The 288,358-nt window shown below is 38.5% G+C and overlaps 3 protein-coding genes, 1 long non-coding RNA gene and 1 pseudogene across 9 annotated transcripts; 2 read left to right on the top strand and 3 right to left on the bottom strand.

The window, feature by feature from the left end:
* Positions 1-39,928: 39,928 nt before the first annotated feature.
* Positions 39,929-72,733, bottom strand: mreg.L (melanoregulin L homeolog). 4 transcript variants are annotated; one of them, XM_041575762.1, is made up of 7 exons: positions 72,338-72,610; positions 67,678-67,752; positions 58,805-58,898; positions 52,945-53,101; positions 41,962-42,052; positions 41,133-41,296; positions 39,929-41,053 (listed from the first exon to the last, which is right to left on the bottom strand). In XM_041575762.1, exons 1-7 carry the CDS (start codon positions 72,405-72,407, stop codon positions 40,958-40,960), a joined length of 747 nt encoding a protein of 248 aa, XP_041431696.1. In that variant the 5' UTR covers positions 72,408-72,610; the 3' UTR covers positions 39,929-40,957.
* Positions 72,734-90,450: 17,717 nt separating this feature from the next.
* LOC108701421 (NEDD8-conjugating enzyme UBE2F) lies at positions 90,451-213,543 on the top strand. 3 transcript variants are annotated; one of them, XM_018236078.2, is made up of 11 exons: positions 90,456-90,620; positions 93,640-93,772; positions 98,658-98,687; positions 99,161-99,226; positions 139,164-139,231; positions 161,576-161,646; positions 165,471-165,528; positions 188,836-188,868; positions 191,131-191,193; positions 210,129-210,218; positions 212,826-213,543. In XM_018236078.2, the coding sequence occupies exons 2-10, from the start codon at positions 93,655-93,657 to the stop codon at positions 210,177-210,179; spliced, it is 558 nt and encodes a 185-aa protein (XP_018091567.1). In that variant the 5' UTR covers positions 90,456-90,620; positions 93,640-93,654; the 3' UTR covers positions 210,180-210,218; positions 212,826-213,543. The 3 variants fall into 3 exon arrangements, with proteins under 3 accessions (XP_041433415.1, XP_018091567.1, XP_018091566.1); XM_018236077.2 differs by lacking the exon at positions 212,826-213,543 and having other exon boundaries at positions 90,457-90,620; positions 210,129-211,596; XM_041577481.1 differs by lacking the exons at positions 98,658-98,687; positions 212,826-213,543 and having other exon boundaries at positions 90,451-90,620; positions 210,129-211,596.
* Positions 179,771-181,042, bottom strand: LOC121398334. The gene is made up of 2 exons (XR_005964265.1): positions 180,950-181,042; positions 179,771-180,030 (listed from the first exon to the last, which is right to left on the bottom strand). It is a non-coding gene; the product is annotated as an uncharacterized LOC121398334 (long non-coding RNA).
* A 15,429-nt stretch (positions 213,544-228,972) lies between the features above and the next one.
* On the bottom strand, positions 228,973-265,693 carry ramp1.L (receptor (G protein-coupled) activity modifying protein 1 L homeolog). Its single transcript, XM_018236076.2, has 3 exons — positions 264,851-265,693; positions 238,057-238,195; positions 228,973-230,332 (listed from the first exon to the last, which is right to left on the bottom strand). The coding sequence occupies exons 1-3, from the start codon at positions 264,960-264,962 to the stop codon at positions 230,077-230,079; spliced, it is 507 nt and encodes a 168-aa protein (XP_018091565.1). The 5' UTR covers positions 264,963-265,693; the 3' UTR covers positions 228,973-230,076.
* A 6,546-nt stretch (positions 265,694-272,239) lies between these two features.
* On the top strand, positions 272,240-287,392 carry LOC108701855 (annotated as a pseudogene).
* The last annotated feature ends 966 nt before the right edge of the window (positions 287,393-288,358 follow it).

The raw sequence follows: 288,358 nt of genomic DNA, 5'->3' as shown, positions 1-288,358 counted from the left end.
TGATGATTAGATTGTAATATTAGATTAGATTTTGCAGGAGGGCAACTGCAGTTGTAAATGTGCCCTTTAGTAGTGTGCAGCTTATGGGCTTCATTACTCAAACAGCTGCACAGCATTTACATACTTAGTCCTGGGTCTTATAACAAAGCTAAGAGAAGTAGCAAAACTCTCTGGTATTACCTGCAGACACAGACTCCCCGAGTGTTTCTCAGTTTCTCAATTAACCCCTATACTGTATATAATAATAAGAAAACAAACAATGCAATTCAGTCAGGGGATTTATTATAAATGCTGTATGTAATTTAGCAAAATATAAATATTATCAAAAAGATTTTCACAGGAACACCATTATCTCAGCTTATGGCTCACAGAGAGTCATCAAATGTCAGAGGACATGGGTTCATTTGACTCAGTGACCACTGATTGGGTGGGTACTGGATGTCAGCAGTGTAACCTCCACAAATAGGGTTTAGCTGTTTCTTGAGAACAAAATATCTTAATGTTGTGTAATTATTATCTTTTATTTATATAGCACCAAGACATTTTATGCAGAGCTTTACAGAGATGACATATTATTTACTTCAATCCCTAATCAATGAAAAAAACTGGCTGCCCATTTTCAAGTCATGGTCAAATTAAAAACTCATGTTCCAGGGGGTTAGAAAATTCTGAAGAGACACTTCACATGAAGAAAAGTAGCTTCAGCAGTGATTTCTTATGGGTACGTACATTGACATAGGTTAAAGCTGAACACTGGCAATTCTTCATTACTTAATCATAAGTATGTCTGACTACTTCATGATGAGCTACAAAGAGCTATGCCATTCTCTTTTGGAGTGGTGATGAAAACATGTGGGACTTAGGGTCTGGCCACACGAGCAAATTCGGGGAGATTAGTCGCCCCAGCGACAAATCTCCTCTTCTTCGGGGCGACAATCTCCCCAAACTGCATTCCCCCGGCACTTCGTTTTCCGGAGTTGGCAGAAGTTGCCTCACGAGGAAACTTTGGGCGACTTCGGAAAACGAAGTGCTGCGAGTGCATTCCTCCAGGCGATTTTCATTTTAGCCGGTGGAGTGCAGGGGGAAGGCAGTTTGGGGAGATTGTCGCCCCGAAGAAGAGAAGATTCTACATAATGGACCATACAGAGCTGGGCCTCTGACAAGTGTGATGTAAAGTGACCATTGGCGAGTCACTGTCATTTTTATTTAAATGAGTGTGGAAGAAAGACATTTAATGAGTGCATAACTATGAAAATCGAAGGGATGATTATATTGAATGTATATGCTTTAGTCAGTGGATATATAAATGGAAAAGAAACCTATATTCCCATCTGTTGTTCCATGCTAGTGACTTATATACAGTGTAGGACTTAAAGTGATACTGACACTAAAAAACGACTTTTTAAAACGTTACCTATAGGTCATGTTGATTGTTTTGTGCTGAGAGGTTTGTTTTTGTAAGTAATTGTTAGTTGAAGTTCCTAAATCTGACTGTTTTGACAACCTGACTGTCCTATCTCAGCCTGTCAGTTAATGGGGAAAATTTACTAACCTCTGAAATTTCGCCAGCGACGGCTTCGCACATCGCAACACTTCGCCAGGCATAGATTTGCCAGGACAATGCTAATCCACTAAAATCCGAAGTTGTGTCCAGGGCGCCAAACGCTGACAAGGTTGCGCTAGCGTTACTGCAGCAAGCAAAGCGAAGTTGCGCTAGCGTTGCCTCATTTGCATATGGCAGGATGTTAAAGTTGAATATATATATAATAATATATGTTGCAGCCAATACATTACACTACACATGCCCAGGAAATAAAATAAAGTTGTTATATTGCCCTACACATGAGCCCAGTGTATAGTTTATGTGCCATATGTTAGGAAATGTAGGGGGGAAGCCGTTTACCTCAAAAAAATGTAACAATATTTTTCAGCCTATCACCCTGAAAAAGGAAAAGACACTAACGTTTTTAGGGACTTTTCAACTATTTTTTTAGGAAATCCTATCTACTCTATTGCACTTTGCCTGGTCTGAGGTGGTGAAGGCAAGTCTGGCGCAAGAGGTAACGTTCAGTAAAATCCGCATCTTTGTGAATTTGCATAGTTATGTCCATTCGCTAGAGTGCAAATTCGCCAGGCATTAGGGAGCAAAGTACCACTAGGGTCTATCTTCTTCACTAGGGAAGTTACGCCAGCGACCGTTAGTAAATCGGCGAAGTTTCCACCCGCGTTAGTCACTTCGCCCTTTAGTAAATTTGCCCCAAAGTTTCCAATGCTAACGGACTTCTGCTGCACAAATATGGCAGCCCCCCCTCATACAGGAACATGGGGCATCAGACAACTAATGTTAAAGCATTGTGTAAAATATTTTATGGCAAAGTTACAAGTTGCTTTCAAAGGCAATATTATGATAGATGTAAAAAAGAGTTTAATTTCTGGTGTCAGTATCTCTTTAAGGTGATGATCCATTAGGCTTTATAACTCCATGGTCTCACTCAAACTTTAATATAAGTTTCTCATTACTTTCCCTCAACTCCAATTTAACTCCTTCTTCAATTCTTTCCCCGTTCTTGCAACCATGACAATGTGGCTTGGCAAGATCTGGCGCCATTCCTGTATTAAATCCATGTTGTAGCTGGCACAGCTAGATCTGAATGATACTCTACATTTACAGTAGGTCTATGACTGGTGGGACAGTATGTAAATCTACAAAATAAGCAAAATATTGGGACTGGGACGTAAATCACAGTTGGCTTCATCTGATCCTGTTATTACAATCCAATTAGCACCACCACTACCCTTAATGTGAGTATGCATCAGCCCCTGCTGTTTAACTTATTTGTCTTTCTTCATTTCCATTTATTATCCATGTTTTAACACACAACAGTGCTCCAACTTCGGGTAAAGCAAGAGTACAACATTTATTTTTAGGGGAGGGTTATGTAATAAAACTTGTTTTTTTAGGGAAGGGTTATGTAATAAAAGGTACAAAGTCTGATATTGGTCCCATTAGATATTACTAGTCATCTGTATAACAGCAAACATCGTACTGGTTGCTCTGCACCTGGGCACTCTATAAAAATATAGGGAAATTAGTACAGAGACTATAGAGATGGAATTTGCATTTTATGGGGCCCATTTACTTAGTTCGAGTGAAGGAATAGAGGAAAAATGGTTCGAATTTCGAATGGTCGAATATGGCTACTTCGACCATCGAATGGGCTACTTCGACCTTCGACTACGACCTTCGACTTCGAATCGAACGATTCGAACTAAAAATCGTTCGACTATTCGATAGTCGAAGTACTGTACTCTTTAAAAATTTCTTCGACCCCCTAGTTCGCCACCTAAAACCTACCAAGGCCAATGTTAGCCTATGGATTTAATCGTTCGATCGAACGATTATTCCTTCGATCGTAGGAATAGAGCAAAATCCTTCGACTTCGATATTCGAAGTCGAAGGATTTTAGTTTGACGGTCGAATATCAAGGGTTAATTAACCCTTGATATTCGACCCTAGGTAAATGTGCCCCTTGTTGTCCGTGTTATCTTTTTAAATGGGAAAATTTAGAAAAACAAAGGTTGCTGACAGCCTGTTTACTGGAAGGAGATGATAGTTTCCATGAAGCAAACGGTGATGAGAGGAAGCAGCAGTAGCTGACGAACGGATACAGGAATTGGTATCTAGAACATAAACCTCATGAAAGAAGAATCTTTTCATAAAGAGAGGTTTCATCAAGACCAGCAACGTAGGGCTATGAAACATAACCAGGAATTGGATATATGCCAGAGGGTGTATGTGGTCAGCCTAGCCACCTGAGACTCAACAAAAAGGCACAGTCCCCTAATCTGTCACCTAGTTGCACTACTTCAGATGGAAGGTTTGATATATGACAGATATGTTTGCTTTCTTTTGAATGAAAAAAAATGCTCCATGATTCTGGGAGGTTGATGCATTAAGAACACATGTATTTTTCCATTTTTAACTTGCTTTATTAGTCTTGTCTGAGCAACCATTGTCATAGGCTGGCTGACCATGGCCTTCCTTATCACCTTACAAGGAAGATGGTTGTGAACTGACCAATAACAAAGACTGAATCTACCATGGAGGGTATGGGAAATTATCATTATAGTTAAAGTGGTGATATTCTGGGCAATTGTATGTAGGGATGGGCGAATTTGACCAGTTTCGCTTCACCAAAAATTCAAGTCTTTTGGCGTCATTTCCGTGGCGAAACAAGACAAAAAAATTCGCCCATCCCTAATTTTGTGTGTGTTTGTTGTTTATAACTTTTAGGAAAGCTATTTAACCTAATGGATACAGAGGCCAATCTGCCAGTGGTTAGGAAAGAGCAGCGCTTCAACAGGTAATAAAGGTGCAGACTGAGATTCAAAATACGCCCTGGCATTTGAAATAAAGTGAGGTTCTGCTTGTTACAATCGTACAAATTCAGGCTTGTTACAAGCTGATTACAACAAAATGAATTGATATCAGTGGAGCAGTGGATCAGTCAAAATAGCAGAAGATGTCCATAAAATGTACTATAATCTGTATCAGCATAAGTATTTCACAGAAGTGAGCAGGACATGTACAGTGTATTTTTAACAGATGAGGCAAATTATATATATATATCCTAATAAGTAAGACACAAGACATTTCTTTAACAACAAATAATACAGTCTTATGCCAGAGAAACCAACATCACTGTTATAAGCAAACGCAGCATGTTGAATTATGATTATACTGCTCATGTTTCTATATTCTGTGTGCAAAACTCTAGATACAGGGTAAAACACGTGTACAGGCTGCAAACCAGAAACAACACTTATATAATGATTCTTAATAAAAACAAACTTGATGGGTCAATGCAGTTGCATTTTGACTTCAGGCCCGGATTTGTGGCGAGGCCACATAGGGCCGTGCCTAGGATGGCACATTTTTGGGGGCGGCATGCCGCCCACCTGCCTGTGCTCCCCAGTGCTTCGGCGCTCGCACGCTGGTGCTTTTGCGCCAGCGTGTGGTAGTGCGGGCGGGCGCTAGGACCACGCGGAGCGCACGGCCTAGGGGCGCCCGCCCAGCGAATCCGGCGCTGTTTGACTTGTGAAATCAGACAATGATACTATGGTTATCAGGGTCACTATTAGAAATCACGGGGCCCTACCCCAGGCCTAAACCAGTCCAGCCCCCAAGCCCCACCCAGACCAGCCCCCAAGCCCCACACAGACCCCGCCCACACCACATTAAAAATTCCATACAGACATCAGCGGTGGTCAGGGGACCTACTATAATTTAAAAAAAAAACATTGGCACCAGGGCCCTCCATGAACTTTTTTTAAAAAAATTGGCGGTCAGGGTCCCCAAAAAAGTTTGTAAAACAACATCGGTGGTCAGGGGCCTCCTACAAGTTAGAAAAAAATCATTGGTGGTCAGGGCCCCCCATAAAAGTTTTTAAAAAAACATTGGTGGTCAGGGCCCCCTGACAAGTTAAAAAAAATAATTGGTAACCAGAGCCCCCCAAACATTGGCAGCCAGGGTCCACCATAAAAGTTTAAAAAAAAACATTGGCGGTTAGGGCCCCCTTAAAAGTTAAAAAGAAACATTGGTGGTTAGGGGCCCCATAGGATATTTTTAAAAAACAACAATGGTGGCCAGAGGTTTAATGGAATTAAAAGAAAAACATTGGTGTTCAGTGGGACTTACTTTAGGTTCTTCTTCAGCTTCTTTGTCTCCGTTCGTGGCTTCAGGTCTTTTTGCAGCTTTGGGTCTTTCAGCTTCGGCTCCTTTCATGGCTTCGGGTCTTTTTGCTACTTCGGGTCTTCATCTTCGGCTCCTTTCGTGGCTTCGGGTCTTTTAGCGGCTTCAGTAATTCAACTTGGGGTGTTTTTGCGGCGCCGGATCTTTTCATGGCAGGTCTTCGGCGCTTTGGGTCTTTGCCTCTTTTCAAGAGGCTAATTCAAAACTGCAGCACAGCTGGGCCCCCCCCTTCAGGCCCATGCCCAGCACATTTGTACCCCCTGTGTCCCCCTGATGGCAGCCATGATGGTTAATATGTATTAAGTTTGGGATATCTTCTTTTCTATGCCCTAATCACTCTCCTTTTCTTTATTCTAATCTCTCTATCTAGGAATATTCTGCAACCCTTGTATGTAGGATTGTACATTAGTGGTGCACAATTCCAACTGCTTCTCCAAAAGTCTATATATGAAGGGGGTTATTTATTAAAATCAAAATTTTCATTTAAAAAAGTCCAACTAAACTAGAATCCATGATTTGACCTTATTTATTATTAAAAAGTTGGGAAAAACTCAATAAAAACGAGCGAAATCCACTTTTTTCTGCCTTTTTCCTGAAAAGCCTGAAGTTTTCGGATTTTTGCCTGAAAAGCCAGAAATAGTCGGATTTTCAGGCTAATTCCAGGCTAATTAATTAGAGTATTTTTCCCACTACAAATTTGGATTTTATGGCATTTGGATAAAAAATAACGCCCCAAATGTTTGAACACAAGTAACTTGTAGCACTAAGAATGTCTTGCCTTTATCATTTACTAGTTATAATATTCCAATAGTATGTTTATTAACATTTGTTATTGTTCGATTATACAAAGCATTTAAATGCAATTCCATGATACATATAATTGCATGTTTTAATCACACAAATCTGCAGTAGCTGCTGCTGAACTGTAGTTCCCAGAGAAAAGTCCTAAAAGGGATATCAGTTTTTTCAGTTATTACTTTATTAAAGGGGAATCACTTTTTTAAAGAGTTAAATTAAGATGTGACCAGAAGCCTGGAAACAGAGAAAGTTGAAATTCTACCAGTTGAACAGAAAAATCAGACATCATTATTTTGTACATTTTTTAGAAAGATTGGAAAGTATGCAAAACAAATTGTTTGGACTGTATATTAAAGAAAAAATAGACACAGTAAAAATTATATTTTTCTGTTGTACAAGGAACATACATTTTGCACCATCTTGCAGTGTTATATGCTGACATGACTACTATTGCTTAAAATGTTTTAGGAGTAGGTGGTAGTGACCTCAGCACATCATAGTCATCTTTATTATCCATGGCATGAGGACACTTAGCCACCCCACCCAGTGCTGAGTAAATAAGCCCAAACTTCACACGTACAAAAAGATCTTGGTCAGAAGCCCTTAGAAAATCATCACCAGAAATCCACCAGTGCCTTATAATGGAATGGTTAGAGGGTGTAATGGAACTGAATAGCAGAAGTCACCCAACTATGATGATGAATTATTATGAGATTGTTACATAATGTTTAGTTAGTTACATGCTGTGGGATAGCTAATTTTACAGTCACAACTACTGCATGTCTAAGCAAAGTCAGACTGGGCTGCCGGGACAACGGGAAAAACCCTCATGGGTCCCACCGGCCCAGACCCGCTCCTTGCCATTGCAGGCTAAAGGACAAGGAAAGTCAATGCACTGTGGGGTGCCAATATGTTAGGACTCATGAATGTGTAGTAGAGTAAAAATCAAAAAAATGGAATTGGACTGTCCTTTTCTTTTAATTGGCTCTGATAAAATTGACCACTATGACAGATACCTTAGACCAGTGATCCCCAACTAGTTGCTTACCAAGCCCTCTGATGTTGCTCCTAATGACCTCAAAGCAGGTACTTATTTTTGGATTTCTGACTTGGAGAAAAGTTTTGGAGGCATTAAGATCACGTGTACTGCCAAACACACCCACCTGTAGTCTACTGGTCCACATCTACCATATAAACAATTATAACCCTTTTTGGGCACCCCCTTGGAACTTTTTATGTTTAACTTTTTTATATTTAAATGTGGCTCATGGTTAAAAAAAAAGGCCGGGAACCGACCTCTGCTTTAGAGTGTAAGCTCTATTGGGGCAGAGAATGACGTTTAATCGTTGTAAAACGGTATGGAACATGGCGCTACACAAAAAGGGTAATCATTTTTGCCTCCACACAGCGTGGACTTAACATTGTACAGTGGTGACGATGCAAGAGGCACACATGGTGTATGATGCAAAACTAACATTATATCATATGGAAAAGTGGTCCATTGCACTGAATTAAAATATTATGAACCTTTATGGTTGCTGCTCGGTCACTGTGATCACCACTTTGTGTATAAGCAAAGATATGTACAAAGTCTTCTGAAGATACCCTATTGTATACATTCAAGAGGAGAAACATCATACATATTATGGAAAGAGAATATGAGCCATGGAAAACAGGGTGATCACAGGGCAAGAGCCCTTTAAATCAGGCCCGGACTGGCAATCTGTGGGTTCTGGCAAATGCCAGAGGGGCTGCTATAAGGTGCCATAGAAAGTCACTATTTAATGGGCTGGTGGGGGCTGTTTGGGCTTCTATGTGGGCTGATTGGCCTCTGTGTACCTGAAATGCCAGGGCCTATTTTAATTTTCAGTCCGGACCTGCTTCAAATGAAAGCTGGAACTGCATGGCTAGAACTGACCTAAATGTAGAAAGATTGAGCAAGGTATAATAAACCATTTTCCAAAAGCAAGTTGCTGTTAAGTGAAAGGGCCCGTTGTAGCATTTACAGACAAATGCTTAAATGTTTCCATAACCTGACAGAGAATGTTGTTGAATATAATCTTTTATGAAGTTATTTTTTAGATTCACTGCCCAATGTGCAGACACTATTTTCCTGTTATAAGTGACCTCTTAGTCTCCGGGGGAAAAAAACTTTTCAGAAAATGATTTATATTGATGGTTAAACTAATTGCAAGTCATTATCAACAAGTCTTTTCCAAATAAAACTGACGGCTTTCCTAGTGCAGTAATTCAGTAATTGAAGGATGAAGGTTAATCTTATTTCATTATATCAATTCTTCATACTAGGATTGAGTTTCCAACTCATTGTATGGATCTGTTATGTAATGATCAATAGAGAGGCAGTCTGTACCCTGATTTCTAGAAAAGTCCATTGCTGGAGTTTCCTCTCCATTCACCAGTTTAGATGCTTAAACTAAGACTGGCTAAAAAGTTGAATACCAACCAGTGGCTGAACTCAAAATTGGTTTCCATTTCTTTGTGTGTAGAGACTTTGTCACCATTGCGTTTTTTTAATCCCACTTATGTTGGCCTGCCATATGCCTCTACTAGCATGAGATGTAAACCAGTCCAAGGAGAAATAGATAGATATAGAAATGATTGCTAAATTTACTTTTAATATTATGTAAGCACCAGTATTCTAAGGCAATTCTTCAAGTAATCTTCAATATGTGTTTTTTTAAATATAAACATTGCTTGTTTTGCAAGAGGGTAGATTTATTTTAAATTCATAATCTTGTTTTTTTCATGATTCTCAATGAGAAAATCAAGGTAAAAACACAGTCTTGAATTTGTTTAATTAACTTGAATTTCTAGACTTATTGAAACCTCAATTTTGAAAATGAATTGCTCATCCAGGGCGAGCGTTAGGATAGAGATGGTTAGAAAATGAAGATAAGCGATTAAAAATAGAAATAGAATTGAACCCTTACAATCAATTTGTTTAAGCTGGCCATAGATGTTGAGATTTTTAAAAGATCAGATCCTGATCGTGAGACCACGATCTTCTCAGAACGATTGTACGATCGTATGAATTTACCATCAACTAAAAAGACCAATTTGCCAGGAAAACAAAGGGGAGCTGCCTGCTTGGCCCTGCAAACATAGATAGATTGCACTGGGACCGACAAAGATTTTTTGACCTGGCGGATCAATTTCCCGACAGATGTCGGCCGAAAAATCATAAGATGTACGATCGTTCGAATCCCACTAACCGCACGATAATTTCAAAGGATTTGTCGGACTTCCCTAAAATTGGTAGTTAGGCAAGAAGAATCGTCGCACTGATACCATTTCCGATTGTATGTTGAAAATAAGGGGGTGGACAGAAAGAGCATGTACCAGAGGTGCAATGGTAGGGTGTGCAAGTGGAGGGGATGCAGAAAAGAATGTCAGCATCAGGGTGGGGGAAAATTGAACTGAACAGGGGGCTCTAATGTGGCTTGTAGAATGAGTGGGGTCCTGAACAGGGGGTAGTGTGCAGACAGAGTGGGGGTAGGGAGGGGGCTTTAGGGTGCTGGAGAAAGTAGTATTACCTTGGGCACCAATCACTTGACCTGGCTGTGATAGAAACTCATAATTAATGAAGACCAACCGAAAAGTTGTTTTCAAGAAGCAAATTCGAAAGTTACTAGAAAGGTAAACATCTCCTTTAATACAATGCAATTTTGGCTATAGTGATTTTGTTTAGTCTGGGGCAAAGATATATATTATTTGTTCTCTTAGAAGATAATAATCCCATAATACAGATTTTGTTGTTTTTTTCAATAGCTACTGTATGTTATTTCACATTTAGATAGAGAGATAAAACACTACAATGATTTTTGTTTTTGCACGTTACGCAGAGTCTTGTGTTTCTATTGAGGTATTTTTGTGAGATAAACTTGGCTCGCTGCAGCAAAATTTTTTTGGGATTCAGGTTTTCTAAGGATAAAGACCTGTAGTTCTAGCACATTTAACCCTGATCATGCATAACTGTTCATATAACTAAGCACAGAACTCATTAACTAGATACACAAAAATGAGACATATATATATATATATATATATATATATATATATATATATATATATCAATCCAGAGTGAGAAGAGTCATCCAGGACACATATACACAGACAAAAGCTTGTAAATACACTGATAATTGCTGACTGTGCATTATTCATCCAATTTCATAGCTACAGTCCTAGATTTGTGTTAAGGGGAGTATTTGTATTGGGGCTGATGAGATCTCCACCTAATCCTTTATCATAAAACCCATGTGTTCGGTCTTACCCAACATGGCTAACAGGCACTCTGAGCCAAGACTTGCTCCCTGTAATATTCACAGTGTAATCTTCAAAGAAAATTGCTCTGCAAGGGAAAACATACATGTCAGCAATTAGTTTATAAATTGTATTTAAAGATGAAATGGAGGAGGATTAGATTCCCCACATTTATCTGTATTCCATACAACAAATTAATGATACTATGAATATATGAAATAGTTAGACACAGGTGCATAACTATAGAGACAGTAGACCCTGTGACTGCTGGAGGGACCAACAGGTTATAGGCTACAGGTATAGATCGACAAACTCTGTTAATATATGTGTATAAAAAATGTCTTAGTCCAAGACTTGCATGGCCCAGAAACTTCTAGTTACACTGCTGGTTTTATACTGTTGGAAATTGTTACAATCAGTTAGTAGACCAGATGTAGTATAGATGATTACCCTGTTTCTGTTGAATCTTTGCTTGTTCTTCAGGCAACATCCTAAATAACGTTCTGACAGACCCTTTCATAATGTAGCAATGTCCCCTGCTGGCTTTAAAGTGGACCTGTCACCCAGACACCAAAATCTGTATAATAAAAGTCCTTTTCAGATTAAACATGAAATCCAATTTCTATTTTGTATTAAAGCATTCATAGCTGCTGTAAGCTCATTTAAAAATCTCAGCTGTCAATCAAATATTGTCTGCCCCTCTTCTATGCCCTGGGCATAGAGGCGGGGCAGACAGTTACTTTAACTTTCCATTCAGCACTTCCTAGATGTCACTGCTCTCCACACATTCCCCCATTCTCTTTTCCATTTAATAGTGTAGCCAGGGCATGGGGATGGACATCAGGTCCCCCATTCCGGTGCACAAACAAGATTCCAAGATGATGCAAGGCTTGTCTTAATAACAGTGTCCACAAAATGGCTGCTGCCTGCTTGCTATAATTATGAATTCCCAGACTGAAGTAAACAAGATTCAAATAATTTATATAGTGTAATTAAGGTTTTTTTTACTTGACTAATGTGATAAAATAGGATTTTGAATAATTGTTTTGGGTGATGGGTCCCCTTTAATGGTGAGGCTAATACTTTTCACAGTAGGTATTTTGGAGGAGACAAAGAGGTTACAGAAAGAGGAAAGCTACATGCCTTGCAACAAAACAATGGAAAATCAAGTTAGCAACACATTTACAGAGATTAGAGAAGCCCTCCAATACATTGTAATACTTACTGTACATTCACTTAACACTAAGGTATAATAAATAAGGTCCCTATAAATGATTTTATTAGTAGTTATATGTAATTAGATTATCCTTTGTGACATTCTACAGTTCTGTCTGCAGTGGTGGCCCTAAGATGTTACAACTAGAAGCTTGTTTTTGCTGTATCACTGTAAAACATTATTTGTTCAGATATAGCAGATTGAAGTTATGTGGTATGTGGATATAACTGTTTCCTTCAAGGATTGCAAGGATGAAAGAAATGTTTTTTCTGTAGAGGTTAATATGTATTTTGTTCAAATGAGAAAATATACATATCTTTTTTCCATTTCTTAGATACCATGCAGAGATTACACAACATGTTAGATTCCAGGCCCCCTGGATGAGTTGAGTGATTACCATACAGGGGAAAACATTATTGGGTGGGAGTGATAGGGCTTATGATCTTCTGTTCTTTCTTGTTCCAAATTCCAGTACTTTAACAAAAGGCAGAACCTACTAGAGCCTTACCATTTGTCTCTCCCTGTGCCTAATCACGACTGCAGTCTGCATTTTTTTGCTTGTTGGTGGAAATATGTTGCTTCAGAAATCTACAACTAATGCTGGATAGTCTTTTTGCAAGTCCATAGGGTAAATAGTAATGGTAAAACAAATGGAAAAAAGTAGGATGAAGAATTCAAAAGCCTTTCTACTGTAAAATAAATACAGTAAAAGCATTTTCAAAAACAAATTCACAAAGCTTTGCTTAACAAGCACACAAAATAAAAGAATAACCAATGTAATAATCAGTTTAAAGGAGATATAAATGCCACTGCTCACAGTTTGTAATGGATATAGCACTTTTTCCAGCTCATTCTTCCTGTGGGCTAGCGCCCAAAGCTGCTCTACATACTCAAGGTCAGGGCATAGCAGACACAAAATTATGCTTTGATCCCTCATTTCAATGGTCTTTTTTGTGCAAGGAGAGCACTTTATTACCTTTAGCAGACACTGACTGACACCACCTTCAGTTTCTTCCTGGACCTCCTCACATACCATAAATTGATGATGATGTTTAATAAACAAGCACAAACTGAGAAATAAATGATTATCTATACTCAGAATGCTTATTTTTATTGAAGCATAATAGCATTATTTTTATATGAGGGTACCATGAACATCAGCAGCTCTGTGTAGCCACCGAGTCATGAAGTCTGAGCACAGGTTTATTCAAACAATTATAATGTATGTTAATTGGTATTTATTTATTTTTTAGCATCGTGTTTGGAGGCAGCTAGCCCAGGAGGAATTTAACCTTAAATGGTTTCTTCCAGCATGAAGAACGTTTCTGTTTCTCAGGGTAATTTCTCTCTCTGGTCTCTGCGGACATAATGTAGCCTGTAATGCTTAGGGCTCTGAAAACCCAAAGGTTCAATGTGTAAAATGTCTAGTTTGCAACTTCAAAGAAATATTTGCTGTAGCACGTACTGTAGGCGTTTTAAGTGGACGTAAAAGAATCACAGTCCAAAACTAGTGTATGTGACTTAAAGCAGTAAGTTAGCAATACATGCATATTTTCATTAGAAGTATGTTTTTCATATGTTTTCCTTGAGACAGATAGTAATGTATCAGTGTATATTTCAGTATGTGCGTAGAAATGTCCTTATCCATGTTATACATACAAGTGGTAGAAAGTTAAGAGAACAAGTTTACAGAAGCTTGATTCTGTTTAAATAATAATGCACAAACATCTGTCAAATAGTGGGAGAGCAGATAATTATATTGTTACCAAGCCTACTGGCTGCATATTGCAAAGAAGAAAAAAAAATTGACTACAATCAGATCCATTTCTTGCGGTACTGCAAATATATCAATACTGTAGGCATCCAATTTCATAAAACCATCTTAGCACATAAACAGCCTAAGCCACTAGATGGGATTCAGCAGCAATCAGCGAGGCCTTTGGACAATGGGCTTCTTTGATGAAGATCTCCTTACTTAAATCCACCAAAAATTAAGTGAAATGTAAAACTTATGCCCATAGACCTCCTTTAGTTGGCAGGGTACCGGTGTGCAAAGCCAACTATTACCATAAAGAGTTGAATACACATCACCCACATTTACTAAAACATGAAATGTACAGCCACCATCTATTTGCTTCATTATTATACCAGCACTTAACTGAATATAAAATTTGTTAATTGGGGTTGTTTTGTGTTACTGAACTGGTGCAAACTTGAATATGTGTTACCAAGTGAGGGCTACTGAAAAATGTTAATATTAATCACATTATATATAAATTATAATATATAGGTTCCTTTTTCTATACATTAGATTATGTTCTAATGTTGTCAGTGAGGTCCTTATTTGTTGTTGCCTTTGAGAACTATTTTAACTAAGAGAACAAGATGTACCATGGAACTTGCTGTTTGCCTCCAGCACATGCAGCCAACTTTTTTGCGCTGGGACAAAGGCTTCCAGGTATCAGCTAAACAAACAATGTCCTTGTGTCCCCCATGAGGTCTGTTCAGGAATCCAAAGCTGTTTTTTTTTTTTTAATCACTTTTGTCCACACAAAGGAATGTTTTCTAAAGCATGTTGAATACTAAAAAATATTTATTTTCTGTTCACTTTTTAACTATAGTGGGGAAAACTGGTAGAAGGAAAAGCCAGAGAGACAGAGCTGCATGATACTGTACCGGCAGAAATAATAGTCTTCAACAGCCTGTGTAGTGAAGAATGGTCAAATTTATTGCAGTTTACAGTAGAAGAAACCAACAGGACTCACCAACCCTACATGGAGCAAAACTTGAGCCAGTTTTATAGAAGTAATGAAGATTTTACAAAAATATCCCCACATATGCAAGCTCAGGCTACACAACATTCTAAACAGTGGGAATGTGAGGAGTGTGGTGCAATATGGGAAGGGCAGTATGGAAAGTAATTACTATACTGGTGGCATAGAGGCCAGGTAGGAATTAAAAAAACAATTGGGTATCATGTTTAATTTGAAAATAACAGCTTTTATGCAGACAATCAGTTAAAAGCTTATTCTGGAAATGTACAGAACATCCTAAATCCTCTCCAGCAAGAAATGGGATATAGTAGATACGTTATTTTGGGGGTGGAGGCCAAATGTCAGTATTTCTTTCTCATTAAACATATCTATGAAATATGTTTTTCACAACTTTCTCTAAGCAGGCCAACAGTTATACTGCCAGCAACGAGGTTACAATGCTTCCTAACTTTTTATTCCATTCAGCTTAAGCTGTGAGGTTTTCCACAGATAAAAGATTCCATGTTCCTGGATGGAGCTGTGACATCATTGAGACATTGGCCGCTATTCAGTCTTTAGGGAACATGTATGCCAGCTAGGAAATAGTCTAATAAGGCTGTAGAGACAACTGATTCTGACTGTTTAACCTCCATGCTACCACAGAGCTCTGCAACTTATGACTCCTTTTGTGCTCTTTATAAAGTAAATTACTATTATTATTTTATTAATAGCCTGTAGTTACAAACATTTTGAATATGGCTAAAAATGCAATATTTTATATACTGAACTTATTGCACCGGCCTAAAGTTTCAGCTTGTCAATAGCAGCAATGATCCAGAGCTTCAAACTTGTCACAGGGGGTCACCATCTTGGAAAGTGTCTGTGACACTCACATGCTCAGTGGACTCTGAGCAGCTGTTGAGAAGCTAAGCTTAGGGGTTGTTGCTAATTATCAAGCAGAAAATTAGGTTTGTCTGTAATAGGAGTTGATGCTACAAGGCTGATTATTAAATTCTGATGCTAGTTGCACTGGTTTCTGTGCTGCCGTGTACTAATTATCTGTATTAATTACTAATCAGCCTTATATTGTGACATTTCTATTCTATGTGTACTGTATATTGTAAGTGGGTCCCTAAGCTCAGTAAGTGACAGCAACACAGAGCATGTGCAGTGAATCAGCAGAAAAGAAAATGGAGGCTTGGAGACACAGATCTTTACTGCTAATGGGCTGTGGTTGCCTTGGGTTGGTATAGAAACCCAAAACATAATTTCCAACATTTCTGCCCTACTTCAATAGCTAAGCTTTAGTTCTCTTTTAAGGAAAACAAGGGTAAAATACAAAACAGTCAAGATTGACCAATCAAAAATATGTTCCTGCAAAGTGCTTACATTCTGTTTAAATAAAATAGAAACCCCAACAAGAAACAGACAGATACCCAGTGCTGTGCGCACTAATATCAAGGCTTTTTAGATAAAGATCATTGTTCTCTAAAAATGACAATGCATTTGCTTTCTCCATTCACATCCACCATGTGCTCATGGCCATCATTATCCTTGTATTTAAATAGAGGCCTTTTAAAGGCAAAGTGTCCTAGTTGTAATATGCACCCGTTATATACCCACTATAGTGGATGTTTAAAATATATGTTTAACAAACATGTTGATGCAGTCCTTTTCTGATGGGATTTTCAAACTTGCCTGCCTGATACCTGGTTGGTTGTTGGCCAAACTCCCATCAGCCATGTTGTCAGGAAAGTCCCAAACATGGGCCAATGAGCTGGTTCTGCAACTTTATTGGTCTGTGTATGGCCACCTTAACACCTATATAGGGATCTTTTCCAAAAACTCTAGACACAAGTATAATAAGACACAGGGCACATGGCAGAACCCTATCCTTGTTGAGAAGGTCCAGGTAATGCAAGACATGCATCTGTGGGCACCCTCCTTTTTGGAATATGGTCCAAGATGGCTGTGCATCCCACTAAGGAATGCACAGCATCATGAATTTTTTCACTAGGCAGAAAGAGAGAGGACCAAGCAACATGGCAGCACAAGAAAAAAAGAAAACTTTGATATTGATGTTCTGCTTATGTAAGTGTAGATAATGCTTTCAATCTATCCACTGATCTTACATGCATGTTTGGAGTTAATGGAGTACTTATTAGCCATTTTTCAGTGATTTTACTGGCTTGTCTGGGATTAATGGAGTGCTCATTGTCATTTCTGCAGTGATTTTACTGGTGCAGCTGGGGTTAATATGGTGATTATCTGTTTTCTGAAGTAACTTTACTGCCATGTGATGTCTGCGGTCTTCATTTTCTGTAGAATTTATACTGGCACGTCTGTGGGATGTTTTTGTAAAATGGGTGTATTATTTAAAGGCGTGGCCAGGGCGATCCTGCCCAATTTGCCGCCCAAGGCGGCCTTTGTTTTTGCCTCCCCCACGTTACTCACCTTCAGCACCGGACGGGGGTCAGGGGGTCCACGTCGCTAGTGCAGAGGTTTTAAAAATTAGAGGTGAGCATAACTTTCCCTTGTATGTTAGGGCTAGCAAAGGCCTTAAAATGTCCTTGCCTGCACAGCTTGAGAATCTGGGAATCTGTGTTTTAGCTGAACTAATCCTAAATTTGCATTTGGGAATAATTTGAGGCATGACTCAAATCAGATGTTTCTATTTTCAAAATTCCAAAATCTTCCATATTTTCTTAATTTTGTAAGCACACAATTTTTTCTCATCTGTGGTGGGGGGCGTGTTTTATAATTCAGCTATTCATTTGCATGATAGGTAATGCAGGGACATGAGTATAACAAAAGCTGGCAGCTATGCCTCGTGCTTGTCATTTTATTTATAAATGATTTTTGTATACATATATACATGTACAGTATATGTCTGTTCAGCCCCAGTTTACCTCTGACTCATTTCCACGATCAGAAGCCTTGACAGCTGCTTCATGAGAAATAAAACAAAGATAGGTGCTGATATCATCAGAATACAAGAGCTTGCACTACACACAGAGGAAAACATTTACATGAGATATCGCTGGCACCATGAAACAATGCTATGTTTTTTTCTAACATTGATTATTTTAGGGATGGACAAAAGTAAAGTCAATTTACTTCTTAGCATGGATATAGGGTGTCGTAGTTGCAGAGCTTGGATGCTCCATGCAGTCCCACTGTCCAACAGCTTAGAACACCCTCTTGCCTCTGTGGAGGTTCTAGATTTGCACATGCACTCTATCTGCTGCTGCATGTGGAAATGTGGCCATCTCTCCTCATGGAAATAACTTTTTTTATTTAAAGTGTTTATTTAAGTGTCAGGGCTGGGAGTGGAGTTAGAATTGCAAAGCCTGAAGGGCAGAAGTCTAGATGAAGGTAGAATTCTTTGACATTTATTATGTAGGTTACAAATATTATCTCTCACAGTGTCCTAAAACAGCTGATCTAAAAAAATACAGGTATAAGACCTATTAGCCAGAACGTGTGAGACCTGAGGTTTTCCAGATAATGGATCTTTCCGTAATTTGGATCACCAGACCTTAAGTCTACTAGAAGGTTATGTAAACATGAAATAAACCCAATAGGCTGGTTTTGCTTCCAATGAGGATTAATTATATCTTAGTTTGGATCACGTACAAGGTATTAATATTACAAAGAAAAAGGAGTTCATTTTTAAATATTTGGCTTATTTGGATAAATTGGAGTCTACAAGAGACAGCCTTTCCATAAGTCGGAGATTTTTGGATAATGGGTTTCCAGGTTATATATCCCATACCTGTATCATTTCCCCAGGTCATTAAAACAGACTATTTGGAAAGCAGAAAATAATTTTGTTAAGTGGAATGTAAATGGTGATGTATAAAATGCAATATAAAACTAATCAAACACCAAAATACTCAGTGAAAAAATACATTTATAGACATCTGTTAGGAGTTAGCCAACAAGCTAATTCCAGCAATGACTGTGCATGGTTCATTCTCTCCATTCTTCAGTGAATATTGGATAATAAATGGAAAAGTGGCTCTGGTCAAGCCCCACAATGGGATGAGCTCATCAGCCCCTTCAATAAGATGAAAATCTGACCCACCACAACAGTAATGAGTTACATCTAGTAGGAGTAATGGTACTTCTACTGTCTGTGACCTAAGGTTCTTTGATGACTTGTTAGAATCATATACTTAAAATGTTTTACTTAGTCTTGCAAATCGAACCAGGTAGCCCATAGCGGATCTTGAAGGGCCAACAAGACAAATATGTTGAGATTTTGGATCTGTCTGTTTGTGCCCATTTGCCATGCAGTGAGGTTTAATATTCTCACGGCACAACAACACAAGCTCATTGTCCTTTTTTACCCAAAGATCAACACTGAATGTAATAAATACTAAACAAAGACCATATGGTGTTTTTTATTTTGTTCAGCATTGATTGTCATTCCCATGAACACAAATCCATGTCTGGTCTACAGACATTTCTCTAGATTACTTTAACTGGAGAATGGGTAAAGAAGACTCACATAGTATTTGAAAGCAGCTAATTCACTTATATAAGGGAAAACACGAGGCAAGTTCCATACAATTGTGCCAAGGCTGGCACCAGAAAAGGACATGTGTAACCGTGATTAGTGTACCCTTTGTTTTCAGAGGAAAATAATAGTAAGGAACATTTCTTTGCTACGTGCAAAAGACTACATCATATAAAAGGCAACTTAGTATATCTCAGTGGTCCTAGATGTAAGAAACAAAATACAATTTATCTAAAATGGGAAATTATTGAAGAAAATAGTCTAAATAAAATTAGATTATGTTTATGTTTCAGCAGATTAATTAAAGCCTACTGAATTTTCATTTCCTTTATAATTGTGTTTAGAGGGCTTTGTGCATTGAGAAAAGGTTTATACTGAGGAGTAGTAGAGGGCAAGATAAAAAGGTTTTTATTTTAATGCCAGGTGTTTTATTGCCATGGTGAAAATACATAGTGGCACAATGGGAAGCAGATGTGTGATGTTCATATATTTGTTATACAACCTGAAGGTTTTCTAGCCATTTCTGAGATAGAACAGAAAACATGTATTCCCAGAACCATCCAATGGAGCAGAACAAAGACGACAAGAGATAGATGGATTGGTCCACTGAGAAAGGTGCTCTGGAATGCATTTTCATTTGGTGATGCCAAATAAACTTTCCATCTGTTCGGTAACTCGTGTGCATGTGTCAGGAAGCTGAAATTATGTTTTTATAAACACCAAATAATTTCTGGTTTTATCAGTGCTATGCCATGCATATTTTATATCCCATTTTGCTTTTCTGTTCTTTCCCACATTCAACCAAAACCCAATTTTTAAAAATGAAAAAGCACACAGTTTATCACACTGAATGAAACTACTTAAAGGACATGTACAGCCTACATTTTACTGTATATAGGTTGGGCATATCTTCTTCACACAAGCCACATCATTTGTACTGCATATACCCCCTCCATTTGCCAGCGCCATCAAATTTTCCTAAAACAAATAGCAGCTTTCAGCCGGCGGCCATTTTCCCTGTGACACATCATCAGTAACATTGACATCTGCAAACAGGACATGTATTCTGTTCATGCAATGCAAAATGCAGGTTTACACAGGCACAACATACTTTGTTAAATAGTTCTGCTGGGGTTTAGCACTGTAATGGTTAAGCTAAGCTCAGGGCAGGTGGTTAGGATCATACAGCTAGTGTTTCTATGGGAACCAGCAATGCTATCTCGTCATTAGCTGTTAGACTTGAAGGTGTGTTTAGTAATCTGAGCTGAGAAGAACTGAGCATGCTTGTGAGCCAACATCCAAAGTAAATTCCTGAGGGAGGGGGCAGAGTGGGTTAGAGGAGGTGAAGGAATTATAAATTATTAAGGGATGCTGCAGCCTGACTGTTAATCTTTTAGTAACCATAGTGGCAGGTATCTAAAGATTTCAAAGAGGTTGTTCACTGATTATATTTTTGTGTGGGGGACATACTCTTAAATGGAAATTATATTGCATGGTGCTCGCAATGTATCAAAATAAAAACAATGCAAAAGGGTTCTGCACAGGGAATGAGGAACCCCTCCCCTAGTCCATCAAACCAAAACAGTAAGGTCAGTTTTTTAGGTCTATCCAGTTTTAGGCCTTAAACCTGGCTTCTGCATGGCCACATAAACATGTCAGTGTTCATGGCCAATACATGACACTATTCCCCATTCTACAGCAAGAGCAAGACTTATTATAGCGGTTTGTAGGGTGCAAACAAGTTTTTAAAATAGAGCCAATGAGCAAGTACCTCTTGTCTTGCCATTGTTATTCTTGCCATTATATAAGAAAGGTGAATTATCAATTATATATAGAAGACCTGAATTCAACTGCATTACCAATAGGAAGACATGACTGATTAACGATAACCTTAAGTACATCTTATACATTCTGGTCACCTGTTTGAAAGATGTCACCTGTATTATGTTGGTCATCTGTTTGAATGAAGACATGTGATTGGTTGCTATCAGTTATTAGATCTGGAGCAAACTTTAGAGTTTGCATTACATTACCCCCATACTCATAAGCATCAAAGAAGTATCAGAATACACTGGATAAATTAATTAATGTGTACATTACGGGAACACAATAACACATCTTTATATTAGGGCTGTCAATGTGGAGGCCTTGAAGCTTGAAGCAGCTTCAGCCTGCCAATGATTCCACAGACTTGACTTATGTTGTGTAATTGGACCACTTTATGGAAATAGCTGGGCAGCAGTAGTGTAATTAAACTATGGGATTAGAAGTAACTGAAATTTTTGTCTTGTTGTAGAAAATTATTACTGAAAGGCTTTTGCTTGGATGGTTGGTTTGAGACAGTAAATGTAATAAATGAGTTATGCCAAAAAAGCATTATAAAGACAGGGAAATACACAGGCAATACATAAGTGATGGTATAAAGAGAAATACCTATATTTTTATGTAGTAATAGGTCTCGCCATATGGAATAAGACTGATGAGCAGCTGAAAGTAAGGGATAAGGTACTAAAAGGAAGTCAGTGAAGATTGGGCAAAGAAAATAATTTAACATATCACAAAGGCTTCATAGGCATCAGAGGAGACATAACTGCTGTATTAATGGAGAACAATATCACATCTGTGTAAAATAATACTTTGAAAAAGCAATGACTACAGGTGGTGTCTCAGTGGAAGCACATTAATCAGTCCCTTTTATGATGGTTTAGGAGCCAGGTGTTGGGTGGGTGTGTTTGTGTTGAGGGAATTGGTAATTGTCCATTTACTGAGAAAATGTGGGGCTTGTCTTTTTTGACTCATGGAATCCTTCCATTAATCCATTAAGTACAGAAATGCATTTTCATAATAATTTCTGATCTATGAAATATGGTCAATCTTCTTGGCCCTTTGCACATTCTGGGTCATAGTATAAGGAATGCTTTCAAGCAATTAACATTATTCATAATTATTTATACCTCATTAATACCTTAGATTTAATATGAGACAAACTTGTCAGACATATTGTATGCTCTGTCTGGCTTTTCCTTTGCTGAGGTCCCTTCCCAAGACAGAGTTAATACTGCAAGTACTTTATCATTCTAAGTGTCAGTATGAAACCTCCTCCACTGGCATGAAATGTACTTGTCTTCAAAATATTTAATGAAATATGCTTTTTAACCATTAACACATGCAAGAACACCAGTAAATAAATAAACATGCCATTTATTGTATATATTTCTTAGTAAATCTGCAGCCATATGTTTTCTATTGCAGAACGACACAATGACAGATTGTAACCATGGGACATGAAATATTTTGCGTAGCCCACAGGCTGATGGATAGAAGAAAGGAGTTGTATAAATATGGAAATGTAAAGAGGTGATGTTTGATGCGTGTGTATCTCTGTTCCTAAGCCCTCCTATATAAACTTAAACAAAAGTTTTAAGACAAGTTGCTGCTTTGTCTGATTTAATTATATACTGTATATTTGTGAAGAAAGAGCAAATGGGGGGGGCGTATGGTGTCAGATGCTGAAATGCATAAAAGTTGCATAAATTGTTTGCATTCACGTCAAGACCTGTGAGGGCAATCATTTCTCATATATATCTCAGAGATACATCCAAACTGCAATTCTTCCTATACAGTTGGCTGACTCACAGTTGAATTAATAATGGGGTGGAACCAGTCTACAGTCCAGTCTATAGATCCACTCATTTGGTTGTTAAGCTAGCAAACCATTACCTGATTTGGCCACCAATACTATGGACCAAATTGGCTTGATCTTATCATTTGGAGCATGGGCCAGTGCTGGGATCATAATGGAGGCCTAGGGAGACCCGTCAAGAGAGGACCATATAAACGTGCCAATAGGCCTCTTTCGCAAAGTCAAACACATCGTGCAAAATGCAAAAAAGACAGCAATCTGCAATTTTATTTGCACTTTACACAATGCGTTCTGCTGTCTGCAAGTGGCCGCAGAATTATATGGTCTGCAACAGACCAGCAAGTTCTACCTGAATAAGCACTAAGGGCATACTCTTGCTCCCCATAGCCCATGGTGCTCCTGCACTTGTGCCCCCAAGGTCAAGAATGGCCCCTAAAGTGTCCCTTGCCTGAAAGATTTTAAAATCTGCCCAAACTATATATTTTCTTAAAGGGGGCCTCATATACAGCTGTAAATTTGCTGACTCAGTCTGAAGGGGTAAAGCCTCAGAACCCACATATGGCCAGCTTAACTCCTTTTGATAATGCAGACCTCCTGATTTAGGACTGGAGGATTTTTAAAATCCAGGCAGAGAGCACAATTGGCTTAGTTTATCTACACACTGACAGACTAAACTGTCTTTATAAATTATAAGTGTGTAGACAAACTAAGTCAATTGGACACTATAGCCTTCCTTGCATACAACAGTCTATGTTTTAAATCAATGATAATGTAAATATGCAAAGAGTACAGATCTGTGAAATATATGGAATTCATTTAACTGTCACTCGAGAACAACAATACATTTCTTCCATAACTGTGAAATACAGTTACATAGTCAGTTTTTGACTACAGTACACAAGGACAATAAACTGTTACATAATATGCAACAGTATATGTCTTTCCCATTTTGCTTTGCCAAAAAAATTCAAAAAATTTTCTTGGAGAAAGTTTGCTGCAGTTTTCAGAAAATATTTTGGTATTTTATTTTTTTAAATAAAACAGATTACATTATGGCCGCTGCCCCGGTATCCTAAATCTTCTCACATGATAAACAGTACATGTGGCTCATCAGAAATGCAATTCTGAAGCCTTAAGGTGGCCATAGGGATGAACCGAATCCAGGATTCGGCCTTTTTCAGCAGGATTCAGATTCGGCCGAATCCTTCTGTCCGGCCGAACTGAATTCGAATCCTAATTTGCATATGTATATTAGGGGCGGAGAGGGAAATCGCGTGACTTTTTGTCACAAAACAAAGAAGTAAAATATGTTTTCTCCTTCCCACCCCTAATTTGCATATGCAAATTAGGATTCGGTTCGGTATTCTGCCAAATCCTTCGTGAAGGTACAGAAGATCAAGTATCTTTGCTGGCTGGGTAGTTTTTAGGTCATGATTTAGTAGTGCCGGTGATGGAGTTAAAGCTAGTTGGATGGTAGTCATCTGTTGTATTATCAATTCTGTTATATCCCATAATTTTGGGGAATTGCTACCATTCTGAACTCTGTGTTACAGCCTCTCCAGCAGGCAGAGAATATCTTGGGGTTTATTTTTGTGAAGTAACTCTGGAGTTTTGCACCATCTGAAGGCAGTATTTGTGGGCTTGATTCATGTCAATAGCAGTTTTCAACGTTTCTGTCTTTTTCCCATTTTTATGGATGTGCATTGGTCATTTCTTTTTGATTTTATTCAGTAATGATAATAATACATTTGTATTTGTAAATATTTGCCTTGTTTTGGTAAGCTACATTGGTGGAATTTATTTTCAAAGGTTATTGGCACTGTTCCGCTTCTTGGTTTATTCTCTTTATTCTTCTGTTGGACCAGCTGATATTGAATGTTAAGTGGATGGCTTGTCTCACAAATTAAATTTTCTACAGTTTAGAACTTGCTGAAACTTTCATTCAGTATTCATTCAGTATCCAACAACATTTTGATATTTTAACCCCTATAATGTTGTGTCTATGTAACACACATGTTTTTCAGTGGTAGATGCCAATCCTGGAACAGAAGGACAGAGGGCTCTCTGGAGATATCAGTTAAAAGAACCAAAGTTCTTATATTTTGTGAAGATGTTAATGGAGCCCCTAAGCGGGAATTGCACTGGGCCAACCCTACATATGCTCCAATAGGCATCGGTACCCTCGTTTTTCTCAGTTCAAACTGATATGTTGTTTCATTTGGAAATGTAATGCTTTACTTTAAAAAAACAAATGAAAAAAATATATATGTAATAATAATAAAAAATTAAAAATAACTTTAGCCAATACACAAAGATTTGACTTTTTATTTCAAAGCCTAGTTACAAGGAATAGTTGTGTGGTTACGTCTTTTATTTTCATGACTCCCTTAAGCTTGCAGGCCTTGGCTCATTTTGATCCCCAGTGGTCTGTGATTGGCTGCCTTGCCCATGACATCACACAATCCTTCGCATTCTTCTAACCCCTCCAAAAGGAGTTGCATTACTTCATTTTTTTGTAAGGGAAGTGTTTAGGGCTTTGTGATTAAAGAAACATGAAAACATTTATTTCTTCTTGAAGAAGCTGTTTTGAGTTATTTTACAGCACTAAATACTGTTTCATCCACTCTATGTCCATTATCTGAAGCATGTATTAAGCCACAAACACTAAGATTTCCTACAATGTAAACCATTTCACACCATTCATTTTGTACGGTTAATGTGGGAAGAGATTGACAAAATGGGGGATCAGTCTCTGGTGGGAACACATTTAGGTTGCTCAACTAAAACAGAACACACGAAGGACCAGTGACCCTTTCCTGACATATATGAGCTCATTGGCTGATCCCAAACTGCAGTGTATACAGATCAGACATGTCAGCCTTTTTGAATGATCGGGTGGATCATTGCAACTTGGTCAAAAAAGTGTTTATCATGTAGCTAGATCAGTCACATATCCTAGGGTGTGGTCAGCATTAGTGTTTGCCTTTGAGGAAAAAACGTGAAATATCTTGCTTTTTACTTATTTCATTATCAGTTTACCCATTCTCAAGTCTCTGATTAACAAATCTATTTAAAAAATATTTTCATGCGGTTTCCATTAGTTCTGAGTTCAACAAAACAGCACCCTACTGTTTCCCACTCCTACACATTTTACCCCAGAGACTGAGAAGCCTTTTCTCTCTCTTTTGAGCACACAATGTTTCCTTTCACAAAGTCATTTTCTAACCCAGTGTTTTTATAACTCGACTGTGATACACCCCTATATGAGACAGCAAACTTCCTAAAATAGCCATAAAACTCCCTGCTGGACATGTTAGTCAGTGCTGTGGCATTTTTGTTGTGGTTTCCTCTCACCGCTGATTAACCACTTTTTTACCATGTTCCCTTTTCTGGAAAAAAAGATGCTTTTACATTTTATCAAAACTTAGATTCATATGTTTTCTTCTACCTTCATATTTCCTATTGTTAGCAGTATTTGACTTCCCACAGCCTTAGTACTAATTGGACAACTACAAGAGGTCCTCTGCACTCAACCCATTATCAATATATTTAAGACAGAGACATTTTGTGCATACTGTTACTAAAAAATGCCTTACCCTTTAAACAAAACAGGGATTGTTTGTCCATATATTGCAATATATTTAAGCTGGCCAACTACGTCAAAGTCATCCCATATCTGGCCAGTCCTACGCTTAAGGGGACTAAGATGAAAATTAAGCGTAGGACTGGCCAGATATGGGATGACTTTGACGTAGTTGGCCAGCTTAAATATATTGCAATATATGGACAAACAATCCCTGTTTTGTTTAAAGGGTAAGGCATTTTTCAGTAGCAGTATGCACAAAATGTCTCTGTCTTAAATATATTGATAATGGGTTGAGTGCAGAGGACCTCTTGTAGTTGACTATATGTATTTTGTGGTCACACCCTCATTGCACCCCAGCCTAATGGTTTTAAAAAATAGTGGTGAGCACAACTTTCCCTTGTTTGTTAGTACTAATTGGACACAGCCCTGATGATAGTTGTTGCAGTGAGTGCAGTAGGCATGGCTGCAATGGCCTACAGGTGATCATTTAAGGCACTGCTATCCAACTTATTACATGTAATGGGTCAATGAATGTGAGTGCCAGATTATATTAAAATTATGATGTTATACAATGAAGTCTATAGAGCCCTAGAGCAAACTGGGGGTCAGTGGCGTAACTAAATATTACTGGGCCCCACAGCAAATTATTTTTCAGGCCCCCAAAATGTTTAGAGGTTGACTTGTTTCTCCAATATTTATTGAAATTGTATATGAATTAGGGCCTCGTGGGGCCCCTATACCTCCTGGGCCCCCCTGCAGCCCCTGCAGGGTCTGCTTCCTCTATAGTTACGGCCCTGCTGGGGGTCATCATAATCCTATAAAGGGCCACATCCAGCCCATTTGGGTTAGTGACACAAGATCCACTAGAATGAAAACCGTATAACATTTTACTATAGTGCTGACCTGTAGGCTAGGGATTAGCACTGGAAATGATTAAGCTTCAGGGTTCACTTGATTTCAAATGCAGAACATTTTACTACCACTCATTAGCTTAGAGGAAGGGCTGTATAATTGCCCCCAAATGTAACCAATAATGAAATGTTTATCTGTACCATGGAAGTCTGTGTAGTGAATGGCTACCCTTTCCAGAGAGCACCTGGCAGTATTGCAATACTTTATTCACTATATATACAGTATTTCAGCATTGGAGATTGGCAGGCCAGTGTTTACCCAGGGACAAGAGGACTCAATGCATCACAAAGAGCCTTAGTAAAACATTTCATCATGTTCTGCATGGAGTTTTAATATAATTATTTCTGACAATTATAATTATTGGGAAATAACTGTATATGCAGTAAAACACTCATAAGCGTTTGAACTGTCAACTTTTATTGGATGTTAAAACGGATGGTTTCTCTCATGTATTTACATTTCCACAGACTCCTGCATAAATGAAGTTGCAGAAACGGAACTTGCTGAAACTTTGATTCAGTTCAAAAGCTTCCTTTGACATCCCACAGAGTTGCGTCCATATAACATAGGTGTTTTAAAGAAGTAGTTGCCAATCCTGCTGTATAAGGACAGCGGGCACTTAATTAAAAGAAAACGACAGGACCAGCATGGCTTAAGCATCCTCATTTGCCAATACAAGACATGAAACATCTGAAATAATGTTGGGGGGATTCTGTTTTGTAAGTTTATTTGCATCAGGTGTGCCCTCTGTTTTCCCTACTCCTCCTGCCACCATTTGTATCTGCTATTGTTGTTCTGTGCATGGTTATATACTCTATATTTATAGTTTCAGAACTGGACATATTAATCTGAGTTTTTACTGATCTACAGCAATATTTTGGAAGTTCTGCAACAGCAAAAGTACTAAGTGTTGCTTGTCTCTACTGTATGCAATTGGTGGCTGAATTGTATGAACTCATTTGATCTTGACTAAGAGGAAACAAAATACATGGCCTATAACTGACCCAGAGTTGTGCTTCCATGCATCAGTTGGTCAATTGCCAGCAAACTAATTATGTGGATAACAATTTCAAAGCAACTAGTGATCAATTGATGGACCTAATTCTATTATTTATACTGTCTATACATCTGCATTCTCTTTTTTTTTCTTTAAATGTTAAGTTAAGAATATTAGCATTGATTATTCTCAAGTCATGTGTATTCGCATAGCTCTGATTATTCATGCAGGAGGACAAGGCAGCTCTAAAGAGGAAACTCCTTTCGAGGACTTTAATGAAGTTGTGCCCTCCAGTGGCCTCATTATAAAAGGACTGCTCTTTTTTATTGAGAAACATTAACTAAACATCTCTCAGCTCTCAGAATGTTAAATGGTTTTTGCATTTTTCTTGTATTACTCCTCTTATACGCAGTGCAAATAATGCATAAAATAATATTTTTCCATATATTTTGGTAAGAGAGGAAGCACCCCAGTAACCATGCACAGCCATGGTATCCAGTTCTTTTTCCAAATAATGCAGTTGTTTAGCTGAATTCTGACACCTTTGTCACCTGCTGCAAACACCCTGTGATTCACAGCTGGATGGGCAAAAGACCCCTAAGACTGACTACACTTGGACAAACTTGATATTATTGTCCCATACAAATATCTTCGTCAGCATCCATGCAATGTTTGCCTGCTATTCAGTCACTTTTGTCATTTTATTCGTGTTATCTTTGCTTATTCCATGGGAAACTATTTGCAGTACAGTGCTTTGTCCTCAAGGAGCGCTATACAAATAAAAATATACATACATACCTAATATATGTTATAATATTACCCAACCAGATGTGAAGTGGCTCTTATCTATCAGCAGTTTCTTGTTCTGAACATTTGATGGGTCCTGGAGCAATGTGTCTCTAAACCAGTATTTCATCTCTTTGTTATTGTTTATTCTAAATCACCAGGCAACTGTGCATGTGATAGGAACATTATGCTGATTACTTTATAGTCTACTTACAGATGGTAAGGCTCATTAATTACAGGGAGGGGGTGGCAAGGTGCAAATTGCAAAATAACAGGCTCAAATTGCCATGCACACAATATGACTGTCACCATATGATTTATGCCCACCACAATTTCTCCACTCTATATTATCCTCACTTAATACAATGTATATTTGTTTGTACCTTACACACGCCACAAAATAAAAAGAACTTTAAATAACATGTAATATACATCCTTTTAAACTCAATGATGTCATCAATTATAATAAGTGTCTAGTACCTCTTGACTCGCTAAAACTGGTGTATTACAATAAATAATGCACCATTTCCTTGAAATATAGAAATATACCTCAATATGCTTGAGGTGCCAGTACCCATTTTATCTCACTGTGACTGTAGGTAGTAGTAGAAAGTGTAAGAAACTTACCCTGGTGGTCTAATGGGCAGCGGGGTCCACGCCGCGTCCTTGGCGTGGACGCCCGCTGCGCCGCTCCTATCCTGCCCTTGCCGGCGCCATCTTTGATTCCTATGGCGCGCGCAGCACGCTTGCACGCCTCTTAAAGGCGCAGGCGCGCTGGCGTGATTGCGCCAGCGCGAAATTGCGCACGTTTTGGCGCCAGTTGGATCCCTATTTAAGGCCCATTCAGACCTGTAGCCAGTGCCCGTTATAGGATCATATCCTGAGGTTTCCTGAGCTTTCCTGAGCTTTTTGCTACCTGTTCCTGAATTTGCTATCCTGACTGATTATCTGTGTTTGACCCTGCCTGTTCCTGACTACTCTGCATTCTGTATCCTGACCCTTGCCTGCCTACGACAACGATTCCTGCTTAACCCTTTGATTGACAACCTGGTTTGACCCTTGCCTGCCTGACGATTCTGATATCCGCCTGCCTCGACCCAGCCTGTCTGACCATCCTTCTGCCTTATCCAGTCTGTCTGATTATCTGGTTTTGACCCCTTGCCTGCCTGACGATTCTGCTATCTGCCTGTCCTGATCCGGTCTGTACCGTTTCCACCAGACGCCTTGTCTTTGACCTTCTGCCCAAAGACTCTTGCTATCCGGTCGTGCCCCTTTGCCTGCCAGAACTCCTGGCCTTGTACCCCTCGTTAAGTCCAGATGGCACCCAATTAAGCTGAGGGCTCCTCCCGAAGCCCAAAGGTGGTCACACTACTGGTGAAGCCGAGCCAAAACCAGGGTCCTTGGCATTTGTTCTGGTATTGGGTGCCGGCCGTGACAGAAAGTATCCCTTGGTATGTTAATTGTGACTGCATAGAGAAAACAGACCAAATTCATAAGATTAGATCAGTGATCCCCAACCAGTAGCTCGGGAGCAACTTGTTGCTCCCCAGCCCCTTGGATGTTGCTCTCAGTGGCCTCAAAGCAGGTGTTTATTTTTCAATTCCTGGCTTGGATGCAAGTTTTGGTCGCATAAAAACTATATGTACTGCAAAACAGAACCTCTTGTAGGCTGACAATCCACATAGGGACTAGCAATAGCCAATCACATGCCTTATTTGGCACCACCCAGGAACATTTTCATGCTTGTGTTGCTCCCCAACTCTTTTTACATCTGAATGTTGCTCACGGGTGAAATAGGTTGGGGATCCCTGGATTAGATGAACAGGCATAATTATAAAATGTGCCTCTCCTGCAACTAGGCCTCCATCTGTTTCTACTTATCAATGTCCTTAATCTTTGTATAACTTCTCCCTTGACTTTTCCTCATCATTTACTACTGTTAAGCTTATTCAGGAGAACGCTTTCTAATGACTGAGGGTAGGGTCAAAAAGTCCAGCAGTTACTGGTCTTCTGTGGTAATGGTAAATGGATGTGATGCAGTTAGGTGGGGGTCCCCAACGAGCCACATTCAAATGAAGAAAGAGTTGTGGAGCAATGCCAGTGTAAAAACTGTTCCTGGGTGGTGCAAAACAAGTGCTGTGATTGGCCATTTGGTAGCCCTATGTGGACTGGCAGCCTACAGGGTATCTGTTTGGCAGTACACCTGGTTTTTATGTAGCCAAAGCTTGCGTCCAAGCCAGGAATTTAAAAATAAGCACCTGTTTTGAGGCCACTGGGAGGAACATCCAAGGGGTCGGTGAGCGACATGCTGCTCATGAGCTACTGGTTGGGGATCACTGCAGTAAGGTAAGGAACGTCCATTGTTGTGTTGCCACAAGTTTGAAACATCTCCAGATTTCCTGATGAACTTGTGGGGCATTCCAGTCACTATATCAGGTACACTTTCATTCCCTGAGAGGGCCCTGTAAAGCACAATAAATTACCATTCTATAAGTCATTGGTTCAGAGGTCTTTTGTCTCGCAGACTGTTTAAAGGAAGATTTACTTATATGGTATGATAATATAAATCAACTTTAAATAAACGATTGTCCAACCCTGCTGCATTCTATGGCGTTCTTATGAAATATGTCCAAAGTATGAGACTTAACTACAGAACATGAAGAAATATATGATTAAAGAAAAGTGTTTTAAAACTGAGAGGACTTAGGGGTAGGTCATCAGTAGTAGGCGTCAGTGTTACAGAGCCTGGGAAGAATCCACTGTTTATAAAAACTATGAGTGTCCATTACAGAACAGCATATCTAGTGTTCCCAGCCCACCCTAACATGTCAGACAGTACTAGAGTGGGAAACGATGAAAGAGGACTTTGGGCTTCTATCACAATCAAACAGTTATTACCCTCCTTATGCAATAACCACACTTTACACTTGCAATTTCTGGCTCAAGTCAAGGAAGTTTCCTCTCGTTTACCAAATATGGGATTTCATTACATAAAAAAACATAATGAAAAACACCAACATTTGTCTTTAGCACTAGTACATTTTGTACAGGACTCTATTTCACATTTTAAAGGCACGCTTGGTTCCTGCCACATGGATCTTTCAGCAGCCAGGAGTTCCTATTTAGGTATGGCGTTACAAAGTAAGCTGCATCCCCGCACACTATGTCTCATACCCCTTTTCCTTTTAGATTGTAAGCTCCTTTGAGCAGGGCTCTCTTTAACTATTGTATTGGTTATTGGTGGTTTTGTATGTAAATCTTTATGTTCAATGCATATATCCATTTATTGTACAGTATGTTATATTAATAAATAATTTAGGAAGAAGGGTAATAATACAAATAAAAACAAAATGTTCTGTGCTTAAGACTATAGAATAAATACCAGTATCTGTTAAACATGGGTCCAAGGCTGTTGTTACTAAAACTCTCAGTATTTGCTAACCTTGAATTACATGTTTACATTTTGGAGGATACTGGTCATGAACGACCGATGCACTAACTTCATCATTATTGTATGGGAAAAAAGGCAGATAAATTAGGGAAATGGCATTAGTTATGTTGGCAAACTGCACAAGTGTCATCAAGTGCACTGAATACTATTTCTGGCCTTCAACAGTCAAGTAAAATAAGTATTGCTTTTCCCAAAATAAAAGAATCGATTTTATTATTTGGTTTTATGTGTTTTTATCTTTCAAATTGGAAATCTCTGTTTAAAACTATATAGTAAGAAATGTGCAGCAAATACAACATGGTTGATTCTTACTAAAGGGGTTAAATTAGATTAGATGAGGCAATGGAACAAAATAAAGAGCATCTGTTTGTCATTACTGGAAACAGTTAAATGCAGAGGAGCTTACGGGGTGAATGCTGAGGGAGAGCCTGAGTAATTCATACCAGCTGTAATTTAGTCCCTGCAGGGATTTTTTTTTTTTATATGTAGATTTTGATGGTAATGGGTGTAAGACAAGAAGGGGGGGAGCGGAGTTGGTGATCATGATACCATCCGTAGGAAGCTCCTTTCTCATGATAAACTACAGATATTTTACATGTATAGCTAGGGCTGCAGCTTATTGCATATCTGCTTTGCCTTGAGTACCTTTCCTAAGACTGCAGGGTACCCTATTATTTATTTAGAGGATTAAAGTCTTTTCCGATTTAATAACCAAATAAGGCCTATCATGATACTGCCTGGACATTGACCAGAGTCTGAAGGCCAAGGCCACAACATAGCAGATTTGTCAGAGACTTGCCAAAATGAATAGATCTGCAATGTTATCTTGTGAGTTCCCTGTTTCATAAATGCATTCCATTCCTAATTTAAAACATCCTAGGGATCATAATCCATCATGATCATAATCTAGGCATCCACCAGAGGTTGATGCCTCCTAATAAGGCCAAGTACACTTTCATGCAACCTTTGAGAACAATCAGATGAACTGTGGAACGTGTATAAATTTAGAAACTAGCCATGTTCAAACTGTCCTGGAATTAATGCCAGCTTTTATTTTTTGGTCCCGAAGGTTCTTTTGTTTGATACTTTTAGAGTCCTGCCAACAAAAACCATGGAAAACAAAGGAAGAAATATTGTGTATAGTCTCAAGGAAAAGGATGATCTCTAGATCAGCAAAATTGTATACTCTACAGATTCCCCCTATGAATACTTATTTTTTAGATATCCACAGTTATTCTGGTAAGTAAGTGAATAAGGGTACCTAGGCAAGTACAGGTTTGGGAAGTAATACCTACATCAGACATGTGTGTGTGTCTGTTGCACAGCAGCTCAACCCCTTTTCTCATAAAAATATTTCTATTTTTCCATGTGGATGTTTAACTCCAACTAAAGCTCTTAGGCTTTCGTATTCGAGTCCAGACACAAAAATTTTCTAAGTTATCATGGTGTGGGCGTCACACATTATCTCAAACTGGGATTATTTTTATTGCAGAATATTGTTTATTGTGCAGTGTAAGAATGGCACTACATATTTTATATTTTGCTTTTTTAACAAAAACATTCATAAAGACAAGATAGTTAGAACCCCACATGTCCCTGTGTAAATATTGCTTCTTATCTCTCCCAAAACTAGAATATTAGAAGCACCAAACTAAGCTGAAAAAAGTCAGACGTCCAACTTTTGATAACAATTTCTCCCTTTCACTCTTTAATTTTTTCCTTTAGACTTTCTTTCTTCTTAATCCTCCATTTCTCTTTCTCTTCTGTCAACTTTTCCTTTAGCGAGCCTTGTTTTTTTATCAATTGTAACTTAATTTTTTCTCTTAATTGTAACTTAATTTTTTACTACCTTACTTTTGTAAATGCTCATTCTCTAAATGCCAATATGCTTTCATGGGGTACACATCAGTGCTAGTGTACTAAGAGGGAGGCCTTTAAGTTGGATTTGAAACATGGGCACACAATATGCCTTGGGTGCAAGGGGAAACAGCAGCAAGAAGTAGTCCACCAGTATATTATATTGAAAGGAGGTGCGTTTAAGAAAAGCTGCTGGAACATAAGGAAAAGTAAGATGTATGAAGGTGCGGTTGGGCTAAGAGGTTCTTAGATATACCTTATATGTTCTGTGGTGTAAACTTGAGAACACGAGATTCTAGCAATGTGCAAATTTTTGAAGATCATGAAACAATCCTATGAGCTGCAGGAAGGATGCCATTTAGTTCAAGTTAGGTAAAACACAGTATGTAAGAACTTTTTCTTATTAGTTTGGGCGATGAGTCCCAATCTTTAGTTTTCAAATGGATTTATGTGAAAAGAAAAACAGCAGACTGAGTCAAATGCAGCCTCCATAAACTGACTTTATTAATAAAAGTGGTACCCTTACTGAAGAAATATAGTGACAATTCAGCCAAGCCACTCCAGCTAAAGCCAAGATCTGCTAGGCAGATGGATAACGTTACATGCTATTGTATCATACATTAATACTAATGACATACAGTGCTATATATCAGATTTTCGTTGCCTGTAGAACTTACAATCAATTTGGAAACTAGAGATATTAAGTGACTTCCCCAAAAGCCATAAGGCATTAACTTGTGTTGACTTGGTCCTCCTTGGAATAATAGCGATAACAATTGATAACAAAACCAAGATCATGTAGTTCCAAGTTTTCCTGGTTACAAAGTTCTCGATTCTTTAGCAGTAAAAGCTATAGGGAAAACAAAGCCTAATCCTTAGTTGCTAACCCTTCACTTCACAGTGGGATGAAATACTGATGGAACAAAGCAATTTACATAGTTATTTGTTTTTAAAACTTCTTATCCCGGACAGCTATTATTTTTTCCACTCATTAAATAGATTGTGTTGCATAATAATTCACATCAAAGATGTGGTAGTGCTTTTTATCTTATGGGATCCACTTTACAAGTTTCAAGGGCTCAGCATCTTCTCCCCTAGTGGCCAAGCCGACCAAACCCCCACCAAGTGCAGGGAATCAGTCACAGGACAAGCCTTTGAAATGTAAGCCTCTCACAAGGAGGTTGTTTGGTTTTTACACACTTCACTTCTTTAGATAAACAAGGTTCATGGCCTTCTGCAAAGACATGGGAGTATAACATAACTGACCCTTAACAGGCAAGTGTTGATTTGGGGTCTGAAATGATTTATTTCCAGATATATAATTATGTGCTATCTTCTAAACCAAATGAACAAATATCTTCCAAAGACTGGGCGAGGTGGAATAAGATGCCTTTGCAGGCCAAGAGATTATTCAGACAAGGAGTGACTCTATTTGTAATGATAATTTTATTCAACAGTCCAACAGCAATGAGCAACCTTCATCTACTTTTATGGTAAATGTAATTATTTTTAATGTGTGCCTGTTTTATCCTTGGGATAAAACAGGCACCTTTATCCGGAAACCCACTACCCAGAAGCTCTGAATTACAGGAAGGACGTCTCCCACATTTTAATCAAATAATCCATATTTTTTATTTTTCTCTGTAATAATAAAACAGTGACTTGTACTGGATCCAAACTAAAATATAATTAATCCTTATTGAAAGCAAAACCAGCCTATTTATTTAATGTTTAAATGATTTTCTAGTAGACATATGGTATGGAGTTCCAAATTATGGAGAGACCCCTTATCAGGAAAATCCCAGGTCCCGAGGAAACTGGATAACAAGTCACATATAGCACAGTTTCTATGCAAGTTTATAAAATAAATTCTGCCTTTAAGAATTCTGTAGCTGCTTCCAAATATATTGAAAACCTAGAATCAAAAGCCTGGGCATTTCTTCCTATACAACTCCAAAACAGAGCATAACTAACATTTTGCCAATTAACATTCAATAACCCAGATACAGTCTCTCTGTAACCCATAAGGATCTAGCAGATCAATAGTGCCACCTTGTGGCACTGGTGCAAATGATCAGTACTGCAGGTATTTAGCTAATATTTAGCTGTCTATACATTTTTATTACTCCATCAGCAACAAAAACTTGGGGAAAAAAAACGTTCTCCATAATTATTTTAAACGTCAGTCAGCTGCACTCCCTTCCAAAGACAGTCAGCAACAGGAATTCTAAATGCAATCATCTGTATATGGTAGCAGGGCCGCCATCAGAAATTGCAGGGCCCCATATGACAAAATTACCTGGGCCCCTGGGCTACTCCCACCGCAAGCCCCACCTACAGGTCCACCCCCCCACCATACAGTAAAAAAAAAAAAAAACATTGGTGGCTAGGGTTCCCACATGTTAATAAAAAATAAACAAATATTGGTGGTCAGGGCCCCCCAATAAAAACATTGGTGGTCATTGCCCCCCATTAAAAAAATATTGGTGGCTAGGACCCCACATGATAAGAAAAAAAAATTGGTGGAGAAGGCTCCACCACATTATAAGAACATTGGTGGCCAAGGCCCCCCTTAAACGTCCATGTAAAAAACTTGACCCCCCCTGAAGTTTAAAAAAAAATTGGTGCCCAGGGCCCCACCACACAACAGGGACCACAAAAGGTTACCTTTAGGGGGCCCTGCCATGTTACACTTACTTCATTAGTGTGGCCCACCTGCTGCCAGTGAGCTGCCAACTACAGGAGGGAGGAGGGGAGCACAGGTGGCTGCATCTTCTTCCAGTGACAGCATTTTCTTCCCTTCTTGGTCACAGAATTTCAAGTCCCGGTAAAGCTGCCTGGTGATTGGATGAGCTGGAGGGGAAGTTCAAACCTCAGCTATCCAATCCCTAAGCAGCTCAACCGGGACAACTCTGTGACCAATAAGGGAAAGTAACGGACAGAAGATACCTCCCCCTGTGCTCCCACCCTGCCTTCCCGAAGTCAGCAGCTCTCAGAAAGCAGGGGGGGCCAGGCTAATCAAGTAAGTGTGGCGTGGCCCCCCCTTATCCTCGTGGCCCCCTACAACTCTCCCCCCTGATGGCTGCCCTGTCTGGTAATGCAATAATTTATAGCATGGAGGGACAGGTTTCCAATTAATCCAAAACTGGGGGCCTTAACTGGTCTTTTTCTGCAGTAACACAGCTTTAATGTTTAGTCTGGTTAAGGCTGGTGGTTTTTCCTGTTGTCCCCTGTGTTGTGCTTTCTTCTGTTCAGCCGCAGGAGTAGATGCACTCAATTATTGTGAAGGGGGACAGACATGTAGGCACCAAACGCAGGTGGGACGCAGCATGTTGCTTTTCACCTGCGTTTAGTGCATACATGCGTCTGTGTGAGTACAGCCCCTTCACAATAATTGAGTGCATCTACTCCTGCGCTCCCCTGTGGCTGAACGGAGGAAAGCGCAATGTAGGGGAGCACAGGAAAAACCGCCTGTAAGAGCCCTAAGCCCTGTTGCCCCAGGGGCCCCCACATCCGCCTACAGGGGTCGACGCCCTCCGCCGAGCGAGTGTAAATTAAATTTACCTTCAGCAACCAGCAGGTTGCACTTATTGGTAGGGTTGCCACCTGGCCGGTATTTTACCGGCCTGGCCAGTAAAAATAATGGTTAATCCCAATGTTATTAATAGGGAAAAAAGATAAATATATAGGAAGGCCGGTATTTTTTTCCAGAAAAGGTGGCAACCCTACTTGTTGGATGTTTTTCTTTTTTAAACCACAGCTACTATAAAATAAACTCATCAACAGTGGCAGATTGATAGGATTTGAGGCCCCTTGGCTACACTTTCCACAGCCCCCACTTCTAGGCTACTCCCAGTTTGGAAATATACAATTAATCAGGGTCACAGGTGCATGGTTTGTACCTCCTGGGAGAAGATTTACAGCCAACAAGGTAAGGCATGTTTGTGTGTACTGTGTGTGCCCAAGCTCTCTAAGACGTGTGGGGTTTGGCACCAAACCCCATGCATCTTAGAGAGCTCAGGTGCATGCCACGCAGGTGCCGTGCCTTGCCTTGTCTTTAAAGAGAAGAAAAATATCAATTGAAAAAGCTAGATGGGCCCCTAATCACTCTGGTCCCCTGCGCTACAGCCTAGGGTAGCCTGTTTATTAATCTGCTCCTGCTCACCCATCATTTCACTAACAAGCAATAACAATAGAGGAAACAGACCCAGCAATGAGGGTGCCACCTTTTCTGGAAGAAAATACCGGCCTTATTTAGATTTATCTTTTCTACCTATTAATAACATTGGGATCAACCATCATTTTCACTGGCCAGGTGGCAACGCTACCTGCAACTACAGGTGCTCCATGGAAAGGATAACCAGCTATATATGTAATATATGTAATATATGCAATATATGTTTATTGAAACACCTAACTACCGGCCCTGTCACTGCATGTTACACAAGTTATAGAAGTTTCCTTGAAAGTTACCTACGTTTTTACAGAAGGTAAATAAATTGCATAAATGTAGGGGCTCAGCGATATTGGTGTGGGGCCCAATAACTAGCCGTTCCACTGTTGAAAAGTTCATGCTGTAAATAGATCCCAATATAAACAGTTGTTCAAATAAGTCAGTCATTGGGGGGCAGTGGAATTTAGCATTAAGTTATATAATTCATTGTTGGCAGTGGAGTTTGCCCCTGCCTGTCCCTGTCACACTTCTCTGCACTGTCTTACCTTGATACTCAAGTTACACAACAAGTAAGTTGTGTAAGGCAAGTCACAGCAGTTTGTGCTGAACTTATATACCTTTCTGAAATTTGCATAAGTTTCTCTGCACAGTCCCTTGTCGGAAGATTATTTCACCAGGCCGGGCACAGCAGTACCCTTATCTTGCACCCTGATGGCTGCCCCTGTACATAAGTCAGGTGGTATGATTGCCTGCACATAATAACTGATGTTCCAGTGAAGAAATCCAAGATGTTGGCCACAAAGTTCAATGCACCCAAAAATGTCTGCAGCCAGACATTTTGCAAAATTTTGGAATACAGCTGAGGGCACTCCATGTGGGCAGAAAATTACAAATTCTCTTTTCTAGCTCTAATTTTCAAATTTTCTTTTCTTTCTATTATTTACATCTGCATTGGCAAAATGCACAATTTTGGCTCCAAAGCCAATCCCCAGGTCACCAGAAAAGACAAAAGGCAAGTGTTATTTCCAGTGCTCCCTTGCACCCTGCATTCTGAGAGAAATGCTTATCAGATACATTCTTCTCAGAGTTGAAATACATAATTATATTAAATTATTAATAGTATTATTGTACCAAATTATTAATATTATTATTGTACCAAACATTAATGCTAATGTATTTGGAAAGTATTCAGAAAACACAAAATGCTAAATACTTTATTATACAGATTTACAGACTCGTATACAATACAGAATAAATCTTTTATAGACCCCATTCCTATACTGGGACCATTCAACACATAAAACTTGTATAGCTCCCATTCTTATACTGGGGGCTTGTCTTTCCATTTTCAAATTTAGAAGCTAAATTTCAGCAAAGGACATATAAACCTTCAAAACAAAAGTAAAATTGCTCAGAGTGTCCTTCTAACAATTGCAATTTACATGATTTTTTGTTTTCTTGATTTAAAGATATTAGCAATTTTTCCCCACTAATATGACATTGAAACATCAGCGCCATCTGCTAGTCTGTTCTTCTGACCAGCCTGACAGTAGAGTAATATTTTCAGTAGGAGTCTTCTGATGTTGCTTTGCTTATAAAAAAAAATGGAGAAACATCAGATTACTGTTTTCTAAGCAAAAGAGCATAATTAGAGTTTAGTCTTCTTCTGAAATTTTCTCCCACTGTCGGGCCAGACAGAGGAACTGACCAGCAGGTGGTGGTGTTGTTTCAATGTCATATTTGCAGTGACAACATTGTCAATATGTAAACTGCTAAAGTGCTCAAAAGATTATCCTGAGCAATTTTACATTCATTCATTCGGAGGTTAACCATTTAAGAGTTTCATTTCTCATAGCACATCAGTTAATACACATAGATGTTAATTCTTTTACACTGACATATTGTTATATAAGGAATTAAAACACCAATAGGCCCACTACTCAGTTTACAAAGTTGAAGGGTCTGTTTCTGGATTTAGTAATCGTTCATGTACAGCTCACCAATGGTTGTATTAACTCCTTGCAAATAGGTCACCTGTTCCAACTGGTCGGTGTGATTGATGTTAGATTCAGAATGCGGAATGGAATCTAGGGGTAATCTGAAGATTTTTAATTTGTGTATATGATTAAATCACATCTATATTATGACATGGTGAAAGGATGAATGTTTGCAGCCAGCTGTGTTTGGGCAAAGAGCAGCTTCATTAAAGTCTTGCATATATTCCTCACTTTATTGGTTAGAGCTAATGTCCTCTTTTGTTTTTGGGTATTTCTTTTGGGCAATGTTAATGAAGTCATCAACCGCATCCAAACAGATCAATCGATCCTGCATTACAAATAGAAATAGTTAACAGCCATACATATACAAGCCACCAGTAAAAGGTATGCAGAACGTCCGGAGTTACCATTATATAGAGATATCGCACTGGAAGGTCCCATCCAGCTGGGAAGATAGTGGTGCTATCAGACAGTTTCACAAGCAGTTCCATTGCTCTCTTCATGTTCTTTGGGTTGCTGATTGTGCTTTGCTTCGTTACAGACAGCAGTGATTCTGCCTCCTTTTGGAAGCCTTATGAAAGGAACAATAGAGAAGAATCACAGGATGGAAAAACACAATAAAGAGACAGAAAGCAAATAACAAGGTCCCTTGCAAAGTACAGCAACCGGGTTGAAAGGAGTAAAACCACTTGTCAAGTTTTGCTATTTGCAGACTATTTGCTTTGTAAGCTTATGGATAATTGTTTAATTGAAAATTAAAATAGTTTAATTTCTACATTCAGAAAGAAGTAGAAGAGACATCAAGGCACATTTAGTACAGAAAATGCCAACTGCCTCTGGCAGTAATAACACAAATGTACCCATGAAAGACTCTGTACCTAGCACCAAATTTCCAGTCACAGATGCAAGGTCTTGTAGAATGAGCTCTAAGGGGCCTCCTAAACATCTTCTGATGGTGACATGGCTTTCAGCCCAGCAAAGGGACCATGGAACCAGACTTTTGGTAAGTTAAGATTTAAAAATAAATGTCTTGGGAAACTAAATGTCATATTACATCAGTAGGAGACAATTGACCTTGGTATGCAGTACACCTGTACATTTTAATGCCTACGCTTCCAAGGCTTCACCAGCGTTTTTTGTGCAGGATGAGAGATGCGGATCTACAGTATATGCAGGTTGTTCTCATGCAGGTGGTTTCCATTGTTAAATTGTAAGTTAACTGAGAAAATAGCTTACCCAAATCTTCCAGAATTCGCCTCCATCGTGCTCTCACCTCACGCCTTGCTTGTCTTAGTGTGTAAATCTCATAGTTGAGTTTTTGCCATTCCTGCAAGGTAAGAAAACATGGGTAAAGTAAAAAAAAAAAAATGTACCCAACTATAATCTACAGTCATTTTACAATGGCCTAAACTATTAATTATATCTTTATGGCTGCATAAGACTGGCCAACACACTGGTTATAACTTTAATTCCTTAATTAGTTGGTTATCATTGGATCATTGGCTATTTATACCTGATGAAATGTGGGGTGGGGTTGCCTTGAGAAAGGAGTGGACCAAAACGTCACGTTAGCCGTTTATATGCTCACATAAATACAAAAAGTCCCGTGGTTATATATATATATATAGTATAAAGAGGATCAGCACTCACATCGTTGTAGGTGAAGAAAATAGTATTTATTCAATAGATTTACATCTTAATCCAACGTTTCAGTCCCGCCTGGGGACCGAAACGTCAGATTAAGATGTAAATCTATTGAATAAATACTATTTTCTTCACCTACAACGATGTGAGTGCTGATCCTCTTTATACTATATATGCAACTTTGATCGTGCACCACCTGTTATACACTGATCTGAGTGCTGGTGCTGTGGGATAATATATATATATATATATATATATATATATATATATATATATATATATATATATATATATATATATATATATATATATATATATATATATATATATATATATATATATATATATATATATATTATATAGTGAATAAAGTAAAATATTATTAAGATATAAATTACCGAGGAGTTTCATGACCATATAAAAACACGAGGCCGAAGGCCTCATATATCCTCATATTTTACAACTGGGGGTACTTTATTTATTATAATACACAAAATTTTGTGAGTCATGTGACAGAAATGACATCACTACTCACCGTTTATAACTGATGACATCACTACTCACCGTTTATAAGGATATAATTTACAGGATATTCATGGCTTTTGTGTATTATATATATTATATATATATATATATATATATATATATATATATATATATATATATATATATATATATATATATATACTAGACATTAACGGGGGAATGTAATAAAAATCGCTAACAGAAAAACTATTCGCAATGCGAAAAGTTATGCCTTTGCGCGAACAAATTTTGCTTTGTGCGAATTTAATATAGCTTTTGCGAGCCTGGAAACTGTTTAGCGACCACTTCCGACAGTGAAAGACCATTTGCGAATTTTATAGTTTGCGCCAATGCGCAGTCAATGTAATAAAACTTCTTACTGAAAAAGTCGTTATGTTTGCTCCAAAACATTACGACACCTTCAAGCACTTCTTATGAGTGCGCAATTACAATTCGCAATGCGCAATTAAAATTCGCAATGCAATAACAGTTTAAGGAACAATATTACATTGCGAGATGTGGATTTTTAGTCTTATTGGTGCGAATTGTTTTGCTCTTTGCGACTTTTATTACATTCCCCTGTAAGCCCGTTAAATTAACGGGCGCTAGAACATATGTAGTCAAACATTTATAAAAACAGAATTGTTCTAGGTCAGCGAACGGTAACGTATTTATGTTTTTCAGACTATCACCCACAATGGTAAAACATCCCACAGCTCGAGCTGCTCACGCTAGCGTAAATTCGCCAGAGACGGTCCGTGGGGCACATGCACAGTAGCGCAATCCAACGGACACAGGGACTGGACGCAGAGACACTTCAACTTTATTATATTGGCTTACTGATTCCCACACACAGATCTGATTGTACAGAGGAGTCACACACAGATCTGATTGTACAGAGGAGTCACACACAGATCTGATTGTACAGAGGAGTCACACACAGATCTGATTGTACAGAGGAGTCACACACAGATCTGATTGTACAGAGGAGTCACACACAGATCTGATTGTACAGAGGAGTCACACACAAGTGGATCACACAGGGAGCTGCTGGAGACTGGGAGTCACGTGGGTGAAGGAGACACATTGGGCCCAGGCCACTCACTGTCCTGTTGTTACTCACACGTGACACTAAAAATCTCCCAGGTAACCCCGTGTTTCTCATATCCCTCCTCTCAGACACACGGGCCACGGCTCATCAGCTGCTTTCCCTCCCCTCACTCCCAGCCTCTCACAGACCTCGTCCCCCACTCTCTCCCGACCCCGCTGACCCCAAGCTCTCTCCCCGCTCCCTGGTACCTTCCCGCTGCTGACAAAGCAAATCTCCACTGTCCTGCTCAGCACAAAAGGCGAACACGTCGCACATGGTGGCGGCCATGATGGGAGGGACGGTGACCCTGCCCCCGGCTCAGCTGATCTGCCGTGACCCCGCCTCCAGGCTCAGTTGAGATGGACCGTGACCCCGCCCCCCGGCTCAGCTGATCTGCCACTGCCTCTTCCTTCCCACAGAGCCCTCCTGTCTGTTACTTCTCTGGACTGTGACTGACGCCTCACACTTACCCTCCTACTTACCGTCCCGCCTGCTCCGCTGCTCCCGCCTACACACACAATAGCGGCTCTTGTGGACTCTCCTGCCAACCGGGGCTTTCTCTGAGGCACAAAGGAAAGTCAACCCATAATGGCTAATGGCTATTTACCGCTGTCCCACTTATGCCAGAGACGGTCCGTGGGGCACATGCGCAGTAGCGCAATCCCACGGACACAGGGACTGGACGCAGAGACACTTGAACTTTATTATATAGGATACACACACACACGCAACCAAAAAAATGCACTCCAAGGACTTGTTAGGATAAAAATAAAGTGGTTTATTTCAATGTTTCAGCTCCATCACTCGGGCCTGAGCTGAAACGTTGAAATAAATCACTTTATTTTTCATCAAACAAGTCCTTGGAGTGCAGTTTTTTAGTCCTTGGTCCTTGGAGTGCGTTTTTTTGGTAATGTATGTACACTGGTTTTGACCAGCACCCAGGCAGCTGCTTTTCATTGGTTGTGAGTACACCAGGTTGGACTAGATCAGTGTATGTATATATAGGCCCATAAATCTTTGGACAGAGACAACTTTTTTCTAATTTTGGTTCTGTACATTACCACAATGAATTATAAATGAAACAACTCAGATACAGGTGAACTGCAGACTTTAAGCTTTAATTCAGTGGGTTGAACAAAAAGACTGCATAAAAATGTGAATAACTAAAGCCTTTTTTTAACACAATCACTTCATTTCAGGGGCTCAAAAATAATAAGAAAATTAAAAAATTGAAAATAAAATGTTCATTTCTAATACTTGGTTGAAGACCCTTTGCTGGCAATGACAGCCTGAAGTCTTGAACTCAGGGACATCACCAAATTCTGGGTTTTCTCCTTTTTAATGCTCTGCCAGGCCTTTACTGCAGCGGCTTTCAGTTGCCGTTTGTTTTTGGGCCTTTCTGTCTGAAATTTTGTGAAATGCATGCTCAATTGGGTTCAGATCAGTTGACTGACTTGGCCATTCAAGAATATTCCACTTCTTTGCTTTGGCTGTATGTTTTGGTCATTATGAAATGCTTCCCAATCAATTTGACTGCATTTAGTTTAATTTGAGCAGACAGTATGTCTCTGAACACCTCAGAATTCATTCGGCTGCTTCTGTCCTGTGTCACATTATGGATAAACACTAGTGTCCCAGTGCCACTGGCAGCCATGCACCCATCACACTGCCTCCATGTTTTACAGATGATGTGATATACTTTTGATCATGAGCCGTTCCATGCCTTCTTTTCAACTGCATCTGAGTTGTTTAATTTAAAATTCATTGTGGTAATGTACTTTTATATATATATATATATATATATATATATATAAACAGCGAGGTTATGACCATTTTGTTCTATCTAGGTCGTTGTCTCAAGCACGTGAATATATAGAATGTGAGGGGACCCAGCCAAATAAAAATGATTCCACTGAACAAGATCGTTTCATTTTAACTTCCCGCTATACATCAGGCTCAACCACAATTAAATCCATTGTGGACAAACATTGGCCTATTATACAGAGTGATAAAAAGTTGTCCAAGTCCCTTACAGGGAGACCAATGTGGGGCTTTAAACGGGGCCCTAACCTAAGGGATCTATTAATGAAGACAGATCCAGTTAAGTGCTATGAATCAAATAATAGTGTTTTGAGTAAACTTAAAAAGGGCTGCTATAAATGTGCAGGGTGTACCACATGCAGAAACATGTCAGCAGGGAAAACCTTTCGCCACCCTCATTCAGGTAAAGAATTTCATATAAAACATCGAATCACTTGTACAACCACACATGTCATTTATATTATATCTTGCCCTTGCGGTTTGACCTATGTTGGTAAAACTCAGAACACTTTGAGAGAAAGAATGGGAAACCACAGGTCCTCTATCAAAAGAGCATTTGAGTTGGGTAACTCAGACCTTCCCCTATCTAAACACTTTCTGTTGAAAGGCCATAGATTGCCCACTTTGAGATTTATGGGCATTGATTTAGTGCCTGAACCAAGTAGGGGTGGTGACTGGGACCGAATGTTACTCCAAAAAGAAGTTTATTGGATAAAAACATTGGATACTGTGGCCCCAAGAGGATTAAATGAATACTGCTCTTTTTCTCCCTTTCTTGATAATAGATAGAAACAGCAGGCACCTAAAATTATTACGCAACTTAAGTCTTATGTCATAGCCTTTTTTAATAAGATATTTATTGCCACCGCGATTGGTTTTAACATTTATATGACATGCTTTATATGTTTTTTAACATTTTATTGGTTTTATAGGTAGCACTTCAAATTATTTATATAATAATGTGTATTTTGTATTTTCTTACAGAACAGAATTGTTCTAGGTCAGCGAACGGTAACGTATTTATGTTTTTCAGACTATCACCCACAATGGTAAAACATCCCACAGCTCGAGCTGCTCACGCTAGCGTAAATTCGCCAGAGACGGTCCGTGGGGCACATGCACAGTAGCGCAATCCAACGGACACAGGGACTGGACGCAGAGACACTTCAACTTTATTATATTGGCTTACTGATTCCCACACACAGATCTGATTGTACAGAGGAGTCACACACAGATCTGATTGTACAGAGGAGTCACACACAGATCTGATTGTACAGAGGAGTCACACACAGATCTGATTGTACAGAGGAGTCACACACAGATCTGATTGTACAGAGGAGTCACACACAGATCTGATTGTACAGAGGAGTCACACACAAGTGGATCACACAGGGAGCTGCTGGAGACTGGGAGTCACGTGGGTGAAGGAGACACATTGGGCCCAGGCCACTCACTGTCCTGTTGTTACTCACACGTGACACTAAAAATCTCCCAGGTAACCCCGTGTTTCTCATATCCCTCCTCTCAGACACACGGGCCACGGCTCATCAGCTGCTTTCCCTCCCCTCACTCCCAGCCTCTCACAGACCTCGTCCCCCACTCTCTCCCGACCCCGCTGACCCCAAGCTCTCTCCCCGCTCCCTGGTACCTTCCCGCTGCTGACAAAGCAAATCTCCACTGTCCTGCTCAGCACAAAAGGCGAACACGTCGCACATGGTGGCGGCCATGATGGGAGGGACGGTGACCCTGCCCCCGGCTCAGCTGATCTGCCGTGACCCCGCCTCCAGGCTCAGTTGAGATGGACCGTGACCCCGCCCCCCGGCTCAGCTGATCTGCCACTGCCTCTTCCTTCCCACAGAGCCCTCCTGTCTGTTACTTCTCTGGACTGTGACTGACGCCTCACACTTACCCTCCTACTTACCGTCCCGCCTGCTCCGCTGCTCCCGCCTACACACACAATAGCGGCTCTTGTGGACTCTCCTGCCAACCGGGGCTTTCTCTGAGGCACAAAGGAAAGTCAACCCATAATGGCTAATGGCTATTTACCGCTGTCCCACTTATGCCAGAGACGGTCCGTGGGGCACATGCGCAGTAGCGCAATCCCACGGACACAGGGACTGGACGCAGAGACACTTGAACTTTATTATATAGGATACACACACACACACAACCAAAAAAATGCACTCCAAGGACTTGTTAGGATAAAAATAAAGTGGTTTATTTCAATGTTTCAGCTCCATCACTCGGGCCTGAGCTGAAACGTTGAAATAAATCACTTTATTTTTCATCAAACAAGTCCTTGGAGTGCAGTTTTTTAGTCCTTGGTCCTTGGAGTGCGTTTTTTTGGTAATGTATGTACACTGGTTTTGACCAGCACCCAGGCAGCTGCTTTTCATTGGTTGTGAGTACACCAGGTTGGACTAGATCAGTGTATGTATATATAGGCCCATAAATCTTTGGACAGAGACAACTTTTTTCTAATTTTGGTTCTGTACATTACCACAATGAATTATAAATGAAACAACTCAGATACAGGTGAACTGCAGACTTTAAGCTTTAATTCAGTGGGTTGAACAAAAAGACTGCATAAAAATGTGAATAACTAAAGCCTTTTTTTAACACAATCACTTCATTTCAGGGGCTCAAAAATAATAAGAAAATTAAAAAATTGAAAATAAAATGTTCATTTCTAATACTTGGTTGAAGACCCTTTGCTGGCAATGACAGCCTGAAGTCTTGAACTCAGGGACATCACCAAATTCTGGGTTTTCTCCTTTTTAATGCTCTGCCAGGCCTTTACTGCAGCGGCTTTCAGTTGCCGTTTGTTTTTGGGCCTTTCTGTCTGAAATTTTGTGAAATGCATGCTCAATTGGGTTCAGATCAGTTGACTGACTTGGCCATTCAAGAATATTCCACTTCTTTGCTTTGGCTGTATGTTTTGGTCATTATGAAATGCTTCCCAATCAATTTGACTGCATTTAGTTTAATTTGAGCAGACAGTATGTCTCTGAACACCTCAGAATTCATTCGGCTGCTTCTGTCCTGTGTCACATTATGGATAAACACTAGTGTCCCAGTGCCACTGGCAGCCATGCACCCATCACACTGCCTCCATGTTTTACAGATGATGTGATATACTTTTGATCATGAGCCGTTCCATGCCTTCTTTTCAACTGCATCTGAGTTGTTTAATTTAAAATTCATTGTGGTAATGTACTTTTATATATATATATATATATATATATAAACAGCGAGGTTATGACCATTTTGTTCTATCTAGGTCGTTGTCTCAAGCACGTGAATATATAGAACGTGAGGGGACCCAGCCAAATAAAAATGATTCCACTGAACAAGATCGTTTCATTTTAACTTCCCGCTATACATCAGGCTCAACCACAATTAAATCCATTGTGGACAAACATTGGCCCTATTATACAGAGTGATAAAAAGTTGTCCAAGTCCCTTACAGGGAGACCAATGTGGGGCTTTAAACGGGGCCCTAACCTAAGGGATCTATTAATGAAGACAGATCCAGTTAAGTGCTATGAATCAAATAATAGTGTTTTGAGTAAACTTAAAAAGGGCTGCTATAAATGTGCAGGGTGTACCACATGCAGAAACATGTCAGCAGGGAAAACCTTTCGCCACCCTCATTCAGGTAAAGAATTTCATATAAAACATCGAATCACTTGTACAACCACACATGTCATTTATATTATATCTTGCCCTTGCGGTTTGACCTATGTTGGTAAAACTCAGAACACTTTGAGAGAAAGAATGGGAAACCACAGGTCCTCTATCAAAAGAGCATTTGAGTTGGGTAACTCAGACCTTCCCCTATCTAAACACTTTCTGTTGAAAGGCCATAGATTGCCCACTTTGAGATTTATGGGCATTGATTTAGTGCCTGAACCAAGTAGGGGTGGTGACTGGGACCGAATGTTACTCCAAAAAGAAGTTTATTGGATAAAAACATTGGATACTGTGGCCCCAAGAGGATTAAATGAATACTGCTCTTTTCTCCCTTTCTTGATAATAGATAGAAACAGCAGGCACCTAAAATTATTACGCAACTTAAGTCTTATGTCATAGCCTTTTTTAATAAGATATTTATTGCCACCGCGATTGGTTTTAACATTTATATGACATGCTTTATATGTTTTTTAACATTTTATTGGTTTTATAGGTAGCACTTCAAATTATTTATATAATAATGTGTATTTTGTATTTTCTTACAGCCCAAAAAAATTTTTGGAAATCACATGTCAGTTGATTGAAGGTTCACTTAATGATTATCACACACACCTGCAACAGGGGCGTGGTTTGGTGGTGGGTGTATGGTGGGTGAGTCTATAAATTATTTTCACTTGTCTGTTGATGCATCTTGATAAAGGTCCAAGGTGAGGGCCGAAACGTTGATTAAATAAAGGATTAACTTTTTCACAATAAACCCTGGTGTGCAGCAGCATTTTTCTTGAGTGAATATTGCATCCCTGTATTGCACCCAGGTATGTAACTCCTTATGTGTGTGCCCTAGCCTTCCGTTGCGCATATATATATATATATATATATATATATATATATATATATATATATATATATATATATATATATATATATATATATATATATATATATATATATATATATATATATTCAAAAATGTAAAGTGAACCCGCACTCCAGTTTCTTCAAAAGGTGCAAAAACTTTTATTATTGCAACATCACTGGTGCATCTAACGTTTCGACACCCATTGGGGTCTTTATTTATATATATATATATATATATATATATATATATATATATATATATATATATATATATATATATATATATATATATATATATATATATGTAATTAATTACCACTTCATCTGCATTTTTACCGCAGAAAAGAACAAAGCACTCCCATCACTATAAGTTATTACAGCTAACGAGCCGGTAAAAATGGTATTATACCACAATAGAAACCTGTCTCATTTCAGAGTCCTGTGACTCTTTCTTCTTCTGTCTGTATGCAGCATTTGGTATCTAATGAATGCAAAATCTTTGGCTAATCCTGGCTCAGTCTAACCTGCTCATACCCCAGTAATCCCTTGACTATCACACGACTGTAGCATGGGTTACTAGAGTACGCAGACGGCACCAGCTTGTACTTGTAATTAGAGTATGACTGCTGAACACCATGACATTTTGTTATCACATTTATTTCACTCGCTAGCTCTATGTACCAAACCTTAAGGGTAAGGACACACTGGACGATTTGTCGCCAACGTTTTTAAAAAGCAAATCGCGGCGACATATCGCTCGTTTTGTCTCTGAACAAAACCAAATGAAAGACGCCAGCTCCTGTGCCCACAGCGCGTTTGTGAATCGCCTGTAGCTCCAAAACGCAGACCCTTTTCCGAGCGATTTATCAGAAACAGCATGTACTTAGAAAAGCACTGAAATCTCCTAGACACGCACACACATACAGATAAGTAGCAGCAATTGTATTCAAATTACAATGCGAACGCAATGACGCAAGAACGTAAAGACGCCAGGTTACAGCGAGAAGCACAAACCGTTTCCGGTTTGGGTGGAGCACGTACCGCACAGAGTAATGGGATACAAATTGCTCTGTGCCAATAGTCGATGTGAATCGTCTGTTCAAAAAAGACGATCGTCTTGTCGCCGCGATTTACTTTTTTAAAACGTTGGCGACAAATCGTCCAGTGTGTCCTTACCCTAAAAGTTTTTGAATAAATCTCGAGACTTGTGAATTTGTGCAATACCATAAACATTAGGGAGTAAATTATGCTCTATATAATAGGTAGAAGGTATAGTTACAGTATATGGATATTATATTGCCCTTTCAAGAGAGAAATTATATCTTATAAATATTCTGCTCTGGTTTTACAATTGTTGTGGGTGTAGTGAAATATTTCGTACATGGCACTCTTTACTATTCACCTGAAGTGGTTTCCCAATAACACCAATGTACAACAAAAAACTTCCTGTGGTTATATAATATGGACTTTACTCCATTATGCACATTAGTCATTGTTAGGTACATATTATGGCAGCAAAAGTTAATGCAAAGACCTGACTAACTAAGTTGACCCACATGGTCAATCTATATCTTGCAAAAAATTTGCATTAAATCCCCTGAGCATATGCCAAGGAATTAATGCTCAGGTTAGATTTAGGGACCAAAGGTGCATTATAAATGCAACAAGAAATTTGGGCTCATTTACTTTTCACTGGGGCACAAGTGCTAGAGTACACTCTTTAGTGCTCATCTGACAAGCACATGTAACTCAGAGAATGATGCACAGATTTTCAGACTGTTGCATTAGGAGGCAGGGCCGGAACTAGGGGTAAGCAAAAGAGGCACATGCCTATGAGACAACGATGTTAGGGTGCCAAGCAAGTACCGCTTCAATCTTCCTACCCCTACTCTGGGCCCTTGTGCCCCCACATCAGAGGTACATGTCCCTGGTAACCCCTGCATGTACCTGTGCGCTACCCCTGCACCATGACAGCGCATATGCACGATCATTCCCTGTGGGAGCAGGGGTGGATCAGGTTGGATCACCTTTGGGGCAGGTCTCCGTAATATGCAGGGAGTAAAGGCAGTGTGCAAAGTGTGAAAAATGGGCACTTGAACGTCATAAATGACCCCTATTATGTGGGTAAACAGTTTTTTACAATGTTCTTACAAGAGTAGCAAGACTGAATACTGATTAAAGGGGAGAAAAATGACTTTAGCACTCCCTGCAATGACTTAAAGAAAAACACCTGAGTGTCAGTAACTGCCAATACTAATCTGTACTATAATGAAAAACTAAAAAAAAAATGTAGTGAACATTTCAGCTCCATTAATAAGATCATTGAACAACGACATCTTTAAACATACCAAATGGCCAATGATGCACTGAATGAACTCTGATCTCCAAGCTTGCATCTAAGTCACCAATTGAATGAATGAAGCACCTACCAATGTATTTCTTTGCATGTGCTTCATCCACTCAGTTTGTGACTCAAAATTCAAGAGTGTTTTTTCAATGAAACTAGTAGATTATATAAGCACAACAAAGGGGCGAATGTGTGCCAAAGAAAACTTTAGTTTTAGCTTTTCGGTTCTGCAAGCTCTCACCTCAGAATCCTTCTCCAGCTGATTCCTTGTCTGGATCCAACTGTGCAGCATTCGATCATCCACAGCCTCGGTGTGAGACAAGTCATGGGGGGAACTCCACAGGTTTCTCTCATCATCATCAATTACAGTATAGGTTTTATACTGATTATTATTACCACTGAAAGATGTTGAACCAGCAAAATAAGAGTTAAACCAAGTCACTAATCTAATATCTAAACAAGCTTGCACTTGCGCTTGCTACTACTAATTTAATATATTTTAGACAATAGGCATCCCTATACTTAAAGACTGGGCAAACAGGCAAAACTGGAACTCTCACTGACTTACTGTGTAGATAGATATAGATTAAAATATTAAAGGAGTGGTTCACTTTTAGTATGTTAAAGAGCAGCCAATTCTAAGCAACTTTTCTATTGGTCGTTTTTTTTTTTAACTCACAAACCACAAATAATGAAAACCAACTGCAAATTCTCTCATAACATCACTCTCTACATCATACTAAAGTCAACTTAAAGGTGAACAACCCCTTTAAAGTAGTCAAACACAGTTTGTTCACCTTCGTATAATTAGGGTTACTCCCATTTGTTGTGGGAAAACTGCGAGAGACAATGTTTCAAAACTTGCCTATTCTTAATCAAAAGGCGGAAGAGAAATTGAGAGAATTAAGTGATTCCCCTTATTAAATCGTGTGTAACCTCTTCAAAATAATGCAGATCTTCCCACGAACAACATAATTAATCCTAAAATAAATCAATATAAGCAGACTTTTTGTTTCTTCTAGTTTTGCTTTCATTACATTATACTATGTTGATAAACTATTTAATTTACTTAATATTAAAGGAGCAGGAAAGGCTTGCAGGCTGCAGCACTTAGGTGACAAATGTTAGGCACCCCCAAGTGATTGTATTGACTTACCTGAAACCCCGGGCCAGTGCTCCTATCAGCAGAAAACTGCACCAGCCTGGGATTATACCAGTGAGCACCACGGAGCAATCCTCTTCAGTCTTCTTCTGTTTTCAAATTTCCCAGTCCAAACGCATGCGCAGTTTAATGAAATAGCCGACTTTTTAGTTAAAGTTTGGCTTTTCATTCAACTGCACATGCACAGATGCACGAAGAAGGAGGAAGACAGAAGAGGATCACTCCATGGTGCTCACTGGTATAACCTCGGGCCGGTGCAGTTTTCTGCTGATAGGAGCACCGGCCCGAGGTTTCAGTTAAGTCAATACAATCACTTGAGGGTGCCCCAAGTGCTGCAAGCCTTTCCTTCTCCTTTAACCACACAATAAATACAAAAGGCAGATGCTATAATCTAGCATAACTATGATGGGCTCCTTATATAAACATTTTAAAGTAGGCCCAGTGCAGGGATGAGTAGAAAGACTATACAGTAAATCCAATTATGTACTCCAAGATATTAATTCATGTGAGGGCACTAGGAGAGTCATTTTAAATTTTGCATCCCCTACTAATAGTCCTATGATGACTTTTGAGGTGTTTTTCCAAATGAAGACAATATGCTTAAAGGAGAAGTAAACCCTAAAAATGAATATGGCTAAAAATGCCATTTATTATATACTGAACTTATTGCACCAGCGTTAAGTTTCAGCTTCTCAATAGCAGCAATGATCCAGGACTTCAAACCTGTCATAGGGGGTCACCATCTTGGAAAGTGTCTGCGACACTCACATACTCAGTGGGCTCTGAGCAGCTGTTGAGAAGCTAAGCTTAGGGGTCGTCGCAAATTATCAAGCAGAAAATTAGGTTTTTCTGTAATATAAGCTGATGTTACAGGGCTGATTATTAAATTCTGATGCTAATTGCACTGGTTTCTGTGCTGCCATGTAGTAATTATCTGTATTTATTACTAATCAGCCTTATATTGTGACATTTATATTCTATGTGTACTGTATATTGTGAGTGGGTCCCTAAGCTCAGTAAGTGACAGCAGCACAGATCATGTGCAGTGAATCAGCCGAAGCCCAAAACACAATATACAGCATTTCAACCCTACTTTTTTAGTTAAGCTTTAGTTTTCCTTTAAGAACAATGATTGCCAATGCAAAACTACCAGTACTACAGAATACTAAGCATAGGGCTTGAGACTATGTTACATTTGATCTCCAAGTGGAGAAGCACAGTTCTCTTTTTCCTCACCTCTGTTGCATTATCTATATATCCAAGACTGTTTCTGATTTTATCAAAGGGAATTTATATAATGCTGCTCGCAAACGACCCATGCAGGTCAAGTTCTTTAGCTGAAGATGCTGAAATACTGTGATATAAATTAAAGAAATTGTCAGCATCTCTCAACACAATGCTAATTGGAGCCCAAGTGACTGGGACAAACACAACAGGAGCAACAAAGTGGCAAAGCTAGCAGGAAGACGTGTGGTGAGAGGGTCATGGGAAAGGTCAGAACACAAGGCCTTTCTAAGAAGAGTTGGGGCAAAATCCACATTTCGATGGAATCTTTGCTATGGGATCAAGGTGCCATGTGAGAACTGCTTAAAGTGAGCAGCATTATATGCTTAATGAACAAGACCTTTCCAACAGGACTGTGTTTTAATACTTTTCATCTACAGTTTTGGAAGCAAGGGCAGACTCACAATTATTTTTTATATATGGGTGTTATAACAATTATTTGCTGCTATTTATATAGGGTCCACATGTTTTACACAGAATGTTTATTAAATCAAACCAGAGGGGCAAAAGGGGCAGTTATATTTTTTCCCCCCCCAGATTATGCCCTGGCCACAACAATCAAACCAAGGACCTCATCATTGTGAGGCAACATTGCTAATCCCTGTGTCAAAGATATATTTTTAAAGTTGATCTGTTTTAGACCACTGTCCTACATTCTTTTGTCTGAGGACCATTGTGTTGCATTTAAACAAACAGCAAAAAGGCTCTGAATGTGGAGGGCTATACTGAAATTGTTGCTGCATATTTAGAATCAGAATCAAGGCAATTTTGTTTGATATTACTTCATTTGCTGGGTTAAAGGGGAAGGAAAGTCTTTTTGCAAATGTCAGGCACCCCCGAGTGATTGTATTGACTTACCTGAAACCCCGGCCCGGTGCTCCTATCAGCAGAAAACTGTACTGGCCCAGGGTTATACCAGTGAGCACCACAGAGCGATCCTCTTCCGGCTTCTTTTCTCTTTCCGGGGCAGACACATGAGAAGTAGAACCAAATAGCTGACTTTTTAGCTAAAGTTTGGCTTTTTGCTCTACTGTGCACGCACAGCTGCGAGAAGAAAGAAGCAGATGGAAGAGGAACGCTCCATGGTGCTCGCTGGAATAACCCCACGGGGTTTCAAGTAAGTCAATACAATCACTTGGGGGTGCCTAACATTTGACACCCCCAAGTGCAAGAACACTTTCCTTCTCCTTCAAAGAGATGAATTTGTCAGTCTGCTGCGAGTGCTTGTGTGTATTCTGCAGCCACACTTTGGTTGCAATGGAGCACATATAACTGCATATAGCTAAACTTCTACAAATCATCAAGCAGAAAATGAGGCTTGCCTGTCATAGAAGATACAAGGTTGTTTATTTAATTCTTATGCAATATGGACTGGTTCTGGAGAAGCCTTGTAATGAGAATCTGAATTTCTAATTAGCCTGCAACTATTATGTTCAATGTCAATGTTCCTTAATTTAACCAGTAACCTTTTGTATGATATGGTGTCAGATGCTTCAGTAAAGTCTAAATAGATCACATCCATTGTCACCTCAGTGTCTGGGTTCTTTCTCATCTCCTCATAGAAGGCAATTAAAGAGGATTATAGATTGAGGAAACAGGTTGTCCTATGAGTTTCTTATCTTGGATTTGTTAGGAGCCCTATGAGTTTCTTATCTTGGATTTGTTAGGAGTGTCTGTGAAACTCACATGCTCAGTGGACTTTGAGCAACTGTTGATAAACTAAGCTTATGGGTCAAATTATCAAGTAAAAAATCAGGTTTGGCTGTCAAAAAAAGCTGATGCTACAGGGCTAAGTATTCCATTCTGATGCTAACTGCGTTGGTTTCTGAGCTGCCATGTACTACTAATCTAAATTATTTACTAATCGGCCTTAAGTTGTAACATTTAAGTAAATTCAGTATATTGTGTGAATAGTCCCTATGCTAACTGACTGCAGCGTAATGGGGAGCTACTGGGGCATCTTTGGAGGCACAGATTGTTACTACAAAAGGTTTGGAAATCACAGAGCTAAGCTTGTTTAGTACCCTGGGATGAATACCATCTAGTCACGGACCTTTGTTTACCTTTACGCGTTGCTGTCTCTTTTAGTCACTCTTTCTAGTCACGCACCCATCAATAGTTATAATATCAGAACTGGGATCTATTAAAAAGTAAGCCTTCATAATCTGGTTTCTCAGTTGTATAGACAGATGAAAAAAATAACAGTTGAAAATTGACACTTTTACCCTGCTCTCATCAACCAATTAACCTCCTTTACTTGACCTCCAATAAACAAACTGCCAAAATGAATGGTAACGATAGTTTTTACTCTGGCGTAAGTAATGCCATTTATCACAAGCTTTATTAGGGGTATTCTATCTCCTTAAGTAAATAGGTGTTAATTGTACAAAAATTGCAGCATTGGTCGACAATGTGTCCTTGTTTTCCTGTTCCAGGAATTTCAATAACACCAACTCCTGAGCACCAGGACAAGCCAGCAGTCAAATAACTACACTGTGACATGTCAGCAGGAACTAACCCATTGCTGTTACTCTACAAATATGATCTTTTAAGCATTCCTACTGTAGGTAACAAAGTGTAAATTGTTGCACTATATAAATTAGCAGGAATACAGAACTATAAAAAAAGGGGTAGATATAAAATATGTATGAGGTGACATATATAACAATTTATATTTAATATAATGAACCTTACCTATTCAATACAATCCTTAATGCTATATTTTAGATATGTAATAAAATCTACGCACTTTAGCAAGGGCTTTTTTACATGCATTCATATACATACATAAATATGACCTTCTTCAGTGTTGGTCCTTGAGCAATTTCTTTATTTTAGTGCAATTCCTGAGAGTGCTTTTGTTATTTATATTTACACGGACACCCAAGTACATGATTTTAGAAAAGGGCCCAGCCACAAGCAGCACAGAGACCTGCATAGAGGTCTTCCATGGCTGTGCTATGACTAAACTCAGGGAAAGAACAGATGGACACAAAAAATAAGATAAGTAAGATGGAAGCATACTAAAACTCTAGCAAATATTCCTGTTTAGACATGTTAGGATGGTGTAGTTCATTTTCCAATATTTTTTTGGTCTCCAGGTAGTGTTTGAACTTTAATAGTAGTTGCCTAAAAGCAGATGCTTTGTATATGTGCTGATCATTGCTACATACAGAAAAAAAATCATTTTGGAAAAAAAATGGGAAAAAACCAAACTAGCCTGCACATTTGCTGCATTTCCCACTCCTATATCTCTTGGTGCCTGCTGTTCTGAGTCCTTATTACACTGGATCACTACACATTCATACAGGACAAAATTTCATACTCCATTGCCAAATATACCAAAATCATATGTGTTTATTTTTGCCTACAGAAAATGAATCAATCGCCTACTGAACTCACTAAGTGACATAAAACATCCTAGAAACTATTACAGGTGGTTTATTCTGAGTGTGTTTCAGTAAAGTACTAGTCAGAGCATGTTTAGTCCTGCACTGCCAGATACTGAAATGCTTAATAACTTTTAATTGTATTTCTCTGCTTAGAGTCCACCCTTCTACCTGTTGAGCCGGCTGTGGAAACAACTGTATACGACTGTATTCATAACAATTCACAACATTTTAGGTCAAATCATGAGGTCAGTTTTGTAACTTACCTGACTAATGGCTGCTTTTCATTTTTGGGGTATTCTAGGCATCCTGGCCTCAGGCAGCAGAAGGCACATAACCAGTCCTTTAAACACATGGATTCTGGTAGGAGAGAAAATAAATCTGTGCTGTAGCGAAGCGATTTCCATACAACGTGACCTCACAGCAATCAAGAATTCCTTTTTACTCAACCCACTCAAGACAAGTAAACACAATGGAAAGCCCAGAACTGCAGCGCTCAAGGCACGGATTAGACATTCCATTCTCAGATGAGAGCTGTTCAATTTAAACATTTCAGTTTGGGGAGGTGACTTGAGTTTTCCCACAACACCACAATCAGATCACCGGGTTTGTAGAGCAACATTTACTAATCCTCAGTCCTGACCTGAAATTATTTTAATCCTTTAGCAGGTGTACCATGCCCACAAGCAGTTATTTCAGAGAGAAAATTAAAGCAAACATACATAGCTATTGTGTAAAAGTGCATATGTACTATTTCAAATATGCAGTCATTGGCAAAATGGATGCATGGGTTCCTCAGTTACGGACAGATTCTGCCAATTAATTTGATGGCCAAACATACAGGTCTGTTTGTCAGCTTTGAGTCACATGGACAGATCTGTATATTTATCACCAAAATTGGCCATATTGCTATCATTTAGCTGCCAGCTTAAAGTGCAAAACAGCGTTTGGGCTTTTTTTTCTTTTGGAAAGCAATTACCCACTGTCTGCCCATATGAGAATGGACATTGCTTGAAGTTTCAGTTTCTTCCCACCCACTGTATTAGCAAAATAAGGGTGTGGCCTGGGAGTAGCAGTGGATCATGCTTATACTTTACAGGAGATATTAAAGTCACCTTTTGCATTGCCATGTATTTTTAACATTCGCAGAAGCAGATTGGCATTTATAATTTCTCTTTAAAATCCACTTTAAATGCAGGATTGTGGCCAAGCTGCAATAGGATTTTAAGCCCAGTTTCAACCTTTGTACAAACCTAGAAAAATGATAAATATCATCCTTCTCACATGCTCTTCCTTACTCTTCTCTCTGTAATAATCCAACATTGCAAGGTCTCCTTCATTTTACTGGCTAAAGACATTAGGAACTTGTAGTTTTAAATATCAAAGCCAATTTACATCACAGTCACAAAGGCCTGGGCTGGCAAATTATTAGGTTCCAATACTTTGGTGGCCCATTGGTGCACTTTTGATAGCCCACAGCTCCACTGGAACTGAAAAATATGTAGATTTGCTTGACTTGTCTATCAATAATTACTGGTATAGTCTGCTAAAATGTAGACTCAAGAAAATTTGCATAATTGACTAATTATTATATTAAAAGTATTTATAATATTGCAACGTATACAGGTATAGGACCGCTCCGAATTACAAGAAGGCCACCTCCCATAGACTTCATTATAATCAAATAATTCAAATTTTTAAAATATTTTCTCTGTAATAATAAAACAGTACCTTGTACTTGATTATTTAATGTTTAAATGATTTTTAGAAGACTTAAGGTGTGGAGATCCAAATCACAGAAAGATCACTTATCGAGAAAAGCTTAGGTCCCAAGCATTCTGAATAAAAGGTCACATACCTGTACCGCAGTGATTTACAATAGAAAGAGGGCATATACCAAGAAATGCAGATTAGTATAAAGGTAAATGGGGGCCATTTGTGAGAGTATAGAATCTTAAAGGGGTGGTTCACCTTTAACATAACTTTTAGTATGTTATATAATGGCTAATTCTAAGCAACTTTTCCATTGGTTTTAATTATTTATTTCATATAGTTTTATAATTATTTGCTTTTTTCTTCTGACTCTTTTCCGCTTCCAAATGGGCGTCACTGACCCCATCTAAAAAACAAATGCTCTGAAAGGTTACAAATATATTGTTATTACTACTTTTTTTTTTTTTTTTTTTTTTTTTTGTAACCTAAAATTTTTATTGTTTTCCTCAGTACAGTACAAGTAAAGTAATCGATACATTATGTTGCTTGTCTTCGTACAACAGTCACAGCAGTTATTAAAACAATACAGCCGGAGACTATTATCACAATACTGTAACAGTAATGAGAGAAAAGATAGGAAAGAACCATAAAGAGATCAAAGGAAAAAGAAAAAAGAAGAGAAAAGGAAAGGAAACAAAACAAAATAAAATAAAATAAAATAAAATATGGAGACCAGTAATGGAATAACCATGCCCAGTGGAAAAAACCCAAGAGCGGGGAAACTAGGTCACATCAGCTATTGTGGTTTTGTAGTACTCCCAGTTCCCCCAGACATCATTGTGTTGTTGCAGGGTATCGGTTATCCGAGCTGTCATTTCCTCGAACTTCCTATTTATATCGAGTCTGGAGATGACCTCCTGAATCGTAGGGACCGTTGGCGATTTCCATTTGGAAGTAATAGCCAACCGTGCTACAGTGGCTACTTGGTTGATCCATTTTTGGACCGCATTCGACAATTTCGGAACTGGGAGTGCTAACAATAAATTGGGCATCTCAATAGTAATGGGAGTTCTCATGACCGAGGATATTAACCCGGAAACCGCCACCCAAAATTCAGACAGTTTCGGGCAAGTCCACATAATATGGTGAAGTGTGCCCCTAAATTGACAATCTCTCCAGCACATAGGACTGGATTGTGGATAGATTCTGGAGAGTCTGTCAGGTGTAAGATACCACTTCATCATAGTCTTGTATACACTCTCTTTTTTTTGAGTGCAAACTACTATTTTACGTGCATTCTCCCAAATTTTACCCCATTGATTCAGGGACAGTTCCCTATCCCATTCAGATTCCCAGTACCGCATATAAGAATGTTTGGGAAAAGGGTCCTCCGGCAGCATATTCATTAATCCGTATAATTGAGAGATGAGACCTTTACAGGGGAAATCCCCCCCTAACACCCTCTCAAATGGGGTCAACTGAAGGTTTGGTGTCTGCCCAAGTAGCGTCGTTATGTAATGTTTAACTTGCAGATAGGCCATCGTTTTATCTAGGCCCCAGTTACATCTCGATTGAAGTTCGTCATACGTATACAGTTTTTTCCCCACAGGGCTAAAAAAATCTTTAACTCTAATTAGAGAATAAGAATTCCAATCTTTATGGAAAGCTTTACGTTGTCCCGGGGGAAAATCCGGATTAGCGGAAAGTATAGTTAAAATAGAAGGGAATTTACAAATCCGATATAGTTTAAGACAACGTCTCCAAATAAATTGAGTGAATTGTATTGGTTTCGGCGCCATGGCCGGTATTTGTAGTTTAGGCTTAGTGCTCAAAATCAGATTACTGATATGGAAAGGAGCCAACCATTCAGATTCTAGCGTGGCCCACCTAGTGGGAGGATTCGGTTGCAGCCAAGCTAGCGTTTGGCGTAAATGAGATGCCTCATAATATTTCCGAATGTTCGGCACTGCTAGGCCCCCCTGGTTTCTTCCCGCTAACAGCACGGAGCGAGGTAATCTAGCCTTAGTGGATCCCCAGATATAACTAAATATCGTTTTTTGAATCTGGTCTAGAGTGGAAGAGGGGATTTGAACTGGAATAGTTTCAAAGAGATACAGCAGTTTGGGAAGAACAGACATCTTAACCGCAGTTATACGGCCCAACCATGAGATGTTATATTGTTTCCAATCTGACATATCTGACGTGATCTGTTTCACTACAGGGTAAAATTTGTTCGGTAAAGTTGATGATAGTGCGGAGTTAGTTTAATTCCCAGATATTGTATGTGAGAAGTCTGCCATTTATAATGAAAATCGGCTTGCAGGGCTGTTTTAGAAGACCCTTCTAAGTGAAAGGAGAGGGCCTCAGACTTTGCCCAATTAATTTTATATCCAGCCACTGTACTATAAAGTCGTAGAAGACCATGTAAGTTGGGCAGGGAAATAAAAGGGTTACTAAGAGTCAACAAAATGTCGTCTGCGAAAAGTGAAATTTTATATTCCTCCCTGCCAACGGTTATACCTGAAATATCTGGGTGTGCTCTAATTTTAGCAGCTAAAGGCTCTATGCTGAGAGCGTAGAGCAGGGGAGAAAGAGGGCAGCCCTGTCTCATACCATTTCTAATGTGTATTGGGGTTCCACCATCTCCATTCATCTTCAAGTAGGCTGACGGGGTCGTATATAATAATTTGATAGCTTGTAGGAAGGGGCCCTGAAAACCCATATGCTGAAGTAGTTGAGTCATATAGGTCCAGTCTAACCGGTCGAAGGCTTTCTCAGCGTCTAGGCTCAACAGCACTGAGGGGGTACCTTTTGATTGAATCATGTCAATAAGATCTATTGCCCTACGAGTGTTATCTCCTGCCTGCCGTCCTGTAATGAAGGTTATTACTACTTTTTATTACTCATCTTTCTATTTAGGCCCTCTCCTACTCATATTTCAGTCTTTTATTCAAATCAATGCATGGTTGCTAGGGGTATTTGGGCCATAGCAACCAGATTGCTTAAAGTGCAAATTGAAAAGCTGCTGAATAGAAATCTAAATAACTCGAAAACCGCAAATAATAAAAAATGAAAACCAATTGCAGATTGTCTCAGAATATCCCTCTCTGCGACCTACTAAAAGTTATCTCAAAGGTGAACCACCCGTTTAAGAGGAAAAATTGGGGTTTGGATTTCTCAGCCTGCTTCCAGGTTTGGTTTGATTCCATTTGAAGTGGCAGTCATGGATGTGCACATACTGCATTTCTTAGTGCCGAGGTTAGCTTGAATTAAACTTAACCAATGTACATGCCACATACATTGCCTTTCCATGTAAGACCTTTTCAAAAATGCCTGAAATAGCAACATTCTTTCCTGTAATATGCATAAGGGCAATGGTGCATGGGCCATTTCTGAGTGACTTGCTGTCCAGAGATTTGTTACTCCATGGGTGCAGTAGAAAATATTGAAAATTTCCTCTCATTTAAAGGGGTGGTTCACCTTTAAAAATACTTTTAGTGTGTTGTGGAATGGTAATTCCTAAGCAACTTTTTAATTGGTATTTTTGAATTATTTGCCTTCTTCTTCTGACTCATTCTAGCTTTTAAATGACCCCAATCTAAAAATAAATTGTGGTGTTTATACAAGAGTTATACTGTGTATACATAGTACTTTCTATACTACTTAAAAGGATTTAGAGTTCAAGCTACTGTTGAAGTGTAATGGTTGCATGAACCTGCTAATAAAGCACTGTTATACTCTACTCATCCTCGGCTACCAAAACATAACATATTGGCGACAAGATGTCTCTTCTACCGATGCAGCTTTCCTTCCGAACCCTGATGAGCCTACCATACATTTTACTGCTTGGATCCGTATGTTTGAAAATTACATTATTGCTGCTGGCCAAGGGGAGATTTCTGCTGCTAGAAAGCATGCTTACATATTTACTGCCTGGGAGCAGAGGGAGAGCGTATATTCTATACATTACCATTACCTGATGAGACTAATGAAACTGCTCTTACTGCTATAAAGAACTTTTTCATGGCAAGAGTAAATGTGGTGGCTGAAAGATATAAATTCTGTCAACGTGGACAGCACAATGGCGAATCCACAGAACAATTTGTAGCAGCTTTGAGAGAGCTGGTTGTTACCTGTGACTTGGGGAATCTAACAGATGAAATGCTAAGAGAGCATATAGTGGAAAAAAACAAATTCACCACGCATTAGAGAGAAACTGCTCCTAGAGCAGGATTTAACCCTTGCAAAGGCTATTACAGTTGCTAGTCAAATTAAAACAGCAGTGGCAGAGGCTAAAACCTCAGTCAGGGAACTGCTGGGAATGTACAGACTGTGAATTCAGCACTGTGGCCTAATTATGCACAGTCACAGGCAAAATACAGTACTAAGGAAAGGGATTCACCTACACTGCAAAACTGTGCAGCAAATACAAATAAAAAATACTGCTTTTGCTGTATTCAACACCACACTGCAAATTATGCTACATGTCCTGCAAAAGCTGTACAGTGATGCAAATGCAAAAAAGTAAGACATTTTGCCAAGATTTGTCGTAGTTCTGCTAAAGATGTTCATGAAGTCACTACTTAGTTACATTGTGCTATACTTGGAAGGGATCTTTTTGCTGCATTAAACTTACAATTAGTTGATGGTAACATTACTACAGCACCAGCCACACAGCCTATGTCTAAAATGTAACCACTTCAGCATGGGAAAAACTTGTTATTGATATTGTGGGTCCTTTTACAGATGCTCCTATAGACTGTAGATATTCTATAACCTTAATAGACTATTACAGAAAATGGCCTGAAATTGCATTTGTTTCTCATATAACATCAGCTACAGTAATACCATTTCTGTCTACAGTCTTCAACAGAGAAGGTAATTCAAAGGAGTTAATATCAGACAACGGACCACAGTTTGTCTCATCTGAGTTTGAATACTTTCTGAGAGAGAGAAATCGAGCTTCTAAAAGAAGCACTACAGACAGCAAATCTTACTGGGAAATCTTGGAAAGTATTTACAACAGAGTTCCTACATAACTACAGAGCAACGCCCCATGCAATTACACAATCGTCTCCAGCTGAATTATTACATGGCAGACAGATGCACACTAAGTTACATGTCGCAGACATCAAACTTCCACAAAATACTGTGCCTACAAAATCATCTACTGCTGACATTGTGAAACGTCAACAAGCCAAATGCAAGGCTTATACTGACAGAAAACACGGTGCCAGAGAAGTACTGTTATACTCTACTCATCCTCGGCTACCAAAACATAACACAAATGCTCCATGAGGCTACAAATGTATTGTTATTGCTACTTTTTATTACTCATCTTTGTATTCAGATCATCTCCTATTCCTTTTTCAAATAAATGTATGGTTGCTAGGCTAATTTGGACCCTATCATCCAGAAGGAGATCTGGAGATCTGCTGAATAAAAATCTGAATAGCTCAAATACCACAAATATTAAAAAATGAAAACCAATCTCAAAACACAGAATTTCATTCTCTACTTCATGCTAAAAGTTAACTCAAAGGTTAGCAACCCTTTTAAATAGCATTTACCTAAAACTGCCTGGTGATCGTCATTTACATGTTTTCAAGTGATAAATGTTTTCAAGAAAGTGCCCTGGGTGCTTTCAGGTAATTTGCAAGTACAGGTATGGAACCCGTTATCCAGAATGCTCGGGACCTGAGGCTTTCAGGATCTTTTCGTAATTTGGATCTTCATACCTTATATCTACTAGAAAATCATGTAAGCATTAAATACCCAGTAGGCTCGTTCTGCTTCCAGCAAGGATTAATTAAATCTTGGATCAAGTACAAGGTACTGTCTTATAATTACAGAGAAAAGGGAAATTGGCCTTGCCGTAATTCAGATCTTTCTGAATAACTGGTTTCCCGATAATGGATCCCATACCTGTATTCTGAACCCACACACATTACAAAATTGCCCCATATGCCATTGCGTTAAAGTGGTATTGTTTTCAGATAGCACATCAGCAATAATTACCTTTTCAAAAGTAAGTGGCTTCTTCAGTTAAACAGTTGAAAATGTCTAGTTGCCTTTGACTTAATTCTACTTGATACTGTATATCATGCCCTGGATAATTGAGAATCTTCATAGACATACTTTTTCAATTGCTGATTTTTATTTTGGATTATTTTTTTCAGTTTAGGATTAAATTTGAATTGTCTTCAAGACTAGCAGCTCAGTAAAGGATCCCCAACCTTTTTTACACGTGAGCCACATTGAAATGTAAAACGGTTGACACTGTAATAAATTAAAAACTTGCAGTTTTGAAAATACTGCCTTGATGCTGTTTATTCCTACTATATACATTCTTCTGAATACCTTTTTTATGCAACCAAAACTTGTCTCCAAGCCAGGAATTGAAAAATAAGCACCTACTTCGAGGCCACCCGGAGCAACATTCAAGGCGTTGGTGAGCATCATTTTATTAATGAGCCACTGGTTGGGATCACTGCTCTAAATCATTACAGTTTGCTATATTAGTTGGCATACTTCCTAGCAATATAACAGCAATGTAAAGAATAAATTATCTCCTGTAAAAGTTGAATGAAGTTTTGAAAGTAGGTTCAGTAGAGCAGAAGAGTATTTGGAAAATTAACTTCCCCTTCATTGTTTGTAGACAGTACACCTGTGCAAGGATCTATGTGCTTGTTTTAGGTCATTCCAATATGAAATCTGATAAAGCAGAACAAAAAGATGCTTACCGTGGAAAGTAAAGGGGAAGAGTGTCTGGAAAAAGCAATCCACTTTCTGCAGGTAGTAAATGGGTCAATGGCATTTAAGTCATTTTCATAAACTGTAAAATGCCTAGGTTTTGGCTGAAAGCTGAACATTCCAGACTTTCAACAAATTTCAGACCAGAGGGTGCACTTTCAGGAGGAGGTTGAGCACTTATAAAACCAGCAAATGGGTCATGTGGAACCCTTGCTGTAGATTGCAATGACTAGCAACTAATGTATAATGATCTCTGTGGGAACATGAAGTTATGGGTTGCACTAAAAGGCAGGTAGTGTGATTCTTGCACCCTATAATGGAGAACAATTAAAGCAGGGGCACTTACTTCACTATGCAATAGATGGGCTGACCTGTGATAGAGACAGTAGCCACCAAGTAATATCATTGGGGCAGGCAGGTATGGATAGAAGAGTTGATAGAAAAAATACAAGGCACTGAATAACATAAAAAAATAACTATTGAAATTGTCAACTCTTGTTAATGAACCATTTCATCTTGGAAGAAATATTATACTAGCATCTCTCTGAATGCTTGGTCCATATACATTACACATTTTGGTTGTATGTTGTTAAAATAAGAAGTGAATGTTTCATTAAGACCTACAGTGATGTGCATGCATTTCCATGCCTATATGTAAATGATCTGGAGTTACCTGGAACAGGGGAGCAGAGTGTCTTGCTAATGATCTGCTTGGGCACCCCCAGGAAAGCTTCATGAATACAAGGATCTAACACAGAACAACAAAAAAATTCCAGAATGAATGTTATAGATATAACGTCATAAATATCAAGTGTTACATAAACCTAGGTAAATAATATGATATAGTGTTGTCATATATAAAGCAGTGCTGTCCAACTGGCGGTCCATGGACTGACCCTCCCTTGTGTAGCCCCCCACATGAAATTCTGCCTGCTGTGTCTTCTTACCATGTGTAAAATTCAAAATGTATCACTACAGAGATTAACTGGCCCTGCATTGTTTACACCTCAAATTCATACTATAAAATACTGCGTTGTCCACACCTGTAATCGCCCTTGCATTGTTCACACCTATAACACCTCTATGGTTCACACCCTAAAGCCCTGTACTGTTCACACCTCAGACCCAGACTGAAACTGCCCACATTGTTCTCCTGTTCACACTTTATACAAACTTCTGAAGGGGCACCAGCACTGTGTCACTGTATTTAGTACATGTCATGGTCTGGATCTGGCCCTTTCATGCAATTATGCCTTCTCACCCCTGATTTACATTCTCATTTTAAAATAATCTGTAGAGTAGAGAATGTTGAATATCAGAAAGTTGGGCTACACTTTTTCATACAGTTAAGGATGCAGTTTAACCACTGCAGGGAAGGACTGGACATACACTAATGCTGGACACAGAATGAAGTCTGTTTCCATGGGGATAAAGCTCAGCCTTTGTGAGACACTGTGTATTCCAGCAATGAAGCGCCACGGGATCCCAGCAACATCCAGCCTAATTAGAGAACAGAATCCTTGGCAATGTACCAGCTTAAAAGCTGCAGAGCTGGAAAAACATGGAAGAAGTGAAAATATGCAAAGGCTATCACAAGACATCTAGTCTGCCCCAACAGGTTATTGAAATTCCTTGCATTATGGCTCTCTTTGCTTACCAATGTTACTGTAAGCTCTGCTAGTGGTACAATTGGGCCTCCTGTATAATTACAGTCCTGTGTCCCGTAGCGTGGTTATAATCAGAAAACCATTACGTTTTTAAGAGGCCGTAAAAGGGGGACATCAAAGCCCACATAACATTACTTATTAATCGCTTTTTCAAGGTATCATGGGCCCTTGTACAGTAGCAACTCCAGAGCAGAGACATAGGCACCAAGTTATACAAAAATTGTGTCTCTGCATAAATATGTGTAAGTGCATTTTTAACATTTAACTTTGAAAGCAATTTCATCTTACAGGAAAAGAAGCACAACTTGTCCCATCCAGTATGCCCATGGTCTCTTGCATATGCAATTAGGAGGCACTAGCCAAAACAATTTCTTGTCCCAAATCACATAAGAGTTATGTTAGAGTTGCTTTATGGACCACTGATTGGGTAGTTCAGTCAAAAGAAAATAAGTGGCATGTAGTTTGAGGGTCGAGAAAATCTCGAACCTGCACCCATCTGGCTTCCTTCCTCCATTTATAGACCCGCGCAGACCCACCCCGCCAATGACGCCACAAAAGGGGCAGGGTGGGCATTGCTAAATGTCCCCATCGTCCTCATGAGTTTTCAGGGTGTACAAGCTATTAGTTAATACTCTGTATTAATATATACCTCAAATAAAGCTGTCTGGTTAATGTCATGAGTGAATCTGAATAGTCCAAGTCAGGCCCAGAGGGAACTTCGATGTCAGGCTCGATTTGAGTATTTATGTATTATAACTCATTGTGGGTGAGACTCTTGTATCTCTGGAGGACTGTAGGAGATTCTGGGCTGATTTAACTATCCAAACACATATTCACACTAAACAAATAAGATGATCCCCAAACAGTATTTCATGTATATTTCTGTTTCCAATAGAAAGCTAAACCAAACCCCCCAACTAATGAAAACCCTTACCCCCTACCGTAATTTTTCAAGGAGCACCAGGCAAACTTCGGGTCTTAAAATCTTGATTTTATTGGTTGCATTAAAATGAGTCAATCATCTGCAGTAGTGAAACAACCCCACGCTAGACATGTTTTTGCGGCTTTGCACCACTTCTTCAGAAGCATACCCCCTCCCTGTTCCCCCCCCCGCACAGGTGTAAACACCTGTAAATGCCCCTAAGACTTTAATTACCCCTCGATGCAGTCAGCGCCTGACTGCAGGCCATTGGCGCTTTGGTTATCTTCGGGTCCCTTCTGCAATTTCCGTGGCTTTGGCGCATGCGCAGTTGGTCAGGACCGGAATTTTGCCACAACTGTGCATGCGTTTATACGGCTCTTACTTACTGAAGATTCCCGAAGCAGTGAAGATGTCCCCCATGAGCTCCACTGCGCTGACTCTGCATTGAGGGGTAATTAAAGACTTAGGGGCATTTACAGGTATTAACACCTGTGCGGGGGGGAGCAGGGAGGGAGGACTATGGAGGGTAAGGGGTAGGGGGTTTTATTAGTTTGGTTCTCCTTTAGGGCTATTCCACACGGGGAGATAGCGACGCGTTTGCGGTCGCGGCGACAAAGCGCCGCGACCGGCGCAGGCGACAGTTTTGTATGGGCGCCTATGTAAAAACGCCTGTGCTAACCACACGAGGCGATGCGCTTTTCAACAGTCGCCTGAAAATGCCTCGCCAGGCGCAAACGCGTCGCTATCTCCCCGTGTGGACTAGCCCTTAAAGCTAGAACTATGTTTCTTTGAGGGAATCTTTTTTCTTTGAAGTTTCATTATGCTTCCGTGATATTACTATCAAGTAAGCAGACCCCACAGGCATAGGGGTCCTCTGGGCAGAGTAAAATAGTGGCTAAACCGTGATTTTTTGTGCATCATGGGTGACCTGGAATTTTGAAAGGGGGCAGAGGAGCTAGAAAAAATTTTTTGCATTGGGCACCTTCCCCATTAAGTTATATCAAGTTATTTTTTTAGTGGCAGATGCTTCTACATACTATGGTCTCAATAAAGATTGCAAATGTAGCTGTAAATTATTACAATGCATTGATGTTATTCTCAAAGGTACCTTTGTGCCTACACGCTCCTTAGCATCTTGCATCAAACTCCCATATTCTGTTCAGCCTGCTCTGATGAATAGAGCTAAATCGTAGGCATGGGCCTGAAACCAAGGGGTATATTTATCAAAGAGTGAAGTTAGAGATCACCACACTCCTCTAGAGTGAAATTCCACCACTCTCCATTCATTTCTATGGGATTTTGAAAGGCGTATTTATCAAAGGATGAACTTTCACTTTCACCCATTGATAAATAAATCCCCAAGACTGGTCCTTGGTAGTAATTCTAGGATTCTGTTTGATTCCCACACTGTAGCAAAATATTGCATCTTTGTTTAAAAAAAACATGATGGTTTGTAGGCACAAATTGCACTAGGCAATTTATCTGATTGTAAGCTCTTTGGGGCACGGACATCTTAAATTCTGGCATAGTTCATTTATAAATGTATCTTTATGCTGGTCATCAGCAGTTACTCCATCCTCTGTTCTACTTGTAGAATGTTCTCCCCTGTATATCCTGCACCACACAGTCCCCTGACAGCAGCTACACTTGTCAGAGAAGGATAGTGGGTGTTGTAGTTAAACAGCCATACACGCACAGCTCTCTCCCCACAGCATTTGCAGACCCAAATCATAGTCTCCCTCTTGTAAATTCTTCTATATTTCAATCCTAATAACATTCACTTCTCTCCTTGTATAACCCCCTCCCTTCATTTTCTCTCCTATATAAATAGAACAGAGTCACTAGCTCCCATCCCCCCAATGCTGACGCTATAGGCAACTGCCAGCTATATAGGTTACAGTTGACTGCTCCCCCCAGCATTATCACGTCAATTCTCCTTACTCACACTCAGCAACTCCCCCGCACATAATGACAACACTCTGTCAGTTACGTCTTTAAACCCCTCTACTCCCTCTTTAGTCTTTTACTTCCACTTTCATGACCACAGCTATACAGACATCATTCACCCCTATACCAACACACAGGTGCTACATCCTCTGCATGCAGGGATGGCCAACACTATTTCCCAGGGCCTCCCTGCTCACAAAGGATGCTGGGACTTGTAGTTTAAATGTGCACAATTGTATCATGATATTATATATATATATATATATATACACACACATTTTCTGTAGTACCCTAGAGTAACCATAATCAATATAAGGATAAATAACCATCACTTAATAGCTGTATTTAGATGCAAGCAATATGTAACCAGAGGGTCTTACTGCAATTAAAGCAACAGTTGACAGTGTAATTATGTATGTGACTGCCGTCTGAGGACATTAGGTTTAATTGTCCAATTTAGTGCATTTAGCACAAGTAACATTTAAACTGTCTACTGTCTGTTCTATTTGCTGCATGCCACCAAATCAGAACCCAAAGAGCTTGCAATCCTAGTCACCAGACAGCGTTCCCCTAAGTGTAAAGGAATTCCATTTTTACTGCAGGTAGCCTGCTCTGGTTACAGAACCTTCCAACAGCCTCAATATGCAACTCCAGTTTTGTGTATTTTAAATATTTTCCCCTCTGCCATAATGATATAATCTGGTCCTATATCACCAACTTGATTTTTTCTATAGAACATTGCATGTGCATGTACACAGCATGCTTGCATGTCCAAAAATGTTTTGTATTTTGCTTACCTTTGGGTTTGCCATCCGAAGCCTCCTTCTTTAGCACAGGGTTCTCTCCATTCTCAGTCTGCTGCTTCATTATTCCAATGTGGAGAAATCAGTTGATTCTTGGCGTTTGCCTGCAGAGCTGCACATGCAGCAGCTAAAACCAACACAGGTGGGGAGAGGGGGAGCGGGGCTGAAGGATGCAGCAGGAAAGCCAGTCTAACTGATTGCAGTGCAGCTGCTGCCTTCTCATTAGACGGCCACACTCTGGCAACTGGTATCCAGGGGCATTGCCACCTCACCCCAAATTGCCCTACAGGGGAGGAGCATGACATTATTTTGTTATGGGTGTCAATTGAAGCTTTTCCATTGGAGAACGTATAATTGGTCTGTTTTGGGGGAGTCTAAGCTTTCCTAAACTGTCATTATGCTGTAATATATATTGGTCTAGACTAGACACTTAAATACACACATGATCACTTGTCAGAATGTTATAAGAAGCATCTAGAAATAGCGTAGCTGTAATGATGATAATAAATAAAAAAAACAGACCTTATCAAGGGTCATTATTTATGTAAAAGATAAATTACTAATAAAAGATTAATTATATATGTAGAAGATACATTATTAATAATAACAGCCACACAATGTTCACAATTTCATTGATAGATATAAATGAGGGATTTATTAATTTCCAAGAATATAAATTGGAGTTCCCAAGTACCCTATATCTTTGGCAGTTTTGTTTCAAATATCTACTAACTGGTATAAGCAATATAGTAATTATATATATTGATGTGTTTTTTTAAAGGCCATTCTATATTATGATTAATATTATTATTCTTCATAGCATACAGGCAGCAACATTCAAGTGGATGAGACGTACCATATACATAATATATTTTTCTACAGCCCTGCACAGTGTATGAATGTGTTTTTTATTTTTTAAAGAGGAAGTACCCCTAAATGCACTAAATCTTGAAGAAGTTTATAGTGGGGGCAACCTGAGGTTCTCACTGGGCCTATGCCAGCCTGTAAATGGCTACTTATAGCAGACTATTTTATTTATGTAGGGCAGAGTAAATGCAAATATCAGTCTCAAGAGGGAGACAACTGTATTCAAAAATGTATACAGGTATGGGACCTGTTATCCAGAATGCTCGGGACCTGGGGTTTTCCGGATAACGGATCTTTCCATAATTTGGGTCATCATGCCTTATGTCTACTAGAAAATCATGTCAACATTAAATAAACCCAATAAGCTGGTTCAGCTTCCAATAAGGATTTATTACGTATATCTTAGTTGGGATCAAGTACAAGCTACTGTTTTATTATTACAGAGAAAAAGGAAATAATTTTTTAAAATTTGGATTATTTGGATAAAATGGAGTCTATGGGAGCCATTCTGTAATTCGGAGCTTTCTGGATATCGGGTTTCCGGATAGGGGATCCTATACCTGTATCACAAATTCGGATGAACAACCAATAAAATTATTAATTATATATTTGTCCACTGACTATTTTTAAAGAACTGTAGTTTTGTGGGCATAAATTGCACTGGGCATACCACCTGCATTTATGCCAACCACACACTTTACCTTACCAATCTTTTTTGTGCCTATTCATCTCTATATTGTTCCTGTAATACTTCACTTTCTATCTCCCTTTTATTTACATTTACAAACTTCATTACAATCTTGTTTTTCTCTTTAGCATTATCTTTACTCTTGTTTTGGTGTTGCCTAAAAACTGTAGGTACTAAAGGATTTGTTAAAGTTTTATTTTTTCTGAATGTAACATGTTGGGCTTTTCCAACTGGGTCCACTGAATGCAGGAATACTTTCCAGTATTGCCCACAGGTTGATAATTGTTTTTAATTTTATGCAAATTAGGGTTTGGATTCATTTTGGTATTTAATCAAATCTTGGGTAGTAATAAGGGAAGAATTTGCCCAAGTCCAGTCAGGCAAAACAACTTTTTCTATAATGGCCAAAATATAGCAGATTTGTGCTTTTTTTTTTTTTCTTTTTAATTATGATAAATTCCTTGGAAACAATAACCTATTTTGGGTACTGATGTAGTGAGTGATAAGGATACTTTGCTCTGCTACTGCAGTATTTGAATATCTATAAATTGAGTGGCAAGATATTGCTGGGGTGCTGATCTCCTTTTTCCTTCTTCGGGAGGCTCAACTGCTTAGTTAACTGGCCTTCTCCTCTCTCGCTAAAGTGTGCTCCACAGAATCTGCCTAATTACATAAATATCCTTCTGAAGTAGCTGGCCTCAAGCCTCTTGGCATCTTAAGCACTTTCTTCTTCCTTAGACAAAAGAGACTGGGGTACACTACTCACTCCCTTACACAGACTTCCCGACACAACCCCCCTCCGTCCTGACTCTGAGGGACCATTAAATGGGGATTCCCTTCTACTGCCATCTTGTGACTGGAACATGTAATAGCAGTTAAAGGAGATAAAATACATTTAGATTAAAGGGATCCTGTCATCGGAAAACATGTTTTTTTTCAAAACGCATCAGTTAATATTGCTACATGACTTGGGGCAGCTGGGAAATTGACAATATGTCTAGCCCCATGTCAGATTTCAAAATTGAATATTAAAAAATCTGTTTGCTCTTTTGAGAAATGGATTTCAGTGCAGAATTCTGCTGGAGCAAGCGCTATTAACTGATTCATCTTGAAAAAAATGTTTTTTTCCATGACAGTATCCCTTTAATCCCTTACATGTCTACCTCAGTAAGCATATCATAGTTTGTTAGAGACAAGGTGAACTCTTTACAAGGAAATGAATGGACCATCATATTATTTTTGCCTCTGGATGGGTTTGGTATTGTTGAACAAATCTTTTCCCTTTTTCTGAAGCAAATTAAAGTAAAAAGGTACAAAATTACTGTACCTCACAATGATAATACAGCACATAGTTCTTATATTATAAAAAATCCTGCAGGTGGTTATGATTTTCTTAGAATGTGATTTTGGCTTAAGTGGTACTTAGTGCTCCTCTGTCACAGCCAACTACTTCAGAATGGAACACTTTAGGGCTCATGTATGTCTGTAAGTGCAGATGGGATTCCAGCACCTTCCCCATAGTCAGTTGCACATAACCTCTTTCATTGATTTATCCATTAAGGTACTTGAATCAAAATTGGCTCCTTGCACTTCCATATAGTTTCACTCAGTTCTTCATAACTGTCATTGTGAAATGAGTGCTGCTGTGCCTATTGACACAGGGGAAACCTGAAGCTCCAGGCTTCCATAAGCGCCCGGCGTCAATCTCTGCAGTTCATTTGCCCCAAAAGAACTATCTTGGTGAATTGAGCACAATTGCATCAAGAGCATGGCCACTTTGTAACCTCAATGAGGCTGTAATTCTTAGAAAACGCTGCATTGTTGGGGGACAAAAACATGGTGATTGAGCTTCAAACTGCACTCGAAATTGTATTTTGCTCACTGCACTTGCTGACGTACATGTGCCTTTTTTTGTTTTTTGGGCACTAGATCCTAGAGGGTGAAAGATTAAGAGAGGCCATAAAATAACACTCCTGTACCTCTAGTTTAGCTTCTTATGCTTAAATAGAATTATTTCATTTGCAGGTGTTGCATAAAAAATGTTTTCACTATATTGTGTAACTGGTAATTTAAGGCACAAAGTTAGTTTGCATTTGCTGAAAGGCACATCTGGGACCCTCATTGCAAGCCACTTAGGGCCATGACACACAGTTCTACTTGTAGCTACAAAACACCAGAAAATACCCTACCATAGACAATAGTGAGAATTGTCTTTGCTAAAATACACATACCGCCATATGTAATAAGAGCCACTAAGTTTGCCCAGGAGCAGTAACCCATAGCAACCAATAAAATGTTTGCTTTTAAACAGGTGACCAGTAAATGCTTCCTGCTGATTGGTTGTTATGAGTTACTGCCCCGTAGGGGGTTCTGTAATAAAAGACAGAGCAAACTCAATCGCAGCAATGATCCAGGACTTCAAACTTGTCACAGGGGGTCACCATCTTGAAGAGTCTGCGACACTGCAACAGGAGGAGGGAGGGTGGTCTATGTGGAGTAGGGGGTAGGGTTTTTTTTAATAAAGGGTTTGTTTCTCCTTAAAGGGCTGTGGTTGCTTTGGGCTTGTACAAAAATCCAAAACATAAAGTACAATATTTCTACTACTTCTTTAATTAGGCTTTAGATCTCCTTTAAAGGGGTGGTTCACATTTCTATTAGCTTTTTAGTATATTATATGGGTAATTCTAAGCAACTTTGCAATTGACATTAATTTTTTATTGTTTTTGTATTATTTGCCTTCTTCTTCTGGCTCTTTGCAGCTTTCAATTGGGAGGGGGGTCACTGACCCCATCAAAAAACAAATACTCTGTAAGGCTACAAATGTATTGTTATTGGTAGCTTTTATTACTCTTCTTTTTATTTAAGCATTCCCTCAAGGAGGGAGCTCCTGGTGTGAGCGATCATGCTGGGGCACATGCATGCGTGTAATGAGTGAATGATGCAACCTGCTCATTATGCGCCTGATGTCAGAAGCTCATTATGTGCATGTGCTATGACCATCATCGTCGCTCGCACAGTGAGCTCCCTCCCGGTGCCCTAGAGTGTCCTAGCGCTGACAAGGGGCAATTTTTTTAAAAAAAAGCTACTGTTACCCCAACTGGAGTGCAGGCTCTTAGCCCGCACCTTTGGTTGGGGATAAAAAAATTTGGCAATAGGTGCCCTTTAATTTTCTGTTTTAATTTTCATGTTTTTTTTAAACAATCCAAATTACATTAGCTATCTCTTCAATAATTACTACTGTTATGAACACACAGCGGACAGCAGAGTTTTGACAAATGTTAACTGTTAATTAATGACTCTGAAAAGGTAATTTAACTGATAATATACGAACAGGAGGACCGCACTCCGGTAAAAAACAGGTTTTTATTGTTGAGTACTGCAAAGGTACATAGGCCTTACGCGTTTCGGGAACACCTTCCCTTAATCATAGGCATGCAAAATGGATCGAACACATGCATTATATACTATAGATCTCTAGCGACCTCTGTTGGTTATCAGAGTTCTTACGGCTAAAAAATATATACATATATTTTCCTATACTTTATTATATTTTGTAAATCAATAAAACCACCACACTCTGCTAAAATGTATAAAACAAAAGAAGGGGAAGGGAATTTTTTGCCTTGGAAATTGCATACAGTTGTCGGTTGGAGTTGAAATATAGCAATGTGATAATATCTTAAATCCTTACTATAGGGTTTGTCCTAAGGCAAATCAACTCCTATATAATTTAATTTAAATCTTGTTGTTTTGATTTTTTCCTCTGTATGCTGTATTTATATTTAAATATACTAAGATATATAGGTCCATGTATGTGAATGTAAAGGGGAGAAAGAGGAAAAAGGAAGGGACACTGCGGACTGAGCACCCGGCACTACAGAGGAGCAGCTAAGTGGTTGTGAGTTGAAGCGGTCCTAATCGTTTTTGAGTAATTTAACTGATACCTGCCATTCTCCTGCTGAATTATTGTTTCCTTAACAAAAAGTTGTTTTCTTGCTGACATTTGACATTTCAGATGGGCTATAAAATAGAACACACACAATGTCACGTAAAGGGGTGGGTCAGTTAATTTTTAGTATATATAATAGAATGGCAAATTCTAAGCAAATTCTCAATTGGCCTTCATTATTTATTTTTTATAGTTTTTGAATTTTTTGCCTTCTTTTTCTGATTCTTTCCAGCTTTCAAATAGGGGTCACTGATCACATCGTAAAAACAAATGCTCTGTCTCCTCCTCTCATATATTCATATTTCAGCCTATTAGTCAAATCAGTGCAATAACTCAAAAACCACAAATAATAAAAAATGAAAACCAATTGCAAATTGTCTCTGAGCCTCACTCTCTGTAGCATACTAAAAGTTAGTTTAAAAGTGAACAGCCCCTTTAATGCAATGGACTTGCGTTTCTTTTTTAAACTTTTATTTTGCTTCTTAGAGAACAGTTTTGGTACAAACCATCATACATCATATAGTATAAATCATACATTTACTGTAAATAGTATAAAAAGAGACAGTTAGGAAATGGAGTGAGATTGAAGAAAAGAAAATCAGGGGGCATGAAGAAATAGGTATAAAAAAGGAAGGGAAAGTGATGGAGATCAATGGACTTGTATTTTTATATTGTCTTATTGTGATATTATGGGGCACGTTTATGATCTGATACAAAAGTCCTCTGCACTCAACCCATTATCAATATATTTAAGACATTGAGACATTTTGTGGATACAGCTACTAAAAATGCCTTACCCTTTAAACAAACCAGGGATTGTTTGTCCATATATTGCAATATATTTAAAGGGATACTGTCATGGGAAATTTTTTCAAAATGAATCAGTTAATAGTGCTACTCCAGCAGAATTCTGCACTGAAATCCATTTCTCAAAAGAGCAAACAGATTTATTTAAATTCAATTTTGAAATCTGACATGGGGCTAGACATTTTATCAATTTTCCAGCTGCCCCTGGTCATGTGACTTGTGCCTGAATTTTAGGAGAGAAATGCTTTCTGGCAGGCTGCTGTTTTTCCTTCTCAATGTAACTGAATGTGTCTCAGTGAGACATGGGTTTTTACTATTAAAGGGATACTGTCATGGGAAAGATTTTTTTTCCAAAATGAATCATTTAATAGTGTTACTCCAGCAGAATTCTGCACTGAAATCCATTTCTCAAAAGAGCAAACAGATTTTTTTATATTCAATTTTGAAATCTGACATGGGGCTAGACATATTGTCAATTTCCCAGCTGCCCCAAGTCAAGTGACTTATGCCTGCATGTTAGGAGAGAAATTCCTTCATGGCAGGCTGCTGTTTTTCCGTCTCAATGTAACTGAATGTGTCTCAGTGGGACATGGGTTTTTACTATTGAGTGTTGTTCTTAGATCTGCCAGGCAGCTGTTATCTTGTGTTAGGGAGCTGTTATCTGGTTACCTTCCCATTATTCTTTTGTTTGGCTGCTGGTGGGGGAAAGGGAGAGGGTGATATCACTCCAACTTGCAGTACAGCAGTAAAGAGTGATTGAAGTTTATCAGGGCACAAGTCACATGACTTGGGGCAGCTGGAAAATTGCTAAAATGTCTAGCCCCATGTCAGATTTCAAAATTGAATTTAAATAAATCTGTTTGCTCTTTTGAGAAATGGATTTCAGTGCAGAATTCTGCTGGAGCAGCACTATTAACTGATTCATTTTGAAAAAAAAAGATTTTTCCCACGACAGTATCCCTTTAAGCTGGCCAACTATTTCTTGTCTTGTCAATGTCTTAAATATATTGATAATGGGTTAAGTACAGAGGACCTCTTGTATTTGTCTATTCGTATTTTGTCACAGCCTCATTGCACCGCCTAATGGTTTTAAGAATTAGTGGTAAGCACAACTTTTCCTTGTTTGCTCATTTATGATCTGCAAGTTTCCCTGACTGCAGTCAGTTGCACAAACAAAAGTATTTTTTTATGCACATCCTTTTCATACTGGAGCACTAAGTATCTAGTGCTTAATACTCCAGAATCTAGCAAAGTACCCCTGCGGCTGGGTGGCATGCTTAATTGATACTGCCCTAGGCTAGGCCCTTTGTGGCATCATGCGCAAATCAAGGCCTGATTGGGTCATTTTAACCTAAGTTTTAGGATATAATAAATCACAGAGGAGTTCCATGACATATAAAGCAGGAGTCCTCAAACGTTTTAAACAGGGGGCCAGTGCACGATCCCTCAAACTGTTGGGGGATCGGACTATAGTTTGAAGAAAAAAAACAAACGAATTTCCATGCACACTGCACACATCTTATTTGTAGTGCAAAAAGCCATGCCCAAAGTTTCCTACTTCGGCACAACTCAACTCCTACTTCACAGTTCAAGGGGCCCAACTAATCCAGGTAACGCAGCACAGCCGGGCCCTCCTTAACATATAGAACCCATCAGGCCTGGGACAATTGTCCCCCCAGTGCCCCCCTGATGGTGGCCCTGCGCACCTTACTTCGTATCTGTCTCTCCCCTGAGAGCAGGAATTTGGTTGACGATTCCACTGTAACCCTAGCTAAGTGCCCCCCCCGGCTGACACGAATGACGCTGGACACGGCCGCAGCGGGGTAAATAACCTTGGAGGGCTGTATCCGGCCCCAGGGCCATAGTTTGAGGACCCTTGATATAAAGGCAGTGTGCTTTTGTACAGGAACTCCTCAGTGACATATTTTTTTGTAAAACTGATTACAATAGGGCTCATTTTTATCAATGGTCCTTTTAGGTGCTTTCTGCCCTTTTAAATTGTTATGTTATCTACACCATGATTGGTATAAACAGAAGTATTCAGGGGGTTGCTCAATTTAAATAACAAATGTGATTGTAAATCTGGTATTTTTTAGGAGGTGTCTTCCTGTTTACCAGTCTAGAAGTAAGGTCAACAGTCTGAAACAGGTTTAGCATGCTTTAAAGCACACAGGACACTTTTCAAAATAATTGAACTGGTCAGATTTCTCAGATTTTTCCAACCACTTTTTGCACTTTTTTCTCCCAAAACAAATCAGACTGATTTAATGCATGTAGGACACTATGTTTAAAGCATCGTTGTAGTAAAACTAGAGTATGCAAATTTTACCAAAACCTTTTTGCACTTTAGCTACTTTATAAAAGATTTTTAGCAGCTTCACCCAAAATATCCCAGCAATATCCTTGACAATTCCCACTGTGTATTTCGAATGGGAGGTTGACAACTTTTAGGTATAAAAAAGTTGATAAAGAAAAGAAATCATCCATATGTTACCACCTATTGAGAATTAAGTCAAACTGATTGAAAATGCCAATGAATAATGTATTTCATTAACATATTACTAATTATAATAATATAATAATAATGACAACATTTCTATTACATTATCAATATCAACATTGCTCCAACTTTATAAGAAATTGTAATGTAATATAATTTTAAATGACAACCACTGCTGTTCTGTGGTTTTAGCAGAAAGCAAAATGTCCCAATCTGTGCTCTGAAGGGTAGCCCTTAAGGTGCTAAAATTTGCTTTTCTGAAAATCAGGGTTTTTGTTGCCCCAGTGTATATTTGTTTTATATACCAGACATAAATTGAGATCACATTATGGTCACAATTACCCAGGGGTTCAATTACTTGCACATTTGCTACATGCAATGTATTGTGAAATGTGGGAATCACTCACGACAGCAGGATACCTGCAATTAAGCTTTTTATTGTGTCACCACACGACTGGTCGTGTGGTGACACAATAAAAAGCTTAATTGCAGGTAATCTGCTGTCGTGAGTGATTCCCACATTTCACAATACATTGGATATATACAGGGTGCCAGAGACGGAGCATCCAGGGAACCATCACAAGAAGTAAGGCACAAACGCTAATCAGTGTAAAACCCTCTGTTATAGAGATTTGCTATATGCTCATTAGAGATTATTATCTCTATTTCCTTTTAATAATTATTTTTATTTGTGCTACTGGGTCTAATTGGGCGTACCTGCTGGGAAAAGAAAGCAGGCAAAACACGCATGTGCATGCTCCTGGATGTGGGCAGATCCAGTGGCGTTAATGGCGTGCGCCAAAACCCGGTCCGGCATATTTCATTGTTTATTACTTGAGAACTCCATTGATAAAATCTGGTAAAACTGGAATTGAATTAGGAGTTAAAGGGATACTGTCATGGGGAAAAAAATTATTTTCAAAATGAATCAGTTAATAGTGCTGCTCCAGCAGAATTCTACACTGAAATCCATTTCTCAAAAGAGCAAACAGATTTTTTTATATTCAATTTTGAAATCTGTACTTGGTTTAGCCCAGTAATCCCATTTTTATAGACAAAAACCCCCCAAAAAATTGAGTGATTCGAGAAAAAAGTCAGAAAAATTTGTACTATTCAGGTTTTGCTAGATTTTATCTGATTTTTTCCCCGATCCGATTTATTTGAGTTATTTTATTAATAAATAAGGCAAAATCGAGCATGGGAGTTTGGTCAAGTTTTTTAAATTTAATTATTAGATAAATCCATGGTTTAGTAAATAACCCCCTAAGTCTACTCAAAATTATTTTAAACGTTCAATAAACCTAAACAGGATTGTTTGGCCTCTAATAAGCATAACTTATATCTTAGTTGGGAACAAGTACAACTTACTATTTTATTATTAGAGAGAAAAAGAAAATCAATGTTGAAAATCTCAATTATTTTATTAAAATGGAGTCTATGGGGTATATTTATTAAAGAGTGAAGTTAATAGTGAAGTTCCGCCATTAGAGTGAAATTCCGCCACTTCCCATTCATTTCTATAGGGTTTTTAAAGGCGTATTTATCAAAGGGTGACATTTCACTTTCACCCATTGATAAATACGCCTTTCAAAATCCCATAGGAATGAATGGGAAGTGGCGGAATTTCACTCTAATGGCAGAACTTGTCACATAAATTCACCCTTGTTCACACAAAAGAGTGTTAAAGGAACAATAACACCGAAAAAATTAAATGTTTTAAAGCAATGACTATATTATGTACTGTTGCCCTCCACTGATAAAACTGGTGCATTTGCTATAGAAACACAATAGTTTATATAAACAAGCTGCTGGATAGCCATAGGGGCAGCCATTGAAGCACAGGATACACAGTAGATAAAAAATAAGTTCTGAATAATCCCATTGTATACTACAGAGCTTTTTCGTTATCTGCTGTGTATCCTGTGCCTTTCCTCCTTTTCCAGCTTTGACCCCATGGCTACACAGCTTGTTTATATTACTATATTATACTATAGTAGAGCTTCTGAAGTAAACACACTGGTTGCAGCAGGGCAGCAGAACATTATATTTTCATTACTTTTCAATACTTTAGTACACTTTCATTTTTTGGTGTTACTGTTCCTTTGAGATTGATTTTAAGTTTTCAACTTTTTTAAGGAACAGCATTAACCTTATTTCATGACAGTTATCATGAAACCCTTAGATACACGGGCAAAACACCTTTTATGCAACAGGACATAAAACATACCCTTACCAGTGCTTTTAATTTCTTCCCCCTTATGACAATGGGATGAAGTGTATCTCCGTATCAATCTGGGTTACTGCATGTGGTGGAACAAGTGGACAGATTATTGGGAGGGGCTGGGGAAGACCCAGCGTTCTTGGTACCTAGGTACCAATGACAATGTTAGATGAGGTGGTGAAGTCCTCAAGAACGATTTTAAAAAACTAGGTGTATGGTTGAGGGCAAGGACATCCAAGGTAATTTTCTCTGAGATATTACCTGAGCCACGAGCAACACTAAGGAGACAGTGGGAACATAGGGAGATTAATTCGTGGCTGAGAGATTGGTGTAGGGAGGAGGGTTTTGGGTTTTTGGAGAACTGGGCTGATTTCTCATTCGGCTACAGGCTCTTTGCTAAGGATGGGCTGCACCTCAATGATGACGGTGCAGCAGTTTTGGGAGAGAAGATGGCTAGAGGGTTGGAGGAGATTTTAAACTAGGCATGGGGGGGAGGGTTCAGTAAAACATTCAGTGGAAAACAGGTTAGATGAGATAGTGGGCAAAGAAAGAGAAAATGGGGGAGGGGATTTGGCTGGGGGGTACTGTTAAGGATAGGGAGGACCACATGTCATATGTTCAGTATATGGTACCAGTATTAAAGGAGAAGGAAAGATACGGAGGCATTTTATTGCCAATAGATTAGCTGCAATAGTGCAAGCTAGAATGCTATATTTATTCTGTAGAATGTTTTACCATACCTGAGTAAACAGCTCTAGAAACTCTCTGTTTGTTTAGAATAGGAGCTGCAGTATTAATGTGGTGTGACATCACTTCCTGCCTGAGTCTCTCCCTGCTCTGGGCTCAGATTACAGCAGAGAAGGGAGGGGTGGGGGGAGAGGAGCAAACTGAGCATGCTCTTGCCCAGGGCAATGAGGTTTAAGCTGAAGGCAGGAAGTCTGATACAGAAGCCCATGTGTACACAATAGAAGGAAAGAAATGCAGTGTTTCTTTTGACAGGGGACTTAGAGCAACATTACTTTGGGGGTTTACTGGTATATTTAGATGGACCTTTCTGATAAGGCTTACTTAGTTTTAACCTTTCCTTCTCCTTTAAATGTATGTTTGCAAATGCAAGGAGTCTGACTGGTAAAATGGGAGAGCTGGAGTTGCTGGTGCTGGAGGGAAAATATGATGGGATTGGTGTGGCCAAAACATGGCTGAATGAATCACCTGACTGGGCAGTTAATATCAGTGGCTATACTTTGTTTCGGAGGGACAGAGGCAATAGAAAAGGAGAAGGGGTATGTCTGTTTGTTAGGCAGGCTTTAAAAGCTTATATAAAGGAGAAAGTTATGTTAGAAAATGAGGGGTCAGAAGTCTTATGGGTGGAGTTCTTCACCAATTGTAAAGATTCAGGCAAATTAATTGTAGGTGTATGCTATAGACCCCCTTATGTAAGTGACGAGGAGGAGGCTAAGCTCCTGATGCAAAAAGAAAAGGCTGCTAGTTTGGGTAAAGTAATGATAATGGGGGATTTTAATTACCCAGATACTGACTGGAGCAACAGTACTGCCAGATCAGTTAATGAGAACAAGTTTATAAACTTGTTCCATGACAATTTTATGGCACAGGTTGTTGAGACGCCTACCTGAAAAATTGCTATTCTGGATCTAGTGATCTCAAATGACCCAGAACTTATAGCAAATGTCATTGAACCACTGGGTAATAGTGACCATAATGTTATATAATTTAATGTCTGGTGCAAAAAACAAATATATACTGGGGCAACAAAAACTATGAATTTTGGAAAAGCTAATTTTAGTGCCTTGAGGGCTGTCCTATAGAGCATTGATTGGGGCATTAAGTTTTCAGCTAAAAACATAGAACCGAAATGATTGTCATTTAAAATGATATTAAACCATTACAATTTTTTCCCTTAAGGAGTAAATGTAGAAGCTCTAAGAATCATCCTATGTGGCTTAATACAGAAGTAAAGAAGTTAATAGGAAAGAAGAGAAAGGCATTTAAAAACTACAAATCTGTTGGGACAGAAGCTGCATTTAATGAATATAAACACTGTAATAAATGTTGTAAATCAGCAATCCGGAAGGCAAATAAAGGAAATGAAGGGTTAAATGCGGTGGAGGTGAAAACTAACCCTAAAAAGTTTTTTAAATATATTAATAGTAAAAAGATGCAGGTTGAGAGTGTTACTCCATTAAATAATGGTACCAGTATGGTTGTAATAGATACAGAAAAGGCAAATGTGCTAAATCAGTTCTTTTCATCAGTGTATACAACAGAGGAGTCTGAGTTCCCAGACTCACTTTATAGCTGTACTAATGGCTCAGCTCAATCTAGTCAGTGGCTGACTCAGGATATAGCTTTATTCATAAAGCTTTAATAAAAATTAATGTATAGAAGGCTCCAGGGCCTGATGGCATACACCCCCGGGTTCTAAAAGAGCTTAGTTCAGTTTTAGACCAGCCCCTATTTCTGATTTTCTCAGCTTCACTTTCATCTGGTATGGTGCCTATGGATTGGAGAAAAGCTGATGTTATATCAATATTTAAAAAGGGATTACAATCTCAGCCTGGCAATTATAGGCCAGTAAATTTGACAACTGTGGTGGGCAAATTATTTGAAGGCTTGTTAAAGGATCACACTCAGAATTTTGTCCTAGTCAATGGCATTATGAGCTGCAATCAGCATGGCTTTATGAAGGATAGGTCATGTCAGACAAATTTGATTGCTTTTTATGATGAGGTAAGTAGGATGCTGGACAGTAGGGGGGCAGTAGATGTGATCTATTTGGATTTTGGCAAAGCGTTTGATACTGTGCCCCACAAACACTGCTTTCTAAACTAAGGTCTGTTGGGCTTAATGAAGTCATTTGCAGATGGATAGGAAACTGGCTACAGGATTGGGTTCAGAGGGTGGTTGTTAATGGTACATTCTCTACTTGGAGTAAAGTTCTTAGTGGGTCTCTCAGGGCTCGGTATTGGGTCCACTTTTATTTAACTTGTTCATTAATGACTATGGGGAGGGTATTGTAAGTAATGTATCAGTGTTTGCAGATGACACAAAACTATCCAGCCCAATTAATTCCATCCAGGATGTGGCATCCTTGCAACATGATCTTGACAAACTGGGCAGCTAAGTGGCAAATGAGTTTAATGTTGATAAATGTAAAGTCATGCACCTGGGATGTAAGAATATTCAAGCCACTTATACCCTTAATGGGACTGCACTAGGCAAATCCATTATGGAAAAGGACCTTGGAGTCCTTGTAGATGATAAACTTGGCTGTAGCAAGCAATGCCAGTCAGCAGCATCAAGGGCAAATAAGGTCTTGAGCTGTATTAAAAGGGGCATAGAGTCACGGGAGGAGGGGGTCATTCTTCCACTGTATAGAGCACTTGTAAGGCCCCATCTAGAATATGCCGTACAGTTTTGGTCTCCATCATTCAAACAGGACATTATTGTATTAGAGAGGGTACAGAGAAGGGCAACTAAGCTGGTGAAAGGTATGGAAAATCTTAGTTATGAGGAAAGACTGGCCAAATTGGGGATGTTCACGCTGGAGAAGAGGCGCTTAAGGGGTGAAATGATAAATATATAAGGGGATCGTATAATAATCTGTCTAATGCTTTATTTACCAGTAGGTCTTTCCAACTTACACGAGGTCACCCATTCCAATTAGAAGAAAAGAGGTTCTGCCTAAATATTCGGAAGGGGTTTTTTACAGTGAGAGATGTGAAGATGTGGAATTCTCTCCCTGAATCAGTTGTAAAGACTGATACATTAGATAGCTTTAAGAAGGGGTTGGATTGCTTTTTAGCAAGTGAGGGAATACAGTATTATGGTAGATAGCTCATAGTACAAGTTGATCCAGGGACTAGTCCGATTGCCATTTTGGAGTCAGGAAGGAATTTTTCCCCATCTGAGGCAAATTGGAGAGGCTTCAGATGGGTTTTTTTTTTGCCTTCTTCTGGATCATCTAGCAGTTAGGCAGATAAAAAAACAAAAAACTAAAAGGTTGAACTTGATGGACGTGTGTATTTTTTCAACCTTACGTACTATGTATTACTATGTACTATGTACTATGTATTAGCTATGTTCCTACTGGACCACTAAGGTAGCTGAAGATGCACTGTTTTCAAAAGAGCCTCCAAAGCAGTAACAGCTTCTCAGTACTGGAGGACTCTTCTGTTTCAATGTTGTTGTTTTGTTTATTTGTACTGAATTTTTAATGAGGGTTTTGATAAAGCAATTTCTTTGTACTAGTAATTCCTTGCAAAGGACAAAGAAAGCCCCCCAACTCATAACATTAAATATATAAATATGAAAATATTGCTGTATCAAAAATTCTATGGCAGCAAATTAGTTTTTTTTTAGGTGTCTTCCCAAATCAGGACTCTCACTTACCTTAGGCATAAGGTAAGTAAGAGCTCGATACCCCCACCTATGCATAGATCTTACTAGGCTCCCCCGCTGATTTGACAACTGCTAAATTGTAGTTATGCTACTGGCCAGTGTGGGAACCATTGCTGTAGAGAAAAAGACTAGAGAACTAAAACTCTAAAATCCTGTTTTTTAATTTAATTTGCTATCTCACCTTTTTAACCAGTTCCAATATTTACTCAATGTCTGGATGTTTTCACCATGTTTTTCATTATTTATTTAAATTAAGAAAGCCAGAGAACACTGTATGGTTTTTTTTGTTGGTAAATATTTTAAAATGAAAAAAAAAATATATATATAGATATATATATATATATATATATATATATATATATATATATATATATATATATATATATATATATATATATATATATAAAACAAACACTCATTTATCCCTTCTTTATTTACAATTAAATAGTTTAAACTAAGGTGGATTTAATTGCGTAGCCCTTTGTTGACTAGCTCCCTCCAATAAACCCTGCACTATTTTTTTTTTTTTTATAGAATAGGGATGCTCCAAATCCAGGATTTAGTATAAACAGCACTTTTTCCAGGATGCAATTCTTTGAATTATCTTAAATAAAAATTATTTATGCATCAAATCCAGGATTTGGTTGGGGTTTCGGCCAGGATTTGGCCTTTTTCAGCAGGATTCTGCCCGGCTGAACTGAATCCGGATATGCAAATTAGGGCTTATGATAGTTTTTTTAATTTCCTGTGCGCCGATCCCCATTTGCTCCGGTATCGATGATGAACATTTGAGCGGATAAAAGGGAGGAGTAAAAAACATGGTCCTAGTTTGCACATGGAACACTCTCTGATGCCACCAAACACTGGTGATAAATCAGTCATCGTATTTACCAAAATCAAAATGATTTCTGATGAAATCATGGGTAGCAAGGCACACCCAAAAGAAAAAAAAGTGAGTTTTTGCTCCTTGGTGCATGCGAAAGTTGTAGTGAGCAAAGAAAACAACAAATACGTTTTGGTCAGGCATGTCCAAAGTCCGGCCCGTGGGCCAATTGCGACCCTTTTTAAAGAGCCTCTGTCATGAAATTAATAATGCGGCCAGCCAGCAGAGTGCAATCAGAATCATTCACTCCCGGAGATGGAATCAAGCAGCAATAGGCACGTTCTGGCATGTAGTCAGTGTCGGACTGGCCCACCGGGATACAAGGAAAACTCCCGGTGGGCTCAGGTGTCAGTGGGCCCTCATGCTGCTAAACATTTGGCATATTTCATGTTTATTCTTTATTTCTATGAGAACAAAAAGACTAAATAGATGGAATAATAGATGATAGTATTACAGTATGTAAAGAAAAGAGACTAGGAGAAGCGAGGAGAGGAAAAATAATAGTACTGAGAGTGGGCCCCTGGTCTAAGGTTTTTGGGTGGGCCCCTGGTGTCCCAGTCCGACACTGCATGTAGTGACGCGCTATATTTGCTCTCATATACTTCTTTAGTTCACTGTACTGGCACGTCAATACGTATATTGACTTCTTCAGCCCTAAAGAAGTATGCGAGAGCGGTGCGTTACAACAACTTGCCAGTAACAACTTGATCAGTGCGTCACTACATCCCAGTATGTGTCTATTGCTAACACCTTCAGCACACAAGTAAATATTACTGCTACAGTATGTGATTCCTTGTTTAAATGATGCAAGGAGAATAAGTACTGACTCCACTTCTAAACGATGTGTGCGCGTACATCTTCGGGAGTGAATCCTTTTGGAATGATCCTGATCGCAAGCTAGCTACCTAGGAAGCAGGAGTGATCCTGGCCATTTTGACGCCCAAGGCGGCCTTCGTTCTGTCACCGCCCCCTCCCCATGGCACTCACATTTTCAGCGCCAGAGGGGGTCTGGGGCCTCCACGTCGCTAGTGCACAAAGCCAAGTTTCTGGGTTGCAAAAACTTAAATTCGGCTCTTAGTTAGCAGGAGCGGCATTTTTTGCCGCCCTTGGCAACCAAGGGGCACTGCCGCCTGAGGAGAGTTTCTCAACTCCCCTCATTGGCGGAATGCCCCTGCTCGTAAGGGATAGCGGTGTCAGGGTGAATGTCTAGTTGAATGGTCGCCCCCCCCTCCCCATACATTTTCACCTCACCAACCTTGTTGCAAAAAGTTTGGACACCTCTGCCTTGGTCAAACACTGAAAAACATAAGACTCTGGTAGCAGCAGTCACCCACAATGAAAAAGCCGTTATCAGTGTCGGACTGGCACCCCGGGATACTAGTGGGCCCTCTGGCTTCTAAACATTTGGCTTATTTCATGGCCATTCCCTATTTTCTATGAGAATAAAGAGACTAAATAGATGGAATAATAGGTTTTAGTATGTAAAGAAAAGAGAATAGGAGAATACAGGTTGAGCGAGGTGAGGAAGAAAATAATAGAGAGTGGGCCCCTGGTCTAAAGGTTTTTGGGTGGGCCCCTGGTGTCCCAGTCTGACACTGGCAGTTATTTTCCCTGATAATATAAAAAAAACTGCAAACAGAAAATATAAAAGTTTTCTACGTAACCAACACCACAAATACCATTCATTATAAACATGCTAACATATTCCGTGCTAACTCATCACTCCCACGAGGCGGCGATGTGCAGCGTTACTTGCGTTTATATACGTGGGGTGTGACGTCACAATCTCGCGAGATGAACTTTCTGACGTCTGGATTAGCTATCCGGCAGGAGTTGAGGAGCTAGACCTTAACGGGGCTGAGGGACTTTTAAACAGCGATCGGGGACTGCTGGCTGTGTTAAGAAAATCGGGACTGTCCCGGAAAAAGCGGGGCTGTTGGGCGGTATGTCAGTTCGGGTGGCAGAAAGGCTTCTTAGTTACATTAGTCCTTGAGTGTAATGTAACCACAATGTAATAATAATACCGAGTATACTATGTAAGCAGTCTGCGGTGCTGACTTTCAATACAGTACTGAGAATCTTCTGTCCAGCTGTAACTATTTCTGTACTATAACTTCCAGTTTCTTCAGACGGCTACATTTGTATGCTTGGGGTCAGGGGGGGTCAACTCATACTTGGGGTGAATGGAAACGTGTGGTTGCCTAGATGTTGTTGCACCCCAGCTGTTAGGGGCTCATTTATCAACACTAGTCACTAAGCAGTAGCACAATGTTAGTGATCAGCACTTATTTTCCAGGTTTTGTGTTTTATTATCACCATTAAATTGAGACTTTTCCCAAAGCTACTGTATTCCTTCTGACCTGTGTTTAATATTTGTGACCCCCTGCTATGTGTAATAGATTCTTCCAAATGTGTGTCCTCGTGCTGCTTAGTCTGGGTCCTAAAGGGGTGGTTCACCTTTAAATTACCTTTTAGTATGTTTTAGAATAGCCAATTATAAGCAGCTTTTCAATTGGCCTTTAATTGTTCTTTTTTTTTTTTTTATAGTTTTTGAATTAATTGCCTTTTCCTGCTGACTTGTTACAGCTTTCTAATGAGGGCCACTGACCCCATCTAAAAACAAATGCTTTGTACAGCTACACATTTTTTGTTATTGCTACTTTTTATTGCTCATCTTTCTATTCAGGCCTCTCCTATTCATATTCCAGTCTCTTATTCAAATCAGTGCATGGTTGCTAGGGGAATTTGGACCATAGCAACCAGATAGCTGAAATGGCAAACTGGAGACATGCTGAATAAAAAGCGAAATAACTCGAAAACCACAAAAAATGAAAACCATTTGCAAATTGTCTCAGAATATCGCTCTCTACATCATAGTAAAAGTTAATTCAAAGGTGAAGAACCCCTTTAAGTGACCTTTTTAAGTGTAATAAAAAATAAAAATGAGGTGCATAGCTGCTTTAAAACCAATGATAATGCAAAAAGAGTGGAGTCAAAAGCACCTTCCACCAATCAGGAAAACAAGTAAATGGTGTGCAGGGTCAAGTATTATATGATAAATGTTCTATAGAGAGTAAAGAATGACCCAACAATTGCACCACCCCATTTGTTATTCCACCCCATTCCTTATGGAATAACAAATGGGGTGGTTCAATTTTTGGGTCATTCTTTACTCTCTTTAGAACGCTTTAAAACCAATGTTTTGATCAAGGGCCGACCCCTGTAAAAAAAAAAAAAAAAAAAAAACTTTCAAAATATATAATATTAATCTTAAGAATCCCAAATTATTTTGTATCATTATTTTGTATCAATTATGATTTGTATCATTGAGACAGTGCCCTTAGTTATTCACTATAGTTGTGTGCGATTGCCCTGAACAGGCATCTGCAGAGTTGGGGTAACTGTTTTTGTATTGAAATAGCATTATACTGATCTAGGCAGTCTCAGCTGGAATATTAAAGTAGCACTTTAAATCAGAATCTACTGTAACAACTTAGTTTGAAGCCTAATAAACAGGGCCCACTAACCATTTGATATGTTTTAGGTTTTAATAACGATACTTTATTTACTTTGGAAATTTCTGGTAGTTTATGAATATATTGTATAACCACCTGAAAATATTTGCCATTTTGTGTATGATAACTTTGCTGCCACTCGTTTTGTTTCATCTGCTACTCTCTCTGTGACACTTTGTTGCATGAACCCCTGCTCATTTCCTTCTGTTGGTGTACTGCGTTCATTTCTTTCTGACTGGGGATCAGAACTGACTTCATGTATCCAGTTATAGCTTTTTAAGGGCTAATGTTTACTCTAATTTTTTTTTTTTTAACACTCTTCTCATTTTGTTATGATGTTTACTTTATTTGTTTTACGATTGAATATTGTAAATACACTGTCAGAGGTACTGTGAGAGATACTGGCAGTGACCAAAAAGTAAAAAAAAGCAAAAGCAGATAACATCAGCCTTTCCACCAGCATTTTTTGTTGTTGTGGAAGAAACCGCTCATTCTACTTCCTACCACTTTGTGTATGTGCATTTTCCAGGTGAAATGCACCATGTGTTTGCAGTGATGGGCAATTGCATTGTTACTGCTGTTTGTACTTTCGTGGTCCCATCTGCTTTAGCCTGCTCAGATCAGGAGCAGATTAAGAAGTAGAGGCAAAGATAAACTGCACTACCATAATTTGTGTAGCCTTCTGAAACATTATCTGCTAGGTCTCCCAGCTATTGTCTTTGCTGATGCTTCTGCATCTGGATGCAGCCAAAATCTGGACCCTGTTGGGCCCTTCTGGTGAATTTTACAGGGCATTTCTATGTTATAAGATATCTTCCTTTTCGACACTCTTTCTAGACATATTAGTAAACATAGAAAGGCTTTACATACTGTTAACCAGTGTTCATTTAGGCTTGAGGAACAGAGTTTTAGTTCTTCACAGTGATGGTAATAAGGCTGGGGAATGCCCTACTGTGTTATGTGATGTCAATTTCCATACATCCCTTTAGAAGGGGTTTGATGACTTCTCGGTAGGGATGCACCAAATCCAGGATTCAGTTAGAGATTGGCATTCACATGTCAGGTCTTTGTTGCTGAACATCCATTTGCGGCCTCAGAGAAAGGATTTAGGTTCAGTATTTGGTTGATTCCTGTGTGAATTTTTCTGGATTTGTCTGGATCTAGAAAAGCAGGGTTCTGTGCATCCCTACTTCTTGGGCAGGCATAAGGCACAAGGTTACAAAAATCTCAAGGTCCATAGTTTAGTGATGTGAAAGGTCCCAAAGGGGATCAAAACGTCATGTTAGTTATATGTAACACCTTTGATACACCGATGAAAAGAGAAGTGCTGGCGTTGCATTGACAAAAAACAGTGTGCTGTCTGTTGTACCTGCTGTAGTAAAATATAACAAAACCACAGACACTTTGTTTAACTTTTCTTTCTTTTGCCCCATATGTATTATTGTAGGTGGTGGGTAGCGTGATGCTTACATTGGCAAGCAAGCTGAAGCGGGACGATGGTGTCAAAGGAAGCCGAACTGCTACCACAACCTCTGATTCAACTCGCAGAGTGTCTGTCCGTGACAGATTACTTGTGAAAGGTAGCATTTCAACACCTTTGAATGGCTTGCTAAATAATTAACATTATATATTATGTGTATAGTGTACATTTTCACAAAAGTAGTATTTTTCTATTACATAACACATAAGAGTGCTCTTTTTACATTTGTCCCAAACAAAAGTGCAAGAACACTAAGCAGTGCAAAATTACTCTCTTATTTACTCTTAATTTTTAACAAAGGGCTTTGTTGTGTCTTGCACTCACCATCACTCCTTACCTGTTGCAAAGTGTGGGGCAGGGTGCCAATATACAAAAAAAACATGGCGCTTTGTTGCCTGCCCTGCACTTTTTAATCAAATCTAAATTGATTTTGCTGTGGGGTGCAGTTATTTTTAGTTATGACTCTGGCTGCAAGATGTGTTCCACTGATGTGGGCATATTCACTTAAAATAGATGTGGCTTCTGTAAAGCACACGTTCCTTGTCTATCCTCTTATTTTCCTGTGCCAGCTTCAGGGTATTCTCACAAAAAAAGTATAGTGACCAGCCAGTGCTGCAAGGGCACATCGTATTTTGAGTGTAAATCTGCTAGTATTGTAAAATCTGCAGAAAAGAATGCAGAAGCATTCAGACCAATATTGCATTCATTTTCTGTGGGTGTTTAGTTACATTTTAACTAACATATCATCGAACTGAGCTCTTGTGTGGGAATCACATTTGTTAGTACTGTATAACCTTCGATTTATGTTATGTGTGAATAATTTATAGTACAACAGAAATGGGAAGAAAATAAGGAAGCAATTGTGTACTCTAATCTCTTAATTTAATTGGCAAGTTTAAATCATAAACTACAGTTTATCTTCTGTTATGGGAACACTCTTTCTTGCTTCTGCTTCCACTTTCACTTCCCCAATATTCATTAGTAAAAAAAAAAAGTTTTCCAGAGGGAAATTATCTTTTATCTCCTATAACTTCCTTTAACTATTTTATCTAGCTAAAGTTAAGTTATATTAATTGCAAAAGATCTCTAAAGAACGCTCAGAAATATTTAACATTTTTATATTTATAAATGTAAAAAATGCATACATGGTTGCTAGAACTGAACCATACATTGCCCTTGCTAAATGGGATCTCCAGTCAAAAGCAGTTTTTTTTGTATAATGAAATTGACATTTCAATGGATTCAAAATTAGCTGTAAATGGAACTGCTGTTGAAATATTTATTTATCCCTTTCTGTTGTCTAGTTATGACTCTTGAAACTGTGTAGCAGAGTCATTACTCTTCCAAGCCCCTTTATCTGCTGGCTTCTGATACATTGTTTCAGGTGACAGAACCAGAAGTGCAGAGAATACAATCAGACAGAAGCTGCAATTAGGTTTGCAAATACCTTTTAAGCAATTTGATTGTTCTTTAAAAACTGTTTAGTAACTTGTTTACTCCATGATTTGAAGTTGTGGATCAGGAACATGTACTTAGTATCTTACTCATTAGTTAGGATATACGTTACTTGGATTTTTTGTGACATTACTTTATATACAAACACTTGAATAAGGATGAGAGGTCCAAGTTTTTCCAGTATTGTATTAGAGACTACTACCAGTTACTGAATTATCTGTTTGTTCGCTAGTATTATTTTGGTGTTCCTTAAATTAAACACAAACATACAATATCTTTAATGGAGTGGCTCATCTTTAAGGTAACTTTTATTATGTTATAGAACGGCCAATTCTTAGCAACTTTTCAATTGGTTTTCATTATTTTTTATAGTTATTTGCAGCTTTCAAATGGGCGTCACTGACTCCCTTCTAAAAAACATATGCTCTGTAAGGCTGCAAATGTATTGTTATTGTTACTTTTTATTACTGATCCTCTTCAGCCCCTCTCCTTTTCATATTCCAGTCTCTTATTCAAATCAATGCATGGTTGCTAGGGTAATTTGGACCCTTGTTACCAGATTGCTTAAGATGCAAATTGAAGAGCTGCTGAATAAAAAGCTAACTAACTCAAAAACCTTCAATAATACATTTTTAAATTGCAGGTAAAGTTGCTGTACCGTGTTAGCCAGTAAAAATGTTGCAGGGCAACCTTTTTGAAATAAAAAAAAAAATCACAAAATTGGTATAAAGATGATACCTTTATTGTCTAACTAATATAATCATAGCAAGCTTTCAGAACATTTTAGTTGGTAATCCGCTTGAAAAAGGAACTAAAATGTTCTGAAAGCTTGCTATGATTATATTAGTTAGACAATAAAGGTATCACCTTTATACCACTTAACTAAAGGTGGCTATAGGCACACAGATCCGATCGTACGAAACGAGGATTCGTATGATTTTCGGATCGTGTGTGGCGTGTGCCGACATATTTCGCCCGGCGGAGAACGGTCGTTTGGTCGATCGGTCAGGTTTGATTTTGACCCGACCGATCCCACCGGAGCTCATGGCACATCGTAATCTGATTGTTCGGCCATTACCCCGATATAGCCATGCCTGTTAATGGCATATCGGAGAAAGATCCGCTCGTTTGGCAACATCGCCAAACCAGCGGATCTTTGCATCTATGGCCACCTTAAATTGCAAAGTGTCTCAGACTATCATTCTCTCCTCAGGCTTTGCTATTATTACAAACCATGAAGCTGATATAGCTGGAAGGGGATTTTTTCTGCTCCTTGAGTTATTGCTTTCATATAGGAAAATGCTCTTCTAGTATTTAAGAACTGAATTTGATTTTGTATTAATGTAATTATATGCTGTGCTGCTTTGCCTTGGGATTTCCAGGAGATTAAATCAGTTTTTTTCATGGGTAAATGTGCACATTTTGTCCTAATTTTGAATGCTCAGTTGGGTTGTTTTTGCATGATTGATTTTGGTACTACATACATGCATTCGTTAAAATGCATATTTCTGTAAATTCTGCTCTGTGTGCTCTGATGGGCAGATCATGTGCCTGTCAGTGCACACAGCTAGAATTGGTCATTAAGAGAGACAAAGGAACGAATTACGGGTGATGGAGGTGATCATGGTTTGGGATGATAATGGGCAGTTTTTTACCCATGTCATGGCTATTTGTTCATGTTTTTTTCCATTGGGCCACTTTCTACTTGGACTGGGTTACTGTAGTATGTGCCCCATGATTACTGCTGGCAGACCAGGTGGCTATACATCTATGTGCTGTTCTCGTATGTTATTCTACTGATCAGCCTGCTGAAGGATGTCATACACTGTATGTCCACCTTCCTATTGTTTTGCTTGTACAGCCCAACAGGCTGAATTGCAGAGGTAATTGTAATGGGTGCAGAAAGAGCAGAAGCAGTCGTAATGGGTGCAGAAGGAGTAGAGGTAGTCTTAATGAGTGTGTAAGGAGCAGAGGCGGTCGTAATAGGTGCAGAAGGAGCATATGCAGTCGTAATGTATATTGTTGTATTCACAGGATAACAAGTTTTTAAAGCACTGTGATATTGCTCATTGTGTTGGGCTTCAGTTCACAGGGCAAAGCTAAGGAAATAGGAAATCTTGATCTAAGTGCTGCCCTTTTTGCATGTGTCTTATAAATGCTTGTGGACAGTATTCATTTAGTAACTACCAAATTGTCTGGGTCCTGTGTCCTTTTGTTCACATGTTTGGAAATTCTGCATAACATTATGTTCTGTACTGCAGAATTTGCCACTTTATATTAATGATGTTGAATTGACTCTTTGACACTTCTTATTCCATATGCAGTTTTTATGATAAAATTTAGAAAATGCGTATTTCACATGTACTGTGCCATGATTGCCCTATTACCCCTACATGCTGTGAAGATCCATTATGATGATGTTTACTGTTGTGTTATCTCTTGGCAAGCTGATTGCTCAACAGCATATGGACAGATTTGAAGTTTTCTTAAAAAATGGGTAGTTCGTCTTTAATAATGTTTTGTATGATGTAGACTGTGGTATTTTGAGACACTTTGCAGTTGGTCTTAATTTTTGTCTTTTTCTGTGTCTTTTTTTATATTAATGGCATAGTTGCTTTAGCTTTAACTTAGATGTTATAGAATCGCCAGTCTTAATCAATTGGTTTTTATTTTTATATAGTTTTTGAATTTTTTACCTAATTTTTCTGACTCTTTCCAGATTTCAAATGGGAACAAGTAAACAAGAATAAAAAAAATGTAATGTAAAATTGTAGCCTCTCCTAGCAGTCGTTGTTTTGGCTGCTGAGTCAGTTGCCCCCTTAGTAAACTGGATGGAGACAGAAGAGAAAGGAAATAATTCAAAAACTATAACAAAAATACAGACCCGTTGAAAAGTTTTTAATAACAGGGGATTCTATAACATACAAAACATAAAGGGACTTGGGTGATTTCTTGGACAAGCTTAATATCATAGGCTATTATGATACTAAAATGTAGTTATTTGTATTTATAGTTTCAGTGGGTGTATGGAGGGGTCAGTTTGAGTGTGTGTATGAATGGACACTGAGTATCATTTGGATGGGTTGAACTTGATGGGTTTGGTCTTTTTGTAATCCAAATTAACTATGTAATATTTAACCATATGTATTTAGAAACCATATTAATCTGCAGGCATCCTCACAGTAAACACAAATTTATGCCAGATCCCATTTGTAGCATTCTACTACAGGTACTAAAACATTGATTCCCATGTAGATGTGTATCTGTATGGATTCTTACTGGCCCAGCAATTTAGATAATATCTCCTCCACCCCTCTTTTGAATGCTTACCCATTTCCTCTACCAGACTTCCTTCTTTACTGAGACCTCTCTTCTGCATCCAACACAATGCACCTCTTTGCTTTGTTTCTAACACTGGGGTTTATATATACTGTATATGGGTGAATGAGAGTCACAGTGCTGTTTACTGTAATGCTCCTGTGCTAATGAAATTTACTGTTTTCTCTTACTATTCTCATTTATTTTAACAGAAGTGGCGGAGTTGGAGGCAAATTTGCCATGTAAGTATAGCAATAAAAATTTCTGCTGTTGAATTAAATATTATCCCCAACCAAAGGTGCACTCTAATAGAGCCCATTCTCCAGTTGGGATAACAGCAGTTTTTTTTGTTTTTTTTTAAATTGCCCCGCCAGTGCTAGGCCACCCGCTCCGGAAGGGAGCTCTTGATGCGAGTGGCCATGTTGGGGCACACATCTGCACCTAATGAGCGAATGCAGCAACTTGCTCATTATGCACATGACGTCTTAAGCAAGTTATGTGCATGCTCTCTGACAGATATGGCCACTCGCACCGTGAGCTCCCTCCCGGTGTGAGTGTCCCAGCGCTGGTGGGGGCAATTTAAAAAAAGAGTTACTGTTACCCCCAACTGGAGTGCCGGCTCTATTAGCTTGCACCTTTGGTTGGGGATAATATTGACAACAGGTTCCCGTTAAGCAAAATTTTTGATAACAGATTTATTTTGTATGTTCACCAGGTACCTGTAAAGTAAACTTTCCCGACCCCAACAAACTGCATTACTTCAATCTGACTGTGAGTCCAGGTAAGACTATTTTAAAAACTTTTCATCCTTGGTAGGGGTGTTGATTATTGGTAACAATTTGCTATGGTAATATCTGTAAATGTAATAGTTATTTTCTACTCTCATAAGGTGTGACTATTAACAAGATCACAAACAGTTTTTAATTGTAATGCCATTTATGCTATGCAGTTGTAATTAAATTAAAGGGGGAAAATCAGCACATTTGTAAATTACACTATATGGCCAGAAGGGTGTGGATCCCCCTCCTAAATATTGGAATTGGCTATTGAAGCCATACCATCTATGCTGACAGAGTTGCCATTGCTTCATATGATGACATTCCCAACAGTTCTGTGCTTCATACATTGTAGCAACAATTTGGGGAAGGCTATTTATAGGCTATTTATGACCCTTTGTACAAAGTAAAGTCTAAACAGAATAGGTTTGCAAAGATAGAAGTGGAAGAAAACACAGAACCTGAGCAGAGTCACTGTGCCTAAAAAATATAGGTTTTGTGTAGTTGTGCATCGTGGAAGCTTTCAAATGTCAATTTCTAAAAGGAAGTCACAATCTCGAAGTCAGTACTCTAAAACATTTGCATAACTTGAAAACTACTTATGTTGTCTAATGCTGGGCAACCTTCCGAGTATCCTATCAGCTTTACAGTTGCAGCATTTGGAAGAAAATGCCAGGGACACTTTTCTGCTGAACTGTCAAGTAATGAGAGACTTGCTAAAATTAAGGCTTTGTACACCCTGCAGACATTCATGGCATGCCTCATGGATATTACTATTGGCAGTTATAGTTTACTAGATGTGGAGAAAACTTAGTTCCTGTTAATACACTCCTTCCAGTGAAAGTAGTATTAAGATTTACATTCTGTTCATAGAAGCAAAACATCTCTACAAGTGGGCAAACATAACAAAGTGGGTTCAACAACAGGTAAGGTCATTTCCACAGGGTTTTTTTGTAAAAAAAAAGGCATTGCCTTTGGAAATTAAGGACCCCTATTGTGTTAAATCATTTAAATGAATAGAAAAACAAGACAGGAGCCTTATTTAAATAATTTTTATTGCATAGGGTGCTGCATAATTACCCACAGCCATATGCTTTCTATTCTATAACATGCTTACAGGGGTCCCCAACCTTTTTTACCCATGAGCCACATTCAAATGTTAAAAAAAAGTTTGAGAGTAACATAAGCAGTCAAAAAGTTCATGGGAATGATAAATATGGGTGTTTTGGTAGCCTCTATGTGGCCTGGCAGCCTACAGGAGGCTCTGTTTGGCAGTACATGTTTTTTTGGGTTTTTTTTTTTTTTTTCATTTTAAACTTTTTTATTGAAGATAATATAGTACATAGTAAGGAGTTCTTGGTGGATGTGCATCAACCATGAAAATGCATGAGCATTTTGCAATAAATATGCATACAATAATAATAGATGCCTTGGTGTTATTTCCATCATTTACCAAAATGGTGGATCATGGTATAGAATAATTGAGGTTGTAGTCAAATTTCACATCCACATCATAGTACAAATCATAGTTAGGAACAAGTTACACGAAATCTATCTAAGATTTTTTACAAAATCACTGAATGGTGCCTCCCTTTGCTTATCTCTAATGGTCAGGGAAAGTAGCAAGTATAGCTTTTGTCTATTCATGTATTCGGTATGGTTTCTCCGACTCCTTCTCCTTTAACCTATTATTGCCTATCATTTCAAATGGAGATAAGGGCACGTCCAAAGTCAGACGGGGTGGTTTACTGTACCCAGGGATCCCAGATCTTTTGAAATTGTAATTGTCTATCTTGCAGAATGTTTGTTAATTTCTCATTAAACAAAGATCCAATTTATTTTGTTTTTAAGTTGCTGGATCGGGAGTAGAGGGGATTTCCAGGATTTAGCTATAATTAGTTTAGCAGCTGTTAACATATGGGTGATAAGTTTTCTCGTATATTTATTTATATTTGGGATTCTACTCCCTAGTAAAGCCTGATCTTGTCTTTTATGTAAGTTAACTCCTGTTATTGAGTTATTGTTATTGAGTAAATCATTTTGTGTAACCTGGTCCAGAATCTGTTAACTTTGGGGCATTCCCACCATATATGAAAAGCCGTGCCCTCTCCTCCACAGTTCCTGAAACAGGATGGATCATATTGATTATTAATTTTATGCAATCTGGAAAAAAATTTCAGTTTAAGAAGTTTAATTGTCAGAGCTGGGAGTGTGATATTTAAGGCATGTGTTTTTGAATAGTTTATTTTGAGGCCTGACCGTTCTGTGAATTTATTAAATATATTGAATAGGTTGGGTAGGGTTATGAGTGGCTTTTTTTATTAACATCAGGATATCATCTGCAAATAAACACAATTTATGGACAAATTTTACCCCTGTGATATTAATATTCTCTGATTAGCGCTGCTAGGGGTTCAAGTGCATCCCTGTCTCGTTCCTCCCTAGAGTAGAGGAGAATGAACCCCACCGTACATAAGCTTGGGGTTTGTTGTAGAGGTCTTTGATTACATGTCGGAATTTTGGTTTGAAGCCTCACTTCTCAAAATGTAATGTAGATATGGCCATGATTCAGAATCGAACGCCTTACTTAGATCTATAGATAAAAGCAGGGCTGCGACATTTCTAGCCTGGGTTGTGTGAATACAATTTAAAGCTTTCCTTATATTATCTGAGGCCTGGCGTTTGGGTACGAAGCCTACTTGGTCCATATTTATGATTGTTGGCAAAAATGAATTAAGACGATCGGGCAAGATTTTTGCCAAAATTTTTATATCAATGTTCATAATTGAAATGGGCCTATAATTAGATGAGTCAAGTTGATCTGTGTCCGGCTTTGGTATTGGAGAGATCTGGGCCAAAAGGGATTCTCCCCCCCCCAGAATCCCCTCTATGATATGATTAAATGCATTTGTTAACTAGGGGATCAATATTTTCGTATATTTTTGATAATATAGGGAGGAAAAGCCATCTGGCCCAGGTGTTTTAGATTTAATTGCGTTTTGGACTGGGGAAAGCTGCTAAACATTTGGTCTATTTCATGGTCATTCCCTATTTCTATGAGAACAAAGAGACTAAATAGATGGAATAATAGATTATAGTATGTAAAGAAAGGAGACTAGGAGAATAGAGGTTGAGTGAGAAGAAGAAGAAGAATAATAATACTGAGAGTGGGCCACTTGTCTAAGATTAATTGGTGGGTCCCTGGTCAAAGGTTTTTGGGTGGGCCCCTGGTGTCCCAGTCCAACACTGCTTCTGATCATCTTCCTAAACTCATCATAGAGAGCAATGGTGAATGCTGCTCATAATGCTATTCTCCAGAAGATACTTTCTAATTTTTTTAAAAAAAAATAGTGGTGAGCATAACTTTACCTTGTTTGTTATAATTTTGAATGTGATCCCCTAACGAGCATACATTAACTTGCTTACCACAGATACCAGATTTACAGGCCTTTAATTGCCAGGCTGAGATCATGATCTCTTTTTAAATACCAAATGAAAGCAAGTCTGAGAAAATCAGGAAAGAGTCCTGGCCAATACTGAACTAAGCTTTCTCAGTAGTTGAGGGTGTATTCCATCTGGTGGGACTTGTTCACAATAATTAGGTGGTTATTAAAATTGTAGCTCCTTAATTGTATACACTAAAGGAAATAATTAGTTAAAAAAATTTGCCTTTTCTATATCTAATAATTCCTTGTTCCTCATGCTTCTCATCACAAAGAAAACTCATAACAAAGAAAGTGTAGACACAATAGAAAATAATATCCAATCTTAGAAAATTAGCCACTCTGATTCTGCAGACTTTTTTTATACTGTGCCATAACCCAAATATATTTTCAGCTATTTTTATATCACCCTCCCTGGTCTCTATTTCTCCATGGCCAATCTCAAGTGTACAGATATTATCAACAAACAGTACCTGTTTTAGATTACATGTTCCTGGGGTTTGTGTTTTTTTTTGATTCAGGAAATATTCAGATTTTTTTAAAATTGGTTAATTGGAAACAACATAATATTCCAGCTTTCATATGTTTAGAAAGCAGTTCTCATGGTCTGTTCTCACTCTCTATATGACATGTATTACAAACAGCATCCTTCATAAACATGGCCATTTGGCATGACATATAGCATCTACATATCTTTTCCTAGTTATTTCTTTATTATAATGTGATAAGACATGCTAAATATTAATTAGCAAAGATTCTAAACTCTGTATAAGAAATTCCTCCTTTCGTGAATTTTTGCCAGCGTCCATTTCTCAGCCATCGCAACACTTCACCAGGCGCAAATGCACTCAGACTACACCAATTCACTAATATGAGTAGTTTCGTCCTGGGCGCAGAACACAGGTGACTTTTCGCTAGCGTTACTTCGTCAGTGGGTGCATTTCAAATCGAAGATGCGCTAGCATTCATTTCTGCCTAGCGAAAATTCGGTAGGGATCTTGCGCTCAGGTCAGTTTGCAGAGGGCTGGAAATTTAAAGTTGTATGGATGTCTTTATGTTAAAAGTTGGTTCAAATACTTACAAATTCCACTTTTTAAAACACATGTCCAGGGAACCTTAATAAAGACAGTAAAGTTATTATAATTCCCTACACATAAGCCCACTGTAAAATGAATGTTTCATATGTTAGGAAATGTCTGGATAAAAAGGGTTCCCCAAAAAAGTTAGCACTTTTGCAGGCAATCACGCTGAAAAAAGGAACTTTTATGCATTTTCAGCTCACGGGATATGATGTAAGTGGCGAAAAGTCACTAGCGTTAGCCACTTCGCTCTTTAGTAAATCTACCCCTTTTGACTGTTGTGACAGATAAGCATGGATAATATAATGTTCAGCTCAATCTCCATTCATTGCACTCACATTGAACAAGTGAGTATACTGTCCCTTCATCAATCTGATATATATATTGCACATTTTGTCCTTTATAAGGCACAGTGGGCACTGCTAACCAAGCAAGGTTTTATTTAGAATTGGAATCAAGTGCATAACTAGGGGGTGAAATGTATATGCTGTGTGCCACTGATCCAATGTAATATTTGTCCATGAGGAAATGAGTATTTTAGCTAGTATTATAATACCATGCCTAGAAAAATGATCTGATGATCTGTTTAATAGTAATTATTATAGGCACCTGTAGCATCGCTCCTTTGTCTCTAAGTGCTAGATTTTCCACCTGCTTTGAGTTTACCAAATGGATATTTGATATTGCAAACATATGTACAGAGGTGAAGAGTTTTAGTATTAATATTACCTGTTGGTATCCATTCTTTTATCATTTATTACTTTAAAGACCTGTCGTTCCAGGGAAGTATTCCATACCACCACTAGGGGGAAGCAGAAACTTGTGTTAAATCAAAAGGAAAATACTCGGAAAACTTTTTGTACTGATCTAATTGGTTTTCTAATAAATGTGTAGAGAAGTAGTGTTTCGAATAGAATTGAGATTTTTTTGTAAATATATATATTTATATAGGCAATTCAGTGGTACAATATAGTTAGACTCCCTGAAGAACAGCTTTATGTCCACATAAATATTAGGTAATCTGGACTAAAACAGAAAAATACTATTATTAATAATAATACCACAATAATACAATTATTGTAGTCATGACAGTTAATGACCTCTTTGGGGAAGTTCATATTTCTATTAAGTTTTAGTACATTATAGATGAAACCTTTCTCAGCAAAATTTCAATTGTATTAGCTTTTAAATGATTTGTATTCCTTTTTTGCACATTTACTGCAACTAAAAATGGTATCTGGTTGTCATGTTTCAATGACCCTAGCAACCAAAAAACATATAATTTATAATGGTTTAGATGTACCCCTATTGATCTTACAAACTGCCACCTGTTTGTTAGGGTAATTAAGGCCAATTCGGAAAAAGCTATACATACAAATCTTATAATAAATAAAAGAATAATTTTAATTATCTTCTAATTGAGTTCTAATTTCTTTATAATACTAAAAGGTAATTTTCAGGTGAACTACCCCATTAGGTTCCAATCCATTTTAATCTATCGTAATAGAATATCTGTTATCTGATATGCAAAAAAGTGTGCCCTATGACCTTTGGGACCAGATAATTTTGATCAGCCGAAATTCACTACGGTCGAAACTCCATTAATCCCCTGTCACCACTTCACATACAGATAAATAATATATATTCTGCCTTTTAAGATGGCCATATAGACCAAAAGATAGTCAGATGATACAAAGGTTTGTTCGATCTTCAGACCGTGTATGGATTGACCCAACATTTTTCATACCATGGCAATCGGTCGTTCAGTCGATTGGACAAGTTAGAAGATTTATATTGGCTACCGATAAGATCTCTGCATGTAGTGACTGTCACTACTGTTTGTCAGACATAACTTTCTTACGATTGCTGTCTGTCAAATAATGGCCAGAACATCGTCTGCTTTGTTCTTTTTACTACTTTATTTCATCTGAATGGTTAGTTGTCAATTGGGAGATTGCAACAAACTTTCGTCTGTCGGACATAAAGATAAAATCGACACGTCTATGGCCAGCTTTAGGTAGCAGCGGTAGAGACCTGTCAGCTTGTCAATCCCAGGTCTGCCATACAGCACTTTCCATACACTGATATGGGAAGTAGTCACTGGATATAAGGGGTATTTTCAGGGCTAGGTCAAGCCGACCAGGCACCCTAGGCCAACCAAACAACCCCCCCCCAAGTGCTCATTCGCCCGACTGCAAAGGCATGTGCGCATGCTCCTTAGTGGAGGACAGGGGTGGGGAGAGTGACAGAGGGCAGTGAACATGTACTAGGGGTATGTAGAAGACACTTTAACAGGTAACTACCCAGCGCCCCCTTATAGTTGCGCCCTAGGCAGGTGCCGCTTCTGCCTACCTCTAGTTCTAACCCTGGGTTGCAGCAGTCAAAACACCCTGTTCACTTCATCCTCAAGCCCTAAAGGACCTGTGTGACTGCTTCCACTGTTGGAAATAATTGTATTTATCATATTGGAGCATTATTTTTCATGTGCAGTTTTTCAGATATGTACACATAGACCTTGAGGTGCATTCTCTGTGCTCCGAGATGTGTTGTCTTCATTATTGTCATTACAATGCACATGCAAGCTCAGATGAAGATTTTTCAGGAGTCAACACATTTTTTACAACAGAAGGGCAACCGTTCAGTATTTTTGCTTTGATTTTGCCAGCTTTTTACATCGCCTGATTAAATTGCTGTTTGTTTTATCAAACAGGTGTCAAGATTTAATCAGAAAATGTTCCTAAGGCATTCTGTTCCTATCATTCCAAAAGCAAAAAATCTCTAACTGGCAAGAGTTTAGACACAGTAACACTTTAGCACTTGTACAAACATAGCTATGGGGCCCCCTGCAGCCTTCAGCATTTCAGAGCATGTCAGTGCCTCGTAACTTCACACCTGACAGATCACATTTCAGAGTAATCACCCAGATGCCGGATGTGAGGGCAAGTGCATGGGCTTAATGTGCACTCGGTATCAGGTATGGTTTTCCCTAATACTAAATTTAACCTGATGATCCAGATTTGTTCGTGCAGAGAGGTCAGACTATCCTACACATCCATCACTTTATTTTATGCTGGCTGTGCATCTTCCCCTGTTCTCCATTGTTTTGCAGTCAGTGTTTCTTGCTGTCACACTTGCAAGTAACAAGGTTAGATTTTCACTGGAGAATTTAAGCAAAACTGATAAGGATCATTTCGATAGCGCTGAAAACCAGAAAAACCATCTGGGAAGCATGTCCTAAATCAAGCAGTAAGTCAGGGTAGTAGACAGGTGCTAAATTGTCGGAAGTGCAAGTGTCCAGAAAGAGCTGTGCTTAAGGATCCAGTAACAGAAATATATTTGAATGATAGATATGGCCAATGCACCTATAAATTGCTTATACACATTATTTATAATTTATACATTAAGTGTGTTTTATAATGTTTATTATTTGCCATATATAGTGTGCACATGAACTACTGCAGTATAGATGCTCTGTTATGAGTTGATTGGTTAGCATAGCTAAATAGACCATCTCAGTATAACTTGTCACGTATATGATAAGCCTCATAGACTATGGGCAACTAGCCAGGTGTTCACACACAGGTTTATTGGCTGCTTTCAGTTAATTTGTGAGAAGCCAGTAGCAATATATCTTCCTCAGGTTTACCTTAAATTCTGCCCTGCTGTCTTACATCTTGCCTGCAACCCCTTGTTGTTCATGGGAGTAAACTGAAAACATACATCCAACTAGGCAAGCAGCTGGAGTGACACTTGTGTGTTTCACCAATTAATAAAAATAAAGAAAATGTTGTTTCTAAATTACATGATGGCCCAAACCACAACATGTCTCAGCATTAATTTCACTGGAAACCATCTGATAATTATCTAGTTAAATGGAGCACCATGGTGAGGAATTTGGCCTGTGTCTAGATAACCTTTGCCCCGTCTCTTCCTCTTTGTTGATATTATACTGTACTTTTCTTTTATGAGAGCTTGATCAAGATTTTAGATTAGATTCATAAAGGGCAAAAAGTGCCTTGTCATGTTGTAAACATAAAAAACCCCAAATACTGTGATTGACCGAATATAACCCCAGCAGCAAACTATACAAAGGATACGTGATATTAATTGGTGACTTTTGTGTTCATAGTTAATGAAGTGAGAGGCCTTTCAGAGAAAAAAATAAATGAAAAACATAATATGAAAGTGTGTCACAAGGAAACTTCGGGCGACTTCAGAAAACAAAGCGCTCTGAGTGCTTCACCCTGTTCACCAGAAATACACATTTTTCAGTTGTTTCCTTTTTTTATTTCCTAAAGTTTTTCCAAAATTGAAGCTTAAAATTGAACATTCTTGTCTGAACTGTTACACTTTGCCAGATACATTTTGTTGATACATTTCTCAGCAGCATTTCTGGAGTATAGCTCGAATCTGAAAATACTCTAAAACCTGTCAACGTCATGTCGAAGTCAATGGCAGAGGTCCCTTCAACCATTTGAAGATGTTTGTAGCCTTCATGATGTTCAAGGTTTTTTTTGTGGGTTTCTGCTCAAAACTTGATTAATTCGAGTGATTCAAGGTTTGTTTTTTTTCCTAATTCACGTATTCAAGTTTTTCACCCGAATTCACTTCAGCAGCAGTCCTTTTTGCAAGTAACCCATTGCAGTTTCATGGTCCCTATGGGAAGCTATATTGAAGGTCAGCCGTGACTACATCACCTGCTTGTTAGATTTCTGCACTGTTTGTTTATAGATACATGCCCCTTTATTAATTTGTTTTTATTAATAGCTGCATGTATCTATTAATGTAAATGTTCAGTGACCTTTAAGTGACTTCTTTGTTTCCTCCCGGGGATCTAGCCCTCCCCAGAATTCCATTACACCCTCTTTGTAATATGACTAGTTATTGTACACAGGACAGAACTAGTATCTATGGGGCTGTTACAAATGTTTGTTCCAAAAGCCAGTTCTAAGAACCTTTCATGCACTGGGAAATCTGTCACTGTCTTGCAAGAGTAAAAATAGAGATGGTAACTGTGTCTGCAGGGTTGGATTACAGGAGGGACGGGTGTGAAATAAAGGGGCAGGTAGTTAAGGGGCATCCTTGTGCATTGTTGGCCTTCTCATATTTTGGAGCTTATATTTTTAGCTCTGGGAGCAATTAACTCCTAAAGCACACTTCCACTTAAACTAGAATGCAGGGTCATTTCTAACATCTGATAGTAACATGCATATGGGTGCCCAGAGTGGTTCCTGTTGAAAGCAGTTTCCCACAAGCCCCTCTGTTGCTGAGATGATAGATCTTACATCTGGTCTTTCTTATGTTTCCCTCTGCTTATGCCGAGGTTATTTAGTTTATCAAGTTGAGGATTTCTAAATTTATAGCACATCCTGAATATGAAAGTGTAATGTGAGTAACTGCATCCCCTTAACAGACTCTTGCTGTGTTGTACTGAATAGAGCCTTTGAATTAATCTTATTGGCTCTTCCAGCATTTGCTGGTTCTATATCTGTGATATCCCATTAAGAGCTTTTCTTGTCAGTGCAATGTAATTTTGAAATATTACCAAGTGGAAATGAAGCAACATGCCTTTGTGGCACCTGCTATGTCTAAGTATTTCACTAATGCCGAATAAGTATTGATTAGCTGCCTGATAATCAATAACTCATCAGATTATCTTTCAGAACCTGTATATTGTCCTGGGACATATATAATGAGCGCCCACTTTATCATTTCTATGTCATTTATTTCACCACCGATGGATGGCTGTAGGTGGAGAGCTAGCTACCTTTTGCACTCCTTTTGCACAGGAAAAACACTAAAGGACAGATTCATCGTGATTTGATATTCTTTTTAACAATTTAAGGTGCAGGATTGCAAATATACTTGAATATTTGTTAAAAAGCCAGAAATAAAAAACACTGCTTCAGGTCACTGTCCCTCAGTTTAGAAATTAGCTTTAGCCCAAGCTAGATTTTTTTTAAAAAAAATTTATATCAATATTTTCCATCACTGTCTAGATCTTCTTGTTTATTTCATGTAAATTAACAGGTTCTGTATGATTTTTCTGATTTCTGATTATGGCCCAAAAGAAAGTGGAATCCTTCTGACCAAAGATTTGTTTAAAATTAAAGGTTGTTGTCTTGTCCATTTAAGAGAGAAAACGTACTGTATGTACAAGGCAAGGCACCGTCAGTTTATTGTGATTATACACACATAACTGCAGCTTTGTACTTGTATGGCTCATATAGCTGTATATTTTAGTTTTTTTGTGGAATTCTTTGATATTACTTTTCTTATATGTGTACACTTTAAGATTAAGGGGCAGATTCCCTAAAGGGCGAAGTGACTAACGCTAGTGAAAATTCGCCAGCATGAAGTCATTTCGGAAGTTTGCCAATTACCTAACAGGCGCAGGTGGCACTTCGCTAGCGAAGGAGATAGACGCTAGCATTGCTTTGCACTCTAACGCCAGGCAAATTTTTGCTCTGGCGAACGGACGTAACTCCACAAATTCACTAAGATGCAGATTTTACTGAACGTGACCTCATTCGCCAGACTTGCCTTCGGCAGCTCAGACCAGACGAAGTGCAATGGAGTGCATAGGACTTCCTCAATTTTTAGTGCAATTTTTTTCTAAGTCCAAAAAAATGCTTTTGCTTTTTTCTGAGTGATAGCCTGCAAAGGTCTGTAAAATTTTTGTCTGGGTAACCGGATTCCCCCCTCAGTTTTCTAACATATGGAACATAAACTATACAGTGGGCTCATGTGTAGGGCATTATAACAACTCCGCTCCCTAGACACAACTTTGCACTTTAGTGAATTAGTGTTGTCCTATCGAATTTACGCCTGGCAAAGTGTTGCGGTGGCTGCAAAGCCATCGCTGGCGAACTTTTGCCAGTTAGGGAATTGGCCCCTATGGGCTAAACTACACAGGATATTTTGATTGGATTTTATCTGACGCACAAAATCTTGCAACAACATGAGATTTTGTGTGATGCTACAAAATGTGATCCCCACAGCTGTAATGTAATTCTGCAAAGAAGTTGCACATTATGTTTTGTTCATGCCTCCATATTCAGCAGTAAGTGTATATATGCGTGTCATGTTAAATGGCAAAGCATGTTGTTTACACATCCGATTTTTCAATCCGTACCGTTATATATTTTAAATCATGCAACTACATATGACTTGTCATATGCAATCTGTCAGTCTGGCACCATCCTACTAATTCTACCAGGTAGTTTAGCTATAACAAGGGTTGTGTTCACTGAGGCTAGAAAACCCAGTGCAGTTTTTTGGATTAAGTAATCACTTGTGGAAAATGGAGGGGCTGCAAGGGAGTCATAATGATGATCTATCATTATGAATTCATAGCTTCTGGTTTACTCTAGCATAGAAAAAGTTAATCCTTCTAAGATTGGTAGTCAATCAGCTTTGCAGGTAAGCTATTAACCCTTTAAGTGCCAGCAGAATTTCACATTTTGGTTACGCGAAATGCCAGCCGTTTTTAAGCATTTTGTGCTCTCTCACTTTAGGGGCATTTTCTGAGGGGAAACCTATAGTTTACCTAGGAAAACTATACATTGTTTTTTTCGGTAGAAACTGAGCTTTCTAAATCTGCCTGAGTTTTCATGTATTTCCACCTGTGCAAAAAAATTTATAGTGCTAAATAACAAAAAAAAATGAAAAATTACCATTTTTCATTGTATATCAATTTATACCAGAAAAATATTTCATTTTACAGATGAAAATCCAACTGATTTGGAAAGCCTTATGTCTCTCGAACGTGCCAATACCAGATATGTATAGTTTTAGGGAGATTTAGGATTTCTGTACAGCAAAAACTCCCGGCAGTATATTACTGAATTTTGAAAGCACTAAGGCAGAAAACGGCATGCTTTAGATTCCAAGGCAAAAAATCCTGAAACCATAGGTTTACCCCAGAAAACCATACATTTTTGAAAAGTACACATTCTGCCGATTACAAAATGGGTAACTATGTCTCTCTACTCCCAACTACCAAACAGAAAAGCTTGTCTGAACATAGCGGTTTTTCAAAATAAAATTCAAAATTTTGAAAAATCATTTCAAAGGTTTTATTTTGCTGCTCCGCATATCCCAAACTATATTACGTACCAAGAAAAAGCACCTGAAATATGATTGCCAGGGGTCCACTGAACAGTTTGATATCCATTATGCATAGGTTTACCAAAGTATCTGGCATTTAGAGACACAAATATGAAGTTAGCGCATCCAAATTGTTCAGGACTTTACTTCAGCTACTGAGAAATCAACACATTGACTGCATTTTTTGTGGGGTAAAAACACAGAAATATATGTTTACCCCCCAAACCCATATATTTTTGGAAAGAACACATTCTACAGAATCTAAAATGGGTACCCATGCCTTTCTGCTCCAAACTACTGAGTCGCAAGGCTTTCCCAAAATTGTCGGTTTTGGTGAAATATCTGAAAATTGCCTCAAAACTTCAACTTCCCAGCACCATATCACCCATGTATCATTACGTACTAAGAAAAAGCACCCTAAATATGATTGCCAGGGTTCCTCTGAACATTTTGGTGGCCATTGTTCATAAGTTTACCAAAGTATCTGGCATTTAGAGGCCCCAAAATGAAGTTAGCGCATACAAACAGTCCCGTGAGTAACTTCATCTAATGAGAAATCAACACATTGACTGCATTTTTGTGGGGTAAAAACACAGAAATATATGTTTACCCCCCAAAACCCATATATTTTTGGAAAGTACACATTCTACAGAATCTAAAATGGGTACCCATGCCTTTCTGCTCCAAACTACTGAGTCGCAAGGCCTTCCCACAATTGTCGGTTTTGGTGAAATATCTGAAAATTGCCTCAAAGCTTCAACTTCTCAGCACCATATCACCCATGTATCATTACGTACTAAGAAAAAGCACCCTAAATATGATTGCCAGGGTTCCTCTGAACATTTTGGTGGCCATTGTTCATAAGTTTACCAAAGTATCTGGCATTTAGAGGCCCCAAAATGAAGTTAGCGCATACAAACAGTCCCGTGGGTAACTTCAGCTAATGAAAAATCAACACATTGACTGCATTTTTGTGGGGTAAAAACACAGAAATATATGTTTACCCCCCAAAACCCATATATTTTTGGAAAGTTCACATTCTACAGAATCTAAAATGGGTACCCATGCCTTTCTGTTCCAAACTACTGAGTCGCAAGGCTTTCCCACAATTGTCGGTTTTGGTGAAATATCTGAAAATTGCCTCAAAGCTTCAACTTCTCAGCACCATATCACCCATGTATCGTTACGCACCAAGAAAAAACACCCTAAATATGATTGCCAGGGTTCCTCCAAACAGTTTGGTGGCCATTGTTCATAGGTTTACCAAAGTATCTGGCAGTTAGAGGCCTCAAAATGAAGTTAGCGCATACAAATAGTCCTGTGGGTAACTTCATCTAATGAAAAATCAACACATTGACTGCATTTTTGTGGGGTAAAAACACAGAAATATATGTTTACCCCCCAAACCCATATATTTTTGGAAAGTACACATTCTACCGAATCTAAAATGGGTACCCATGCCTTTCTGCTCCAAACTACTGAGTCGCAAGGCTTTCCCACAATTGTCGGTTTTGGTGAAATATCTGAAAATTTCCTCAAAGCTTCAACTTCTCAGCACCATATCACCCATGTATCGTTACGCACCAAAAAAAAACACCCTAAATATGATTGCCAGGGGTCCTCCAAACAGTTTGGTGCCCACTGTGCATAGGTTTACCAAAGTATATGGCAGTTAGAGGCCCCAAAATGAAGTTAGCGCATACAAATAGTCCTGTGGGTAACTTCAGCTAATGAAAAATCAACACATTGACTGCATTTTTGTGGGGTAAAAACACAGAAATATATGTTTACCCCCCAAACCCATATATTTTTGGAAAGTACACATTCTACCGAATCTAAAATGGGTACCCATGCCTTTCTGCTCCAAACTACTGAGTCGCAAGGCTTTCCCACAATTGTCGGTTTTGGTGAAATATCTGAAAATTGCCTCAAAGCTTCAACTTCTCAGCACCATATCACCCATGTATCGTTACGCACCAAAAAAAAAACACCCTAAATATGATTGCCAGGGGTCCTCCAAACAGTTTGGTGCCCACTGTGCATAGGTTTACCAAAGTATATGGCAGTTAGAGGCCCCAAAATGAAGTTAGCGCATACAAATAGTCCTGTGGGTAACTTCAGCTAATGAAAAATCAACACATTGACTGCATTTTTGTGGGGTAAAAACACAGAAATATATGTTTACCCCCCAAACCCATATATTTTTGGAAAGTACACATTCTACCGAATCTAAAATGGGTACCCATGCCTTTCTGCTCCAAACTACTGAGTCGCAAGGCTTTCCCACAATTGTCGGTTTTGGTGAAATATCTGAAAATTGCCTCAAAGCTTCAACTTCTCAGCACCATATCACCCATGTATCGTTACGCACCAAAAAAAAACACCCTAAATATGATTGCCAGGGGTCCTCCAAACAGTTTGGTGCCCACTGTGCATAGGTTTACCAAAGTATATGGCAGTTAGAGGCCCCAAAATGAAGTTAGCGCATACAAATAGTCCTGTGGGTAACTTCAGCTAATGAAAAATCAACACATTGACTGCATTTTGTGGGGTAAAAACACAGAAATATATGTTTACCCCCCAAACCCATATATTTTTGGAAAGTACACATTCTACCGAATCTAAAATGGGTACCCATGCCTTTCTGCTCCAAACTACTGAGTCGCAAGGCTTTCCCACAATTGTCGGTTTTGGTGAAATATCTGAAAATTGCCTCAAAGCTTCAACTTCTCAGCACCATATCACCCACGTATCGTTACGCACCAAAAAAAAACACCCTAAATATGATTGCCAGGGGTCTTCCAAACAGTTTGGTGCCCACTGTGCATAGGTTTACCAAAGTATATGGCAGTTAGAGGCCCCAAAATGAAGTTAGCGCATACAAATAGTCCTGTGGGTAACTTCAGCTAATGAAAAATCAACACATTGACTGCATTTTTGTGGGGTAAAAACACAGAAATATATGTTTACCCCCCAAACCCATATATTTTTGGAAAGTACACATTATACAGAATCTAAAATGGGTACCCATGCCTTTCTGCCCCAAACTACTGAGTCGCAAGGCTTTGCCAAATTTGGCGGTTTTGGTAAAATATTCTGAAAATTGCCTCAAAGCTTCAACTTTCCAGCATCGTATTGTCCATGTATCATTACCAGCATAAAGCATCCTAAATATAAACATAGGGGTCTACTAAACAGTTTGATGCCCAATGTGCATAGATATACCAAACTATGTGGGGCACAGAGACCCCCAAATGACAATATGTATAGACATTTTCACGGCTGACGCGCTGGCTGCTGCAATATAACCACCCGGTGTGTGTATTATGCGACATTAGACCACCTAACAGTACAGAGACCCCAGAAAACCATATATTTTCAGAAAGTACACATTCTGACGAATCCAATATGGGTAAATATGTGTTCCTACTGCAAACTGTCAAACTGCAAAGCAATGCTGAACGTAACGGTTTTTATCAAATTTCTGAAAATCGTCACAAAGCTTGAATTTTACCCCATTATATGCCCCACATTTCGTAACTTATCAGCATAAAACATCCTGAATATGAACGCCAGGGGTCTACTGAACACTTTGATGCCCAATATGCATAGATATACCAAACTATGTGGCGCACAGAGACCCCCAAATGACAATAGTGTATATACATTTTCACGGCTGACGCACGCTGGCTGCTGCAATATAAGCACCCGGTGTGTGTAATATGCGACATTAGACCCCCCTAACAGTACAGAGACCCCAGAAAACCATATATTTTCAGAAAGTACACATTCTGACGAATCCAAAATGGGTAAATATGTGTTCCTACTGCAAACTGTCAAACTGCAAAGCAATGCTGAACGTAACAGTTTTTATCAAATTTCTGAAAATCGTCACAAAGCTTGAAATTTATCCCATTATATGCCCCACATTTCGTAACTTATCAGCATAAAACATCCTAAATATGAGCGCCAGGGGTCTACTGAACACTTTGATGCCCAAAATGCATAGATATACCAAACTATGTGGCGCACAGAGACCCACAAATGACAATATGTATAGACATTTTCACGGCTGACACGCTGGCTGCAGCAATATAACCACCCGGTGTGTGTGTATTATGCGACATTAGACCACCTAACAGTACAGAGACCCCAGAAAACCATATATTTTCAGAAAGTACACATTCTGACGAATCCAATATGGGTAAATAAGTGTTTCTACTGCAAACTGCCAAACTGCAAAGCAATGCTGAACATAACGGTTTTTATCAAATTTCTGAAAATCGTCACAAAGCTTGAATTTTACCCCATTATATGCCCCACATTTCGTAACTTATCAGCATAAAACATCCTGAATATGAACGCCAGGGGTCTACTGAACACTTTGATGCCCAATATGCATAGATATACCAAACTATGTGGCGCACAGAGACCCCCAAATGACAATAGTGTATACATTTTCACGGCTGACGCGCGCTGGCTGCTGCAATATAAGCACCCGGTGTGTCTAATATGCGACATTAGACCCCCCTAACAGTACAGAGACCCCAGAAAACCATATATTTTCGGAAAGTACACATTCTGACGAATCCAATATGGGTAAATATGTGTTCCTACTGCATACTGTCAAACTGCAAAGCAATGCTGAACGTAACGGTTTTTATCAAATTTCTGAAAATCGTCACAAAGCTTGAATTTTACCCCATTATATGCCCCACATTTCGTAACTTATCAGCATAAAACATCCTGAATATGAACGCCAGGGGTCTACTAAACACTTTGATGCCCAATATGCATAGATATACCAAACTATGTGGCGCACAGAGACCCCCAAATGACAATAGTGTATACATTTTCACGGCTGATGCGCGCTGGCTGCTGCAATACAAGCACCTGGTGTGTGTAATATGCGACATTAGACCCCCCTAACAGTACAGAGACCCCAGAAAACCATATATTTTCAGAAAGTACACATTTTGACGAATCCAATATGGGTAAATATGTGTTCCTACTGCAAACTGTCAAACTGCAAAGCAATGCTGAACGTAACGGTTTTTATCAAATTTCTGAACATCGTCACAAAGCTTGAATTTTACCCCATTATATGCCCCACATTTCGTAACTTATCAGCATAAAACATCCTAAATATGAGCGCATGGGGTCTACTGAACACTTTGATGCCCAATATGCATAGATATACCAAACTATGTGGCGCACAGAGACCCCCAAATGACAATATGTATAGACATTTTCACGGCTGACGCGCTGGCTGCTGCAATATAACCACCCAGTGTGTGTATTATGCGACATTAGACCACCTAACAGCACAGAGACCCCAGAAAACCATATATTTTCAGAAAGTACACATTTTGACGAATCCAATATGGGTAAATAAGTGTTTCTACTGCAAACTGCCAAACTGCAAAGCAATGCTGAACATAACGGTTTTTATCAAATTTCTGAAAATCGTCACAAAGCTTGAATTCTACCCCATTATATGCCCCACATTTCGTAGCTTATCAGCATAAAACATCCTAAATATGAGCGCCAGGGGTCTACTGAACACTTTGATGCCCAATATGCATAGATATACCAAACTATGTTGCGCACAGAGACCCCCAAATGACAATATGTATAGACATTTTCACAGCTGACGCGCTGGCTGCTGCAATATAAGCACCTGGTGTGTGTATTATGCGACATTAGACCCCCCTAACAGTACAGAGACCCCAGAAAACCATATATTTTCAGAAAGTACACATTCTGACGAATCCAAAATGGGTAAATAAGTGTTTCTACAGCAAACTGCCAAACTGCAAAGCAATGCTGAACATAACGGTTTTTATCAAATTTCTGAAAATCGTCACAAAGCTTGAATTTTACCCCATTATGTGCCCCACATTTCGTAACGTATCAGCATAAAACATCCTAAATATGAATGACAGGGGTCTACTGAACACTTTGATGCCCAATATGCATAGATATACCAAACTATGTGGCGCACAGAGACCCCCAAATGGATATATAGTAGATAAAATTTACATAGGCAAAACAAAATAACACAGAACAGTGTGAAATGCAAATAAATCACCAAAAACTAATAAAACCACAAAAATCAATGCTTTTTTTTTTCACACTAGTGTAATCGGCCACCAGAATTACCGTTTGAATATTTTAGCTGGGCCAAATCGATTATACGGGCAGAAACAAGTGAACAACACAAATGCAGAGCTGAAAATGCAATAAAATGGCTAAAAATTCAATAAAATGGCTAAAAATGCACCAAAATACCCAAAATTGCAATATAACCACCAAAATAACATACAAAAGCTATTGCACAGTACGGTTAGCGAATACGCTATTCGGAACGGCAATAAAACATTTTTTTTAGCCCAAAAAGAGACGATGCGATAAGAAAAAAAAAAAAAAAAGCCACAAAGCCATATATGTACATATGCGTGTGCACAACGGGTAAATTGCATGTTATTTGCGCATGTGCGCGTGTGCAAGTGTACATGGGTGCTGTGAGTGTGTGTGACCCCCCCAATCCCCAAAAATCTATGTGTGAGTGTGTGTAAGTGTGAATGTAAGTGTATATTACTGTAATAAGTGTGTGTTGGTGTGTTTGTGTGTTTTTGTGTGTGTAAATGTTACACTTACCTGGGGTAGATGCTGCAGATCGATCAGAAAGGGTCCCACGCAGCAGATCTCCAGCTCCAACGATCATCAGCCATGTGGGGGCGGAGCTGGGCGGAAGTGCGGCGCAGGCAGCAGCAGGACGCATAGGAAACGCGTCCCTGCTGCTGCTTTGGGGCCCCTGGGCGATCGCGCCCCAGGGGCCACACGATCCCCTGCTCTGCTCGTTGTCTAGGGGCAGGGGATCGTGAAGGAGCGGAGCGAGCGGCTCTAACAGCCGCTCCTCCGCTCGCAAACCCGGAAGTGCTGCAGAACGTAGAATCTACGATCTGTGGCACTTTGGTCCTTTGATCCACAGAACGTAGATTCTACGTTCTGTGGCACTTAAAGGGTTAATAACCATTGTTTACCTGAGCTCCAGGTTGTTTAGAGAGAGATGGGTGGATTGGCATTCTAGACCTCTTTGAAACTTGCCTAAAGTATATAGAGAAATTTCATATTATTGTATTAACTCAACCCAATTCCTGACTCTGCTTCAGTTCTGTCAAGTTGCTATTTCTGATTTTTTTAATCTTTATTTTTCAGGGTATAATGTTCAACTGCCAATCAAATGTCAAGGTCAACACAGTGTCATGTTTCAGTTTGACAGTCAAAATTTCAGCTTACTTACGGCAATATAGGGATGTTACTATGGGGTGTGTTGTTTCTGATGTATGCTATTCTAAAGCACCTGAGCTCTGTCTGTATCTCTTTATTACTGTCAGGCTGCTCTGGCAAGTGATTTTTTTTTATCTCTGTTTTCTCCTGGAGCAGCTGTTAGTAATTAACTGAATCAGTTAATAGTGCTGCTCCAGCAGATTTCTGCACTGAAATTCATTTCTCAAAAGAGCAAACAGATTTTTTTTATATTCAATTTTGAAATCTGACATGGGGCTAGACATATTGTCGATTTCCATGCTGCCCCAAGTCATGTGACTTGTGCTTTAATAAACTTCAATCACTCTTTACTGCTGTACTGCAAGTTGGAGTGATATCACCCCCTCCCTTTCCCCCCCAGCAGCCAAACAAAAGAACAATGGGAAGGTAACCAGATAACAGCTCCCTAACACAAGATAACAGCTGCCTGGTAGATCTAAGAACAACACTCAATAGTAAAAACCCATGTCCCACTGAGACACATTGTTACATTGAGAAGGAAAAACAGCAGCCTGCCAGAAAGCATTTCTCTCCTAAAGTGCAGGCACAAGTCACATGACATGGGGCAGCTGGGAAATTGACAAAATGTCCAGCCCCATGTCAGATTTCAAAATTTAATATAAAAAAAACTGTTTGCTCTTTTGAGAAATGGATTTCAGTGCAGAATTCTGCTGGAGTAGCACTATTAACTGATGCGTTTTGAAAAAAACATGTTTTCTAATGACAGGATCCCTTTAACAACCTTGCCAAAGTAACGTATCTCACTTCTTATGGCCAGCTTTAGTCATGTTTTTTTTATATTCTGTAGATGTAGTTTCTTCTTTTTTCTGCTCAGTTATCTGTGGCATGGTGCTAGTCGGCACCAATGTGTGTGTTTTTTTTAATCTTAAAATACATTCAGGTTATAGTGCATGTTATGTATGGTCTGCTTGTTTCACCACAATATGGGAGACGCTTCTATCTGATTTTGTTACCTTTCAATTTTCTTGTGTAATGTGCCTTGTAATTGTCCAGGAGCATAGCCGCTAGCTTTCAGTGTTCTGTTAGGTAGGATTTTTTGCATTGAGGTATAGCTGGTGGGATTAGAAAAGCCAGTTTTGCACCTAGGACGTTTATACCTATAAAAATACAGGCATAGGATCCTTTATCCGGAACCCTTTAATCAGAAAGCTCCATCGGAAAGGCTATCTCCCATAGACTCCATTTTATCCAAATCTTTAAAAATGATTTCCTTTTTCTATGAAATAATAAAACAGTACCTTGTACATGATCCAAAATTACAGAAAGGTTAATTTTCCTGAAAGCCCCAGGTCCCAAGCATTCTGGATAACAGGTCCAATACATGTACCAACTATAAGCACTACCAGTGGCGTAACAAGCAGTTGCCGGGCCCCCCAGAAAAAAACATTTGGAAGGGCCCGGCACACACCTCGAATGCACTCACGAGTTGTGACGTGCTCACACTCGCACAAATATTTATATCTATACAAGTGCCTACAGAGGGGGATTTTTGTACAGCAGACTGTGCACTACATTACTTTTGCACATCAAGAAATTTTTTTTTGTGGTTTTCATTTAGGGAGTGCTGAAGGACCTCTTTCTTAGAAGATTCAGCACCAAAGAACTTTTTAACCTACTGATCAGTTTGGAACAGGTTCCCAAACTGTTGATCTGGTATCTGTTTTTGGCTGAACCTAAAGGACATGCAGAGACCCCCTGCTACTCTACCTTTTAAATATAAGTAGAGGGAACTGGACTTTTTGGGGAGTAGTGGGTGACATGGCTGAGGAAGAGGGGACATTTTTTGTTTTTATGATTGATTGAGAAGAAAAGGTAATAATTAACTATTTACAAATTGGTCTTCTGTATGTGCTGCCTTATTATATAGCTAAAAATAATAGTGTGTGCAGCATTTTTTTTAACTGCACCTTTGCTGCTTTTCTAATAATTTCTTAAGGCTTTCTTTTATTTGAATGATAAAAGACAGGGTGATTGACAGATGGAACAAAAATATACATTTAAACGGACAAGCTGGATGGTATATATTTTTTTTCTGCTGTCATTTTCTTATTCTATTCTGTAGTATTATTGTAATACAAAAAAAATATAATACACTTTTTTTAAATTTGTTCTTTATAATTAGATATGGCTTTGTGTTATTCTATCAGATCTACAAGACACGATTTTTTTGTAGACATTATGTTTTGTTATTCGACATATATGCTTTTTTACATAATTTGCATGCAGTGATTAGTTAACTACCACAGTTTTACCTACATTTATCCTGGTGCTTAGTTGCAGCATATGTGTCTTTATATTATTTATTTTCTTAAAAAAAAATCACTATTCTTTTTTTAATATTTGAAGTTCGGTGATCACAGCATTCAATGGAAAAAGGGAAATGTTTAGATACAGTAAAAGGGTAACGTTTAGAATATTGTCTAAAAATGATCCCTGGTCTAGAACATAAAAACATCATCATCTACCAAGTACAGCTGATGGGAAAACAGTGCCCTAATATACAAGAAAGGTGGATTGCTGTTCATTTAAATCACCAGTGTGCCCACGTGGTAAACAAGACAATCATAGCCTCCCCATTCCTTATTTGTAAATATGCGACATGTAAATAGGCCACATGAGTCGGACGCTCATCCACTGCTGCCTTCTGCCGACTGTGCCTGCACCCAGAAACACTAACTTGGGTGCAGGCAAACGTGGTGGATTACTGCGCTAAAAGTAAAAGCTCACATTTCGGCACCAAAATCCTCTGCATCTGTCTGAACCCGAGCAGAGATAATGTTTCCTGGTGCAGGCACATGGGCAGAAGGGCAGCAGAGGAGGAGTGCATTCTCTCCCTGTGTTTTCTGTTATCCGGAAACTCGTAAACCAGAAAGATCCGAATTATGGAAAGCCTGTCTCCGACATACTTCATTTTATCCAAAATCTGTAATAATAAAACAGTACATTGTACTTGATCCAAACTAAGATATAATTAATCCTTATTGGAGGCACAACCAGCCTGTTGGGTTTATTTAACGTTTACATGATTTTCTAGTAGACTTAAGGTATAAAGTACCAAGTTATGGAAAGATCCATTATCCGGAAAGCCCCAGGTCCCAAGCATTCTGGATAACATGTCCCATACCTGTATTTGTTTAGACGTCCAGGAGTTTGGTTATTAGCTTGGGGTAATTCAGTGGTAATAACTGATAACCCTCTTCACTTGATATTGTGCATTTATTGTCTTGACTGGTATGCTTCCAGCACTATTTTAATATTCCTTGGTTTGTATAATGTCATCGCTCTGCACACAAATAGAATACACTTTTTTAAACACATTTTATTTGGGAGGAATGCTTTTGAGTGCAGCATGCACAAGACACAATTTGCCAAATATATATATATATATATATATATATATATATATACATACATACATACATATATTTACATATATATATATATATATATATATATATATATATATATTTACATATATACTGTATACACACGCACCCTTTTTTACACTTTTTTGCCCTAAAATGTTATATTACCAATACCAACTGTGATTAATGTGAGAGCTAATCATACTGTGTAATTACATTTTTATTCTGCTTTGGTGATTTTTAGCAATGAAATTTCATTTTCAACTCTGCAGGCTGTTGCCCACAAAATTATACAATGAGACTAATGAAACAGGGATTTTGACAATGATTTTACTATGTGTTTTGTTATTTCTTTGATTGGTTTTATTTAACTGTAAAATTGTAAGTATAATATTTTTCTTTTAGAATTTCTTTTGGTAAATCTTATGCAAACTGAAGACTGGCATTCATATTTATGATGTTTTATCTTTGTACTTATAAAAACAAAGCAGATAAAATGCCATATATTGCAAGTTAGAGTAAAGTTTTTAGAAATTTCATAAAGAATCATGAACTTTGGATTTGTAATTTTGGGATGGAAAGATGTCATTTTGAATTCTTCAAATGTATACAGTACTACTAAAAATATATTGTATTCTGAGGTGACCTTGGTGTTAACGTTAAAATGCACAACTGCTCTAAGTAATCTTTTTTTAATATTAAGTAGCCAGATATATTTTAAGTGGATTATCATTGAAAGATTTGCAATATTTTCCCAATTTGTTATATATACGTATAACATATGGCTTGATTTAAACAGATAAAGGAATGATTAAAGGGTATCGTGTTTTCTCTTGCCTTAAACCTATGCAATATCCCTATTGAGCAAAATAATAAATATCCCTAGTAATTAAGTGGCTTGAAAATACCCAAAGTAACTGCAGCTGAAAAAGGAAAAGCATGCATTTCAAATGCCATCTTGTTATAATAACACATTTTAGCTAAAGTACAGTAATTATCCTGGCCTTTATGTATATATATATATTAGTCGGGATAAGACATACGCATTGTTAATTGTACAGTGGAGTTCTTGTCATTGACATGTCTTTCATGGTTAACAAAAATGTAATTAAAGTCTCTTCCTCTCCGTATCTAATCTGTAATTGGCATTCCTACTGTATTTGTTACAGCTGTCGAGGTTACTGCTGTCTTTGCTTTGGATTGAGAGCTAATTTATTAGTAGCTTTTCCTTATGCTCATACTCATGTGCTAAGGATTAAAAAACCATACCAATTAATATAAACATTTTTAAATTTTTTAATATGTGCCACTTCGGTTTTTGGAATTTGAGCAACAAAATACTAGAGATAATGTATGTTGTTCACTAAAATGAGTGGTCCCTAACGTTGCTTGTTTTGCCTCCTATTGGTGACTTTGTGGACATTCATTGACTATACTCTGTAAGCTCTAGCCTAGAAATTATCTGTATGTATTGCTGTATCTATTATCTGAAAACTATTTTGTTGTATCAAACAAAAAATGTTGTATCTTTTTTTTTTTTTTTCCCAGAGTGATAGTTTTTGCTCTGTAATAATAGGACAGTCATTTGTACTTGGTGTTAAAGGGACTGTTCACCTTTAAATTAACTTTTAGCATGACTTTTAGTGGTATTTAATATTTGTGGTTTATAAATTATTTAGCTGTTTTTTTCAGCTGCTTTTCACTTTAAATTTCAGCAGCTGTTTGTCAGGGTCCAAATTACCCTAGCAACCAGGCAGTGGTTTGAATGCGAGTCTGGAATATGAATAGGAGTGGACCTGAATAGAAAGATAGATAACAAAAAATAACAATAAGATTGTAGCCTCACAGAGCAACAGATTATGGGCTACTGGGTCAGTGACGTCCATTTAAATGCTTGAAAGAGCCCGAAGTCAAATGAATTTAAATCTATAAAAAAGGAAGTCCAATTAAAAAGTTGCTGAAAATTGGCCATTTTATAACATGCTAAAACTTATCTTGAAGGTGAACCACCCCTTTTAAGTAGAAGGAAAGGCTTTTTAACTTGGCGGCACCAAAAGCTAAGCACCTCAAAGTGATTGTATTTACTTACTAGGCTGGTGTTCCTGCCAGCAGAAATCTGCTCTGGCCCAAGCACCAGGGAACGATCCTTTTCTTCCATTTCTTCTTTCTTCAAATTTCTTGGGGCCGATGCATGTGCGATAGAGTGAAATAGCTGGCTTTTTTGTTCAAGTTCGGTTTTTCAATCCATGTTGATAGCAAATAAATTCTATCAAGTTCTTTCAATGTTTAGATATTTTTCCACATAATATAAATACTTATCTGAAAAACTGCAGGTCCCACGGCACTCCTGGCATACTTTGTAATATGTGCTGCAGACAGCAAGCAAGACAATCAAGATCTCAAAGATATCTAGTTATTGTGCATAACTTCAGATGTACGAAAATACAACCACAATGTTGGTTTAATTTGGAGCTAGTACAGTGTGCCAGTGCATATAGTACATCAGTGTAGCATTATTATTTGCCATGAAAGTGCGAGGAAATAATTGTAGTCCCCACTTTGAGATCTTCACTTGGGTGCAAGTTAAATGATATATTCGCTCTGACTTCTTCCTCACAGTCTGCATAGTAAAGGCCTAATTTGATGATTATGTAATCACACTGGGAAGACAGATGGGATATCTATTAATTACAAATCAGCAGATCCCACTTACTGCAACACACAGATGAAAGATTGTACATGTAGTAAGTCCTTATTTAAGCTGTGTATAGGTGAATCGGCACCATCTGGTAGCCATACTACTGCTCTGGGAAGCAAAATAATTATTATTTAATGAATTTTTGGGGTTCTGTAAATTGCATTGGTTTGGAGATAGATTCAATTGCTATGTGCCTATACCACTACCTTACCCTAAATTCATGGCATAGTCCCTTCCATATATTGAAACAAGTAACTAAGTTTAAAACTTACGTTCTTTTCACACTCTTTCCTTTTCTATTAAGTGCCTTGTGCAACTGTGAGACATGAATATGAATAGGAGAGGGTCCTATTGTGATCCCTTTGTTTTATTGAAATAATTTGAATTTTAAAGGCCAAGAGTTTATCTTGGTTGTCATTTGTCTTGAAAATGGCTGATTCGTTTTTATTACAAATTGGTAATTATTTGAAGGAAGCAGGAGACAAGGCCTGCATTTATTAACTTACTTATTAGTTTAATCTTAAATTAGCTAAGTATATTTTGCCATAAGCGGACAACAGAAATTCTCAGAACAGAATGTATTATTTGTGAAAAGGGATTCTCTCACTGAAGACGTGGGTGAGATGAGCATATCTGTGATATTAGAAAAACATTCATATGCAAATTAATCCTGAACTGAATTTTTTAATATACAAAACGTATTTTAAATTGGATTGTATTAGATTTGGTTAAATAACAGCACTGCCGTAAAAGGCATAGAATGTCATACTCACTCGCTTTATTTTCCGAAGTTGCTTCACAAGGAAAATTCAGGCGACTTTGTAAAACAAATCTCTCCTAGTGCCATCCCTCCTGCGATTTACATTCTAGCCGGCGGGAGGCAGTTAGGGGAGATTTGTCGCCCCGAAGAAGAGATTTGTCGCCAGGCGACTAATCTCCCCCAATCTGAGCGTATGCCCTGACCCTTAAATTAACTTTTAGTATTTTATAGAATGGCCTGTTCTAAGCAACTTTTCATTATTTATTTTTTATAGTAATTATTTGCCGTTTTCCTACGGGGGTCACTGACCCTATCAAAAAAAACAAATGCTTTGTAAGGCTACAAATGTATTGTTATTGCTACTTTTTATTACTAATTTTTCCATTCAGGCCCTTTCCTATTCACATTCCAGTTTCTTATTCAAATTAATTCATAGTTGCTATGGTAATTTGCACCCTAGCAACCAGACTGCTGAAATTGCAAACTGGAGAGCTGCTGAATAACTCAAACCCAGCAAATAATAAAAAAAATGAAAAATAATTGCAAATTATATCAGAATATCCCTCGCTACATCATACAAAAAGTTAATTCAAAGGTGAACAACCCTTTTAAAGCTGTTTAATTATTCTGTCATGGTTTAAATGGCTCTGGCACACAAGCAGATTTGCCACCCGCGGTAAGCCTGTGCTACTGCGGAGGGCCTAACCCTTTTGGATCAGCACAAATAAAAAGACATTATACTCGCAGTGATCCAGCTTAAGTGTGGAAAAATGCCTTCCTTCACATTTTCTCATGAAATCAGAATTCACTTTTGCAGTATATGGATTGAGCCAAACTAAGCGACAACATATTTTTTACAGATCGATTTTTTTAAACTACAGATCAGTGTGAATCATTGTTCAGCTAAACTTTGAAGGAGCATTTGTTAGTATAACCAGCCATGCTTTGGGAAGCACTTGTCTGCTGTGTCAGCCTCCCATTTTTGTCTTTTCAATAGCTTCCTTCAGATGATCCTCTGCTTCCTCCACAAGAATGCTGCCTAAAGCAATGTTCTTAGTATATGGCTGAAATACACCTGTCACAAAGTTGAATTAGCTAATTGCAGAGCAGCTCCTTTTTGCAGGGTAGGAAGCTGGACTCAAATTTAAGGGCTGAGATGCAATATAAAGTATAGTAGACAGAAAGGCAGCATATTAATACTGTATATCCATTAAAGAAGCGGTGTTACCCGCAGGCAGGAATGTTATCCTGAAATATTTGATCCATAGGGTATTACTTTGGGGTTATATGCTAGTGTTCTTGCCAATATTCTGTCAAGTAGAAGTGTTAAGAATTATCTATGAGTTCTCATAATTCAGTGATTATTTTTGGTGATTATATTTCTTGGGATTATTATTGTGCTAAAAATGATTTTGGTTACTTCCCAAATTTAAAACGCAATTCTTCTTGGGGGGGGGGGAGTAGCACAGTGCTGTAAAAAAAATCTTTCTTATTCATTTTTCATATTTTGACTAACTACTGTAAAATATATTGGCACCCCCACTGAAATCACTGAAATCAACTTTCCCTGTCCTTTAAGTGTCCAAAAAGTTGTGATGAATAATGTTCTTCAGTGTCCGCTATATGTGACCTTCATGATTTGTGTTGTTCTTGCCAATCATGATTTTGTTTCAGTAGAGATGGTTTTCCAGACAATGTTTTCTTTTGGCACGTGGTTCTTGCACTCCATTACAAGCATACTTATTATACCTTACTGAACCTGTGAACATTTAAGATTTCCAATATCTAAATGAATGTGTTACTTTTTTTTATTCTGGCTGCTGAATCTTTAGTTTCAGTTTTAGTAATATAATGAATTGGCAGCTGTTAAGCCATTTATGGCCCCAACATTTTACACGCCCAATCATCAAGTTGGGGCTTATGCATTTCATATATTAAAAAATTATACATTGGAGGGCAAATCAGGCTGTAGATGCTATCCACAACCAATAGGGTCTTCTTTGGCTCCTTATTTGACCCTATCATTTGGGGCAAGCAATTGGTTCATTTTGTGGCTTGGAGCAGTGATCACACCAGTTCATGCATGCAAACCTTTAATTATATTCAGTATTGCCTGTGCAGTTCAAATGTATTGATGTTATTCTTAATAATCCATATGGAGAAAGGTTAGACAGAAACATGCTATCTAGGTAGCCTGTCTTTTCCTTGACTGTGATTGTGACAATGAAACATTTTTAGTGCTCCGTCAGCTTTGTAGTGATCAGCATGTCTTGAATTGCTTCCCACTGGCTATAATGGAAAGCATCAGAAGTGGCCTGTTGCCTATGAATGTCACTACCGGTACCTTATTTTTGAGCACAATCTTGAGCTCCTTTTGCCAATAAGAGAATGTTTTAGCAGCTTTCCACAGCTGAAAATACTAGATCAGAAAACAAATAATGAATAGCATAAAGAGTATGGGGTCCTCTCATTATCTGCATACAAAACAGAAGGGATGCTGGAAAGGAAATTAATTCTCTAGAAAATGTAAATTGCAGGTACATTGTATTAAAGACAGTTTTTGTTAAAATTGAGAAACAGATTTATTAAACATGCGATACAGTTTTACTAATAATTTTTGTTTTATTACAATAATGTTTGTCTCATGCTCCCTTCTCCTTGATAATGGTAATCACTATTGAGCAGAGCCCTCTTTATCTCTAGTATCCATTTATTTTTTCTATGTAAGCTGTATGTGTTCATTGTATACCTCCTTTTATTGAGCAACACCACGGACCATGTTGGCACTTAATAAATACATGTTGTTAATAATAATAATACAAATCACAGCTGGCAGAGAAGCATGTTGTGTGCCATAAGCTTTAAACATGACTAGTAAGTTTTGAAAACTGTAAAGCTACACAAATGCATTTATCCACTATAACTTCAGCAGGTAAGACATTCCTTTTCTAATGGTTTTTTTTTTTTTTCTATGTAAGCATAATTTTGTGAGGTGCCATCTAATCCCAAAATAGTTTCTTTGACCGTTGCTGCTTACATGATGCCATTTTTTCCATTTATCATCCTATTTTCATATACAGAAGCATTGCTTGTAGGGTTAAGGAGACTTATACATTCTCATAATCACACATTTCTCTATTTTTGGCATTTGGCAATTTAATGTATTGTCAGTGGTTAAAGCATGCTGGTATGTGCAGTCCAGCAACACCAGGGTTTATATTTTTGTAATATTGCTCAATAAAAGTTTTGCCAAGTTGTCTAGGGCCAGCAGCTCCATTAGAGTACAAAACCGTTCCCCAGTGAGAATCCCACCGTTTCTGTGTAAATCTGGTGCCAGGTTTTTTGTTTATGTAACTGAAGCTGGAACACGGGTTTCTGTTACAGAACAGCTAGACTGCACTGTGTCCTCCCCCTCATGTTTGATCACAGCAGTGTCAGACTGGAACACCAGGGGCCCACCCAAAAACCTTATACTAGGGGCCCACCAAAAAACCTTAGTCCAGGGGCCCACTCTCAGTACTATTATTCTTCCTTTCTTCACTCAACCTCTATTCTCCTAGTTTCTAGATAAGAACAAGATAATTGAGATGGAGTGCTGGATTCACAGGGATAGTCTCTCTGCAATAAACTTTGGCCAGTAGCATTCTGGTTGGTTAATTCACTTGCATTTGTAGCTTTGGGTCTAAAACTATGAGGTTTAGTGAAACTGATTTATCCCCTTTAGCTGTCATAAATTATAACATAGTGCAGATTCACTTGTGTCATTTAGAAACTAAACTAAGAGAAGGTACAAAAGCCACACATTTCATACAGTGCTATAGTAATGATTCGTGAGATCCTTTTATCAATCTCTTAGCATGTACCTATCTATTTAAAGGAGAAGGAAAGGCTAAAATTAAGTAAGCTTTATCAGAAAGGTCTATATAAATACACCAGTAAACCCTCAAAGTAATGCTGCTCTGAGTCCTCTGTCAAAAGAAATACAGCATTTCTTTCCTTTTATTGTGTATACATGGACTTCTGTATCAGACTTCCTGTTTTCAGTATAAACCTCCAGGGCAGGGCTTGAGCATGCTCAGTTTGCTGCTCTCCCCCTCCCTCCTCCCATCTCTGCTGTAATCTGAGCTCAGAGCTGTAAGTGAGCAAGGAGAGACTCGGGTAGGAAGTGATGTCACACCAAGCTTATATGGCAGCTTCTATCCTAAACAAACAGAGACAGTGTCTAGAGCTGTTTACTCAGGTATGGTAAAGCATTCTGCAGAATAAATATAGCATTCTAGCTTGCACTATTGTGGCTAATCTGTTGGCAATAAACTGTCTTGGAGCTTTCCTTCTCCTTTAATAAAATTCCCTACTTGTTAGAATGATACAGTTTAACTTCAGTAAAATAAATTGGTGATACACTAAGCTGATGGACCAGACATTTCTAATAATGCCGTGAAACGACATCAACATTTTGATACACAAAATCAAATGTATAATGCAATACGCATAAACAGAGAACCGCTAGTTGTTAACATTAAGTAGTTTCTACTGCAGTTAAACCATAATGAATACAACTTTGTTTACAAGACCTTTATTCTCCACAGCTGCACCATAACACAATAAAAGTTGATATGTCCTTAAATTAGACCTCACATATTCTAAAGCTGCTGTCGCGCCTTAGTAAATGAAAGTAATATTTCCTTGTCCTATTGTTTCGGGGAAAAGTAATTATGATAACAATCTTGGCCAACTGAACATCCAAAAATAATGTCCCTTAAAGGAGAAGGAAAGGTTAAAACTAAGTAAGCCTTATCAGAAAGGTCCACCTAAATAAACCAGTAAACCCTCAAAGTAATGCTGCTCTGAGTCCCCTGTCAAAAGAAACACTGCATTTCTTTCCTTCTATTGTGTACACATGGGCTTCTGTATCAGACTTCCTGCCTTCAGTTTAAACCTCATTGCCCTGGGCAAGAGCATGCTCAGTTTGCTCCTCTTCTGTAATCTGAGCCTAGAGCAGGGATAGACTCAGGCAGGAAGTGATGTCATACCATGTTAATACTGCAGCTCCTATCCTAAACAAACAGAGAGTTTCTAGAGCTTTTTACTCAGGTATGGTAAAACATTCTACAGAATAAATATAGCATTCTAGCTTGCACTATTGCAGCTAATCTATTGGCAATAAAATGCCTCTGTAGCTTTCCTTCTCCTTTAAAGGAAGAAAAATCCAGTGCTCAATTACATTTTTCACCATTACAGGCTGATTTATGAACAGCTAAATTGCACACGTGCCATTGACAGCTGCAACCAAACAGCAGTTTGTGTTGGATAGTCTACTACAAGTTGGAGAATAAAAGCAAAGACCTGATTGTTTGCTATTGGCAACTGCCTAAAGGTGGCCATACACGGAGAGATCCGCTTGTTTGGCGATGTCGCCAAACGAGTAGATCTGTCCCCGATATGCCCACCCTGAGGTGGGCAATATCGGGCTGATCCAATCATGGGCCCTAGGGCCCAACAATCGGATCCTAACGATGGGTAACGGGTGGTCGGATTGCGGGCCACATCAACGAACAGATGCGGCCGTGATCCGACGGGATTTTTAGTCCCGTCCGATCGACATCTGTCTGCGGCTTTATTGGCCTGTGTATGGCCACCTTAAATCTTATTTAGCACCTGTGTTAGTAATGAAGCCCTTTAGAATCTGTTCAGGAATGGCATGAACATCTGAACTCGTATCAGCCTCCCTGACTTGTAATTTATTAGATAATCCAGTATATATCAGTGTGAAGGCTTAATACATGTATTATATTATATTATAATGTGTTTGAGGAATAAATCTCAAAAGCTTACACTTTTGTATCTACTCAACCATTAAAAGCTATCAACGCCTACATTTCTACAACGCCTACATTTTTTTATGGTAAACATGGTACATCTGTTAGCCATTGTCATTAAGTAAATTCATTAATTAACAAGATCTATTCTAAACTTTGCCTGCTTGGCCAATACCCTAAGCATGTTCTGATATTGCTGTATTTAAAGGCAGTTAAAAGAAATGTAAACCCTCAAAAGAAATTAAGTTAAAATTGTTTGGAGTGACTGCTGCTTAGGTAAGGACCAAAGAAAAGTCATATGGCTTATCTCTGAACTTTCTTATGAAGAGCAACCTCTGAAGAATTTCGTTGTCTGCTCTTGAAATTTTCTTCTAACTGCAGCACAGTCTGCAGAACTGACCAGTATGTTGAAATCTAGAAATTAATAATGTAAAAGTGCTTAGCAAAGTACTCAGAGCAATTTTACACAAAGGTATTTTGAGGGTTTATATTTACTTTAATCCTTTGTCATTTTAGGGGCATTACCTATGAGTATTTTTAGTTTACCTAGGAGAACCTGTGCTTTCTAAATCTGCTGGAGATTTGTGTATTTCTGGAACAAGATTTAGAGCTCTAATACAAAGAAAATTGAAAATTTGGCATTTTTCACAATATTGGGATTTATACCAGAAAAACATTTTATTTTATGCATAACTGATTTGGAAATCTTCAAGTGTTTCAAACATGCCAATACCAGATATTTATAGTACAGGAAAACAGATTTTGCCAAATCACAAATTGGTAACCATGTCTTTCTTCTCCTAAGTATGAAACATCAAAGCTTTTCCTATAAAAATCACAGTAAAACTTTCAATTTGCAAGTTCGTATTTCCCACATAGCATTAGGTACCCAAAAAAAACACACAAATAAAGATACGTTGACCCCAAAAACCATATATTTTTGGAAAGTGCACATTCAGTCAAATCTAAAATGGGTAACTGTCTTTCTACTCACAACTACTAAGTTGCAATGCTTTCCCAAAATTGTCAGTTTTGATGAAATACCTGAAAATCACCTCAAAACTTCCACTTTCTAGTATCTTATTTCTCACATAGCATTAGGCACCAAGAGAGAACATCCTTAACATGAATTCCAGAGGTCTACTGAACAGTTTGAATGCCCAATATACATAGATTTACCAAACTATATGGTGTACAGAGACCCCCAAATTCAAATAGTGCATACACATTTTCATGGCTGATACTCTGGCTGCTGCAATACAAGCATCCGGTGTGTGTATTATGTGCCATAAGACCCCCTAACAGTATGGAGACCATAGAAAACAATATACATTTGCCCGAAGTTTCCTCACGAGGTGACTTCAGAAAATGAATTGCAGCGTGTGATTAGCGACGGCGATTTTTCATTTAAGCCAGCGCAGAGTGAGGGAAGGCGTTTGGGGAGATTGAGCGCCGCAAAGACGAGGCGACTTAATCTCCCCAAAACGCCCAGTGCGGCCTTACTTCCTATGTTCTGGAAGTTTACATAGAGGCAGATTAGAACCTTGGCTGAACCTGCTGAGTCTCAATAGCTGTTGTTATCTCCGTTAGTAAACCATGGGCCCCATTTAGAATCAGTGGTACAACTATGATCAATCCACATGATCAGGTTGTTCTAGAATATATTGTGCCTTGTGGTGCTGCAAGACCAAACATATTTTAAACATTATTTTCGCAGTTATCATTTTGAACAAGACATTATCTGATTATGATCATTAATCGGCTTTCAGATTCACTTTTAATGACAGAAACAGCTGCAGGTATGTTATTTATTACCTGTTTGTTTTGAGTCTGGGGGAAAAAGCACATTGAAATAACCCATCCACACATGGTTTGTTGAAATAATCTTTCTTCATTGAATGATTGACTTTTGCTCACTAAAAAGACAGTACATTGTAAAGCATGTTAACTAACTTGGCATAAATCCAATGAAATGATTTTTCAAGTAGATTTTAGGCATGATATTCCTAGTTGCAGAAATACTTACCTTGGGGAAAAACCCATAACCCAAAGTGTTTGAATATAAGAACCCATTTTTGTGCAAGGAAGAGGGAGGTGGGGTTCTACAGTTGGTAAAAAGCAAAAAATTGGCATTAAAACCAGTGGCGTAACTAGATGTTGCTGGGCCCCACAGCAAATTATTTTTCAGGGCCCCACAGCAAATTATTTTTCAGGCCCCAAAATGTCTAGAGGTTGTCCAGTTTTAGCAAAATTTATTTATGTTAATTATGGCCTCGTGGGGCCACTATACCCTGGGTCTGCAGGGTCTGCTTCCTCTGTAGATTAAAACACCATTAAAGGCTCAAATGAAAAGCTACTTCCCTTTATAATTACAAATATAGGGAATCATTGATTACACTGCAAATATCATTTATCAAGCACAATTTCTATTTGATTTGCCTTTACCTTTGCTCACCATATTTGTACTTTGTCATTGTCAAAACTATAAAAGAGATTAACACCCCAGCTCTGTAATTCCGTACAGTCTCTGAACTGTTAAAAGTTGGTACATTAGTTGATACATTTCTCAGCAGCATCTGCAGATTTAAATTATCCTTTTACATTTATCTTTTAGTATGTTATAGAATGGCCAATTCTAAGCAACTTTTCAATTGGCCTTTATTATTTATCTTATATAGTTTTTGAATGGGTTGTCTTTTTCTTCTTATTCTTTTCAGCTTTCAAATGGGGTCACTAACCCCATTTAAAAAGCAAATGTTCTGTAAGGCTACAACTGTATTGTTATTGCTACTTTTTATTTCTCATCTTTCTATTCAGTCCCTCTCCTATTTATATTCCAGTCTCTTATTCAAATCAATGCATGGTTGCTAGGGTAATTTGGACTTTAGCAACCAGATTGCTGAAATGGCAAACTGCAGAGCAGCTGAATAAAAGCTAAATAACTAAAAAAAAACAAATAAAAAATGAAAACCAATTGCAAATTGTCTCAGAATATTGCTCTCTACAGCATAATAAAAGTCATAGGTGAACAACCCTTTAATAAAACTCACCTGGGCCAAAGATAATAAATGTATGAACTAATGTATCAATATAGAAATTGATGGGGACCCCACCCTGAGCTGCTACAGAAAGATTACAGTATAAGGAGACTTCAATATTAAACTTAAACTTATAATATTAGAAAAAACGGTGATAAATTGAAAGTGATTAATAAAAGTCTTTATTTCTGCGATCTATCTGAAAACAACTGAATTGACAAGTGCTGCAAGGTGAACAACCCCTTTAACCCTCTGGTGGCTGCGTAGCCTACATAGCAACGCTGCACGTCGGGGGTCAAAGCATGATATTAGAATTTTAAAACTGCTAATCTCACAAAAATTAGTCAGAAAAGAATATTGCTATGAGCAGGTTTGCATACAATCCTTTATTTTCAAATCGAAATAACCCATTGTAGAATCTTAGAAGAAATGGTTAGATAGCTTTACATAAAAGGTTCAATTTATGAACTGGGGTGCATTATAAAAAGAGCAATATAATGCAGCAAAACCATGTAATTATTGAACAGGATCTCAACTTTATGAATATATAGGACACAATACTGTAATAGCTAAGGAAAAGAACATGCATTGTCCTTCCCTGTTTATTTATTCATTGAGTCATGGCTCCTTTCTTTAAATTTGCAACAGTTACAATGATCATTTTCTCGCTAAATTCTGTGTTCTTGTTTTTTTGTTTTCTCTGTTTGCCGTGTCTTGGAGATGCTCACTTGGGTGTTAATGATGCGCCTAGTCTCTGTCCCCTCATAAGGGCAGGGAGTGTGTTAATGAGCAGATTATTCTATTGAAACCATGCTGCTGTATATCTCCATATCATTAACTTCTTGTCCTGTTGCACACAAAGGCAGAACTTCAAAGAAAAGAGCTGAATCTCATTTCATACAGAGTTCTTTATCATGGGCCTCACTGCTTATTTATTTATATACATTTGAGTTAAATATAAATGAGTCTCAACGATAGGTTTGACAAATGTCTGGTGGAGAGCAATGCTTGGTACTGAAAATCCTTCTTTTGAACACGCCATACTCCAGTCCCAACTGCTAGGGCAGACATTAACTATTAATGATGTACATGTTCTACAGTGAAATGATTGTTTATTGTTCCCATTGGACTGAGTGACATTTAAGATATTTTGATTTTATTAGTTTGTTCTGTACTTCAATCATGCAACCATTAAAGAAACCATCGCTGTTTAAAATAATTCCCAGAGCTCCACAAAAAACATGTGTGTTATAATATTACTTATACTAAATCTTTCAGTCATTAATTTAAGATTCAAAATGCAATGGACATGTACAGTATTTGTTTTTTAATTTCTAGCACAATGAGAAATGTGCTGCCCAACCGAGAGATTGACTCGTAGCAAAGTGGCCCATTGTACACAGATAAAGAGAGTTACAAAAAATTAAAGCATACACTTCAGCAGGACTGGAAGATAAAGGTTAGATAGAAGTTTGTCCCAAGGAGAGCCACAAAGCTATCTTCTACCAGATCATAAAATTAAAAGCACTCTTTCCAAGCTGTAATGATACACAGTCAGTTGCACTGTAAACTGCAAGTGTGAAGTTAGAATAAAGTTTCTCTCATAATGACACAGGTGGCGTTTGTTATCCTATAGGCAATGTTTCTTCTAACTTCTGTGCTCATTCACAATTATGAAAGGACTTCACTATCCCATCCAAAAAGTACAGCCCATTTGGTTGGTTTTGCTCTTTTTGGTCCTGTAACCTTTTCACTCACTTCTAAATTATGAGTAGTCCAACCCTGTAATATCTATAATTGGCAATTGCACCCTCTTGTTCAGCACAAATGCAATGAGTAGGACTTGTGCTTAACATACTTTTTTCCTTTACACTATGTTTTACTACTTGTGCTTAAACAGGGCAAGCAGGGAAATTGAAGCTACTCCATGGTGGTCCTTGCTAGTAAAGCTCCCCATAGACGCGATGATTCTTCTTGCCGAACGACCGATTTTAGGGAAGCCCGACCAATTATCGTGTGGTTAGTGGTATTCGAACGATCGTACATCTTACGATTTTTCGGCCGACATCTGTCGGGAAATTGATCAGCCAGGTCAAAAAATCTTTGTCGGCCCCAGTGCAATCTCTCTATGTTTGCAGGGCCAAGCAGGCAGCTCCCCTTTGTTTTCCTGGTAAATTGGTCTTTTTAGTTGATGGTAAATTCGTACGATCGTACGATCGTTCTGAGAAGATCGTGGTCTCACGGTGAGGATCTGATCTTTTAAAAATCTCAACATCTATGGCCAGCTTTAGATGATTAGATTGTTGTAAACTGTTTCGCCTTACAAATAAGCAAATGTCCATTATGCAGTGGGGTTCCTTGTGCATTGATAATTTAATTATGTACATTGCAATCACCAAATATGGAGTAGCTTCAATGGGGCCCTTGTTAAAATCGAGGGTCAGATGAATTCAACCCAATATCAACAAATTCTTCAGGACAGTGTTCAAGCATCAGTCACAAAGTTGAAGTTACGCATGGGTTGAATGTTCCAACATGACAATGACCCTAAACACACTTTGAAATCTACAAAGGCATTTATGCACAGGGAGAAGTACAATACTCTGGAATGGCCGCCACAGTCCCCCAACTTTAATATCATTGAAAATCTATGGGATGATTTGAAGCAGGCTGTCCATGCTCGGCAGCCATCAAATTTAACTCAACTGGAGAGATTTTGTTTGGAAGAATGGTCAAAAATACCACCATCCAGAATCCAGACACTCATCAAAGGCTATAGGAGGCATCTAGAGGCTGTTACATTTGCAAAAGGAGGCTCAACTAAGTATTGATGTAATATCTCTGTTGGGGTGCCCACATTTATGTCTAATTGTGTTAGGATGCATATTGCATATTTTCTGTTAATCCAATAAACTTTGTCACTGCTGAAATACTACTGTTTTCATAAGACATGTTATATATTAAAAGGAAGTTGCTACTTTGAAAACTCAGCCAATGAACAAAACAAAGAATTAATAGGGGTTCCCAAACTTTTTCATATGACTGTATAATGGTACCATAAGGGTTTTTGATGGTTAAAATAATAGGCAAATAGTATGTTCAGCACAAGCCCTATTCATTGAACTCTTGTTGGACAAGGGGGTATACTGCCCCTTTACTACATGCAAGGGAAGGCTGACTGTGGAGCCCTATGAAGCATACATGAAAATAATTCCAAATCAAAAATTGCAAGAATATTATTTCTGAAAGATCAATTAATTTTAATTGAATTCAAATGACATTGGACAGTCAATTAATGTTGTATGAAACATGCTGTAACTTTGAGCTATGTTCTTACTGCAAACAGACTTCTATGGCAAAATGTGGCCTTAAAGCTGTTCCTCAGTGGGGCCATATTCTAAAGCAGGCAGTATAGTTTGAGATGTATAAAAAAGTATTTTTCATGAAATCTCATAATAATCTCACAATCTCATAATAATTGTTTGGTATTTAATTTTACATTGGAGTACTCACACATTAGGAACAGTTTCAAAGTAGCCTTTAGACAAGAAACCGTCAGTTTAGCTTGCGTTGGGCCAAAAAAAAAACCAGATAAGCCTAACGCTGTGAAGTAAATGCAGTACAAGTTTTACCTAGTGATAAAGACATACATTTGCATTAAGGCTATTGGCACTCCAGTCATTTTCCCTAATGGCATAAATTTGCCACTGGAGATGCTCCCAAAACCACCATCTCACCCGCCGATGGCAATCATTTAAGTCAGTGGCAGGCAGTGCACCTAGTTTAGGCTTTTCTTAGCTGGTAGAGAAAATGACTGGTGTGCCCAAAAATAATATCTACCCCCTTTTTTCAGTACTGTGTGCTGAAAATATTTTTGCCTGTGGTTTTTATTAGGAAGTTTGTATGGTTTTTAAAATTTGTTGCATTAAACAGGGCAAAAATGTGAAAATGAATGTAGTCACATTCTACTTCAGGTTCTTATGAGCACAAGCAAAACACATATGGGAACAGAGATCCTTGTTTATACATATTGTACACCAGTCAGTTTCTCTACCAGCAAAACAGCTGTTCTGCTTGCTTTTTACTTGAATAATGGTTGCCATTCATGTCAATGCAGTTTTGGGTGCATCTCCAGTGGTGAAAATACACCTGGGGCACTGATACTATCTCTCTTGTATTATAAATGTAAGTATTTATATTGGACTGTGCTAAATATTTTCTATTGATTTGTTCTGTGTAAGAATACCTTTGCTAAGATAAATTTCTTTTGATTTACAGATGAAAGCTATTACCAAGGAGGGCGATTCCAGTTTGAAATTGAGGTTCCAGATGCCTATAATATGGTGGTGAGTTTCTCAATGGATTCCTAAAGTTTTCTTAAAATAGTGCAAGTACCTAGTTCCAGCCACTAAAGATCTTCCCAGGGTTCTTTATATTCCCCGATCTATGTATACAACATTTCACCAACTATGCAGAATCTGAGCTCAAAATAAATTCTACATATTTAGATGTATAATGACTTTCATTACTATGTATTTGTCTCTCATCAAGGAAGCAAGTCTTCATTTTAAAGTGCCCATGGAACAACTTATGTAAAAGCTATAGCAAAAATGGAAAGTGACTTTTACTATGATATAGTTGGATGTATTTAAAGGACATGTAAAGTATTTTTGTGGTGCCAGTCTGTGTGCATAGAGCACCTTACCCTGACCTCAACCGCATCATTTTCGCACCCCCATTCGGATCCTACGTCCTGCACCGTCGCTTTGTGTGTAACTGCATTTAACTTTTCACCCGGCGGCCATTTTCCCTGCACGGCGTCATCGCTTCTGGCTTCCTCTTCTAAATGCGCATGTGCGCATAGTCCCTTCTGCACAAAAACTTCATAACGCAAGCTTCAGCTGTACTGAAGCAGAGAAGGGCGCATGCTCCCCACGCCAAACGGCAAGGAGAATTCTGAAGGGAGGGGGGAGAGGGAGCAAGCCAGCTGCCGATATGCAGACAGATCAAGGGAACGGAGCAGCCGCTCTATTAACTTCTCAGTGACCACAGAGGCAGGTATTTAAAGATCACAGTGGGGCTTTTTACAGATAAGATTTTTGGCTGGGGGGTTAACATGTCCTTTAAAGCATCATTTTCATTGGTTTTCATTATATAGATAGATAGATATAGATATATATAGATAGATATATTATAAGGTTTTTGAATGATTAGACTTTGTATTCTGGGGTTTTCCAGTCTGCAATGAAAATGTGTATACTTAGCCTTCTTTTTTTTATTGCTCATTCATCTTTTTTGGAGCCCCTAAAATTTGTCTCCCATTTTAATTTCAGAATTAATTAACTGCTGGAAAAAAATCTTTTAATTCTGCTGTCTGCTAAATCTTTTAATTAATTGATTAATTATTCACCTTTGAGTTAACTTTTAGTATAATGTAAACAGTGATATTCTGAGACGATTTGCAATTGGTTTTCATTTTTTGTTATTTGTGGTTTTTGAGTTATTTAGTTTTTTAATTCAGCAGCTATCCAGATTGCAGTTTCAGCAATCTGGTTGCTAGGCTTCAAATTACCCTAACAACCATGTATTGATTTAAATAAGACATTGGAATATGAATAGCAGAGGGCCTGAATAGAAAAAAGTAATAAAAAGTAACAATAACTTTGTAGCCTTACAGAGCATTTGTTTTTTAGTTGGGGTCAGTGACCCCATCTGAAAGCTGTAAAGAGTCAAAAGAAGGCAAATCATTTAAAAACTATAAAAAATTAAAAATGAATGTGAATTGAAATATTGCTTCGAATTAGCCATTCTAAACATACTGAAAGTTAACTTAAATGTGAAGCACTACTAAGTTGTTTAATCATTTTTAATAATTTATATAATTGCATAGAAATCAAGGCAGTCTCTGCCCTTATTTAAAATATAGATGTAGCTCAGATTTATATATCTTTTAGTATATTACTAAACTATTTTGACTAATATTATGAGACAATTTCCACATGGATTTTTTTTGGAGATTATTAAATAATCTTTTTGTTCAGCAGCTCCCTGTTTTGGAATTTCAGCAGCTCGTTAATTGCTAGGGTCCAGTCTATCCCAGCAACCAGGCAGTAATGTACAGTAAATAAGAATGGAATATGCAAAGGAAAGGATTTTAACCGAAAGAACTAAAACCTAACAATAACATTAGAATTGTAGTCTCACGAAACTCATAAAAATGATACTCTGTCAATGTCAGTGACCCCCCCTCCTAAAAGCTGCAAAGAGGCCAAAAAGGATGGCAAGTAATTGAAAAACTATAAAAATTGAACAGCAATTAAACTGTTTCTTATTAATTAAACATTCTGTAACATACTAAAAGTTAATTTAAGGGTTGACTACCCCTGGGAGTATGGTGCAAATAAGACCATGATAATTACAGCTCTGTATAGTTGTAGCAGGAAATAGCACATTATACCTTCACGTAATTCATTGAAAAGCATTTAAAATCAGTAGTTGCCAGTTTGTCTAATTACTGCAGGAAACATAATGGCATACTAACGTAACATATTCATAATTCATAGTTAATCATGGGTATTTTATAGCTAATTTCTCCTCTCCTTTCCAAACGACTTTTTTTTTTCTAAATATAAATCCAGATTTTTTCAGCCAAAGGGCTGATGTTTATTAACAAGAATGAAATGTTCCCGTTATAAATAAAGCAAACCTCAGCTACTGGGCATTTCACAGGTGATGAATGGCAAATTAGGCAAACATATGTGGTTTATCTGTGAAAAAGGGAAGACCTGAATCAGCACCCAGGCAGCAGTATTACAAGTATTGTTACAAGGTAGCCTTAGATGGAAAATGCCACATGTTGCCTCTGATCATTCTCTGACATTGCAAACCCCACTGCCTTTTGGGTAGGATATAGCCCTTTAAGGGATTGGGGAGGGCATCCCAACATCCATCACTGCCTTGTGATGAGACAAAAAACCCTACAAAGGCTAAGAGATCTATCCCTGACAGAAAACAGGACAGGTATTCAGTTTCCAAGGTGGCAGCCACTCCAGGAGATTACAAAGGAGTATGTGAAAGGATAGGAGTTTGTTTGATGATATGGATACTAAAGCAGATATGGCAGCCAATAAAGATGATAGTTAAGCTGGTCATAGATGCTAAGATCCGATCGTTCAAATCCTCGAACGATCGGACTTCCCCATCTCCCGACCTGCCACTAACCATTCCGATTATATAAAGTAGTAAAATAACAGATCAGCCGATGTTCTGCCCCTGGCAGCAATCGTACGAAAGTTATGTCCGACAAAGTTGCTGACAAATCGTCTGATCAGCAATACATGCAGAGAAATTATCAGCAGCCAACCGAAATCTTTTAACTTGGCCAATCAATCAACCAAACGACCGATCCCCGCGGGACGAAAAATGACGGGACTCACACACGGTCCGAAAATCGTACGAATCGATTGGATCTTTGCGTCTATGGCCAGCTTAAGAGTTGTGTTATATCACTAAGATCCTGCTCAAGAAAGGATTCAGAATAAATGTCCTGTTAGGAGCCCTTAGAAATGTAGGAAATGGGAACATTTTCAGTAGTTCTCCAATAGAGGAGAGAGTAGACATGCCTAGGACTTGTGTCCCAGATATTGCTTTGCACTTCCCAATTAGTGATGATCTAAAGACTACTCTAAGGGGTATATAATATAACAACTGATGGTGTAAAAATCTACATTGAAACCTTAAAAAATATCCTAAAGCCTCTAATTGAGAAGATCTGGAATGATGTACAACTGCCAATAGAATGGAGAAAAACCTTTCTATATTAACTAAGCTTTTTTTGTTGCTTTTTTTGTAACTGTTAAACAAGTATTGGTAAGTATCTAGCAGACTTTCATAAGCATCACAGTTGTGTAGACATCATTGATGTCTATGTACCAAAAAAGAAATAAGAAAGTTTAAAATAATGAAATATGCTGCCCCTCTGATTGCAGTCACATGTGTTTGTGGCTAACATTCTACACATCATTTTGTGTCTTGGATTAATATCTCAAGTACTAGCTGCTTATTATGTTGCATTGCTTAATTGACAAAATATATTCTGTAGCTTGTATTCTGCTTAATTAATAGGTCTAGCTATAATGGAGTTGCTTTATTATGTAATATCAAGATAAATATTTTGTACCACAGTGTAATCTGGAATAGATTTGAATTGAAGCCCGGTTCTTTGTTTTCATATTAACCAATAATAAGAATTTAAAACCTTATTGTTTTAGGTACTTTGTGTTGTTTAGCCTATTTGTGACCGACCATTGGCTAATGTAACAACTCTGCTTTAAAAGGGCTGCTTTATATTTGAAAAGAAAAATATAACAAGCCCATTTTCCCTCTGTAACTGTCTTATCTGCAAGAACCTTAAGTATAAATGTGTATTTTATTTTCAACCCTAAAGGTGGCCATAGGTGGCCAACGAAACGGACGTCCCCATCTCCTGACCTGCCACTAACCTTTAGATTAAACAAAGTAGTAAAAGAACAGATCAGACAATGTTCTGCCCTGACAGCAATCGTACGAAAGTTTGTCTGACAAAAGCTGGTGACAGTCTCCCACTGAAAATCGTCAGATCGGCAATTCATAGATAATAATTCAGAGATATCGGCAGCCAACAGAAATTTTCTATCCTGCCCAATCGATTGAACACTCGATTGCCATGGCATGAAAAATTTCAGGACACTCCACACACGGTCCAAAAATCATACGAATTGAGGATTTGTACGATTATATTTGTACGTCTATGGTCACTTTAAGTCCTACAAAGACACAAAAGGTTCAAAAGGAGCACACCCATTAACATTGAAGTGAGGTGCAATCCTACAGGGGCTCACCACAGCGTAATATACATAGAAAAAGAGAGAATAATTTATTGAACTTAAAAAGTTACAGAAATCAAGTAAAACAAGCATTAGCCCTATGCGTTTCGACCAATTAGGGTCATCAGGGGCAACAAACAAAACCAATAAAGAAAAGGCAGCTGCTGTTTTCTTTATTAGTTTTTTTTTTTTGCTTATGCTTGATTTATTTATTTTCATTAACTTTTTGAGTTCAATAAATGATTTTTTCTTTTGCGAGTGCAGTCTTCCTCTTTTTGTAACTAAGACCTACAAAAGACTTAATTAGTCAATTGATTTAGCTTTGGCTAGCTTCTGTTTCTGCAAGCTGTCTTCTAATTGAATGATAGTAATATAGGTGTTCTAGTGAGGGAGATGTCCCTTGATCATTATATGTAGGCTCTTTTTACCTCCCTGGCATCCTGCAAAGGAAGGTTTGACCTCTATACAGTTTAATTAACTGTTATGTCTTGTAAGGATGCAGCAACATAGGTCATAAATGCTAAAGTGGATGGGGAGATCAGTTGCTTCTAAATAATTGTAAGCCTCTAACTTTGGGTCCAGAAAGGGTTCATATATAACAAGAATTATTCAGAAATTTATTTCGATTTAACGTAGTAAGCTACAAGGCAAGATATTATATTCTTGGCATTCATGTGCATTATTGTAGACTTTTTTGTCCGCAATCAATCACTAAAAATGTGTTTTCGTTGAGGTTATTGTGTGTTTTCGTGATTATAGCTCTAGAATTAAGAATGGTTTTACTATTACATGTTCAGGGAAGACTCCTGCTTCAAAGCCTATACTAGAACTAGCCTTTAGGGTGGTGGCAGACAAGGGTACTTGGGGAGATTCGTCGCCCAGTGACAAATCGACTCTTCTTCGGGCGACTAATATCCCCTAAATGCCTTCCCATGGCTAGAATCTGAATCGCCGGCAGGAAGGCACTCGGAATGCTTTGTTTTCCGAAGTCGCCCAAAGTTTCCTTGTGAGGCAACTTCGGGCTACTTCGGAAAACGAGGGTTCAGAGTGCCATCCCCCTGGCCATTTACATAGATTAGTTGCCTGAAGAAGAGACGATTTGACACTGGGCGACTAAACTGCCTTGGGCATAGGGGAGGAGCAGACAATTACTTTCACTTTCCATTCAGCACTTCCTAGATGTCACTGCTCTCCCCACATTCCCTCGTTTTCTTCACCATTTAATTGTGTAGCCAGTGCATGGGAATGGACATCGGGTCCCCCATTCTGGTGCACAAACAAGATTCTGTGATGATGCAAGGCTTGTCTTAATAAGTGTCCACAAAATGGCTCCTGACTGCTTGCTGTAATTATGAATTCCCAGACTGAAGGAAACAAGATTCAAATAATTTATATAGTGTAAGTTAAATTCTATTAAATATCTATTGTGATAAAATAAGATTTTGAATCATTTTTTTGGGTGACATGTCCCCTTTAATTCCACTCAATCCAGACTATTTATTTTCCTGCCTGTGTTTTTATTTGGGGGGGGGGGGGGAGAACACTGTGGCAGAATATACTGCATGCCACATGTTAGACAGCGCTGTTACACAGGCCCATGAATGCATAGCCTTAACTCATATTAGTTTATGGGGAATCAAATACTCAAGTTCATTCATAAATCTGTTTTAAGAGCATGTTTATGAATGTTTACTTAGTAGTAAAGCTGGAGTGTGACAGGATGCTTAAACGTACTCTGCAACAGCTGACATGCTCTCCCCATGAGTCAGACCTTGCATATCATATCTGAAATGGCAAATCTCTCACAGGCAAAAAAAAAAAAAGCTCCAATAAAGGGGCAATTTTTAAAGGTAATGATACTTTTAAACCCCAGATTGAAACCAGCACCATTTTTTATTTATTACTGCATACAAGATTGTAGGGGGGAGTTTAGTTATGCCGTATGTCTGATTTAAGTTTCAGTATTGTTTTCTCCGTCGTGTGTAATATAAAAGATTGAAATTTAGCTACTAGTCAAGTTTTTGGGTTGTCAAGCTGATCATGAAGCTGGTAATCTGTGTCCACTGAAAAAAGACATTTAAGGGATTCTGTCATTTCAGATCTGTTGAATACCACATTTTACTTCATTTATGGATGACATTTATTTGTGTTATTGCTATTGATTTATGATTGATAACTCCTTTTTCTGCAGGTCTTCATTAAAGGAGAAGCAAAATCAAAAATTAAAAAGAAAAACCCTACTCCTCTACCCTACATAGACCCTCCACCCCCACAGCCTAAGTGTTACACCAGGCAAATGCCCCTAACTTTTTACTTACCCCTCGGTGCAGAATCAGGCATCGGAGTTCAGGGGCACCATCTTCGGTAATCTTCGGAATGAGACCGGCACTTAGGCAATTTTTGTGAGTTTCGCCGTAGGCACAGTTGTTGGGAAACAGAAACTTGCTCCCAACTGCGCATGCACCGCTCCACCAGTCTCATTCCAAAGATTACCGAAGAAAAGAAGATGGCGCCTGTGAACTCCCCTGGATAGAATCTGCATGGATGGGTTAGTAAAGACTTGGGGGCATTTGGCCAGGGTAACATTTAGGCTGGGAGGGAGGGTGTTCTTTGTAGGGTAGGGGGGTAGGGATTTTTTTAACTTTTGGGTTTGCTTCTCCTTTAAGGGGGGTTATTTATGAAAGATTGAATTTTAGAAATTTGTGAGGGTTTTCAAACTCAAATGGGTTCTAATTATTATTAACATGTATTTATATAGCGCCAACATAAGAAAAAACCTGAATTGAAACAACTCGATTCAGTGAATTCAGGGTTAACAACTGAAAAAGAAAAGAGTTTTCCGCAATATGCAACAACAAACATATACGGAACAACAAACATATACGGAACAACAAACATATACGGAACAACAAACATATACGGAACAACAAACATATACGGAACAACAAACATATACGGAACAACAAACATATACGGAACAACAAACATATACGGAACAACAAACATATACGGAACAACAAACATATACGGAACAACAAACATATACGGAACAACAAACATATACGGAACAACAAACATATACGGAACAACAAACATATACGGAACAACAAACATATACGGAACAACAAACATATACGGAACAACAAACATATACGGAACAACAAACATATACGGAACAACAAACAATTCAGGGTTAACAACTGAAAAAGAAAAGAGTTTTCCGCAATATGTTTGGTGTTCCGTATATGTTTGGTGTTCCGTATATGTTTGTTGTTCCGTATATGTTTGTTGTTCCGTATATGTTTGTTGTTCCGTATATGTTTGTTGTTCCGTATATGTTTGTTGTTCCGTATATGTTTGTTGTTCCGTATATGTTTGTTGTTCCGTATATGTTTGTTGTTCCGTATATGTTGTTGTTCCGTATATGTTTGTTGTTCCGTATATGTTTGTTGTTCCGTATATGTTTGTTGTTCCGTATATGTTTGTTGTTCCGTATATGTTTGTTGTTCCGTATATGTTTGTTGTTCCGTATATGTTTGTTGTTCCGTATATGTTTGTTGTTCCGTATATGTTTGTTGTTCCGTATATGTTTGTTGTTCCGTATATGTTTGTTGTTCCTTATATGTTTGTTGTTCCGTATATGTTTGTTGTTCCGTATATGTTTGTTGTTCCGTATATGTTTGTTGTTCGTATATGTTTGTTGTTCCGTATATGTTTGTTGTTCCGTATATGTTTGTTGTTCCGTATATGTTTGTTGTTCCGTATATGTTTGTTGTTCCGTATATGTTGTTGTTCCGTATATTTGTTGTTCCGTATATGTTTGTTGTTCCGTATATGTTTGTTGTTCCGTATATGTTTGTTGTTCCGTATATGTTTGTTGTTCCGTATATGTTTGTTGTTCCGTATATGTTTGTTGTTCCGTATATGTTTGTTGTTCCGTATATGTTTGTTGTTCCGTATATGTTTGTTGTTCCGTATATGTTTGTTGTTCCGTATATGTTTGTTGTTCCGTATATGTTTGTTGTTCCGTATATGTTTGTTGTTCCGTATATGTTTGTTGTTCCGTATATGTTTGTTGTTCCGTATATGTTTGTTGTTCCGTATATGTTCGTTGTTTCGTATATGTTCGTTGGCTTGTGCTACAATCCTGACATGCACAAAGAGGGATTTTATCCCTGAACGACTGAAATTTTTAAACTCATCCGATCAATTTTGCGAACGATAATGTCGAGACGATCGTTCGTCCGTCGATTGTTCGTACGCCATCAACCGATGGCTTAAACTCATCCGATAGGTTATCGATATTTATAACGTTCTGGAATCGGTCGTTTGTAAGTAAGTAAAAAATCTGCCCGTGTATGGCCACCTTTACAAAGGGATAAGCACTATAATAAATAATAAAAAGAATAAGTATAAATATGCTGTGATTAAGAACCATGTGGTATGAGAGACAGTAGGAAAGAGGTCCCTGCTCTGTAGAGATTATTATTATTATTATCATTATTATTATTGAGAAAAAAGGAAATAGTTTAAAAAATGGTTGATTGAAAATTAAGTCTATGGGAGATGGACTTCCCATAATTCAGACATTCGATGTTATGGTCAGCTATATTTTGCCTAATAAATCAAATTGTAATTCTAACCCACTTTTCAATACATATTTTGTGAAATTTGTTCAGTGATTTTAAATTTATTTGTAACTTTTATAGGAAAAAGGGGAATTATTTTTTTAATTCTTTGATTAGAATCTATATGGGAGATTGACTTCCCATAATTTAGAACTTATGGGCAGTTATATTTTGCACAATAAATGAAAATCTCATTTTAACCCACTTTCCAATACGTTTTGTGAATTTTTGCAAAGTTATTTATAAATACAAATAAAATCATTCTTTGTAAATCTGTATTCTTTCTGTTCTCTGATTCACACTCTTGAAATAATGTAGCAGAAAGCAATTCTCCTCCACGTCTGTTAATGAGCTGGCTTTTCCATTGTTTTAGGAGTCACATTGTTTTTGAATTCTGATCCAGCAGAGAAGTTTATATAAATGGCTCAACAGATACTGCTTTCAATTTATTTCATTTTCAATTGAATTTACAAATAACTTTAAAGCAACTAAAAGGTTTTAATTAATATATATGGGAAATTGTTTAGATTGAAATGTATGTTATTGTACAGCGTTGCGTAATATGTAGGCACTAAGGGAATACACTCGTCTTCTTTCGCCGCAGAAATGCCGCCCATAAGCTTGTATGTGTTGTGCGATAAAAAAAACGCGCGTCAAAAAAAATTTGCCAAGCAAAAACATTTTTTTTACGCCAATAGACTTAAATGGGCGTTGGCAAATTTTTTGGAAAGCGAAACGGGTCAAATTCGCCCATCCCTATTTATCACTATGCATTAATAAGAATCATTTAATTATGCAAGGAACCGATTTTCAATGGACAGAGCCTTGGTCGCTATTGTTTTGACACATTTGACAAGGTATTATTAAACTTATATATTTAATTAGCTTATACTAGGTAGTATTTTCCATGTTGTTCAGTAGATTCTTCAAGTCCTTGACCTTTCCAAATAAAGTAAGACCTTTGCTTACAGTGCGCTTGCCAACTCTGCTTACTCAGGCAGAATAATGAAATTCCCTTTGTTTTATTATATCCTTTTACTGCAGATGTAGCACTGATTATTACGTGGGTTATCCTGAGGCTAGGGTTCCGAACAGTTCAAGAAACACTGATGACTTTCAGCCCTCCTGTCATAGCAGCTTAAACTGTTCTTTCCTATGAGTGCCAGCAATGTGTTCCAGGGCAATAGGTGCACTTATGCATTCAACATTGTTTTCCCTGTAAAAGTCTTTCAGTGTAAAATCTCAACAACCTCATTATATTATTTACACGTAAAAACACATCATTCTATTCTAGTTTAAAATCAGGTTTCTGCATTCATCAAGTGATTCGGTGAATTCCCTAAGCAAATGTCTTAACTTTTTGCCCGGCAGTCGTGGTTATTGTAATGCTGTTATTTTGTTTTTTTAATGATTTTCATTTTTTTTAAGCTGAATGGAGTGTTTTTTGGGAAAGAACAGAGAGAAGCTGATGACAACAACAAATCCTTACTTTTTATAAGTAAATCGTGTTAAGGCCAAGCCAGGCAAATGTGTTAGAGGGTCCATTTTTTGCAGCTGAGCCAGTCACCCCTTTTGTACAGTGAGCTGTCCTTACTCAGTCACAACTCAATGTAGTTAAGGTTGGCAGTGGTGTGTACTAAGCCTTTTTAATAGGGATTTCTTGGACAAGCATAATGGCATAGGCTATTATGTCATAGTATGTCATAGGCTATTGTGATACTATAATCTGCAATTAGTATAGATACTGGTATATATAGTTTGTGAGTGTATGGAGGGGTCAGTGTGATTGTGTGTATGTATGGATGCTGGTTTCATTTTGAGGGGTTGAATGTGATGAACTTTAGTCATTTTTCAACCTGATTAACTATGTAACTACCGTATATACTCGAGTATAAGCCGACCGAGTATAAACCGAGGTATCTAATTTTACCTACGAAAACTAGGAAAACTTTTTGACTCTAGTATAAGCCTAGACACAACTACAGCCCTGTCTCCCAGCATCGCACATTCCGCCAAAGCGACCCCCCCCCCCAGCGATCAACCGGACTCATTTGCAAAGTTGATGGTGACAGAGAATTGCCAAACAGATTAGTGAGTGCATTGTCCCACTGTCCCACTACCATGTGCAGAGGGTGCTGTGTGATATTGCCATCACTGTTAATCTTTTGTATAACCAACAGAGGGCACTGTGGGATATTGCCATCACTGTTAATCCTTCATATAACCAACAGAGGGTGCTGTGTGATATTGCAGTCACTGTTAATCTTTCATATAACCAACAGAGGGCGCACTGTTATTGTTTCATATAACCAACAGATGGCGCTGTGTGATATTGCAGTCACTGTAATTCTTTCATATAACCAACAGAGGGTGCACTGTTATTCTTTCATATAACCAACAGAGAGTGCTGTGTGATATTGCAGTCACTGTTATTCTTTCATATAACCAACAGAGGGCGCACTGTTATTCTTTCATATAACCAACATATGGCGCTGTGTGATATTGCACTCACTTATTCTTTCATATAACCAACAGAGGGCGCACTGTTATCCTTTCATATAACCAACAGAGGGTGCTGTGTGATATTGCAGTCACTTATTTTTTCACATAACCGACAGAGGGCGCACTTATTCTTTCATATAACCAACAGAGGGCGCTGTGTGATATTGCAGTCTCTCCCTAAGCGAACTGTTGGTATAGGAATGATTAAAAGTGACTGCAATCTCAGCTACTGCCCGCTGACCCGAGTATAAGCCGAGGTAGACTTTTTCAGCACATTTTGGATGCTGAAAAACTCTGCTTATACTCGAGTATATACGGTACATAACATCAGCCTCCCATCAGCCTCATTACAAGTGTATGGAAGTACACTTAGAATTTGGTAATTATGGTGAGAATGGTTCTCACAATATGCATGAGTGCTTGTGTAAAGCAACATTTAATTGTCCCACCAAGAACTGACTGGCCCTTCTAGTAATTGCTTGAATACCTCAAAAGTGCATTGTAGAGGTAGATAGATTTTTGAAGGACAGAGAAGGACATCTTTTGTTAAGCTTTGTTCAAAATGCAGTTCTTGCTTTTAGTGTAACCAGCCCTAGCCTATATAAAACTTTAATATGCAAATATTCCCTGTAATTCAGTGGTTCCCAGTGGGGTCCTTCAGCAGCAATAAGTGGAGATGTCTGCAATATTAAGAGTGATATTTTGAGGGAATTATTGGGGTGTAAACTCTTAACGGTTTCCATATATATTCTTGAACCCTAGCAAAATGAATGATACATACATGTCGTCTGTAACCTTTTTATGAATTAAAGGGGTTTTCAGCCACACATTGGACCTCAAAGAAGAACTTGCACTGGAAAAGTCCAACAATTACTGCTGTAAGGTTTTATACACAGACAAATGTGACAGTAAACTTTGTGTAATGCCGTACAGTGTATCATTGGATTTTCTTTTTTTATACATGCAGCAATTAATACATTACAACATTAGAACACAGTATTTTTAGTACAACTGTAGTATTATTAAGAGAAAGGAAGCTTTAAAGTGGACCTGTTATCTACAAAAAAAAAGCTGCATAATGAAAGTCCTTTGCAAATTAAACATGAAACACAAATTCTATTTTCTCATTAAAAAATCCATTCCTGTTATAAAGGTGTTTAAATATCTGAGATGTCGATCAAATATTATTTGCCCCGCCTCCATGCCTGAGGTAGTGTCGGACTGGGCCAGCGGGACACCAGGAAAATACCCGGTGGGCCCCAGGCTCTTGTGGGCCCAGCCGGCCCAGATCCACTTCTCAGTGGCGTGACCCCTGGCAAAGGGGGTCGCGGTGAAATAAAAATTTTGAGCGTGCGCACAGATGTGGCGCTGCATGCGTGGGCACTGATGCGTATACCCTAGCACCACCAGTGCACTGGAGCAGCAGTGGGGGCCGGAGCAGCAGGGAGGGCCGGAGGGAGGCCCTGGGGCAGTTTCTCCGGTGGGCCCCAAGCCCCCCAGTCCGACCCTGGCCTGAGGCATATAGGTGGGGCAGTCAATTATTTTCACTTTCCATTCTGCATTTCCTACATGTTACTGCACTTCTCGCATTGCCCCTTCCCTCCTCACACTCTATAATTACAGTATGTAGGGCACTGCACGTGGGCATTGGGTTCCCCATTCTCATGCATACACAAGATTGTGGGGTGATATACAATTGATCTTAAAGGAGAAGGAAAGCCCCAGGGCGCAAAAACCCCACCCCCCCTCCCGTGTATTGCCCCCCCTCCCTCCTCCCCCCTGGCCTACCCCTCCCGCTGGGCAAATGCCCCTAACTTGTTACTCACCCCTCTGCGCAGGTCCTGTCCACGGAGTTCACAGTCGCCATCTTCTCCCACGCGCGTCTTCTTCCTGCTCTGACCGGCGTCTTCTGGCGCATGCGCAGTAGGAACAGGTACCGGTACAGCTCTATTGCGCATGCGCCGAATGTCACGAAGTTTTCCGATTTCACTTCGTGACATTCGGCGCATGCGCAATAGAGCTGTACCGGTACCTGTTCCTACTGCGCATGCGCCAGAAGACGCCGGTCAGAGCAGGAAGAAGACGCGCGTGGGAGAAGATGGCGACTGTGAACTCCGTGGACAGGACCTGCGCAGAGGGGTGAGTAACAAGTTAGGGGCATTTGCCCAGCGGGAGGGGTAGGCCAGGGGGGAGGGGGGGCAATACACGGGAGGGGGGAGGGGTTTTGCGCCCTGGGGCTTTCCTTCTCCTTTAATAACGGTGTCCACAAAATGACTACTGCCTGCTTGCTGTGATTGTGTAATTTCAAGACTGAAGTCTATTGTGCTCAACTAACATGATTTCTATATAGTCCTAGAACTTTTGATAAACTCTACCTTTGTAAGTTACAGAAATTGCTACATTATTGGTGCCTGGTTAGAAAGAGGCATTTGTTAACTGATAAATTATTTTACAAGGGCCTTTTGGGGCTTTAGAGTATACCACCCTTTTCATTGTAATTATGACTTTTTCTTTTATACAGGTATGGGACCTGTTATTCAGAATGCTTCGGACCTGGGGTATTCCGGATAATGGATCTTTCCGTAATTTGGATCTTCATACCTTAAGTATACTAGAAAATAATTTAAACATTAAATAAACCCAATAGGCTGGTTTTGCCTCCAATAAGGATTAATTATATCTTAGTCTGGATCAAGTACACACTACTGTTTTATTATTACAGAGAAAAATTCAATTTTTAAAAATTTGGATTATTTGATTATAATGGAGTCTATGGGAGACATCCTTTCTGTAATTCAGAACTTTCTGGATAACGTGTTTCCTGATAACGGATCCCATACCTGTATAATATTCCCCATATGACTTGTAATTTAGATAAAGTAACCACATACAACTCAATTGAAGGCAACCTTGATGTAAGATAGAATGAGTTGATGGTTAAAAGGTATTTTCACCTCACTCTTTCATGTAGTATACTAGGACGAGCTGATGCTGGGCAAAGGGAAAACTGCAATTCATCATTTTAAAGCAAAGAAGTGCTTAGCTGTACAGGTCTAGGCTTTCTTTTGTGCCAGTCACAGTTCACGAAATGTGAATATTACTGTCAAAACATCTATTTAAAATGCATGCCTTCAGACTCTTGATTTTCAATGCACAAATGCCTTAAGGCTGATAATTGTGAATGTTAAAAAAAAGGCCAAACAGTAGTTTTTGGCATGAACAAGTTTGTTTAATTAAAATTTAGGATTTTCTTGTACACTCTATTTAGTCTTGTCAGTAGTGATGGGCTAATCTGTCCCATTGCGATTCTCTGAAATATAGGCATTTTTTCCCCCACTATAACGGTTTCCAAACCACACTTTTTTTTATGGTGACTGGCATTTTAACACTCAATACATTGGAGTCTATGGGATTGTTTTTTTTTTGTGAAACCTGGTGAAGAATTTCGCCCATCACTACTTGTCACCTTTGTTTTTTTATTTATACATTTATCATCATGATGATATTCTTAGTTTTCTTGTACAGGTATCATATCTGTTATCTGGAAACCCATTATCCAGAAAGCTCTGAATTACAGGAAGACCATCTCCCATAGACTCCATTATAATTAATAAAAGGAAATGATTCCCTTTTTTCATGTGATAATAAAACAGTACCTTGTACTTGATCCCAGGTAAGATATAATTAATCCTTACTAGAGGCAAAACCATCCTATTGGGTTTAATTCATATTTAAATTATTTTTTTGTAAGACTTAAGGTATGGTGATCCAAATTACAGAAATATCCCCTATGCAGAAAACCCCAGGCCCAAAGCATTCTGGATAACAGGTCTCATACCTGTAGTATTAGTTTAAGTAGTGCTTATCAGTAGGGATGCTTCAAATCTACTATTTATAATTCTAGCAAATCCCTGAATCCTTTGTGAAAGATTTGGCTGAATACTGAACTGAATCCAAATGCTACTTTGCATATACAAATTAGGGATGGGAAAGAAAAAATGGGAAAAAATGTTTACTTCCGTGTTTTGTGATGAAAAATCATGTGATTTCCCTTCTCGTCCCTAATATGAAAATTATGATTCAGTTCAGCCAGGCACAAGGACTTGGTGTATCCCTACTTATCAAGGGTGTCGTTTTTTTTGTCTTTGTTCAAATAATAAAATTGTTATTCAAAGCTCAATACAAAAATTTCCCAGGGAGAAATGCAATCTTAAAGGAAAACTATACCCCCAAAATGAACACTTAAGCAACAGATAGTTTACATTATATTAAGTGACATATTAAAGAATCTTACCAAACTGGTATATATATTTAAGTAAATCTTGCCCTTGCATCTCTTGCCTTGAGCCACCATTTCGTGATGGTCTGTGTGCTGCCTCAGAGATCACCTGACCAGAAATACTTCAACTCTAACTGTAACAGGAAGAAGTGTTGAAGCAATAGACACAACTCTGTCTGTTAATTGGCTCATGTGACCTAACAAGTATGGTTTGTTGGTATGTTTGTGTGCTCAGTGAATCGTACGATTTCAGGGGGATGTCCTTATTTTTTAAAATGGCAGTTTTATATTTATGATTACCCAAAGGCACATACTACTAGAAAAGTATATTATTATGAAAATGGTTTATTTACATGAAGCAGGGTTTTACATATGAGCTGTTTCATGCAATATCTTTTTATAGAGAACTACGTTGTTTGGGGGGTTATAGTTTTCCTTTAACATCTGCATCTGGTTTTAGAGAAGCTTGTGCCCACAGATGACAGTCTTCTTGTAACGAATGAGATCTGACACGTTTTGATAACTTTGGCTGTACTAGCATATGCTTTTATGACTTACGTATAGTAACTATGTTCAGTTTGTGTTGTATGTTTGGGTAAATATGTTATAAGACAGGATTTGCTAATGGTAAGTAGAAGTTCAACATACTGTCATCTGGTAATGGAAATCTCCATTGATGATATTTTTACTTTAATCATAGCCAAATGTTATGGTGTTTGAAAGGCATTGATATCATCTGTAAATCTCACGTTATTACTAGCAATGTTTGTGTTTTCTGAGAAAGGTAAAGCGATGCCTCCCATGAGTATGGGATAGTTCTGTAGATCTTGTAAAGAAATATTGATAGCCTCAGCTGCGGCCCTTTGGGAGATGGTACATTCATCATTTATAATAGACTGAGTTATTTCTTTGTCTTGTACCGAAAATATTGTAAATTGAAAGTGCACTTGATCTTTAGAAGGTCTCAAAATAAACGTCTTATAAAGCAAGTGCTTGTCAGAAATAAATTATTACATATGTTCTGGGCTATCCCGTCGAGAATCATTGTGTACCCAAAGCATTTTGTTTTCAAAAACGGAGTAATCTGGTCTGCTCCTAGCATAGATGTATTGTTCATGTGAGGGTAAGATGTAATTATTTTGATCTAAACATCTACTGCTGCAGTTGTACAAACCATCTATAGAATCCGTTACAGCCTTACAGTGAAACTTTGGGCTTAGTATATATTGCATGTCATAGTATCAAGTCAATTCAGGGGATACAGGTATATATGGCACTGGCCTAGCCACTCGCCAGTAGTAAATCCAAGTAAAGAAGAATGCCAATACCTGTACCTGTACTTGCAGCAAACAGGGTGATCCCAAATTTATTCAATGGTGCTACACAACACTTTTCAAACGATCAAACTTTTGATCGTTTGAAAAGTGTTGTGTAGCACCATTGAATAAATTTGGGATCACCCCGTTTGCTGCAAGTACATGTATTGGCATTCTTCTTTACTTGGATGTCATAGTATGACCCAGGGAGGACTGTAATGTGGTTCAGGTTTTTTGTATGCAGAGATGATACAGTCTTAAAGAAGAAACAAACCCTTAATAAAAACAAATCCCTACCCTGCATAGACCCTCCTCCCCCCTCAGCCTAGCTGCCCCCGGGCAAATGCCCCTAACTCTTTACCACCTTCTTCTCTTCGGTAATCTTCGGAATGAGACTGTAGTAATTTTCTGTTAAGCGACAACTGCACGTGCAACGAAACTTGTGAAAATTACTGAAGCGCCGGTGTCATTCCGAAGAATACAGAAGCGGCTGAAGGTGGCGCCCGTGAACTTCGCTGGACAGAATCTGCACGGAGGGGTAAGTAAAGACTTAGGGGCATTTACCCGGGGGGGGGGGGCAGCTAAGCGGGGGCGAGGAGGGAGGGGGTCTATGTAGGGTAGGGTTTTTTTATTGAGGGTTTGTTTCTCCTTTAAAGGGATTGTTCACCTTTCAAACTGTTTTTTCAGTTCATTTGTTTTCAGATTATTCCCCAGAAATAAAGACATTTTTCAATTACTTTCTATTATTTATTTTTTACTGTTTTTCCAAAATCTAATTTAAAGTTGAATGTCCCTGTCTCTGGTGTTTGAGTCTGGCAACTCAGTAATTCAGGTGCAGATTCTGAACTGTTACAATTTTACATTTAGTTGATACTTTTCTCAGCAGCTTCTCTGGAGTATTAGCAACTATTGTATCAAGTCTAACAGCTGCCTGTAATGAAACCCAGAGATTCTGCTCAGCATGGACAAAGATAAGAAATTTATCAACTAAATGTATCACTTTAGAATAGTTTACAGCAGTGATCCCCAACCAGTAGCTCGTGAGCAACATGTTGCTCTCCAACCCCTCTGATGTTGCTCCCAGTGGCCTCAAAGCAGTAGCTTATTTTTGAATTCCAGGCTTGGAGGCAAGTTTTGGTTGTATAAAAACCAGGTGCACTGCCAAACAGAGTCTCAGTGTAGGGTGATAATCCACATAGGGGCTACCACATTTTTTGGCAGCCCAAGAATATTTTTCATTCTAGTGTTGCTCCCCAACTCCTTTTACTTCTGAATGTTGCTCACAGGTTCAAAAGGTTGGGGATCCCTGGTTTTACAGGGTCAGCGACCCCCCCTCTCCAGAGCTGCTTTAGAAGGTGAAAATTTACTCTTTACACTTCAATATTATAAAAACAGTGACACAAAGAATATAGAAAGTAATTGGAAAATGTTGTCATTTCTGGTGACCTATCTGAAAACAACTAGTTGTCTGAAGGTGAACAACACTTTTAACTAAATCTTCCTGCTCTCTTTCCTTCAAGGCAAGTGGAAATGCTGGATTAGAGATGAAATGCCAGTAAACATTATTAAAGCTTAATATAGTTGATTTTTTCATGTATTTATATAACCAGGGTTATTTAAATATATGGGTTTTTTTTTTGTTTAACCGAAGCTTTTGTCAGTGTGTCCTTGTATGCAATGCTGAGTGCAGTCAACCTCCAGTAAGTTCTACTGTGGGAATATTCAAAAAACATGATGAAAAATGTGTCTGAAATACAGTCATAAAAAGAGACTGCTATGCAATGCCATCCAACCGTTCCCATGTTTATGTTTTATAGAGAAGGACTGAGATCTCTGTCAATCCCTTGCAAGGCTATATACAGCCACCAGTCAATATATTGTAGTTTTGCTTTTTGTGCTAAACTATGATTTTCTGTGCACTTGTTAAAAACGTTTGTTTGTTTGTTGGTTGGTTGGGTGTGAGTCAATAGTAAATTGTGTGCATGCAAATACAGTTTCATGTGTCAACTGGTATCCCATTTTAGGGAGAATATTGCTCAAGTTAGGCGTCTCTGGCATGATCTTTGTCAGCCCTTGTCCGACAGGTTCTGCAAAAGGTAGCAACTTAAGTAAAAATATGCCCTTTGTGGTCATTTATTTATTAATTTAACAAAGATATTTCATCAAATTTTAGGGTCCACTGACCCTTGCATTATTGTGCATTCACATCCTTATGAAAGTATTACATGTAGATCAGTATTTAATAGTTAAAACCATTCTAAATTGCTAAAACTGCTTAGAAAAAGACAATATTGTGAGACTCCAGGCAGGTAACACATTAGGGCTTATTATGCTGGACAGGGTGCAAGTGCAAAAGAGGAAGCAATCCACCATGTTTGTGCAGAGGCCATTGTGCCCTCATGATCACAGAGCTGACAGCATTTTTGAGGGGTGGCACATACACATTGCCTTCCCGTCCCCTAACTTTCTCAGTTATTCGTCGCTGGTAGGAGCAGACCACAACAGGGCCCTATATTTAGCTCATGCCCTATGGCAGACATTGATTAAGAACAAGACTGCCTTGTCTTCACCGATGCTACACTCTGAACCTCTCGCTGGATTTCTTTTGCCTGATGTGCAGAGAGCATGCAGACCCCAGACAGAAGGGCTATTTTAAATAAGCTTTTATGCCCCTTGTTGCTCTTGTATTTCTTTCCAGGATCTAAGTAAATGAACCTTTTTAGAGCCAAAGTACCTTGGCCATCAGCCAGATATCAGCAAAAGGTTTAACTTGATGGACGTGTGTCTTTTTTTCAACCTTACTTACCTTTTTTATACTATACACTGTATGTGATTTACCAGTGCAGTTTAATTAGTATCCATGTTGATTAATGGCATACGTGTTTGTGGATAACATAATTTCCTTGACACTAGGAAGTTAAATGCCCTTAATGTGTACAGATAGGGACACATTTATCAATATTGAAGACAAGCATTGTAATGTCTGTAGCAACCAATCAGATCTTTGCTATTATTTTCTAACTTGTAAGTGACTATTCAAATCTAATTGCAAGGGGCAATCAGTGGTGATGTTTGTCTCCAATGTTAATAAATACGCCCCATAATGTTCACTTAGCAGCAGATTTATTACATTTTGTGGTTGCGTTTCTGCTGCGATTTGTGAACATTGTGGCAATAATGTCTAAAATATGGCCTAAAAATTCATAATTGTGCCCTTTAGTATGCAATTATGTTAATATATAATCAATTTTTTCTCTTTGGTGTTAACTGGTCTTTTAAAGAGATGTCTGTTCAAAATGTATCTTAAATAGATGGAGAATTGCTCATTTAACATGATGATTTAATAGAAGTCAATTGAGAGGGTGTTTTATTTCCTCTACCTCTGTAAATTAATTCTGTGGTTGCCCATCTATGCGAAAGTCTCCTTGAAGAGAGATGATATATGGTGCTTATAATAATACAGCACAGTCTTTATTAGAAGCATTGCAGCGGTAAATGAATTATATGAATGAAAAACTAAGAATATCTAGCACAATAATAGGTAAAAGTTCAAGGTAACATATAGTAATGCTCAGATTGTCGGTACAGGGATAATGCCTGTACTACTTAGCTAAAGTCAAGTTATCTACTTGGATCAAGTACAAGGTACTGTTTTATTATTACAGAGAAAAAGTAAACCATTTTTAAAAATTTGCATTATATGGATAAAATGAAGACAACCTTCCTGAAATTGGGAGCTTTCTGGTTAACGAGTGTCCAGATAACAGATCCCATACCTGTACAAGTACTGTTTTTATTATTACAGAGAAAAAGAAATCATTTTTAACAATTTCAGTTATCTTGGTTATAATGGAGTCTATGGAACATGGTCTTCCCATAATTTGGAGCTTTCTGGATAATGGGTTTATGGATAACAGATCCCATGCCTATACCGATACCAAACAGTATTCTTTTTAAATCAATTAGGCGAATAGTAGTATAATGGGAGGCAACAATTTGAGCACTATATAAACATTTTGTAAAGATCTAAAGGATTGTTTTTATGGTAGCTGATATAGAGTTCAGTAGCACAACAAAAAATATCTGTTTCAAAGTTTCAATTATTTTCAGACTGCCTTCCATTAGTGATGTGCGGGCCGGTCCGAAACCCTCATTACCCATGACGTTGGGCGGTTTTGTCCCAATCCGATTATTTGCATTTTGTGTGTGTAAAAACAATCAGCCATGTTGCAGCTCCCTCCAGGAATCTGATGTGCTTCCCAGACATTTTAATATGTCTTTTTAAATCTGCAAAGATGGCAAATGATGGAGGTGTAAAGATTCAAAGGCAAGGGTGGTATATTTATATATAAAAAATATTGTTTTACTTTTATGCAAAATGGACAACTAGATCAATGCAATGTTAAATTAACAAGTGCTTTGTATATACATCATACAACTAAACATGCTATAAACATCACCCAACAATATAATTGAGATAAAAGACAAACAACAAGGAGCGGATACACCTACCGAGAAAATGAGAATAGCCCCAACGTTTCGGCACTAAGGCTTTAGTGCCAAAACGTTGGGGCTATTCTCATTTTCTCGGTAGGTGTATCCGCTCATTTTTGTAAATCTGTAACATGTGTTAAGCTTTGTGTAAAGGAAACAAAATTCTTGACAAAATGTCACCTCACATTAGTCTACAATTCAAATGCAATGCTTAGTCTTAGAAATGCAAAGTAAAATTTTGATGCCGTAGACAGTGTTGTCTGCAGTCCTAATATCAAATCCTGAGAAAGGATTAATTTTTTTTATGTATGTATGAGGAACACAGGTTCTAGTTGGCACCTCTACAGATATTCCCACAAGCCTCTTGAGATAAGAAAAACAATTTTAAGCATGAATATATATTTTAAATGTATGAACTGGTGATGGTAAGAGAGCACATAGTAGCAACTGTCCGAGACCTGTTACTCAGTATTTGTACCTTTATTATCAATCAAGGCTTTCTATTGGTTGTTTTATATATAAACATTTTTTCATGGAAAGTATATCAAGGATACTTAAGCTGTTTTTGGCTACCTGACAGCAACTATTCTTTATTTCTTATGTGCAGCCTCCAAAGGTGAAATGTTTGACAAGGATCTGGCATCCAAACATCACAGAGACAGGAGAAATTTGTTTAAGGTAATATATTAATTACTTATACTTCATATCATTTTAACATCTAATAAACAGCCCTTGTATTGCTTGAGCAATTTAAAAGGGTCACCTTCCAATACTTTTTTCAGTTCAATTGTTTTCAAATAGGTGTCTCTGTATGGTGTCTGGCAACTCAATAATCCAAGTGGAGATTCTGAACTGTTACAATTTGCTACATTAGTTGATACATTTCTCAGCAGCATGTATGGGGCAACTATTGTTTCAATTCAGCTGCCTTTAATGAAACTGAGGGATTCTGATCAGCAAGGCCAAAGATAAGGAATGTATCAACTAAATTATCAAATTAGAACAGTTGATAGAAGAGTTGGCGAACCCCAAGCTCCTTACGAAGGTGAAGAATTAAACTGTACACATCCATATTAGAAAAACAGCCACTTCAATGTGGCGAAAGCATTAAAGGAGAAGGAAAGGTTAAAACTAAGTAAGCCTTATCAGAAAGGTCCACCTAAATATACCAGTAAACCCTCAAAGTAATGCTGCTCTGAGTCCCCTGTCAAAAGAAACAGCACATTTCTTTCCTTCTATTGTGTACTCATGGGCTTCTGTATCAGACTTCCTGCCTTCAGCTTAAACCTCATTGCCCTGGGCAAGAGCATGCTCAGTTTGCTCCTCTTCTGTAATCTGAGCCTAGAGCAGGGATAGACTCAGGCAGGAAGTGATGTCATACCATGTTAATACTGCAGCTCCTATCCTAAACAAACAGAGAGTTTCTAGAGCTTTTTACTCAGGTATGGTAAAACATTCTACAGAATAAATATAGCATTCTAGCTTGCACTATTGCAGCTAATCTAATGGCAATAAAATGCCTCTGTAGCTTTCCTTCTCCTTTAATACCTAGATATTGGAGAACAGAACAGATCCCAACGGTTAAAGAATGGATCTCACAAATGCAGGAAATCTTCCAATTCGAGAGTTACAAAGTCCCCAGACGAAATTTTACACAAGAAGAAAAGTTTAGGCAAAGGTGGACTCACTGGCTTTTGTTTACTGCATCCCAGGAACATGCAGATCGAATGACATAGACAAAATGCACGATAACAAAGCTAGAGGCTTCAAATTTTTGCCTCTGGCTCCGACAAAAAGTCCTCCTGCACTTCCGGCGGTCCTCCTCCTTCCCCCCAGGTTATGGCTAAGCTTATATGTATAATGACTACAACAGGACAATAGTTATTAGACTGTTCATTATGTTAAGATGGTGAACGAAAGCTCTTTGTTTTTGTTTTTTTGTTGCCACTATGCGATATATCATGTACTATCTTCTTGGAGCTGGGATAAGTGACGTGCTAAATATGACAATATACTCAAGTTGCATGTACAGATGCAGCCACTTTGGTTTGTCTGTTTGACACAGAATAACTAAACACAGATATCCCATTTATCTCATTTAACACAGAAAACTGTGACACAACATCCCATCTAATTAAAGCATTCACCATTGTGAACAATGGTGCTTTGGTATGCTAATGAAAAGGTTAAATGCATTAAATGAGTTAAGATAACTTTAGATAACACAGTTTCTTCAATTAACTCTGAGTCATGACGCATTTAACTCACAAATCCAAGTGGCTTCATCTGTATATGACAAATTTGCTGCAAATAAAGAATTTAAAAAAAAAAAGAGAGAAAAACAGCCACAACTAGAAAGTAATTGGAAAAAGTCTTCTGGTGATCTGAAAACAACTGAATGGAGAAAAAAAGTGTTGAAAGGTGAACAACCCCCTTTAAAGGCATTTCATTGTTCCTTCAGAAGAGAGATAAGCATCAATGCATTGTCAGAGTTCACAAGGACATACAGCTCAGGAAACCAAGACACTAAAAAATGCAGTGCAATAATTATGCTGGCTTCTGGTGCACAAACATTCTCCAGTGTTCAACCTTGTCTTCATTGAGTCATTAACAATACTCATTCAAGTCTCTTAATGATAAAATGCTTATTTCTTTTAGCTTGAAATTTAAAGAAGAGCAGTTTGAGCACCACCCTGTCTGGGACATGGTTACATCTAAAATACTAATATATTAAATTGTGGGAAATCTATATCACACTTCTAAACATGTTTTGCAGCTGGTGTATCCTTGTTTTGAACCCCTAATGTAATTATTGCTGATGTTTGGCCTTCCACTTTTATTCCTACATTTGACCAGTCACATGGGCAAATCAATAACAGATTTTGTTCTTCGTCTTGATGATGGTCTTATCTTGGTTTGGTTCCATATTTATCAATGTAGGAATTAATCTCCAGGGGTCATGTAATAGCTCAATATATAATTTGGGCTTTAGATTTGTAGACCACACTGGTTTATCTAATAGGATCAGGTAATATCAGCAAGTCTCTCAGGTGATTGGAGTACTCCATCACAGGGTAAATATTTTCTTTCCTTCATTATTAACTATGCATTGATTAATAGGCCAACATAACCTCAAGGAAATAAGTAGTTTAGTTAAATTCCAAGCAAGAGTACATAATGTGATATTAAAACATATTTAGTCAATACTGGCACAGTGATCCTCTTTCTCTTGTACAAATGACAGGTAAATCTACCAAAATGATTGTGTTTGGCCCAGTTATTTGTCACATCTTTATTTTAATACGAAATCTGAACTTTTTATGTTTTTTTCACCCAGACTGCACAGAACACCCTACTGAGCTAACAGAGACTATACTCTATTGATTCAATGTAATGAATTTCTTTCAGGATTGCAGAAAATGGAAAAAAAAAATACTTTATCGGATCTGTAGAGGAAAATAATGGCTAGTTTAAAGACAATGGGTTGTGTTAAAGATATGTAAAGGACAATGATCCAGTCTAAATGGTTGCAGAAAGCTAAATCAGTGTCTTATATTTTTTCACATTTTATTACTTATCTGTAACAATATGCTCAGTATCATGCAATGAAAACTATGCTCGAGAATGGCACGCTCACATATTGCTGTTAAAGAAATATGGTGTGGTGTTTGCCTGTCTTGCATTCCTAATTAACAAGTCCTGCATTGGAATTCATTTCTGTGATATTTTCATGTCAAAGCACTGAAACCAGTCATACAGGCTAACTTGCTTATACGCCTCTCATATAGGCAAACAATGAGCATTGCTGCTTCATTGACATTAATTCTAATTATCTCAGTAGATACCAGACAAAAATGTATTTATAGGAGTTCATTCAGTAAAGTGGGGGGATTGCATAGAACAACTAGGGCATGGGGTTTAACCCACTGCCTATACTGCAAAGTCTCTGCAAAACCTCACATTACCTTGTACCCAGTCATCCATTCAATAACACTTTAGTTTACATGAGCTAATCTATGTACCATCAGCCAAAGGGAACTTTAAGGAATATATAATTAACAGTAAGTATTTTAGTGAAAAAGACCATTTCAAAAAACAGCAACGCATTATGGATTTGTTGTATATGAGGAAGGTTAGCATGAACAAACATAAAATAAACATGTCGAAAGTCAGTGAGTGAAACAGGAGGTATGACTGCAGTGTTTATGCAGATGGGTATTAAGGTGCTCTTTAAAGCATATATATTGTAAATGTCTTTTTTGCTTGATGATCCAGTTGTATAAAGCTACTGGGAATTGTTAAGTAGGTTTTCTGTTGTACAACAATTAAATCAGAAGGTCATTAATGGATTATAGGAAGTCCTTACAAGGTCATCTTATGACTGACTCACTCAGAGAGTGGATCTGGGTTGTGACTCTATTCTTAATTACTTCTCTGTACTTTTAAGTAAAAGTTCAACAAATTTAAAATCTTGCCATTAATGTATTTTCTGTATTTTTCAGTTTGCTAAGGGAGCATTCGATTGATGGAACGGGTTGGGCTCCAACAAGAACTTTAAAGGTACAGTTTATGATCATGATTAGTTTCAATGGAGATTTGCGCTTAACCACTGCTTTAGACTAGACCTGTTGTCCTTTATTCACTTTGAATATCAATATGTAATCATGCTGCCTCCTCTGGCTTTGATGTTATTGAATATGTATTTGTTTTATCTTGGAACAAAAAAAATACCCTCTTAGGAGATTAGGTGGGGTTAGAACTTGTGTTTTCTTATATATGTTGCACATTATTTGAGCTTATTTTGGGGCCTGCCCAAATAGGGGTCCGGACAAAAAACTTTTCAAACCGCTTCTAGTAAAAGTTTATGATGGTCTTTCCTCCACTTCCCATGATCTGGTATAAAGACCAAGTACTAAAATATTTTTTATATAGTTAAATTGGGTTGAAAAAAGTCCACCAAGTCATCCCCTCCAAACAAATCCCATTGAACATATGCATATTTATACAGACCTATCTATACACTTGCATATATATACCAATACCTATGGTAATTAACTGTAAATCTTACGAACACAGTAGCTTTGGATATTATGCTTGTTCAAGAAATCATCCAAGCCACTCTTAAATGTGTTAAAATAGAATGTGCTATTGACATTGCTTCAAATGAAAGTTTTATTCCTCTTATCTGAATGGGTGGCCTCTGCTTTGTTGTTCTTTTTTGTGGGGAAAAATATTCCTTGATCTCTGTCTCTAATGTACTTGTAACGAGTATTCATGTCTCCTCGCAAGCTCACTTTCTTCGGAGAACCAACTCCAACCATAACAGTCTACCTTCATAGTTTAAACCTCCCATCTCTTTTGCCAGTTTAGTTGCACGTCTCTGCAACCTCTCCAGTAAGGGCATCCATTTCGCCAAAAATGAACACAACCAGCAGTGTGCTTTGTTGCAAATCCAGTGCAGTTCCACCGTCTGTCTGGCATAATTTCTAGTGTTTGCAATGTGAGTGACATCTGTGCCTATTGATGCAGTGTGTGAAGGAGACCGATAAGCTATAACCTGGTCAGGAGGTTGCAGTAGCTCCAGGGTTCCCTGCATCAATAGGTGCAGCAGTGTCTTGATTTATAACAGAAAACAGGAAGGATTAAGCAGTGCCAAGCGCAACTATATGGAAGGAATGCATTTAATGAAAGTGGTTTTCAGCATAACTCATTACGGGGGAAAATCGCAAATAAGCCTTATGTTCCAAGCCAGCATGGTACTGTATTAAGTTATTGTGAATTTACTAAAGATCTATAGTTTTTTTATGTGATGTGTTTTGTTTATTTGTGTTTTAATTTAGAATGCACTACTAAGCTTGCCAGCCACATAATAATTATAATAGTGAAGAGGTCATTTTTGCTAAGACCTCATCTGATTTGCATGTACATCTCACTTTAAGCAGTAGTATCTTTTATATGCCATATGCACAGATGGCCATTGATCCATTTATCTACAGTGGTAACTGGAGACAATTTTTTTTGGTTTCCTCGAAAAACCCAGAAGTCAAAACACAACCTTCTCCATGCCCTTGCTGATATTCATCAATTTTGTATTCTGCGACAGTTGCTCACTCAGAAATCCTGATGCTTCCAACACTGTAGGTTTTGGAACCCTTCTTTTCTGAGACAAGTAAGAAAAAATATATTATTTTGTTAGAAATACTGGGGTTAGGATTACCTTTTTTATTGTTTTTTTTTTTTTAAATATTGACATTTGTGCTAGCTGATTGTATATGAATCTGCCTGAGGTCTTCCGGTGAATCATGCATCGCTGCAATAGACATGTTTTTGTTTAAACCAACACTATTTGTATGTAAATACCTATTGACTTCAGGGTTGATTTCCTTCTTAATGAAAACATTTGTCATGTATCTGTGTCTGTCTATTCTGTTTTGTGAAACAAATTGGTTAAAACTATATATTGTGCACTCTGTTTCTCAAGCATTTTCTAGGAAATAGAAGAAAATTGTGCCTTTTCACATGAGCAATATTTACTTGTTCAGCCTATTCCTTATGAATAGGTTGATCTTTGTGGAAAAACCAATGTCCTTGTTACAGTATTACTTATCGCTACCCTGTGAGAATATCAGAGGGTTTGTTCTCAAGACCATCCTTTTAACTGCTTTTTTTTCCAAAAAAGAATAAATGCCATGTGAGACTGGTAGTAAGAAATATAATCATTCTATGTTCATTTTTTACAGCATACTATTACTGGAGGTTTATATTATTTCCAGGAACAGCTATTAGATTGTTAGATTGTTCCTTACTTACCTTACACATATTTATTAGATTGTTCCTTACTTACCTTACACATATTTATTGTCTTTTCTTCTGTAGACAGTGCACTGTGCTAGACAATGAATTAAATATATTTAATCAATAGTTTATATATTGCAGAATGAGTGAAACCGTTAGTTGGTCCACATCAAAAATAGGTTGGGTACTCGTAGAACTAGATCAAAGAGCTGTTTATAAAAACATTTTATGAATTAAGAGGAATATGAACAAATGCTCAACATTTGATCTCGACAAACTTCATCTTTGAAGAGAAACTATACCCTTTAGAAGTTCAATTTCTAATGATTTTCTTCAGTGAATGTTCAGTTAAGCATATTGGAATAGGTTATTCTGTACAGAAACATTTTGATATGAGTGGCACATTAGCCATGGTTTTGCAGAAATTGTATCCACATTCAACAAAAATTTTAATTCAGCATTGACATTTGTTGGACTTTTTTTTTTTTGTAAATTGTGGGGAATTCTCAATGAGGTAATTAAGGGGACAAAACCCCAAACTATCAAATTGACTTGGGAGTAGATTTGCTTTCTCGAGTAAAATGAAAATGTACATTGTTCTCTGAACCAAAAACTGCTCAGTTTAATGTCAATTTAAAAACATTAATCATTGACCTGTTGAAGGTACTTTCGTGTCCTTTGTGCTAAAACAAAGGGAGCGGTTCTTGGTTAGTAGACCCTAGAAACAGATGAGAAGCTGTAGACACATATAGATTGTCCATTCCCTAGATGATTAATGCATAATCCTATATTGTGTTGAGTCCAGAATCGTATGACTCAGTTTGGTCCCAACACTTTACGGCCTGATCTATTTATTGATTCCCTCTTCTGTAGAGCAGCACTTTCTGATACTGTCCATGACTACTGCTAGTTCACTTCTAAATCTAGTTTTTTCCCCTAATCATGTACATTTATCTTTTAAAGCATGTCTGGAGAAAACCTTGAAGAAACATAAACATGGCTCCTAAAGTGTCATTCTTAGATATCTAGCTGCCTTCCAACTTCTTTTTAATCAATTTAATAGTAATAACAGTGTGACAGCTTTTGGCAGAAGTCTAAATAAAATTTGCTCCATGAGTTATTAAAGCTTTTTTTTACTGCATTATTATTGCCATGATGGGCCTGCAATCCGTGTACAGAACTTGATCTGCCAAATCGGGCATAAAGTGTCATTGCTTCTTGTCAGTTTCAACAAGTACAATTTGTCCTGTCAAGTGTAAAACTTTAGGGGGGGGTAGTTATGATCTACTTAACACTGAAAATTATGATTTTGAATAATATAACCCCCCCCCCCCCATGAAACTCTAATGTGAAACTTCAACATTGGAAAGTTTGCAAGGTCATGTAGCTTGCTTGGCCCATTAAAAATTATGACTAAAATGCAAATTTGAGGTATTAGCATTTTTTTTCCAAGTTTTTATTCCTTTTTTATTCAGGTGTTTTTAGTAAATAAATAACATTCTCATTTTTTTTAAATTGTGAATTTATTTACATTAATAAGAAAGAGGAAAATTGCACAAATGCTAATTTTGACCAGACAAGTGATTATTTCTAGATCACTATTAGACCTTCCATTAAAGGTAAATCATTTTGAAGTGGAGAGAATGTTTAGTAAATGAGAACAGTGTATCCCAGGAAGGTTAAGTGCTTGGGATGTATAATGCAATTGCTGGTTTGCCTCTGTAATTGGTTACTAGAGCATGCCATGTTTATCTCTAAAAAGCACAGGTCTTAAAATGAGCACAATCCTAATGTTGACTGTACTAACATTGCTAATACCGATCAACAAAAGAACCATACACATCTTATAAAGTGGTGGCAGGATATATTGGATCTGTCTATGAACATCTGACACCCTACTGTTGCATTAAGAGAGAATGAAGAGAAACAGATGCTGAAGCTTATATTTTCATTTTTGCAATAGTTCCCCTTAAAGTACAATGGCTACAGAGCTGATGTCATGAAGCCTGATTATCGTAAAACCTAAACTGTAATCCTTATGTTCTAGCCACCACCAATGTTCCTTGCTCCGAATAGCCCTTCCTATTCCATACAAAATAGATATTGCTGTTCTAGATATTTCACCCAAATTTTAGCTCCCACATCACAGAGGGAAATGACTGTTATGTTACAATTATAACAATCAAACTGCATTCAATTAGACATTATCTCCTTCATAAATCTTTTCACATTTACTGAAATTGTAAAGGACAAACCTCTAGACAAGATGAGACAGCACAGAGCCCTTCAACTGACAGTTGATTTTGTGCACTGATTATATGTTGTATGGTCTATAACAAATGTCAACCTGGTGCCTGATGGGCACATGAACTGTTAGCCTGCATGGGTTCATAAATATTTATAGAATGTACAATAACATTATGATGCCTATATTGTTCTATCTGTATGTGATTAAATTGTTGTATTTTAACTATTTGTATAGGTAGACTTGCCTTACATTTTATATCTTTAAAGGCCTGGCAATATAATACTTTTTTATAGTGGGATTTTCCTTGCAATCGGCTAATAAAACATGTAGGGCTCTGAATGGCCAACCAAGAGAAATCAATGTGCCTCCATTCTTTTTTGTGCTATGCTGGTATATACCGTCTTGGTAATAAAGTTTTGATTTGTTACACCACCACCTGGGATTTATTGTATATTTTATTAGGTTAATTAATATGTATTCTACTACACCAATGAATGGAGGTTATGGCCTGGGTAAATATATGATGTACCTTAGTTCACCCAAACAGGTGGCACTAATCAGGATGTTTTTGTCAGCTCGTGTTTTTTACCAGTTGCCCTCTGCTGAGATACTGCCAAAATGCATATATAACTGGAAATCAGAAACCAGTGACAGGAGATAGTTCTGCTTAAATTACAAGGGTAAGATCATGAATGGACCATATCAAATACTCTGCAGATATTCCAATACGTATTTGTGACACAGAGAAGGGAAAAAGTTGTCTTTTGACCCCACATACTGCAAATTAAAGGAATAGTAACACCAAAATGAAAGTGTTTTAAAGTAATGAATAGATCATGTACTGTTGCCCTGCACTGGTAAAAATGCTGTGTTTGATTCAGAAACACTACTATTGTTTATATAAATAAGCTGCTGTGTAGCAATGGGGGGAGCCATTCAAAGGAGAAAAGGCTCAGGTTACACAACAGATAGCAGATAAGCTCTACAGAACATAATAGTGTTATCTGTTATCCACTATTTAACGTGTGCCATATAGCCTTTTTTTTTTTTAGTTTCCGCCATTGCTACACAGCAGCTTGTTTATATGAACTATAGTAGTGTTTCTGAAGCAAACACATCAGTTTTATCAGTGCAGGGCAACACTACATGATATTTTCATTACTTTAAAACACTTTAATTTTTTGGTGTTACTGTTCCTTTAAAGCTTTTTTTATGAGATTGTCAAGAGAAATTCAAGAAAGGGATGGGGAGGCAAAATTGGTAGGGATGCAGATCAGCAAGTCCATGTGGACCGAGAAGTCGGAGCGAATACAAAAATAATAATAACGGTTGCACTGTGTAACTACACAGTTTGAGGCAAAAATTTATAGAATATAAAGAAGTACTCCTAGTTATATATATATATATATATATATATATATATATATATATATATATATATATATATATATATATATATATATATATATATATATATATATATATATATATATATATATATATATATATATATATATATATATATATATATATAATATACACACACACACACATATTCAGACCCTTATCTTAAACCTACACCCTTCCTGGTAATACACAAGGATAGGCTTCTTCCATAGCCTCCCCAGTTTCCAGAAGGAAACATCTATCACAGTCACAGAAATAAGTGTTGGTTAATAGAAATAACTACTCTATTTTCACAAGTCTGAAAAAAGAATAAAACTTTTAAAGGGGTGGTTCACCTTTAAGTTAACGTTTAGTAGAATGGCTAATTCTAAGTTACTTTTTAATTGGAATTTTTTTTTTTATAGTTTTTGAATTAATTGCCTTTTCTTCTGACTCTTTCCAGCTTTCAAATGGGGGGTCACTAACCCCATCTAAAAAACAAATGCTCTGTAAGGCTACAATTGTATTGTTATTGAAACTTTTTATTACTTTCTATTCAGGCCCTCTCCTTTTCATATTCCAGTCTCGTTTCTAGGGTAATTTGGATCCTAGCAACCAGATTATTGAAATTGCAAACTGGAAAGATGCTGAATAAAAAGCTAAATAACTCAAAAACCACAAATAATAATAAATTAAAACCAGTTACAAATTGTCGCTGAATTTCACTCTGCATTATCTGAAAAGTTAACGCAAAGGGTGACCCTTTTAATTTTCAAAGTTTAAGCCTCTAGTGATCATTATGTATAATCCATGAAGAATCAGGCAGCAGCAAGTCTGCTTGAATTAGGAACATGTCATTAGGTTAGATTTGTCTCACATTTGACACAGTGGTATTATAACAACAGAATTGACCATTTCAGAGACTATGCTGTGACTTAGCTTGTACTAGTAGCACATGTCTTGAATATGACTCAAAACTACAGTGCTAAACAAAAGAGAAATGCGCGTCAATATCAAACCAACGCAAACAGAAAAGGAAAATATGTTGATTGAAAGAGTCAGGCTTTTCTCAGTATGAGGCCTCATCCTGTCACACATCAGCTGCACAGGGAAACTTTAACCACAGCGCAAGGATAGTTTGGAAACTATTTGTGGGGCCTCTGAAACCCCAAGGGATTGAAAAGTATAGAAGTGGCTTCACAGTACATGTGCACTTATTTGACAAGAAAATTGATGTCTGTTTGCTTCTTTAACCTCTGTAGCTTAAGTCAGTCCTCTTACATCAGTTTCCTTCTATCTGGATAACATTATATAGCTTTGTCTGTTCTCATCAGTCATCTTGTTCAGAATCAAATCACGTGTTTTGTATTAAATGATGTAGCTGCCACGCGTCTCATCCCAGTCCTCAAATGCTAAGGGCCTATAGTGTTAGAAGTATGAGAAATTGTAGCACTCTTTGGGGTATATTTATCAAAGACTGAAGTTAGAGATCGCCACAGTCAACTAGAGTGGAATTCTGCCACTCTCCATTCATTTCTATGGGATTTTGAAAGGCGTATTTATCAAAGGATGAACTTTCACCCATAGAAATGAATGGAGAGTGGCAAAATTTCACTCTAGAGGACTGAGGCGACTTCTAACTTCACCCTTTGATAAATATACCCCTTAAAGTTCAACTGACATTACACTCGTGCAGAGTAAGTAATCAGAAAACATTGGTTTCATTAAATATAGACATGTTGTTACAACCGAGATATCTATGTTTTGCCATGAAAGTTGGATGTTACTCCAAAACTTTGATATATGTCTACAAATCTTGACTCCATACATAAACAGAACTTTAAAGTGGACCTGTCACCCAGACACAAAAAGCTGTATAATAAAAGTCCTTTTCAAATTAAACATGAAATTCAGTTTCTATTTTTTATTAAAGCATTCATAGCTGTTGTAATCTGAGCTGCAAATGTGAGTGTAAGAATCTGTATCCATGGAATAAGTTACAAAACTGTTCATTAGAAGGTGCAGTCTCCACAAACAAACAGGCTACTGCAGCTCCACTATCTGGACTGGCTGCAAATATTATTTGATTTGTTCACCGAGTTGCACAATTTTGCACACATAGCTTTGTGTTTAGTAATAGTAGATGAGCTGTAATGTGTGTTTGTCTATGCATAACTGAATAGCGTGTCGTGGCCAAAACTGGTGACTTTTATTTCTCTGGATGCCAAGCCTTATGATTATTTCTTATTCCCTCCTAGCAAATGTCACAAACCCATTTAACTCTATGTTGGGGAGTCTAGATTTATTCTCATTATCAGAGACTGTACATGCCCTTAACAATATATATTTTTTTTAAAGACACACTTGCCACCAGTAAAAGGTTAGCAATTAACCAGTTTGTTTTACTTTCCTTGCCTCTAAAATTCTGACAGTTCGGGGAGTTGGGGACCAGACTCACAGAGCTGCTACGAAGAAGCATAGCAGTACAGTAAATAAAACATTTTAGAAAAAGTGAAAAATAGCATAGACACTGTGAAAAAAGATTCTGCTATGATAAATGTAAATGTAAAAACAATTATTTGAGGTGTATTTTGAAAATAGTTTTGTAAAAGTAAATTACCCCTTTTGTAAAAAAAAAAAAGGGGTTATTAAGTGATGACAGTTCCCCACTTAAAAGCAGATTTAGATACATACTTGTCTTGTATGCTATGTATTTTCCAGTTTCTTGTTTGCTTGCGTTAAAGCAAGACAAATAATATATTAATTTATAAGTACTTCTAGGCTTATAAATATCAAAAGATACAGCTATTTCTGTTTTCAAAGAAGAATTCTTCAACCAAGATTGCCTGGCCCATAGACTGTTTTCTGGTGATTAAATGCTGAAGAAGTAGGGATGGGCGAATTTGACCCGTTTTGTTTTGCCAAAAATTTGCCTCCGGCGAAATGTCGCAGATGCCCTTTAGAGTCTATGGGCGTCAAACAAATTTTGTCGCGCGGCGAAATTGTTTTGACGCGCGTCTTTTTTTTTTTTTTTTTTTTTTGACACGCCGCCATACAAGTCTATGGCCATAATTTTTTAGGCGAAACGAGGCGAAAAAATTCGCCCATCACTTATGAGAATGGAAGGCTCAATGCTCTTTTGTATTCTACAAATTTACATAACTTCCCTATCTTGAGTTTCATATGAATTGCAACTATTGGATAGTGTTAAAATAATTGATATTTAAGCTTTGTATCGGTTACCTGTGGAGTCCACAAAATAGTCAGGTATAGCTATTAGATTGTTTTTCAACTGTTACATTGCTGCAATGTATATATATATATATATATATATATATATATATATATATATATATATATATATATATATATATATATATATATATATATTTAGTTCCCCAAGATTGATGCACTCCAGGACTTCATAATGCAGTTTAGAAAAGAAAATTTATTGTCAACGTTTCGGTCCCGTTCTGGCCTTTCTCAAGACATTACAGAACGGGACCGAAACGTTGACAATAAACTTTCTTTTCTAAACTGCATTATTAAGTCCTGGAGTGCGTCAATCTTGGGGAAGTCCTGGAGTGCGTCAATCATTATGAAGTCCTGGAGTGCGTCAATCTTGGGGAAGTCCTGGAGTGCGTCAATCTTGGGGAAGTCCTGGAGTGCGTCAATCTTGGGGAACTACTTTCTACAATATATTTGACAGCACCCAGGCATGAAGAGAACGCTTGACTGGAGTGCACCATAAATGGAACTTAGCTTTCTTCAGACAGCTGCAGGTTGAGCATTGAAAGCAATCATCTGATCAATGGTTACTGCCCAGGTGCAGATTTGCCCACTGTTTACTGAGTCTCTGTGATTCTCCACCAATGTAAAGTTGATATTACCCTTAATAAATATATTTATTTACAAAGGTACTTCTCTCCACACATTCTTCAGCCTAAACAGGGTTATCGTAGTGCCAAGCAAATCAAACATTAATGATGTTTAAGGAAAGCTAAACCCTAAAAATGAATATATTGAACTTATTGCGCCAGTCTAAAATTTCAGCTTCTCAAAAGCAGCAATTATCCAGGACTTCAAACTTGTCACAGGGGGTCACCATCTTGCAAAGTGTCTGTGACACTCACATACTCAGTGGGCTCTGAGCAGCTGTTGAGAAGCTAAGCTTAGGGGTCGTCGCAAATTATCAAGCAGAAAATGATGTTGGCCTGTAATATAAGCTGATGCTACAGAGCTGATTTTGTTGCTAGTTGCACTGGTTTCTGTGCTGCCATGTAGCAATTATCTGTATTAATAACTAATCAGCCTTATATTGTGACATTTCTATTCTATGTGTACTATATTTTGACTTGGTCCGTAAGCTCAGTAAGTGACAGCAGCTCCGAGCATGTGCAGTGAATCAGCAGAAAAGAAGATGGGGAGCTACTGGGCCATCTTTGGAGACACAGCTCTTTACTGCTAAAGGGCTGTGGTTGCCTTGGGCTGGTACAGAAGCACAAAACATAATGTACAATGTTTCTAGCCTACTTCTGTAGTTAACCATTAGTTCTCCTTTAATGGTATGTACATTGCTTTAAAAATCAAACTTGCTCTCAATTCACAAACGTGCCATATTTGGTGCATCAAGCGCAAGGTGCAATGCTCACAACTTACTCTGGGCTCGCAATAATGTTGGTTCTGGGATAAAGCCTGCATTGTGGTTAAAAAAACTTAGCAATTTGTGCCACAAATATTCACTGTCCATATTGTGGTGCGTATGTAAATAATCAACATCAAAAATGTATATAAAGTAGCCCTAAACCATGAATAGTGCTGTTGCTTATGTGTTAACAGTCATATGAAAGGTTATGTCAAATTAAGAGTCCTTAGTCCTGACCTTGGCAGAACATTTATTATTTTCTTTTATTCTATTTATGTGGGTCTGTATAGTACCTTTCTCTATATAAACTGAGCAAACTGATTACATTTTCTGTAGCTGCAGCCAAGTGCTGTCAGTAATGTTAGGTCTTGTAAACATGTTGTCAGTTATGACACTTTTTCTTTTATGTTTTTTTTTTTATTTCATATCAGGATGACAGACTAGGTGTAATCTTCCTGTCATCTATATTGACATGTTGCCATGTAAGATTAGCTTTGCTGGAGTGTTTCTGTGTTTGTGTTTGATTGAAGCCTTTGATAATTAAACGATAGTACACACAAAAAACAGCAATTACCTGCTACTCCTCTCATCCATCCTAGTTTCACAAGCACGCTGCAGCATACTGGCCTTCTCATAAACTATTGTAATGGGCTTTTGTTTTGGCTGGTTTTGTCTCCTTTTTAATAGTCGGTTATTCGCTGTGGTTACCGTATATACTCGTGTATAAGCCGACCCGTGTATAAGCCGAGGTACCTAATTTTACCTACAAAAACTGGGAAAACTTATTGACTCGAGTATAAGCCTAGGGTGAAAAATGACAGATCAACCTGTTCCATTGCATACCTATACTATATACTTGCTATATAAAACTGTGCAGATGAAGCAACAAATAACTAGGTCGGACGTTTTTATTTTAACCAGATCCAAAAACAGTGCAGTTCTGAGAACACTCTGTGCCTTTATACATTATAACAACAAACAATGTGTTCAATGCGATGTCACAGCATCCACACGCAGCAATGACATTTATCCACCCCCTTGCAATGTTCCTCAAAAAGAAATCTTCCATTTCCCCGGGTACCACTCACAGGGCAATAATGGGCATTGTCTCTCCTTTGGCAGAGGCTCACGCCATTCAACGAGTAGCCACACCAGGCCATATGTGGGCAACCTTCCATGCTGTCACTCACATCGCTACTTACATCAGCAGCCTCCTTCCTATACAGGCTCGCGGCTCATTCTGTGGACAAACAAATTACATCCCTGCCCCATCTGTTTCCTTTCTGTCTTACCTTTAGCCGCACTTGGCTGCTGCGGCTGTTGGGCAGCAGCGAAAAAGAGATGGGCCGCACGTAGCCGCAAAAAAGCAGTGTGAGGAGGACGGGGAGCAACCGAGCCATGGAGGCAGAAGACCGGAACTAGCTAGTCGGAAAGGGAGGGCTCTGGCATTCTGGTTCCCCTGCATGCGCTTCAGTGTGCAGCGCACCGCTAGTGCGCACACGCGAAATTTGCTGACAGTCCAGGACCAGGTAGTGGCGCACTGGGAGGACGGGGCAGCTAGTGGAAGATCCGGCCGGGAAAGGGGGAAGCGGCACTGCCTCCTCTGTGGACGCCCATGTACCTAGCTAGGTAACTTTTATACTGACTCGAGTATAAGCCGAGGTAGACTTTTTCAGCAGATTTTGGGTGCTGAAAAACTCGGCTTATACTCGAATATATACGGTATGTAGTGTAGTTTGCTACAAAGATGAAGAACAATACCAATATATAGTAATAGAAAACCAGCGTGCTTTCATTCATCTTCATAGCTCTTCCTGCAGAAGACGTCTGGCCACTCTATGTTTATTCTTGTGTCCTGCGGGTTTATTGTCCTTTCTTCTTATCACATCAGCACTGTGCCCCTTGCCTCCAAAACTGACAACCATAATATTCTGTTTACTTTGCTTCTGTTCTTTAGCTGTGGGACCTATAAATTAACATGGTTCAAGCGGTAATGGATTTGCAGAATGAAATGTAGGGGAAGGAATGCAAAACATTTTGACTTGGACTGTACCTTTAAATCATTTAGCATTGCTATTTTCTTCTAGTCTTTAGATGACTTCACTGCTCCTTTAATTGACCTAATCTGGTAACTGATAGAAAAATGATGCTGCAGTGTGTCTGGGGAACAGTAGAAATTGTAAAGCAATATAGTAGTATTTTCGCCTGTTCGACCAGCCTGGTTATGCTGCAGGTGCTCAGCAAATAAAAGTGATGTGAAATTGCACATCAGTGCTCTCCAGACATCTCCTTGTGTTGGATGATGCAGCCAGAAGCTGGTGAGCCAGTATCCCAGGAGAGGGGGAGTCAGCAGGGCTTAGTGAGGAGCCCAGTATGTTCCAGATTGTGGAAACTACCCTGCATGGTTAGTGCCTTGGAGTTGGGAAAAGTCTTGAGCACTGTTTTCTTGTTACCTTTAACAGGCTCGGATTTGTGGAAAGGCCACCTAGGCCTGGGCCTAGGGCAGCAGGATTTTAGGGGGGCGGCATGCTGCCCAACCACACCCACATTGGTTCAAAAACACTGGGGATGTGCTGGAGATATAATAATTTTTTAAATTTCCTGTGCGCCAATCCCCATTGCTCCAGTCCAGATGATGAAAATTTGCACAAATAAAGGAGAAGGGACAGGGGCGATGAATGGCAGGGGGCCTAGGGGCGCCCACAATACAAATCCGGCCCTGACCTTTAAGTTGGAAAGAGTTTGCCTGCCTGATATAAACGTTTGTTTTACCTACTGTAAAAATGTTAGGTCCCTGTCACTACCCTCCAGATCCTTTGCTAATCTGCCTACTATAGCTAATTCTCCTGAAAACTCTTGAGAACAGGCAGCCAGCTTAGCTTGTCACTAAATAAATAAATATATATATATATATATATATATATATATATATATATTCATTCATTCAGCGCTTTCTGGATAACAGATCCAGAAAGCTCTGAGTTACGGAAAGGCGGTCTCCCATAGACTCTATTTTATCTAATTAATCAAAAATTTTAAATATATCTCTGAAATAATGAAAAAGTGAATTTACAGCATTTTTAAACATATATGTATATATGCGAATCTTCAAACTGACGCACCCTTATAATCCTTGAGAAAGGTCCTGATGAGGACCGAAACGTTGGAATCTTACTTTATTAATAAAAAAGCAAAGATTGTTTAAGGGAGTGCCAGTTTGAAGATTAAACATTTCCTTTTTCTCTGTAATAATAAAAACATGAATTTACAGCATTTATAAAAATTAGAGGGGAAAAAGCACTTTTTTGTATTAGCTTAATTTACACATTTGCTTATAGTATTTGGCTTGACTGTGTTAGACATATGGCAGTATTAGTATTGGGGGTAAAACACCTGTACATGAAATAAACATTCACTAAACTAAAAGAAATGTAATGATTTGTTTGGAAATCCAGGGCACTGTTGATGGAATGTCATTTTTCATCTTAATTGGTAGCCTTATACTTCTGGCTGGGAGCAAATTGTGTCAGACTTTTGCTTTCCCAGCAACCAATGGAGACACAGGGGTGAAGCATTGGATTTGTTATTTCTATTTGTAGCCTGTATTTTAACCTTGGTTCAGAAGAAACATGATGGCATAATATTTGCACTCAAGGTACATCACTGCTTTATATATCCCTTTTTCTGATAAAGAGAAGCCAGATTTGCAGGCCTTGAGAGGAAAGTGGTTGATGTGCATTCTACATTTAATTCTGAGTAATCGCGGGCAAGGAAAAAAGCTATTCAAGCACACACATAAAATGAGCAAGCAGCAGGCAAACAAAAGGTGCATACAAAACAGAAGCCATTATGTTAGCTTGAATAGAGCATTTTCTACCACACAGTAAAGTTGCACAACAATGTTGCTGTTATCAGCCATAATGGGTTGTTCTTAATTAGTAAGCCCACTCCTGACATCATAGTGCACATCTGTCCTTGGAGGCAGCTCCTGCCAAAATACAAGATAAAAATAGTTCTTAAAATACTTTAATGACATACCTAATGAGTGGAACGTGGCTCAATGGCTAGCACTGTTTCTTTGCTTTGCACACTGGTATGACATTGTAGAAACTCACAATTGTTTAAAAAAACGTACAGCAGTGGTCTAATGTGCATTTCCACTTAAACTGGAAATGTGTCTTTTAGCAATATCCCCCTTATGTAGGAAGCAACAGACCCATAGAGCTAAAACTACTTTATCTAAACGTGTTATTTGTTGATCTGACTCCATCTTACAAAATCGACTGTGTAGTTTAGTTCTTAAATGCTTCGGAGTGCGTGTAGTGTTTTCCGTGATTTTAGATTGTATTCTAATGGGCAGGGGCTGATATATAGCACGAGGTCTGTGCTATATAAATAAAGAATGATAATACACTGACCAGTTCTTCGCAAAACATCAGTTGCACCCTTTTTTATTGGGGCTGTTACATAGTATCTAGTAGCTGGTCCCCTGTCACTAACAAAGCTGTCAAATCAAAAAGTGAAAATTGCAAAGATTTAACTGTGCTTATTTCAATCTTTCATGTGGTTTATCACTAGACCAGCATTGTAAAGTCACCAAACTTTGGGAAACTCTGCTAAAAAAAAATCAGCCAGCAGTGCTGCACTAATTGCATTTGATTTACATGAAACATTGCGCCCTATTGACTACTAGTGCAAAACCAGCCACTATCTCCATTTGAAGAATTGACCCTGTTTGTCAGGGAGTAAGGTTAAACCAAACCAGTTTCCACATAATGGTAAAAAATTAAGAGATCTAATTTTTAATTAAAATAGGCAACATGAAAAACAATTTCATATTAAAGGACATGTCAACTCCCCTAACACAAATTTTATCTGAGAAAAGCCTTTTAGCATGATTTACATACCGACCACTGCAGTCCTTGACAAGTAATCCGTTAAGAAGCACTGTTGTTTTTCTCTTCTGGCTGGTTTCCAGCACTGTCAGCCTCTCTCCCCCCTCCCTTTGGAATGTGCGCTGTAATTTGGCGATACGAACATGCGCAGATCACAAAAAAAATCTAGCACATGCGCAGATGACTGTGTTTAGCGTCGGCAAAATAATCAAGCTGCATTGAGTGACCTCTGAAGACACGCCTGTGTCTTCGTTCAGCCAATAGATAAAATAGTCTTTTGTTGTTGCTATGGGCGCTGTATTGTGCCGTTTTAACTCTCTGCTCCGCTACTGCTAGCCCATATTTCATCTGACTGCAGTGAGGAGAGCAAGGGAGCAGGGAGATTAACTATTGCACTGCCCAAATCTAAGTAAGATATTTTTAAAAAAGGTCAGGAGGATGGGGCTATTGGCACATGCGCATTGATATCAGAAGAGCGCATACAGGAAAAAATGGCCGCCGGGTTAGTCAGTGCGCAATGGTTCAAAGAATGCGACGGTGCAGGGAAACTGGAGCGCTTTTCAAAGCGCAACTAATGCGGTTCACGTGGGGCTAAGGTAGGCTACACAGGGATACTAAAATAAAAAAGCGGCTTGACTTTTCCTTTAAGAAAAGTTGTAAATATGTGTTTACTTTCCCTTTTTTGTTTCATGCCTTCTAGGGATTTCTTACTTACGTGTGGAAGGGTTTCCTAGGTTGCAAATCTCTACTGTAAAACAAGCATTGACAGTTGTCACACTTCATTAAGCTAAGGTTACACATATAATCAACACTGGTGAAGCTGTCCTATTAAAAGCAATATATTAGCAAATGCTGGGCAAATTATTATAAGTGTTGATCTACACAGGCGGAGAACAAAATCTAGTGTGCCACTGACCTCATTATTATTCTTGTTGAATCTCAAGTTATATTTCAACAAGAGGTTTGCGTTGCAAAGCCCGTCAAGGGAAACTGAAAAGTTCAAGTACACTGGGATATAATTAAGTGGGTCTTCTGGATTCATATAAAATCACAGTAGCTGATTTTAGTAGAAGTAGAAAAGAAGGAATAAGTCTCATTTTGTCTGGCATTGACTGATTTCTTACTATGCATTTTCATTGTGCGAAGCCCCAAAAAGCATATTCCATTAACCTGCAGTTGAGCGAGTCATCAAACTCTTTGGAATGTGTGAGAGTTTTGTTATATGCGATTAAGATTTGTACTATTTGCGGGTGTAGCTGCAGAATCTTTACAATCCATTGCATTTCAGGACCATGGAGATGCCCTTTATGCTGCTCAGTCTGTGGGGTTCCAGCTGTTGCAGGACAGAACGACCCTGTCCCCTTAGGAGGCATGCTGGTAAAACTGTACTACTCAAATCCTGTGAACCATGGATTATTTGCTCGTTTATCAGATATTTATCATAAGGATGTGGAGTCAAAAGGCATGACGCAAAATATCTTGAGCTTTCAATTTTCTGAATTTCTGCTTTAAACTGCCAGATGGGTCAGTGACACACATCAAACCAGGTTAAAGAAAGCTGGTCTCTGTGCTTGCTATTTCTGAGAAAGCCAAGTTTTATTGCCATGTTTGTAGAGTATATAAATGGTCTTAAGGGTAATCTAAAATAACATATTGCATCCTTTGCTTTAGTTTCCTGCAGACTGCACTTTACTTCCAGTGAGAGAGAACTGTGTACATCACGTATTGCTAAACCGTGGCAGCTGCCAAAGCACTTGACTCAGCCTCCACGCAGCATTGTTATGCTGAATTTCTTATGTGAGGTAGAGAGCAATGTCCTGCAGGTTTTTGTGTGAATAAATGAATGCCACTATCATTTAAAAAAAAAGAAAGCCAAATGCAGTAGTAAATTGACATTAAAACTGTTCAACTGCAATCTCAAAATTACAGGAGATAAAATGTATAAAAGTAAATAATCTCTCTTCAAAACACCCTAAAGGAAAAATCTCCTTTAAAGGGCTAGTTTACCTTTAGATTCATGTTTAGTATGATGTACAAGGGGATATTGAGAGGTGATTGGTGTCCATTTATTGTGTTTTGTGATTATTATATAATTTAGGTTTGAATGACGGACTGCAAGATAAATAGGGGAATAAAAAATTACTTTAGTAGCAATAACCATAAATTTGCAGCCTCAAAGAACAAGTCTTTTGACCCCCAACAATCAGACAAACATTTTAAACTGCAAGCTGGAAAAGGCAGAAGTGAAAAGCAAATTAAAAATGATATATAATAAAACTTACGACCAATGGGAAGTAGGGAAGGACATAATATAACTACTTTAAAGGGAGACTGTCATGGGAAAAATTTTTTTTTTCAAAATGAATCAGTTAATAGTGCTGCTCCAGCAGAATTCTGCACTGAAATCCAGATTTTTTATATTCAATTTTAAAATCTGACATGGGGCTAGACATATTGTCAATTTCCCAGCTGCCCCAAGTCATGTGACTTGTGCTCTGATAAACTTCAATCACTCTTTACTGCTGTACTGCAAGTTGGAGTGATATCAACACCCTCCCTTTCCCCCCCAGCAGCCAAACAAGGGAACAATGGGAAGGTAACCAGATAGCAGCTCCCTAACACAAGATAACAGCTGCCTGGTAGATCTAAGAACAACACTCAATAGTAAAAACCCATGTCTCACTGAGACACATTCAGTTACATTGAGAAGGAAAAACAGCAGCCTGCCAGAAAGCATTTCTCTCCTAAAGTGCAGGCACAAGTCACATGACCAGCATATAGCATTTTTAGCCACATTCATGCTTAGGGTTTAGTTCTCCTTTAATTGGAATTTGTGTTGTCCCTCTATCAGTTGTCTTGTTTATATTGATTGCGGTATTTAAAATGGTTATTTCAAAAACTGTACTTGAATGTTATTCATTAGTCTATAACAGCATGTTCCTGTGTTTTCCTGGACCCACATCATAGCAACCTTGTGGGTTTATGGCCAGTGTATTTATTCTGTTTGGAACTGGACAGAGTGCGTGCCTAGTGGCTGTGCAGCAAACAGTTCTGATGTTTTTATCTCTCACTGATAAATTGCATAGATTGTCACCATCTCATAGAATATCCAAACGACAGCCCTATAATTATTATTTGTATGATGGCTACACAGCTTTTATGTTCTGCCATAAGCCTGGAGAAAAGCGTTATTGAAATGACGTCATAGTTAGATACCTTTTTGATTCTTTCTAAAAGGATAATGGAGCAGAAAAAAACATATTTCAATACTGCCGAATGCTCACATTCACTAATGAAAAGCAATAATGCCAGCCACCACTTATATTTAATAAAAAACAGGGGAGAGGGGAGAGAATATTGCAGTAAATGTTCAAATTTCTGCTATGCATGATTGCTTTATGATCAAGCTTTAAGTGATAAAAGTTAAAATTGTCTGTTAAAGGGGCTTTAAATTTTCCTTCTGAAGTTTGCTCATCACCAGACCTAAATGGTTTTTCATGTTAATCCTGTGTTTCAGACAATGACAGCTTCTGAGAAGCTACAGGAAAAATATAAAATGATTAAATGCAAAGATATAATGAATAATGTACCCCCCTATTCTAAAATACAGGGTATTATAAGATATATCACAGAGGAGTTTGATGTCCATATGGCCGAATGCTTTACAGGTCATGGAACTCCAAGGTGACTTTTAATATCCTTATATTTTACAACAAGGAATGCATTTTTTATTATAATACACACGTTTCAGAAAGTCATCTCTAAGCACCTTTTAATATAGTTTACAGGATATACATGGCTTTTGTGTATTATAAAATAATAAAGGGCACATAAGCTTGGAATGATCTTGAAGGCATAAGCTTGCAAGAGATTGTGTTTCACCAATTAGACCGTAATAATATTTTTTCATTTCTTTTACTGACTGCACTTAATATCTTATTAGTGTTCCTCATTAAAATGACTTCAAACTATCTAGGTGACCCTAATAAAAATGAAAATGAAACGAAAATGGAGCAGGTTTCATTACAGCAATATTACAGAAGATTAATAAAAGAAAAATGAAGGGGATACATATGAATACACATTAATTCTTATTTTTCTGTGTGTTAGTCTTTTAATAAAAGACTAGAAGGATTTGAAAAGGGCAGTAACTGAGCCTAAACACAAATAACTTCTATCATTTCTGGGTGTAAACTAGATCTATCAGTGGAACCAAGCAAAAATGTTATTATACTACAGCACCACCTAAGTGGAGATGAGTGCTAATTAAAGGTCCAGCGATTGTCCTAATGAATTCAAAACCCAGATCCGAGAAACTGAATTTTAAGTGTAATAATATCCACTTTTATCTGATGCAAAGTGTAGTAGTAGATATTAAGTGGAGAAAATAGGATTACTATACATTGGGCATGTTATAAAAAATATGGGAAACTCTCTACCTATGGCAGACATTGGTGGCCCGCTGTTTCCAATTAATTGTGTACCTGTCTTCTTTTGTTAAAACACTTTTAAACAGGCCTATTCACAATAAAAAAAATAAAAGTGAAATGAAGAATATAATTATTCTATTACACTGTTTTGTACACCACATGGTCTCCAGAGTATTATTGTCTTAAAGAGAGTCTAAAGAAGGGTAGTAAAGCTGGGAAATGGTATGGAAATTCTCGGTTATAAAGAAAGACTGGCTTTATTTACCAGAAGGACCTTCCAGCAGACACATGGGCAAGTTTTTCTTACAGTGAGAGCTGTGAACTTGTGGGATTCTCTCCCTGAAGTGGTCATACTGGCAGATTCATTAGATAGCTTCAAGAAGGGGTTGGCTGACTTTTTAGCAATTGAGAAAATACAGGGTTAGTGAAAATAGCTCCTAGTACAAAGGGATTTCTTCTAAGGCTTCAGGTTGGGTTTTGCCTTCCTCTTGATCAACTAGCAGTTGGGCAGGTCTCATTTACACATAAAAAGTTTAAATCGATGACTGTGTGGTTTTTTTTCAATCTGAGTTATTTATATACTGACCAAGATTAATTCCTGTTAAGAGAACGCAATGATGAGTACTTCACAGCCGTTTGTTATTTCCCCATTACTTTAATTTTCGAGAGTGGGGGGCAGTCCAAGCCCATTCTTGCCACACAGCAGTCAAGTAGGCCCGAAACATGTTGTGTGTTTTGTAGCTACCAATAAACTACATTGTTGCAGATCTTCTGCCTTGGATTGCTCTCCTCACTTTACTAGTTATATGTATGGTGAAGTCTAAGAGGAAAGAAGCACCATTGCATAAAAAAAACTGGGCAGTGCGCTGAAGTAATCCTGTTGAGACAGCAGTCAAGTAGACCTTTCCACTTATCACCCTCATGCCTTATAAGCGTCTCTGCAGATAATAGATCCTCAAAGGGAAATAGAGGTTTTTAATTGGCTACATGATTGCATTATGATAGGGCATTTAATCACAGAATGCTGCAGCTCAGCAATTCAACAGGGAACAAAGGTACTGAAGCAGAACTGGTTCTATATAAGAAATACTTTGAGAAAAGGCATACTATCATGCCAAAATTTCTCTTTGTTAAATGTGTGTATTTTGTTTTTTGGCATTTCGCATTATTTGACAGTTTTGATCTTACAAGCCCATGCTAGGTGTGATATTGATGGATCTCATGGGAAATTCCAGTTCATTTGTATTTGAAAAGCATTGTATGTTATGTAGGCAGTTATTTATTTTTTAAATGTAATTCTTTGTCCAGTGCAATGGAGCAGTATATGCCCCACTTTAAACAGGATTACATATTAGGGAGCGTTGGCTGGCAGCTGTGTAGTTCTTATTCTGCAATTAAATTTACACATTAATTGAAATGTCCACAGAGATATCTTCTACCTGTTTAACCCAAATGTTAATGAATTTGCATCAATACAACTTTATTACATTTTTATAGCTTCACACACTTTAATTGTTCAGATGAGAAGAAATTGCTAAGTAGGGAAAAGATTAGCAGGGTGTACCTCTTGGGACTCTTGAAGGTGACTCTTGCCTTCGGATTAGTGTTGATGTCTGTAGCCAGTACCACATGGTTTGCTTTGTCACTCCAATGTTTCTTTTCCTCGTGGAACATGAGCTTACTCTCACACTAAACTTTATTCAGCTTTTGGCCTTGGATTCCCTCACATCAGGTGGTGTTAAAATGAATGCCTTGATATAAAATATATATATATAGCCTTCGACTAAATAAATCTCGTTATTACCCTTTATTTATATAGAACTGTCATGTTCCCATTCATATCAGTCCCTGCCTTAATGTCCCTATTATATCAGAATATTTAACAGCACATTGCACCATGTGTTTGTGGACCCTTTTGCTGTTATTTTCTGATTTAATATTCTAGGTTTCTAATTGTAGTGCTTTGCGGGCTCTCTGTAAAATACATAACATGAAATAGTATAATGTAGATTTGTTTAAAGAGTACTGGAAACATACAATGTTAGTATTTAGATAGCTAGATATTTTTTTGCCATTAAATACATACCTCCCAACTGTCCTGTTTTTAGACAGCTCAACCTGCAGTCCCTCATTTGTACTGGAAAGTCCTGTTTTTCCTCTGCACTGAACATCCGAAAAAAAAACAAAGTTTCTAACTCAATTGGCTTTTGGCAGAGAGCCCAGAACAGTCACAACAGCAGATAAGATACTTTTGTAACAAATTTCGAGATAAGCAAATAAGTAATTGTAACAATATAAGATAACAGGTCTCTTGGGAAAAGTTAGACTCTCAGCTTAAAGGACAATTCATCTTCATTAGCAAAACTGTAATATCTGAAAAAAAAACACAGAAATATGTTCAAACTTTCATAACCTGCCAAATTTTGTAAAATAATCATGGTAATTGGGGGGTGTGATCACAAAAATGGTTGTGGTCAAAAAAATTTTGTTCATCTTTTTATTTCCAAAATGTTGGGAGATATGTTAAATATATGTTATGGTTTTACTGTAAGGATTAGTTCCCATCAATATTCAACTCATGATTCAGATTAAAGGACAAAGCCCACCCACTAATTAAATGGGCATCTGACCAGTATAACTTGGATCAATAAAATTGGGGATCCCTGAATTGAAGCATTAGATTATGATTAATCGCATTTACAGTGGTAATTACCCCATGACCTCGGTCTATCAATAAATCTGCCATCCACTGGGAATACTAAAATATATGTATACTATAAATATCTGTCATTCATTCTGTTTCTCATCTAAGGCCCATGTGTGTGTGGATTGATAGGGTTAGGAAACATGTTTGTTAATTGCTGTTTGTTTAAACAATAACATATACCTTTTAAAAACTGCTAAAGGGGTGTAAGATCTAATTTATGATGGTAGACTGTCACGTTTGGGGTTCTTTTCTCTGGAAAAAGATGTTTGCGAAGGGTCATGATTACTTTTTATAAGTTCAGTAGACAAAAAGTGTGGATCACCGCACCAGAGGCCACCCCTTCAGACTACAGGAAAATAATTTTCATTTGAAGCAACGTAGGTGGTTCTTCACAGTGAGGACAGTGAGGTTATGGAATGCACTGCCGGGTGATGTTGTAATGGCTGAAATATATGCATGTATGTAACTATGCTTATTGTGAGACTTTTGTAGCTTCCTTGGTGTCTCACCATTAGCCATTGCACACACACTGTCCTGTTTAAAAGCTGATAATAATAATACAGCTCCTTTCATAAATCCTGCCAATGCCTCAATCAGTATTGTTGATTTTACAAAAATGCAGGCCAGCCTGCCTCGAATCCCCTGCTCTGTCTTAGGGCTTCTGATAAGCTAAATACATTAGTCACATATAAAAGACTATGCAATCTTTTCCTAACATCTTTTTCTGCTGGTTAACATTTCTGTTTTTCTTTTATTTGCAGGATGTTGTGTGGGGATTGAACTCCTTGTTTACAGTGAGTAAAGTAAAAATGAACGTAATGGTGTCCGTGTTCTGATGTGTTTATTGATAGTGGGACCTGGCTATGAAAGGCAGGCAGCTGCAGATGTCCAAGTGATTCAGCTGATAAGATATATGAGCAGTGAAGAGAGGTATTCAAGTAATATTCCCAGGACCCAGCACTAAGCAAATATGTTAAAAAGAGAAAATCCATGATTATGAACCCATAACCTTCACATATAATTAATTACATTTCAAGAATACCCTGAAACTCCAGTTAGTTTTAAAAAAATAACAGATGCCTTATCCCCAACCATAATAAATTTTAGCATTAATTTCCGCTAGTTGTTATGACGTTATCCATTATATATCCTTTTTCCTCCCTAGTTGGGGTCTGAAAGTATGACCGCATTCATAATCTTATTTGTGAATGCTATAAATCAACAAATATTTCTGGGTTTGTTTGTTGTTATCCTTTGTGTCTCTAAGCTGAGACCTTCTTGGTCCTGACTCATACCTCCTCATAGAACCTTGTGCTCCACACATATAGGCCAAAAACTCATGATGTAAAATAAGAGTTGCAATTCATGCCAAGATTTAAACATGCCCTAAATACTGTTGCTTTGGTATTTCCAAAGTTCCTATAATTCTGCTTTCAAGAAACACAGTATATGTGTATACAGCTCTGTTGACTGGCAAAAAAATATAGCAGTCGAAATACCCCTTTCACTGCTGGTAATGCTTTTTGATGGAATCCTCCACTGCATGGAGTACTGGACCTCCACAAAAAACAAGGGCACTTTCCAGTCCACAAAAATTAAGGACATTGACAGATGGACAGGGAGATTTTGATGGCCATAGTTTTCTTCTAGACAACAGCTCTGCTCAACATACACAGGGTGCATTTACTTATAATTAGTTATACTCCAAGCTTTATTGAGAATAAGTAAAGTTGGCCACATATTAGCCAAGTTTCCCAGTATTTGCGTGATTGCCCTGCTGCTCTATCAGACAGGTTTATTTGGTCCTAGACCTGAAAGGCCAAAATGCATAGACTGATTCTACTGACATAGTTAAATCGAGTTGAAAAAAAGACAAAGTCCATCAAGTTCAAGTCCTTCCAAATAAAAACGCAGCATCCATACTCACACCCCTCCAGGTCTGGACTGAGAATTAAAATAGGCCCTGGCATTTCAGGTTCACAGAGGCCCAATCAGCCCCCACCAGCCCACTAAATACTGACTTTCTATGGGAACAAATAGCAGCCCCTCTGGCATTTGCCAGATCCCACAGATTGCCAGTCCGGGCCTGCACCCCTCCATACTTTCACATAAATTATATATATATCCATATCTATACTAACTATAGAGTTTAGTATCATAATAGCCTTTGATATTATGACTGTCCACTGATGGTGGTGTGGAATGCAAGCAGTTCTGGGTCAGCCGATGGGCCAATGCATGAACAGAATAGGGTTACTATTTGATCTGGTTTTCTCTCAACTAAGCAAATTAATTATTTTGGGCACTGCTTTTGCACCCGTAATTGAGTTTACATAATAATAGAGTGTCTTGTTCATATCAATTATTCTCTGGAGAGAAATAGAATTATGAATAATAATAATAATAATTTTTTCACATTATTGGTCCTATAACGGGGAACTATTGCTGGACATTACAAAAAAATGTATGGATTTTTCCTAGTTTTCATTTGATCTCTGCTTGCAATTAACTCCAATAACTTACAGTATCAGTAAGAGACAATGGGCCAGATTTAATTTAGTGAGAAAAAGTTATCTCATGATTGTTCATGTGGAAACTCACGAGATTCAATTTGAGGAGAAAAAACTTTTCTTCTAATTCAGTTTCAGTTTTTTCCCATTGACTTTTATAGAGTTTTCACATGATAAAAGTTTTTCTGAATTGAATTGCATCTCAAATTGAATCTCGTCAATGAGTTTTCACGTGATAATCCTTTTTCTCACTGAATGGAATCTGGCCCAATATTGTGAAAGAATAGGTTGATTTGCTTCTGAAAGTTCCTTCAAGTAAATAAAGCACAAATACAGAGAAGATTCTGTTTACTACAATTCAGCATGTTAAACCAAATGTGTTCTCCAAAAATTCTTGAAAAACACATTAAAGCTGCAAGTTTGATACTTTTGATTTCATTAAAGAGTAGGGATATGTTTTTAATTTTAATAATAAAGCATCTTTGTATGTAAATAAAAAGCATGAAATGTGCATTTCTCACATAAAGCCATTGTCTCTCTCCATAGGATCTATTAAATTTTGATGATCCTTTAAACATTGAAGCAGCAGAGCATCATTTGAAAGATAAGGTAAGCACAGTCTGTGAGTCTTCTATCCCAAAGTTCATGGCTTATTTTACCATCACACTCACAAGTTTGATTTTGTCCTCATAATTCTTATTTACTAAATGGGAAATTATTGTTAATGGAGATTGAAACTTGTGTATACCATTACCTGTGTTATACAACTTTGTATAATGACACAAATTGTTTGTACAGAGTCATCCAATCTCCAATTCTCAGGAGCCTTAGTGCCAAACTTAGTCTGAGAATAGGTTGTGCCTGGGTCTAACACCAATGCCCCATATCACCACAAATTCCATAATCTATATTTTATATGCTTTCTCTCCATGATATAAGTGGGATTGTGTTTTGGCCCCAGCACTTTGTTCTTTTTGCCACTATTGTCAAATGTCTAATTTGTTATTTCTGTGCTGGTAGCATTCATGATCCCAGAAGTTGTATTCCTTCTGACAGGTGATATCATGGTTTTTTTAATGTAAAAATATTTCAAGGTTTGCTGTTCTGGTTTTTCTCAAAAAATAAATAAATAAATAAATATATATATATATATATATATATATATATATATATATATATATATATATATATATATATATATATATATTGTTTTGTGTAAATGATAACTTGTATTCAGGGCTACCTACTGGCCCCGGGAGGAAATCAATTTGAAACAAGATTCTGTGATAACAGTGATGAATTCTCTGTCGATTGCTGAAACTCCATGCACTGTCCTAGAGAATGTCAAGGAAACAGTTATATATTTTGTATCAGAGACAGAAGATGTCGGTGTTAGACTTTAATTAGCTGCTTCAGTATTCTGCTCAGCCGCCTTTTCACTGGCTGTTTCCATCCATAATTGTCCGATGAGAGACAGACTGCAGAATTTATCATCATGTCTAAGCAGGTTTTAATCACAAGTGATTATTTTAAAGGGAAACCAGAGCTATTATAAAGTCCATTAAACAGTAATGTATATTTACTTCATCAGTGTTATAGTTGTTAATGTTTTTTTTTTAGTTGTTTTGAAATCCTCAACCCAACCTTGTTTTTTTATTTTTTTTGCTGCAAACAACTCTCTTGCTGTGAGTCGCTGATAGGTTTCACCGGCTCTAACTTGCCATTTTCAGCAATTTCCCCCACACCAGTGGTATTTTTAGGAGTGCTTGGTTGTAGTGATGGGCGAATAAATTCGGCAGGCACAAATTTGCGGCAAATTTGCAGGTTTTGGCCCAAAAAAATTGGATGCGCATCAGAATAGTCACTTACGCCAAAACCGCGTGTAAGCACTATTCGGACTATTGACTTTAACGACAGTGTCAAAATTGGCGCTAGCGTCAAAATTGTCATGGCCATCAATTTTTGAGTTTAGATAATTTTTCGTTGTTTCACAAATTTCGTGGGAAATCCGCAAACTTTTCGGTGAAACGGGAGAAATTCGTCCAGCGCTACTTGGTTGAGAAAGCACACTAACAAACCATTTCGCAAGAGAAAAATATAATTAAACCTATATAAAAAATTATCAAAGGGGGAGTATATTATTATTATTTGTTTTATTTGTTTTCTCAACTCCCTCTTTGCTTTTTGGCCCAACATTCTTAGGCAACTGAATATACTAGCAATGTTTCTGAATAAACCAAGGTATTTTCATTGAACAAACTGCACTTATTTTGAAATGTTGCCAAAGTGAGGGGGTAAACACCCCCCCTCCCCTCCTTTTGGACAGTTTTAGTACATGTATGGGATCCCTTATCAGGAAACCTGTTATCCAGAAATCTTTGAATTAAGAACAGGTCATTTTAAGCAAATTATTATATTTTTAAAAAAATTGCTACCTTTGTCTCTGTAATGATAAAACAGTACATTCTACATTATTGTAACTAAGCTGCATGAATCCATATTGGCGTCAATGCAATCCTATTGGGTTTGATTAATCTTTAAATGTTTTTTTTCAGACGATTTATGGTATGGAGATCCAAATTACGGAAAGATTCCTTATCCCAGGTCCCATATCTGTATTCCAGAACAGAATAGATCTTATTTATAGTAGTAATCTAGGCAGCATTGTTTCTTGCCAGTAGGTTTCAGCCTATAATTTAAAATATAAAAAATGGGAAGTTGGTGTTCATTAGCCTAAATTCATGAAAGCATTGGTGCCAGTGTGTATAAATCTGTAAACATATCAGGTATCAGAATGTTAAGCCATATAATTCTAGAGAAGTATCAAGAAGTAATAAACAGCATTGTTAATCAAGATATATATTGTGTGGTATGAAATCACCTCCCTGGCCTCGTTTTGACGTAAAACAACTTAATCAGGTTTGCCAAAAAATATTTTTATTAAAATGTAAAAGGCTTCAAATGCACCCAACTTGTTGCTTGGTGCCTGGAATTGTTATCACTGTTAGAAACATTGATAGTTATATTGGATCAATATTATTCAGCATCAGTATGTGCTTAAAGGACACCTGTTGTCAAAAAATATTACCCAACCAAAGGTGCGGGCTAGTAGAGCCTGCACTCCAGTTAGTGGTAACAGTAGCTTTTAAAAAAAAAAATAATAATTTGCCCCCCCTCCCACCAACGGGACACAAGCAAACGGCCATGTTGGTCAGAGAGCATGCGCATAATGAGCAAGTTTCGGCATTCGCTCATGTGCATGCATATCCCCCAACATGGCCGCTCGCACGAGGAGCTCCCTCCTGGTGTGGCTGGCTTAGTGCTGGCAGGAGGGCAATTTTAAAAAAAACTACTGTTACCCCCTATTAGCCAGCACCTTTGGTTGGGGAAAATATTTTCGCCCAACAGTTGCCCTTTAAGCTGTATGCTGTTACTTTTTCTAAATCAGAAGTCAACAGGTGCCCTTTAATACATAAAAGCTTTTGTTGTGATCAATGGAGTGAAAAAGCCGCAGAATCAGGCAGTCTAAAAACTTAAAATAGAGCGCCTGATTCTGTGGCTTTTTCACTCCATCGTTTACCATCCTATGCAGTTTTAATTTATTCGTTTGTAAGGCAATCGTCCTGCACTGCTTGTACTGAATAACAAACAAGGGAAAGTTGTGCTCACCACTAATTTTTAAAAACGATTAGGCGGGGGTGCAACGAGGGTGTGACCACAAAATACATATAGACCAATACAAGAGTCCTCTGCACTCAACCCATTATCAATATATTTAAGACAGAGACATTCTGTGCATACTGCTACTGAAAAATGCCTTACCCTTTAAACAAAACAGGGATTGTTTGTCCATATATTGCAATATATTTAAGCTGGCCAACTACGTCAAAGTCATCCCATATCTGGCCAGTCCTTTTGTTGTGATCAATGGAGTGAAAAAGCCTCAGAATCAGGCAGTCTAAAAACTTAAAATAGAGCGCCTGATTCTGCGGCTTTTTCACTCCATTGTTTACCATCCTATGCATTTTTAATTTATTTGTTTTTAAGGCAATCCTCCTGCACTCCGTGTACTGAATAATGGCAGTGGGTCTGTAAACTTTTTGGTTCGGTGTGCTGTGGGCATGGCCCTATATATTTTTGTAATTTGGTTTTATTCATATTTATTAAAGGCTAAGTTTTAACTATTTTGTTACATCTAAGTGATTTTGCTGTTAACCTGAACTGGTTTGCAAGGAGGCTGAGGGTGTGTCCCTATACTAGTGGGAGCAACAACCTTAAGCTACTCTTATTTTTGTTTGTAATTTAATGTTTACATGATTTTCTAGTAGGCTTAAGGTATGAAGATCCAAATTATGGAAAGATCCGTTATCCGGAATGTCCCAAACATACTGGATAATATCATACATGTACTTACTGCACCACCACAGAGGTTCTGCATTTCTAAGTTGTCAGAGGAGCTAACCATCTTGAATTTTGTTAGGAGTGCCAGTGACACTGCACACACTCAATGTGCTCGAGGCGGTACCTAATTTTAGGGGTGGTTTCAGATAACTAACGTTTGCCTGTCTGATAAGCTGGTGCTAAGTTCACTGGTTTTGGAGCTGAGATGTAATGAGAGCCTGCATTAATTATTAATCATGGTTCGAATTGTGACTTTTTTATATTCTATATATATACAGTGTATTGTGCATTGGTCACTAAGCTCAGGTAACTGACATGAGTATAGAACATGTGCTGTGGATCAGCAGAAAAGAAAATGGGGAGATACTGGGGCATCTTTGAAGGCAAATCTCTTTACTTCTTAAGGGATATGTTGACTAAGGGCTGGTACAGAACCCCAAAACATATGCAGCATTTCTACACAGGCCTGGACTGGCAATCTGTGGATTCTGGCAAATGCCAGAGGGTCTGCTGTAAGTTGCCATAGACATTCACTATTTATTTTGTGGGGGCCGCTTGTGCCTCTGTGTAACTGAAGCCTATTTTGATTCTCAGTCTAGACCTTTTTCTACCCTACTTTATTTTTACGCTTTAGTTCTCCTTTAAGGTGCCTTGTTATATATTGATTTTTTATACAGTGTTTAATATTGAATAACGCTAGTCCATTGTTGTTTATAAATTGTCATTTGTCGTTTGTGTTTTCTTTCCACTCCAGGGTTGAGCAGCTGTTCGTTTTCAACTAATATTTATTTTGTAAACCATAGCAGTACATTTAAATTTAGATTAACTGTTCTTACAAAGTTTTATGAGAAAATTAGGGAGTTGTCCCTTCCGTTGAGGATTCTTGAGTTTTCCTCACTAAGAATTAGAATTTAGAAGCCAATGGAGACAGTCGAGTCCTTCAAGCAGAGTAAAGAATTCATTAAAATATTGTTATGCTCTATGTTATATATCACATACATTCTGCAAAGATTTATAGAGACTGGGCAACATTCTTTAGAGTCCCTGTCCCAGTGGCAGTTTCATATATCAAATTCAAATGCAGCAACCTACCTGCATGGGAAGAAAAAAGGGTTTACATTTTATTATTTCTGTTAGATAGATATGATGATCCATTAATATCTGTTAGTGTTCTTCTATTGTGCTAACTTGCTCTCCATTCTCTGAATATGCCACAGAAAAATGATATGGCAGCAATAATACAGTTGCTGGTTGACTATTGACGGTACCAACAATATACAAATATTTTTATTGTCAGATATTTATTTCATTTGTTCAGAAATCAATTTCTGCATTATTTCAAATTTTCTATTTACGTGCTTTGATCCTTGTGTTATCAGTAAATAAACTTTATTGAAAGTTATACAGGTATGGGATCCCCTATCCGGAAACCCGGTATCCAGAAAGCTTCAAATTACTGAATAGCCATATCCCATAGGGGCAGATTCACTAAGCGTAGAATTTGTGCTAGCCTCTGCTTCACTCACATTGCAAAACTTCGCCAGGCGTAGATTCGCCAGGACAACGCTAATTCACTAAAATACGAAGTTGCGTCCAGGGCGCCTAAACCTGAATAAGTTGCTCTAGCATTACTGCGGCAAACGAAGCGAAGTTTCGCTTGCGTTGGCTAATTTGCATACGCGGGAAGTTAATGTTGAATAGACGTATATGTTGCAGCAAATACATTACATTACACAAGCCCAGGGAACCTTAATAAAATAGAGGTGTTATATTGCCCTACACATGAGCCCAGTGTATCGTTTATGTGCCATATGTTAGGAAATGAATGGGGGAAGGCGGGTACCCCAGAAAAAATTTACCATCTTTTGCATCCTATCACCCTGAAAAATGAAAAGTCGCCAGCGTTTTTTGGGACAATGTACAACTATTTTTTGTGGAAGTCCTATCTACTCTATTGCACTTCGTCTGGTCTGAGGTGGCGAAGGCAAGTCTGGCGCAAGAGCTAACGTTCACTAAAATCCGTATCTTTGTGAATTTGCTCAGTTACGTCCATTCGCCAGAGTGCAATTTCGCCAGGTGTAAGGGAGCGAATTACCTCTAGAGTCTATCTGCTTCACTAGCGAAGTTACACCTGCGCCTAAGTAACGAAAACTAACGAAAAGATTTTCGATAACGTTAGTCACTTCGCCCTTTAGTAAATTTGCCCCACTAGACTCCATTCTATAAAAAGAATCCACATTTTTTTTTAAATTCATTTTTCTCTGTAGTAATAAATAATTGTTCAACTTAAGATATAATTAAGTTTTATATAATTTTTTATGTTTACATGATTTTCTAGTATACTTGAGGTATGAAGATCCAAATTATGGAAAGATCCATTATATGGAAAACCCCAGGTCCCAAACATTCTGGATAACAGATTCTATACTTGTAAATGGAGTTTGTTGTAAAGCAGCTTTGTAATGGGTTAAAATAGACAAAGCTCTCATAATATTTGATAAAGGCATTTTTTAAGCCAGTACATGTATTTTTCTTGATCAATAGAAAAGTTCTGCACAGAAAATGTAATGAAAAGATAGATTAATTGGGTAAAACAGCATGCATTTGTCTGATGTGAAATCCAGCAGTAGAAACAGTCTGAACACAAACTTGTTATTAACCGTCATGAGATTTCTTGGAATATTTAGTTGAAATCACCATATCATAATATAACAATAACTGTTACAGCAGAGCACAACTGCCTTACCTTTTCCACAGAGTGAGATAATCACGGGACTGGGTCCTTGTAGAAAAAAGGGGATCATTACATTCTAACCTCTGCCACGTAGCTGAGATGGGGCAATTAGCTTTGATGAACATATATTAATCTCTTAATTTCTTAGCCACAGAGGTGGAAGTATAGTAATAATGATGTATCGGCCTCTACCGCCATTTTGTGCTCCCAGAGTGGGAGATCCTAATAAATTGTAAGTTTGCCCCCAGATCTTCCTAGTCATCATTTTATAAATATATATGAACAGTGTGATGTCTGGGTGATGTCCAGTAATTTAAATATATATGGTAATGTTAACCTGCCCGTGGCAGTTACATAGTTAAATCGGGTTGAAAAAAGACAAAGTCCATCAGTTCTTTGCTTCAGTGTATACAATAGAGGAGTCTGAGTTCTCAGGCTCACTTTATAGCTGCACTAATGGCTCGGCTCAATCTAGTCAGTGGCTGACTCAGGAAATGATTCATAAAGCTTTAATAAAAATTTATGTAAACAAGGCTCCAGGGCCTGATGGCATACACCCCCCGGGTTCTAAGAGAGCTTCGTTCACTTTTAGACCAGCCCCTATTTCTGATTTTCTCAGATTCACTTTCATCTGGTATGGTGCCTATGGATTGGAGAAAAGCTGATGTTATTCCAATATTTAAAAAGGGATTATGATCTAAGCCTTGCAATTACAGGCCAGTAAGCTTGACATCTGTGGTGGGCAAGGGATCACGTTCAAAATGTTGTCCTAGTGAATGGCATTATGAGCAGCAATCAGCTTGGCTTTATGAAGGATAGGTCATGTCAGACAAATTTGATTGCTTTTTATGATGAGGTAAGTAGGATGTGATCTATTTGGCAGTAGATGTGGTCTATTTGGATTTTGCCGAAGCGTTTGATACTGTGCCCCTCAAACGACTGCTTTCTAAACTAAGGTCTGTTGGGCTTAATAAAGTTGTTTGCACATGGATAGGAAACTGGCTACAGGATCGGGTACAGAGGGTGGTTGTTAATGGTACATTATCTATTTGGAGTAAGGTTCTTAGTGGGGTCCCCCAGGGCTCGGTATTGGGTCCACTTTTATTTAACTTGTTCATTAATGACCTAGGGGAGGGTGTTGTAAGTAATGTATTAGTGTTTGCATATGACACAAAATTATCCAGCCCAATTAATTCCATCCAGGATGTGGCATCCTTGCAACATGATCTTGACAAACTGGCAATCTGGGCAGCTAAGTGGCAAATGAGATTCAATGTTGATAAATGTAAAGTCATGCACCTGGGATGTAAAAATATCCAAGCCACTTATACCCTTAATGGGACTGCACTAGGCAAATCGATTATGGAAAGGACCTTGGAGTCCTTGTAGATGATAAACTTGGCTGTAGCAAGCAATGCCAGTCAGCAGCATCAAGGGCAAATAAGGTCTTGAGCTGTATTAAAAGGGCATAGAGTCACAGGAGGAGGGGGTCATTCTTCCACTGTATAGAGCACTTGTAAGGCCCCATCTAGAATATGCTGTACAGTTTTGGTCTCCATCACTCAAACAGGACATTATTGTATTAGAGAGGGTACAGAGAAGGGCAACTAAGCTGGTGAAAGGTATGGAAAATCTTAGCTATGAGGAAAGACTGGCCAAATTGGGGATGTTCACGCTGGAGAAGAGGCGCTTAAGGGGTGATATGATAACTATGTATAAATATATAAGGGGATCATATAATAATCTCTCTAATGCTTTATTTACCAGTAGGTCTTTCCAGCTGACACGAGGTCACCCATTCCGATTAGAAGAAAAGAGGTTCCACCTAAATATTCGGAAGGGGTTTTTTACAGTGAGAGCTGTGAAGATGTGGAATTCTCTCCCTGAATCAGTTGTACAGGCTGATACATTAGATAACTTTAAGAAGGGGTTGGATTGTTTTTTAGCAAGTGAGGGAATACAGGATTATGGGAGATAGCTCAAAGTACAAGTTGATCCAGGAACTAGTCCAATTTTTGGAGTCAGGAAGGAATTTTTCCCCCTCTCAGGCAAATTGGAGAGGCTTCTGATGAGTTTTTTGCCTTCCTCTGGATCAACTGGCAGTTAGGCAGATTAAAAAAAAAAAAGGTTTAACTTGATGGACGTGTGTCTTTTTTTCAACCTTACTTACTATGTTACTATGTAAGTTCAACCCCTCCAAATGAAAACCCAGCACCTATACACACCCCTCCCTACTTCCACCTAAATTAAATATACCCACATCTATACTAACTATAGAGAGTAGTACTTTCAGCTCCACTGTAATTTTAATAAAAGCTTGCATTGTAATCTTTAAAGGAGAACTAAAACCTAAAAATGTATATGGCTAAAAATGCCATATTTTATATACTGAACTTATTGCACCAGCCTAAAGTTTCAGCTTCTCAATAGCAGCAATGATCCAGGACTTCAAACTTGTCACAGGGAGTCACCATCTTGGAAAGTGTCTGTGACACTCACATGCGCAGTGAGCTCTGAGCAGCTGTTGAGAAGCTAAGCTTAGGGGTCGTCACAAATTATCAATCAGAAAATTAGGTTTGTCTGTAATATAAGATGATGCTTCAAGGCTGATTTTTAAATTCTGATGCTAATTGCACTGGTTCCTGTGCTGCCATGTAGTAATTATGTGTATTAATTACTAATCAGCCTTATATTGTGACATTTATATTCTACGTCTACTGTATATTGTGAGTCAGTCCCTAAGATCAGTAAGTGACAGCAGCACAGAGCATGTGCAGTGAATCAGCAGAAAAGAAGATGGGGAGCTAATGGGGAATCTTTGGAGACACAGCTCTTTACTGCTAAAGGACTGTGGTTGCCTTGGGCTGATACAGAAGCACAAAACATAATGTACAACATTTCTAGCCTACTTCTTTAGTTAAGCTTTAGTTATTCTTTAAAGGACAAGTAATACTAAAAAAAATTAAGTAGAAAATCCATTCCTCCCCCTCCTTTAGTTAGTTCGTTCTCCTTTAAGCCATAAATCACTATCACCCAAATGCTGGGCCAAATTGGGCTGATCTGAACATTGGCCTGTGGGCATACAGACCTATAGGATTAGAACCGCATTAAAGAGATACTGTCGTGAGAAAACAGTTTTTTTTAAAACACATCAGTTAAAGGACCAGTAACACTAAAAAGTTCAAAATGTATTCTATATAGGGATGCACTTAATCCAGGATTAGTTTCGGGATTCGGCCAGGATTGAGCCTTTTTCAGCAGGATTCGGCCGGATCCTTCTGCCCGGCCGAACCAAATCCTAATTTGAATATGCAAATTAGTGACAGGATGGAAATTGCATGACTTTTTGTCACAAAATAAGGAAGTAAAAAATGTTTTCCCCTTCCCACCCCTAATTTGCATATGCAAATTAAGGTTCGGTATTCGGCCAAATCTCTCGCAAAGAATTTGGGGGTTCGGCCGAATACAAAATAGTGGATTTGTGCATGCCTAATTCTATACCCCTCTAACAATGCATCTACCCTGCACAATGTTTAGTATTTCAAGTGCTTTATGTACAATTACCATTAAAAACTTCCTGTTCTCTAAAAAGGCGATAGGGTGACTTCAGTTGTGCCAGACACCTTCGTGTGCGCTCCACAGCAGCTCCCGACATTACCTCCTCAAACCAGAAGCCAGTTGCTGCAGCTTTAGAAAGGATTTTCTTTGCAAGGCTGGCATCCGATTTGAACAATGTATGCTATCAACAAATACAAGTGAGATAAAAAGACTTTGTGTAGCATTCTAGATAGGCTCTTTAATCGCATCCAAGGCTAATTCATTTTTTAATGAGGGGAATTGACCTTCACAGCACAGAGCTTTTTCTTTGATGCTATTGCTGACTGTATGACCCGGATATCTATGATTATATTAGTGAAATGCCACCCAGCTAAAGGTGGTTAATTGGAGAACCTGATAAACAATAGTTTATTGGGAGGGGGGAGTAGACTGACAACCTGAATTGAAGAGTTACTGTTACGAGAGACTCGTGCTGCCTTACAAAGTATTCATATAGCTGTATGTTGCTGTATTATTTATTTACAGGTTTCATCCAGTGCTTTCAAAGGCTGCTTTACCCTAAGATTTCCCTGCTGAATTGTGTTTGGCGACCTTGTTTCATGATATCTCTGTGTTCAGAAAACCTAGTGAGTTGTCTATTGATAGTTTAAGCAAAATGTGATGTAATAGCAACAGCTAGAGGGACACCTCCTAATGTACTGTTGTAACTAGTTGGCCTTCCAGCTGTAAATAGAAACGTGTTGCTCTGTGACAGATGGAGGGCCACCTTCTCACATGTAGGAATATGCTTTCTTCTCATTGTACAATAACATATCAGAAGTGCCTGCACAATTTTCTGGGGGTAATTCTTTTATGTGAGTGGTGGCCCTCTAGCTGTTGCATGTAAATCACAGTTTGCTTAATCTAAGGTTGAAGGTGAGTGTTGTATAGTGGGGGGGGGGTCACACCATAGGTTCCAAGAGCTTCTACTTTGATAGAGACTGTTATACACTGTAAATAATGAGCAAATTAAAGTGCTGGAGATGCCAGTAACAGCTTTATCGGACCGTGTGTGGAGAGTCCCGTCGTTTTTTGTCCAGCGGAGATCGGTCGATCGGACAAGTTAAGAAGTCGGCTGCCGATAATTTCTCTGCATGTATTGCCAATCGTTCGATTTCCAGAGGGAGACTGTCACCAGCTTTGGTCAGACATAACTATCGTACGATTGCTGTCAGGGGCAGAACATCGGCTGATCTTTTCTTTTGTACTTTATTTGATCTGAATGATTAGTGGCAGGTCGGGAGATGGGAAAGTCAGATCGTAAGATGATTCCTACGATCGGATCTTTGCGTCTATGGCCAGCTTAAGTCTAGGAGCAGAGACACAGGGCAGGACTAAAGCCGGCCATAGACACACAGATCCTATCATACGAATCGAGGATTCCTACGATTTTCGGATCGTGTGGAGAGTGCCGACAGCTTTCGTCTGGCGGAGATCGGTCGTATGGTCGATCGGTCAGGTTTGATTTTGACCCGACTGAGACCGGCTTCGGCGCTCTCAGGGGGGGGGCTCTTTTCAAAACTGCAGCACTGCCGGGCCCCCTTCATGCCCGGGACCGGGACACTTGTCCGCCCCTGCCCCCCCCCCCCCCCCCGATGGCGGCCTTGGCAACTAGAAAGACATAAGATTGTGAAAAATGAAACTTTCAGCTTCAATATTAGAAAAACAGTCACAAGTAGAAAATAGAAAGTAATTGATAAAAGTCTGTATTGCTGGTGAACTGTCTGTAACCAACTGAACTGAAAAAAAAAGGTGTTGGAAGGTGAACAACCCTTCTGTTGTTTCTGTGTATTTGCTTTATAGAGTGAAAGTGCTGATCTCACAGTGCAGGGACACAATGTAGGTGCTTATAACTCACAGCAGGGCGCCTGGGGCTTATAATGAAAGTATGTGCTTCTTGCTGCTTTACTTAAAATCATTTTTGTTTAGGTTATTTTATTATTTAAACACTACCCTGCATTTTTCTTCCACTATTCTCTCTCCACTGGAGAATGGAGAATAAATACAGACTCTTCTGTGTAAGAATATCAGTCAAAGCATTGGACCAGCATTGGACCAGCAGTCCCTTTATAATAAAAATGTAGTCCTCATTAGAGAACAGGTCCTGAACCATTGGCCAGTGCAAAAAAATATAATTTAATAAATAAGTGCATTTGTTCATGAAATGAATGCTGGTTTAGTCATATTTTTCTGCTATATGATGTTTTTCGATCAGCCATATTTCTTAATGAAGAGTGCAGACAATGAGAGAAATATACATACAGTGAAACCTCAATTTTACATACCCTGATTTAAAGTGTTCCCACATTTTACATTTCTTTAACAAATTTCCCTGATTTTACATTTTCTGGAATTGTTACTATATTTTTCCTGCCCTCCTGAAAAACCTAAGATGAGGGATTCTTTTGTATTGTAAGCTTGTGGGATCCATAAGTGCCAATTCTTCTGTTTTAAGGCAGATTATAAAAATAACTCCTGCCTTCTGGCTGCTGCCTGTACACATTGTTGAGTTCCCTCACTACAATCAGCCATTTGTGAACTACAGATATGGGACCTGTTAACTAGAATGCTCGGTATCTGGCTTTTTTTCCGGATAAGGGTTCTTTCTGTAATTAGGATCACTAATCCTTAAGTTTGCTAAACGTTTTTTAAACATGAAATAAGCCCAATAGGATTGTTTTGCCTCCCCACCAATAAATATTCATTGTATCTCAGTTGGAATCAAGTACAAGGTACTGTTTTATTATTACAGATAAAAGGGAGATTATTTTTTAAAATGTGAATTATTTGATTATAATGGAGTCTATGGGAAATGTCCATCCTGTAATTCGGAGCTTTTTCTATAATAGGCTTCCGGATAATGGATTCTATACCTGTACCAATGAATCGAGTATCAGTGTTGGGTGGTTGAAAAATTCAATATAAACAGTTTAGGGTAACATCTAGTTAATGTATATATGGCATGGTCTGAAAAGCTATAAAAATGACATTTTTAAATTTTAAAAAAATGATCTAGGCACAGCATTTTTTAAATGCGTATTGGCCATTTCTAGCTTTTAAAATACACAGTTTCTGTTGCTTAATTATTTCCCATTCTCCATTTTCCTGTGTTGCTTCTGAGACCTGGCTTTACAGAGATTAGACACCTGTCACTGCTTCAGTGGAGCTTATAATGGTCCCTATCACATTCACACGGACCACAGGGTCTGCTTCCTCTATAGCCCACCCCCAGCCACTGTCATACCTACTCCAATGTGAGCGGCCGGGGGAGCAGGGGACACAAGCAGGAGGACGGGTGGAGGGAGGGCCAAGTAGGAGCTGCAGTGCGTCAGGCCCCGGTGGGTGGCACAACTGCTTGAGGTCATGTATATTGCTGGGTCCCAGTCCAACACTATGCATTACTGATTTTCGCTAGGAGAGTAATGCTGGGGAGCCAAGTTCCCCAACATAAATTATGCCCCACATGGGGGGACAAGAGCTGTTTAAGATGAGAACTGTTTGTCATGCTGCAGTGTTTGTTGCTTTTCCATCAGAAAACCAATACTGAAATTGCTTTGCAAAGGCTTACCTACTGTATGTGAATCTATGAAGCTATATGAGGATACCTTTTTGTTGCCAAAATGAGCGCCTTTTGTAGATTTGTAGAAACACTGACCTCTTATGATCTGCTATTAATATGGAAAGTGTCTGCACAATTATTGACACAAACTATTGACAAATTAAATGGCACTGTCTTGATTTGTAGTGAAATTGGGGTTGACTTTTTTAGTGCATAACTCACCTTGACCTGTGGGTGCCGTGTTTTGAGATATATATATATATATATATATATATATATATATATATATATATATATATATATATATATATATATATATATATATATATATATATATATATATATATATATATATATATATATATATATATACATACATACACATATAGTATATATACATACAGAAAAAAAGGTCATCCAGCCTTGAAGAAGATTTCAGGCTTATGAATGAAACAAACAAGCTGCTAGGAAAGTAAATATCCAGTGAATTCTGTAGCATAATCTTTACCATCTATGCCAAACAAGGGGGGAAATTGTATGTGCTGTTCCTGTTTCCATACTGGTAAATAGAGAATGTGCCATAGAATATACTCATGGAAGCAAAATGAACTAAGCTTCATCACTGATTTCACTGTGCAGCCATTATATTGCAGACTCTGCCACCTCTCTCTGTGTTACAAAGCGATGGTGGTCTCACATTGGCTGAATAAAGAACTGCTCTTTCACTGTAAAAGAAAAGATGCAATAAATGTTTGTCAGCAGAGCTTCCGAAAGGGATGCGATTCAAAGTGTTCTTTCTGTCCGGCAGGGAGAATTCAGCAAAGCCACTAAACAAGCACAGCAGGAGGTGGTCATGCCGTAATTTGGCCGCCATTCATCCCAAGAGATGTTCAGCTTCCTACTGTGTAATAAATGGACTTGGTACATGGCACCTCCTAGCATCACACCACCCATCACAGAGAAATACTGCAGTGTAGTGTGCAAAGTGAAATCTTTATGCAAAACATAAGCAAAATTGTCAGTCAGTGACATATCAGAGAGCATGCTTAGGTTGGGCAAACAAAAATATAAACTTGATATATAATGGGAATGGACTGCACCATACCGGTGAAACATCGGCCATAAAACAAAATACAGTAATCTCATTCTGATCATTGTCCATTGGCTCTTTTATACTGTAAGTCATTCCTTGCTATAATTACGTTTATTTTACATTTACCCTTGTGTATTGACTAGTTCTCACAGTAGCAGGTCCGGAATGGGATTCAGAATGAACCCTGGCATTTCAAGTACACAGAGGCCCAAGTAGCCCAATAAATAGTGACTGCCTGTGGCATCTTACAGCAGCCCCTCTGGCAAATGCCAATCTGGGCCTGCAAAGAAGGGCTCATTTTCTTTACCCTGAGTAGCAAGTGCTAGAGTACTAAATGGTACCAGTATTAACCACTTAGCATACCTCCCAACTGTCCCATTTTTAGAGGGACAGTCCCTCTTTTGACAGCTCAAACTGCAGTCCTTCATTTGTACTGGAAAGTCCTGTTTTTCTCTGCACTGAACAGCCAGAAAAAGAAACAATGTTTGTAACTTAATTGGCTTTTGGCAGAGAGCTCAGAACAGCCACAGCAGCAGATACTTTTGTAACAATTTCTTGATAAGTAATTGTATCGATATAAGATAACAGGTCCCTTGGGAGAAGTTAGACTCACAGCTTAAAGGGCAATTCACCCTCATTAATGGATCCTGTAATCGGAAAACATGTTTTTTTCAAAATGAATCAGTTAATAGTGCTGCTCCAGCAGAATTCTGCACTGAAATCCATTTCTCAAAAGAGCAAACAGATTTTTTTATATTCAATTTTGAAATCTGACATGGGGCTAGACATTTTGTCAACTTCCCAGCTGCCCCTGGTCATTTGACTTGTGCCTGCACTTTAGGAGAGAAATGCTTTCTGGCAGGCTGCTGTTTTTCCTTCTCAATATAACTGAATGTGTCTCAGTGGGACATGGGTTTTTACTATTGAGTGCTGTTCTTAGATCTACCAGGCAGCTGTTATCTTGTACCCCAATGTAGGCTGCTCTCTGCTACTTGTGAGGAGCAGGTTTGGCAACTGTATTTTGTTAATACAGTTTGTACATTATTTGGCCAACAGATGAGCAAATAGTTTTTTCAAAGAATAACCTTTTCATCAAGCACTAGAGAGCATGGCACTTAGCACCAAGTGTAAAGCCATCCATACATGTCAGGATCCACCTGTTTGGGGAGGCCAGGAGAGGAGAACATTGGCTTGACTGTGATATATGTGTAACCAGGCCCGGACTGGCAATCTGTGGGTTCTGGCAAATGCCAGAGGGGCTGCTATAAGGTGCCATTAAAAGTCAGTATTTAGTGGGCTGATTGGGCCTTTGTGTACCTGAAATTTTAATTCTCAGTCCGGACATGTGTGTAACCCAATCTTGTGCATGGTCTAATAAGCCAACTTGGCCTAGAAGAGTTCTCTGCTAACACTGGACCATGTATGACCATGTATCCAAACACCATTACACTTCTGGCAGCTGACTCTATCTTTATTGTGTTGGTTATTTTGGTTTATTGCTAATGGTTTAAATTTTTACAGGGGTTGTTCACCTTTGTGATAACTTTTAGTGTGATGTAGAGGGTGATATTCTGAGACAATTTGCAATTGGTTCTCATCTTTTATTATTGAAGGTTTTTGAGTTATTTTGCTTTTTATTCAGCAGCTCTTCAAATTGCATCTTAACCAAATTCCCCTAGCAACCATGCATTGATTTGAATAAGAGACCGGAATATAAATAGGAGAGGCCTGAATAGAAGGATCAGTAATAAAAAGTAACAATAACAATACATTTGTAGCCTTACAGAGCATTTGTATTTTAGAATGGAGTCAGCGACGCCCATTTGAAAGCTGCAAAGAGTCAGAAGAAAAAGGCAAATAACTATAAAACTATAAAAAATAAATAATGAAAACCAATTGAAAAGTTGCTTAGAATTGGCTGTTCTATAACATAATAAGAGTTACCTTAAAGGTGAATCACCTCCTTTAATGCAAGTACAATTCTATAGAGACTTGGGACTTTGCCATATATCTATCTTGATCACACTGAGTAATGGTACAATAAGGGACATACAGTACATGGACATATTTACAGAGGAGCAACATGCGGAAGGAATGGGAATATTATTTAACCTGGCAGACATGCTGGTTACCATGGTAATATTGAAAATGCTGCAGTTGGCATCTGAGGTTTATTCACTCTTACTTGGAGAACTTCTGGTGCATTTAGGCCAATAAAGGACATCTCAGATTATCTTTAGATCCTGTAGTCTGTATTTCCCATTTATAGATGCAGTTGGATGTAAAATAATTTTGTGTGCCATTAAAATCCACTTTGGGAGCTGATTTTTACTGCGGACATTTACACAATAAATTATTTTGAATCTCAGTCCAGACTTGGCTGCAAGTCTCAATTGGTGCCGTGTGGGCTGAGGATCTCTGCAAGCAGAATTTAGTTCATCTTGAATAAAATTACTTCAAGCTATTGAACACATCTGCTCTCCAGTGAACCTTCATTTTCTACATGATACATTTACTCTGGAATTGGCGAAAGCAGATCACTGTTTGATTGAGCAGCAAACGACTTTGTACACGGGTTGTGGCTTCAAATACTTTTCTTTATTGGACATCAGAATTTAGGGAAACTTGGGGGCAGATTTATTAAAATGGGAGTTTAGAGCTTCATAAATAAAAACTTCCCCACATTCTGTTTATTCCTATGGGATTTTTAGAATTGTATACATCAAATGGTGCGTTCTAACTTTCACCCATTGAGAAATACAAATCTTATAGGAATAAATAGAATGTGGGTTTTTATTTATTAAGCTCTAAACTCACATTTTGATAAATTTGCCCCTTGATGTAGCTCATTGCTGCCTTAGTCTCCTGTTGGAGCTTTAGCCTTATTGCAGTAAAAGCTGTTGCCTCTCTACTTCATCCATGTTATTTATATCTAGCACCTCAGGAATTACTACAAATATCAGATATCCTTATATGCCGGTCCAACACTGGGGATCTTGGGACCAACTACCTACTTCTCACTTGTTTTATCAATCATGATCTCCTCTGGATACCATATGCTTTGAGTTTAAGGGCAGAGACGCACGGTAAGATTCGGGGAGATTAGTTTCCCGGCGACAAAACTCCTCTTCTTCGGGGTGACTAATCTTCCCGAACTGTCTTCACGAGGAAACTTCGGGCGACTTAGGAAAACAAATCGCTCCACTTGCCATCCCATCAGCGGGAAGGCAGTTTGGGGAGATTAGTCCCCCCGAAGAACAGGAGATTTGACACTGGTGACTAATCTCCCAGAATCTTACCATGTGTCTCTGCCCTTAGAGTAGTAAACTTGTCTGTGGGAAGCCAAGATACTCATCTTTTACAAAGAGGTTGGATCCTAACTGATTATGATTTTCGGTCTTTACTTTAGGTACATGAGCTCAACAGCTGCCATGCCAGTTCCCCATAATTTCATTTTCTTAAATTCAAAATGCAACTGATGAGAATTTAATTCGCTCAGTAACTGTCTGATGCTTTATACATTAACAAAGATATTTCTTATGGATAATATCCATCTAAAATACCTGCACATTTATAATATCTACCTTCCCACCTCAGTCCATTAGAGCTTATATGGTATCAGCACCACCTCTCACCAGTCTATTCTATGTTGTCCCTGCATGGCAATTATTAGATTTATATCACTGGCAGTTTTATTTAAGTCCTGCCTTTTTGATGGGATGATATTCACATCCACAATTCCTATATACCCAGTACAATCTGCTTAAACTATAAATAAAAAACAAGTGGTAGCAATAACATGTTTATTCAGGAGAACACACCATTATTGTTGTAGCCTAAGGCTGTTGTCCGACCATGGCTAAACATTCCTGCATGGGTGCCATTTTTGGAAGATCCAATTGTCAAGTATAGGAAATGACAGGTAACTTTTTCCCCATTAATTTACCATGGGCATGTAACTGAATAATAAGACCAAAATCTCATTTAATATTGGCATAATAGCTACTTGACTGTGAGTTTTACTGCTGTATAGTGTTAAATGACTACATATTCTTGGTTGTTACATGTCATAATAAATGCCACCATAATCCATTGACAGACTTCTTTACTGATTTCTTGTGCATTTACGTAGACCTGATTCTTTTTTTCACATCTTATAGGATGAGTATCGGAATAAAGTTGAGGATTACATCAAGCGTTACGCCAGATGATGTCACTGACCTCATATTCAAGCTCGGATCCCTATCATGGTGAGACAGCCCACCAGCCTCTGTAAAGTCTCCAGAGCTGGATAGGGGAGGAAACTGGAGACCCCTGGACAAGTTCAGTGTCTTCCTCCCCCCAAAGACTGAAACAAACACTTTATACCTCCAGCTCCTGCACTTCTTTCCCAGCTCACTGCCACCGGGACCTGAAAATACAACTTTACCTGTACCCCTCTTGGTTTAGCTTCTGATGTGTGTGCTTTCTCCAGAGGGGTATTGTATTGTCTTTAATCTGCAATAAGTTACAACAACAAAAAATCTTTAAAAAAAAAGTTTTGCTTGAAATAAAGTATGAAAATAAGAGACAGTCACAAGCACTGCATATATTGCAGGCCATATGCTAAGCCTCCATACCAGGTTCATTAGCATCAGACAGTCACACTTTAGCATTGGATGGAGCCGGCTTTGCCAATCTTGGTAACACAAAGATATTACATGTCAAGGAATAATACTTTGGGTTAAATTCCACAAAGTTTGCAGTTCAAGAATTCCTTTGTGGAACTTCTCAAACTGAACCATACCAATAAATCTAAACCCAACGACGCCCCTCTCCACCCCACAGTGAAAGCAGTTAGGGACTGAGTCACAGAGGGAGCTCAAATTGACATAACAAACCTCAACCAAAAGTAGATATCCCCCTAAATATTATATAACCTCTATTGTGGGAGTCATGTGCAATGCTCTTCAACATATGGAATTGTGCATATTGCAATATATGCCGACTGCTTTCAAATAAACCTGAGGAATATGTTTTAACCTTAAGAAAGCCACATGTTCTCTTGGAAATTGTATCTGCACCCTGTAATGTACAATATGAGTAATATAAATATATGAATTTGATCTATCTTTGCACTGGCATGAAACCGAGGTGTGTTATTTCTTCTAGATTTCCAGGGACTCTCAAAATCCACATTACACAGCTCTCAAAGAGAAACTTAAGACATTTGTTGTCTGCTATGGGAGACTTAACCTTCAGGCCATTCTAACATTAGTGCAGTATACCAGGGATTGACAGGCGTATGTTGCTCCATCTGTTGTGCTTCTGTAGAGTTTGATATCCCTGTTTAATTTTGCCTTTACTTCCTGCAGAAACAGCTATACAAAGTAAGGAATGCGTCCATTTATTTAGATAGTGTTAACTGTGCCAGATCCATAGAATAATGTGCCACTGACATTACTAATTCTCACCCCCTGAGATTGTGTTGTTATCATCTAAGGAGCATCTCCATTCTGCCACATACAAGGGTCTTTTGGACTTCAACATCTTTCTGAAGAACAGAGCTCAACTTCATTTACTGTACTGTCAGTTGGTTACTCTGGAAGAATGGCAGAGAATTAAATAAAAGCCATGCATTGTTCCCTACTCTGAGAATACTGTTGGCCTTGACATTTCTTCTTTCTTGTTCATGACACACTTCAATGTTGGCTTTTCAACACAGTTTGCATGAAATCAGAGGCAGTCTTCTATAATTCCTCCTTGAGTTGAATCTGCTTTGTAGTGAGTGACAGTCACAGACACAGTGTGGGCTGTAAGATGTCTGCAGGAAAGGGGCACCAAGACACATGGAAGTGGCTGACCACACATCAAGACAGGGAAAGTTTTATCTGATGTGTAGTGTGATTAAGCTGGCCCACACAGGTCAATAAAGAGCTGCCAACTCTTGCCCCCTCCAGACCAAGCTGGCAGCTTATTGCCTAGTGTATGGTACTGGTGATACCTGGCCAAATATCAGCTAGAGATTTATAGAGGCAGGTTTGATCCAATGATCAGATCAGCACGATTTTGTCCTACTGCATTGGTGCTCAAATCAGGCAAAAATCCAATTATTTGGTAACCACAACAAAGGGGCTAATCTATCAGTGTATGACTGGCTTCAGAGACAGCTCCAATGTCCCAGCAAGTACCATGTTGCGAGTGCCACGCAGGCTGGATGGCACTCGGAGTGCTACTTCAGAAAACCAAGCAGAGTGCCATCCCGCCAGCGATTTTGATTCTAGCCGGCAGAGAGGCAGTTCGGGGGTAAATTAGTCGCCCGAAGAAGCGATTTGTCGCCGGGCGACATCTCCCCGAATATTCTCGTCTGTCTCTGCCCTAAAGAAGAAGGAAAGTTATTATAACTGGGGGTTGCCAAATATTTGGCATCACCTATGATGATTCTCTGTGCTCTTGTTAGCAGAACAATGCATTTACCAAGGGCACTTATTTAGGAGCACCTTCCTCTTCTTAGATCTTCTCTGAGCCCCGGGCTGGGTGTGCATGTGTTGTAGAGACAGTTTTTTACTTTGAAGTTCAGCTTTTCCCTCTACTGTGCACACACACTCATCACAGAAAGTAGAATAACCAGATGAAGGGTACTTCTGGGCCGGTGAAACAAGAGCTTGGGCGTATCAGGTAAGTGTATAATAAGCGTGTATAATAAGTGTGGGCTTCCCCCAGAAATTATCCCTTTCCTTCTTCTATAATAAGAAAACGATTCTCCCGAGAATGTAAATTGCATTTTAAGCATTGCTTTGTCTCATGACTAATGCTTGTACATTGTATAACATTACTTTATCATTTCACCCCAGCTCACTTTCATTTGTCTGCTATAGATGTACATCTCTTCAGGTGCAGTGACAAGTTGCCTCCGTGCGCTGCCAAATGAAACGGCTCTGTGATACTTTCCCAAACACTGGTTGCTTGGCACTGGAGAAAGAAACGTCTTAATGTCACAGTCACCTCATTGGAAGAGCTGAGCACGGTGCTGCTGTTCCAGTGACGGGGGCACGGCTGCTGGAGTATTCTGCTAAACTCAATCATATGCTTTGTGCACTTATTGACCAAACTTAATAAGGCTTCCCTGCTGCCTCCAGTGACAGGAAACATTGTATGCAGAGGAGTGTGTGTTATAAAACTGTTCCTTCAATCCAATGGGCTTAGCCCCAAGGTCAAGTATGGTACATTGTGCAGAGAAAACCTAATTGCTCCCCTGGGAGGCAAACTCAGCCATCAGGGTGTGATTTGTGGCTGGCCACTCATTTGCTGTCCTAGAAATTCTTTAAACTATGGCTGGATTGCTGATGCACCAATGTCTTCCTGTTTCTACAACCTTGAACTTAAAGGGGGGCCTGACCAAATGCAGAGTTAATCCTTTATTCTATTCTTTATGCACTTTGGGTCAGTGCAGTGTAAATAGGAAAATGGGGGCTAATAAGCAGAAACAGAAAAACAGGAATTAAAAAAAGAAAATTACAAATGATCGAAGGCGTCACCATGTACAACACAAATGTTTCTTATGGGCTAAATAAATCACCTATTTTCAAGCAGCAACTATTTTTTGGCGTGCTTCTGGATTTTGTCTATACAAACGTTTCCTTTCATCTTAGGTTAACCCTTAAGTGACATGACGGTTCTACAAGTAAGGGTTATTTTAAAATAATAATGTGCAAAAAGTTATATGAGGTGCTGTACATTATACAGTGGTTAGTGTACATCTTCCAGTCATTTCTACTGATATTATATAGGAGTTCTGCAACCAGAAGAACACATGGCTTCAGACAAGTTTCTTTATATGAGGAACAAAACTTCTCAAACTCTTGTAAAATCATTTTATTGGGTACATTATTAACTGATATGGAAGTCTTTAAGAAAACATACGGTTAAAGGGTCAGTACATTCCCTTGTTGAACATGAGAGCAACAAATAAGGCTTGTGCTGTGCAAACATATTGTTTTAAATACAAAATGTTTTTTGTTGTTTCTTGAGCTAAACCTGGGAAACTGAAGCAACTCCATGGTCCTTGCGAGGTAGACTTAGTTTATGTTCACTGAACGCTTAGAAAGAAACTATTTCATGGCAATAAATGTCCTATTTTATATTAGACATTTTTATATAACGTTCTATAGAATTAATGGCATTTGAGCCCTGTTTATCTTCCTGTGTATGAACGATGGCCCTTCTATCCTGCACCCAGTTTTATCTGCTATGTAAGCGTGAGCCTTATAGCCCAGTTTCTATGGGAGTGGCTGCCACCGTGACTACACACCAGTTTTTGTTATAGAAAGGTTAGCAGGGACAATTTTGCATGAGGGCTGTGAAATATGCAGCAATTACATCTCCGCTACTTCAGGCAGCAATCAAATGACTGATACTCAGGTGATAGGTGAATGGAAAGCTCCATCCAGCAGCCACTTGTAGTGCTCGAAAGTGATCTAGAGGGAGCAGCTCACTTTAAGACTGGTATTAGAAGGAAGCAATTACATTAGTACAATATTGGCAAGGACAATGGAGCGACAGTTGTTAATATTCCTACTGTCATTTTTTTCAATATTCTGCACTTCCTTTTTGTATTTATATAATCACATCAAAGTGTGTTAATTGCTTGTTTATATTGTATAAACATCTCTATGGTGATTGCTGGTGGGGCCCCCGCACCCCCTCCAGACTAAATCTTTGCTTTGGACACACGCGAGGCTACAGATGCAATCGCACCCACACCCCTGGTAGTTCCGCCACTGGGGCTTTGGCCGAGATCATGTCTATTTATGCTGATGATGTTCTCTTGTATCTCAGACACCTGCTAGAGGCAGCAATGGAAGGACATTCAGGTCTGAGAGTCAATTAAAATGAATATGAAATGTTTCTATTGTTGGTCACATTGTTGCCTTCATTTTTTATAGTGTTGACCAGAAATGTTCCTCACAGTCTTACAGTGAGTAGAAGATTCATGTAAACTGGGGTACAGAGAAGGGAGATGTTTATGACCAGTTTCTACCCTGGCCTCCCTCTCTAATGTAAACTGATCAATGTTGAGTTAAGGCTAAAATATTTCCCAGTGTCTTATGTGGAGAAATCCCTAATGAGCCTTCCACCAGGAATATAAGCACGGGCAGGAATATAAGCACGGGCAGGAATATAAGCACAGGCAGGAATATAAGCACGGGCAGGAATATAAGCACAGGCAGGAATATAAGCACGGGCAAGAATAGTTCAGAGGCAACAAGCAAGGAACTAGAAGAAGTGACTAACTAGGGAGTGTTGGACTGAGCTCCCACATCAGTGACATGGGCTGCTGACGAAAGGTTCCACTCGCAGGGACAATGCATGAAATATTTTCCATTTCTCCTAGATGATTCCTTATTAGAGCATCGGCTTACGACTGTCACTCTTTCTGCAGCTATGGAACACACCGGGCAGCTGAGTAGTAATCATTTGCCTGGCAGTTAACACTGAACAACACACAGAGGAGGCAAAGGTTGCAAGTTCTTTCGTTTACTTTAAAGTAATACTGACACTAAAAAACAGCTCTTCAAAAAACTACTCTTCAAAATATGAATGGGGAACTCCACAAAAACATAACTTAAGCTTTCTGAAAAGTAAACATCATTTCAAGCAACTTTTCAATATACATCATTTAAAAAATATGCAGACCTTTCATGTTTTTTAATGTTTTCTGACAGTTCCCTAAGCCTAGCCCCCTGCTCAGCTGGCTGACTACTTTGCTGAGCTGGCTGACTACTGTTACTTTGTATCAACAGCCAGTTGTCCTTAGCCTGCAACCTCCAAACCCCACAATTCCCTGCACATGTGATTTCAATAAGGAACAGAACATCACAGTGCAATGCATTGTGGGTTATGTAGTTCCTGCATGCTGTCTGTAAGCTGTGGAGAAGATGTTACAATTTATAACATCAGTGTTTAGTCCCTCCTTCCCTGCCAGGATTTCAAATGATGCAGAAAGAGAAGAACTGTTAACCAGCTGGATTTCAGCATAGAAAATGGCATTTATTCATACTTTTTGAAGAAACAGGTAACTGTGATGGGAATATTAGGGGTTTCTGTGTTATGTGGGCCTCATTATCAAATTTTGGTTTGAAAGCTGGAGTCACTGACTAACTCAGAGTTAGAGAGCTGAAAAGCAGGAAGTAGTGTTCTGGCTATTATGTTAGACATCCAGTCACTCCAGCCTTTATACATTACATTTTTGGCTAACTAACTATATTAGAAACATTATTTATTTTGCACAGCCCATCTATTTACACACTTTTTATTTTCACACTGAACTGTTCCTTTAAGGATATTCATTATTTTAACCTCATCCTGCTGCATGACTGACAGATGCCGAAACTGCAGATTCTTTTAAAGGGGAAGTTGACCTGCAGAAGCAAAAGAGTATTGAGCAGTCATTAATAAAGCGCTAGGATTGATAGCCAGTGCTGGATCAGTTGGCACATCTGTGCATCTGTTATACCTCCCTCTATTGCACCATCATTGATGGCATTCGAGCACAACAGAGGAAGGTCTGACAGTTACATATGCAGCCTAATGATATTTCTAGCTATGATCTGCTGCAAACCCCTAAACTGTGTGTGGCACTTACTGTATGTTCCCTCTGATTTATCTGTGTAAGTAGCCATAGAAAAATGGCATTTGCTTTTTGCTCCTATTACACTAAACAAGTAAATGTGTGTTGTTGACAAAGTGATGTGATTTCTAGGGCCATCCAGCTTTGACCATATCTCAGTATAACCATCAGTCACTACCTGGACCTCTCAAGCTGTAAGAATCCCGTAGCTACTGTCATTTCATGTTTTGTCTGTCTATCAGCAGGAAGAACCCAATGCAGTGGACACTGCTGCTTCCAGCCAAACTCCTTGTTATCAGCTGCTCATTGAACTACAGTATATGAACAACTAATAGCTTTGAAGTTCTTGTGTCTTATGGCTTCCCCATGTAGTGTCACTGTGTGAATGTCTTCTGTCTCTTTTATTCATCAACTCATCCAGTGTCCACTTTATAAATATTGGAGTACATTGAAATATTGGAAAATATTAATACATATATTAATTGGATCAGACTTCTCTACAAGGCCTACATATCTCAAGAGAGGGTTAAGGGAGTCATTTTCCGTGGGGGACCAAGCTGGGATTACCCGTAACTTTGATGCTCTCAAATGGTTCTAGAAGTGATAATCTTTAGTTACATACAGTAGTTGCTGTTCTCCTGTATCTCCAAGACACAGACTTGAAGCAGCTATGGGATTTATTGAAACCTATGGATTCAGGTGAATCTGACTAAATGTTTGAGCCCTTGGTACAGATAACACCGCACTAATTATTGTGGATATTTGCCTGCACCTATTCCTCACTCTATGGGCAAGTCTTGTGCTCTTCAAAGTGGTTCTCATATCAACTTATAATACATTTCCATAGTTTATACAACATGGCAACATCCTCACATGTTTCATAAGGAATAACATACTAGACAAAACAAAAGTAACCCTATATGTGCCATGTAAAGGGTAGACTGATCCTTCCTATTCTCTGTACTACTTAAATGGCTGGGCATGTGCCATGTGTAAACTGGTGGTAGCCCCTAATACCTTAATTCCTAACACAGCCCTCAAGACCCCAGAAGTTGTATAAATTGCCCCCTACCAGTCATAAGTTGATTTTTGCAGACCCAAGTAACCGTAATATGCATGGCCGAAAAAAAGCGTGATTTTGGTAAGGCTCTCAAATTGTTTTTTTTGGCCTAGTATTAGAATAAGGAAACTTTGCAAAATTCTTTAACATGACTTGCCTATAACCTATAACCATTCCTGGAACTAGGCAACCGCCTGAACTGAGGGTACATCACAATTTCCAGCTTGTTTAAGCTTTTGCAAGGCAATATTGTCTCTATTGTCTCTTGCATACTGACTGTATGTCTTGGTTGTGGAACTCTTGAAGTTCGAAGATCTTAACTTGATTTCCAAAATTTACTATACAGCAGTGACAGGCCGTCAGCCACTATTCCGCTGAATATTTTTGAGTGGCCTCCCCGGTGAACTTCACATGGCACCATTGGCAGGAGATGACTGATGATCTGTATCATTTTCTAATATCCAGGGATCATTTTATTCAGTACAAATGGTGCATCAATCCCTGGACAGACTCCATTAAATTGGCAATGAAGATATTGGCATATCATAGAGGTCAAAAGCAAGGGGCACATTTTTTTGCAACTGTTGCTTTGCCGTCTGTCTCTAGAAAGATGTTACAATCCAAGGTAACTTAACTGCTTTGTTCCTAGAATCTCATTATTATACTACACAAGGAACTTTATTATCTTGCACTGAATGGGACAGGGAGACACTGTGGCTAAAGATAATCAGCTAAATTGCTTCAGTGCAGTTGTCCATACCAGATAATCAGACATTGCTTTCAGTCTCTATTATGTATTAAAATGATCAATGAACTGCACTTGTGCAATTTAGCACCTATATTAGTAACTGCACCCCTTTGTCTTTACTTACTCAGGAGATCTGCTGATGATGTACTTCTGAGTAAAGGACTGCCTTACTATTGATAATATGTCACTTGGGTTATTCACACTTGAACTGACACTATGTAATTGCTTCAAGAACGAGCATATCAAACAATGTAAACCCTACTGTAATTTCAAAAGGTAAAAGAATTGGCTAATTCCTTTTGGAGCCTCAACATCTTGCTCTGGAAATAATGGGAGAACAGAAAGTCACCTTGGCTGCCTTGTGCCACATTATCCGCTTGCATGGAACTGCTTTTTGATTCACAGTAATCACAGGGATAGACCCTGCAGGAAAGTATGATCAGGCTGCCCAGAGCCTCCACTTTTATCTTCTACAGATCATGTTTATGGCAGCATAGAGAATGTGCTTGCGCCTCATGCCAACATGCCTTCATGTGTATCTTAACAGGCCTCCAGGGGACAAAAAAAATGAGGATCTTTTCTCCCTGGCTTGTTCTTTTAATACTTTCTTTTTATATGAATCATTTCGGTATGTGTGTGTAATATGTAAATCAAGAGAGTTTAATTAAGCATGCCACATTCATAATTAGAGAGGCAGCTGGATAAGAGCTCATGAAGTCACAGCTCAGGAGCAGAATGCAGGGCACTAGTGTTCTCAGAGGGAATGTATTATGTGCAATTAAATGTATGTCAATTATACAAGGGCAATTCTATACGGTATATTACTGTTTGCATCACCTCTTTCTAATACAAGATGTATTAATGGAACCCACTTTGTGCTTTTGGGAACCCAGGCTCATGATCCCTTGTATGAATGAGTACTTACTTGATTTCATAACTGTCGTAACAATATTATAGGTAATAGTGTGGCTAAATGATGAGTGTGTGAAGCCTAGCTTAACTCAGAAGTACAAAACATTTGTAGAAGAGCAGCTGAATAATGCAGTTCCAGTACCAGGAGGTAGCAGTCCCCAAATGCACCATTACTTATGAGATCTGTCTGACTCATAATAACCTGTCTTTAGGACAATGGCACAGATAGTGACATGTTTCCTGTTTACTATCGACAGGTTAGAAAATTTACACGCAAGTCTATGGAAGGTTCGGGACCGGATTTACATAGCAGGCACCCCTAGGCCCACTGCCTGTCCCCTCCCCTTCCTTTGTGCACATGCACAAATTTCAGCATCAGGTTCAGAGTACTGGGTGTACAGAAAATTTTAAAAACTATTGTATCTCCTGCAAATCCCCAGTGCTTCTGAACCAATGCGGGTGTGGTTGAGCAGCATGCCGCCGCCCTAAAATTCTACCGCCCTAGGCCTGGACCTATGTGGCATTTCCACAAATCTGGGTCTTGGAAGGCTGCTTCTGGTGCTTTGGAGCCATGTTACCAGGCTACCTCAAACACACCTCAGTGAGGCAACTTCAGGCGACTATTGAAAACGCATTGCCGCGTGTGCATTAGCACAGGTGACTTTTCATTGTAGCCTATGGGGAAAAACGCTGAGGCAGTTCGATAGTCGCTCAAAAGATGAGGCAATTAGTTGCAGGGTGACAAAATCTCCCCACATCTCCTTGTGTGAACTAGCCCAAAGCAGCCTTTTGTGCCTTTGCCCTTTAGAAGGCCAGATATCCATGTTTAAAAAAATTATGGGATCTGGCCTGTCTATATTAGGCTAGGGCCAGACGGGGACAGACACCTTTCACTTCGAGATGAGCCCTCTGCTATTTGGATGCCACAAGGTCTTAAAAGAGAATTCAACCCTAAAATTAAAAAAAACTCCTACCCCCCTACCCTACATAGACCCCCCTCCCTTCTCCCCGGGCAAATGCCCCTAACATTTTACTTATCCCTCGGTGCAGATTCAGGCATCGGAGTTCAAGGACGCCATCTTCTTCTCTTTGGAAATCTTCAGAATGTGGCCGGCGTGATGGCCCGGGGTAACTCTTAGGCTGGAGGGAGGGGGTCTATGAAGGGTAGGTGGTAGTGTTTTTTTAACGCTAGGGTTGAATTCTCCTTTAAAGTAAGAGAACCAAAGTGAGAGTTCTGGGCAGACAAGGGAACCGTATTGTGTGACAGGAGGGACAGAGTTGGAGCTAAGCATAGTCGAAGAACAGGCCGGGGTTAAAACCAATCAATCAGTGCAGTACAGAGTCAGGATCTGGAAGAATAGTAACAGGCAAAGGTCAGTTCAGGCACAGATACAGTGGTGGTCAAGGACAGGCAAAGGTCAAGGAACAGTGTAACCAGGCTAGAAGAGCAACCAGGGAACTATTTACAATAGACCTACTTTGGGCCCGGAGAATTGTTTGTGGCACCCATACATATTCAAATACAAAAGATGAGCACAGCAAACCTGGAAGTGGCGTCCGTCAAAAGAAGGAGCTGTGCACAGGAGAGGAGGCAGCACGTGTCCCCGCAGGCCCCTGCCACCTCCCAGGTTGTGTTACACTAAAGCCAAAACCCAATCAATGGTTTAGTACATACCTAATTAATACATATAACAGCAACTCCTAATATGATGCATTCATGTTAGTTAGAAAAACCAAACATAACATTTTGCATTATGAAAGCAGGTTTAATTCTTTTCAATATATGTGAATATATAAATTACAGAGGTTTCAAAAGGGGGTCATTATAATTCCCCAGGGCAGAAGTACAAGAGCAATAAAGTGTCACAAGGTTCACAGTGCACTGTCCGTGTCATCTGCCATAGGATATTCCAGTGGTGCCATTAGTCTTACAGTTATGCAACATCAAGAGACAAAAGACAGTAAATAACATCATGGTTTCTTCCCAGAATAAAGTCTTTTATATGAGACGAATAAATGTAAGTGCGCGGTTTGTTAAGGTGTGGCAAATAAAGGGATTAAGAATTGCAGCACTAAGATTGAAACCCCATAATTATAAGAAAAGAGAAATATGGGTGAATATTGACATGGTAATATCAACAGGCAGATGATACATATCCTAAACTTCCCTAATGTGTCAGGAAAAAAATGGTAAATTAAAAAAAGGAGAGAGAGAGAGAAAAAAGCAATTAAATGGATTCTAATTATCAATGGAAAGTTTATGCAATAGTGCACAGGTAGTGCTGTCCCTATAATACTATATTTATTGTTCACTTTAGATGCGATTTTATGATTCTTTTGTTGCAAATATTTCCTAGCTCCTATGTTGTTGGTAATTCTACACATTCTGCATTGCCTTTGCCATTGTGTTGTCTCTCCCTTATCCCCTACCAAAAACCTCACTTTTATGAGGATTTTGTGAAGGATACAACCATTCAGCAATGGGCATGTTTGGATTTGTTATTCTATCTGTAATAGACTAGCGATGACCAAAGTGACTTTTTTGCTAGGGGGTTCAATGTCAGGGCCAAAAGTCAGCGCAAGTAATTTCCTATACCTCTTAGCCTTCGATTTTAATCCTTCAGTAATGCAATGGTCTATGTGTCATGAAATAAATTGGCAGGCTTTGATCTGGACTATGGATATGTCTAAGGTCGGCACAATTAATCTAATTAAAGGAAAATGAAACCCCCTAAAAACAATGTGGTTATAATTGTATCATTTTATATACTGAATTTACTGCACCAGCCTTAAGGTTTGGCATCTCTAACAGCAATGATCCAGGACTTCAAAATTGTCACAGGAGTTTCCCATTTTGGATTGTGTTAGGAGTGTCAGTGACCTGCACGTGCTCAGTGTGCTCTAGACAGCTGTTGAGAAGCTGAACGTGTCACAAATGAAGCAGAAAGTAAGGATTGCTTGTCATATGAGCTGATGCTACAGGGCTGATTATTATATTTTGATGCAGATGATCGTTTCGAATTTTCAAATGCTACTGCTTTCAGCTGCAAATGCATTTACAAATAACTTGAAACCAGTGAAAACGCTTAAGTAATAGATATTGGAAAGTTGCTTTGAATTACATTTTCTTTCATTAGGCAAAAAACTGTTTGAGAGGAGGACACCATTAACAAGCCTGGCTCTTCTTAAAACTTATACAGAACTTTGGTCTGCAATTGAATAATTCCAGTACTTATCCTTTTCTATAGGAGCGATAGAATTCATTTCTAATCATGTACAAACCCTCAGCCTGTCTCTTCTCTATTCCTTGGCAGGATAAAGCTGCCTCTCTGCATGGTTATCATGTATTTCATATTATGCTTATATTATCTGGTGGGAATGGGTTGTAACTGTTTTCCATTCCGCCCAGGCTCATATTTCTCATATGTCTGTGTTTAAAAACTGAAATAGTAGTGTTCCACAAGGTGTTTTGCAGGGTTCAATCTCATCAGGGACAATCACAGGGATAAAAACAAGCAAAACAGCCAGCAGCTGCTTCCCATTATATTATATAGGAATTGCACAACCTGTGGCACTTGAGGGAGTATTATGTGAGCAGACACCTGCATTCTCACTGAATACTCACACCCCTGTGTTACCAGTGGCAGGCCTAGTGCATTTATACCCCAGTATCAGAGGGGCCCCATATAAGGAACACAAGGTTAAATGGGAGATCTACATTTTGCAACACTTTTTAGGGGTTTCAGTGTAGAAATGGAGAGTTGGGGAGAATGGCTCTGCAAGATACACATGAAAGCCCAGCTTAGAAGTCAGTTAGGGTAAGATTTTGGCATGAATATTTATTTGTCGTTCTAGACAATCTTGAAACTATGACTAATAGAGTAATATTTTTCTGTACTCGTTTCATAAACTAAGCAGGGTTGGACTGGGCCTGCAGGACACCAGGAAAAAACCTGAAAAACACAAAGTCACATGATCTAACATGGCAAAGGGTGGGGGGATACAAACTGCGGTGAAGGCTGCCAGACAGCAACTAGATAGATGGGGTCTTGAGGTGGCAGCCCCAGTGAGTCTCGAACACCCCAGTCCAACATTGAAACTATGGGAGACCCTTCAAGGGTGACCCTGGCTAAAGGTTGTATTTTCATGTGGGGCTCAAACCTGATGAAACCATAAGTTTAGAGCAGTGGTTCCCAAACTGTGGTTCTGCCCTAACCCTCCTCCTCCCCTCTGAGGTGTTTGGAGCTGTGGCAAGGAGGCTCGGGTCAGTTACAGTGAGATTTGGGGAGACATTTATTTACTCTCTTAGATACACCTGGAAACCCAGTGAGAGTGGGAAAAAGTATTTCCTGTGCTCCTAACACTAAAGGGCTGGAGACTGACCATACATTGATTATTTAGCTGCACCATCTATTGTATGTTCATTATTGAGTGTGAACAGAATCTACCATTTCCAATTAACATCTCTTTTGGACTGACATTCACACTGGCTGGATAGTCATCAATGTCAATATGAGTGTCTCTGTTGGTTTTCATCATTCACTTTATCGTCGCTGGTTTTTGGTCTTTGCTTCTTCTGGGGTTGATTGTTCTGGAACATCGTAATGTCCTGATGGGCTTAACTATAGTATTCTGTCACCTTGCAGAAATCCCATTTTACAGTCTGTATTAGGGTAAATTTAGTGCCCCTGCCAAAACACAGAAGCTGTTTGTATACTGCAATAAATCCCATCCCCTTGATTGATAACACAAGGGAAAGCCTTGAAATAGCAGAACATTGTTTCCGCTGTATGTTCCATGATTTTGATTTGTCTGCAAAGATGTTCACCTTGTCTGTATAATTTATTGTTTTAAAGTAAATTTTTAGGTCCATTGCTTGCAGGTCAGTGGTACATGCATGACTGTGTGCTCATTCCTCTTCCAGTTGGGCTTGACTATCATTTGGGAATAATAAAACTGCTAAAGCAGAGAGTGAGGAATTTTCACTTTACTATAATCTGATGCATTCCAGAAGTCTGATAAGTCCCACATGATATTTCCTACTGCCATTATTGGAAGATGCTGTTAGAGGTACTGAGGTTTAATGCATTGACTGCAAGATGGTCACTGATGAACAATTTGGCACAAAAATCTGCACTAACTGGATTAAGGAGCATTATACCTCCACTCATATAAAATCCTGTACAGGGTCGACACTTGTGTAGTTGGGTTATTGCAATGTTGGGATTCTGTGGAAAAATTACCAAGGAGTGAACAGTGTTTTTTTTTTTATTATTATTTGAAGATTTTATTTTCATAGAAAAAAAGAAAAACTCTTACAAGCATAATATTAACACATTAGCGATTGGTTCAGTTACATTATCAAAGATTGGTATAACAAGACTTGTAGGCACTGCTATAGACATATCTTCGTGGTACCAATAAACCTATGTATTGAGCATATAAGCGAATAATTGTCTTTATTAGTGCTGTCGGCACGTGCTCAACCTGTAGTATGTGGTAAGTATTGGCCAATCCGCTATCAATGCTTCGCAGAGATCCAAGAGGGGAGGAAAAACGTAAACAATAAAAGTAATAGTGAGGGGAAAGAGGGGAGAGAAAGTGAGGAAGGGGGGTCAGAGGATGAGAGCAGAGGAGCCAAACCATTGAGTCAGTTCGAATCTGTTTGGGTTGTCTCGAATTCAGCCCAGTAAATCCTGCCCTGCTCAAGATAGTTCAATGTAATGCTATACATGCAGCTGGCTTGTAGGTGGGGAGGGAGAAACAGACGCTAGAAGGGGGGGAAAGAAGGAAGGGGGGAAGAAAGGTTAAGAAGAGAGACAGGTATCATAGCTACAATGCATATTTACCAAATGACAACTGAATTCCCACAGTGTTCAAGTAGTTCCAGAGTCGGGGGAATGTGAGTCAGATTGGGTATCCTCCAAGTATCGGGTCCACGGGTACCACTCCAGCTCCCCCTCATAGCTCTTGTCTAAAAGAATATTTCTGATGGTTTCCATCGCTCGGATCCAGTTTACCTTGTTATCAGTAATTGTAGGCCAGGTAATTGTGGCCGTTTCCAATTAGCTGCTAGGAGAGATCTTGCTGCTGTCAGGATGTGTGTGGCTAATTTATGGGATAATTTAGAATTAATGTTCTCAATTCTCATACCCAGTAGGAACAGTGTCTTTTTAAGTACAAACATAAATGGTGCGTAGAGTGTAGAGCCCCTGTGTGTCTTGAGCCCCACCAGCTTCACAGGCGATATGTCCACCCATGATCCTGTAGCAGTGCATAGGGGCACTCTGTGATTTTTTATAGAAGATAAAAGGGGACCCCCCCCCAATGTTGGGCATCATTTGCAGGCTGCAATGAGGCCCTGTCCTTACTGACTGCCATTTGGATGGTTGCAAAATGCAGGATTCCTCTGGGTGCAAGTGTTTGTTAAAAGAGCACAAACATGTTGTATGTGCTCTACACTTGCACACTGGAAAAAGTACACGTATTTCATGTGCAATGATTTGCAGCCATGAAACCATGAATAGGAGTCCTTTGCATCATAATTTTATCCATAAAGAAAAGAACAAGAGCATCCTGAATTTGCACAAGAAAAGGGGAAAGAAAGATAGACCTTGGCATACAAAGTGGTACAATTCTTTTTGTATTATAATCATCTTCCGTGAAGCCTGAAGCAGTGTGGTCTAGCAGCCAAGGAGACATGGCATCACCAGATTTGGACTGGCTTATTAGAGTACCGGAGGATCTTCTGGTGGGTCCTGACCACCAAAACAATTGCCATCGGCCCCTTCTTATTCCCATGGTATGTCTATAGAACACCTTTAATATTTGGTATTATCTGCATCTATTTGTTGTAAATGTGGGACTGGTCCCTGGATATCAGGTTCTCTAGAGGCAATAGGAATCCAGCCTGGACCTTCCTGTAGTTGTGGGCAGCCATAGAGGGCCATAAATTCAACTTTTCACACAAAGAACCAATGAGAGATACCATGAACTATGAGAGCATACAAATTCCCTGTTAATCATAAGTAATTATGATGGAGAATGGGAAGGGAATAGTGGGCCAAAGCATCACCATAACAATAATGCCAAACATGAGAGACACATTCTGTAAAAAAGTGTATGTAGCAGCACATATTGCACAAGTATGTAATATGATTGGTATATACAGGTCACAGCTATCAATCAATGAATATATAGTACTAATCTCCCTGTGCAATATATTCCTTATCTGCACTTTATTTATATTGATCTAGACTCGCAAAGTGAGGCTTGAGGAGAAATACAAATTCCTTCCTTGGCATTCAAACTCTTTTAAAATCCCCTGCTCTATGGCTCACAGTCAGACCTTGGTAACCCATGTATTTTCCCATACAATGTGTAGAAAAAGATGATTTCAAAGGGATTGTGCATAATGGGCAAGGCATCCCCCACGCCGTGTGCACACACAGTAAGACAATGTACTAATACTTTTTATAGATTCCAGAAAACCTGCGTACGTAAATGAAATACAGCTTGAACCACTGGAACAAAAGGAAAGGTGCAGAGTGGGTGAGTCAAATTGATCCGTTGGAGGAAATGGCCAGCAGAAGAGTTAGTATGGGGATCAACCGATGCTTATACTTCTGAGCTGGGGTCAAGTGTTTTCAAAGTCTTATCTTATTATCCCCAGCAGGTCTCACACAATCAATATGTGGGTAATTACTGGGAGCTGTGGATTAACGAGCTGAGATCAGGACCCAGCATTATGAGCTATCGATGGGAGATCTTCCACTGTTTCACACCTCAGTCACCCCCCATTAATATAACACAAGGTTTTAGTGAATTCTGCACACTCAGCTAACAAAGCAGAAGAATGAAGCTTTTTATATTCAGCTATAACATGTCCTTGGTCAGCAGCCAGGGAGGCACCTCAGATGTGAATAGAACTGCCCTCATGATATGTTAGGAGATATACAACTATAAATCATTCCCTCCATCTCAGGTTCTCAGGAACTAAAACAAGTATGAGCCAAAGGTGCAGTATTTTGCTGCAATATTCCCACAGCTAACCAAAGACAGTAAAGGCAAAGGATGACAAATCTGGCTTTTTTACTTCCATGAAATGTCATAAAAGGGGACATCCCATGTGATCCAAGCAGTATCTAGTTTCACAGCATTTATTTTTAGGTGCCCATACAAAGCTGGGCATTGGCTCCAACTTGAACACTTGAATGAGCCACCAGAATTTTGGAGAGTGTATGTGCCCCATAAGCACATCAACCAAACGAGGCTGATATGATCACATGAATTGTCCCTTGGACATGCAGAGCTTTAAGGCTGAGCTGATGGTTCTTTATTTGCAGGTTACCAGATCTTTATTTTACTGTGCAAGGAAACTTTAGACTGTGCTCTCATGATCACTGATCACTGCTGAAGAGGAGCTGCAGAAGGATGCAAGGCTGATATTACTAAAGACATGTCTTGAGAAAGGTCCAGACTGGACCGAAACGTTGACAAATAAACTTCACTTTTCTTGATCTCATTATGAAGTCCTGGAGTGCGTCATTCCTTGGAACACGACTATATATATATATATATATATATATATATATATATATATATATATAGAGGAAATAATTACAAATGACTCTGCATAATGACCCTGTAAAGAAAGGTACTTCCTAAAGCACCTTGTGGAGTTATTTGTGCTAATGAGTTGCACTCCTGTGCTTTCCATATGAAACTGTGCAGCGTATGGCCTTACTAATATCACCTTTCAGTTATTTTGCCTTTCCCTTGGACCTGACATGCTCTTGTACAAAAGAAGTCTGTGTGTGCACCTGTATATAGACCCATTTGCTTACCTGGGTGGAGTGGAAAGTAAACAGGCAAACACGATACTGCCCGTGTTACTAGAAACACCTTAAGTGCCAGAAACTGATGTAACTCTTCTTAAACATACACTTACCTTTGACAAAATAAATATGTATCTCACAGCGTCTGCTCTTGTCCCCCACTCTCTTCCTCATTTTCCCCATGTTTCCATTATTTACCCATGAGGCAGTGCATAAGCCTTGTCTTGCATGGAGGGGCTACTGGGCCCCATATGATGTAGGAAATGGGTAGGTGGCCAGGGACAGAGGGGATTTGAAATACTTCTGGCTACGTATCTAAGGGCTGTTTTAGCATCTTTGCAACTCCTACATGGTGGAGTGATTAAGATACTCATGCTTTAAATTCAATTTTGAGGGCTAATCTAGAAACAGAAAAGTGTAATAGTAGCAAAGGTTAAATGTGTCTATACATTCTCCTCTGTACTTGTGCCACTGGTTGTTGACTAAGGTGCATACTAAGGACTCACGGACACATGGAAGCCTTGTAATGAACCCCTCCACCATGAGTATCTTAAGCACTTTTACAATTCATCTACCAAATATCCCAGTTTCTACTCATTCAGGGCAGATCAGACCAGAAACCCTAGGGGGAGACTTCACAGAAATACATATAAAAAATAATCTGATTCTTTTTATTTTGAGAAAAGAAATCCGTAAAATGGGAAGGGTGGGTAGAGAGACAGAGAGAGAGAGGAACTGGCACGGAACTTTGGTGTTGCATGCCAATCCTGCCGCTAGTAAACATCACATGTGCTTATGTCTCTGATTGCTAATAATTAGAACTGGTCACACAGCCAGGGAATATAAACTCTTTTATTGACTGATTAAAAAAACGTTTTCATTTTTTTCTGCATCATGAGAAAGTTCTCAGGGAGTGTAACTGAAAGGTTCAATCAATAATAAAGCACATACAGTCCTTCAGAAGTGAGCCAATGTTTCTCTGACAGATGGAGGGCTGCCAGTTAGAGATTGCTCCCCCAATGAAATGTATGACTTGTGCTATTACATGGCCAGCTGGCCATTCTGGTATAAGGGTAAAGATGGGATGATCCTATGTGGAACACAATATATTGATAAATAAGAAGACAAGAAAAGCCACTTGTTTTTTTTTTTGTCCAACAGAAAGCAAGCTTTCCTGCCATATCCAAGCGGACTCTGGTCACAAGTCCAAGCTGTGTGATTTGGCACCTTCTTGGTTATGTATGGGGGTAACTCTAGCAGTTGCAAAGTGTCTGTGCCTCCTCATAATGTTTCTTCCACCTCAGCAAGTATCTGCACATAAGTCCCTGGCTCCTGTGGCATCCTATAGACTGCTATGAATGTAGAGCTCTGAGACAGGCCTAGGTAATCAATTAGCTTTTCCATTATAGGCAAACTTATAAAGTGGTCCATTGAGCAAAGGTTTCTAGATTAGAGCTACAGCTAACATGGCCGCCTCCACTGAGCTTATTATGGGAACAAGAGTGTCCAGTGATCAGGCCTGTACTGTAATACAGAATAAGATACGCACAATACCATATGCAATGTGACTTCTTCCTGAGGACTGATGATATAAAGATCTCTTCAACTTAAATGACATGTTTAAGGTCTTGAAGGCAGCTCTTAATTTCTTGTATTTAATTTCAGCAAACAAAACCTCATTAAGCTCCTCGATTGTTGTGGAGAGCCTCTTGGTCTTGAGTCCCCGGCTTCCCGTCAAAACCCAGCCTAGTAGAACTGATGCCACATCAAGTACCGTACTGAGTCAGGGCATCTGTGATGTTTCCAACAGGATTTTACTGGACTGTTTAATGCAAAGCCTGAAGTCTTGTCTCTATACAAACTGGAGAACTGGGTCTTATTTTCCTTCTCCAAACCTTTAGTTAGGGAGTGGAATTGAGAGTGGGAATAAGTGTCACGCCTATCAGACAATCCCTTCACTCCGTTTGCTCCTCCACACCACCAGGGCCGTCATCAGCATGGTAATGAGGACAGGGACAAAGATGAAGGAACAAAGAATGGGGAACGGAGGGTCGGCTGGAAGGCGTCCTGTCAGTGAGCAGGTGCTGAAGTACTTCTTGTGAATAACTATGAAGAAATGATCCACCATGTGGTTAGGCCAGAAACAATCCAGATTTGCAGCCAAAATAACTGTACAGTTTGTGAGATCTGCATACATCCTGCGGGGGCAAGAGGGGAAAACATCAGCTGGCTTGCACATAGCAATAACTTACACTTGAATTAACTAATAATCATATTAATAATCTCATAAAACAAACCATGCTGCGTGAAAAATCAGAAATGTATTTAGCCATATATAAAGTGCAGGCCACACCAGGCATCAGGTAGCTGAACAGACATACAGTAAATTATAGTTTACTGTGGATTTGTGGTTTCTGAAATTAAAAGCCAGAGGCTTCACATACAAGTTTTACTTGGGTTTATATGTCATGTCACCTGAGTGAAGAACCTGATGTTAGTTTTCCATACGGGTCTGTATCCAATAGAATGGAACACATACAATTCTAATGCACGTTAAACGCAAATTCAGAAGGTACCTGTGTGTGAAGCTTATCTCAAGCTGAAACTGGAACAAGGTGCTAAGTGCTGTACAGTCGGGTGCAAGCTGGGGAGCATCCATATGCAGGGCCAGATTACCTGCTAGGCACCCTAGGCACCTGCCTAGCTCTAGGGGCCCGCCATGGTGTAAAGTGCAGAATACATGGTGCTTTGTGCCTGTTTTTTGCACTTTTCTCCATGACCAGTCCCAGCATCGAAGAACAAAACAATGAAAACAGTATTATACTTTAATTCCATAATATTTCCATTACATAAATACAATCAAACCATATGCATTGAAGATGGAATAATGGCACAGTAAGAACCAGATTTTGTAGCCATGTTGTTTTTCTTTTCTTTTCTTTTTTTCAGTTTTGTAAAATCCACAATACTCAGGGGCAGATTCATTATTACTCTTATTTCTGTGCTGCTACTGATTAATAGGAACATAGAAAACTATTTGTTCAAAGTTATTATGCTGCTCATAGACTTTCCCATCCAACTGCTTGGAAACCACTGAGACTTTCCCAGTTAGGCTAATGGCACAGGGATCATTTTCTCGGCTGGTGTATGTGCAATCTGTGTGCAATTAGCTCTAGAATTTGAATAAATCTGCCCCTCAGTCTGACTTCATGTGTGTGACACTCACTTACACATATGCCCTACCCTACAAGCCCCATCCTCTAAGCCAGTGATCCCCAACCAGTGGCTCATAAACAACATGTTGCTCTCCAACCCCTTGGATGTTGCTCCCAGTGACCTCAAAGCAGATCCTTATTTTTGAATTCCTGGCTTGGAGGCAAATTTTGGCTTCATAAAAACCAGGTGTACTGCCAAGCAGAGCCTCCTGTAGGCTGCCAGCTGCCAATCCACATAGGGGCTACCAAATAGCCAATCACAGCACTTATTTGGCATCCCCATGCTTGTGTTACTCCCCAATTATTTATACATTTGAATGTAAACGCAGTTATAAAAAGGTTGGGGATCCCTGCTCGAAGCCATCTGGGAGAGATTAATATCAGTTTGTTTACAAGATTGATATGTTATCTGAAACTTCAGTGTTTTGTCTAATGAGTATAATTAGGATTTATCATTGTATGGCAAAGATTGACAGAACAAAGCTAAATATTTACTCTACAGGGAGACAATCTAATCAGCAAGAGGCACCAGATACACAGTGAAACGATTTATCATGTAAACACCAACAGGGCATGTAATAAAAGTTATAAATGGAAAAAGAAATCACACAAATAAGAACAAACATTTGCACTGAGCAGTGTAATATTCATTAGATTAGTCAGTTTAGATAGTTTAGATAAAGTTAGCATGTTTTAGAACTATAGTAATAAGCTGTCAGATGCGTTATCCAGTAATGTATTAGTTTGTATTTGTTATATTTTGCCTTTTTAATAAAGTAGTAGTTGTAGAAAACAAAAAGTGTGAACTCAGTCTTTACACTTATTTATGAGTTAATTATTAGTGAAATATAAATGTTAATATTTAACAAACTGTCTATGGGAAAATATGGGAACTACTGAAGCACAAATCATCACTGCTAAAGGGCTACGGCTGTCATAAGTCAGCTTCTTTGTAATGCTCTAGTTCTTCTGTAGAGCTCTTACACACGGGCATTTTTTTCATGCTGAGTGTGAAAAATTTCTGAAGGTGAATAAATGCATTTATTGCATTTCTATGGGATTTTTTTAACTGCAGCTAAATGCATTTTTGTCAGTTCCAAAAACAAACCACAATGCAATTTGAATGGAGTAAAACACAACTCTGAATGCTGACGAGTAGAACCAGCCAACCAGTTATTGTGAACAACAAACCGGTCCTGAACAATTAATGGGCAAAACATTCTTCACCTCAGAATATGGGGAGGATCAAGTGGGGGAGTGATAAGTTAAGTGAATATATACAGCTATGGGATCTATTATCAGGATGGGGTTGGGACCTGGGTTTTTCCAGTTTTTTCTGTAATTTGGATCCGCGTATTTTCAGTCTGCTGAAAAACATTTAAACATGTAAGTGTATGCAAACCCAGTAGAATTGTTATGCCTCCAATATGGATTCATGTGGCACAGGGCTGCACCGCATCCACTATTTTGGGATTTGGCCGAATCCTCTGCGAAAGATTCAGCCGTATACGAACTGAAAGCCTAATATGCATATATAAATTAGGGAACCGAGGGGAAAGGAGCGTGTGCGTAAAACATTTTTGACTTCCTTCTGTGATGAAAAGTCACTTGATTTTTTGGATTCAGATTCGGTTCCGCCAGGCACTAGGATTCGGTCAAATCCAAATCCTACTGAAAAAGGCTGAATCCCGAACCAAATCCTGGATTTGGTGCTTCCCTAGTTACCATCTAGTACAAGTTATTGTTTCTGTTTATTATTACAGGTATGGGACCTGTTTTCCAGAAAGTTCGGGGGGGGGGGGTTCCAGATAATGGATCTTTCTGTAATTTAGATCTTCATACCTTAAGTCTACTAAAAAATCATGTAAATATTAAATAAACCCAATAGGCTGTTTTTGCTTCCAATAAGGATTAATTATATCTTAGTCTGGATAAAGTACAATGTATTGTTTAATAAATACAGAGAAATTATTTGTATAAATCGGAGTCTATGGGAGACAGGCTTTCTATAATTCGGAGCTTTCTGGATAATGGATGCCATACCTGTACAGAAAAAAAAAAAATGTCCTTAATTGGAGTGGTGTCTTCCGAAGACTAAAGTTCCACTGGTTTCCGTGGATTCATCAGTATGTCTTTAGCCTTGATAGCTGTACATTCTACAGGGAGGGGAAATAGCAGCCAAATGACCTGATTATGAGACTAAGAAAATCATCTTCAGAGACATCACTTCTGTCACATCAGCAGAAAAAGCAATTTCTCCACTTATTGTGTGCGTTGAAGAGAAGGAGAACACGCTGTCATTGCTTATTGCATTAGCTTCTATTTAAAGTTTTATGGGATTAACAAGAAAAAGGGTGTATTTCCCAGTGCACGACTCAATACAAATTTCATTGCCTACATTTGGAATCGCTTCCCTGGAGCCTGGAAGTTATTAATCACAATCCTTCAATATACAGAATGCAGCTTAAACTATGTCACTGCTGATATGTAGAACTAACCACCTTGTTTACCCTTTTGCAGCATAGAGCTCCTTATTAATGGAGAAGTGCTCCATTTCTCAAAGGGAAAAGAACAACTTTTTGCTCTCCTAGATACTCCTGAAATGCCATGCAGATTGCCTATTTGGTAGCATTGTGGTATATACTTAAAGGGGACCCGTCACCCAAAAAAATTATTCAAAATCCTATTTTATCACATTAGTCAAGCAAAATTAACTTAATGATGACTACATAAATTATTTGAATCTTGTTTCCTTCAGTCTGAGAATTCATAATTATAGCAAGCAGGCAGGAGCCATTGCATCATCTCAGAATCTTGTTTGTGCACAAGAAAGGGGGACCCGATGTCCATCCCCATGCACTGGTTACACAATTAAACGGTGAAGAGAACGTGAAGAATGTGTGAGAGAAGAATGTGTGGAGAGCAGCGACTTTTAGGAAGTGCTGAATGAAAAGTGAAAGTAATTGTCTGCCACGCCTCTTTGCCTAAGGCATAGAGGAGGGGCAGAAAATATTTGATTGACAGCTATGAATGCTTTAATAAAAAATAGAATTTGGAAATCATGTTTAATTTGAAAAGGACTTTTATTATACAGATTTTTGTTAAGACAAACATCTGCCTTGTTGCATTTAATAGGCAAATGTACCTGTTTCAACTTACATACAAATTCAACTTAAGAATAAACCTACAGACCCTATATTGTGACCTGGGCACTGCCTGTTCTTGGCACCATTGGCTTCCTCTTGCCTCTTGTTCTGAATTTCACAAAGTTGTGCCTATTGATGAATTGGGAACCCTGGAGCTACTACAACATCTGAATCAGGCAGCGCCCTGCGTCCATTGAAACAGCACAGTTGTAACAAACGTACAAACAGCAAAAATTATACCAAAAAACTAAATTTTCTCTGAAATTGCATTTGATTGGGTCACAGTGCAAGTGCAACTATATTATTTTAATGCATCGTCCACAACTGTGTCATGCACATGTCCCACTGGCAACCAGAATTATGCTGGAATCATGGGGAAACAATTCCACTGCATTATGGGAAAGAACATGACAGTTGCACTTGCAATTGTGAAAGACCCCTTTATTGTCTGTCCTTGTTATTCTTGGAACTATTTTTAAGAAGAAAAGAATTTGTATAGCAGAGAATTACTTAAACATGGGGTCTCACTACTGGGAATATATTAGGTAAAACACACTTTATTTATTCCAAATTTAAAATACAAATAAATACATATTAAAAAAACTGGACATAACAGCAATGTGTTAGGTGTGGCATTAATACATTTGTTTCACTAAAGGTAAAGATATTAAAGTGGACCTGTCACCCAGACACACAAATCTGTATAATAAAAGTCCTTTTCAAATTAAACATGAAATCCAATTTCTATTTTTTATTAAAGCATTCATAGCTGTTGTAAACTCATTTAAATATCTCAGATGTCAATCAAATATTGTCTGCCCCTCCTCTATGCCAGTGGCATAGAGGAGGGGCAGACAATTACTTTCACTTTCCATTCAGCACTTCCTAGATGTCACTGCTCTTCCCACATTCCCCCATTCTATTTACCATTTAATTGTGTACCCAGGGCATGGGGAATGGACATCAGGTCCCCCATTCTGGTGCACAAACGAGATTCTGAGATGATACAAGTCTTGTCTTAATAACAGTGTCCACAAAATGGCTGCTGCCTGCTTGCTATAATTATGAATTCCCAGACTGAAGGAAACAAGATTCAAATAATTTATACAGTGTAATTAAAGTTCATTTTGCTTGACTAATGTGATAAAATATGATTTTGAATAATTTTTTTGGGTGACGGGTCCCCTTTAACACATTTAATTGAGTACCTGGGTACTCTTATATATATATATATATATATATATATATATATATATATATATATATATATACATATATTGCTAGTAGGTTATCTAGTAAGGAATCTATGCCCAATACCCCAGTTGCCTTCCGGCATAAGTAAAATAAACATAATTGCACAAAATTGAGAGCCTACAATAAACGAAATGAAGGCAACCACCTGTACTCACCTCAACATCACTGTGAATCCACCTCAATGCACATTTCACCTATAGCTTTTTCAAAGGGGTGGACTGGCAGTAAAGGGAAAAACAGAAAAGACCAGGAATAGTTTAAGGAATAAATCTAATCTATGTGAATATTCGCCCTCTATTAAGTGTCACTCCAAAGCTGCAATCCTCCTCTCCTCAAATTACTTAATATCTGCCATGTTCAGCTTTTATTTCACATTGAAAGTAAAATCAAAACTGGACCAAAACTGTTGAATCTTAACTTGTAAATCCACCCTAGGGCCCAGGTGGGTGAATTTTTCACTTTGAAATCATCACATTTTTGCTATGCAAACCTTCCAGTCTGGTCCATAGTAGAGACACTTCTCAGGACCAAATAATGACAGTTTTTCAAGGAAATTAAAATTCTGTCTGATGTCTTTTTTTCCTCCTACTTCTAACAATATCTGATAATGTGGGTTTCGCGATAATACGGAATACTGAATCTTGACGTTTCCTATTCTGATGAGTTCTTTTGTAGCCATCACAAGCCGTTTTATGACCAGGGAGATTAGATAAAGGCTTCTCACTTCATCAGCCATTTCTTGTTACCAGGGAAACATTTATACTTTCAGTATCACAATGATACTGCATTTTAATAGCTTTAAATATTTGGCAAATTGGTATCATATTAATGAGCGAACTAGTGGAACATTTCCTTATGTTTATAACAGCTTAGTTTCCTTTTCTCAGCCAGAAGCAATTAATACAATGTATACCATATTCTTTTTTTAGTAACCCTAACATCAGTGCTCTATTATTGGGTCGAATAAAATGGAATTCCATATGCTTGTTCTTGGTTAAGAGTTTGATAAGATAAATATTTTATATAGTAAAACAGATTTCCCAGGTGTTATTTCTTATTCAATATTATATAAATATAATATGATCCTGATCCTGTTTTGTAGGACATTTCTGAATTGCAGACCAACAAGCAGAATTTGGCAGACCAGGGGGATTGTTGGGTATTACTAGGCGTGGTAAAGTCAGACTAGGGGCATGCCAAAACTTGGGAGGTATGTTAAAGGCTTACCATCACAGACCCTGCCATATTGGCACTACCATCACAGATCCAGCAGATAACATGTAGGCTACTAGTTAACAGCTAACATGTAGCCTATACACAGAAAGATAACCATGAATTGACATATGTCAGCTAGGCTATGCCCTTATGTTTAGTACATCTTTAGCTTACAGCTGCCTTTTAAAACTTTACATTTTGGAGGGAAAGCTAGAAATTCGATAAAAGAAAGTCTGGCTAAACATTTATAGATTTAAAACACATTTAAAATGTAATTCCAAAAAGAAGTTGTGTATGTTTAGCTGTTTTGTGTCCCTCTACCATACTAAATATCTTTCTGTCATTAACATAGAGGGGGTTTGTCCTTAATGAAATCTCCCAACATGCTGTGTGTAAGTTGTCATGCTGCTGCTTTAGTATCTAAAATGAGTGTTTGGCAATGTAGAATATTTCCCTTGCACACTCCACAAGTTGCTATAACTATGCCTCTTACTTCAGATGTAAAGTATCTATATACGTATTAGTATATATAAGTTACAAATGACCCCCAAAGAAGAGGTTGTCACAGTCTCAAGTTCATGATTAGCAATGTATAACTGTCACTATCATAAAAGTTCAAAAATGTAAATTGCAAAAACAAATCCAACTGATAAAAAAAGTTTCCCTATTCCTACATTTATCATCTAGGGCACTATTTCCTTTCTTTACCCAGGACTAATTAGCTTCTTTCTTTGGGTAAATATCCCCACACAAATGTACACACTACAGGGCATATTTATTACCATTGGAGACAAACATCACCGGTGATGTTGCCCATAGCACGCAAAATCGGGGGTCACTCGTGACAATGCAATTTTGCCTGGGTAGTGGGGACCTGGAAAGGGAAAAAAATTGGGGGCGAGGAGAATGCTTGCCCTTGGTCTAGTAGAAGCCATTTGACTTGACCAGTAAAGTATTGTTATAATATACAATAGCCGTGAATATCCTGTAAAATATATCATTGGTGCTTAGTGCTGTCATCAGTTATCTCAGATGTTCTTGCATCAGACGTGGCACCTGATCACCATGTGACATATATACTGTTCTACTCACCCTGCTGTCTCTCCCCAGTCACACCACAGCTTCTTTCCCAGCTCTTCCATTTCTATCTCGAAATGTTGCAAACAGAATTCGTTCATGACATGGCTGTACAACGCCTCATTGCAGCCTTCAACCGCCATTAAAGGAGAAGCTACAAGGGAACAAAACAAAAATGCGTCACCTCACAAATTCTGCCTTAACATGAGCCCCAACCAGAGCTTTCATATAAGTGGAACAACAGAAGGAATGTGAATTCCATATATGTGCACCTTGTATGTATGCCAGGCTTGTTATACAGAAAATTGTCCAGTGTGTTTATCAACATTCCAGCTGCATTCAAAGAGATAAATATAGAAAGAAAGGATTATGAGTGATTTGTTAAGTCCCCATGCAGTCAGAAAAGATGTTGAAATGGAAAGCTATAATTAGAAATTAAATTATCTACACAATTTCACAAACAGACGAACGGCCCAATTTAGAAATGCTTACAGAAGCTGATGTCCAGGTCATAATTGAGTCTTTTGAAGGAGCCGTTTGCGTGACTGTACTAGGGGAACTACAGGGACAACTTTTTCTCTACTGCTTTGAAGCATGAGTATTAAAAAAGGATTTGGTTCTGGGAAAGCTAGGGTACATAATGGGATACGCAAACTCCAAAACAACATTCATAGTTGGAGGACCTCCAAGTCCGTAAATTCCAACAAAAATGTCAAATATTAAAGTCCCTAAACCAATCAAGCCTTTCAGCCCTTTTGTAACCCAGCCACTTCTCCACTAGTCACACCCTTGATAGGAAGTCCTACATAACAACATCATTTAAGAACCTTTTTCAGTGGTGATATTGAAACCTCCTTTCAGACTTTCTATTCACCTTGAATATATTTACTCATGCTAACTAAATTAACTCTCTAATAATAATAAAAAAAAACAAACAAGTTTGTCACACATTTCTTTACATCTTAAACTATACCTTAATTAATTTAGTTGTCTGAACTTGTTCAGGTTCCTTGTCATAAATCCATTTACTATGTTTTATTTGCATAAATGCAGTCCATGGGAAGCCATATTGTCACTATTACCCATGAGCAGAACCTCAACAAAGTCGTAATTTTTTGCCATTTCCTTGTCCAAACTACTAAAATTGGAAAATGTTTCTGAACTGAACAAATTCCCAGCGGAATAAATAACCAAATATACATAATAATAACACACACATGTGGATGTGTTCCCTAATGCCACCTCAATCATAAAACTTAATATTTAACTCAACAACACAACTAGTAGTTCTCAGTTCTGCATAACAGGAACCCACATGCCTCACCCCTGGATCACAAAGACCAGTGGCCAATCAACAAAGTGCAGGGCAGGGTGTGAGTGTGCAATAAACATGGTGGTGTGTGCCAATTAGTACAATTTCCACTGTGCCATTCACTTGGTAAATAAATCCTATGATCTGAGAAGGAAGCAAATCAGTAGGTTCAAACTGCAACCTACCAACTGAGATTGGAGACCTAGCCTCCTCCATATACGGTTATGTGGAAGTGAGACATTAACCAGCTAAAAAAAGAAGTGGCATTCTGGGAGTTGTAGTTTCGCGGTATATAAAGGTCCTCAAATTGTGCATCTCTAGGCTATCTGGTGGTATCACTGCAGCTTTCTCCTTACACTGCTGCTTATAGCATCTCTAATGCCCACATACCTGTGCAAAGATAATCATACAATTTAAGGGTCGGACTGACAAGCTAACTAGCTCAAATTGCTGCAGCCTGTCCTGGGGAACACTCTTCTTATCTTGTAATATGTATATTGACAGCTCATATTATGCTATTCAGGGTGAGCCTGGAATAGGCTAAAGCAATCTGCATGAATATTACAGAGGTTAAATTACAAATGGATTGCACATGCCAAATAGAATAAATGGAGGGCAGGGCTGGCTGATGTGATGGAGTACAAATGGGTAGCAGGTAAGTATCTCTAGACCACTGTCCCTTATTTAATGTTATATTCTTATTTGGTATTATTGCCACCAATGGAAGTTTTATTGTGCAGTGTTTAAAAGCTTTAAAAGTTTCTAGTTGTTAGGCTACAGTTCCCAGCATGTAATAACCTTAATAATAGATAGAGGGTTTTCTCTTGAAAATTTTGCATGTTTGGTAGCAATTTAAGAAAAGACGCTCATTTTAATTCCATAGATGTTAGATGGATGTTTCAGGGACACATTGGCTGATTGGTCAGATCTCATAGCATTTACAGGTGGCTGATCTGATACACGTGCCAAATAAGCCTGGTTTTTATTTTGGAGAATTGAAATCTTTTAAAGAAGCATCACTAATATAATACATTTTCTTCACTGAATAACAGCATCTATAAGAAGAGAGATATCTTTCTTTTTTAGTTGTTACAGGAAACGCCAATGATCAATAATATCGTACCTAAACCGTTTATGATCACAAGCTATGTATAAAATATAAATAAAAGCAGTGATTTACAATGTGGATGCACTTTTATGGTGAACTGGGCAACTTTTGTGAAATGTCTAAGTAGAAAAGGCAGGATTTACAGATACATTTCTTTTTGGATTTGATTCTCCTGGACATAGATGGTGAGTTAGCTCTATGGCTAAGGCACCCGCTACTTTTTAGATTTAGTTATTCCCAATAAGAAGTCACCAAGCAGATATCACTGTTTGTCCTTATTTATTAATACATCTTTGATGGTTAGAGCAGAATGTTGTTGTTCACATCCCTAATCTTATCTACTTGGCTATGTTATAAACTATATACATAACTTTTGCAGTGAATAAGGAACCCTGAGTGCATGAAAAATCCAGGATTATTTAGAAATGTATTAAACAAATGGCAATACATTTGAGGCTGAAAAAGAGGAGCATACTTACAGTTCTGCTGCTGTCTTTTCCTTTCTGTGAAACAGCAGAAGTCCTGTCAAGCTTTAGTGCTGACATTCTAGCTATTTTTTTTTCAAAGCAGAACATTGTGTCAGAAATGTCACTGGCTCTTTCAAAAAGAAGTTATTTACTTTGTTTTGGTATTTCAGAACCCTTAACCATTTCTGTGCTGGATTTCTTATGCATCCACTTTGCATTCTGTCAGATAACATGTGTTGGTGCAGCATATGCCAATTACTATTCTTGTATTTTATATTTTCAACAGAAACAAGAAGGGCTGAATATTTCTATTTTCACTTTCCATTGTGGTATTACTCAATTTTAGCCTTGGCAAAAAACACTGTAGTTCATCAAATTTGCAATTTCACACTTGGATAAATATGCCCCAAATTAAAAGGGGTGTGGCCTAGCTGTCCAAGGGTGCACCATGACATTATTGGTGAATGGCCTATTGACCGGGGATGTAGATGGCACTCTCTATACAAGGGACAATTCACTAGGTTTCATTCCCTGTAGCCTGAATAATACTAGTAGGGACAATTCTGCAGGAAATTGTAAGGGTTTAGCTGAGTTTTTAAAGAAAAGCTGAGCAAAGGAAGGCAAACAATGAGTTCACTTTGGTTATATTTATTTATGGGGAATATTAAATAAAAGAAGCACTGCATACAGTTTATTAATCATTTTAGAGGCATTCAATTATATACACAATATTAAAGTACATTGAATAAAAGCATCATTCAGAATAAGGTGCATATCAATCCTTGATTCAGGTCTGGACTGAGATCCAAAATAAGCCCTGGCAGTTCAGGTACACAAAGGCCCAATCAGCCCACACAGAGGCACAAACAGCCCCCACCAGCCCACTAAATACTGACTTTCTAGGACATCTTATAGCAGCCCCTCTGGCATTTGCCAGAACCTACAGATTGCCAGTCCGGGCCTGCCTTGATTCATGTGTGTTTGTGTAACCATCCTTCTACACCACCTGTATTTGTTTCCAGAGTGACTTCTCTGCCTAACATGTAACATCCTTTGTTTGGTCTCCAGTGCTCAAACCGGACATTATTATATTAGAGAGGGTCCAGAGAAGGATGGAAAAGGTATGAAAAATCTTAGCTATGAGGAAAGACTGGTCAAATTGGGGATATTCACGCTGGAGAAAAAACGTTTAAGGGGTGATGTGATAACTATGTATAAATATATAAGGGGATCATATAATAATCTCTCTAATACTTTATTTACCAGTAGGTCCTTCCAGCTGACACAAGGTCACTCATTCCGATTAGAAGATCGGAAGGGTTTTTTTTTTACAGTGAGAGCTGTGAAGATGTGGAATTCTCTCGCTAAATCAGTTGTACTGGCTGATACATTAGATAGCTTTAAAAAGGGGTTGCATGGCTTTTTAGCAAGAATTCAGGGTTATGGAAGATAGCTCATAGTACAAGTTGATCCAGGGACTGGTCCGATTGCCATCTTGGAGTCAGGAAGGAATTTTTCCCCGTCTGAGGCAAATTGGACAGGCTTCAAATTGGGTTTTTTTGCCTTCCCCTGGATCAACTAGCAGTTAGGCAGGTTATATATAGACTTAAGGTTAAATAAACTTTTTTCAACCTAACTTACTATGTTACTATGTTTGAAAACAGATTTATCATTATCCATGAGCCACAAGCCACACATTTTATATGAATATATAAATATATATATATATATATATAAATATATATATATATATATAGGAATGGGATCTGTTATCCAGAATGCTTAGGGCCTGGGGGTTTCCAGATAAGGGGTCTTTCCATAATTTGGATCTCCGTGTCTTGAGCCTACTAAAAAAATCATGTATACATTAAATAAGCCCAATAGGCTGGTTTTGCTTCCAACAAGGATTACTCATATCTTAGTTTGGATCAAATACAAGTTTCTGTTTTATTATTACAGAGAAAATCATTTAAAAATGTTGGATTTGATTATAATGTAGTCTATGGGAGACAGCCTTTCAGTTATTCGGAGCTTTCTGGATAACAGGTTTTAAGATGGATCCCAAATCTGTGGGCTGTGTGTGCTTATACACCCCCAAAATATTGCACAGTACAGAACAGAACACATACAGATTATATCCGACCGTAACAGGCGTTAAAGAGAGCTTCTAGAGCTTACAAGCTACAAGACTAACAACAGATATCATTCAGATGGCATGATGGTTTGTCTCCCCACAACAAGCTATTTGTAGCAGTGATTTAGTTTTGGGACTGCATCAAGATCAATCAGTTTAAATCTGTAGTTGGCTTTAACTGAGTGACATGTGACTTTAGGGAACATGCATTGCTTAAATGCCTTCCATTCATGATTTGGCTCATGCATAAATATGCTCATCAACGGAAGCAATTTAAGCCATATGTATTCAACCAGGTCAGGAGGTCTTCCCATTATAGTATATTACAGGCACGAAACTGCTTATTTTGATCCATCTTTTTTAAGGGGGGGGGGCACACAACTGGGGGCGGCAACTATTTGCCGCCCCTGATAAAGTGCCACATTAGAGAAGACTCAGACCTTGTCTTGTGTCAAAAACACCAATAGTTAGTGGCAGGGTTTTTGCACTACTTCAGTACTACCCCACAAATGAGTCCCTTATGACTTTCATGCAGACAGTCTGGAGTTTTATGACACTTGTAGCTGGGTGAGACAAATATATGTGACAGTAACTTTTTATCTGAGACCCAGCATCTATGAAGCACTGGAAACATCTATGAATTTTTTATGCGGACAGCCTAGGGGCAGACGCACTAATTTGATCCCTTTTTCTATGTACGCCAGCCTTATATGACTCACAGTTTACTTTAATTCCCAGAAATGCACGGACTATTTTGATACAAGCGCATCATGACCCAAGAATTTCTTCTTAAAAGCTGTGGTTGGCAAAGCATTCTGCTTTGGGTCTTGTGCCTTACATGGCATGTCCCCCAATGCAAGAGAATCATCTCAAGAGAATTGCTCCTGATTGGTGGCAGATTACCATAAGGATAACCTGGACAGTTGTCTGGTTCCACAGTTCCAAAGAGGGCCCAGCACCATGGAAATGAAGTGGTGTTTGAATGGTTCAGACTCAGAGGTAGAGCTGGGGTGGGCTGAAGAAGGTGCTGGGATTCCTCCTATAAGATCCCTGTCTACATCTGGATCCATGGGGAACATTTACTAAAGTGCAAATTTTCTCCTTGTCTAATTTCCCCTTATTTCCAACTCCATTCGCCAGGTGTATTTTCACAACACATCTCATATTCACTAAAAATCATCACCTTTTCAAAAGAGATGTGGTGATTTTTTTCTAATGCGTAAATGCTCTGTGAAAAATTGCCAGTATATTTTCCTCTATATATTCTCTACAGAAATTTTCCCCATGAAGAAATTATGTGTGTGGAAAATTAGCATGGAGAAAGTGATAATGAGATTGAAGAGTGGCTGCTCTATGTTTAAAATGGTATTTCACCTGCCTGAACCTGGAGAATCTTCTCTCAGCAAAAATGTGTTCTTGTCCTCCTCACTGGAGAAATAGAGAATTTTCACTACTGCAAATTTAAATAAATGTATGTAATCAAAAACACTAGGCTTGGCCAGGAGCAGTAACCCCTAGCAACCAATAAGATGTTAGCTTTTAAACAGGTGACCAGTCAATTTTACGTAGTTGCTATGGGTTACTGCTGCTGGACAAAGTTAGTGCCTTTTATAACATAACCCCACAAAACTGGTTGTATTCTCCTTTTAGTAAATTGTCAATGTTGAGGTTTAGTGTTATGGTAGGGAAGTAATTCCTGTGCCAATTAAATAAATCTTTAATTTCAAAAAGGTCATCTACATTATGGTCAAACCACTCATGTCCCATCTAAAGACAAATTAAGCTCTTAATAGAGCACATTAGCATAGAGCTGACATTTTGTGCAGCCATTTGAGTGAAAACTAACACTAATGGAAGAATGTAACAAAGATCAATAGGTTAAGAATAGTATATCAATAGAATAAGAACAGTATCACATTTTCCTCTGTGCACATTCAGTACTGATTTTGCAAACCCCTGAAAAGTATCTAGTGACCAACCTGCCACCGGAAAAAAAAGGTTGCACATTGTAGAGTGTGTGCTAAACTTCTTACTACAGAAACCTCCTTTAATGTGGTCTTTTACAATGCACAATGCATTAGATATTACAATTTGCAATGTGTAATTAAGAATACATATAGTTATACATTTTATACGTGTGTTGTGTTTGCATATGCACTACTGTTCTGGAATTAAGGCAAAGATACGGGATATTTACGAAAACTCTAATTAATATCAGTTTTTTATGAAAACAAAGTCGTCCAAACTCCCTTCCATGAACTGAACTCATTTACCAATAATTGTTCTGTGTAAAAACGTTGCGCCAAAATTGAGTTTCGATGTGTATTGTACGATTGATGCTCTGAAAACTTGACATTATTGGATTTTTGGGATTATCGTCGAAAACTCTACTTTTTTGGATTATACAGCACAGATCACAATGTCAAGAAACAACTTCAGAGACATCTGCCTTTGCCTCTACTTGACAAATTTGAGGTTTAATAAATGGGCCCCTGTGTCTTGGCCACATCTGCTCCACCCCCAGCTTTGTGACTTTTCAATGCATTCAATAGTAGGGTAAGTTGACAGTCAGGGGCAAACCAGCAACAGCAGACAACTGGCATGTTAAGGTAAGCGGCTGAAGGTTAAATCAGTGTGAATTCCTAAAAATGCAAGTGCATTAAAATGTCTGTTAACATGTCTGTTAATGACTGACATGATACAAGTTGCAAAGTTTGTCCCAGTTTGTACCACAGCTTTTAGGCACTCATGAGTGTGTTTGGCCATCCTCAATTTGTTCTCACAGAGTATTTTAGATTTAGCCATCCCTATATGGAATTGGTAACTCCGGTTAGATATGTAATACATCTTTTTAAATAAATGCAATATAAACTTTGCTTATTGTAGTGTAAGCAACATAATACAATTTTAGTCATATCTCACCAGCATATTTTTCTCAGAATTGTAGTTCAGCCAGGCCATATTTGCACATCATGGGAACCAGTGAGAAATCACTGCAAAGTTATTTTAATTTAACACAGCAAGGAGTTCTCAGGACAGGTTTAATATATATATAAAAAAAAAACTAGTGGGAAAATAAATCTCTTGATAGTCTGTCATACTCTGGAACTATATAACTCCAGTCTATCAGAATGTTTTCCCTACCATCTGTATTGTGGGTATAAAAAACATGTGTAATGTACAAGAGATGACAAATAACTGCTCCACGCACATACCGAAAGCATCACTGCCAGAGAGCCCACATAGCGATCGGAATTTCACACACGCCTGAACAATAAATTTGCATATGTTACAAAAACTGGTAACCATGAATTTAAATGTAATTACTAATTATTTGAAGAACAAAACCTGTTTTTTATTGGCCAGAAATGAAAATGGCCAACGTGCATGTACAATACAGTCATTCTGAAAAAGCATGATTAACTATATGGCCATAAATATCCACATAACTCATTAGTGAAATTTTATTTAAGACTTTTCAAAACTCACCATCATGTAGATCATTTTGAAGAATATATGGTGCCTGATTTCAACATTGGCAAGAATTGATCTCCAGCTTTAAAAATGACAAATTTACTGGAGATGCCTATAGATCAATTCTGGTAGCTGTGTTACAAATGAGTGGTGAGAAAGAAGCATAGTGTATGGATACAAAGGATGTGGGAGGATTATTACAGCTCTAGCCTTCAACTAAGGAAACGTATACTGTAGTTCCCTGTCGGGTCCGGCTAGCTGCTGATTGGCTGGCATTCTAGTGCATGGTACTAAGAGCCCCATGCTCTACCAAAGAGCTTACATGCAGCCAACAGGAAGTGGAATGGATGGATTTTGGGGATATTTTAGTAAAGTTGCACAAAATAATAACTTAAGAAAGAAACCATTTACGACCCAGCATTCAGGAGCAGGGGTTGCAGAAGTAAATACCACACTTTGTTCTATGGTGTAAATGAGCTGATGCTGATGTCCTTTCTTAAAAGGCAGATTAGGCACTAACTGCTGTTGAAGTAAAGGAGCCAAAGCCATCATTACAAACAGAAAAATGGCAATTGATTATCCAGTTACAGGCCATCCAGTTGGATCAGCCTGTTGGCTAAAGCTGGCCATAGACATGCAGATTTAGCTTCATATATGACGAACGATCGTTCAGTGCCATCTCCCAACCTGCCACTAACAATTTAGATCAAATAAAGTAGTAAAAGAACAGATCAGATGATGTTCTGCCCCCAATCGTACGAAAAGGTTATGTTGGACAAAAGCTGGTGACATTCTTGCACTGATATCGTTAGATCGGCAATACATGCAGAGATATAATCTGTAGCCGACAGAAATTTTGTCCGATCATATGAACTACCAATCGCCATGGCACGAAAAAATGTCAGGACACATACGGCCCGTAAATCGTACGAAACGGAGATAACTGGCAAGTCAGAGTGTGTGGCCACCTTAAATGATTTCACTTTTTTGAAATGTTTTGATAAATAAAGGCATCGCCTGTCATGGTCAAAGTACAACTGTCTGTGAGGATTGTATTTCAGAAAATTGTGTGAAGGATATTCATGCAAGATTTCTTTTTTTAAAAAGTATTTCTGTATATATATATATATATATATATATATATATATATATATATATATATAGGAGATAGCAAGAAAGGTCCGCACACACAGGACTTGAGTGAAGAAAAAATTTTTTGTTTATTCAACGTTTCGGCCCAGTCACATGAGCCGTCTTCAGGAAGTCACTTCCTGAAGACGGCTCATGTGACTGGGCCGAAACGTTGAATAAACAAAAAATTTTTTCTTCACTCAAGTCCTGTGTGTGCGGACCTTTCTTGCTATCTCCATAATATGTTTAATGGTTCCAGCACCTAGGCATCCATTTTGTGCTCTGTGTGCACCGACCCCTCTGTTGTTATATATATATATATATATATATATATATATATATATATATATATATATATATATATATATATATATATATATATATATATATATTTATATTTAGAGCGAGACTTAGAGGAAAACAAAAGCCTTTTCTTTTTAAAATCCTTGGCCTCCTCTGTAGGTCTTTCCAAATCCCCTCCCAAATCACACTACTGGACCCCCAGTATTACCCTATCCGATTGCTGGGAAAAGGACATCAAGCCAAACGAGTCAACCCAGCTGGAGGGGACCTAGGGTTTTAAAATAGCTTTCTCTCTCCTTTAAGCAAAGAAAGGCATTAATGTTCTTGGATTCTAGCTTGTTTGGGGAGGAATAATTTCCCATTAATGATGGTTATCTGATCCTCTCAGTCCTGACAACTGGTTTATAATGAACTGTGCAAAAAGGTATAAAGGTATTAGAGGACAGCTGTAATGATTAATAAAATCAGAATTGACTAATTGATATTTTCAATGTCTATTATGTTTTGTTTTTCCTTTCTCTGTGCTGAATATAACATATAAATCCATTCTGAAACCAAAGTGCCGGAATATTTGATATGCCAAGAGTGTGGAGTCATTTGTGGTTTAATCAGAAAGAGATGAAACCCACATAATTGCACAGTTAAGTCAGAGACAGTTCTGTCTAACAAAAGCCTGTATACCCATTATTGTATTACAGTCACCCAAATCATCCCTTTGATTGTTAACACTAAAATATTATTAGTGATTGCAGAATATAGGTACAGTACCAGACATGCTATGAATTTAAGGGCAATGTCTATTGTTGAGCGAATCTGTACCGTTTTGCAAAAATTTGAGGAACGCATTGAAGTCAATGGCTGTCAACATTTTTTCATGTGCAACATATTTTTTTTTGTCCAAATGCATAAAAGTCAATGGGCCTTTTTCTTAAGGCGACTTTTTTGTCCAAGTACATTAAAGGCAATGGCCGTTATGTCTTATGGCGACTTTTTTGTCTCTGAGACATTTTTGCCTTGGGGACTTTCTTGTCGTAGCAAATTTTTCCAGTGCAATTTTTATGCTGCAGTTTTGCAAAAAAATTCACATATGGCGAAAAAGCTGAATTTTGCCGCAAAGCCATGGCTGCCAAAGAAATGTGTTCATCACTAGCAAAGTCAAATGGGCTGTTTTAATTGCTTCTAATTGACCTGATTTAGCAATTATCATGTGCTGATTTAAAACACTCCAGGGAACTTTGCCCTAAGCTTAAAGTCAGTTCAATATCTGTCAGCACAGTAGGCTGTGTGAAAGGTTGCACAAAACAGTAGCAAGTGCACTATATGTTTATTGTAAGTGTAGGGACCTATAAGATTAATAGGCCCCTGTAGCTTTAAATCCCTACCTTACCTCCTTTTCCCTGGTCGCTGGGCAAAAGCCCATGTATCTAGTTATATTTGCATGTTATAGGCCAAGAGGTATAATGACCACCTCCTTCCACACTTCACTTGCCATAAAATTAAACAACTTAATACAACGGCGGTTTGCATATTTTTCTTTTAATTGACAGTTGTTCAGCTAAACCCATTTATTTTACTGCTGTCTGCCAAAGTAGACCAAATGCTACAATTTCGAGAAACTGAAACCACAAAGAGACTTCATATGTTATTGGTTAGCAAATTTGTGAGAATATCCTGGATGAGTCTCTTTAATTAAATCCAAACAGCAACCATCATAGCAACAGTATTAATTGAGACAAGTGGAGCCCACAGGGAGATGCGCTTAGTCACCCTTATCACAAGAGGAATGCAGTGACAATCATGTTGAAGAGGAAAAAGAGGGAAGGAGGGAGAGGCATGGCAGATCAGAGGCACTGGGGTGAAATTGATAACTGTCTGGCCCATTAACAGCAGGTCTCATCCACAGGCACTGAGAATATCTCTTCTGTTTGCCTCTAACCACTTCCAGCCTGAGTGCCTCCTCTCTTTTATTAGGTTTATATCGGACACTGCTCTGGGCTGTCAAGAACAATCAGAATGCATTGCTGTATTCTGAAAGGAGTAAGAAAACAACCAAAAATAATTAATACAGGTATGGGATCTGTTATCTGGAAACCCATTATACAGACAGCTCAGAATTACATAATTACATGAATCTCGCATAGATTAAATTTTAATGAAATAATTCACATTTTTAAATTGTTTACCTTTTCCTCTGTATTAATAAAGCAATACCTTGTACGGGATCCCAACTAATGCTTAATGCTTGTCAGAGGCACAACAATACTGTTGAGTTTTTTTATGTCTGCATTATTTTTAAGCAGAGAAATTATGGGGATACAAATGATGGAAGACTCCTAATGCAGAAAAACTCAAGTCCTGAACAGATAACAGTTCCCATGCCTGTACTACCAGAGAGAACAACCCCAGCTCTCTGGGCATTGGATCTTTATCAAACTGTGAGCAGATCACCCATAAGGCTTTGGCCACACTGGACTGAATCAACCCCTGATTGTATCGCTCTCTTCTATGTCTTTACCTGGAGCCTCTGTATTGGCCCGGGTGCCTGTACATGGAGCGGATTTCACCCTTGAAACATATAAGTAGTTATTTTGGCGACGATGCAAGCATAGGGGCTGATTATTGGCCTGTGTTTATCCACAGGCCAACAATCGGCCCAGTGTGGCTGTAGCCTAGTGGATAGCCATTCTGATTCATGTGTGAAGAGCCATGGGCTTTAATTGTCCTTATCTCCCTTGCCCAGTCATTCTGTTTTCTGGCCCTTGTGGTTACATACAGAACCATTAATTCAGTCCTTTGAGGCCAACAAACTGCTTGTAGATTTTGTATTGTTTCTTACCAAAAATATAATTATTTTTTTTAAATAAATATGTTGTTTAAAGAATAAATGCTCCATGTCATGTCACAACCTGATCTGGACTGTCATTGGAATATCTGGGTGGTAAAAAGTGCAGAGAGGGGAAAGAGAAAGAGAAGAAAAAAATGCAATTTTTTGAGGGTGGAACCAAACAAGCAATAATCTTATGAGGCTCACAGTCTCAGAAAAAAATATAGACCATGCTCTTTCTTTAGATTCAGGTCCTACTACTAACTTTTCGTACTCTAAATCAAACCTAAATCAAAGGCAGGGATTCTTAATCTCTTGGTTGGTACAAAATCGGCCTTAATACTGTTTAGGTTTGGCCTCCACAATCCCCTGTGAATGCAGTGAAATGTTCTCCTACAATAGAAAAGAGCCATTAATCAAGCAGCTAGTTCTACAACTAAATTTGGGTCCCCTGAAAAAAAAGAGGTTAAGAAATGCTGATTTAAGGCTTACTTTTTCGGAGGTACAGTCTGTCGGCTTTGAAGTGTTTATTGGAGAAAACTGATAAAATAAATACCTGGAAAAAAAACATGCTTTTCCTTCTTCAGTCATTTGCTTGAACTGCTTTCCATGGTTCATAAACAAACTATTTGTATAAACTGCTTTATGCTACTCATTGGATAATTATTTGCATGAATTATTTTATCTTTTAAATAGCGCAGAGAGATTTAATCAACATATCTGTTTTCAACATACCTTTATAAAAAAAGATATTTGGGGTACAGCAGGTACTGCATAAAGGTACAGAGTGAATTTATTCTCCCCATTGTACCTTTCCATTAAAAATCATACTTTAAGAAAAGTTTAACAGGAATTTAATGAAGAATCACATTATTAAATATCATATACCCTCACCACAAATCAAACTGTATAAAGAAATAAAAATACATTTATCTGCCAGTTATTAGTGTTGTGTTATACCCTATACTTTACTGTTTTTCTCAGAAATGATTTTCAGCAAGGTTTAGAAAGCAGAAGTTGCAACTGATGTGTATATTTTCCTACAGCTATTATTGACTTTAATACAATTAGGGGTGTACATGTACATATGAACAGAGGAAGACTGTCTGTGTATATTGATATATGTGTAAATAATCTGCATAATCTGCTTTTATATCTGCATTTTGGGTGCGTGTGTGAATGTTTTTGCCCAACTCCAGTGAATTTAATTATACTGAATGAAGATTTCTGTGTGTTTGCCTGACAGCAAAAGGTGTGGAAATGGGTGGCAGTTTTTCCTGTTCCCACAATTGGGTGTGTCATGGAGGTGTGCAGCATACAATTGCAATGCTTCTATCAATTAAAGCAGATGGATCATATCAGGCGACTTTTAAAACCAGTATCATAGAGCAACTGCATGAACATTTCTAACATACTATCATTCAGTGTTGCTACTAGGCACTGTAATAATAATTTCCTATATCCGCCTAGGTGCACAAGTCAGGAGGAAGTATACTCTTTCTGGTCAGTGGATGTCGGCTAACAGGTAAATCAAGTCCCATTATTGAAATTTCTCACGCTATGTTGAATCACAGCACATTGGGAGAATAAAGAGAGCTTTAGCAAGGCTGCCTTGCCATAATAATAAATAAGGGAAAAAATCCAGACTTTGGCACAAGGAAAGAATGCAACATTAAGATTGGCTGGTCTGAATAAAAAAACAAAACAATGGTATTTAGGTTATTACTGGGCATACCGACCTTTGCAAACTGTGGTACTGCATTCTAATTAAACTGAACTACAACTTCTAACATACGCCTACATGCTATAATAAAGCATAGTGGGGAGTTGTAATCTTGCAATATTAGGGCTGGCTTCTTAATGCTAACTTCCTGATAAAACATTTCCCCAGTTCTGAAAGGCCAGTGGCCCACTGAATACAAATCCTGGCTTCCTGTTTAAGAAATTCTGTTCTGGTTTTCTGTTTATTTCCATGCAATAGTCGATGTAGGTATTAAAGGAGAAGGGAAATATAGAGAAGAGAAAAAGATATTGCATAAAACAGCTTACATGTAAAACCCTGCTTCATGTAAACAAATCATTTTCATAATAATATACTTTTTAATAGTATGTACCATTGGGTACATAAATAGAAAATCGCCATTTTAAAAAATAAGGACAGCCCCCTTGGATCATATGAGTCATGATACACACAAAACAAAAAAACAAACAAACTATACTTGTTAAGTCACATGAGCCAATTAACAGACAGAGTTGTGTCTTTTGCTTCCACTCTTCTTCCTGTTACAATTAGAGTTGTAGTATTTCTGGTCAGGTGATCTCTGAGGCAGCACACAGACCATCACAAAATGGGGGTTCAAGGCAAGAGATGTAAAAGGGCAATATTTACTTGAATATATATTCCAGTTTGGTAAGATTCTTTAATATGTCACTTAATATGATATAAACTATCTGTTGCTGAAGTATTCATTTTGGGGGTATAGTTTTCCTTTAAGCTGGAATTATAGAAAAGAATTTTGCAAACAAAAAAAACAAACCAAGGTGATTTGTAACCGAAATTGCTTACTACACTTGCATTTGCATTGTCTACAGTGGTGTGACTAACCCAATGCTAGTAAGGCTGATCTTTTTGCGGAATATTTGTATTTGTGACTGAATTTGTGGTACCTGCTGAGTTTATATCCCCTTTAAGAAAGAACAGGTTGGGATGAACAGCAACAAACATAAGCAAAAATAACTGAAATAAAATCAAGTACATTTAATAATGTCTGAAACAGTACTGTGCAGCAGATATTAAATATTAATATTATATGTCTTTGGCTGCTGTCAGATGCGACTCACTGAACAGGTAGCTTTGTGACAGCATGACATTGCTTGCTGACTGCCTAAGGGGCCCCCCTTTCCTCAATTGTTGGATATGCTCCCTATACCACTGAATGGAGCTAAGGGACACTTCAAGGTAGACAGAAAGTGAGGCTGATCTGTCACAAGCAAGCTGCCTGTGAATAAAAAACATAAAAATCAGGCTGTCTCCCTTATCTCAATTGTATTTAACATAGCAAGATCACTTTGTAACTTGTGCCACAGCCTTTTAAGGTGTTAATTGCATATTCTCTACCCTAAAAACAGCTCAGCATGGAATAAACTGACAATGGAAGACAAAACAGAGTGTTATAACTATAACTGCTTGAACTCCACATATTGTACCTGCCCTGCCATCCAGCTTCTGCAGGCTGCAGCCTTGTGAGCCTTGGGGAATGCGGACATTCACTGCGCAATTAAAATGAAATCATGCTGTGATCAATACTCTGCTCCCATCTGAAGGCAGCAGCCCACTCCTGTTATTTACTCCTCTGCTCAGGTGAGGCTACCGTACACACTGGCAAAGCTGAAGACACAATGACTGTCAGGATCTGACTAAGCAATTTACTTTGTGCTTCTTACGTCTGTCTGTGACACACTGCTTCAGGCAGCACAGGCTAGCATCACATCAGTGTATCAGCAGATCTAATGCTAAAACAATGCAATGGAATGGAATCAACTGCAAAAACACATCCCTACACCCCTTTGCCAACAAACTGCATATGCTGCATACAGCTATTTTACATAGTTCAGCAACATATGGATAAGCCATGGCTGAACAACAGTTTTTTCCATTCTTTGAGCAGGGAAGCATGTGTATTCGGAAATTAAGCTTTAGCCGTTCCCTACCAGGACAGAACAGCAATTGGTGCTTCTATTAAACATTCTTGATATTTGCAGTATAAAAACTGCAATTATATATTCAAATGTATGTAAATTGCAAAAGTGCTTGGAAAAGCACTCTGATTTACACTGTTATATGGAAGTGCATACGAAACTCAGTCATATAAGACAGTGTGTGGGGAACTCTGTTGTAAAAACTGCAGTGTTCTGCCCAACACTTCTCTAAATATTACTGCACATGCTTGAAGCAATAAAAAGAGAAGCTGCAGTATACAGCAGGAGTTTTGTAAGATGACAAACTAGTGTGGTGTGCTAATTGTACTGCAAATTCATGAAAGTGGTGCATGGGATTACAATTCTATACCATATTTACAAAGCTACAGTGAGGCTCTGGTGAATAGGACTTTACTCTTTCTATATTTTTATATGGATAATCTTCCTTTCTCCATTTCTTCTTCTTCACTCTAAATTTGAGAATTACCTCCCAATTAGGACAAGAATGCATGTATGGGGCAAAGAGATATGCGGACACCGCTGCCTGGTTGTCAGTCTATATTATGTGGACAGCATTAGGTTCTTGGGTGTGTGGGGTACATAAGAATGAGAGACTTAAAGGCTTTAATTAAGGAAAAACACTACAGGTATGGGATCCATTATCTGGAAACCCGTTATCCAATCCAAATTACGGAAAGGCTGCCTCCCTAATAATCAAATAATCCAAATTGATTTCCTTTGTCTCTGTAATAATAAAACAATACCAAACTGAGATATAATTAATTCTCATTGAAAGCAAAACCAGCCTATCGGGTTTATTTAATGTTTACATGATTTTCTAGTAGATTTAAGGTATAAATACGTGAAAAAAACCCAGGACTCGAGCATTCTGGATAATAACTCCCATACCTGTATTTCTTCCAAGCAAACTATGACTCTCTATGAAAATGATTACCATAACCATGAATTATGTTGTTGAGAGGTCAGTAGCATTCACAGAAATGTTCTTGGTGCCATAAATAATATACATATATAACACTTATAATAGATTACACAGAATGAACTACGTTAGATTATAAGGGAATTCTGAAGATTTTATACCTTTAACCAAATGAAGGGAAAAGAACAGTCAAATGAACTTAATTGACTCCTGATTTTGTTCAGCCTCAGAAGCTATGTTGCCCATAATATATTAATGCTTTTAGAGCTCTTTTGCTACCAGAGGATGCTGCTGTGTGATGTGTAAAGTGTTAAACCTGTACATGACCTATTTCTTTGGGCTCTCAGCAGACAGAGCACAGCCTTGAGCCTTACCAAGTCTCTTGCTCCAGATGTACACTGGCAACCCTCCTGTCTTACACATTTACAATGTTTTCATCTTGAAGCACATTACTCGAATGGGTCAAAACCAATTAATTCCAAATAATGAGTATGCTGGGTCATTAAAAAGCACACTCCGTCTACAATTAGAAAAATGATGCATTTGATGCTTCTTGCAGATTGCCATTAATTATGATAGCATCGAAGAAGTTCACTTGGGAAGAACAGGTGAATCTGTTTTGGGCAGCCTGGCAGGTATATACTGTGTGATGGCATGCATACAGGGGCAGCATATGGCATCAAACCTGGACATTTACAGACTTTTTTAGTGCCAGACAGATGGATCAGTTATGTGACACCAAAGATATTAAAGCTGATGCCATGGATCTATCTATAGCTACAAATGCTATGTTCTTGCTTCCTCCATTGATTCACACAGTAGCAAATCCTTTAATCTTCTGAATATGCAGGTTAGGTTATGCCAGATTTCAGAGCTGGAATACATCTTTGGGTGCCAGTGGTTGCTGGTCCCTTGTCCAGGGAAAGAGTTACATTTTAGCTTGTCAACCTGACATATGAGTCTTATGAAGGGGCTGTGTGATAGGAAGCCTTTAACTCCCTCTAGGATTTCATCCTTTTGTTCCAGATTTGCTGTTTAACAGATTAGAGCAAAATCAAAATACCCAGGGATCAACAGAAAACAAATGAAACGTGCAGGTTTCAAATGGGACTGAAAAAAGAAATTTGGCATTAGACAGTTATCAGAAATATTATAAAGATTTATTGATAATCATGTTGATGCCCCAGTTTAGAAGTACTAAGATTTTCCTGCTGGTACAGTATAAGGTTTGTTACACATGGAGCTGATAATACCTTTGCGGTTTTATCATTTTATGACATCTCTCTGTACAGGTCATCAGCAAATCTAGGGGATTTATCCTGTTAATTCTATGATAGTGTAATTCCATTTTTCTTGAGCTCATGACCATCCAGTAATGTCAGATAATGAACCCTATGGCTAAGGTAGGGATTCAAGGGGGTACAAGTTAAACAATACCTGGAGGGCTGCAGTTTCAATATCACTAATGCGTATGTTGAAAATAACTGTTACACGATGTGATATGTCCTGTGATCTCTCTTCAGAGGTTTCCAAAGCGTGGGGCTTGTGCAATTGCTGTGGGAGGTAGGAAACTATAAGGGCATTAAGGGTGAGATTAGTCAGGTTTAGGTTGAATATTTGATATAATCTTGGTCCTAAACACTCAGGTGGTGACTTTGAAAATATAATTAATGTGGGCCTCAATGAGGATATTAACCATCATGAACCACCATGTTATAGAAAAAGTAGCCCATTATAGTTAGTTGCCTTTTAAAAACATAGGTCATGGTTGAATGGCCCAATAGATTTTCCACTAATAATGTATTTTAACTTTGAAATGGTGTGCACATTATATGTTTTAAATAACTTGTTTATATTTGAATTTATATGTGCATTGTAGTCAGGGCCGGATTTGATGAAGCGGCGCCCTGAGGCCTGCATGGTCCCAGTGCCTTGCCACAAATCCGGCCTGATTGTAGTTAGTGTTTCTTGCACTCAGTTTAATTATCATATTGCACACTGCACTTTGCTTAAATATTATTCTATTTTGGGTAACCATATAATGTATCAATTGTTTCTGCATGTATGGAAGTTAATGGGTAAGGGATATTTTGTACACGAAAAGTGACAACGTTTCTCTCAGGGGGGTGGTTCATAGTTGTTGACTATATCATTTGCTTTACCCTGTAACACAAGGCACTTGGTCCCTCCGAAACATTGACAGTCTACGAATTAAATATGCCCTTTACAATTTGAAGGTTTTCTATTTTGTGTGCAGTGAGTTAAAATGTTGTTGCCACAAACATTTTGTTTGTGGCAAAACATGGCTTGCTTATACTGTAGCTCCCAGCACCACTGAATACTATTCCTGTGAGTGTGCCAACCATATTCAGTTGGAAATCCAGTTGATGTAGAGGAAGGCGAAAAAACACAGTATTCTCCAATTTGCCTCAGCGAGGGAAAAAAATTCCTTCCTGATTCCAAAGGGCAACTAGACCAGACCATGGATCAACTTTGTCCTAACGGTGCTAATTTACTAAAAGCTAAATGAGAGTTCAGTTTTATAATTTCTCACTTTCTTAAAAGGCATACCATTGCCGCTAATTCCAATGCAAATCCTCTATAAATTATTTTGACTGGGATTTGAAATAAATTTAAAACCAATAAAACTGTCCTCTGCCAGGCAGGCTTAGAAAGGCAGAATATAACTAAAAGCTTAGTTGCCTCTTTGACCATTATATTTGCTCAGTGAAATTGCATTATTCTACTTTTTCCTTTGTACATGGGATAAATAAAGCAATCTGAAGGTGACTGTTATTTCCTAGCACTGCTGCTGAAATCTAAGTTAAAGCGAAATTTTTTTTATTTTTTGCTCATTTATGATTTCTGCAAACGCTACAGATTACATATTGCTTTTCTTATTGGGTAAAAAGGTATGAGAGTCGGATGACACTTAACTGGCTGCTTTGAAAAGAGAAATGTAAGCTCCGTAACCAGATTTATATGTCAGGTAATTTTCCTTGAACATATTAAAACATATAGATGAATCACTGGTAATCTTCAGAAATACAGTATTAGCGAGAATGTTTCACAAGTTTAGCAAAATAATTATAAATCAAACACCATGATCTGATCACAGTCGAGACCATTTCCAAGGCAGATCGAGCTTTCTAAACTTACTGAAGCACTCCACAGTATATATCATTAATGCAAAATAACAAGTTCTGACAAAGTTTGGAAACTTCCCCACATCTGTGAAGGTTACAAAATGCATCTTTATATGAGATCACCTTGTATGATAAGTTTATCAGTGAGATATTCCATAGGGCGGATTTAGCAGAAAACCAAACTTCCCCATTTCCTTCAATCAATTAGCAAAGGTTAATGGAGGTAACATATGAAATGTGTTGTATCTTGTCAGCAAGGCCATGATGTAATTAGTCCTGGGAGCTGCATCTGCTTAGTGTCCCTAGCTAGCTGCCAACCATACACATGTTCTACTCTCACAAACAAATCAAAAGGCACCTGGAAATGCAAATCCCTACATGACATAATGGAGATATAAAGCAATGTATTAAATTGGATACAGGCATTAAACTATAAAAGGCCTATTTTACAACTGGCTGGGAAGGGTGCAAATTGCATGAATGAGTGCAAAGATATGTGTGTTCCTCATGAATACAGCAATACCCATATTCTTCACACTGTATTCATGAAGGGTGGGTTGGGGCAGGCTGTGGGAGTCTCCTTGGATGCTTCAAACTTGGCATCATTGAGGGTACAAGCTAGGGAGAGCCAGTAGTAGCAAAGGTTTGTAGGTAGTTCCCTTAAACATTTTGTTCTGCGTCTCTTTTGTTTGGAACTGAAATAGATATATGGAATGGATGCTGGTGTTAAAGATTAATAGTAGATGGCTTCAATAAAGAGATATCCAATACAAATACAGGTAAGGGATCCGTTATCCGGAAACCTGTTATCCAGAAAGCTGTGAATTACGGAAAGGCCATCTCCCATAGACTGCATTTTATCCAAATAATCCAAATGTTTTAAATTGATTTTCCTTTTTCTCTGTAATAATAAAACAGTACCTTGTACTTGATCCCAACTAAGATATAATTAATCCTTATTGGAAGCAAAACCAGTTTACCTAATTTTCTAGTAGACTTAAGGTATGAAGATCCAAACTACGGAAAGATCCATTATCCGGAAACCCCCAGGTCCCAAGCGTTCTATATAACAGGTCTCATATTTGTACTCGAAAAAAAAAATATAAGATTACAGAGAATACGTTTTTTGAAGGGGGTGCTGTAGTCAGTGACCCTAGCAACCAAAGAGGCAGAATTCAAAGAAAAATAAGAAAAACAAATCATAAAAAGAACTGAAAAGTAACTATAACTCCACCTACAATATAATTAAAGTTTCTTTAAAAGAGAACCTAAAGGAGAATGGCATAAAAAACTGTGCTTCTCAGCTGCTACAAATCAGAACAGTTACTGCTACAGTACTTCGGGGGGTGTGTCACATTACTACAGAAAATGGCACAGCTTTGGTACCCATGACTTGTCTTATATGATGCAATAAAAAGAAGCTTTTAAAGTTATCCTGAGTGTCTTGGAGTTTGCATAAAAAGACCAGCTTTGATACACATGATGACATCCTACTAATTCAGAATTAAATAAACAAGTAAGTCCAGGTCTTGCTTATGATACAAATTCATTTGTGTGGGTACAATTAGGCCAGTAGTCTTTATTTGCCCTCAAGACAAAAAATGTTTTTTATTTGTGTGGTTTATATCAGGCTATATGTTAAAAAGCAAAGGTATATGGATTTCCAAAAGAGGTGTGCTAGTTAGTGGCAAGAATAACCCTTTATGCAACATGTACCTTAAGGGCAATGGTAGACAAGGAGATTAGTTGTCCTCTGTGGGTGACTAATATTCTCCTTTCCGAAACAGCCTGAAGTTTGTCCCGAGGCACCTTATGGGCGACTTCGGAAAGCCGAAGTGACATATGTTTTACATCAGTGGAAAGCATTTGGAGGAGATTTGTTGCAGGCGACTAATCTTCTCATCTACCATTGCCCTTAAGGTACATGTTGCATAAAGGGCTATTCTTCCTGAGTTAGCCAGAGCATTGCCGCTAACTAGCATACTTCATAAACACATTACTTTGGAAATCCATATACCTTTGCTTTGTAACATACTGTATAACCTGATATAAAACACAGGTATAAATAGAACGTATCAAGGGACCACTCAACTGTTTTTGTTTTTTTTTCTTTTTTGCTTAATTCAAGGAAATAGCATTCTAAGTAGGGATGTCGCGGACTGTTCGCCCGCGAACTAATTCGCGCGAACATCGACTATTCGCGTTCGGCGAATGTTCGCGAACGTCGCGCGACGTTCGCCAATTTGGGTTCACCTTAGCTGGCGCTTATTTTTGCCCTCTCACCCCAGACCAGCAGATACATGGCAGCCAATCAGGAAGCTCTCCCTCCTGGACCACCCCCACACCCCCTGGACCACTCCCCTTCCATATATAAACTGAAGCCCTGCAGCGTTTTTTCATTCTGCCTGTGTGTGCTTGGAAGAGCTAGTGTAGGGAGAGAGCTGTTAGTGATTTGAGGGACAGTTGATAGTAACTTTGCTGGCTAGTAATCTACTTGATACTGCTCTGTATTGTAGGGACAGAACTCTGCAGAGATTTGAGGGACATTTTAGGTTAGGTAGCTTTGCTGGCTAGTAATCTACCTTCTACTGCAGTGCTCTGTATGTAGCTGCTGTGGGCAGCTGTCCTGCTGCTGATCTCTCATCTGCATCTGTTCTTCAAACAACTGCCACCTAGCTGTCTAAATATCAATAATAATACCGTCTCCAGAAACACCACCCGAGTGACGTTTTTCAAGCAGCAATAATATATTCCGTATCCAACGGCTGTAGTGTATACGTTGACCTTGCAGGCATTATTTGCCCAGTCTTTAACCAAGTGCCACCTAGCTGTGTGAGCTTGTTCACATTCTGTCTAAATATCAATACTAATACCGTCTCCAGAAACACCACCTGAGTGACGTTTTCCAAGCAGCAATAATATATTCCGTATCCACTGCTGTAGTGTATACGTTGACCTTGCAGGCATTGTTTCAATTTGTTTGCCCAGTGTGTTCTTCAAACAACTGCCACCTAGCTGTGTGAGCTTTTTCACATTCTGTCTAAATATCAATAATAATACCGTCTCCAGAAACACCACCTGAGTGACGTTTTCCAAGCAGCAATAATATATTCCGTATCCACTGCTGTAGTGTATACGTTGCCCTTGCAGGCATTGTTTGCCCAGTCTTTAACCAAGTGCCACCTAGCTGTGTGAGCTTTTTCACATTCCGTGTCCAGAAACATCACCTGAGTGACGTAGTGTGATTTCTGCCCTTTACAGCACAAAACGCAGCGCTGTGTCAACAATGGATTTTTCAGATACATTTTTGCCCTTGATCCCCCTCTGGCATGCCACTGTCCAGGTCGTTGCACCCTTTAAACAACTTTAAAATCATTTTTCTGGCCAGAAATGTCTTTTCTAGCTTTTAAAATTCGCCTTCCCATTGAAGTCTATGGGGTTCGCGACGTTCGCGAACTATTCGCATGTTTTGTCGCAAGTTCGCGAATATGTTCGCGAACATTTTTTCCGCCGTTCGCTACATCCCTAATTCTAAGCAACTATCCAATACATAGTCATTAAAAAAAAAATCTGTGGTTTTAAAGTTATATGTAAATGTAACTGCAATCATAACCGGTATCTGTTTCTGACTCCTGAGTCTGTTATCCTCCAGGTCTCTTAATCAGCTGGCTTTTGCTACATGGTTCTAGTAGCCAGAAGTTCAGGATATAAAGAGACAGACAGATACTGCTTTCTTTTTTTAAAAAAACTAATTTTTAAACCATTGCAAATGTGTAATTAATCTATATTGGAAAGTTGCTTAGAATGACATTCTTTCAATATACAACAGAGAAAAACCATTTTGGAGAGTAGGTCCCTTAGGGCTATGACACATAGCAAACTTGTAGCCAGCTACTTGACATGGCTACAAAACACCAGAAAATACCCTGCCATAGACAATACTGAGAAACACTTCTTAGCAGAGACAATTTTCAGTATTGTCTATTTTGTAGCAGCGACAAGTAGCTGGCTAAAAGTAGCTCCATAGGGTCATTGCCCTTAGGGTAAGGGCACACCTGGCGATTAGGGGAGATTTACCTCTTCTTTGGGGTGACTAATCTCCCCTAACGGCTTCCCTCTGTCTTTCACCGGCTATAATGAAAAAACGCCTGCAGCATGGCACACGTGGCACTTAGTTTTCCGAAGTCGCCCGTAGTTGCCTCACGAGGGAACTTGGGGCAACTTCGGTATACGAAGTGCTGCGTGTGCCATGCCGCAGGCATTTTTTCATTATAGCCGGCGGAAGACAGGGGGAAGCTGTTCGGGGAGATTAGTCGCCCCAAAGAAGAGGCGATTAGTCGCCGGGCGACTAAATCTCCCTGAATCGCCTGGTGTGCCCTTACACTTAGGGTCAGGGCACACAGACAGATTCGGGGAGATTAGTCTTCTTCTGGGCTACTAATCTCCCTAAACTGTCTCCCCTGCCTTCCCACCGGCTTAAATGTAAATCGCCAGCAGGATGGCACTCGGGCGATTTTCGAAGTCGTCTGAAGTTTCCTTGTCAGGCAACTTCAGGCTTTTTCGGCATTTTACATTTTAGCCGACGGGAAGGCAGTTAGGGGAGATTTGTTGGCAGGCGACTAATCTCCCCGAATCTGCCCTGACCCTTAAGAAAAGAAATGCTGGGTTTGTGATGCCTGACTGAGGATATAAGAATGCAATGAAGTTTTAAGATGGCCATAGATGCAAAGATAAAATACGAAATAAAGGTTTGTAAGATTCTCAGTTTTTTACCATGGTGATCGGTTGTTCAGTCAATCAGACAGGTTAAAAGATTTATGTCAGCTAATGATAATATCTCTCCATGTATTGCCTATCAGTGGGAGACTGTCACTACTAAGTCCAAGACATAATTTTTGTATGATTGCTGTCTCTCAATTAATGGTCCGAGCATCGTGTGATTTGTTCTTTTACTACTTTATTTAATCTGAATGGTTAGTTGCAGGTGGGAAGATTGGCACGAACGATCCTTCGTCCGAATCTGCATATCTATGGCCAGTATAAGCCATACAGAATTTGTTAGCAAAATTGTCTAACTCCCTCTCCCAGGGCAGACATTTCTGATTCATCGCTCTAAACTCACAGCCCCAAAGTAAAGCACAATCTGTACAGGGATACCCTTCCCCAGCAACAGATGTAACTGGATTGATTACTGGATCATATTACATTTCAAGTGATATCTATTAATTTAAAACAACAAGCTATGCATTTTCTGTGACATCTTATGACCCCCTTCCCACCAAACCCCTGGCACACCTATAATATCTATAAGGCAATGGGCTCAATGGGTCCTTGTGTTACAATCAAATGATAAATCAGATTATTCTACATGATAGGAGCAGAATATCAGGGCAAACTTTCTAAAATGTATGGATGACTGGCAAACTAATTAATAATAGTGTTAACCAGGTTAGGTTTCAGGTGGGGCCATGCACTGTAAAGGTGAAGCACACATTATGGGGCATATTTATCAAGGGTCGAATTTCTAATTGAAAAAACGTTGAAATTCGAATTAAAAAAAAAACAACCGAAATTAAGTCAAAGTTTTTTTTTTGGTTGAATAGGTCCGTTTTTGATCGTATAGGTCCGTATTCGGCAGAATTAGAATCGTACGAATCAAAGGAATAGCGCATTCGATCGAATTTGATTCAAAGTTTTTCCCCAAAAAAACTTTGATTTTTCAAAGTCCACCAATTGACTCCAAACAGGTTCTAGGAGGTCCCCCATAGGCTAAAACAACAATTTGGCAGGTTTTAGATGGCAAATGGTTGAAGTTGCATTTTTAAAGAGACAGTACATAATACATTTCGATATTCTAATTTTTTAATTTTTTTCAAATTCAAATCGAATTTGGACTATTCCCTAGTAGAAGTACACAAAAAATTGTTTGAAATTGGAATAAAAATTCACCTCGACGTTTGATCAATCTGCCCCTATAATTCATAACTATGGCTTTTGGTCAAAAAATGAAAAAAAAGCTTATATTAAGAAATGTTATTTGAGGATTATGACAAAAATGCAGCTGGCAGTGGCCATGTGAAGCCCAATGTGATCATGAGCAGGGTGGTGAGCTCTACCTACAGCAGCAGCAGGAGACAGTTTGTGGAAAGGACAAGACTAAACAGTAATTATTTTAAACAGTAATTATTGTAGCCGGCTGCCTGTCCCAGCTGTCACATTGGAACGCTGCGGGTGACAGGTAGCACGTTGTCAGCAGGGATGAGCCACTCACCTAGGAGGATCCAGAGAAGGTGCCTGGAGGAGAGGAGGAATGCCAGTGGCATGTCTGTGTTGCCGGTGTGTCTGGAGTCACAGGGAGGCGTCCATAAGAGCACAGACTTCATAGGTGGATCTTCATTAAGGCTTAGGGAGGCTTAGCCTCCCCAACAGTGTCTGGCAGCTCAAAAACTAAAAACTGATGCTGAAGAAAATGTTCTCACCTCTATCGGCAGCTTGTTATACTTTAGCAGCATCCAGCAGGCTTTAGGACCGCTCCTCCAGCCTATGTCCCACCATGGCTCCGCCCCTCGCACGCCTGTGTTCTTGTGCTGCTGCAGCCGGTGCTGTGTGAGTGTTTCTAGTCCAGGACCCACCGCTGTCCTGCTACTGCCCCATAGGCAAATCACATGCAAAAGCACCTGTGCCTGCGCTCATCAGGTACATCTTGTAACAAGAAGAAAATAAGTCTTGTTTGATTTTTGAAGGCTTAACTATAAATCCATGGTATAGATCTGTTTAAGTTCAGAGGTTCCCAGGGGTAGTTAATTGTGCAGCAAGATATAGTTGTGCACTGTGTTCATACAGATATATATTTTCTGATCAGCTTCTGCCTTCCGCTTGGATCTTATCTGTCTCCTCCGCAACGGGAAACTTCTTTTAAATGACGAGTTGAGAAGCTGTTTGTGTGTGTGAGAGTGTGTGTGAGTGAGTGTGGGAGGGAGGGAGGAGAAGGAAGGTCGCTCTCTCATTGCCCAGAGTGTCTGTGTCCGTGTGTGTAACTTACTGACACAGTGGGACGCGCACTGACCCGGCCAACCAAACCTAATGTAGCACCGGCCGCTCGGTGGAGGCATCCAACTAACAAGGGGGAGTGTCCAGTGTGCTCTGCTTTAGGTAAGGAGGCACTTCTGTATATGGCTCGAGTGTCACACCTGGACCAGCCATGGTCCCTCTCCCTTCCGAGTCCTCCTGTCCAGCTGTATGAATGGAATCCACTTGTGTCCCTGCCAAGCAGCTGCCCACAGCTGACAGACTTGTATTAGCCCTTGCTTGGCCATTGTGTGCTAGGCAAAGCCGAAAGCACCACAGAGTTCTTGTGTTACTGGGGCTCATTTATCAACACTGGGCAAATTTGCCCATGGGCTACCCATGGCAACCAAATTGCTGCATTCATTGTTTTACTTGGAGCTGGCTTTAAAAAGCTAAACACTGATAGGTTGCTATAGGTAACTGCCCATGGGCAAATTTGCCCAGTGTTGATAAATGAGCCCCAGTGACTCTATTGCAGTTGCCTCACTGAGTGACCTTTCCCTTTCATTTGGTGTCATTTGCGTAACCCTTTCCTGCCCTACTTTGGCTCTTCAATCAGCTCCAACATAAACTCTGAAGACCCACAGCAAATTCAGTGTGTTTTGATTTCTTACACAACAGGTTACGATAAAGTATCCTTCATCAATCAGCTCCCTCTGCTGGCGGCGCAGTTACTGATATCACATAAGCCCTTACATTTAACATTTTGTTAAAATGGTGGCTTTCGTTCTGCCACCCCACAGCACTCACATTTTCAGTGCCGGAGGGGGTCAGGGGCACCCACGTCACTAACTATCTGCCGAGAAAAGATAGTTAGTGAACAAATATGAATGTATAGGTTGGATAGCATGGCGTTTTTTGGAACAGAACGTAAGCAATATAGAGGGAGGGTTGCCATGGATAAGAAACATGGTAACGGAAGGCGAAAGGAATAGACACGTCTCTATGGCAACGGTCTCCCCAACTTGAGGGAGGCAATAAGCGAATTAGGACTATCGAAGCCTCTGAGGAAGTCAGGTAACCAACGAAATGCATCAGGCGGAACGACAGGCAAGCACCCGACGACATCTCCAAGGACCCTAGGAAGAACACACGCGGCAGAAAAGCAACGCTGGTCGGAGCAAGTCTGCTGCAGATTGCGGGTGACTTAGAGACTGCTGCTCGTTTAACTATCACAATTGTGAGTGTATTTTTAAAGATATATTTTTCAAATTAAAAGGTTTTATGCTATTTACTGCTCCTTTTTAAAGTACCGTGAAATCGGAAGTGCTGATTAGGATCAAAGATACCTTGAAGGGCTTATTACTAAACTAAACATTTGTGAGTATTTTTAAACGACACGTGGTGGTTTTGCTGTAATACATTTGTGTGACAGTCGAGTGTGCAGCGTATGAAAACCCTGTTTGATCGAACATTTGGAAAGTGGGCTAACTAAATTAAAAAGAGTGTAAACATACTACACCATATATTATCATACTACTTGTTTCCCTAAGCTGTGGCAGTGCTGATTCCTTATGAACTAAAGGAAATTTGTACAAAATTTGCTGTAACAAGTTGGAGGTGGAAACTGTTGGACGTGCACCAGATTGAAGCAATTTAGAGGTACAAGTGCTAACTAAAGAACCTGTCTCACTACATTTCATGCAATAATGACAAATGTAAGGCAGCCCAAGTGGCTTCCCTATTACCAGCAGTGATAAGTGATCTGTAGTGGATAATAGGTGTGCCCACAATCACTTAGACCTATTATATCTTAGTTGCACTAGTGTGTGAAGGCGTCTTCTCCCACAGTGTAAGTGGGAAGAAGGTCTTTCTCGATCTCTCCATTCTGTATGTGAGTGAAGGTATTGTTTCTTTATATGCAAATACAGCAACCACACCAGCTGCTCTACAGGCTGTGAACTTTTATGACTCTTGCACTGAGACTTGTTTGCTATAGGTTAGAAAACCCCACTGTTGCTCACATTGATGCGACACCTCGGCTGCCTGTGGTTGTGGAATTACTGTGTTCTTATGGTACTTTTGTTTAGAGATGTGGAGCTTCATGCATTAAGGTTGTTGTGGCAGAAACACATCTGCCTCATCTCTATAGACATGAAAAGTGTGACTGTAGTTCAGTGTGAAGAGTGCAAAATTCTGATTTGCCATGTTTTATTTCCAGAATTCAAGTGGAACTGCAAACGCGCAGGGAGTTGTGCCCGCAACAGTTGTACCGGACGTCTGAAAATGGATGCAGGGCATGTTCCCAAGTTGAGCACAACATATTTAAAGTTGGCTTTGCATCACTTCCACACATCGCTAAAATGTTGTGCTAACATGTTATACTTTTGGTGCAAGGCTGCTGCTTGATGCAACCTACAGTGGCAACCCTAGAATTATCATCACATTCAGGGTGGCAACTCCAGGGTTCTCCAGTGTACACAATTGCACATGACTCATCAGGAGCGGCAAAATGGACCCGGTGGCACTTAACACAACTACAGAAGATATAAGGAGCGTGAATGCAAGCAACTTTAATATGTGCCCACTTGCAGCTGCTTTTGTAAATCTGCTGTTCTTGTGGCAGTGAGACCTGTGCCTCCTACTCACTGATGGAGAATCACTTGTATCCGTGCTTTTGTGGCAAATAGAATTCTGCCCCCTCACTGTTACTATGGAATCGCTTGCATGAGTGCTCTCCTGATAGAGACCTGTGCCACACCCTATTACTATGGAATCTCTGGTATCAGTGCCTGTGCCAACCTGTCTACATACAGAGAATAACTTGTATATAAAGCTCTTTTGCTGGATATGTAGCAGCTTTCCCTGTCTGAACTTGGATCCCCTTGTCTCTGGCATTCTTCTGTCGCCTGTATCTAAGTTTAGATCGGGAGCTGATATAAATAGTATCTGTAGGATCAGACTGGTCTGTAGCCATCATTATCATGCTAGGAATGTAATTTCATCCCTCCCTTTGCTCTATGGAAGGGTCAGCCTGCTAGTGTACATAGAACTAGGCAGGCAGGAGGAAATAGCAGGATTACATATTAAGGTTACCCTTTACTACTTTGGGCACCTTTTTCAAACACTGTAACCATATTAATTATGCCCAAAAGTAACTACACAATATGTATCAGCAAACATTCATGCCCCTTGTTTCATACAACACGTACCTAAATCAGTATAATATAATAAGGATAGTATTTGCCCAGATCTAGTAGCCCATTAGTTTGTTTTATAACAACTTTCCAGTAAGTGCTACGTGCAGGCGGTCTTGGCACTGTCGAATTGCTACTCTGCCACCCTACATATAAAACATGCCATATTCCACCTAGGTAACATTTCCTGACATTCCTTGGTGTTGGGGATTTTGGGAGCTGTAATTCAACAACAGCTAAAAGGACATAAGATTGTCCTGGCAAGTAAAGAATGCATTTGCAGGCATGCACATACTGATTCTTGATTGCTTAGAGCTGCAACCTTGTTTTCCTCTCTGCCTGAGTGACCGTTTATCCATGAATGCTGTGGGAGAGTTCCCTTCACTGACAACAACACTATAATAAATCTCTTTTTTACTTTTTCAAAGAGGCAGCCCTTTATTACTACCGGCTCTGTAATGAGGTATGTCTAATCTCTACTGTAATTAGCAGAAGAGGGATAAGAAAAATAAGCAAGACTATGGGGAGGATAAGCTACGCATAGCTATAATGCAAACCAGAGACAAAATCTGTTCTGCTGCTAGCTAAAAGCCAAGCTGGAGCTGAAACATGAGCTGTGTCTTCGTACAGCATTTCTATCACTTCAACTAGTTTGCCGAAATGAACAAAAATCATCCTTAATCATGTTTTGGTAAATGCTTTCAAACACCTGCCTGTTGTTGGATGATGCATTTCCTAACTTGGACCCACACACATCTTTCATCCATGGGGGGAATACAAGCAAACCCCTGTATATATAGTCAGGAGAACTGCAGCAAGTGAAACACCCTTTCTGCTTGGCAGCTGCTTCCCATTTTGGTAACTGGGGACTTTGCCTCAGATTGGTTACTCTGCATGTTAGGTTTAGTTGCCCTTTAAGAAAAAATATTTTATTTATAATTTCATTATAAGTCAAAATATGATTTAAATGTGCACAGTGACACTGTGTTCAATAAGCCTTAGGGTCACAAACTGTGATTGCCTTCTTGAGGTGCCTGGAATTGGGTTCAGTACAATAATGCAGAGAAAACAAATCAACGAAAATGCTTCTGCCTGAAAGAAACCAGCACTTTTTAGTTTTAAGCAATGCAAATTACTGAGTGCTTTCACTGACACAAGTGCATGCACAAACAGAGGAATAAAGATAGAGGCAGACTGCTGATGGGATGACAAGCATAGACACAATTACATAGTTAATTTGGGTTGAAAAACAAAAAGTCCAGTCCAACCCTTCCAAATGACTCCTAGTGCATGCACATACACACATATATATATATATACCTATACATAGTTTTATATATATATATTAGGGATGCACCGAATCCACTATTTTGGATTCGGCCAAACCCCCTGAATCCTTTGAGAAAGATTTGGCTGAATACCGAATCAGAATTAGCATATGCAAATTAGGGGTGGGAAGGGGAAAAGATTTTTTACTTCCTTGTTTTGTGACAAAAAGTCTTGCGATTTCTATCCTGTCCCCTAATTTGCATATGCACATTCGGTTCGGCCGGGCAGAAGAATTCGGGCAAATCCGAATCTTGCTGAAAAAGGCTGAATCCTGGCCGAATCCCTAACCGAATCCTGGATTCGGTGCATCCCTTATATATAAATATATATATATAAATGTAGATATTAGAATTTGAATATTAGAATATTAAAATATAGAATAGCCTTGAATATTATGCATGTTCAAGAAGTCATCTAAGCCAGTAGAGATATAGATTGATACAGATAGATATAAAGATAGATAGATTAATAGACACGTATATGTATGTACACACACAAGAATAATAAAGAATATATAATTTTATTACAAAAATGTCATACAGTGGATATATGCTATTCCGCCATTTATTCTAGAACTCCACAAGCTGAGAATTACAAGTGAAATGTTGAAATTCAGGACTTGTACCGTATTCATATCTCTTAAAATGAATGTGTAACTAGCAGCATTAATGTATATCATAGCAACAGAGCTAGATGGCCTGGCCAAAAACATGGTATTAATGTGGGAAGACAGGATGTGTAGGGGAGGAATACATACTGCAGTATATATATATATATATATATATATATATATATATATATATATATATATATATATATACCATGTATTATTAAACCAACCAAGCAGTCTCGCAAAACACCCAGTAAATCATTAGCCACAATATTAAGGAAGTAAAATATATGAACTTGATTCAAGTATTTCACAGAAAGGTCATATGTCTCCAAAGGGGTCTGCTATTAATGTCTGACCCAAAGTTGAATACAGTAGGTGTGAAATGAAAGGGAACATAATAATACGTTATTGTTTACCTATAAATATAAAAGCCAATATCACCAGGAGAAAAAAAAAGGAAGCTACTTACGTTGTTTGCACTCCCAACTAATTCTCAGCAAACAAATCCATGTAGTACATACTGTATAATATTACAGAGTAATAACATTGCAGTGTACCATGTACAGGTATGGGATCTATTATCCATAATACTTGTGTCCCAGGGTTTTCTTTTTAATGGTTTTTCCATAATATAGAGCAAAAAGCCTACACCCAATCAAGCTACATTCAAAGAGAAACTGTGATACGCAGTGTGGGTGTTTAATTATTATTTGTTATGTTTTACAGAAAGTTTGCTTTATTTAATAGTTTATTCATTTACAACAACTTGTAAGGCAGCAACACATTCATCTCGTCATGCTCCAATCTCTCCCAGATGCAGCAGTCTGAGCAACTGGGAAGTTAAAAACATAGAAGCAAATTATGAGTGTGCTTCATAAAGAAAGTGCAACCGTGGAATTACATTTAGGTTTAGCCTTTATGGCCAACGAACTAACATTACCCTAAGTGCTCAACCCAACTACCTGCCTAGTAGGCCTCTGACTCCCTGGTGCCCAGAATACACACCAGATTCCTAATGAGACTGCTGCTATTTCTATGGCAAAAATATACTTGTCCTACATTGGATGGGCCCAACACCACCAACCCTCAATCTGTGGATCAAGCTTGTCAACTCGCAATTGGAACAGTATAAACTCACATACCAAGGGGGTTATTTACAAAGTCCGAATTTATCTCAATATTTTCTGCTACAAACTCCGATCAAATCCGTTTGGGGTTGTAATGCTTATTTATTATTACATTAGCGAAAATTAGTTTTACGGGATTTTTACGTGGTTTTTTAAAAGTCCGATTTTATTTAAAAAATTCACGATTTTTTAGTGATTTTTGTATTCAGAGTTTAGTAAATAACCCCCTAGCATGTAGGTTTTGCTTTCTCAGTCATTAAGTTGCTATATTGAAATGATTTCGAATTTATACTTGCTAATATAATGCTGTATGCAAACTTAGAAGGAAAGATGTAGTGCTGTTTAGGTGTTCAGAGCTAGAAAAACTTTGTTGAATGCCTTGCATAATGACTGAAAGAAATGAAGGGGGACAAGTTTATACAGAGCAGGCTGTATTCTTGTTGGAGGATACTGTTGCTGGTCCTAAAGGACTAGTGCAGTGTTGGTTTAAAGGGGAACTAAAGGATAAACAGTTTTTGGAATTTAATAGGCTAGCTCAGGTATTAATTCCCTGTAAAGGAGGCCTCTCCAGTCAGAAAGCTCTTGCATACGATGACCTCCATCCCAGTACTCAATTCATAGCTCTGGGAGGATTGAGTGTTTTAACCCGTTTTTCACCACTACTATATCTCTGTTGTTGATTTAACAGGAACACAGTGCTCACTATGAAGTACATAAAATAAAAAAAAACACTTCGCACCTCATATGACCCTATCAGAAGCATATGACTGGCGCTGCAGCTGTCAAAACACAGAAACTTCTGAGGAACACTGCTTTATCCTTCTCAAACCCAACATTGAGACAAAGGGGTTCACTCTGAAGGAAGCTGCGGATTGGAGGTCCCCACCTGATGTTATATTACTGCAGAAGACAGAGAAAAAGGAGCGTTTAAAGAAAAGCCATTTTTTGTAACATATTGGGTTAATATGAACAAAATTCCAAACATGCTCAGGAGAGACTTTCTTCATATTTCCTTTCAGACTATTACAGTATTTACTTTAACTTTAAGTATCCATCTCTTTTCTTACTGGACTAATACACCCGTCATGCATTTTGATGATATGATAAGTGTTATAGTACAACTATAAGTCTTTAAAAGTGGCTACAATGCTTATGGTGACACAGATTGAAATACAGTAGCTTGTTCTCTATTATTCATTTTCATTTATAATCCATTATTCTGTAAAAAGTGAGCTCAGCCGAGTCCCCCCCACTCTGCAACAATTAATGATATTACTTAGTGGTATACAAACCACCATATTAATGCCCTTTGATGTAGAATCTATGCTTTCAATTTCTCTGGGGCCTTTTAAAAATCTTTATGGTTCTTGCAGCTAAAGGAAGGGGAAGTAATAAATCTTTCATACTCATAGCCAATATTTGTGTTACTTTAGCAAAATCACATGGTGTATCTAGAATTATGGAATTAAAAAAAGAACAAGCAAGAGATCTAAAAAGATTATAGATACAAAAATAATTTAAACCATGTACATGCAGTGTGGTCTCAGTTTTGCATCATCTAGCGTGCCAGATCATTTGTATATTTTCTCGGGTTATTACAGTACATTTTCATACTTTATAGCGATGTGGTACATGCATAGGCAGTGGCGGGCATTATACTGTGACTTTTCAGCCCAGTGCAGTAAGTAGTCACAATATAAAAAATAATACAAAAGGACTAAGCACAACCATTGATATCTCACCCTTTGTACAAACTGAACCTTAGAAAGGAATTCAGAAAAGATATTGTAATAAATTTAATAGACCGTTTGTTTACTCCTTTAGAAAACAAACTCTTTTGTTCAACTTTCCATCTGACCTCTCTATCTCTCTGTCTCTCTCTCTCTCTCTCTCTCTCTCTCTCTCTCTCTCACACAGACAGGACTACGGGTCACCTTTAAGTCTATCACTTGCCATATAATCTATCTGTTTTCACTATTTTATTTTCTTATCTTCAACATTTGATGTGGTGTCATTTATGATACACAGACTATAATAAAAAAGGTCATATTACTAAAATTGCAGTTGAGTAAATGAGGGTATTCTTTCTCTGAATTAAATATAATAGTACAATCCCTCTGGATGTCCTTTTCCAGTCCTTTTAACAAAGTATGCTCATACCAATTACAGTGATGATATTTTAGGTCTGGGGCTTTGTTTCTCACATAGACTAAGAGGGGTGCAAGAAAAACATTTCTGCATTCTCAGACCTTTGTGGCACATCCCAGTGGTCCAAATAATGAATGTAACTTTCTCATATGCTCTGGAATGTGTGCGTATAAATAGGATACTATTCATAAGTTTACATGCCATTATTGTCTGTAATAGCACTAGAATTTATACCATCTGCAGTTATCTCAAGTCTTCTATCCTGAAAATGTTTTTAATTCTCAATTTAAAAACTCTACCTTGTTCCCAATGCATTTGAATTTCCGCCAGCTGATTTATATAACTATTTAGACCTTTAGAAGTGTAGATTTGTAGAGGATTGGTGTCAGTGGGGGTGGTGGTGGTGGAAGTAATTAGGAGTGGAGTATAGTAGAGAAATTAGAATATTTTATTATCTTGCTTATATTATATTAATACTTATTCATATTTTAATTATAGTGGGGGACTATGGTTTGTTAGGTGGGTGGAGGATGATTATGGTATAGAGGGCTTTATTACATATATTACATTAATAACCTTTAGAATTTTTAGAGGGGAACTAGGGTCTGAGAGGGGGAATTGGGGGGTATGAAGAGGGATTATGATTTATTATATTAATAATCTTACTTATATTATATAAATACTTATTCATATTATATTACTAAGAATAAGATTTATAGCGGGGGACTTTGGTTTGTTAGGTGGGTGGAGGAGGATTATTGTATAGAGCTCTGGATTAGAATATTTTATTATCATATTTATATTACATTAATAACCTTTAGAATTTATAGATAGTGATGGGCGAATTTGCGCCGTTTCGCTTCGCAGAAAAATTCGCGAATTTCGCGCGAAATTCGCGAAACGGCGAAAAATTCGCGAAATGGTGCCGGCGTCTCGTTTCTGACGCCGGCGCCCGTTTTTGACGCCGACGCCCGTTTTTCCGACGCCAGCGCCCGTTTTTGACGCCGGCGAATTTTTTCCGCCAATTTTCGCGGGAGTTTCGCGAATTTATTCGCTGGCGGCGAATCGCGCAAATTCGCCGCGAATTCGCGCCTGGCGAATAAATTCGCCCATCACTATTTATAGAGGGGAATTGGGGTCTGAGAGGGGGATTAGGGGTATGGAGGGGGATTAGGAAGTATTATTATTTATATGATTAATTTTGCTATGTTTAGTTATAAAAGGAAATGGGAAGGGTTAGAATATGTAAAATTAGGGGATTCCCATCTAACAGGTAAATGTTAATAGCCCAGAGCCCCTTGTAACCAGTGGGCCATGGCTATGACCCCTGATTCCCCCACCCTATGCCTGGTGGGTTGGAGATAGTAAAGGAATAAAAAAAAGTAAGCCTTTAGTCATTTACAATAGGAATAAAGTTACTAAGGAGGTTAATTTGTGTTTATTAACACAAAACGTGTAAGGCTATGGATACAATAAATTATTCTTCACCCTGAAAACTTTTGCCTGGTGGAAGTTTGGCTGTTTGAGTGCCTGCTCAAAATTGCTGAAATTTTAATTCTCCTTTATCTGATGAAAATTAGGTAGAAGTAAACAGGCATGTTGCAAATGGTGCATGTTTGTGAGAGAGAAATGGGTGGGTTGATTCAATTTGGCTCCCAACAATCATTTGAGAAAACTCCCCATTTAAGAAAGCCATTGCCTTTCAACTCCAACTGAATCAACCCCAAGATATGAAAGGTGAATGCTCAGTAACACAGGTTGAAGCCTTGGCGTCACCTTACTGCTCACATGCTATTACAACATATTTGTCTACATGAGTTTTTATGTATTCATCACAAAGTTTAGTTTTTTAGACTTTTTCCACTCTTAAGATCCATCATTTAGTCTGGGTCCCCTTAGGCAAAGAGCAGAATACCTGCTAATTTGTGTTTATTGTACATCCACACAACATGTTTCGGGCAGCAAGGGCCCTTTTTTAAGTATCACACTTTAAAAAGGGCCTGTGCTGCACGAAACATGTTGCGTGGATGTACAATAAACACAAATTAGCAGGTATTCTGCTCTTTGCCTTTTGATTCACATATGCTACATTTGAATTTAACCCAGTGGTTGCCAGGGATGGAGCACCAGTGTGAATCAAGGCTACTCAATAAAGCCTGGCTGTTTGGGGGTTCTCCTGAATGTGAACTCTACAGATTTAGGTGAGCACTTAGCACTCCCAACTGTGAACAAGGTATGAGACCAATTAAAGGGGTGGTTCATATTTAAGTTAACTTTTAGAATGTTATAGTATCACCAATTCTAAGCAAAGTTTCAATTGGTCTTAATTTTTTTTTATAGTTTTTTAATTATTTGCCTTTCTCTTCTGACTCTTTTCAGCTTTCAAATGGGGTCACTGACCCCATCTAAAAACAAATGCTCTGTAAAGCTACTAATTTATTGTTATTGCTACTTTTTATAATCGTCTTTCTATTCAGTCCCTCTCCTATTCATATTCCTGTCTCTTAGGGTAATTTCGACCCTAACAACCAGATTACAATACAAACTAGAGAGTTGCTGAATAAAAAGCTAAATAACTCAAAAATCACAAATTATAAGAAAAAAAATGAAAACCAACTGCAAATTGTCTGACTATCACTTTCTATATCATACTAAAAGTTCATTTAAAGGTGAACATCCCCTTTCCGGTAAGGGCACATGGGCAGATTTGGGGAGATTAGTTGCCCCAGTGACAAATCTCCTCTTCTTCGGGGCGACAATCTCCCAGAACTGCCTTCCCCTACCTTCCTGCCGACTAGAATGAAAAATTGCCAGCGGGATGGCACTCACAGCACTTCATTTGTGTGCTACCCGCTGGCGATTTTTCATTCTAGTCGGCAGGAAGGTAGGGGAAGGCAGTTCGGGGAGATTGTCGCCCCGAAGAAGAGGAGATTTGTCACTGGGACGACTAATCTCCCCGAATCTGCCAGTGTGCCCTTACCTTTAATTGTCTCCAGATGATATTGAGATTGGTGTGTGGATTTGCATGTTGGTAAACTCCACGGGGGCAGAAGCTGATGAATAATAATCTCTATAAAACCTGGACAGGCTTGGTTTTTTTTATATATAAAATAGCAATTTAATTTTCTTCCAAGGATACTTGACTAACATCTTCTAATGGTATGCATCTCTTTGATTACAGTCAATAATCCCACCCTTCTATGATAAAGAGTATTTCATTACACAGCCATTAAGATAAGTGTGGTTCTCACATTACAGAGTATGTAGATATTCATTTTCAGATTAGATTCTGTTTAACAAAGTGCTTGGCTCAAAATGGATCAAGCTTTTAAAATCAAGTTTAACTGTCAAGCACTCATGCAAAGCTTATTTCAATAAGCAAGGAGTAGTTATAGATGAAAGAAACAATAATGTTAATGGCAAAAGAATATTGGCAATATCTGTGGAAGCAGACCAAATATAAAATACATTTTATTGTTTAAATACCTGGGTGACCATCACACCAACATACTGCAGTGCTTGCTGGTTTCCATTGCTAAATTTGTGCAATTAAAAATTTAAAGGAGAAGTCAAATGTAAAATCACTGGGGGCAAGTGGTTAGGCACCTCCCAATGATTCTAGTCATTTACTTTTTTCTATTTTCAAAAATCCCACTGGGGTACTGTGTGCTGCACCATTTTTTTTTCTCGAGGTATTCCTTGCTCTATGCAAAATAGAGAAATATTGAAGAGAGTTCTGTGCTGCAAGTGCTAGCCCAAACCCATTCAGGGCTGCCTGATATACCATTAATACTTTTTGGTAGTTGATGGCTAACAATTTGGTACCCTCACGTGTGATTTTACCTTCCATCTCCTTTAAAATCTAGTGAGGGCACGATTATTTCTTTCCAGCCCCCTGCAATACATTCAAGATATACTGTATCTTTACAGCAAAGATAGACGTTTTGTCTGCAATTAACTTATATATCATATTTTACACTATTTTATGATTTATTAAAGGGATAATGTTGCATTATCAGCTAATAATGCTGTTCCAGAATTCTGCACTGAAATCTTTTTTTTAAAAGAGCAATATTTTTTTTAAATTTAGCATGGGGCTAGACTTATTGTCAGTTTCTCAGGTGCCCTCAGGTCATGTGACTTTTGCTCTGATAAACTTCAGTCACTCTTTATTGCTACACTGCAAGTTGGAGTGATATCACTCCTCCCTTCCCTCCCCAGCAGCTCATCAGCAAAACAATGGGCAGCTAACCACATAGCAACTACCTGATACAGCTGCTAAAGTATTTGTTTGGTAGAGTGAATAATTTGCAATGTAAACAGTGTATTTTAGAAATAAAAATTAAACCATAAAAATCACGACAGAATCCCTTTTAGGGCCATTTATGAAAGCAAGTGCATTGTAAAAAGTGTACTTATATATTATAATAATATGCTATGCACACACTTCTTGGGGCTAATGTTAGGAAGAGTCACTGAATCATTCTAGTATGCTGCCATCTAGTGGACAGATCTAATGATGGCACATATAATCCAACTGCAAAATAAACTATAAAAATTATTTTATACAGGACAGCAACAGCTTTTACTCATACTGTATATTGTGATTACAACTCAGAGATTGAAAAAAAATAAGAATTAACCACACTTTAATGGTACCTGGTCACCTGCTAAGGAGCAATTGATTTACATACCATATTGATTTTGATTCAGGTGTCACTGCAGGAAGGATTTACATGCAGAATAGTGATGCACAGGTCAAGGAAAACTCAATCCGCACCCGACCCTTACCCATGTTACTTTTTTAGGCCCCTGCCAAGCCATACCTGCATCTTCTTGCTCTGCACACTTCTACTGTACACACCTCTAGCTCCAAGACAGGGAATCTTTGGGAGCAGTGGAGGAGTGTACATCCCAGTCTGACTCGCACCCAAGTGTAACAGACAATATTTGGCCAAATAGTGGTCAACCCGCGGTTCACAGCAGATTTCAGGTAAACCGACATCACTACTGCACAACATTAGCTTGTTTATTCTGAAATATATTCCAGTAATTTACAAAAACAAGATCAAATGCCCTCTAGTGGCTCTGTAGGAGAAGGCAAAGACAAATCCTACCTTTCTGGAAACTAGGCAGGTCCGTTACTCCCTATCAGGCCTCCTTCTGAGGGTCAGAATTTATATTGTGACTCTGTATTTTAGATAATTAATATATACATTGTCAGTGGCTATTTCCTCTTGGAATAGCATTACTGTAGCCTTTAAACTGAACTCTCACTTTAGTATCATTTATTTTGGTTACAAAAGATCTAAAAAAAGAAGCAAACCCAAACTCAATGGGGTTTAGAAACTCTTAAATAACTTTACTAACTGAGGAATAAAGCATTTAACTTGCTATGTAATAATGTAAATAGCATTGGTGGAAAAAAAAGCGGAAGGCAAAACTTCTTTTCTCTGTGCAAAACATTATTCCTTTGCACACAGTTAAAGTATACATTGTGAACACATTGCCACTTAACCAAAAATGGAAAAACAGCCAATGAGATTTGTTGTGACCGTGTGCAGTGAATGTATAAATGAAAAAGCAGTTACTTTGGTGACAGTGAAAACTTAGAGGTGTTGTTCACCTTTGCATTTACTTTTATTATGATGTAGAGAGACAATTTGCAAATGGTTTTCATTTTTTATTATTTGTGGTTATTTAGCTTTTTATTCAGCAGCAATCCGGTTTGCAATTTCAGCAGTCGGATTACTAAGATTCAAACAACCCTAGCACCAATTTATTGAACTGAATAAGAGACTGGAATATGAATAGGAGAGGGCCTGAATAGAAAGATGAGTAATAAAAAGTAACAATAACAATACATTTGTAGCTTTACTGAGCATTTGTTTTTTTCCGATGGGGTTAGTGACCCCATTTAAAAGCAGGAAAGAGTCAGAAAAAAGGCAGCTCATTAAAAATATATATAAAAAAAATTAAAAAAATTAAGACCAATATAAAAGTTGCTTAGAATTAGCAATTCTATAACATACTAAAAGTTAACTTAAGAGTGAACCACCCTTTTAAGAACTGAAACACAGCCTTTATTGGAGAATAGCGGACACTGTTAAGTATGATAGAAAGTTGTATGTACCATTTTAATTATTGGGACTGTACATGCCACATCATTTTTGGTAATCCTATGCATACTGGGAACTGTTCAGAAGATACCTAGTCTTCGCTGAAGTCATTTTACTGTTGGGCGCTTATTAACATACAGAAAAAGCAATCAGTGCTTATTAATGCATTATTTTCAGATGCCACATGATTTGGTAAGCTTATGCATACTGGACATGATGTAGCAATATGAACCATCTAAAGGGTGCAAGAGGACATAATCATCATGGAATAGGTGACTGCTTAGGGCTCTTATACATGGATCTTTTATCTTGTGATGCCATGTGATGACCTTTATGTGCCTTTCACTGTATGTAACACAGGAGTTACATTTAGACTGTACCCACAGGACCACAATGAAATGTCAAATGCAGATAAAATGCAACATGAAATGCTTGGCATTTCAGAGTAAATTCCCTCTAGATAAGAAAGGGACCTATTAACTCCAGTGTTCCTGTGTAGTTAAAAGACCAAAAAAACACTAATGCTTGGATGGGCCAGGCTGGGCCTTCACTATGTGGAAGGAATAAAGGGGAGGTGTAGTTGATCTACAACTCACTTATGCTGTTGTGACTTAGGGATTCTGACATGGTTTACTTTTTATTTCTAAATTACATTGCAAATAAAAATGTTATTCTTGAACCAACAAATGTGTTTTTTTAGGTGTAATATTGGTGTAGAGACATCTCAGTGCATTGCGCCTGATTCTGAGCTTTCAGAAGGAGCCAGCACTTCAGGATGGAACAGCTTTGAGACCGCTATTGTTTCTCCACTTCTCATTTTATTTCACCTTGACATGGGTCGTGTTTGCATTGCTAAAAGTGCTCCCTTTTTAATCAACAGCTCTCCAATGGCCATTCTATAACATACTAAAAGTTAACTAAAAGGCGAAGCACCCCTTTAAATAAAATGGAGAATGCCAGGAATTTCTTGCAGATAAAACAGAGCAGATTTTATTGCCCAAACATATCCACAGGGTTAATACGAACAGATCACATTAGACAGTGCAGCAAATAATGATCAATATAGTCAATAAGGAGACGGCACAATATGACACCATATAGAGAAAGCTTAAAGCTGGCCATAGATGCAAAGATCTGATCGTACGAATCGAGGATTCGTACGATTTTCGAACCGTGTGTGGAGAGTCCCGACATTTTTCGTCCGGCGGAGATCGGTCGTTTGGTCGATCGGACAGGTTAGAAAATTTCTGTCGGCTGCCGATAATATCTCTGCGTGTATTGCCGATCGTACGATTTTCAGTGGGAGACTGTCACTAGCTTTGGTTGGACATAGATATCATACGATTGCTGTCAGGGGCAGAACATTGCTGATCTGTTCAAAAACTAATCTGACTGGTAAGACTTTGATCTGAATGGTTAGTGGCGGTCGGGAGATGGGAAAGTCCGATCGTACGATGATTCGTACGATCGGATCTTTGCATCTATGGCCAGCTTAAGAGGGGAAAGGTTCAGCTTCTAGGGTTTCAATGCCTCATATGGTCCGTATCTCTTACAGTAGACTTGGAAAAGGGATTTAATATTTGGAACAGGGATTTTAATATTTCTATCGGTCTCACTTTCGTAGAAAGTGCTATAATATAAAGTAAACTTGTTAACTGGGTAACTGCCATCCCAGAAGCCAATATACTTTTCAAGGATTTAAATAATTATACAGTGAAAACATACTCTTTACCCTACAGCAAAGACGTTTTGGAAAACCGTGTGAGGTATATGAGCCAAGAAATATTTATAGACAGGATTCTTACACAGAAGATTAAGTTAATTTATGAAAGTGTATCAAACGTTACACAGTGGATGTTGACTGCATGTAAGCACTTCTTGCAGAACTCAACCTCATTAGGGAACTGGAGAAGGAGGGTTTTGATGTTATGCTAACTGACTCGATGTTCCCCTTTGGTGAGATAGTCGCTGAACACCTCTCCATCTCGTCTGTGTCCTTTATGAGGGGGACCCTATTTGGGATAGAGCAGATAGCTTCTCAGACTCCTAGTCCTCCTTCCTATGTACCTAGGATGTTCACTGTGTATACAGACAACATGACCTTCAGCCAGAGGGTCAAAAACTTCATTATCCATTCCCTGGAACTTATCTTTTGTTTTTTTATTACGTGTATACACAACTGGCTTCAGATTTTTTGAAGAAAGAAGTTACTTCTATGAGTCTTTACAGTCGTATTTCCATCTGGCTGATGAGATATGATTTTGTCTTTGAATTTCCCAGACCTGTAATGCCAAATATGATTTTTATTGGAGGCATCAACTACCCCAGGTATGTGATTCGTTTTATGATTTACTGCACTATGGCAGAAATGAATCTTGCTCCTACCAGAAAAGGTATATTTCTTTTTGTTTAGAACTTTCATGCTTTTTCAGAAGGTTAACTGTTTCAATAGTATGAACTGTTCTTGCCTTGATCAGTGAGAACTATATTTCTCTTTTTACTCTCTGTAATTTCCTGCCGTCACTTATTAAATCTGTTCAACAGGCATTAAAGGGATGGTTCCCCTTTCAGTTAACTTATTGGGGTAGGCATTGTATTTGCTGCAACGTATACATACATGTAACTCTATTTTATTTATTAAGATTCCCTGGACTTGTGCAATGTATTTGCTGCAACATATACGTCCATGTAACTTTATCATTTCCCGCCGTATGCAAATTAGACAACGCTAGAGCATCCTTGCTTTGATTGCCGTAACAGCTAGCGAATATTCACCAGCGCTCGGCGCCCTGGATGCAACTTTGTGAAGCCGTTGTTGGCGAATTTTTGCTGCTTAGGGAATTTGCCCCATAGTATGTTATAGAATGCCCAATTCTAAGCTACTTTTCAGTTGGTCTTAATTATCTGTTTTTTATCTTTTTTTTTTTTTTTTTTAATTATTTGCCTTTTTAATTCTGACTCGTTCCAGCATTCAAATGGGGTTCACTAATCCATCTAAAAAACAAATGTTCTGTAAGGCTACAAATGTATTGTTATTGCTACTTTTTATTACTCGTCTTTCTATCCACACACTATCCTATTCATATTCTTATCTAGTCCCTTATTAAAATCAATGTATGGTTACTTCAGTAATTTGGACCCTAGCAACCTGTGAATGCTGAAATTGCAGAACTGGAGAGATGCTGAATAAAAGCTAAATAACCCAAAACATAATAAAAAATGAAACCCAATTGCAAATTGTCTCAGAATATCACTCTCTACATCACACTAAAAGTTATGATGATGTAGGCCTGTACTGGGCTTGTACTCCTTTTACCTTTGAATTTACTGTGCAGGCATTAGTGGGAAATGTAAGTAACATGGTATCAGGGCCAGGCGCCCTAGGTGACCCGGCTGACCATGTCGCCCCCTCCTCTTGCTTGTGCACAAACGACGGTGGTTGAGCGCACGCGCCAAAGGCTGAAGGCGCAAGAATCAAGGGACAGAACAAGGGGAAGGAAGCAGAAGAGGTACTGTGCCTGGCGCCCCTCCAACTTTGCGCCCTAGGCACTTGCCTCTTCTGCCTACCTCTAGTTCTGGCCCTGCATAGTATGGCAGCACTACACTACTTTTTCCCCTGAGCTGGTGCATTGGGGAAAAAAATTAGCAACTGGATAATTGGTCAGAAATCCACTTTTATGACCTGCATGAAAAAGGTGCATTTTCTGCTGGGAAAACAGGTGTAAAAAAAGTGTAAAAGAAGTTGTACAGTTGCAACAAACACAGTAGGGCACATATAAAGTACTGAAATCATGGACAAAGTTCTGTATTGTGGATGCATTTGTCCAAGTCCAATGGGAGACGACTAAGTGAGAAGAGGAAGAATAATAGTACTGAGAGTGGGCCCCTGGTCTAAGGTTTTTGGGTGGGCCCCTGGTGTCCCAGTCCGTCACTGCTCAAGCCTGGGGTTTCTGTTTGTTCAATTCAGCGTCTACTGATGCACCTTGTCTGCAGTTTGTAAACATGTCTGATCATCAGTAATCTGATAGGATACTGCAAAACCAAAATGAGCCTAAATAGTTGGGCAGTAATAGTTAAACTGCACCACCAAATCAGGGCACCTAGGCCCGCCCTCACCTAGTTACGTTACTGCAACTTTACACCGTATATCCTCCTACTTTCCAAAATCTTAATTATCAAATGAGAGACAAATTAGATCATGCCCAGTTATTCCTGGTTATTCCCCTCCCTGTATGCCCACACCTGCCCACAAAGCCCACACCTCTTTGCCTCAATTATGTGCCTTTTAAGCATCTTATCAATATCACCCACAAATCCTTATGGATAAAAAAATATCCTATATATGAATGCTAGGGTTCTTATGAACATGTTGATACTCAATATGCACAGGTTTCCAAAACAATCTGGTATACGCAGGCCTAGGGTTGCCTACCGGCCTTCCTATATATTTATCTTTTTTCCCTATTAATAACATTGGGATCAACCATACTTTTTACCAGCGAGGTGGCAACCCTATACAGGCCCCAAAATTAAAATATTTTACTCAAATATTTAACTGCATATAATGCTCCATTTTTCTTTTGTAAATGAACAAGTATTGTTGTTAATGTCCAACTACCAGTGTCCCAGGTTTGTGGGAAATCCTAAACAAATAGAGCCATATGTTGAGGATCTTTGCCTTCATATTGCTAATATCTGCAGTAAATATTTAATTGTTGCTGACGTTATTCGATGACCTTTGCTGGTAAATAGTGACCCCTTGTGTTAACTTTTCTTTATCATTCTCTGCCACAGGAGTTTAAGAAGCTGGTTAACAGCTCTGGAGAGCATGGATTTGTGGTGTTTTCCTTTGGATCCATGGTGTCTGAAATTCTTATGAATATAGCAATGGATATGGCAGAAGCTCTGAGATACATTCCTCAGCAGGTAAGATAATTGCGTCCTCAAATAAATCAAATGCTTACTTGATTGCCAGGCTTTAGGATTATTGGCCACCTACTCTTTACTGCTGACTTTTTAAAAGCCATGTGCAGTAGGCTGTGAACAGGATTGAGCAAGTACTGAATTATATGTCCATTCATATTTTATATATGTGCTGGTGTTTTAAAAACCTAATGTGCATAGACCCATAACTTAATGAACAAGAAAAGCCATACGTTTTGCACTGGGGCTATATAACATTTTGGTACACCTCCGCAAATAGGGTTTTCATTGTCCTATATATTATTATGTACTGTTGTGCAATTAAGAATGTTCTATGTATTATACCCACTCCACACCCCACACATGTCCCAAATGAGAAATTTAATATAGATGAACATTTAGCGTCACACACATTCTTGCTGATGGAGATATTCTGCATAAACATGGATAACAAATATTTTAGGTGACACAAAAAGCTGATACATAAGCAAGCACTGCAATAACGAGAGAGAAAAACATATCAGACATATTTTAATAAATGCATGAAGATATAACTCATTTGCAAAGCCCAACGTCTCCCAAACAGGTAAATTCCTAATATGTATAGTATTAAGGAGATTTCTTGTATAGATGAACATCCGATTGTATTTATCATGGCAATGTATTTTTGCACTCTTTACCCTGCCTTGCTAGAATGAAACAGTATTCAGCTTGTGTTGAAACAGTCTCTAGTTTGTGTATCTGTGATGTGCAAATGTGATAGAGATATTAAACCATCACTTTCACTAGGAAAAGAAACTGATGTGATACATGAATAACATTTGGCTGTGGAATTCTCAAATTAGTTGTACTGGCAGGTACTTCATATAGGCATGGCACCTGTTGGAGTAGTTGTTGGAGTAGTAGCTCTTTGTGTTTAGAGTTTCAAGAAAGGATTGGATGAAAGTGAGAAAATACAGAGTTACTGAAATGAAGTCTTAGTGCAAAGCTGATCCAGGGACTGGACCAATTGCTCTCATGGAGACCCCAAGGAATTATTTTTCCCCTCTGAGGCAAACTGGAGAGGCTTCATATGTTTTTTTTTGCCTTTTTACTCCAATTAAGCTAACACTTAGGAAGGTTTCACTGAGACAAAAAAGTTGAACTTGACATGTATCGTTTTTCAACTTCATCTACTATGTGACATCATTTGGTGGCTAGTGAAAGCTTGTGAAATTTCTACAAAATTCTTTTTAGTCAATCAGACTTTAGTCACCTGGACTTTAAGCCACTAAGAAATATATGTTCTACCCACAGTAAGACCATCAGCATATGCAATGGTGTAGTGGTTAGAGCTCTTGGTTTGTAACTCTTAATGCTAAACTTGAGGGTTCAATTCAGACTAAAGAAGGCCGTGGGTATTTGGCTCTTGGCAATATCAACAAATAAGCAGATCTTTCCTCAATATGCCCAACTGGTGGCCCTATGACAAGGATACAGTCTTTTGGGGGTGAGGATTGCATTAACAAGCCAATGTAGTCCTTGTCCCAATGGGAATTCGACATCTGCTAGATATTGGTTGGGTTCCCTACACAGGCACATAAGCTGCTGTTCCGTCTGGAGGAGCTGAATCTGTGTTTATGGCATTTGCATGTATGTTGATAAAAAATGGTTTGAATTTTATGTACTTTGTTTTAAGTCATTATTTTCTTGTATTGCCTTTATTAATTTGATCACTGAAATAACCAATATACATATAAGAAGCTACATATTAATTGGAGCAGGGTCAGTCATCAAGGGATATAATAATCTAATCTAGACCGAGACTAAAGTTCCAAAAGTACATAAAGCCCAAGCTGTTCCTTTTAACATAGATGAAAAAGCAAAAGTTGCCTTGCTTAGAATGAAAACCAGGACCACTACACCATAATGCCACATGATGCTGTATGAGTGTCAGAACATAAAAATATATTTTTTTAAAAAAACAAAACAAAATGCATGGCATTAAAAACATATTTGCTGTGGATGAAACAGTGGATTTCACTGAAAATCCATACAAGGCAAAAACATTCTATCTTCACTAGTGGTGGCTGCCAAATCCATAGACCTACTCTGCTTTTAAGAACAAGTATGCCCAACCAGGTCAATATTACAGTGTTACAGAAGGGGGCCTCTGGCAGAGACATATGATATGTAAATGAATTCCTTGATCTTTAGGTAACTTAGTGAATAAATGTATTGTATTTTGTTGACTAGCTCATCCTAAAGCTTGTGCCTTCATCACTCACGCTGGAGCACATGGGCTCTATGAAGGAATCTGTAATGCGGTCCCCATTGTTATGCTGCCATTACTTGGGACCAGATGGATAATGCAAAATGCATAGAATCTCGTGGAGCAGGATTGACCCTCAATGTGCTGAACTTGATCCCTGAAGACCTCAGCAATGCAGTGAAGGCTGTTAAAGACAACCCAAGGAAAGTACAGTTCCATTATAATATTTATTTGTTTTAGAAAAGCACAACACTGACAGAAATATTAAAGGGATACTGTCATGGGAAAAAAATTTTTTTTCAAAATGAATCTGTTAATAGTGCTATTACAGCAGAATTCTGTGCTGAAATCCATTTCTCAGATTTTTTTATATTTAATTTTAAAATCTGACATGGGGCTAGACATTTTGTCAATTTCCCAGCTGCCCCAAGTCATGTGATGTGTGCCTGCACTTCAGGAGAGAAATGCTTTCTGGCAGGCTGCTGTTTTTCCTTCTCAATGTAACTGAATGTGTCTCAGTGGGACATGGGTTTTTACTATTCAGTTCTGTTCTTAGATCTACCAGGCAGCTGTTATCTTGTGTTAGAGAGCTGTTATCTGGTTACCTTCCCATTGTTCTTTTGTTTGGCTGCTGGGGGGGGAAAAAGGGAGGGGGTGATATCACTCTAACTTGCAGTACAGCAGTAAAGAGTGATTGAAGTTTATCCGAGCACAAGTCACATGACTTGGGGCAGCTGGGAAATTGACAATATGTCTAGCCCCATGTCAGATTTCCAAATTGAATATAAAAAAAATCTGTTTGCTCTTTTGAGAAATGGATTTCAGTGCAGAATTCTGCTGGAGCAGCACTATTAACTGATTCATTTTGAAAATTTTTTTTTTTCCCATGACAGTATCCCTTTAACAAGAACAATCATTGTCCTTATTTTGGGAGGACTGTACAAAGGTAGAATGAGATACATTTGTTCATGGCTATATTTTTAAAATATCTACATTGCTAAAAAGGAGCAGATGGAAGTGGATCAGCTTTTCTCTGCCTGCGTTATAAACCCTTTGTGACACTT

Source organism: Xenopus laevis, chromosome 9_10L (genome assembly GCF_017654675.1).
Source record: "Xenopus laevis strain J_2021 chromosome 9_10L, Xenopus_laevis_v10.1, whole genome shotgun sequence".
NCBI lineage: Eukaryota > Metazoa > Chordata > Amphibia > Anura > Pipidae > Xenopus > Xenopus laevis.
The sequence above is the reverse complement of the archived record's forward strand: the minus strand, read 5'-3'. Positions and strand labels throughout refer to the sequence as shown.

What these genes read in the sequence shown, in the direction of transcription:
- ramp1.L (XM_018236076.2), bottom strand. Translation starts at nt 264,962, where the DNA reads ATGAAGTCTGTGCTCTTATGGACGCCTCCCTGTGACTCCAGACACACC. An exon ending in CCTTCTCTGGATCCTCCTAG is followed by an intron (nt 238,196 to 264,850) that starts GTGAGTGGCTCA and finishes GTTCCCTTGTAG; the next exon opens with CTTCTCCTTTAATGGCGGTT. An exon ending in GACTGGGGAGAGACAGCAGG is followed by an intron (nt 230,333 to 238,056) that starts GTGAGTAGAACA and finishes TTGCCCCCGCAG; the next exon opens with GATGTATGCAGATCTCACAA.
- LOC108701421 (XM_018236078.2), top strand. Translation starts at nt 93,655, where the DNA reads ATGCTTACATTGGCAAGCAAGCTGAAGCGGGACGATGGTGTCAAAGGA. An exon ending in TGACAGATTACTTGTGAAAG is followed by an intron (nt 93,773 to 98,657) that starts GTAGCATTTCAA and finishes TTATTTTAACAG; the next exon opens with AAGTGGCGGAGTTGGAGGCA. An exon ending in GATTGAACTCCTTGTTTACA is followed by an intron (nt 188,869 to 191,130) that starts GTGAGTAAAGTA and finishes CTCTCTCCATAG; the next exon opens with GATCTATTAAATTTTGATGA.
- mreg.L (XM_041575761.1), bottom strand. Translation starts at nt 72,407, where the DNA reads ATGAAGCAGCAGACTGAGAATGGAGAGAACCCTGTGCTAAAGAAGGAG. An exon ending in TTCGGATGGCAAACCCAAAG is followed by an intron (nt 67,753 to 72,337) that starts GTAAGCAAAATA and finishes GTTCTGTGTTAG; the next exon opens with ATCCTTGTATTCATGAAGCT. An exon ending in AGCTGGAGAAGGATTCTGAG is followed by an intron (nt 42,053 to 52,944) that starts GTGAGAGCTTGC and finishes CTTACCTTGCAG; the next exon opens with GAATGGCAAAAACTCAACTA.